At 46.6% G+C, this 284,782-nt stretch overlaps 3 protein-coding genes across 12 annotated transcripts; all 3 read left to right on the top strand.

Moving 5' to 3' along the window:
* Positions 1 to 4,103: 4,103 nt before the first annotated feature.
* SLC4A11 (solute carrier family 4 member 11) lies at positions 4,104 to 137,315 on the top strand. 10 transcript variants are annotated; one of them, XM_084517779.1, is made up of 21 exons: positions 4,104 to 4,311; positions 63,466 to 63,516; positions 74,916 to 75,068; positions 85,228 to 85,274; positions 89,696 to 89,927; positions 90,552 to 90,614; positions 91,151 to 91,232; positions 99,815 to 99,938; positions 102,959 to 103,165; positions 107,962 to 108,046; positions 113,820 to 113,945; positions 114,610 to 114,723; positions 115,581 to 115,713; positions 116,025 to 116,098; positions 120,491 to 120,740; positions 121,463 to 121,569; positions 122,659 to 122,827; positions 125,761 to 125,934; positions 130,487 to 130,682; positions 132,745 to 132,914; positions 135,918 to 137,315. In XM_084517779.1, exons 1-21 carry the CDS (start codon positions 4,173 to 4,175, stop codon positions 135,979 to 135,981), a joined length of 2,760 nt encoding a protein of 919 aa, XP_084373905.1. In that variant the 5' UTR covers positions 4,104 to 4,172; the 3' UTR covers positions 135,982 to 137,315. The 10 variants fall into 10 exon arrangements, with proteins under 10 accessions (XP_084373905.1, XP_084373906.1, XP_084373910.1 ...); XM_084517784.1 differs by lacking the exon at positions 4,104 to 4,311 and adding an exon at positions 40,305 to 40,460; XM_084517781.1 differs by lacking the exon at positions 4,104 to 4,311 and adding an exon at positions 46,507 to 46,691.
* Positions 137,316 to 147,855: 10,540 nt separating this feature from the next.
* LOC311436022 (5-hydroxytryptamine receptor 7-like) lies at positions 147,856 to 157,405 on the top strand. The gene is made up of 3 exons (XM_084517718.1): positions 147,856 to 147,949; positions 148,780 to 149,333; positions 155,588 to 157,405. Exons 2-3 carry the CDS (start codon positions 148,828 to 148,830, stop codon positions 156,357 to 156,359), a joined length of 1,278 nt encoding a protein of 425 aa, XP_084373844.1. The 5' UTR covers positions 147,856 to 147,949; positions 148,780 to 148,827; the 3' UTR covers positions 156,360 to 157,405.
* Positions 157,406 to 226,150: 68,745 nt separating this feature from the next.
* On the top strand, positions 226,151 to 262,837 carry DDRGK1 (DDRGK domain containing 1). Its single transcript, XM_084517748.1, has 9 exons — positions 226,151 to 226,282; positions 231,807 to 231,965; positions 240,146 to 240,252; positions 242,193 to 242,294; positions 252,219 to 252,341; positions 254,436 to 254,474; positions 258,861 to 258,917; positions 260,095 to 260,143; positions 261,232 to 262,837. Exons 1-9 carry the CDS (start codon positions 226,195 to 226,197, stop codon positions 261,402 to 261,404), a joined length of 897 nt encoding a protein of 298 aa, XP_084373874.1. The 5' UTR covers positions 226,151 to 226,194; the 3' UTR covers positions 261,405 to 262,837.
* The last annotated feature ends 21,945 nt before the right edge of the window (positions 262,838 to 284,782 follow it).

Consider the following 284,782-nt stretch of genomic DNA (forward strand, 5'->3'; position numbering starts at 1 on the left):
GGTCCTGAGCCAGCCCACTTGTGTACATCGTGCTCCTCTCCCACCTCCAGCCTTGAGCCCACGTTGTCACCATGTGAGCCAGAAAGGTTTTATATATGTTGTGCAGGGTGTCCTGAGAGGCACACAGCCACAAAATGTCCTGGGAGACACAAACCACCTGTGGGCTGGGCGGCAGGTGAATGTGTCAAGGACACAGTGAAGCCATGGAGCAGGACATCAATATCAAACCATGCCACAACAGCACTGTGTCCTCTAAAGCAATGAAGCAAGTGATCTCTGAGCTTTGACCCAGTCTGAAATCCTTCCATAAACCCTGGCTCAAAACCCAAACTTGCCCAAAATGTCATGCACAGGCCCCCTGTTCCCATTCAAGTCTTGCTCCAGGCATCCAAGACATCCTGCTTACTGCACGAGCACAATTCAATAGCTGTAGGACTGCAATATAGCATGTAACTAACTTCCAGAGAGGCTGTAGCTTGCAACTCTGTCTTTAAAAACATATTTTACAGCTCAACATCCTTGATTTCCAGGAACTCATGAATAGAGAAGATATATTGTTCTTGGTAACTAAATAATATCATTAAAACCATTATGAATCCTGCAAAAATTATTCCTGTCTACCTAATTTAATCATGTAACAATGACTATTATTAACTTGTCTTCTGCTGCTGCCATTTGAGATTATGGCCTTGGATGCATGGGTAGCTATTATATGATTCAGTTATTGTAAATGTGCATTGCTCTTAAGTGCTCGAGTGCTTATCCTTCAGTTATCTACCTGAATTTACTCATTCCAGGGCTGGATGGTGAAACTGAAGATGAAAACAAGGAGCTCAGGGAACAGCAGAAAGATTAACGCCTGTCCTCGTCATATGGGTTAGTGTCCCATGGCTGACTTCTCATGGCCAACTATTCAAGGGATTAAGCAGAAATTTTTCCTATAACTCACTGCTCTCTATGGGTTCTCTATAAAAGGTTTGAGCTCCTCAGCATCTTGTTCACCCCATTCATATTCATGTAAGGAATGTTATATTTTTGAAACTATAAGTTTATATATATATATATATATATATATATAAAAGTTTATATAATATAAGCCCACTTGGGCTCTATATTCTCAGACTTTATCCCACAAATCTTCAGCTGCAAGGGGGAGAAAATGAACCCCTGTCTGCTCCCATCCCCAGATCTTGGTTGTATGCTCCCAGCCTTCACTACAAACATGTGGCGTATTGCACAGAGGTTATTCCCTAGCAGTGTGACTGTCTGACCTCCCCCTCCACACACAGCTAATGTAATAGGCCTCATTTCCTTAGGAAAATCACTTTTAGGAAAATAATAATAATTAAAAAAAAAAATAATCCTCTACTTGTTTCTCTCCTTCCTCGGTAATAAAGAAAAAATGTATTGTTTCCCTGATCATGGATTTGAACTGAACTGTCCAAATCCACTGGAAAAAAAGGGAAAAAAAAAAAAAAAAAGATTAATGAGCATAAACTCTGCCTTACTTTTGGATTAAATCTCTGTGAGGACAGTGCCAGCCTCGGCAGAACATGCTGCATGAAGGCGAAGTCCCTGCAAAGAGGTGGATCTGAGCTGTGTCTGTAAGGTGACCGCTGAAGGTGCCAAACACGTCTCCACCTAACCCATTTCTGGGCTGCCAGGGTATTTCTCCTCCGTGCTACAGGAGCAAATAACAATATTTCCCACAGGCAGTGGGAAACACTGCTGTTTCTGGCCTCGAAAATGGAAAACAGGAAACGTTATTAGCCCGCTTTTCTAATGGGGTGGGATACGCAGGAGCATCCTGTGTGTGCGCTTTACTCCTTCCTCCTCCTCCTTGGTGTAACTTTTTACACCCTCAGCCAGTTCCAAACTGATAGAGCCACAAAACTATTAATTCCCTGCTCGTCTGATGGGAACAGAGAGCTGAGCAGAGGCAAGGGGCTTCTCCTGCTCCCATTCATCCTTATCCCCACAGCAATTCTCATGTCCAGGTGGAGAGGACCCCCTGCAAAAACAGGAAAGCAGACATCTCTGTTCAGTTATTTATTTATTTGTTTATTCAACTCTGGTTTATGCAATAAATAAGGTGGGATGAAGGATGCCACATGCTGCCCATGCACGAGCAGCTCAGGTGCTCAGCTGGTGAGATGCGTGACTGTGCCATCCACCTTCCAGAGACACTACATTGAGGAGGCTCTCAAAAGAAGGATGCTCCCTCCTTGGTGTTAATAACCTTTCAGGGAAATTATTGATGTCTCACCAGGTATGGCAAGGCAGATCCCAATCAGTGCTTGTAAACGAGGCCAGCCAGAGGAAATCCCTCTTGATGGGCGAGCTGATCTCTGATCCGAGTCCAATCACACCGCTGTGAAACGCTGGCACCAGTTTTGATGTATAGTACAACCTAGCTGTCAGGGCAGCATGTCTGAGAGCTGAGGTAATTTCCATGCTGGGTGGAAACTATTTTCACAGCGGAATGCTTGCATTTCATTAATTAGAAGTTATTTTGCAAAGCAAATGTGTTGGATGATATCCCCTCTTCATTCCTGGGTAGCTGGGACCTGGTCAGGACATGGTGGCTGTCAAGGCAGGGGTGAAACGTGCCCCAAAAAGGAGTCACCTGCAGAAATCAGGGGCTTCGTTTACCTCCCAGGCTCACTGCAGCAGCTGTATGAAGGGGCAATAATTTTATCCCCTCATTTCATAACCTCTTGCAAGTCTGGATGCACTTCTGTATAATTTACACAGTTTGCTCTACAAAAAAAGTCACATCATCTTCAGAGCAAAACATGAATGATGGGCTTTGAGTACGACCACCAACTTCACAGCAAGCATGGAGGAATTAAAATAAATAGAAAATTAGTTCCCGTCTAGTGAAAGACCTCAGTGGGAGTAGGAATCCCTGAGAGCTGTAACTGAGCAGATCAAAATGAAAAGACAGAATAAAATACAGTTGTGGCAAAGGCCATAACTTTCCAACTTTAAGATTTTTTTTCCAGCTTTAAGGACATTTTTCCAACTTGAAGGATGTTTTTCACTTATTTTTTCCAGACCCAGTGTAAGGAACAGGTGATGAATGTTTGCACCTGGTAACACGAGGGCTGTGTGACATAGCCTTAAGTCATATAACATGACAGAACAAGATCAAGTGTCATTTATTCTTAGTAAGTGTTTGGATGTATATTTTTTTCTTGCCTCAAAAATTGGGATTAAAGCTGCAAAACTAACTTAGATATGGAGTCTGCAATAACACTAACCAGCCAGTAATATTTTTCCCCAGATGGCTTCTTGCCATTTTCTACCTTAGTTACCAGGAGCCCACTAATGTGACAAAGGATAAAGCAAAGTGCTCTGACACCAGGACAAGCAATTATTTTGAAGAAGTGCTTTAAAGAAGTGTGGGACTGTGTCAGAAACCCTGGTTGCTTCCCACAAAAACACACCTTAGGGATAACGATGAAAAAGCAGGGGACTGAATAAAAAGCAAACCAAGATATTTCAGTTTGACCTTAAGCTCCAAGCTCTCCCTATCAGACAGTCCCCAGAACAACCCACAGACACAAATTCCAATTTTTTTTTTTGAGACTTTTCTCCTTTTTTATCCCTCACCCTGACTTCTCTAAGTCTCACCAACCCCTGGGAGATGCTATTGGGAGGAGTTGTTGGGAAAATGCCCTTTCCTGCTGGGGAGGTAGCCCCGCTCCCCAGGTGAACCAGGTTCCCATCAGGCTGCCAGCATCAGCTGTGCAACCCATCCCCATCCCCAGCTGTGTTTTCAAACCCAGGAAAATTCCAGGAAACATCAGCGAAACCTTCGCTACAGCCCCTACCATCGTCAGGCCACCAAGTTGTGCATCTCTATTTACACTCATTGACCAGGTTTGGAGGAGAAATGTCACCTAATGGACTAGGCAAATAGTTCTTGGTTTGCCCTGTGGGTCAAGCTGGGATGTTGGACCCCTGGGCTTTAACCCATTGAGCTGAGGAGTGCCCCAAGTGAAAATGAGCCTATAGGAAACAGCTGGAAGCAAAGGCTAGCGTGGGCGGGGAGGTCGTCTTCCTCCCCACCCTCATTAAAGGACCTGGTCTCCCCTGTATGTGCCTTCTTCTGGTCCTGGTGGCGGAGAGGAGCTGCTCCTCCAGGGCTTGTGGTTGGGGGGTGATGAATGGAGTTAGTCCCTATGAGAGCCACAAGGAAGGGAGGAGAGGGAGAGAGCTATGCCCTCCATTCCCTGCGTCCTGGGAAGACTAAAGATGAGACAAAGAAGACTGAGAATAATGGGAATGCACTTTCTGTTCAGGAAGGTAAGCTTTGGTTTTCTGCTTTTTCTGTTTATTTATGTTTTTTAGTTATGGATGCCTGAATTGAAGGTAATCAATGTAGGAAAAGCAGAAATTGGTAGGGCTCTGTATGGGGCGGGTAAAGCGAAGGAAGTAGAAAACCCACCCAGACCTTCAGCAGCTAAGAGGCATCTGGCTTATGAAGATCTTAAGTTTAGTTTTTTTTTGTGTGTTTTTTTTTTAAGGTTTTGTCTTTCTCTCTAATCTGTTGTTGAGTTCTGGCCCTCTGTGTACTTTCCTGAGGGAAAATGATGCTTAGTGCTGGTGACTGTAGAGACCTCCCTGTAAAGGGAGGAGGGTAGACAAGCAAAGCCGCTGGGCTATGAGAAACATTAGTAAGGAGAAAGGTGATAAATAAATCTTCTTTCCCTTGAATACAAAGGCTTTTGTATAGTGGACACTGCTTGAGAAGTCTTCTAATAAGAAGTTGTCTGCTGGTTTAATATTTAAAAACAAAACAAACAAACAAACAAAAAAAAAACACCAAAAACCAATAACAACTTTCATGCATGCTGAAAACTTCACTTCTAGCTCTTAGAAGACATTAGCGGAGACTGAACCACAGCCTGGGTAGCAGGGAAGCCAAAGTGATGAAAGGAGGCATCTCTTTTCCATTAAGCAGTGGCATCTTCAGGAGGAACAGCAGCTACTGCCAACAGCTGTTAGGAAGAAATTTTTTTCCTGTTGCTCACAGGAAGAACTAAGAAAATTCTTGGTGCCTCCTGTGGTAGTGTAAGCTTGTGGACAGGGTGATATATGGGCTATTTAAACTAATTCAGTGGGATCTTCCTCCCCAGGAGAAGTTGTGTATGGGTAGGAGGTTAAGCAGTAGTGGTGCCTAGGCACCTTTATTGGACTCCAAATGAGAGCTTGTGATGGAAGAGAATGGAATAAATTGTGTGTGGAAAGAGCTGTGAGCCCCTTGTCAGCAGGAGCAAGGTCATGAGCTGTGTGATGTTGCATGGGGTCTGTGGAGGGCAGACCCCATACAATGGTTTTTCCCTCATCCAGTTGTGAGAGCAGCCTTTGGGCCACATGTGTTACTTCTGACTTTGATTGATGGTGGTGGAGCAATGGGAAGACTTCTCTAGTTGTCCCAGAAATGGTTTATTTTCCTGTTTGGTGTCTCCTTTGGACCAGGATTTTTCCTGAGGGGAAGGAATGAGGATAGCAAGTGCAAACTTGTGTGCAAGAGGCATGGAGGGGATTGAATGTCTGGTCCCTTTTTTAACTAACTCCTTAAGTTTGAGATACAGGCAGCAGAGCTGACCTCAGTGGAAAATGTTCCTGGGTGTGAAATTAGATGTCTAGGAAAATCCCCTCCAGGATTACTGAGGCTGTGAGAAAATGGGAACAGCCTTTTGGGTGGCAAATTTCTCTTCTGAGATGTCCTGGTATGATGTTCTCCTATGTGGAATAAAAGCTGTGGTAACATCTTCCCTTTATCATCCCACCAAGGGGTGAAGCGCTTCTGTAGCAGTGGAAGGGCTTTGCCCTGTGTTTAACTTTTATATTGAGGCATGACTTTTCTCAGGAGAGAGAGGGTGACTTGGCTGTGGGGTCTTCTCATGCATAAAAGGATGCTTTGGGGCTGGTAGGCTGCTGTTTGGGAGAGCCTTGGTGTGGTTATCAGCAGGAGGCAACTCAGTTGTCTGCTGTATGTCACTCTTGCTCTGGGCATCAGATTTATTCTGCAAACTAGCCATCCCTTACCTGTTTCTGCTGCTTAGGACTTAAATTGAGTGAATCAAGGGCACCTGCTGGGAAAAGTGGCACTGGATCTGTCCCTGGGTCCCCTGCTCATGCTGGGGAGAGGCTACAGAGCAGCTATCAGTCCTCTATAAATCTTCTCTCTGCATGGTCCTGGGAGGAAAAAGTGGAAAGGAACTTCCCTACAGTTTAATCTTCAAAGCAATAACCTAATTTGCTGAGCAGCTGTGAGATAGGGAACTGACCCAGAATATTAAACTGCCTCCCAGGGCATGGGAGCTATGGTTCAAAAGGCAGTGGCCCCTGCCATCCCCTGGGAAGGATGCTCAGCCTGATAAATGCCTCCTGTGATGATCTGTGGGGACATCAGCTGGCAAGTGGTGGGTGGGAGTCACAGGGGAGCCCATGAGAGAATTTGGGGAGCAAAGGAGAGATTTTTGCTTTCATCAGTCAATTGGTTGTTACAGGAGAGCCCCCCCTTGGGGAAGGAAACTTCTCATTAAGTGTACCCAGCTGGGCCCCTCTTCCTGCAGAGGCAGGAAGGGTGTTTGAAAGTGGTTTTGTTCTGTTTTATTTTTCCAAGTGGTGTTTCTTATAAAAAGGGGAATTGAAACTCAAACCTTAAAATAATCCTTGCCTTCTCAATGGGATAAAACCCGTGCATCATCTGTGTTCCAGTCCTGTTTCCTGGTTGCCCTCTGTCCCATTTTTCCCCCCCAAAATGCACTCCAAATCCTCTGTTTTCTTACTCACTGACCAATCTTAAAGCTCTGTTTGGCAGGAGTAGATGTCTCAAAGGTTCCATCTTATCCAGTGATGACTTAGTAGAAATAATAATTACAGAAGTGTTTGGAATAAGAGAAATCTTTAATCCCCAAGACTGAGGTTTTCTGCAGAATGCTTCAGTGAAGAGGGGAAATTGGAGCTGGCTTCTTGGCTTCCTTCTGGATTGCAAACCCCAGGAAAGGATTCCCCTGGCAGAACTGGGGGTGGGTGCTGTGAACCCTCTAATCTGCGCTGCCCTGCAATCAGGCCTTCAACACTTCATCCCAGCACTGAATCCAAAATATCGCTCCCTAGTTCGTGCCTTAGAGGATTCAGCAGCTGTAGTCACCTGCCAAAAGCTTCTCCTTCGTGCACACCCATGCATGTATGACTTGGCTAAAGCCTTGCCCAGAGAGAGCTGGAGCAAGCTGCTTTGCCAAGCCCTTCTGCTATCCCATAGCTTGCTAGTATTGATGTGGAACCGACTTCTTGGGCTTTGCTCTCCTGGCAGAGAACAGGGTCAAAAGTAGGTGAAGCAGTGCATAGCAATTATCCCAGCTGTGTGCTCATGGCAGGGACAGAGGTAAGGGACATGCTGATATCTTCAGGCATAAAATATGTGAATACAGGAGTCCATAAGGGAAAATATGTGAATGTAGGAGTCCACAAGGGGAGAGGATGGGGAGATGAGATCAACTTCAGTGAGTCTAGTGGGAAGGGGACAGAACTCTTGTGCAGAAGACAGGCAGGACTCTCGTTATATGGAAACTGTGCCTAGGACAAATTCATGCCCTCCTCGTGTCTCCTTTTGGCCAAGCTCACCCAATGTCTGCTTGACATCTGGAATTGCCCCTTGAGCTGATGTGTGGTAGCTTGATATCAGCTTGGAGAGAACTGGGACAGGATGGGAGGCACTTGCCTATGATCTGGAACCTCAGTGGCCTCTCTGGATAAAAGTGGAGGATGTTGCTCTCATGAGAGCCCAAATAGATGGTTCTGGGGGGAAAAATAAGCCATGTGCTACTCCTCAACATGAAGAGGAGTTCAGTTACCCCACTGCTTTTTAAGTGGAGTATTCTCAAGGAGGGAGGTATTGCATCTTGGAAGGAAGGTTGCTGTGTTGTAGGCTGCATCTGGCACCTGCTGAGCTCTGCCAACCTACTGAGTAGCTACAAGGGCTCAGCATCATGTCTGAGCAGCACCAGTGTGTGGGTTTCTCCTCAGTGAGGAAGAAATATGGGTGTGGGAGCCTCCAGCCACACGCCTGGTGTGTAGACAAGATGATGTAGTGCTGTTGGGAATTGAGTCTGCAGTGTAAATACTATGGCAGAGCAGCTTGAAAGGTCTGCTGTAGCTTGGAGAGAGCCCTCTGCACATCTTCCCCCTAAGCCCTGGCAAGGGGCTGAATCATTCTCATGTCTGGGGCTTTCTGATCTTTGTGTGGCTCTCTAAAAGTTCTGTGTAGTTGGAACAAATGGATGTATGTTCCCAGAACAAAAAAATGACATCAGCTGTTCCCATAAATGGAATTAAGGCCAAAGCCTCCAGATGTCACGCATTGTTTTTATCTCCCTTTGACTATAGGAGTGCTTCCTTAACAATTTGCAGCTAATGAATAGCACCAACAGCAGAAATCTGCACTGGGTTATAGAGAAATGAATGTGTTTTTAAAAACGTAATGCATGTTGACATGGGTGTGTTAAGGCTTGTGGCTGTATCCATCTAGGCAAGGGGTATATTAATAACACATGGTGGCTACGAGTGGTGCCTGTAAGACCAATCTAAAGCAGCCTATAGGTATCCAGGCTTAAACATCCCTTCTCAGCGTGTGCTGAGACCCTCCTCCTCTGTGCAGTACTCGTGCTGCCTTGCCCTTGTTCCTACAGTGGCAATTCAATGTATGCCTGAGCCCCGAGCCGAAGGGCTGCCCAGGACCCACTGCTCCTGCTGTGAGAACATCTTGATTGCTGACTTCCTCGTGCTAATCGAATCAGGCTTGTTGCTTAATTTAATTGAAACAAAGAGGGGATCTGATATGTGGCATCTGTCAGCAACCTCAGAAGGAGGTAGGGATGCGATTCGTGTGGTAGGCAAGAGCATCTGAAGCATTTCCTAGAATCCCATATTTCATGGGAAATGCCTTCAATTAGATTTGGATATTTCCACACTTCCTTGCCAGACTAGGAGCGGGTAGCTCAGCCTGATGCCAGTAAGGAATATCTGCTTTTTTTTTGAGTTGAGCAAAGCTACCTGGCCAGGCCTTCTGTATTCACAGTTGGTTTCATGGTATCTTCTTTAAAACACAACACATTTATAACTGGTAATGAAAAAACCCCCTGTAGCTTGTAGCAGAGGGCTGCTGCATCCATATTAAGAGGAGTCTTGAGTAGGAGAGGATGAGGGGTGATTTTTCCCATCCGGAGTGCTGGCCAAAATGAAAAGCAGTGAAATAAGAAGGCTGTGGATCCTCAGTATCCCAGTTGATGTCTCTCTGGATCCAACCTCTGCCAGCTGAGTGTGGAGCTGACTCTTGCATTGAACTGTTGGCAACCAGCTCAGATCGCCCTCCTGGTTTTGCTGGCTTTGCCTTCCCTCAGTCTTTCAAAAGCCCTAAATGAATTATCTATGTCACAGCAAGAGAAATGCTGCTTCTGTGTCTAAATAACATCCTGTTCTTGGATGGGTGCATGAGAGACTTGAGAGCTGAGCAACCTGCAGCTCTAGCAGCAGGGGCAAATGTGTTAGTGGCTGTGGTGTGTCTGTCCCACGGGCTTGAACTCATGTGAGCTGTGATGTGTGCTGCCTTCCCTGAGTCATTAAATACCAGCTGAAATTGAACTTGCATGAACTTGCTTTGAACTGAGATGCTGGTGCAATGTCACATGCCAGTGTTTTAACTGGATGTGGGATTCTCCATCGAGCTGGTTCAAGTGTTGCTTTCCTCGTGTGCTCTGTGGCTCCTGGTGTGGGGCTGGAGGATGCTGGTGGCTGTCTGAGGATGGCAGGGCAGATGGATGCCTGCAATAAGTGCTGCTCTCAGCTGCCTGGCACACAGCCCTGTGTCTTGGGGCATTGTGGCAGCATGGTTTAAAATGGTGCAAGGGCCAGAGGCTGGTGTGATCGGGGCTTGGGAGGCTGTGAAGGAGCCAGCAGGGCTGTGTGGAGCTGCCTTTCTCCTTCATGGTCCACCTGCACCAGCAGGTCTTGATCTTCCATGTGTTTTGTAATGTCTGTGCTCTCTTCCATGTGTTTTGTGCTGTCTGCATACCACTCCAATACCATGGTGATGGCACAGGCTTTTCCACACTGATTAAAGCTATCAAAAGGAAAGCTTCAAATTCATACTCCAGTGGCTGAGTAGTAAGAAGCCCTGACCGGGAGCAGCTCTGTCTTGTTTTATTCTTCCAGGAGGGTATTGCAGCCTGACAGCTGAGGCTGCCCAATGTTTGAGATCACTTGCATGCTAGAACAATGCATGAACTCACTGTTGTTTGTACTGAGATCCAGGCTGAGCTGTTGGAGCTCCTGTTTCTCCTCTTCCCCGTGTAAATGTTTTATGAAGTGAGCACAGAGTCAATAAACGCTTCCTGTTTAACGTCTGCCCTGCTGCCTTGTGAAAGATGCTTTACAAAAACATCAGATCTCTCACCCGGCACATGGCTTATCTCTGGTTCCCTGCTAAGCATGATATCAAAACTCATCTCGTAAGAAAATATATTCCCAGCTCCAAGAGAAAATAAACTCATGTCTTCCTCTTAATGATGCTGCACAGATTATACAGCAGTGCAGCAGATTGAAATTGTTCTGAAATTGGATTTTGGAGCCAGCTGTGCATCAAATCCTGCTGGGAAGGCTCATGGGGAAAGCTGGTCTGCACCTAGTGTGGAGAGCAAGCACCCAGCTTGTTTCTTTTCTTGCTGCTTTTCAGCATGACAAATGAAATTTGAATAATTGCTATGTAAACTGAGAGCAGTTGTTGAATCTGAGAGGGCTGAAAAAATATGTGCTTTACAGCTTTGTTTGCTCTGCTGCTGCTGTTGATTCACTTTAATCGTGGCTGAAATTTTAATACTGTGGGATACGGCAAGCATCTCTATTACACAATTAAAAGGTACGTAGAATTTGGTTTTCCACTGTTTTATGAAGCTGCAGTTAGCAAAGTCAAACTGGGGAGAGGTTTCTGGCTGGTATCAGCAAGAGATTCGTATTGCTAGCTCCTGTTTTCTGTTGGACAAGGCAGTTTGTAGGCCAGAAATGGGTGCAAAGACTGGTGGAATGAGGCTCCTAACTTCATCTCTGCTCTTCCTTAGGTGTGGCTGGCAAGTGTCTAGCAGACAGTGGGCTTTGGGTTTGCTCTGCTTGCTCCTCTTGGCTTCTTAGCTAGCTGGGAGAATATATATATTTCTCTTGTTTCCAGACCTCAGCAATGCTTTTCTCTCATTAGTTGAGGGTAATGGACCTGTTAGATGTTATACCTACCCTTGCTCTGCTCCATCATCTGCTGTACCACCTAAAGGCTGCAGCTAATGAACAACTTATGAAGCAGGGAAGATGACTTAGTGAAGAAAAAAAGATTTATTTTTTTCCTCAATGCTTGTGGTGCATGTGTCTGCATCCCATCTTAAGATGGTAATCTCCAAGCTTTCTGGTTCTCTGGAAGAAGTCTCCTGTGCAGTGCAGCTGCTGTCTTGATGGGGGGCCACCTCCTCAGCTTTTGAGGTGGACAGGCCAATGTATCTGTACTCCAGCACAAGGGCTGCTATTAATGGGGTCAGAGGAATTACCAGTAAGCTTCTAGAGATCTTCTGCCTTTCTAAAAAGAAGCTCAGCCACCACTGCAGATGGCAGGATCTGTTGTGCGCTCTGAGGGGGAAGTGCTAAACCTGGAATCTACTTAGAAAAAATGGGGAGCTTGCTTTTTGTTATACAATTTCTTGCTGATCCCTTCAGTTCTGGGAGCCCCGTTGTAGGTGGCATGCTGAGTGTCTGCTGAATGTCTAAAGCAAAAGCCCTTTGAGCTAAATGGTGCCCAGTGGAAGTGAGCTGGGATGTGGACTTGAGTTTTACAGCTGATTCTAGCCTAAATATTACTGAAACTTAGTGATTTCTAAAATCTAGTTTATTCTCCCCATGATTATAAGTTTTTCTACATCTCAAGACGTTCGGTTGTCATTTCCAAGCTTATGCTCCTATTCTAGCATGGGCTGCTGTAGCTTTTTTTTTTTTTTTTTTTTTGCTTGAAAAGCTTTGCTAGGCCAAATCCTGGTCTTCCCATGCTCTTTGATACTCTGCCTGCCCCTCTAATGGATGTCTGCATGGGATGCCCCTTGCAGGGCATCAAATAATGCCTTCCCCTATGAACGCACATTAAATGTATTTTAAAGAAGGGGATGTTCTGTGAACAGACAATGCAACAAAGCAATCAGAGATGGAGCTGTCAGGGTATGGTTGAGTATGCACGACTGCCTGCTAATTGACACAGATCTGAACTGGAATGGGGCTGGGCTCTCTCGGTTCAGAGGATATCTGCTTGATAGCATCTCAGATCAGTCAGAGACAGCTTCCTACCTCTGAAGGGCACACGGAGGCTGGAGATAGGAGGTGCTGACAGCATCCCATCCCTTGCCAGGATAGCTCTGTGCAGCCACGGCGGGGCTGAGAAGATAAAATCTGATCCCCATTGGGATGTGGTGAGGTCACATTGAGATGAGAATAGGCATCTGTTGACAGCAGAGACACTGTTTCACAACTCCTGTCTCATCGGCTCCCCATCTGAAGGCTGGGTGATCACACCAGGATGTGTGATAGCTGCAGCCTGGAGAGGTCTTGCTCCTTACTGCTGTGCCTCTGTGCAGATGCAATCTGCTCTTGCTTCTTGAAATGGCTGTAGGATAATAGGGAAATGGCTTGGTCCCTTTCCCACCTGGAGGAGGGACTAAGTTGAAGTGTTTAATACTTCATCCACCTGGAGCCTGTCTCCCCTGATGCCTCTGGGTGATAAGATCTGATAGCTAGGCTCCAGAAACCCTACAGCATGCCCTAGCTAGCTGCTCTTGCTGGCATTGGGTTAACAAACTGCAGTGCTCCAAACTAATACCCAAGAGACCAGTCAAGCGTGGCTCCAGGACAGAAAACAAGCCACAGTCTAGCCTTGGTTAACACTTTTCTGTTTCATGTCTGTGTTTGCAGCAGCCCTCAATTGGGTGGCTGCTTGTGATCTTTGATCTGGAGTTGAGACACTCCCAGTGTGACCGTGCACATTTTCAGAGGGCAGTTCATCTCTTGTTTCAGAGGGCTGCTGAAATCAGAACTGACTTTTTTTTTTTTTTGGCTGGGATGGGGGGAGTTATCTTGCCATAGCCACCAAACTCAATAGCAGTGACATCTCCTGCTGCTAGGGACTTGGTAAAAACCGGTCATAAAAGAGCAGCTCAAAGGAAAAGTACTAACTTGTGGGTAGCTCTTTCAATGAAAGACCTGTTTCATTTGAGGTTTGGGACTATTATAGATTTCTCACGCTTGTCCTCAGCCTCACCTCAAGGCTTTTAACTCTTGGTGCGGAAACATGGTCATAGTGGCAATAAGAAAGTAAATGCTTCTTGTTAATAAGCACAGTATGGCAAAAAAAAAAAAAAAAAGCTGCCCAATTGCTTCCTGAGCCTATTTTTTGGGAGTTACTGCTGTGCAGCCAGTCTGTTTGCATGGTCTGCCTTGACTTGAGGTGCTCAAGTGAGCAAATGCCTCTGCTCCTGATTCATGTTTCATTGCTGAGCAGTGATCGCCTCCCCCCCTAATTTTTTTAGTCTACGCAATAATAATGTCTCAGGCTATGGAAGGCAACACAAGACAAAGTGAATACACTTTCCTGCTGTCAGCATTGCTTCTTGGAGCCTTGCATCTTGTTGTGCAGCTTGTGAATGGAGGATTTGCAGCCTGGAGTGCAAGGGGGGAAAAAAAAATAAAGCAAAGAACCCACAGAAAATAAAGCCAGGAACCCACAACTTTGTTCTCTGTAAGTGGACTGTCTCCTCTTCCTTGTGTTCACTTGGAGGATTGTGCTTTGTGTCTCTGATCACTATCTTCTGGCAGGCGAGTCAGGGTTTGCTTTGATTTGGCTGCATTTAGAAATTGTAATTCTGCAAGGAACGCTTGTGATCTGCAGCTGTCAGGAGTGCCTCTGCTCCGAGTGCTCAGAGCACAGAAGCTGGCATGGGAAGGCATGCACAGGCTGCTGTGGCTGTTTGTAGCCCTCTTAAAAGAGGCTGGGAGGACAGGAATGAGACCAAACAGTGTTTGACATGGTTTGGATGGAAACGATTTCTTTTCAGACAAATATCATAGCTGTTTTTGTTATTGGGGACCAGTTATTGCTATGTGACTGGGGAGGGATGTTAAAGTTGGGGGAGAATCAAGGTGAAGCCTCTGAATTACTGAGGCCAGCTCATGCTGACCCAGCCAGACAAAGCTGCTGTGGGTCTCTTTTGCGTGTGCTGACCTCCAGAAACATATTGCTGGAGCCATGGGGTAGACAGGAGTACATGAGAAGTGGCCCCACCGGAGTCTGAATCCTCTGAATTGTGCTAGGTCATGTATTTCCACTACCAAGACTGTCCAGAGGACAGCCAGAGTGCACAAAAATGTGGTGTTGGTGCTCTGTGGAGTGCCAAAAGCTGGCTGGAGGCCTTGCACCCAAGCAGACCTCTGCTCCAGCAGTGCTTCACCTGATAACCTCTGGTGCTGAGGCTCAGCTGAGGTGCCCAAATGGCCTTAGATGGAGCAAGCATGCACATAAATTTCTCATTCCAGTCTCACCTCAAGGGTTACCCAACCAGGCCAGCTTTCTCACAGTGCCAATGCTAAGGGAGCAAGTATGTGAGATTTTTGTCTTGGCCATCTTGTGACTGAAAGACAAAAATCCAGTGATGCCATCCCTGTAGCCCTGTTCTGCATGGAAGTACCTGCCTTGAGGTCAGTCTAGGTAAATTTTCAGGTCTGTTTTTAAGCTCCCCTCAGGAAAAGGAACAGTTTGGTCTCATTCTGCGGCATGACTCACAGGTGCTTTCAGCAGTAAGCATGGCAGAAATAGGCGATGCTTCTTTCAGTGTCATTATTCTTGATTTGTTTGGGATTGAGAAGTCTGGAGTGGAATTGTACTTTACCTGTGTGGCTGCTGTCCTGGAGAGAAAGTTCATTTAATTTCCTCAGTTTTTTTGAGGGAGGGAAAAATAAAACAAAAACAAAAGTCTTGGATTGGTTTAAAAAAAGATGAGATTGGAATTTCTTCAGTCCACCCCCTCACTTTAGGCTCAGCAACCTTTTAGGGCTCATGTGGGTTTATAGCAGCTCTGTCTAGTCAAGCTTTGAGTACTTCCAAGGGTGGATGTCTATCCCACCCCTGAGACTCTGATCTAGTGCTTAAAGACTGTCTCTAGGAAAGAAAATACTCAACACTGAGTTGAAATTTATAATTCTACAGCTAATGGTTGTTGTCCATCATCCCTTTGTTTACCTGTGAAGTCTGCCTTCCTGATCACCAGGTCAGGATGGATGTATGGTCCAAGAGGTGATGGTTGAGATATTGAGTAGCAAGTCTTAATTTGTTTTTTGCTGTTGACTTCTAAGGGCAGAGCTGCTTCTTTTCAGATGGGGATTAAAAAAAGCCTTCTGGCACTGTGCAAGGGCAGTGTGGCTTTATAGGTTGGTTATCTATTGAAGTGTTCCTACTCTATTTTTTTTTTATTTTGAGTATTGCATGACCTAAAGAGCTTAAATCTTGCTATGTACAAAGGAAAGATAATGACAGCACTCTCTCTTGACTTAGAGGTAAGCACTTTAGGTTCTTTCTTGTCCAAGGGACAATGTCTCTGTTGCATCTTGGTTCATGTGTCCATGTCAGATGGAGACGTTCACTGAGAGCTCTCATCCACAATGAGCAGGCCCACACTTCTAGCTGCTTCCCTGGATCATGTAGGATGAAGAAAGTAGCTGATGGCATCCTCTTAGATTTCAAGAATAGCCAATAACCCCACATCTCTGGCATCAGTATGTTCTTTCAATACCTTCAAATATTGGCATTTCCCCAAATAACTTGCTTCCTCCCATGTTCCTTTAGGAGGGATGACGCACTTGGTTGTGAGGGAGGTGACCTGATGCTCAGGCTTGTTCTTGTCTTGCACTAAGGTGATAAACAAAAGGTTTAAGCCTACAGCAAGCAGGCTGCAGCTTGGTATCAGCTCTCAGCTTAGTCATAATTGTCAAGGCATAAAATTTTATGTACCAGCTGCTGCTTTAGCACTAAAACAATGGGCTTCTGCAGACAATTAGCCTGTTGACTCTTGAGTCGAAGGCTTTCACCTGCGCAGGCACTGAGACCTGAGGATTCCTCAGGTGATTTCCTGGATTCCTGTGTGTGTGGCTGGGCTCCTTAATGTGGCAACTGCTTCACTTGGCCCTGCTTCGTTTCCTGATTTGGTGGTAAGGCTGGCATGACAGACACTTCTTTCAAGCGCCAGTGTCTGTATCTGAGATCTCATCAGGATTGCAACAATGTTATGCAAATGCTTGTTATTGTCCTAGCATGATGTCTGAACCCATGAACAAGGTCTCTTTTTTTTTTTAAGCTTGTTTGTGCTTATTTTTGTTGGGAAGGCAGTTTTCTTGCTCCAGGTCCAGCTCAGTTTTGATAGCAGTGGTTCAGGCATCTGTATTGTTTTCTTTTTAAAAAAAAAAAAAATGTAGGTCTGTGTCTTGCTAAATTACCCTAGGCAGCTAAATGTAAAATAGCACTAGGATTGTCCTTTCATCTAGCTTATGGAGTTGGGGTGGTTTTGCCCTTACAGATCAACATGGTCTCTGCACGAAGTTGCTTCTGGTTTCTCCTGTTGTTTTTTTTTTAACACTGCTGCAGGCTCAGACCTTTCCTTCCCTGTCCCTCATCCATAGGTTTACCAATTTCCTTCTGTTCCTGGGAACTTTGAGCTGGTCCCTGGGGTAGAAGTGATGGGAGATGCCAGTATCACCTACCAATACATCTGAGCCTGGTGTTGGTGATATCCCTTTGCAACAAGGTCTTGCATCAGAGCTTGACATCCAAATAACCACAGCCTCCATGTCCCTGCCCAAATGTACTTGTACACCAATATCCTTGAATGCTCACTTGTGCAAAATGATCCTTGGGTTAATGCTAGGGCCTGTTGGTTTATTAATCCCTGAGTCCCTGTGTTCTCAAGGTTATGGCTTCATTCAGGCAGCCATTGTCCCCTTGAAAAGCAGAAAGATCTCTCTGTAGGAGAGTTGGGTCTGTACCTCTTAACTTCATTTGAGGAACGAGTCCTAATCCATGCAAATGTTGTGCCACATTCGCCATCCTTCAGAGGTGGCTGTTCTGGGACTGATCTCCTGCCTGTATGATTATGTGACCATGTATGACTACATGTGGGTAGTTTAAGTGCTCTCTGCCATGTGAGGAGAACACAGGGCTGGTAAATAACATGCCTCCTAGGAGGGCTGTTTGGGCCCATCAGCTCACCAGTGTTTTTTTCGCCCCTCCCTGGGATGGGGGAATTAAGGACTGGGTTTGTAATAACCCACCAGCACAGCGATGCCCTGTGCAGCAGAGATGAAATGGCTGCTTTGTGTGCTGGAGGCTTGTAGCTGACAGCTTGCTCAGCCTGGGGATGCCTTTTATTTTTTTTGAACCAAAATAAAAAATAAATGTCAATCTCTTCGCAAACTGTTGTTGTGACTGAATGAGGTACTTTGTCCTTAGCAATGTTCTCCTGGACTTATGTGCTGTGAGCTGTCACAGTCCTTGAAGAATTAAACTTGATTGAGCCCCCAGCATTCTCTGCATCCAAATCTTGTCACTCCAAGATCTATCGTAGTCTCTGTGCTGGGTATTTGCAGGAGGCTAATAATGATGTAGGTGGTGCTCCTAGCTTCTCTTCTCACCCAGAGTGAGCCAGGCTTTATGTAATGGTACCACGTGTCTTCCTTCCAGCAGCCAGCTACAGCCAAGCTTGACAGGTATTCTCAAAGATCTTAAGCCTCTTACAAGACTAAGGAACAGGGTGTGGGGAGAGAAATACCCAACTAGCATCCATGCTAAAGGAGTTTCCTTGTGTTATGCTGAGAAACTCATTTTTTTAATCCAGGGATAATGAAATAATTTGGCTTGGCTTTATTCTCTTATCAAGGAGATGCATTTTTCCCACCTGTCATTAGCTACAAGTGCTGGAATCCTCTCCAACTTTTAGCTAGTCGTTGGTGCAGGGGAGGATTGGAGGCCTCCCTTTGAGTGTTCAACATGTTGCAGTCTTACCAGGTATAGATAAAAGCTGGAGGGATGTTGGCTAGATAGAACTTTTTTATAAAGGATTGAGCACTTCAGCACGGTTGGACCTTTTTTCCTGGGTGTACTTCCTGCTGAATGATGTGACATGAAGGCAGAACTGACTTGCAGTATGGCATGAGATTGGGGTGAGATGAGCACAAAGTTATGCTGGGAGTAGGGGATTTACTATAAATTTGGGACCCTGGTTTTGGAACGTGTTTACAAAGGAGTTGTGGGTAGATAACCCCAAGAGACTTTCCAGGTTTGAGAGGGCAGGCTGAAGTTTCCTGAAGCAAAGCCTTTGTGTGCACACAAGGATGTGTAAAACCAAAGTAACATGGGCTGAGAGCTCAACCTTCCCCTACGACTGGTGCTGGCTGTTTGCTCAACTGTGTGTATGAAAAGCTGGAAGTGGATGTGGGTGAGGTTGTTCTCAACACTGAGACAACTTCCTATGATTAGGACATTAAGACGGGTGGCATTGCACTTCTAAGAAACAGGAATGCAAAGGAAGAGCTCTGCAGCTGTCTACCCCGCAAGACAATGCGCAGTTAGGAGCTTGCACAAGCACAGAGGAAGTCATAGCTGGTTTAGTGAGTCTACTCATAAACCTCTGCAACTCACCTCATTAACCAAGTTTGCTAAACAAAATGCAGCTGGAGGGAAAGGACCTGATGCCTGCTTCTCAATCCCGTATTGTAAAATAAGAAAAATGTGGTAGTGAGCTGCAGTGATCCTCACGGGGCTGAGGGGATGGAGGTAGGGTTGTTCTTTGTGTTGAATATGAAGCTATGAGTGCTGTGTGCGTGTAAACTCGATCTGTACTCGAGGTGGGGGAAGAGAAATGTGACAAATGCAGGGAACCTGTGCTAGGCTCCTTGAAGCTTGCTTAGAAGGCTGATTCTGAAGAGCTGATATCTTCCTTGAGGACAGGCTGGGATTTTTAAGAAATAGGAGCTGATGCAGGGTTTGGGCATCTGCTGAGCAAAAAAAAAAAAAAATATATACAAAAAACAAACAAAAAAAACACTTGTGGAAAATGCATATGGACTGAAATTGATAACCCAGCTACTGTCAGTGGCTGGAAGGCAAAGAGATCATCTTAACTGGATGCAGTGTACTCTCAGCATCATCAGAAGGGGGTCCTTTTTACCTTTCTGCTAGGCTTACTAGCTTCAGATTTGCAAAGCTGGTTTTAAAAGGGATTTGCTGTGCCTGAGGGTCTTGCAGAACCTGTCTAAGTTGTGTGATGCCTTTGGGTCTGAGCTGAGACCTCCTGACAAGCAGCCTGGGAGGATGATTGCTCTAACCTTCCCTGCACTAAAAGCACAGCTGTCTAAGGCACAGGATTATGGAACTGTTAATGAGGGCTGCTTAGTTTGGGGATCCAAAAGCCTCATTTAGGGAAGTAATCCCATTGTAAACAAGCTTTTAAGTGTCAGTAAACAGTCACTAAGCTTTCTGAACTTGGAAATGGTGGAACTGAACTGCAAGGGGTGAAATTTAGGGGTAGACTCCTATTCTGCTGATGCTTCATTACCTTTCTGCAGGCTGTTAATTCAATAAAGCACTGTAACCAATCCGTTTCTGCCTCATTTTCAGATGGTATCACATGCTTTTATTGCCCCCTGAATAAAGTATGGAAAACTGTGAATGGAAAGCTGGCAAGGGTTAGAAAACAAGATAAAAGCACAAATTTGGCCTTAAGAGTGTGGGCTGATGGAGGGGGAAGAAAGCTACTGGGGTCAGAACTGAGGTTAAAATTTGCATAATGTGTGCATCTCCAGTTACACTGAACTTAAAAAAAAAAAAAATGGTAAAATTCTTGTTTGTTCAATCTAATTTTGGAGCTAAACTGGGGAAATCCAGTCTCTGCAGGTGGTATATTACTCCTGGTCAAGGGTAGACTTTCTGCTTTAGAGATCTGATGGCCATTGATTAGAAGTAGGTATGCTCATCTCTCACCAACAAATAGTGAAGCTGTCAAATACAGTAAACAAGCCTTTGCAGTCGCATTAGCAGGATTTCATTTTAAGCATGGGGTATTGCACATGTTAACGCTTTCTTATTTGAAGTTTCTTTGAAGGAAGGATGAGATCAAGTACTGACTCCTCGTACAGCTTTGATGATACAAGTGACAGCAGATTACTTGAAATGTGCTTGTATTATTGATATCTCCTTAGGACTGGAGATATGTCCTTTATCTGAATGCTGTAGACCTCAGTTGGACAGGCACTTAATGGACAGGCACTTAACTGTGTAGCTGTACTAATAACCTTTGCATCCTACATAGCATGTGCATAACAAATTTCAATTTCTTGGTACTATGTACACTGACTAGAGCTGGAAATCTCTGGCACAGTCTAACTGGTGGGAGAATCTGCTGGGGTTGACTTAATTCAGAAAGATGCAGCCCTAACTCACTTTTCTTCTAAAACACAGGGAAGAACTGAATAATGATCAGATATAAGGTTATACAGAAGTTAAGTCTGACTTAGCAAGCAGTGGTGTTTCAGATAGGTTTCCCTTGAGCATAATGCCCAAGACACAACTTCATACTAAGCTGTTAAAATGTACAGGCCACAAAGAGCAGTGCTCTAAAGCACAGCATAATGGAGCTAATGCTGACTGTTTTATGGTCAAATAATTAAAGACTGACTTATACTCTTTCACTCACAAAATAGGAAAAACTTGCAGAAGCTAATTCTTGCCTGCTACTGTGAAAGTGTTTCCCCATGTGCCCCTGATCCCTGTGCTGTCCATCAGCAGGTTTGTGTTTCCAGAGCTGCTGGGTGGACTCTGCTCCTTAAAATGATAACCTCCAAAAGAAAGTGGCTTCCTCACTTGAACAGCTCCAGAAATTCAAAATATGCTTTGGCCAGCAGAGCTTTCCTGACAAGGAGAGTGGGGGAAATGAGGCTTTCCCAAGATAAAGTCATGTTCTGCAGTGGAACCAGTAGAAGACGTCTCACAGTCTGCCTCAACATCTTGTTACAACTCCTTGGTCTTCTGAAGCTGCTAAGCCTGCTGGCTCACATGTGGGTTTTGAATCTTCTTCATTTACCAGCCCTCTTGGTAGCTCTCTCCTGCTGCTGCCAGTTGTTTGTTGGCTCCTGTTCCTTGTTACCTCCTGCCTGCCCTGTACCTGCTTCTAATTTTGCTTAGTGAAGCCAAAACCCTTGAGTCTTAAATTCTAAAGTCGAAGGGTTGTTGAGCATATGCAATTTAGTTGCTTTTTCTCCTCCCCTCAAAAGGCTTATAATTTGCCTAGATTTTTGGCGATGACAAAAATTAAATTTGACACAAAAAGCTATCCCCTGCTCATTAAAGTCCCAGTTCTAAATCATGGGTCCGAGGCTGTTCAAAAAAAAAAAGTCACCAGAAATTGAACAAAACAATGTGTTTATTCCCATGCTGCTTTCTGAGAAGCAGTTGAACTCACATGTTCCAAAACAACTCTGCCTGAGGCAGAGCCGGCTAGCATGCAAACTCCTATCTTGAACAGCCAGGACTTGGTGAATTTATAAGCAACTGAAAACAGTACTGGGAAGGGTTAGGCAGCCTTAATAATATTGTCCAAAGATGCAGTCTTGGAAGGAATATTATCTCTTTAAAGTCTCCTTAAAAAATCAAGCCCTGCTGAATTCCCCCAAGAACGCAATGGATTTAATTCAGACTTGCCACACTCTTGCGCAGACCTCCACAGACCCCACATCATTCCTGTTTAAATAGCCCAGTATTCTTGAATCTACCACAATAGCACAAAAGACAAATGGAAGTGATTGTGTGCTTGCGAGTCTATTTTCTTTAATGGATGCATTTCAGGGGTCATGGGCCATGTGGCCCTCCCTTAGATATACAATCAGACCCTGAAAGAACATTGTCTGCTGGAGAACTTCCTCTGACACACCACCCTGCTGAAACAGCATGACAACAGCCGTGTTTCATTTTTCAAAGAGCTGCATTCAGCCAACTTTGTAATTAGGACAATGAGGAGTACGTATCTCTAAAGCAGCGTGTCTTTTAATAGTTGATTTATTTTTAAGAATGGGTGTGATTCAACAACTTTTTAAAAACTTCATCTCCTACTGTCTGTATCTTAAGGAATAAGCCTGGTGTTGATCTAGTGGTTCCTTAAATGGAAGGCCACAGTTGGCTGGCTTCACTGTTTTGAAAGTATTTTTATCAGTGTTATACCAGTGTCTGGGTTCTCGAGACTTGCTCCTTGGCCTCTCTATTACCGGCACTTTTGCAGTATGTTCGTCTGACCTATTAAAGCGAGCGCCTTGCAATGGAGATGTTTCCTGTGAGAGGTTAGTGACATTTGTCTGGTCTGATATCTGTGCGTGAGCTCTGGTTGCCAGCATGAGTGCATGTCTTTGGGCTAGCCCAAGGGGGCTGTTGGCCCTTATTTTGGGGAGGGTGAGGGGAGGAGAGGTGGAGTGCTCAGTGGGTCCTGCCCACCCCAGGTAGGGGTATGGTGCATCGCTGGGAGCTTCACAGTGGGCTTTTTATGAGAATGCTTATAAAATGTATTTTTTTGTCCTTTTGGCCATCATTTGTGTAAGGGATGTAGCATGTTAATAACTTTAGTAGTCCAAACTCCACGCAGGCATTGGAGGATCCTTGCTGTCCCTTCCTCTGGAAGGAAAAGGGGAAAGGCTGTAGAAATAACCGGCTGTTGTGATGCTCATGTGGTGTGTCCCCTGTAAAAGGGGTTCTGCCCTTGCTGCTTTTTAATGCCATATTCTCTGGATATGGCAAATCATGTCATATCATATGATATCAATGTCACATATTGGAACGAGAGGGTTTCCTGCACAGATCCTCTCCTATGCCAGAGCTTTCTGCCCTCCTGTTTTCCTTCTAGGAGGTGCTGACATGAGTAATCCTTTCTGAGCAGCAACTATAGACTCCTTTTCCCAGGAGCACACAGCTGGCTGATGCTAGAAAGCAGGGCATGGTGCTGTCAATGGAGCTGGGCTTTGGATTTTGCAAGAGGAGAAGATTGCAGTGGGTGACAGTGCTGTGCCTGCTAAAATGGTCTCACATTTTGTCACTTCTCTCCCCATCAGAAGGGTCCATCAATGCTCTCTGACATTTTGGTTGTTTGCATATAGTGATCAGGCTATTGTTATAGGCAACTGCTCTCTCTGAAGTCCTGTATCTCACAAGTGCATCATCTCATACTCTGCCTTCTGCCCTTTCACTCATGGGTGCCCTGAGCCTTAGGGGCTGTTGAATGTTTATTGTGCAACTTGGGGTGAATGTGGGTGTCAAATACTGAGATGAACAAAATTTACTTTCCCTCTCTCTGCCCCTTGCTACCTCCTCTCTTCAAGTTGAAGCCACATTTACTGATGGAAATTTCAGTTGCTCTTGGCATCTTGGGTGGGCTGAGCATCTCCCTGATAAGCCCTTGAAGGGTCTTGCTTGTAATAATGTTCCTCAGTGCATGGCGTGGGCGAGCAGCACTGAACTCATGACAGAGCTCCATGGTAACAAGCAATGAGATTAACAAGCAAAATAGCCAGTTCTCCTGCTTGCGAGCTCTTATAAAATAGCCTTGCAGCTGGATGAGCACATGCCTGGACCAGGTGTCAGCTGGGTTCACCCTGAAGTTGTTGCTGCCACCAGTTTGTTGTGGACCTACAACTATGTCTTGTTCTTCAAACATTAGCACTCTTGGGTTTTCCACCTAGAAATGCTTAATTTCTGTATGGAAGTGTTAAAGATTTCCCTCATGTGGCCAGACCTCTTCCTTGTCTACTAAAGATGCTGTTTGGTACCACAATGTGGTCAAGGCCTCAGCTGGTCAGGCAGCTTCTTGTGGTGCAAGGTCAGACTTAGCAATGCATTTGAAATGTGTTTCCTCCAGCCATTCCCTTCCCCAGAGGAAAGGGATATCATCTCTTACATTGCACACTGGGGTTAATGAATATGAAACAAGTAGGGTCAAAAATACATCAAGTAGCAGGCTTAGGTGCTGAAATCTGAGAGTGGATTTGCCTGGGGTTCAGGGTAAGCAACATAGCTCTAGTGGAGTCTGGGCATTGGTTTCCAGCACTGTCAGGTGTTAAAATTGGGGATATGCAGCCCCTTGAAAGAGGCAGCTCCTGTAACTGCAGGTACTGAGAAACGCTAGCTTAAATTTCAGTCAGGACTGAGTGTGGGCAAGGAAAGAGCTCTCATGTTGTGGAAACTTCAATAGGGGAAATTATTCCACACATTGAATTCCTATCAGAAAGATAGAATTCAGTAGCTAGTTTTTAATTTGTTGTGCAGAGTACAGGAACAGCTAACCTGAATGGTGGTAACTGACAAAATATTAAATGCCTGCTTCTGGCAAGCTAAGAGATGGTTTTTTTTCTAGTAATAGGGCTGACTGAGGAGCTACAATGAGCAATAATAGTGCTCCCCACTGCATTTTGCTTAAATATACATATGACTATTTTGTTTAAATGTACGTATGACTACCATCTTGACGTTAGGGATGAAAATTGTGCAGATAAGATGGCCCTTCTGGAAAGGCACTTGAAGAGAGAACCTTTCTTTATGGGAGACTTAAATGGTTTTCCCTGCTGAATTACCTGAACTTTTCTTAAAAATGGCTTTTAAGTGCCATCATGAAGTACACAAAAATAACGTTTCATCTCAGAAGTACTGAGTGTGCACTAAATTCTACTGTAACTCCTAGGAAATAAAAGTTATGGTGATCAGCAGAAAATGAATGCGATGTTTCTGTATTTGAGTCATTGCACCTAAAATAGTAAAAGATAGGGGTCTGGCAGGCAATTATGTAGCCCAAGTGTGACACACTTATATACTGAGGAGACCAGTGCAGGCACAGGCAACTTGAAATGATGAGCAGTAATTATCTGAGGCAGGTTTCTATTAACATGACTATTTCTTGAGTAATTTTCAGCTGTAGCTCTTGTCTGAGAATCTTCAATGTGGATATATTAAATAGTACATAGTGTACCGGAGATAGAGAAATGTACTGGGGGACTGGCCATAACCACACGGAGCTGTGTGTGCTCTTCCCCTGGCAGACAAGGGTTTATAACCCAACTGCCAGAATGCAGCTGGAGACTAGCTGTGTGAGGATGCTACCTGTCCTGTTCAAGTTGCTTTTAAACAAAAGAGCTCTTCTTTTGGCAAAGGGGAGGGATGTATTTCTTTAAATGTGAAGGTTTTAGTTTAATTGGCATCCTCATGGTTCATCAGGACTGTATCTGTGGGTGATAGTGCCCTTCTAAAGGAAGGATAGTGTGGGTAGTGGTTATGAACATATTTGTTTTTCTTCATTCCTTTGATTTTAACCTCTTTTGACAGCTGAGAGTAATGTCTTGTTAGCTTGCTTTATCTTCTTGAAAACACTATTTCTCAGCTGCTCTAGCAGACTTAAAAGATAGATTCAGCATTAATTTGTGTATTTTTTTTTGTTGGTGTTTACGGATTCCCACATCTCATGGGGGATTGATTTTCACTGCTGATTTCTTTGGAGGTACTACAGTGCTACAAGTCCCTTTCCATTTTTTTTTTTTGAGCTGCTATTAGTTGAAAATATGAATTCACTCCCTTCACACTGACAGATACATCAGTAAGTTGTCACTTTACTGCAGAACTAAAAACCTGTGTGGTGTTAACCAGCAACCTAAGCTCAGCAGAGCTTAATCTTTCTGTGACACTCTTTATCAGTGAATGTCCCTTCACTGGGTGCAACTCTATTAAACTCTTCTAGAGTTTCCTGTGTGCTGTAAGGTCTCCTGTATCTTGTTCGTGGTCTCAAGATGTGGCCTTTGTCTGCTCCTACTTCTTCCTCCTAGAAAATGGATTGTTTACTTATCTGTGTTATTTAATATGCTGATGCCCTACGATGTTTCTCCCTTTCTATATGTGCACCTCACCTTGGAGGCTGGTTAATTATGAAGTAAGCCAGTTCCTTTAAAACCTGATGGTGTCCTTTGGGAATGAGAACCCATGGGTGTGTGGCTCTGAAAACAAAGCAGTTGGAAGCTGAGCCTCTTAAAGCCCAAGTGCTCAGAAATAAAAGTAGCTTTGCTTTCACCTTTGAAAGGCAATAGGTGACAGCTTTGCTGGAAATCTGTGTAGAGTATCAGGAAACTGAAGACCACAGTGCTGCAATGGCCTGGTGAGATGCTCTAAATTCAGTGCTCTTTCTATTGCCATGCTGATGCTGTGCAGTTGAAGTTCAGCAGAATCTCTTTAGAGGACCGGGGTTTGTGCAACATGACTTTTCCCCTTTGAGGTAGAAGTGGAGTCCCTTAGTAAAAAGGGTTTGCAAGACCTCTACCAGAGGTCTCATGGCTTGCTCAGGAAGACAACTTAGTCCTTGGTCAAATTCCAGCTGAGTTTTGCCTGCTGGCAAGCTGTGAAGGCTCAGTAAGAAAATAGCTGTCATCCTACACCACACGAATGGCTAGGTGGGTCCTAATGTGTTGATGTGGGACCAAAAATAGTGGAAGGCATGATATAGGTTCTGTGGGCAGCATTGCAAGGACTCTTGGTGGAACAAAGGGCTGTGTTTAACTCTGAGCTTGTCTTAAAATTCTTATGCAGATAAAGATTAACTGGAGAATATTAAAGTATCATGAACATGCCACGGTCACTTGGTCTCTCCAGCTTTACAGATGAGCAAATGTGAGAATGACATGTTTTTGGAGGAGTCTTAAAGGATAGGCTGCTTTGATATTTAAATATGTATCCAGGGAGGCGGGTAGTTGTGTGTGTTGGAGAGGAATGCAAGTTTGCTTGCTTGCTTGGATGATCGTTCAACCCACCACTTGTAGCGTGAAATATGAATTTGGAGAGCAACTAATAGAACAGCTCCAGAGACTGCAGGCAGATGTGGGGTGGGGTGTGCGGTCTTCAATGTGTATTTAACAAGCTCTGTTTTAAAGACTGGATATAGAAACACAGCTCTGCATGTGTATCCTCTGTAACCCTTACGAGATCTTTTGACTATTGGATCCTTAATTGTGACTTTCTGCTGAGAAGGTTTGTGTGAAGGAATTGAGGGGAACCTTAAACTGTGCTGGGAGGTCCTGGGGAGCAGTACTGCTGGTCTGGCCCTACTGCTTGCTTCTCATCAGCTTTGGAGGTTTTTAAGCCTCAGCTGTTGCTTGAATGGAAGCAAGGAGTATTGCTTTTATCTCCTTGGGGTGAAATGAAACAACCTTTTCCTCAGGGTGACAGCCATCCAGCAGTCCTTCACTCAGCTATTTCTGAGATGGGCTGATAGGATCTGCTCTACTTGACACTGGGCTGGAGGACCTTGGGGAAGTGCACCTTGAAATAGATCTGTAGTATGGCCTCAGATGGAGTATACTGTGTACATGCAGTTTTAGCTGCTGTTAAAGTCCAGCTAAGAGCCAGTCTACACAATGAATCTGATGGATTTTTCTTTGCTATCTTATTGTGAACAAATACAACTGGTTTTCTTTATCCAAGTACTAGAAAAAGCAGAACAGAAGATTACAAGAAAACTTCTTCCACTGTATTTTGTCCAAAAACCTCTTACCAAAATAAATGCTTCTCAATGTGGAGAGAAGAGTGGATAGGAAGGAACATCTTTAGCCTTTATTTGTCTGACTTCTGCAAAAACTGTGGACAGGGTAGAGAACTCAGCTGTGGATCCATCAGGGCCCTCAAGATGAAAGGCCAATGCCCACCAGCAGTCCCTCTGCCTAAAACCAACTCTCATGGCCCTTAGGTCAGTACATAAGGGTAGATTTAGAAGATTGAAAGCAAAAATACTCTGGTTGCTGTGGTCACTTGTATCTGAGGTAACACTTCCAAAATAAGTGTGCTCTTGAGGTTGGTTACTGTGATACTGGATGTCAGTGAGGTTTGTATTAAGTGACTGATAGTGATGATCTTAATAAGTATGGTTGAAATTGCCAGTGGAAAAGTTCGAGGCAGTTAGCATTTAAAAAATAACACTAATGCCTGCTTATATTACCAGGCATTATCTTAATATAAAAATGTTGGTATTATCTGAGCACTTAAAAATATATTTTACCTCAGGGTCCCCGAAGTGGAAGGTCATGTATCTATTACCTAGTGCTTAAAGTAACTTATTTTAGGTATGTGAAATTCCCTGTGGGTAGATGAACCTTTGGTTCATCCCACAGAGCAATGGCAGTAAGAACTCAACAACAAAAACTGGTGCTGATCTACCTTAAACAGCTTTTACCTCAGTATCACCAGCCATCTGGCCTCTGGGGATACCTTGAGCAGACACTTCCTTCTGGTCCTTTATCTTCTTGGGAGGCTCTCAGGGACCAGCATTGTGGCTTGTGCACTGTGTGCTCTACTGCTGTAGATCAGAGTTGTTCCCTGTTCTCTCACAGTGCTGATGTGGCTCTGGGATGCTCTGTTCTGCCTGTGAACCTTCCTCACCTGCAAAATGAAAGGGGCTGAGTGCATTAAGACTGTTACAGGGCATCCCTTTTGCAGAGAAGAGGGAGGAGCTGTGGCTGTATAACTTGCAGGATCCCTCAGTTAACTAATGCACCCAAACTTGTTAGCCTAAAGCACTTCTTTTATCTTCTCTGGCGATGTCTTTTCTTTCAATCCAAATGAACTTTGAGATGAAATGCAAAATAAGTCTTTGAAATAAAAGCTTCTTAGGTTTAAAGCACTGCAAAATTCATACTGGATTGGAAGATAAGGGGTTTTGCAGACACAGAATTGATGGCTCCCATGCAAGTAATTCCTGTTGATTAAAAATAAAGTAAAATTAACCCTTGGTATAAACATCCCTTGAACTGGAAAGTGAACGTGTTCTTTTTCAGAGGCACTAAGTGTTTAATCCCTGAAGGTTCTCTCCCTTCAGACACAACTTGGCAATTTATAGCAGATCTGAGATTTGTTTGAACTCGGGCTCTGGCAATACTTTTTGGCTAAACATCCAGATTCACATCTGATGGCCTTTCAACTTGGAGTGTGTGAAAATAAATTCAGAACTTGCCCATCTGCAATCCAAGAGGGTAAGAGTTCAGGCACACTTCAGAGGGCTTTCTGTCAAGCCATCCTGCTCGTGGATTTGATGGCCAATTCATACTGCAAGTGTGTAGCTAAGGTGGTGGTGTAGAGGCAGCATGAGAAGTGGCTATGATAATGATGTGTGAGGTTGGCAAGGTTGCGATAGCTAAATTGTGTGTAATGTTGCAGGAGATTTCTCTATGAAACAACAGATGTCATAGTAAGGCCAAGAGGAATGCTGGCCAGAATTGAGCGGAGCAAACTGCATACCTATTCTGGACTTCATTTGGTTGGCTTATATAAAAGCATAGTTGTTGCATGGTGGTCGGGGTTCTTCCTCGTGCTGTCCTTGGATTTTCTGGCTGTGCAAATCTGATGTGCCCAGAAAGGCCTCTGACACTCAAAGGCTCTCGTGCTGGGAGATGTCAGCTCTCTAAAATATTCTTTTTGGGGAGAAAAAGCAGACCTCTGCAATTGAATTCAGTCAAATTCAAGATGTGCATAACAGGAATCCTACAGTGTGGGACAAAGCGGGACATGCTGTGCTGTATATTCTGCTGGGGTTTCCTTTCTTATTAAATGACTTCACAGAAGGAAGTCATAACCCAAATGTTCCCTCTTTTGTCTGGAAGAGTTAACTCTGCAGCACAAAAACAATCCGGCACAGCAGAGTGACCGCACTGAGTGCAACACAAATCCATTTACTAAATGGTGGCTTTCTTGAGGGTTTTGGAGAGTGCCTCTCTGAAGAGAAACTCTAACACTACTATAGCTTTTTTTGATGTAGCAGTCCATTTTTGACAAATGCAAGATGCTTATTATGTGTGGCCTTGCTACAGTCTGTTACACTGCAGCTACCTCCTGAAATGGCCTTGGACACCAGCTTGGCTTCAGCTGCCTTAGGTTGTGTGAGGATGGTGTGGGCAGGGGGAGCTGGGTGTAAAACTGCTCATTAACAAAGTGAGCAAAACAGGCTGTACACTTTTCCTCAAAATCTAGGGAAAATGCATTTTTGGGCTATCTAGGCCTGATAGCTTTCTGTCAATAACTAGACTTTATCTGGGTCCAGCTGTAGCTAGAGCTGTGACAGCACTTGGAGGCAGATGAGTCCCCTAGAGGCAAGGCTAAAAGCAGAAAGGTGTTGGTGGCCCTGGCTGTGCAGAAGACAAACCCATTCTAAGTTTTAAAAAATAAAATAAAATCTAAGCAAAGAAGAATTAGTGGGAGAGGCCTCTACCAACAGGTTGTCAATGCCAGGTCAGGCTTCTTCTAGCTCAAATGTCTGGAGTTTGCCCAGGCAACTTTTGGGGCACCTAGAGAAAAGTCTGTTCTAGATGTAGATGCTTAAAAGTGGCAAATGCCTGTGCTTTGTATGCCTCTGCCTTCCTCTGGAGAGCTGAAAACCTCGAGAGCAGGCTTCAAAGACCTAAGGCCTGCTCCCAGGCCTGCCTCGATGTTTCTAAGAACTGAGTGCTGTGACCAGGCTGTGCCTGCACTGGGAATATTGTGACACTCAGAAGCGACGCCCTTAATTGGGTTCTGCCTTATGGACAGACTTCTTCAATAATAAAACACAGCGTTTCTTGCACACAATCCCTGATTATTTTTTTTTTTCACCCCCACCCCAGGCCAGGAAGCTTCAAGCGAATGTGCTGTTCTCAGCTGTGGCTTTGCTCCCTGCTGCTGCTGGCAGGGATGGGCTTTGTCCCAGCAGCAGCCCCTCTGTGGGTGACAAAGGACCAGGAATGGGGGTGTCAGGCTTGTCTGAGCGAGGAAGGATCACCCAGACACATGGCTGGGACAGAGGAGACCGAACTGTGCTCTCATTGCTCTGTTCACCTCCTGAACTTGGACTAGCAGCTCTCTCTCTGCCTCCATCTCCAACTCTTTTTCCTTTCAGGCTGGAAGTGGAGAGGGTAGGGGGGGAGGAAAAAAAAACTTAATGCAGGAGCTGGGGCACCTCCCTGGGAGATGCTGAAAGGCCAAGCTGCTCTTTCGAGCATTGTTACCCGCTTTCGTGGCTTTGCTCTGCTGCGTGAGCATGGCCCCTGGGGCCATCCCTGCAATGGGTAATTGTTGCAAGCTGAGCTGAAATGCTGCGGCATCCCCCTGGCCGAGGCTGCCAGCACAAACAGCTTCCCCGGCTGGCCAGGAAGCTTCTTTGGGACTGCTTCCCCTCAGAGATTCTTCCGGAGGCAGGGGGTCTTCCTGCACGGGGACACCGGCCCTTTCCCAGCTATAGCTGGAGGAACTGGACAGCCCAGCCCTGTGTGACTCCTGCAGTGTGGGTCCATGCTTGGGCTATTGTGGGCAAAGGGGGGGGAAACCCACCTCTGGGTTGGGATGAAGCAACAGGTCTGCTGGGGGTGAGGTGGTTGCAAGGTGGTGGAGTTGGCATGTGGTTTTGGTTTGTCTCCTCCCAAAGAGGGCTGATAAATCACTCTGACCTCAAGTGGTGAGTCTGGAGGCAAAGCTAGCCATGGGGAGTCTGCTTGGTTTGTGTCTTTGTGTCCCTCTTGGGGTGAGAGGTTCTGAGTGGGCTATGAGGCAGATGGTGAAAGCTTGACCTAGTGCAAGTTTGCACCTGCTTTGCAACTTGATAATAGTGTGCCATGCTATTGAAGCTTAGAAAACAAGATTTATCTGTGCAGTGAGTGGGTTGGATAAGGTGCTAGTGGTGGTGCATGTGGTCAGGGACCCTCTGGTGTCTGCAGTATGGAGAAGTAAAAAGGATGGGAGGAGGGCTTTGGGGATACCCTGGAGAGCTCCTGCACTTGTTGGTCCTGTAGTGGCTCCAAGGGAGTCTCAGCTTCATGCAAAGCAGCCTGTGTCAGCAATGCCTGGGACTCCCAGCCCACATCACCTCTCAGGAGCTGCTTGTGGGGAGTACTTGGAACGCACTCAAAAGCTGCTGGTCTCAAATTTATCAAGAGCTTCCAGCTCTGAGGAGGTGGCTCCAAAGGACACAGGTATAAGAAAGTTGCTTATTTAAAAAGTTTCCTGTGATTGTGCCAACAAACCATATTCTGAGAAAACAATCACTGCTTCTCCTGGTCTGGGTCTACCCGCCTGTCCAGTCTGTTCTCAGGAAGGGCTGTGTGGAAGTGTCTGTGCATCTCCCTCTAGGGAAGCATTTAGCTGCAGGAGGCCACTTCAAAGTGTCTCAGGTGCTTCCCCCAGAGCTCCCAGTACTGTTCTTGTTGGCTGCCATGGTCTCTGCCTTCCAAACCATGCTGCTGAATGCTTGCAGTCACTTTGCAAGTTACACTTGCTTTGGAGCACAGGTGCTATGCTTTAAGAACCAGACTTCTAGAAATCTTTCATGTTACCAGCAACTTATGTTAGGATAATCAATGGACAATTACTTAACCCCTTGAACTTTTGGTTCTGTGTTGCTCCCATTCACACTGTTAATCGAATCAGTCTTCATTAAGTCTGTGCTCCAGTGTCATTACTAGAGCATAATTCACAAAGGGAAGTGGAATGTAAACGTGTTACTGAGCCCAGTTTGCTTAACCTACCTAAAATAGCCTATCAAATGTGTATTCCTCTAGGCCATGGCTAATTCTGTTTCAAAGCTGCTGAAGATCTGAATGACTTCATGTGATATGATCTTTTTGTGACTTAGAGCCTCTTGGTTACTGGAAATGGAGTGAAAAATTTGTGGCTTACCCAGATGATGATGAGGGAAAAAGCACTTACTTATGGGAGCCAAGGAGAAGTGTCCTCATCTCTTTGTTCCTCCTGTTCTGTGAACCTGGCTTGTCTGCCTGTAACATGCAGAGCTCTAACATGTAGATGTCTGTGCTGCCCCTCCAACAGCCCTAGGAACCTCTGTGGGGGTCAGAAAGGCAACAAAGAGGACCACAACCAGCTAGGATTAATAGCAATTCAGCTTTTTTTTTCCAAGGTGGAAAATGTCACATGGGAAGGGATTAAAGAGAGCAGTTGGTGGGAAGTTAAAGGGTCTTTGCAGGTCTTTGGCTCAAAATCTAGGAGAGAACACAGTCACAAGAACAGTTTGCAAGCTGTTTCCATGCTGTGGGATTTTTGAAGTGCTGAAATGCAGGTGACAGTGATTGACCCCTTCTGTGAAAGGGATTCACTGCAGGCTATGGAGCATGGAGGCCTTCAGACCTGCTGGAGGCTTAGGATATCCTGTATGGCCTCCCTGTAGGATGGGCTGCTGGTGCTAAAGCTCTCTTCCAGGTATTTGCTGGTAGTGGCTATACAAATTAGGCCACTTGCCTGGATACGTATTTCCTTGCCAATGGAAGGAGCTGTTCTTAAGCTCTCAAAATGCTTTTGTGTTCTGCACCATACCCATCACCAGCAATTCCCATTACATTCAAAGCTAATGTATGAATAGCCATAAAGCCCTAGGCTTCACCTAGCTTTCTCTGAAGGACCAAAACCTTGATGCCATGTTTGTGGGAGAAGCATGGCCAGAAACTCTCTGGAGTGGTAAGGAGGTGGGCTGTGATTTTTAACTGTCTGCAACCTGCTCTGTTCCCAAGTTCTTACTAATCTGTTCCTTATCTTTTTCACAAGACTTGCTAAACTGTTTCCTCATTTCTGTTGCTTGTTGATGATCTTAACCTTCCTTACAGTGGAAGTGCACCAGGTGACTTTCTTCACCTTACACAAGGTCAGATAATAGCCTTGAATCTGGCTAGGATGGTGTTCTCAGCACTTCAAAGAGCATATTAGAATTGGGACACTGGTGGTTAGTGACTTCAACCTTTCCATGAGCAAGGTTGAAAGCAATCCGGTGACTCAACCCACACCAGATCTAGGCAGTGATATTTCTGATACAGACTGAAATCAAAAGCAAATTGTTTAATAGTTCTGAGTTAGAGCATATACCTTGGGCAATAAAGGATAAGACAACAGGTTTTGAACTTCTCAAGGGCTGTCAGATATCACTTATCTGGCTTGAGGTAGTTTGAAATCTTGTTTTGTCTATTTTTTTTGTCTAATTGTTCTGTCTATTGAGACAGAACCAGACTGAGGTGTGGACAGGCACAAACTTTTCTGGACACAAGCTGCTTCTCCAATCTTCTGAGGGACAGAAACCAGATGTATGGTGTGTAGGCAGGCTGTCTGGTGGAGGATTGCTCATGGTAGAGCTATGTGAAGCTGGGTAGCAAGCCCAGGTCATCACTTCAGTGAAGATACCTTGCTAAACCTAGCAAGCACTTAATTTAGAAGCATGGACCAAGATGGATATCTTACTCCCAACCTGTTGGGCATTGCCACCTCCTCAGGATGTAAGACTCAAAAGGCCTGGGAAGATGGCATTGTTCAACCAAATATGACCACAACAGGGCTATCAGTGTTTAGTAATCTATGTAGCATTGCTTCAGAGTACAGTAAAGTGTTTTGACTGATATTTTCTTGATTGCTACCGAAACTAGCCTAAGAAAGCTGTAGCACACCTTGACAGGAGATGGCTTCCAGTTACCTGATGTCTTTGTTTTCTGGTATATAGTTGAAAAACAACAAACACCTTGCAATGGCAGGCAAGCCCTATATTCAAATGTGCTCTAGTCTAGGTATCTGCTTTATGCTTCCAGGATGAAAACAGCTGCAAAAGCAGCAGTCTCCCCAGATCTTTCATGCTAAATGCTGCTTTGATTTTGCTCACCTGTTTTTGCCAGCTCTCAGCAGCACAGAGCCTGTAGCTTGGACTGAAATAGGGGAGAAATATCTGAAGGAATAAAGCTATTGATGACTTTGACCCAGCTGGGGGAGTGTTGGATAACCAACAACCACCTTGAAATAACTGTGTGGCCAAGGAGGTGGTATATCTGCAACTTCTCACCTAAATGTTTCCCTTTCTTGTAGGGCAGAGCTACTTATTTAACATATAACGAGTGCTTGGCATGTTGTGTAGAAAGGCAAATATACTTTTAGAATTGCTGTGGTGTTTTTGATGTTTTGCAGATCAGCATATTGGGTACCTGGAAGGAGGCGGGAGGTCACTCTTGCTGCTCTGCAGGAGGGATGCTCTGGGCAAGGCATTACTGGACCTCCCCTTCCCTAAAGCCTTGAGCAAGGTGGTGTTACGGTAAACTTGATCACTTAAGGACATCCTCTGCTCAGCAGCATGTGCATTAGTTGGTTTAATGATATCAGCTCTGTGACCCTGATTCTAGTTACTTATTTGGTTCCCAGCAGGTCTTGAGTTCAAGATCTCAATGTTCAGAGACAAAATGATCCAAGGCTGGCACTGGCTCAGAGAAAGATGGGAAGCGATTAGCAGGTTTTTGGGAGGAATGAAATGCTGCGAATAGAGGAGCTGTTCCTAGCTCTGAACTAAAATGCTTCCAAAATGAAACTGCTGTCTGGCTTATGAGGGTGTAAAAATACGCTCTTGCGGGAATAGCAATTCTAGGCTGGTCTAAGCTGAACCCAGCTACCTGCCTTCATACCATCTGCTGGATTTTCTCAGGTGGTACTGGAGGTCTTCAGGGGTTTTGAGGCGTGTGATTTCTCCCACAAGTATTTTTTTTATTAAGGGAGAAAGCAAAACCTTTAGACTACCAACAATATTGAGTAATTCAGTGAGGCCGAGTGGTGCTTCTGCATCTCTAGTGAAGACAGTACAAGGGAAAACTCCCTCTTTGAGCAGAGCCCAAGGTTTGTCTGGCTTGGTGCTGAGATCAGAAAGCCATCGAGCCTTCTACAGACCCATCTTTGTGGTAGTTTGAACTGTTTCAACTCCTGTGGATTTGTTGCACAAAGATCTGTTCCAGACACTTTACTCAGGCTCTTGGTGTAATTTCTTGTCCCATGCTAGGTCTTCAGGACCTTCTTGCTGGAAGGCTGGTAAAAGGGCAGGGCATGTGGGAGCTTCCCAGAGAAGGAAATTACTGTCAAGTTGCTCTCTGCTTTAATTTCAGTCTTTTCTATCTACTTCCTCAGCGCTCTTAGCCAGGAGCCAGCCTGTCTGCAGCAGGAAACCATCTGAATGGGTGACAGCGTGCCAGCATTTCTGGGGGTGGCTTTTGAAGTCTTCTCGCTATCTTCAGCCAGGACACCCAAAAACCTGGAAGCAAAGGACAGGGGAATAGGTGTTGTAATCATAGCTGTCTGCAGAACTGGCTCTGCAGCTTGGCATACATGGGTCTGTCGTGGTGAGCATCTCTGAATGCGCTTCTCAAACAGGCAAGTAAGGGCTGGTGTCTCTCAGTCTGTGTGAAACTCATTTCTGCTCACTGGGGTGAATATTGTCATAGTAAGGCATTTAAAGGCACTTCATGTATTTCTGCGACCTTGAGTGAAGATTGAGGCAAGGGTGGGGAAAATTGGAGTATGGCATCTCAAAAAAAAAAAAACTCAAATGAAAACTAAGTGGCAGAGTCCCAGAAATATTAGCCAAGCTTGAAAGCCACAACCTAGAGGTTTTGTGCGTTAAGCCTTCTGCACTGTGGATGAGTTTGGCCCATTCAATATGTAAGATGTGAAACTATCCAGGTGGGTTACAGACTCTTGACTAGGTAAGAAAAGCTCTTACCAGTAAAGCTTTGTAATTGCCTTGAAGTGTTTGTGCACTTAAATGTGATTATATAGCAGTGTGCAAACACAAGGTTTTGGAGATGAATCCTACACTGAATATCTTGCATCCTTTTACATATAAAGCTGTTTTCTGCCACGAGGAAGTAACTTTATATTCCTCTGGCACAGAACTAGAGGTAAGACACTGATTCCAGAGATAAGAACCACTTGTTTTCCTTCCAGCTCTGTTTTTCAAAAAAAAAAAAAAAAAAAACAAAACACTCATGTTTGCTGGATGGCAACCTTTGGGTTTTTCCAGTTTGTGCAGGAATAATAGTCTCCTGGGAGAGGATGGCTAGATTGCAGTCTAACTGGATTAATAGTTGAAGACTTTCCTGCTAGTCAGCCAAAATTACCTTGCTTGGGATTTTGTTCTGTTCTTTTCCAGTTCCTCAGTCTTGAAGCCTATCCACAATTGCTTTCCTCACAGGTCAGCTTTCCGAGAAACTGTAATCATTTTATTGTTTGCTCTCAGGATTTTGTTAAGCTCTGCCAACAACATTGCAGTTGGAAATGCTCACTCCAGCCCTTAAACCTACCTGCCCAATGCTTAATGCCAAACCATGGATCTCAATTATTTAAGATGGTGACTATTAATACTCAGCTGCTTGATTCTGAATATGAATGGGACAAATGTAAGCCACAAAATAGCTGTAAAATAGTCTGGTGGTCTGTCTGCAAGTTTTCATGGAACTGCTTTTCCTTGAGCCCTTTGTAGACTGACTGGTGACTTCAAGCTTGTTATTTGGGTACTAAATGCTTAGAAGTCTCCCCTTCTGCCTTACAAAGACTTAAAAGAAAACTAGAAACCCTAGATAGCTGTGAAACAGCTCCTTTCTTTTATGAAAGGAAAAAGCAGGCTTAATCATCTCGAGAACGGCTTGTCTAACTGCATGTGTCCTTGAGAACAGCCCTCCCATGGAAAATGGAGCTGTGTGGCTGGTGTTACAAGGGGGGAAAAAAGCAACTAGTGTGGTGGTGGGGAAAGTGCAGGTAGGTAGGATCCAGCCACAGCCAGGTAGATCAGTGACCTGTTGCCTGAAAAGCCTCTGAGCTCCTACAGGAGGGGATTTTATGAAAGTTAGCTTGTCCTTGCTGGCAAGAAGTCCTTTGCTCAAAGCTTAGGAAAGCCCTGGCTGAAAATTGGTTGGCTCAATGTGAGCTGTGGGTAACTTTCTGTAGAACAAACCATGGACTGAAAACCAGGCCAAGGAGAAGGCCTCAAGCTTTGGGTTGACTCCCACCTACCCTTAAGATATAGCTTTGCAGCATGATTATTTGCATTTTTCTTCTGGTACCTAATACAAGCGTACATTCAAACGAGGTCTAAAAGTGGTGGAAATAGCCATCTTTCCTGTTCCCCCCTGAGCTTTGTTACTACTCACAGAGGGAGTAGATAAACCCTTGGTGCTATCAATTTGACTTTTACTGCAAAAAAAAATATAATTATACTAGCATAGAGGTGCTTCCTAATGGCATTAAGGGTTTTATTTATCCAGTTCTCCAGGCAGTGAGACTGCTACTGGTCTAAACTAGTTTTAAAGAACAAGTGCTATCTAACAGCTTGCATATTTGGGTCAGCTGGGCTTTTAACATCAAAAGGGCTTGGTTTTGTTTAATCTGGCAGTAGGGAAGGTAACTTTGGGAGCTGGGTTTCCAAATCTTGGGTTTGCTGTTGAGAGGCGCTGCTGGTGTTTATGTCAGAGTGATGGGGAGGGTGAAATGCTGTAAACCCACAGTCAGTGATGGTCTGCAACCACATCTGCCTGCACATGGAAATAAGGCAAAGCTGTGAGTGTCTTCAGGCAGTGGCTTCTGCAGTCTATTATGCCACTGATCTTCCAGCAGCTGATTAAGTCTTTGATTAATGAGTACTATTTTAATGGCCTGTGCTTCAGTATGTGCATACCCAGCTACTGCTTTCATGCTCTAATTAGCTCTGAAAGGCTCAGTGGTAAGTGGGAGAATTCCTATCCCACATCTGTAGGGCTGGAATGGGATGGATTTTTAATTAAGCTCAAGCAGCTCTTAAGGAGATGAATGCTATCTGACTGCTCTGTGTCTCTTCCTGAGGAGGGTGGTGAAGGTGGCTAAGACATCCTTAGGCCTGTCCTGGAGGCACATTTTGGTCACCTACATTTCCTAGTGGGAGTAGAAGGTTGCAAAGTAGACAGCTCTAGACTTTTACCAAATTAAAATGGGGGAAAAAAAAAAAAAAACTTTTAGCAGCTATCTGTGCCATTGAGGTGCCTTAGTAAACCCTGTAGATGTTCCTTAATAGTGGGGAAAACTGATCCCTGTTTCCTTATTGTAGCCTGTAGGTCATGTTGGTGCTAATGGTGTGGAGGCAGAGCCTCAAAATGGTTTGTCCAGGGCTGAGAATGAACTCTCCAGTTAGCTTGGCTTCATCTGATCACTTATGCATAAGGTTTGTGTTTTAACAGGGCTTTGTATCTTTACCTTAAACTCTTGTATGTGGCTGGCCAAGAGGCTCTTCAGTCTCTCCAGGGGCCAGGAATTAGCATCGGTGTTCCCTTCCTAATAATCAGGCTGAGTCCCAAAATGTCCCTCTACTGCTGAGTTGTGCTGCTGTCAACTTTTTACTTTCATTTTACTGTTTTTCAAGGGCATGTGTCTTGTTTAAGATTAACATCCTGTTAAAGCAGAGGGCTCACAAACCTGAGCAGACGCAATAGCTCATGGATATGTGGAAAACCTCTGCTCTCAATCCATGGGAATCCCTTGGGAATTCCCCATGGAAGACAGTGATGCCCATTCTCAAAGAGAACCTGAGCAGGGATGCTGCATCTCACATGCTTGGCTCAAACTGCCTTCTCGTACTTGACATATTCCTTAAAATGCCTCTACTACTACATTGCTTTACCAGATACCCAGCTCTGAATCCAGTCTGTGCAGTGTCAAAGCTGGCGGTGCCAAACTGTAGTCACTTGAATCAGAAAACCAGTGCATGCCTGCTACTGTCACACTGCTGGGGGAGGGTGGCACCTCCAGGAGAAGCGAGAGGCTTTTCATGCAACTCAAATTTAATTAAGCATAGCAAACTGCGAATCTGTTTTAGCAGCGAGTAAAAACACTACAGGGCTTTGAAGCCTGTTGTGGAACTTGAGGTTTTTTTTTTCCTGTCCTTGTGTGTTTGCTGCCAGCAATTGTATCTGCTCAGGGAGATGAAAGTCTTCGTCCCAAAGTGTGAAGAATCTTCAGAACCGCATCCCAGCATATGATCCTTTTTCATGTCAGAAGTGGGGGTTTTAGCCTTGTTTAAAAATGGTCCCAGTTGCTCTTGACTACCAGTTGCTGTGTGCTGCGAGCCCTCGTGAACCTGCTGCTGAGTCTGTTAAAAGTGACTTTGCCTGGGAAATGTTGGGCTTGATCTGTCTTGTTTTCTTCTCTACTGCTTCCTGTGTGCTTTTGCTTGGTATGAATCTGCACCAGTGCCTGGTGCCCTCCTCTTCCTGGCCTTGAAGGCTTCAGGTAAATATTTACGTCCGTAGATGTAGCGTGATCTAAGTGGATGTTAGGCAAGGGGCTTTGCGAGTGTGCATAGCTAAGATTTAAGGCTATTCTTCATCAAGCCTTTCGGTGTTGCTGAGTGTTCCTGTTTTTTATCTGTTGCCTTCAGTTGTGTAATTCTTTATTGCTCTATTACATGACATCATCTGGATCTGCTGCTCTGGTCTGTTCTTTGGGCTTCATAACATGTTCAGCTGAGTCTTGGGTAAGGACCATCATTTATTTCTAAATCCATTAGTGTTCTGAAAATAACTAAATAAATGCCACGCTAAACTCCTTATCGCCAGCACGTTGCCTCCAGCAGTAGTGAAAATATTCACATTGTTTGAGTTGCTGCTCAGTGCAGAGGGGAGGCTGGGTTGCCAGTGGCTGGACTGGGTTTCTACTGAGGGTTTCTTCTCTAAATTGTGCTCTTGCACACAAAAAAAGAGGCTGGTGAGTGTCTTCTCTACTGGAACCAACAATCTCCTAATGCTCTGAGGCTAAACTGAGGCTGAACTCAGCTATTCAGCTGTGGCTGTGTATGAAGCTATTGTGTGTTTATCTCTGCCTGGGACCTTCTGAGGCTAGCAGGACTCGTTACATGGCTGTAATGTTTAAGGGGGTGTCACTTTCCCACAATCTTCCTCATGTAGAAAGCAAAGAATGAAAAAAACATCTTTATTGTCACCTCTTAAGAGACTTCAGCGGCTGGATCTCAGCAGTCCTGCTATGCCAGTGTGTGCCATGTCCTGTAAGGATGGGATGTCTGTTCTGCCTGTGCTGGCAGGAGGGAGATGGAGCCCAGGCTGGCCCCTGCTGGTTACTCGCTCTCTGGTCCCTGCTTGCTGCTTGCTATGGGGTCTGGGGAGCAATGGTCCAGGCAGAGATGTGGTGTCCTGTTGTTAATGAGCCATGAAGTGGAGATGTGCTTCAGTAAGCTCCATGGAAATGCCCCTTAATTGTCATAAAAAGGTAAAAATGACTCTCCGGTGTTGGTGTCAGGCTGGAGTTAAATCCAGTTCCCCACCAGCAGCTTACAGCACCATACTTAGGGCATAGAGCTGGTTTGGAGTAGCAGTAAGCATCATTCCTTCAAATGCTGGCTCCAGTTTTTTCCCTTGGGTGGAACCTGCTCAGGTGCTGGAGGACAGACCGTAGCTCTAGGAGTGGTGAACTCTGCAAATGCATGTGCTGTTGCTCCTCTCTGAGCTGCTCTGTTCACATCTTCCTTGCCCTCTTGAGCTTCCCTACTGACTGAAGGGTGGTGGAAAGCCTTGGGATGATGTCTGGTGTGTGGTGGCAGGGTTATGAGGTCTGGGTGAGACTTAGGTTAGGCTTTTAGGTTAGGTGTTTCCTTGGCATTTCCCTGGGGAAGCCTCTCCTGCCTTCTGCAAATATTTTGCAGGGAGCTTGGGAGGCCCAGTGAAGAGTTGTTGTATGATACTTTAATCAGATAACCTGATCTTTAGCAAGCAGGAGGGTTGGAATCAAATGATCTGTAATATCCCTTCCAACCTGAGCCATTCTATGATTTAGGTAGCCAACAGGATTGCTTGAGGCTAAATTGTCCAGCAGAAGCTTTCTGTGGCCAAAAGTCCATGTCAAACTGGTATTTCACAGGTAGCTTCCTGGGAAGAGATCCAGATAAATCATCTGCTTGCCAAGATTTCTAGAGGGGACCACCAAGTGTCCCTCTGGCTCCCTTCATTTCCCTGGGAAGCCTGACTAATGTGGATATGAGTCTGACCATGTCTTTTCTTAGTGCTGTGACCCCATCCTTCCAGTAAGGAGGGAGCTTGGCCAGTCTCAGACTGCTTGAGCAAGTGTTGCTTGTGAAACATCTTGGGGAAATAGGTGGCTGGGTGAGGAGCCAACCTTTGATGTCCCAGTTATGGGGAAGACCTGAGTGTCCCCAGTTCATGGGAAGAGATGTTATTCTGGCACTGTGCTCCAGGCAGCTACCAGGTATTGCCAAGTATTTCTAGCTAATGTTTTGGCCCTTTAAGCTCCAGGTGAGGAGAACAGGGTCTGCTGGGTGACTTGTTCCCATTATGTGTTTGCAAGAGAACCTTAGACTTTTCTCCTGGAAGCAAGAGCATCTTTTAGACTAAAAAAACTGCATTGAACCTGAGTTCAGAGCAGGGGCTGTGCAGCAAATCGTTGTTTGAGGGCTCCATCCTGCTCGCATCTCTCTGCTCTGCTTGGTGGCAACACAAGCTGGCTGCACGGCGCTGGCCTAATAAAACCTGCATGCTGGTGTGACTTTTTTGCCAGGGAGTCTCTGCCTCTGGCTCTGGCAGAGCCTGCTGGGGAGGCTGGCTGCTTTCCCCAGCTCCTACCGGTGCCAGGAGGAAATCACCATCTGGGTGCAATCTGCATTACAGGAGCCTGACCTTCCCAGCAGCTGCTGGCCTCAGCGCCAGCCCTGGTCCTTGCAGGCTCCGAGTGCCTGCAGGAGAGAGCTAGAACTGCTCGAGGAGCTGTAAGAAAATGGATCTGCAGGAGGGAGACAAAGGAATGAGCATTTGTGTGCCTCTTGTTTGATGATAACTGGTGTCTCCTCCTGCCAGATGTGGCCAGCTCTCTTCTTAGCTGTGAATGTGAGCCTGGAGAGGTGCCACCTGTAAGGGGCAGAGTGCTGTGTCTTTCTTGCCTTTACAGCATCAGTTTTATTGGGTCAGTTCCTTGTGCTGCTACTTCGGGAGCTCCCTCGATTCCCCCTCCTGCTAAAGGTGCTGCTGTGCCTTTCCTTGGGCTTATTTTGTGACTGCTCCTCTGGTCCTGTCTCCTGTTTGGGTGAGCCTCCCTTGCATGGAGAGGTGCAGAACAACCCTGGGAGTACAATATTGGACTCCTAAGGTATACCTCAAGCTACTTTTTCACACTTGGAGGGACTGATTCAGTCCTGCCTGAGGCTTGTTTGCCTTTGCTGTGGGCTGGAGGAAAGGCACCAAGCAGTGATGACAACCGGGCAGCTTGCCCCATGTCTCCACCTGCAGCTGCTTGAGCTGTGAGGCCACTTGGCTTCCAAAACTGAACTTCTAAAAACCAAATCTGGTGCCCCAAGCCACCCTGGGCTGCTCACACCAGTGTGCTAGAGCAACTTCAAACACATGCAGTGAAATGGATCTCTTAGTGCTGTGGCTGAGACCTGAGACCAGGGGTGAGGCCAAAGGGCGTTTGAAGCAAATGGTGGTGGGATAAACCCTTAAACACCTTAAAGACAAGAGCTGAAGTTCCCACCTGGCTGCTGCTCCCCCAGAGGGGGATCCCAGCAGGACCCTGTGCTCCCTCTGCTGTGCTGCAGCATTTATTGCACTGCCCTGCAAGCAGAGCTGCTCCCCTGCAGCTGCCTGCACAGCCCACTCGTGGAGCAAACTCCTTTCCTTGGAGTCGCAGTCGAAGCCACAGGAGGGATTTAAGGAGTTCAGGGCATGGTTTAAAAAAGGATAAACCAACTCTAGCTGCAGGTTATGGTAGTGTTTAAATTTTTTTGATCCCATGAGCAACTCTGTTTTAGTCTTGGCTGGATTCAATGCATGGGAATCCCAGCATTGCTCTGCATGAGTACTGGATAGGAGTTTCTCTGCAATGCTAGGGTCCACCTAGTGTTTCTTTCTGGGCTCCGAGCTCTGTCTCCAGTATTGGCCCACCAGAAAAATCATGGTCTGGGCAAACGTGTCCCACTAACAAGCAAATATGCCTGGTATATGTCCCTGACTTGGAGGAAACCCAGGAATCTTCTGCTCAGCTAAGTGGCTGATCCTGCTGCACCGGGGAGTCTGGTCCTATATGATCTGGTCATAAAAACAAGCAAAAATCCCACTTCCAGCTGGATTCAGCCTGGGTACGAAGAGCTACTTCATGCCAGCCAGACATTGAAGAAATAACTTGCTGAGAGGATCACAAACATCCTCCTTCGGGGAGGCTGTCTTTGTTCATCACATTATTTTCCTGCTGGAGGCAATTCTCAGATGAGGCTCCTCAGAGGCTGATGGGTTTGGGGTAGGGTGTAATGTGTGCTCCTTGGAGGCAGCTCCCTCTGGGTGGCTGTGCTCAGCTGGGCTGGTGGTGACTGCAGAGAGGTCTGGAGCCACCAGAGTAGACCAGATAGCGCCAGACAGAAGATATCTGGTATCTTCTCTGGTGCCTCGCCTCAAATCAGATAAGCTGATATCTGTGTTCATCTTCTCGAGAGCTATACTGGTGGTGGGGCTAATATTTCCAGCAAGGGATACCTGCTGCTGAATCTTCATTATGGGGGAGTAGGGTTTGGCTTGAGGTATGAGAGGAAATGAATATGGGGCCCTGTTCTCTGTCATTAGCTTTGTGTCTATAGGATGGAGGTCTTGAAGGAATTGTACAAACCTCTGCAGGACACTTATGTGGAATAAAGCCCTGAAAAATTGCCTCTGTATGCTTTGCATCGCCCTACCAGTCTGGTGAACTCATATCCAGTGATGGGTCTTGGTGGTGGAGCCACGGGATGGGTGTTATGCAGCACTGCTCTCTGTTAGTGCTGATCTTCAAAAACTAAGTGCCTCTGATCTACAGACTGCTTATTCTGACCATTTTCCTCCATACCTTGAATTTCTGTTGCGTGTAGCACAGCTATTGCCCGCTCAGCTGCCAAGGAGCTGGAGGAAGAGCTGCTTGCCCTACAGAAAATGCCAGGCTCCCACTTCCAGAAATGCATCCCACTTACTGGGGAAAAAAACTAATCATCTCCAGATTGGGATCAAATGGCAGGAACTTAATCTGAGCATTTTGCCCTCCTGGCAAGGCGACAGCTTGGGAGACTGGGCTCCTGATCACCTGATATAACTGAAAGCAGTGTGCTCACCTTGTGCAAGGGGTTAATGGTTTAAACTGGCGACCTTTAACATAACATTTCAAATGCCAGATGAATTCTGCAGCATTATCAGAGCTTCAGAAGAACCACAAATCACTTAAAAACTTTAAAATATACCCTTCCTCCAAAACAAAATTGAATGAGAAGTAGATCTCCCCCCACTCTTCTTCCCAGGATGATTTATGGGTGGGAGTGGGCATTTCTTGTGGGCTTAAGGTTGCACTTAGGGTTGCATTTTAAATGCAACTTAAGGTTGCATTTGAAACAGGAAAGAAGGTGAATTGCTTTCTACAACTGAATCTAGGTACTAAATAAGCATGAACTTCTTCCTGCAGTATTTGCTACCTTGATCTGTACAGTCTCATAAGCCTTTAAAGGGGGCAGGTGGGAATTTTAGGTTTCTTTTTTGTCTGGGTGTAGTTTGGTATTCAGAGGATGACGGGGAAGGCTTAGTCTGGATAACACTGCCTTGAGACCAACATCTGCAGCAATCAAAAGCTGAGATGTTTTAAGATTTCTTTTCTATCCAGCTAGGAGACCCTTCTAGAGGAAGGAAAGATGGAGGAAACAAAACCAAAACATCCTGAGTCAGCCTTCATGGCAGGATAGCTATTCACCCTAATGTGTCATGGTAAACCTGCTGCAGACAATACTAAATGTCCTCTTGCTAGCTTCTAATCGCCACCTTGCTTTTATTTCAGTGCAGGCATTAAGTTTCAGTTGCTGCCTTTCTCTGCGAGAAGTTACACCACAAACCTGTGATGGGCTCCTAGCTGAGCCCCTGTTCTCCAGCTCCTGGTGCTGGCACCCCCTTATTTCTAGGAGATGGGTTTGAGCAGGGAAGCCAAAACCACCAGGCTGTGAGCAAATGAGGTATCAGCAACTGGGGGAAAAACTCAAATTTCTTGGTTTTTTTTTTTTTTTTTTTTTTTTTTTTCATAAAGCAGAGGCTTGTAGGCTGGGGAGCAGTGCTGTATGGTGTGTAGCTGCTTGGGTTTTGGGGGGGAACTTGTAAATCACTGCGGTGCTCCAGGGATCAGCTTGGAAACCTGGCTGGCTGCTTGAATTCCAACTCACCTGTGTCAGGCCACCTCTTGGGGGCAGAAAAAAAGTGGTCCAGGGGAAGGGACTTGATGTACATCATCCCCGATCTGTTTTTTTTCCTTGTTCTGCCTTGTTTTGGGGTTCCCAACAGCACCGCACCTGGCGATGCTCCGGCCGCATCGCGCCCCTGGAAAAACAAAACCCTGTTTAGTAACAAACCTCAGGATAAGGAGTTACGTGTGGGGAAGGGGGGGAAAAAAAGGAAATGGCATGAGATGGTGTTTTGAAAGCGGCTGGGAGGGCGCTAGGACCCGGCGGGGTGTGCCCGCTCCGTCCCTTCCCCTCGCAGCCGCCCGGGGACTTTCAGTTTTGGCTGCGCTGCCTCTTTTTTTTGGGGGGGGCGAGCAACTAAAAAAAAAACAAAACTCAACAAAACAAGGCCGAAACCGCAAGAAAAGTTTCCCCCCAAAAAAGTGTGGCAAGATGGTGAAGACGGGATGAGAGGAAAAAGCGAGGCAGCCATGGCAGCGAGAAGGGTTTTTCACCTCCAGCCCTGCGGTGAGCAGCCGAGGTGGCAGGAGGGGGGCAGGCACCGGGGCTTGGATGAGTTCCTACAGCTGGGGGGGGTCCTGCTTGTGTCCCCGCTTTGCTTCTGACTTTTTTTCCCCCTCCCCACAGCGGTGGAAGCATTTGCAATGGGATGCGATGGGGAGGGTGGGCTGGGGATGCGTGTGCTGCTGTCCTGGGGGCTCGCGGTCCCTTTTTGCTAAGGGCTGGGGGACAGGGAGGGTTTTGGTGGTCCCATTGCTGCCTGGGGGGCTTGTATGGGGTCGCCTGTTGGCTGAGAAGTGGGATGAGATGCTATGGGTCGGGGCTCCCTGGGCAGCTTCAACCCAGAGGGCACGAGTACGGGGCAAAGATACTAAAGGAGGAGAAGGGAGCAAAGGGACTAGAGGGGGAGAAAGGAGCCAGCCCAGTTTGGGGCTGGTTTTGCTCTGGGGGGTGCTTTCGACCCCCTTTTGGTGTTGCTTTTGGTATGGGGTCGGTGGCTGCTTTGGGGAAGGAGGGCACCATGCGGTGCTGGCTCCGCTCGGGTGCGTCGCTGGCGGATGCGGTTGCTCGACTTGGTGCTGGTAGTGGGGCAAACACCACAAGAAAAAGGTGAAATCACAGCAAAAAGGGGCTCTGGCAGCCGTGTGCTTTGGCAGGACCCCAGCCATGTGCCTTGGAAATGCAGCTTTGGAAGGCTGGGAGAGGAGGGGGGGATTTACGTGCGCTTCCAAATGCGCTCGCGTCTTGGCTCTGGCTGAACTTTTGGGTTATCTCGTAAAGTGCCTCACCCCCCCCGCTGCCCTACCGAAGGAAGCACTTCCTTCATCAGCATGGCTGTGCTCGTGCTGGCTTTCCACTCAATTAAGGGACAGGGACTTGAGTTTGCATGTAGGGAAGTTTCTTCGGGAGTAAAAGCAACTGTAGGTGGCACACCAGCTTTGCCTGAGAAGCAGCCGGTGGGAGAACGGTCCTAAAGATTCCTGCTGGGAGGATTGTACGTCCCCCAGCCCAGCTTGAACCGAAGCAAACTTCTCTTTTCCTTACGTTCTTCCTCAAAACTTTCTTCTGTAGTGCTATTTTTCACATCATTCTGAAGTCCCGATGGTGCAGGCTGTCTGACCATCAGCGGTGTGCACACGAACAGCCCCTGTTGGGAGCACACAGATTCCTTTACAAGCTGCTGCAAGGTCTGATGCATGCAGTATTTCTCTCTAAACCTGTAAGTTTTTTTTTTTTTTTTTTTATCTAAGCCTGTAAGATTTCTCCAGGTGTAAGCACAGCCTCGTCCCTCCTGTGCAGTCACTGCCTGTCAGACCGCAGCTGAAGCATGGGATAAATTGAGTGAGGAAATCCCATAGTATCTCACCTGGGCTGCTGCTGGAGTTGGTTTTGTGGTTGTGTTTTTTAGAAACTTGAAGGAAATGGTGATGCAAGGCGTTTAGCCCTGTCTACACTTCCACCTCAGTCACTGCCACCACCCCGTGCGCTGCACGCCGCTGCCTCCCTGCCATAACCGAGGTGCATTGGCTAACCCAGCTCAGCCAGAGCCCTCTGCTTCTGAAATATCTGTGGCTTTCATACAGTTGCCACTCTGTCAGAGTTATGTACCACAGAGGAAGTTCCTCGCCAGCTCTCGTGTCGTTCCTTGGCAGTTTGAGTGCTTCAGCTTGTTTAAATGAGTGTAGCCAGAAATAGGAGTCGGGCTTTTAGATGCTGTGTGTGCTCGACTCCCCCAGTGGCACAAGATCTGTATGGAGACTCGGAGACTGGACTTAGGGTAAAGCCTGCAGGGAATCAGTCGAGGCTGTGAATAGTCCTTAAAGCAAGCTTCATTTTCCTGTTGAGTCAATGGGGAAACAAGAGGGCTTTAAAAGAGAATCCAAACCAGAAGCATTTTGTGTCTGAAAAGTAGATTTTGGTGAAAGTTTGATAAAGGTTGGATATTTCTTGCTGAAGGGAGCTTGAGCTTAGCTGTGAAGCTTGATTTTAGTCCTGAGTTATCAGACTTAGCCTGGTGCCCTGTCACTTGCCTGGCTGACCCTATGTAACAAACCTCAAACCTTGTCCTTGCAGAAGTGTGGTGATGCTTTGTGTGTATGCTTCATGCCCAAAGGCAGGTGTGAAATCATATCATTAAGGGGGAAACTGTTTTTTCTCTTGTTACTCCAATGTTGTGCTGTGATTTACGTGTCTCTAGGAAGCCCCAGTGACTGCAATCCAAAAGCTTTCTATTGCTGCACCTTGGGTGGCACTTAAGCTACCAAGAATCCCCCTTGTGCCAAACCACCTCTCCAAAAAGTCCCATTTCTGTCTGTAGGGCTTCTCTGGAAGTAAACAGCTCTGGGACGCCTTAATGACTTATCGTGAAGCTGTCACCCACCCTCTGAACGCACAGGCTGCTGCCAAGTGCCCCAGCAGATATCCAGCATGTGTTAAACCCAAGCTACCTTTGTGGCTGCCGCTAGAAGCAGCTGGGGCACGGCGTGATGCCATCACTGCTGGGGTTAGGGAGAGTGATGTGAAGGATAAACCACACTAAGGGTGAAAATTAGGAGCGCTGAGCCTGTTCCTCCAAGTTCATCAGAGTCTGAGTGGTGTTTCGTGACCCTGAGGTCTGCAAAGCGGCTCCTTTAGGAGTTTGTGATAGGATGTAGTGAAATGGGATTTTAATTTATCTTTTTCTCAGTGTGATAGAACTTTCTAAATATGATCTAGCATAAGCTCCCTGTAAAGCCTTGTCACCGAGCACGGTGCCATGCTGGCCCGGGAGCAGAGCGCTGCAGGCTTTTCGGCATCTGTCAGTGCTGGCTTTGATATCAAAGAGCAGAGCTGTCACTTGTAACTTCGTGGGTTTTTCTGTTCCCCCTTTCTAAATTCATCCTTGGCTCTGACTTGCAATTAAATTTAAAAAAAGGCTGTATAAAGGGCTTCAGTCTAATTCTGCCTGCCTCTTACTGAAGAAAGGTCTGCTGGATGGACCGGTGGGAGCTGTGGCTTGGGTAGGACACCAAGGGAACAGAGAGGCCACTTTGATTTATTATGGATGCTGCGCAGAGAAACTGCAAGAAATGGGGGGATAAAAGCATAAAAACCTGACATAAGCTACTGGATGGGGGTAATACTGATGCTCTTTATACAGGGGCAGAAGCTTTTTTTCCCTGTGGGTGTTTTTTGGCTGCTCAGGTTTGGGGGACCTGATGCGAACTGCAGCAGAAGGGCTCCCAGGGCTGGAGCTGTGCACCCCTGTGGCTGCTCTGTGGTGGGATGGATGGGACAGGTGATGGCAGGAACAGAGGGGGAAAATAAATTTGAAGCTGGTGGAGGGAAGATATCAGCTGGGCAGCTTTTGCTTTGAGATGCTGAGAACAGCAAAGGTGATGGGGTGAGTTATTGGGGGGTGCTACCTGCTGGTGAGGGCAGAGGAGTGGGAAGGAGAACTGGGAGGGGCTGAGGATGAGGAGGGGCTGGAGCTGAGCCCCCCTAAATCTTGGTGGGCTTCTAAAGATGAGGGTTGGTGAGGAGGGAGGCAGTGCACATAGGATTTGGTTGGATGTGTGCTGGTGTGCTCTCCTCTCTGGACTTCTTGGTGTCAGGGCAGGTGCTGGCCCCCCACAGCACTGGGGGCTGCTGCTTGGGCTCACCCCCGGGGGGGGGGGAAAAGCACCCAAACCACCCCGTGGGTGCTGTGTCAGGCTTATTTTTCATCTTGCCTGCTGCCATCTCCTTCTCCAGGAGTTAAATGCCTCCTCTCCCTGCTCCAAGCCTAATTGTGTCCCCGGGGTTTAGCACGCGTGTGTTTGTTTTATTCAACGCGCTGGCTGTTCCCACCGGAACAGGCTGATTCTTTTTTTTCAGGGATTGGGATTTTTTTGCTTATTGTGCACAACAAGCTACAGCCCAAGATATTCATTGGGGGTGGAGGGAAGGAATTGTAGTAATGCCAATACTTCTTGAATATTATAAACCTGGCTTATCAGCCCGACGCAGGGCTGGAATTTGTCTCTTCCTGTGCTGCATCTCTGCTTTCTGAGAGACGCGTTTAAATACGGGCTGGAGACGCAGCCTTTCCAGTGTGCTCTGCTAGGCTGTGACAGCAGGAACGGAGCTTCTTGAGAGGCTCTTCTCTTTTCTTTCTTTGCATCAATTCCTCTCCAAAAGGGAACTTCTCGGGGAGAAGGCTCTGAGACTGCATGTCCCAACAGTACCAGCTGCAGGAGGTGAAGGGAGACGCGGTTTGCTTTGTACCTGGCTCTCCTCTCTTCTCCGTCCTCATGGAGCCAGCTTCTTTCTGCTACCCCCGGCTCACCTTCCTCCGCTCGCCCTACGGCCAGTTTGGGGCGAGCGCTGACTCTTCGCAGGATTTGGCCCCGTGGCCACAGCGCCTGGTGACACAGAGATGGACCGGGGCAGTGGACGGTGCGTGAAGGGCTTGGGGACCAGAGGAGAGGGTGGCGTGGGGAAGCTGTGAAGCCCACCACGATTTGGGGGGGCTCTAAAGATGGGGTGATGGTGAGGAGGGAGGCGGTGCACCTAGGGTTTGGAGGATGTGTTGATGTTGTTGGTGCGCTCTGTTTGCTGGGTTTCTCCTGGTGGTGCTCGCTTGGCTGCTGGCACCTCCACCAGGGAGCAGCTCCGCTCCCTGCTGCACCCTCGTCCCGGCAGGCTGGCCAGGGGTGCTGATAAACAACCTCAGCAGAGAAAATTAAAAATAGAAAGCAATCTTAGCCAGCCTTTTGTTTCATAAGCTTGTTTGCTCGCCGAAATGAATCGGGCAGCATTTGAAACCTGAAATACCTGCTGGAGGCTAGGCGGCTCGTCTCACCTTTAGGGCTGCGATGCTTTCAGCTCTGGCTGCTCAAACTGTTAGTGGAGGGATCAGGTGTGGGGATAGGTGATTTAAGCTCCTTTATTGTGAATTTTTCTTCTTACAAGAAAGTGCATTAGGTATGTTAACCTGGTTCAGGACTGTATGTGTTGCATTATTGTGAATAATCCAAATGGGGAAACTCAGAAAATCCTGCTGTGTTAGGAGCTGAGACCACTTTGACTGCTGATCTTGAGGTTTTATGTTCTGCTGAAACTTTTTTAGGGGAAGGCATCACTCAGATATCACCCAGATCACTCTGAGATGAGGTCCCGAGCAGCCTGGTGCAGCTTTGAAGGTAGCATTGCCTGGAGCAAGCAGCTGGGCTGGGGACCTCTTGGGTCTCTTCCACCCTCAAATCCAGCATCCCTTACATCTCAATAACGAGCTGACCGTGATGCTCCCTACCTGGAGAAGCTGTCAGGTGTCCTGAAAAAAAAAAATGGAGGAGACTGGATGAGCAGTCTCAGCAGAGAGAATGCGTGGGAGGTGTTTAAAAACATGCACTGCCTGTGGTTTCGTGCAGCGGAAACAAGTCTGTAGCAGGGACCGGGGACGGGCGATGTGGCTCTGAATCCCGCTGCTGAAAGCGATGCCTCTTCCCCAGCTGTGCCCTGCCTCGCACTGGAAAGCCTCTGCTGCCTCCCGGTAAATGTGATCACTGGGGATTTTTTATTTAAATCGCACTAATCAGTTGCTGGAAGGGATTGGGAGATGGAAGTGACCCTGGTGTTTGGAGAACTTGCTTTTTTTTTTTTTTTTTTTTTTTTTTTTAGGGCTCTGCCTTTTCTAAGGCTGGCTTGATGTTGCTTTGGGGAGCTGATTTATTCCCCCCTCCTTTTTCTTTTTTTGGCCAGAATAGACCATTCCCCTGTGGGCTTTAAGTATCCAGCTGGGGGAGACTTGGCTTATTGTTATGAAAATGTTGAATTGTGAGGAAAGTGAAGCAGTAGAATAGGCTGGAGGGAGGGGGAGAGGATGTGGCATCTTCCCTCCAAAGCTTTTTAGGCGCTGCTTAGCTGGCTGCTGGGCTGACAGGCTCGGGTATAAAGCTTCTTGGATCAGGTGAGGTCTCTCCAGCTCTATCTTCAACTTGCTGTAATAGTGTGGACTTAGGGAATGAGAGCCAGGGCACTAATGAAGGCTCCTCGTTTGCTTCGGAATGCCTGCATTAACCCTTGCTTGTGCTGGTGAGCTGGATAGCTTGAGGGGGGTTAAAAAAAAAAAAAATTGGAGCCCAGCTGTGCAGTCAGGCATGCAGCGTGGTCAGTTCAGCATCTATGTCTTTAAGAGATTTGCTCTATCTACCTCTCGGCAGCAGCTTCCCCCCGCTTCATCCTGCATCTTTTCATCCTCTTGTTTCCCCTGCACTTCTGGCCGCAAGGTGCGGTATCTTCTCTATCTTCTTCTTGAGCCTGGTTGCCACAAAGCCTCATTTAAGGAGGCGCACGGGCTTTCTCCGCACAGCATCCAGCAAAAAGCACCGGCTCCGGAGCACGGGCTGGCTTTAATCCTTGGCTTTTTCCTCCTTGCTCCCAGAGGCAAATAGCTGGGAGAGGATGCAGATCGGGGTGGCTGGAGGAGGAAAACCGAAGCCCAGCGTGGCTGTGCTGTGGCATGAAGTGAAGGCGTGAAGTTAGCAGCTTGCTGGCATCTCCTTTTGGGGAGCCAGGGCTTGGAGGTGCCCGGCTGGGAGCTAATGGGTCGCCCTCTCACTCCACCCATCCGCCGCTCGCCAATTGGAAGTGAGGGAGAAAGATGCTCCGGATGGATTAATATTGGAGCTGTTGAACAAGCACGAGCCATTGCCTCCTCGGCCACCTGAGCAAGTGGTGTGGGGGGGTCAGGATTTGGGATCAAGCGTGTTGGCTCGGGGGGGGAGCAGCGAGGAGAGGAGCGGGGGCTGTTTGAGTGTGAACAGCATCTCTGCTACAGAAGTAGTGCAGGTAAGTTGTGGTCTTGAGCGAGTGCTGAAGCCCTGCTGGGTGATGCTTTTGGACAGGAAATCCAGAAAAGCAGCCCTGCCAGCTCTTTAATTATTTAATTTGCTGAAGTAAGGCAGGACTTGATGCGTTTTCAGCGGGCTTTGCTGCTTGGTGATGCTATCTGTTGCCAGCGCCGGATGTCTCTGTATTGCTGTGCTTGAGGATGGAGAACACCTCCTGAATTCAGTTTACATCAACCAGCGTGCTGCCGTCCAGGGTTTGAATTTAATTTCAAGATATGCATGGGGAGATGAGTGAAGATACCTTACCTATTCTTTTTTTTTCTCTGAAATTAATGCTAAAGCATCCTAACAGCCTGTCAGAAGGGCTTTACATACTGATGCTTCACGTGGGGAAAGTGCAGTGCTGAGTGAAAACAACGTGCGTGCATGTAATCTGCCTGAAATGCTAGCAAGCATCATCCCTGTTGCTGTAGCCATGGAAGCCATGTAGACGAACCGTAAACAGTGTCCTACTGAATAACACCCTATGTGCACTGTCAGTCGGCAATGATTTCATCTCTGGACCAGAGCGTTTTGATTTCGGCTTGGTAATCCAGGGCAAAAACTGAGCTGGTGCTGCTGGATTCCCCCTGCCCATGCCTGCTGTTTTGTGGCTCCTTGATGTAGAAACTGTACGGGGTGATTTGTGCCATCCTACCAAGCCTGTTGTGATTTGAAATCCCTTTGTGGAGAGGGCTGAGGCTGCAGAGTGCATCTTGGCCACCTTTTCTATATCTCTTAGGCTATTTCTGCTTTTAATCCTGGTGTTTTTTTACTTTGTCTGGTACCACAACTGAAAATATTAAAGTTTTTGTTGACCAGGTGGCTGATCACTGCTCTACTTCTACCTTTCCATGTACAAGCACAGACCTTGGTTTTGATCTTGTGGCTTTGAGTCAGAGCAGGTCTCCTGTCCCATCCATGTGTCCTTTGGGTGCTGGAGGTGGGATGAATTGCAGGATTAACTTTGGTGCAAAGCTTGGCCCTGCTACTGCTGCCTCTCAGAGCTATTTTCTATCTCAGTGGCAATGAGATGGAGGATAAAAACTTTGTGGTAATGCACTTTGTGTTCCAAAACATGATCCTGGTCCCCTGGGGGGATGCTGCACCTGCTCCTGGAGCAGCTCTTCCACCAGAGGAAGGTGGAACCGGAGGTGTCTGTGGTTACTTGTTTACACCTTGTAGCTGCTGAATTGTTGCAGTATTTAACGCAGATGAAATATTGCAGGGAACATCCGTTCCTCTGGATAGCTCTGAGCAGGTGAAATTTTACAGACTCTTAACCAAGTTTGTGTTTTATGCAGTACCACTGTGGGTAAGTGGCAGGTGGTGGCCTCGGGAAGGACCTCCCTGTCCAGGGAAAGCATTTCAACAAAAACATCAAAAACACCTTTCCAAAACACCTTTCCCAGCCTGTATCCAGCTCTGAACAAGGTTTGGGACTGCTGCTTTATCTCTTCCGATTAAGAGTTATGAGGTTCTTTTGATAGGGCCCTGTAAGCGAAAGAGTTGTCTGGAAAGCTGTCAGTAAGAGTTAAAGCTTTCTAAATTATTCAAATGCTTCAGGAAAAGTGTGCTGAAGCCTCAGCTGGTCTGTCCTTGGGTCTTTGCCAACCTGTGGGATCTCCGGAGGTATTTGCTTTCACTCCTCGCTGTGTAGCACTCCTGCAAGAAATCCTTGCGAGTCTTAAATCACATTTCTAGAGGGCCCAGCAAAACAAAACCTTGGGGGGAGGAAAGAATGATAATAGCCCAAATTCTTCATCTGGCAGCCAAATCCCAAAGTGTCCTTGTTCCCCGGCTCCTCGGCTTGTCCTGCTCACCTGCTAAATGCTGGCCAAGAAACCTGGCTGAGGAGGGGAGAGAGATCCCATTAGCAAAGCAGCTGCACGGCTCTCAGTTTACGGGGTCGTTTCCTCTTGCAGCTCACCTCTGGGAGGCACCCTCGGATATTAATTGCTTGGGGTGGGCTAAATTGTGATGAGTCAACCTTGGACAGCCTGGTGCTGCTGGTAAACCCAAGCACCACTGACACCAAAACCTCTTGTGTCCATGTTTTTTTGGGGGGAGGAGGTCTCATTGCTGTCACTGCTGCAGCAGGCAATTTTTTATTAGGTGGCTTTATTGCAGTGGGTGCTCCGGAGGAAGCCGGGGAGGGGATGAAGAGGGGGATTTTTCAGTGCAGCAGCAAGGAAAATGCTTTTGCTTTGAAAGCAGGCATGTCTGATCCCCAAGCTCGTGTGTGGGTGTGTGTTTGCCTGGGAGTGAGCAGGCAGGAGGGATGCTTCCTGCTCTATCCTTTCAATATCATGTTTTCTATTTCCACAGCCAGCAACTGTGAAAATGAGTCCTGAGGTTTTGTGCACTGGAGTGACCGTGGCATGATTTAAGACCTCCTCACACCACTTTCTGTATCAGAATACCCAGCTCCTTGCATACAATCCCCAATTAAGTGCTTTAGTGCTCCCTGAGCTGTGAAGCCAGAAAGTCCTTTTTCCTGTCTGGATCAGGACCAGCATCCCAGGGTGGCCGTGCTGTGCTGGGCACTATGTAGCTAGACCTAAATGATTCCTGCACTGCCTAGGTTAGCCTAGATGTCAGAGGGCTTGTGGTGTCCTCCAAAACCCGAATAAATTGTTTTCTATGGGGTTTTAGAGCTATTAGCCTCAGGTCAGACAGACCTCATGGACATAAAAATGGGAGTTTGAGGGGTGTAGGACTCATGTAAGGAAGCAAAGAGGAGGGTGCAAATCCCTTAGGGATGTTTCTTTTTGGGATGAGGGGTGCAAGTGATGCTTTGCCACATTTTTGTGGCAAGAAAAGTATATTAAACATCCATACTTGTTTTTTTGAAGTGTCCTTGACTGGCTGTGTCTATGAATAGGGAAACCAAAGCGGGTGTCCTTGCAGGTCCAAACTTCTTGGCTTAAGTCGCAACTGGCCAGTAGATCGGGCTGCTTAAGAACAGCTTCCTCCTTAGTGCCTGTTCCGACCCACATTGTCTTTGGAAAGCTTACCAAGGCGAAGGGGTTTGGAGTAGATTTAAATAGCCCTTGTAACAGCTGTCTTCAAGACTTCACAAGTTGATTTCTTGTGTTTGCAGATGCTGTGCTGAACAACCTGTTTAGGTAAAAGTCTCCAAAGAAAATCCCTGCTCTGTTGCATAGCCGTGCCAACTCCTTCCATTCCATACCAGCACCTGCTTTAAACCTCTGGGTGTGCTGTGTGGGGTGAAGTCTCTCAGGCTGGGTGTGCTTGGTATGCCGTGGCCATCCTGCAGCACCTGGTTGTGCTTTGGGGCTCTGCTTTGCCCTTCTCCCTAGTGATACCACCAAGATGAGTAGAGGACAAGAGGAGGAGGGATAATAGGGCACCTGCATGTCTTCTAGAAGGGTTTATCCCTGTCAGTCTCTGCTTGGGAATGATGATGGGTGTCTGCAGTGAAGAAGCATGCATGGTGCTTGCAGGGGAAGGGAGGCTGTAAGGAGGTCTTTAGCTGATCTTGGTTTTTATCCCTTCTAGGTGAAACACCCTAGAAGGCAGCTGAGTGCTGATATTGCCCATTTAATGAATCACAATTTCTTTTTACCCTTACTGAGTTTTTTCCATTATGTTGTCCTATGTTTTTGTGGCTGCAAACCAGTGCTTTCTGGGGAGAGATCTGTGTTTGGGCTTGTCACAGGCAGCAGTGCTCCTATAGCTGTACTTCCCAGCTGCTTTTTTTCCTGCCCAAGTATTAACAAGCATGCCTTACTCATCTTACAGTTCCTTGAATTACGGTGATTAGTTCTGAAACCTGGACTTCTGTGTTTTGTTTTTTTTTCTAGCCTTTGTCACACCTCTCAGGTGTAGAGAAAACAGGTAAAATTTCAAGCTTTTGTCCTGTATGTCGATCATTATTGCTCGGAAAAGCAGCATATTGGCATGCTTCTTGTCTCTCTTTGCCAATATGAGATGAGTTCTCACCAGCCTCTTCCAGCTGAAGTATTAAAGGCTGTGGGAAGGGCTCAGCTACTTAACGTGTAGATAGAAATGAGAAGTGGTAACTTCAGGCAAAACAGCTTTTCACATGCTGCTGTCCATCCGTTCTTGCTGACTTGAAGGGCTTTAAATAATTTGCAGCAGATGTCTCCACTGGGAGACCTCGCTGCTTGGTTCTTCCATGAAAACTGCAAAGATCTTGTTCTGTAAGCATGATGCTATGCAGGGGAATCCTGCAATATTGATACCTTTTGAGTGTGATCAGTGAGTCAGTGTGATCGGAGTCGCAGCCTGGTGAGCTGGTTTTCTATTCCTCTGCAGTGATGCAGTGGGGTTACAAAAGGAGCTTGAAGCTTCCTCTTTCTCCAGCTGTTGTTAGTCTCTTACTGTATACAGAGACTTTCAGATTCTCACTTACAGGTTCCTTTCAGTCAATGCTTCCCATAAATAAAAGCAGCCCCCTTCTGAAGGTTTCTCTTGAGATATTCCTTGTTTTTTTTTCTTACATCTGTCTAGTTTTCTGTGGACTTTGGGTGGAGGAGGGAAGCAGTATAACTTGGTGAGTAGGCAGGTGAAGCAAATATTCTCTCTCCACCCCAAATCCCATAAATCCCATGGACCTTGGTGCATCTCCCTGGTCACCTGTGAAGCTGCAGCCCCTTGTCTTGTGGTGTTAAGTCATGGTAGGGTGAAGAGAACCAGAGTGATGATTGAGCTCACTGTTAATATTAAAATAAGAGGTTTGATGGAGCCCTGGTTAGGGGTAGCTTTGTATTGTCAGAATTAATCCTTAGATAACACCCTACACATCTAAACTAGGCTTGGCCTCGGATCTCAGTTTGAGGTAGGGAATCAGCTGCAAACTTCCCCATTATGCGGGGGAGCTGGCTCAACTATTTAGTGGTGGTGATGGATGCTTTTAGCATTGACGAACGTGTTCATGGAAGGAAGCCTGAAGTGGCTGATGACCTTTCTCAAAGCTAAAGCCCTGCATGTCTTCTGGAAAGGACATTTATTTCCAGGTAAATGTGCTGTTTAGGGTGGCGTCATGCTGAGAATTGGTAATCCCTCCTGGGAGAAGACCGGGGAAGTCTGAAGGTTTTTCAGCTGACCCTTTAAGCAAGAAGTTAAAACAAACTGTCTGAAGTGACTTGTTTTTCTTTGAAATCCTCCTGAAGGCAAGAGGTGTGTGTACTGATGAGTTCCAGAAGCGTCCCCGGAGCAACAGCAAAACAGTACTGGAGGAAGGCTTGAAAGTGCTGGGGACTAGGGTACTGCAGCACAGGCTGGCTGAAAGGTGCTGAAGGTACCTAGGATGTTCTCCTCGGTACTTACCGAGTAACTAAATGTTCCAGATGTGCTACCGGTATTGACAGACCTAAGAGGTGCCATCATTAAAAGGCTCAAAAGTGATTTTTTTTGTCTGGTTACTGTCTAAAAATTGAGTTGCTTCGAAATAAGTTCCAGTTATAACACCAAGACACCAGGATGTGGAGAGCTTTACTGGAGGGAAATCACAAATGCTGAGGTTTGTAGTCAAAATTCCCATGTTACTGACTTGTTTGAAACCTACATTTTGCTTCAGTAGAAGGCTTGTGCTGCAGAGCTGTTTACTTGGAAGATGCCAGCAGCAGAACACTTTAATCGAGTTATCGAAGTATCCAGAGAATGTGTTTTTATTTATAATCTGCTAATATTGCAAGGCTCAAGAGAGCTTATTACTAACCTTAAAACAAGAGAGTTAAAATGGGTTATTAGGAGATCTGAGAGGCATCCCCTGCAGGAATTTAATAATGGAGGATGGCATGGCAGGGTTTTGTCTGTTCCTTTTGTTGTGAAATGCAAATGTAAAAATGGTAAGAATGTAAGAAATCAGGAAGCACATCCACTTTTTGTCTGATGCTTCCCCCTGTGGATCACTTCAGTCCTAAGACTGAGCACCTTAAGCTACAGCAAACTCCAATGTCCTACCAGTTAAAGTACTCTGAGCTTCATATACCTCCCCCCAGTGGCTCTTTCCAAGTGATTACAGTGGCTTCGAGTCAAAGGGCAGTGGCTTCCTTTTGAGATCCAAGCTGTTATCCCCGAGTCTAGAAAAATAAGCGCTGCTTTCCACTTTGCAGCACTTCACTGGGTTTTGCCTTTAAATTCAATGCTCATGAAGACGAGAAAACAAGTGTTTTATGTGAAGGAGGAACTATGTGGTGATGCTCTTAATGCCTGTCCAATTTATTTAATGGATGTCTTTGTAGGGAGCAAGGTGGGGTGGTGGTTGAAGTTTGTTGGAGTAAATTAACTCTTAAAAATACTGAACTTATCAAAAGAGCTATACCCTGTGCTTTTGGGCAGGTAGGAGGTAGCATCCCTTTGGATAAGGAAAGCAATTGAAGAGTCTGGTTGTCCTTGTAGGTGCTGGATGAGAAAGAGCCTGGAGAGTGAGGACGTAGCCCTCTTCATCAGATATTGAAGGCATGAGAGGCAATTTGCTGTGGTGTATATCTTAGCTCCTCAGGGTAATCTGTTCCAGCTTTGTCTATAGAAGCCTGTCCTTATGTCTTGCTGAAACTGCCTTGTTTGGATTTTAATTGCTGAAATCTAAACAAAAAAACAAACCTGGGGGAAAGAAACTATATAAACATGGCTTTGCATCTGATGGAAGTGGCATGGGGAGAAAAATCCTGCCCTGCAATAACGAAGTGCTCACCAGCATGTAGGTCTGTTCCTCCAGCCTGCAAAGGTGCAGGGGCTGATTTTACTTCATGGAAACAAGTCTGCAACTCCAGACACACCCTGGAGCATTTTAACATGCATCTCTAATGTACCTGAAGGCTCATCCAAGGCCAGGCTTCTTTAAGCTAAGCAAATGAATTAATTACTGCAGTGTTTTATCGCTACCTCTTGGATGGGCTTTTGAATTTTAAGGACTGGAGGGAGGTGAGATGGGAAGAAATGCTGTTTTGTCTCAGGCTTTGGGTATGTACCTTCTTGATAGAGGAAAGATAACTGCTGTGATGTTAGTTGTGTGCAACTCAAACCCACTGCTCCAGTCTTCAGGAAAACATGACTAAGGAGCCAAAACCTCATGAAAATCCCAAAAGCCTTGTGGAAGGAGAAGCACACAGAGCTTGCTGGCATGTTTTGCCTTGCTGACTGCTGCTGAGCATCTACTGAAGTACAGTCTAGCTGGTTCTAGCTGGTGTTGCTCTTAGCTAGTAAGCCACAAATATAAGCAAGGCTTGCTTGTGCCAAACAGCTTGGAGAAATATGGGATTGAAAGGGGAAGATGATAAGGAGAGTTGCCCTTCTCTCCCTGAAATGTCTCCTTTTATTCTGTGTGGTTAAACTGGATGGATCTGGGGATGGATCTCGCTTTCTGTAGATCCTCTGAGATGCAGATGGTGTAGCCCCCAATTTACCCTTCCTACCTCCACTTCTGCGAGCACGTTGACCTTTAAGCTAGTTCCATAGCTCCATGTGTGTCTGTTTTACACTTGTGTAAACACCCCATTGCCTTTTACCTCCTGGGCACGTTCCCTACCATGCTTGATGTCAATGTGCGTAGCCCCTTCCGTGGGGGATGCAGCAACTTCTGAAAAGGCTCCGCCACCGCTGTTCTGAAGCCCAAATCTCGTTGGCACTCTGGGATGATATTACGTAGGGAGAAGGCAAATTACCAGGGCTGAACTTCAGCCAGGAGGACATAGTAGGGTGAACGCCCGACTTTTTTTTTCCCAAACGTGCCATTGCATCTTTAATTATAAGGTTAAGACCTTTATTTTATGACTCATCTGGAAAAAAAAAAAAAAACACAACACAGCACCTCAAAATAATTGCCTGAGCATGTTGCCTAGGGGACTACTGCTCGTTTGTGACTCAGAGGAGCGAGTGCCACCTAATGAAATGGCACTGGTGCTGTAACACTCCAACCTTGCTCTTTTCATGCCTAGTCCAAGCAATGACCAAGCCAATCTCCCGTGAAGACACCAGGTCAACCCAGGCAATGCTGCAGATGGGTGTTCCTGATGAATAAAGCACTGGGTGTTATCTGACCTGTAGAAATAAGTGTGTTCAGCTAAAGGAAAACCAAGTGGCCTCATTCTGCCTACCGAAGGATGAACATGTTGCTTCAGGCTCCCTCAGAAGCCATAGTAGATGTGAGGAATTGATATACCATCCCAGGGGAGTGCTGGCCTCTGTTCCTTGGGTAATCCGTCTGCCTAGGAGGACTTTGTTTGTTTCTCTGAACTACGTAAATGCAATCATTACACAATAAGAGCCTCTTTAACAACCTTCCTTTGATCATTAGCATGCTAATCAGCCTGGATGGATCTTCTCCTTCCCTTCCAGGTGGAGGGAAACAATTGACTCGTGTAATGGGTGCCCCTTGGCCACGGTGCGTTTGTTCCTCCGGCCCATTGTTCTGGGATGAACTTGGAACATTGTGTTTCTCTCTTGGACCAGACACTTGAATTGCCCTCAGATTTGTGTGTGTTTTCTTAATAGTCATCAGGGTGTCCCTCCAGGAACCTGCGCAGCTAATGCTGTCTGCTCTGAGATGTCTGAGCCATGCTGAGCTGTGACAAGTGTTAGGGCTGGAAGATGCTGTCGTCAGGGGTGTGACTCGTATCCGCCTGGTGCACAAAGGCTCCCGGTGGGCCAGGATGAATTGTAATGCTTGAAAATGTGACACCCTAAAGGGAGAGGGGAAAACAAGTGCATATAACCTGTAAGCCAAAAGTTATGGGGTAGAGAAAGGGTCTTTGGGAAATAATCTCATACCTCAAATGAAAAAGCAGGAAACCTAATCTGCAGAACAATAAAGCAGGCGAGACCTCTTTCCTTGTTGGCCCAAATTCATCCCAGGCTTGCGTAGGTAATGTTTGATTAGCCTAATGAAGTGGGGAAAGACAGAGCAAACCTATTCCTCTTTCTGATTGCATTTTGGCTGGGAAGCTGTGAATAGAGAGGCAGCATCCAGGAGCTGCCTTTGCAAGGGACTGCTCAGGTGACCTGTAAGGCTTGAAATAGACCTTTATCAACTGGCTGCTAAAACAGGGCATGCACCTGTGTTTGAGTTGGAGTTGGTGTTTCCAGCTCATGCAGCCTGAGTTGTCAAATACTGCTAGTGTTATAAGCAATCAGCCTGGGTTTGGCTACCAGACTTTGATTGCACTTGAAAGCAGGTGCTCCTGTGCTGTACGAACATCTTGGTAAATACCAAACTTCCCAGCAGTAATTGCAGAACTGACTTGCTAACAAATAAAACATCCCATGATGAATGAGGGACTTGGTCCTGGTGCTGCTGTGTTGGTGGATTTGCTCTTGGTCAGTCATCTCCCACTTGTGGTTTCCTTGCAAGACCCTCTTGGTGCAAATGGTGCTTCCTGCAGGACCCCAGCGCAGGAAGCAGGCAAAGGAAGGCTACAGGGTTTTGGTGCTTATCTTCAAGTGCCAAGAGCTGTTTGGGGGATGTCTTAATGACTAAGATTGGTAGGACAGGATGCAAAAACCTGTTCTTATCTGAATTGCGTTGTTTTTACTACACAAAACTAGTTCTTTTTTATCCAAGACTGGACTTCATTATGGCCTATATTTTTAAAAAGGATTCTCTTGCACGCTTAGCATCTATTATTTGTGCATGCATTTGCTTAGGTTCAACAGGTCGCTGTGATACAATCAGGCTTGTCCTGATCTTTGGTCTTGCTGTTTTGTGGTCCCAGCCCAGGATGCTGAGACAGCCTAACTGTTTTCATGTGGTAATTGCAACTGTATGGGATATTCTGGTAAATGCTAAAGTCAATAAACAAAAGGTTAAAAGTTGCCACATCGAGGAAAATTTTCTGCCTGTGGTATTTTGGGGCTGTAATCCAGGCTTAAAGTGAACTTAGCAGCGAGGTGAAGACATCCAGCATCGTGATGATTCTTACATTTCCTTTTTCTCTTTCTAGAGTCTCCACCAGCAGCGATGTCAAGAAATGGATACTTCTTTGAAGAGAGTGGCAAGTATTATTTGACTGACTTATGCCTTGTCTCACCTTATTGGAGTGAGAGCCGTGCTACAGGGTTAGCTGAGAACTCGAAACGGGTGATACAAAATTCATGTAGCTTAAGCAGCATGCGAACGCAGGCTTGCATCATAGTTGTGTAATCTAGTACTGGAAGCAGACTCTGCATTTTTATATCCTGTAGATGGTCTAGATATTCAAAGCAGTAAATAATCACCTCATGTTGTCAACGCTGACTATTCTGGGTGGCTCCTTGCTTTTCCAGTTCTCTCAGGATGTTTTCCTGTAATGCAACCTGGCAAGTGCACTTGTTTCCCACTTTTTGGAGTGGAGATCAGATGTAGGTGTCAGATCCCTTTGGAGACAGCCTAAGAGCATCAGGCAAACATTGCATGGTTCCAGTAAATGCATCTTTTAGTGCAGAACATCCCAAGGATTTCTTTTGAACTATGATTAGACTGAGGCATTTAGAAGCTTGTATCATCATCTGCCTTAGCAAAGGTGGCTGAGTTCTTAGATGTGGTACTGATAAGGGCAGAAATAGCATACAGCCAAACTTGAGGTATGGGAAGTTCCAATTTTCTGTGGTTTTAAAGAAACATGGGCAGGAGGTTGTTAGGGAGACATCATCTTAAGATGTGAACCCAAGACCAGTCCCTGTGATATCTGAAGGCACAGGGTTTCTGGCCCATGAGGAGGTGGAGTAGTGCTCGGAGTGCTCAGGATTGCCAAATGGGGAGAGCACAGGACTAAAATGCTCCTTTATTTAGGTTATTTAGGTCTGCAGATGCTTGTAGTTGTCACAACACTCATCTTCCAGAGGGCCAAGCCTTTAGGTTAACATCTGGGAAGGGGAGGCTGAATATCTGCCAGATGCAGCTGCAGTAGATCCAGTGTTACTATTGACAATCCTTCCTCTGGCACTGGCTCACTCATCTTCTGCCTTCTCTGAAAGTACTATATAAGCCAATTTCTCAAAGGAAAAAGGTTGAAACTGGGAGCAAGTCCCATCAGCTCTAGCAAGAGGTCTTTTGAAAAGGCTGGGTAAACGAAAAGAAGGGCAGAAGCTAGTGCTTGAACTCTAGAAGGCTTTATTTCCTTGGTATTTGTGGGTTTCCTAAAGGCATGTGGGGTATGAGGTTTGGGTAGCCCTGCTTCTACCCTCCTTGGATTGCTTGTGTCCCCTTGGGATGTGGCTGGTGCTTTCTTGTGAAGGGAAATGTAAGAGGGTGATCTGGGCTGGAGCCTGGAGAGATGACAAAGTCTCCAGTTCCTGGCTGAGAGCTGTGTAAGGGTTTGCTAAGGGAAAAATACAGCTGTATTTGTCCTTCCCAATTACGCAACAATCTCCTGGATCCACCTATTTCATCCTAAACCCTCCTGCCACAGAACACCAGGGTAGCTATCTGTCCTGACATCGTATACTGTGAAGCTGCTGAGTGTCCATTTTCAGGATGTAGCTGCCTCTAGCAGATGAACTCAGTATCTTCCCTTCCTCTTATTAAAGAAAAATATCAAACCCAAGCCCCAGCAGATTTCTGGATGTTCTTTAGAGTACATGGTTTTTGCGTATCTTGTGTAAAGCTCTCCTTTGAGCTCTGCTTTTTTTCAACTTGATGCTGTGGCAGTGAGAATTTATTTTTGTCCCAGTTGTATTATCCAGCTCCTTCATCTTGAAGGAGATGGCACCTTAGAGCTACCAGTAAGGGCTTGATAAAACTGTGCTTTTTTTTTTCCTGTTACGCTTCTGTGTGGATTGGGGAAAGGAGGGATTGTTGCTTGCGAGTTCATCTTCAGCCTGTGTGTGGTATCGAACCGTGTTGTGATTGAAAATACGGTGTATTTTCCTCACCCTTAAATTTGCTGTCTTTCTTGTTCCTCAGAGCCTTCTAGTCATTACAAACTGACCTTTTTTTGAAAGTTCACTTGGTGTTGGGTGATGAGTCACCTTATTCTGCCTGGTTGAGCCGAGGGTTTGTGTTTCTGCACAGAATATGCAGGCAGCGTATCCCAGGAGCCGCAAATGCGAATCCCCACATCCCTCTGCAAGGCGGCACCTTGGCTCGCTGTAGAAATTCAATGTGGATTTTTCGAGGGGTTGCCCAGAAACTTAATCAGGCCTAGAGGAAACCGCAGAGGAAGAAGTTACCTTTTCATGTCATTTCAAAACAGCTTGTTTTGAAACAGAGGCTACGTAATCATCAAGCTGTTTCTTTGCACCACTTGTTTGGATCAGCCAGTTCAGTCCTGAGACCAGTACATGCTTTAAAATTTGAAGAAAATCCTATTTTTTTTTTTTTTTAAAAAAGCAACCCTTTCTTTGGTTTCCTTAGCACTTTCCTTAGCACTCTTTTCCCTCACCTCTCAGCTGAGAAATCTCTCCTGATGCTATTGCCCTTTGCACAGCTGGGCTCTTTCCTTATCTCCTCCTGAGATCTCTCATACATATGGTTTTCAGTATCCTTAGTAATTAGGATGTTTTTGTTCCAGGCCATATCTGAGGCTCTGTTTGAAGACTGTGTCTTGCCAGCTAACTTTTTTTCTTGTTGTGTTCTCAATAACAGCTGCAGCAGTGTCAGACCTTAAAAGTTGAGATTTCAATTTTAGCTTAAATCATTATATGAGGGGTAATTGCTGCACCAACACAATGCTTTGTAAGACTTGCCTGGATATTTGCTGTTCACAAAAACTTACTGTGGTATTTAATAATTTGTAGTTCTGTTTATTAGTCACCGAGGAGCTGGGAAAAGCCCAGGAAGGATTTTCTAGCAAACGGATGCTAATATATGACTACTCTGAAAGCTCAGAGGGTTTGTTTTTTTTTTTTTTATAGCCTCCTGTCTGATAACTTCTTAAATGGCTAAAAATCTGGAAAGTTGATCAAAGGAGCCCATGTATTTAGTCACAAGTTACAAGTTTCTGGTGTACTGCAGTTCTCTGCTACTGCTGGAAGAACTAAGCTGAAAGCCATGGCTGTGTTCTTCAGTGCATTGCAGAAGGTAAATTGGTGTGATATAGCTGGCAGGAAAAAAAATCTGCCTAACATCTTTCTGTAGAGGCAATATTAGGATGAAAAATGAGGAAATCAGTTCATGTCTGCCCAGTTAGAAGTTTTTCTGATGTGAAGTGTGGTGACAGCAGGTATGTGTGACAGTTGTTGGCCACATTGGTTTTGATTCATGTATTTCATCAGACTTAATAGCTGTCTTCTGACAACAATATCTCACTGGAAATCTGTGTTTTCTACCCATTCTTTTATGTCTGGATTGAGCCTTTTTCCACAAACAAAAGAACCAAATCTGGCATTGTGCAGTAGTACTTTTTGGTGCGGACTGTGCGTTTAAGTCGCTTGAATAATCAGCAAGGTTTTTCTCAAATGAGGTTTGTTCCTGGCAAATTCAGGTGACTAATGAGATTTCGTAGACCCAATCCAAAGTTGAAGATAATGGGAATCCAGATGAAATGTGGCTCTGCAATACATGTTCAGAATAACTCACCAAACTCTGAACTGTTCCCTGGCTGTCAACCTCCTGCACCTTCTTTATGAGGAGATGGGGGTGATGAGCAGCCAGTGCTCACTACAAGTCTATTAGCTCTAAAGGCATTGCTATTAGCTGCGAATTACTGAATTCTGCTGGTGTGTGATGAGCTGCTTAATTGGTGCAAGAACTTTCTCTGATAAGGCACAAAACCGGAGGCTTTCTAGTTCCTCTTGCAAAATCCCACGGAAGGAGTCGCAGCGTAGCGTTGGGGATATCTGAATTGTTGCATTGTTTTTAAAGCTGGCTCAACAGATATTGCAGCATAAATTGTCTTCCAGAGCAAATCCCTTACTGCTTGGTCTCCTCTGACTTATTAATTGGTTTTGCTGGCACAACAAATTGCAGTTGTGCTGAAGGGCCCCAAGGCCCCAGTCTGGCTTGGGATGTTTGGATATATTTTATCTACTTGCTTTTGTTTTTCAGTTCGGTTTGGTATGTGTGGTGTTCTTGTGTATTTTTTTTAGACTCATCTCTGTCTTGGAATTGTTTGCCCAACCAGGAGATTAATCTTAACGTCTTTGTGAAACAAATTCTTTCGCAGTGGGTTTCGCTGATGAGATGCCCAACTTAACAGCAGATGATACACCACTGCTACCTGTGGATGGGGAGACTGAGAGGAGGGTCTCTGGCAGATGTATTTCTGAGAACTGTCTACCAGGAGGCCTATAATAAAACGAACACTCCTGATTTCTGTGGGTTCTGGTACAGAACTGAAATTCCACGTGCTGCTGTGTTTTTTTAAAAACAAAACAAAGCCCCACTGAATTACTTGGATTATTCACAACATTTCCTAGAAATCTGGCTGCAAAATACAATACTGGAATTAATTCAAAAGTGCCTGGGTGTTTTTTTTTGTAGCAGATCAGTCCTTTCAGTTCTGTTATGAATTATTACTGAAGTGGCAGGGGAAAGTTTATATTTCCATCTGGCTCTTCATGACAAAAGAGGGACTCAAAATAGGGTTGGAAACATGCAAGTGAAGTTATGGCTGGCTGGTAGCGTTACCTCAAGGATGTGGATCTTGTCTCAGCGACTCACAGGCTGGATGCTTTCTGCCTTTTTAACCAGATGAAATTCTGGTTTAGTTCGTGGCCTTGAAGCACTCAAAGCTCAGGGAACAGGTTGACATTTTCACAGCAGGTGGCCATTCATGCACAGAGCTGTATCTGATGGGCTCCCAATAGCTTCTCCAGAGCCAAGAAGCATCACCAGCACATCTCCAGCTATTCTGCTTCTCACAAGCTACCTGTGGAGGGGCTGGAGCTGGAAGATGCTTTCTAAATCTCACCTAAATGATCCAGAAAAGCCATTTGTATACCTGTGCCAATGAATACCATTCAGCTTAATAAAGGAGGTTGTCCAACACAAGCAAGGGAGGTAACATTTGGATGCATCTTGCCAATTTGTTGTCAGAAGGCCTCAAGCAGTCCAACAACACAGCCTGTGGACAACCCCCTAACCCCCAGTAGCCTTCTCCTGAGCTGGCATAAACTGTCCGTGTGGCTGCCTGCCACGGAGTAGGTAAATCTCCCTAGGTTGAAAATAGTGAGACTTGCCAAGGAATACCTCAACTGTGAACCGAAGGAAAAAGCTTAAAATTCTAGCAAGCATCCAGCTGTATACAGAGCTGCTTTATTTAATCAATGGCTTAAATTTTTAATTTTGGAGACAGCCTTGCAAAAAGTGATGTGATAGCAGCTTTTGGAGACTGTTGCTCTGTGGCTGCAGCGCTAATTTGTCTTGTTGATGGCATAGAGTAATTTGTTAGGAAGGAGGAAATCTTTCATGATTTGCTTTTCAGACTCTGAGTTACCAAAAATAATCTGAAAACAAACTTTTGAAGTTTAACCTCAGCATGAAGATATAAAATCTAGGCAAATGTTTACCTAAAAGCTGCTCTCTTGTTCTTGTCTCAGATGAATTTCTGATAAGAAATTATGCTGAAATCTGCCTGTGACGTGTGACCAGAAGCTTGCCTTGGTTAGTGTGTGTACAGGATGCCATATAGATCCTTGTTTCTGAAATACTGTGCGGGCTGGAGAACTGGTAATGCTTGTGCAAAGTGCTTCTAACCCTCTCTGCATCCCTTGATAGCTTTATCCCTGCTAATATTAATCAACTGTAAGGTGGGCTACCCTTTGGAGGCGATAGGAGTCCACGTTTTTGTGTGTTGTGTAAAGGTCAGTATGGAGGTGGAGGCTCTGTTATTAATAGAGTTTACTTTTGCACTCAACACAGGGAATTTGGGTGTTTTCTGAGAGGTGGGATGAATCCACAAACCTGCAGTGCTCAGGGAGCAAAGCAAGCCCTCTAACTTTCAGCTCAGGCTGATTACTGTAGGCTAATTAAAACCTCATGCCTTTCTTGAAAATTAGTGTCTACTGTTAAATAAGTTGAAAATCCAAAGGATTGGAGAAAACAGACGAAGCTCACTGTTAAACTCAGACTGAGACCTTTAACATGGTATTATGGCTGTGCACTGGGATGCTTGAAGAACCAGACCTAATTTTAGGGTAATGTCTGTGTCTAAGTTGATGTCCCTTTATTTTTAAAAGCTGTAGAATGTATATTACTGCTCCTGTTCATCCTCCTATAATTAATCTGCATTTCCTTGGAGAAAGGTGGTGCACATAGTCCTTGGCCCACTCAAACAAAAATTAGCAAACTCCTGTGCTTGATCAAATACAACTGCAGCAGCGCTGGCCATTTGGCTTATGTGAAGCTTATGGTTTGAGACACTAAGGGTGAGGCCAATGGTTGGGTTTATTTCTGAATGGATTAGGATCAGTGACAAAAACATCTAAAGCACTGGAGTTAGAAGGCAAGTCTTTGACAGTAGCACAGTGCACACTGCTAGCTACTCTGGTAGGGTGACCAGTGCTGCTTTACAAAAAGGACTGTCCTGTGACTTGTTACCTTCTGTGCCTAGAAATTAAATCATGAAACCAAATCATTTCAGCTTTCTTAAATGAATTTAATACGACTGCCTCATCTTGTTAAACTACAGATTGTGTGAACCCAAAAGAACTTATTTAATGGAACTTTTTGGCTTTTTGAAGAGATCTCATGGGCAGGGACAGCTACTCCTTCAGAAGAAGGGCAGATGCCATCCCAGTATTCTGGAAGCTGGAGTTTGATTTGGGTGAAGGAATTGACTTTGCTGTGCAAACAGGTGCTTGTCTGCATTTCCATGCTTGTAGTTTAGGCAATTTTGGAAGTTGAGGATAAAAATCAGTCTTTCCAGAAAAGCTGCTTTGAGAGTTTTTAGTGTTAAGGATCACATATGGCATACTCAGAAATAAAACTTTTTGCAAAGATTTGGCAGAAGTTAGCAACTCTCGATAAGCTTTGATCTTAGCTAGATTGGTAGAGTAAAATAGAAAAACTGTGGATGTGTATCTTACTCTCATCTATGCTACTGCTGTCTAAACAGTAGCAGCAGCAATCTATACTGAAACAAAAATTTCCTCCTGTGTAATACACACACACCTAGACTGTGCAATGTTGGGGTAACAGTAAAGCAAAAATTGCCAATTTTCCCCCTAAACCCTTCCTTAGCACAGGAAGGCAGGTGAAGCATCTAAACAGTCTGCAGTGAGGTGTGAATGGATGCATTTGTACTAACCTTCTGGATAGTGTGCATGCTTGCAGATGTTGATTTAAAATAACATGATTGGCTTTGTGTCCCCTCTGAGGCATACCGAAAGGTTATGCTGGGGCTGTGTCTGGCATGAGTCTCGTAGCCTGGCATGTGGGATGATGTCATTAGGAACAGAGCTGCTTTTTTCCCAGGAGAATTTTCTGATTAAGACTTTCGGCTTCCTTGGAGAAGCCTGCAGCCCCTGGGCTGTGAGAGCTGCTCCCACGGAGCAATTAAGCTTTTCGAGGGAACATGCATGGTGTTGGAGTTGTGCTTTGTGATAACTATTCCTCCACTGATTTTTATTGCTGCAGGTGCTGCTTAGACAGTGGTGGGAGAGGTAATGCCACCTCCACTTGCTGCAGCTCAATTCAGGGCTCTTCCAGTTCAGAGCCCAGGGCTCTTAAAGTCCAGATAAAAAAGCAAAATATCTGCAGGGTAAACACTTTGTGAGAGGGTTGATAGAAACAGAACTGGGGTGGTGATTGGAGTGAAGTTGAGGCTGGGGATGGGTATTGAGATGGTCCTGGGCCTTGCATGATTTACAGGGAGACTGTTGAGGAGAATTAGGATCAGTGATCCTTTAGAGGACAATGTCAAGAAAAACTGTAGCTTCCTCCTAGCCATGCTATAAAATGCAAAGGTGGCTTATTTTCCTATTCCAAGTGATGAGCTGAGGTGCAGAAGGACTTAACGTCAAAGCTCCTTCTGGCTGCCCACTGTGAGGAGCAAATTTTGTTTCAGTAGGATGATGCCTGTTGTGCTTGGCCTTGTGGACTTCTTGTGACTTTTCATTTCTGTCCCCTGTGAGATGGGTCCTGTAGGGCTGGGGGAAATCATCCTGTGACCACAAGGTGCTCTTCAAGGTACAGGAGGGCTGTGCTGATCTTCTCAGCAGCCTTTGCCTTTCTACCTAACTCTAGCCTCAGGCTCAGCAAAATCTCTTTTCTGTATCTTTTCTGTAGTGGTTTTAGACTGTTTCAGGCTGCAGTGGCCTTTCCTGTGCTCAGGGGTCTGACTCACCCTGTCATGTAACTCCTGGCATTTCAGCAAGTGCTGCCTTCCTATGAAGATAGCAATCTGCAGAGATGGAGACGGGGTGTCGAGGTGCTGCTTTGGAGGTCTTTAACTCTTCCCCAGCTAATTTAAGGCACAAAAGGTGTTTAATCACATCCCCTGAGCAACTACTAGCACAAGCCACAAAGCACCAGAGTTCTTCCATATGGAAACACAATCAATATTTTCACAAATTATGCAATGGCCGCATCAGATCCTGCTCCAAACTTCTGCAAAACACTGCCAAAGCTTTCAGAGAAACAGAACAGCTTCTGCTGTTGCTTGTGGCATCTGCCACCCCTCGAGGAGCAGGGGTGGCACTTGGCAGCCCTTAAGGTGATGAGGGGAAAGCAGCTGCTGGGGCTGGAGGTGGCTTTCAAGCTCTGTGTCCACAGGGAAGGTGCATCTGCCATGCACACCGCTCATCTCCTTGCCTCGAGGAGACCCTGTGCTTGACAGGTATAAGTTGTTTGCATTTTAAAATACCTGGCAGGCTTAAGCAGATGAATTCAAAACAGCCTGGGTTGAAGCCTTGAGGTGGTTTAGTGATAAAGCAGACACCTGCCTGGGAGTGCAGTTCCTGTACAGCCCAGGTTTGGGATTATTTGCAAGCAGTGTGTTTTGTCCGCCCCTTGCCCAAGGGACAGGAGACTCGGCTGCCTTTTGTTTTGCTCTTTCCTCCCCTAAGGAGGGAGGAACTGAGGATGCTTCCCTTGCCAGAGTCCTCACTGACCTCTGCCCAGCCCTGTGATCTTACTCCACCCTTGCCCTTCTTCCAGCTCCTGCACATTTTCTCTCCCATCTCTAGCCCTTTCTGCTTTCAGGGCTTACCACTATTGCTCTCCTATCAAGCCAGTTGCACTGGGATTGGGAAACAAATGCAGAAGTTTTAATGCCTGGCTCTTACCTATTTGTTTTGAGATGAGGTGGTGAGAAAACTAAATCTCATGCTCTGTGAAGTGTGCTTAAATGACTGTGTGCCTCCTGTCTGAGCCACTCCTCAGGAAAGATGAGACGCAGACCTGTTGTGACATCTTCCCTGGGATTGCCATCCAGGATATAGCTGAGATGGAAAAGCCAGGATCATGAATTTTGGCCCACCTGTGGCTGTTTTTGTGTTGCAGGGCTGCCTAAGCTTCTTGGTATCAGGGGTGTGTCAACACCAGTGGGTGCTCAGCATGGGTGAGGAGATGTTATGGTGTCCACTAAGTGTTTTGGAGGAGCTAAACCCCAGGTTTTGCACGTTGCTTGAGGCTGAAATGCTTGTACAGGAGTCTGTAGTGCTGGCAGGCAGCCTGCCTGGCCCTTGTCTGTCCCTCCAGGGCACAGGCTGCCCCTCAGTCCTGGTATATCTGCCAACCCTATTTCATACCTGATGTGTTTGTCTCCTATGCTCTCCTTGTCCCTCTTTCTGGCTGTTTTGGGCAAATTTCCATTGTGCAGGGATGGAAACAGCTGCTTGAGCTCCAGCAGCAGCAGAAGACAGAGCCCTTGGTGCGTATTACTGGCTGTCTGACAGGCTGGATGGGGACAGCAGGAGCTTGAGTGCTTTTTGAAGCCTTGAGAGCTGTTCAGATGGGACCGGTTCATGCTTTCCACTGCTGAGCAGGCAGATGGAGGCAGAGGTGGAGAGGGATAATTAATTAGATTTTTTTTTTGATAAGTTTTTAACACATCAGAAAAGTGGCTTAGAAGTCACGTGAAAGTTTGAGCCTCTTTTGGTCTTTGAGTCCTTCCTTGGAAGATGCAGAGCAGTGGGGACGAGCCTGTGTCGGTGCAGGGCTCACAGCAGGAAGCGCTGCAGCCCCTGTCCTGCCTCACAGTTCCTGTTTGTGGCTTCCCTGCTCACAACTTTTTTTTTTTTTTTTTGCAGTGGTGAGCTGTTGGCTCGAGATCCCTCAGACTGTGTGCACTGTTTTTAGCTGCTTCTCTTGGTGCTGCTGCATCTACATTGGCTCGTATGAAGCTTTAAAAAAAAGCCATCAATATTTTAGGGTTTCTATTCAGGCTCCTGCCTTGAAGCTCACCCTTTTCATTCTGCTATAGTGCCTAAAGCAAGCTAATGAAATATATCCCTCCTGCTTCAAATTAGGCATAAAAGACTTGTCAGAAGATGGGTAGGAGCTGCTGAATAATCCTGGTAATGTAAAAAATTGACGTTCTATAATGTCCCTAATTCTTCTAATTATACATGATACATGAGCACACCACAAGAGTTTTCCAGCTGCTTCATAATAAAATGTTGCAGTGAACCAGCTTGCTGTTGAATGTGACTAGGTTAAACTCTAATTAGAAACGTTGCGAAAGGGTAAGGAGTTGTCTGCTGTAATTAAGAAACTTGTCTCTCTCTCTCTCTTGGTGCTGCCACCTTCTGTGACCTACTGCTTGGCTCTGTGGGGAGCACCAAGTCTGTCTGTCCATCTGCATTGGGTGTCTCCTTGGAAACCATTTTTTTTCTTTCCCCTCTCTGTTTTAAATTGCTAAAATGCAAGCACAGCAACCACCCTGCCAGTGGGTGAACACACAGGGTTTGGCCGGGGAGGGCTGTGGCACTGTGCTTGCTTCAGGGTCACTGAAAATTGCAAATGTTTTGAACCCCAGTCTGTTTTCATACTGGTTTTTGATCCGAGTGAGGTGGTGCCTAATGAATTTGGAGCTGATTTACTACATGCAGGGCCTGAATTTCCACAAACAATAAAAAATAACTGGTTGGTAGTGCACCTGGAGATTTGTTGTGTGCCAACCCCACCAGTGGGGTCACACAGAATTGATCTGAAACCGCTTGCTCCAGACACAGGGTGCTGAGGAGGTTTGGTTGGTGGCATTCAGCCCCTGGTGACACTGCTGGTGCCAGGGCTGCCACTCGCCCTGACCCCACACCCAAAATCAGGCCCATGTTTATGTGCTAAACTGGATTGTGGAGCGGCCATTTTGGACACAGGCCTCAGCATCACCAACAGAGCCTTGTGGAAGCCGATTCTTGCTTCCCTGTGGCAGTTGCCGGTTGAAGGCTCAGAGAAGGCGCTCGTGAGGCCCTGGTGCCTCCACAGCTGCATGGCTCTGGCCATTAGTGGTGATGATCAGTGCGTATGTGTGCCCCCATGGCTCTGTCACAGCATGCAGCGTGGCTAACTTCATGTCCTTCTTGTCGGCAGGGTACCTCAAGTGCGACACGGACGATGGCTGCGAGGCCAAGGAGGAGGCAGGGGGAGAGGAGCTCTTCGACGCTGTGAACTCCTCCATCGTTTCGGGGGACAGCATCAGGTTCTTCGTCAATGTCAACCTGGAGGTGCCGCCCAATGCCACCGGTGAGTATCACCCTGCCACTAGAGCTTGGGAGGACAAAAACAGGGGTGAAATGGCTGACCCTGCTTTCCCCTCCTTCCAGGCTGCACTATGAGCGTGTTGGTTTTCAGCTTTGAGATTTCTAGAGTGTTTTTTGGAAAACCCAATAAGAATTGGCTGCTGGGAGCTGTTCTTCAGCCATCTGTATGAAGTGTCCTGATTCCTTTTTCCCTATTTTTTTTTTTCCCCCAAACAAAAAAAGCAGCACCCCATGGTGAATGCTTACCTATCTGATGCAGTCACCTGGGCCATACAGCACAAGGCTGTCAAGTGTTGTGCCAGGTGACTTTGAGCCCACCCTTGCAAAATTACTTTTTTTTTTGAAAAAACAACTATAAAAAAGTGTCCAAGAGCCTAGATCAGGCCCAGTAGGACTCAGTTCTGCATTTGGGGCCTGAGGACCTGCCATTGCTTTTCGTGCTGCAGGCTGATCACTGGAGGAGAGATCTCCTAATGACAAGTCTTTCTTGTGAGAAATCAGGTTTTCTTTGGTGCATGTACTGTCTCCAAGTAGCTTTCATGTGCCTCTGGGATTTCCTAAGATGCAGGGGTTTTAGAGCTTTATTTTTTTTTTTGATGTTCTACGTTGATTCAATGCTGGAGGTGAGTCAGGGCTATGGTTTGTACAGGTCAGTTGCTGGTGGTAAAAAGTGTGTGGAGGGACTTTTGGTGTCGTGTATGTGCCTCTTGATTTTAACTGTGCTGTCTGGAATCAATCTCCACACCAGTTGCACTGAGATTGGAAATAAAGGGGGAAAAAACAGCCTGTTAATCCCCTGATAGAGGTCAGGTCCCTGCAGAGTAAAATCAGAGATTCACCTGGTGCAAGTGTAGCTTTGTATCAACAAATACAATCTCTGTTCCTGTCCCCTTTGCTGTGTTGAGCAGGGTAAGCATGTGCATGCAGGACTACAGCCCTGGGTGGTTTTTTGTTTGATAAGCTTGCTGAGGTAGGCTAGTCCCTGTTCTTGACTCCTAGAGGAGCAGCAAACCTCAGGACAACACGGTGTTGGTGAAACCTGGTTGGTTTTTGGTCCTAACCAGAAGTACGGTTGCTGAAAAAATTGGCCCTTTGATTGATGGGGAAGTGCAACAAAGCATCAATTGTGCATGGGCATCCAGTGTTGTATTTAAATTATTCTCAATCTGCCCACAACAGAGGGGAATGCTGTTGTGTGCCAAGCTCTGGCACTTGGCCCTGGAGCAGGTAACTCTATAAACAATCTCCCCTAAGCCTTTAGCAATATTCATGCGTGCTATAAGGCAGCTTCATGAAGGGGAGGAGGGCCTGTGGGACAGCGGTGTTGGCATTGGTGCAGAGTAAGCAGTAAAAACTGAACCCATGGGACTTCTACCCTCATTGAGCTGTGGTGTCTGCTTTAAGTGGTCAGTTGGTTTCTATAGGCCAAGTGTTTTGGGAGGGGGAGAGGAGAGCTGCTCAAAAAGCAAGTGGCACGGAGAGCACCAGATCTGAGTACAGGGATTTCAGGTCAGCCTGATTCTGCTGGCACCGGTGCTGTGCTACTCCTCAGGGGGAGAAGACTGAGAATAAAAAGGTGGTTGTGCAGCTGTGTTGCAGTGGGACATGCCTGCCCAAAACTATGTTATTTGTACCCCTGCCAAGCTGACATCCCTTATAAATTTTGCCTGACATGGAGAGCAACATAGAGGGGGCTTCCAACCAGCCTAGTTAGCACTGAACTGTGAAAATATTAAAAATGCTTGCTATGACTAAAATCCTTTTTTTATTTTTAGCTTTTTCTATGGATGACTTTTGCCCTAGTACACAATTTGAATGCACTCTGCAATGCATGTGCTAAATGTAAAGGAGAAGGGCTAGCTAACCTGGCTTTTGTGCTATGTGCTTAGGAAAAAGTGGCCTCTGGAACATGAGTGACTTGGCTTTCATCCTGGCAGCTGGAGGAAGCCTGCAGCCTGCGTGAGTGGGTACTGACTGTTCTGGAGGTTAAATGCAAGGGCTCTGGATTACACTTGGCATCACATTTTCAGAGAGTCCTTTAAGTTTGCTCGAAGTTATTTTTGGATTACAAGCAAGTCCTGATTGATCTATAGCGTGCAGTTACTGGAAGTGGTGATGCAGAATAGCCATAGCACGGCCCTCTGCTTGGCTATATAGAAGCCTGCTTTCTGAATCTGAGTGGTGACTTTAAGAGTAATATCTAGCAATTTTCAAGCCTGCAATTCTACAAATGCCATCTCAATTGAAAGACCTAAGGGGGACTGTACTCAGCTATGACAAGTCTGGGCTTAATGCCGTGGGGTGCATTGTTCAGGGATGAGGAATGTGAGCACGGTGGATTCTTCTGTATCTGAGGAAGCTTGACTTTCCCTGTGTGTCCTCCTGGGCTTTTTTGTATTTTCCCTTCCATTTGAAAAAGGACAAAAAGGACTTCCTTATCTGCCTCGAGCAGTGATGTTTGTGACTGTGGTATTAGTTGTATCCCTTTTCTTCAGCTGAGATGTTTGGAATGCTTCAGAAAAAAATGGACTTCTGATGTGCTGGAGTCCCCTTCCCAAACACAAGGATGGAGGTTTTAAAAACAGGCTTCAGGCAGAACTGGAATTGAAATTTTCAAGAAGGATAGGTGTAAAGCGAGATGTTGATGCTGTCAAGGAAAAAAAGAGTAAGTGGGACAAGCAGAAAAAATCCAGGTCCTCTGAATATCAGCAGTAGGATTCATCAGACCCCAGGTGTTCATTATCTAGGCTGTCAGCTCTTTCTCAGAGGTGGCTTTGAAGTGTTTTCCAGAGTTGATTTTACACATCACATTGGTCCCTGGCTGTAGAAGAAGCATAACTGACTTCTCAGGTGGTTGAAAGTAGCCAAGATGAGCCCTGGAAGCTCTTCAGCTGATGGAAGTAGCCTGAACTTGGGGGAGGAGAGATGCTCTCTTCACAGTCTAAGCTCTTTCCAGAAATGAGGTTGTCATGAAACCCATTGAGGGACCCCAACCATGGGCCCATCTTCTGAAGAAAGTCCTCCAACACTGTCTGTATTGACTTAGTCCCTAGCATTTGATGCACTCACTGCTTAAAATACACTTGTTCAGTCTCCTGAAGGAAAAACCTGAGAAAAAATGCAGCTCTGTAGTATCTGTGAGCTGTGGATGGTTCTTCTGGTCATCAGTTTAGTTTCTTGGCTAAATGTGGTGTCATGATTCTCACTTGTTGGCACCTTTTCTGGCAAGCTGCTGCAAGGTTCCTGCCTGCCTTAGCACGGGGCTAACAAAATCCAAAAATCTCCCTTGGGGAGGGGATGAGTTGGTACCCCAGGGGCTGGGTGCTGGCAGGCAACGTAAGTCGAATCACAGACCCGGTGACAGCTCTGCCATCATCCTGTCGAGCTGTTAATCTCCGCATGATGGATGTACAGCTTGCTGCAAGCGTAATTGGATGCACTTCACTGTAATACTGTTTTTAAAAAGAGCTCTGCGTGGGATTAAACATTGAGCCAACAAAACCAAGCACGGCCCATAAAACTCTGACAATTAACCATTGTCATAAAACGCTGGGCTGTGTGCACAGATGTGTGTAAACCAGGAAAGCCTGAAGAAATTTAGGGGGTAAGGTATGGCCTGTCTCATTTTTACTAATACTGGCTGCTGTTGCATTGAATATTGAGCCCAGATTGGTGCAGATTCACAGGCTCTGAAATGTTTCTCTGTCTTGACACTTGGGTCCTTTCTCCCGGGTGTTTTATTGCTTCCTTGTGGAAGCTGATGAAATGCTTTTTTTATTCTCTTCTGCTTCTGAGCCTTCCAGCTTAGGGTTTGATAAGACATCTGCTTTCAGCAAGTGCTGGTAGCTCCACCATATGAAGGTGGGTCTCATCTGAAGCTGGTTGGTCTTGGATTTGGGATCTGCATTTTTTGGGGAAGGTCAAGATGATTTTTAAAGAGATTAAGCTGTATGCTGAGGTAGCAATAAACACATACAAGTAAAAAGTTAGGTCTGCACCCTGTTGTGTGTACTTCTTCAGGAGTTGGTGCTGCAGTCCTGCCCTGGATGAAGTACCTCTCCCCTGACATCCCTGCCCCAGGCCAGAGGGAATCCCTGCTGCAGGAGCAGAGGGATATTTCTTGTGCTGCAGGTGGAAAATCAATCAAGCTTGGTGCTCTAGTCCCTGGGGATTCATACCAGAGGATGGGGGCATCAGCAAATTACTATGCAGGCTGGGAGAACCTCTTTCCTCTCCAGACCTGTGCTACAAGCCCTGCATATTTCATAACCACCAGGCTAGCCAGATAGTGTCTTGCAGGCTCCCTCGCCTGGCTTTAAAACTCCTTTCCTATTCTCACCTACCCTGAGGTGTGTTAAGCCTTCTGTATTAGTGCTATCTGGATGTGAATTTCATTTTTTTTCCTGGAGTCTGGGCTGCAGCTGCTTCAGCCTGCTGCAGAAACATCAGACTAGGGGATAGCTTCATCCGCAGCACCCTTGGAAATAAATCCCTGCAAACCAATACAGAAATTTGGTTTAGGTGCAGCCTTGGAAGTTGGCAGTGGGTTTGCAACAGGCACAGGGAGGCTGCTTTGCAGGCAGCTGTGGTACACCCTGATCTGCTTGGCAGCTCCCTGAAGCCAGCCAGCTGAATATTTTCATGCTTCAGACCTGATTCTTGCAGCTTAGGGTTTTTCAAGCAGCTCGGAGTTCGCCTTCTCTTCCTTCCCCAGATTTCAGTAGTGGCTTGCATGGTTTTTTTCAGGGTGTGGTTTCCCAGGGATTTGCAGAGCTGTCATTGCTGAACTTTTTGCTGTATGTGTTGCTACTTGCAGCCGATGCTCATCCTGGTGGCTTCAGCTGCAGAGGGGGGTGCCTGGAGCAAGATTTTTGGGGTGGAGAGGAGACAAAATCCCGCTGGCAGCGCGAAGCCAATCCACGGCCAGGCCGGGGCTTTGTCGGAGAGGGAAGGGGGGGAAGTAGCGGAACACGGTTTACGCTTCACGAGAAATTAAAGCCTGTTCCACCCCTCCGGACAATTGATCCTTCCTAGATATGGAGAATCAACAGTTTCCTGTAATCTGCTCCAGCGGCACGCACGTGCACACCCGCCACCGCCGCAGCAAAACACGGTGCTTCAGCTTCTCCTGCCGAGAGGGCTTTTATTTTTATTTTATTTTTTTTTTTTAAGGGGACGAGGAGAAAAGCTAGATGCTGGCGCCAAGGATATTCCAGGGAGAGTAGTGTCCAGAGACAAGTGGTCTGGGCCTGAATGGGTATCATTCTGCACACAATAGTCACATTTCCTCACATTAATGCCGAGGTCCTTTTTATGTCTCACGGCACAATGCTGACCCACGCGTTCCATCTGATAACTCCTGTTTTAGCAGTTTGATGTCAGCCTGGGATGTTGGACTCCCGAAGCTTCCTATACCCTAATGGAAAGTGGATGCACCGATTGTGCTGGGGGGGGGCCGGCCGGCCTCCCTCCGAATTTCCTGACCGGGGTGGTTTCAAAGTGGTGTTTACGGAGGCGGGGGGGTCGTAGTGCACGAAGGCAGCATTTGTCCTTCTGGGTGCTTCACCTTGTGCTTGCCTCAGGGCAGCTCTCCTGGGATTTTTGGATGCCTTGGCCCTTCAGTTGGCACGAGAAAAAAAAACACCTTTCCCCTGTCCCTTCCCCTGCTTCTAATTTAATATCAAAACCTATTGCAGCTTTTTTTTTTTTTTTTTGAAAATTCACTTGTGTCTGAGTTAAGGGGTGTGATAAGCGATGCTGCTCAGCTCCTGTCCTGTCCTTGGCTCTGTGCAAAAGCCCTGGTCAGTCTGTCTGTCTCTCCAATCCCTCTGCAATGGTAGGAAAGCAGTGAGAGGCAATAAACCTTCACCCGCCCAGCTTATAATGCCTGTGCTGAGCATTATTCAGGTGAGATTTTCCTCTGTGCCCTGCCAGCCCCTTTCCAGCCCGCTCCAAACACCAGCAGCTATTGCCTCGCCCCCCTGCTTTTAACCCGGGTGTCAGTTTAAGGATGAACCCAGCTGGTTTTAGGCTTTCTCCTGCACCTCAGCCACTGTCCTGTTGTGGGAATGTGGGATAGTAGGGGCATAATTACTTAGCTAACAATTCTATCTAACCAAAATTACTCAAGCCTGTTGGGAATGAGTCCAGACTCAGTACAGACACGGCAGGACAACAAAGCAAAGCCCCCCACCTTGAGATCCTGCTTGTGCAATACCTTGGTGCCAGAAAAAAGCTGTTAGTACCTCTGTAGCTTCTTTGTGAGCTGCTCTTGTCCTGTGTGTTGATGGGCTTTAATTTTCTGAGGCAAGAAATTCAAAGACCAAAACAGTTTTTGCTGCTTGCGATGTTCTTCAGTGCCAAGTGATTGAGGCTTAGATTTGCTCAGGGCCCTGGAGAAATCACCCCTGCCTAGATGAAATAGCTGTTTGAGAATAAATACTTCCACTTATGTCAGATCCTTGTTTGTTGAGGAAAACCATGGAAATGCTAATGTAGGATTCTGCTCTGATTTATTAGTCTATTTACCATGCAGGCATGCTGGGGAGCACATGTAGATCTAAAGCAATGTGCGCTGACACCTGCACAGCCAAAAACTTCCTGCTCTCCAATTTTGCACTCCTATTTATAGGAGAGATGCTGTCAACATCCAGAGGTGCTTTGGTCCAAAGGCTTTTGGTCTTCTCGGGTGTTAAGGGCAGCACTGGGGCCCTGTGCAAGGAAGGGGTGGTGAAAAAGCAATCTTAAGTGAAAGGGGAGCTAAGGTAAAAGGTGAAAAGCCTTGAATTTTATGGTGTGACTTCCATGGGTTTGGTTTTGTGTTTTCAGGGCTGTCTTTGCATAAAAAATATTATCCAAAGAGGGAAAAGGGGGGGCAGGGAGGCAAGTAGGAAGCTTTATTTCTCTGCATTGCTAGCAGTGAAGTTATGTAAAGGGGAAGCTAGGGTGGAATCCCTTTTAGCTGCAGCAAATGCATTTCTTGCCTCCAAGCATGAAGTTGCCTTGTTCACATCTAGAAGCTGGTTGTGTCCTGTTCTTCCCCAAGTGATGGGAAAGAAAAAATGGAGGCATGCCATGGTGTCCCTCCAGGGCTCGGAGTGTGCTGACACGAGGCCGCGAGAGCAAGTCTGATGTTGGCAATTCATCACCGCTGCTAACATAGATGTTAACTCCCAGGGAGCTGCCTGCAGCATATTTGGTAATGCTGTGAGCTCGCGTGCGTGCCCTAGAAATTTGGGATGCGTGCGTTCCTTGGTGGGGCTTCCAGGGGATGTCAGAGATGCGCTGCTGACTTTTTGGTTGTTCCATGGGCAGGAGTTGGAGCGCAGCCTAACAGATAAGGCTGGCCAGCCCTGGCAGCTCTCCTTTAACTGTGTGTGGGGACAAAGACAGCGAAATGCCCATAACTAGCCTACGTGCTTAAAATAAACTTCTGCAGCCTTTGTCTGTCCAGCAAAGCAGAACCACAGAAATAGAAATGGGAATGTTACGTGACCCTGACCTCTTTCTAGTTAGGTGTACTTCATCCTGACTCTCAGGTGTGAAATCTGGTGATTATTCCTGCTAGTAAGGCATGGTTGATGGGTAGGATCTTCCTTGCTGTTAGAGGCTGAACCTGTGGCTTTCTATATCCTTTGTGCCTCCAGTGAAGGGCTGCTCCATGAGATTGCAAGGATCCAAAGGTATTACATCTTTCCAGCTCCTCCAAAATTGGAGGAAAGCAATGACAGCGCCAGGAGGAAGAGAAGTGGCAGGCACATCTGTAGGTTTTAGCTTCATCCCAGCCAGCCTTTAATAGCGGTTCCACAGGCAGCCTCCTGCAGGGTTTTATCCTGGGTTTGCTTAGCAGGTTCCCCTGCAGTAGGTAAAAACACACTTGAGGTGTATATTTCCATTTTTCATGTCCCAGTTAACTTGCTACTCTCCTTTTCTGATGCTACTGTGCTCCAACAGCCCTAAAAGTGACAGCCCAGAACTGATGACATCCATCAGCCTCCTTTCCTTGGGCTGGGTCTAAGCAGTGTGTCGCTTGGCTGAAATGATGAATGAGGCTCTGAGCCTTCCGAAACATCACGTCTGTACCTGGAATGGTACAGCTGAGAAGTCTTCAGACTCCTCTTCTTTTAAAACCCCTGTCCAAGGGACGTAATGAGATGTTTTTGCTTGCTTTGATAAAGCATGCTCGGCGCTCACCTGAGATGAGAACCAGAGAGCTGTCAACAGAGGATTGATATGTGCTTAAAAGCAGTATGAGGAGCTGAGAGATGCTGTGTGATAAAAGGACAACACGAATTTCTGCTGTCTTCATGCATCCCAAAGGGTGGCGTGAAGGACAGGCTGCGGATATCGGCCTCAACGTGTGTCCGCTATTGTTCGGGGCTGTGGGTGCCTTTGTCTATCTGGAGCTATTTCATGCGAAAGCTGCAAAAACCAAAACATGTTTTCTCTCAATGAATATTTATGGCCTCCAAATCTTCCAGCATACTTTTGCATGTGTAATTAGGCTGTAAATTGAGTAAGTGAGCACTGGAGAACTACAGATGTAAAAGCCCGGGGAAGATGCTTGATGTTTCTGGTTTAGTTGGGTGCTTGCTTTTTAATAATAAATAGCATTTTCAAGATAAAAACAGCTTGTGCTTTCCAAACGATGTGTCAAAAGCAGTAATAATTGGGGCTGTTGCGCCAGCAGACTTGTCTTAAGTGATGCTTTTAATCACATACACAGCATCCAAGTGAACTTTGGAAGAAGTTGGGTGATGTAACCAAAGCCTCTGAGCCGTCTTATTTTGTTTAGAGATAAAGGCAACCCTCTCCCTCTTTTCCTCTACTGCAGTCAACTCTGTTCCCAGTTTGAGTCCCAGTATTTTAACCTTTTAAGTGAGAACATGACTTGAATTTCTGGTTTAGGATAAAGCAGCTTTGTGTGTAATAAATCAGTCACTTTGTGGAGTTCTGGTGTTTTCACTCTGTATGCAACTTAATCGTGTTCTCAGTCCTCTCTTTTCGGAGGGCAGCAGGGCTGAGCCTGTAGCTGCTTTCATGCTGGGGTCAGCCTGCGAAATGGGATCGGAGCAGTTCTTGTTGGTTGGGACTTAAAAATCCAGATAAGTGGAGGAAACAATCTCCTCTGAATATCTGCAACTCCGTGTTGCATCTCTGTACTTTTCCACAGCTTGGCCTCTGGAAAGGTTTTTGGTTTTCAGTGGGGTTTTTCCATGCTGTCACTGCACTCATTCAAATGAAAACTGTTCATGTGTTTCCTGTGTAATATTGGTAGCAGCACAATCTTGGGGGGCTTCTTTTTCCAAGTGTGAAGACGTGGGAGAAGAATGAACAAACAGCAAATGCAGTATGAGTGGTGTTGCAGAGAAACTACCTTGGATGCAGGCAGTACAGAGGGGGCTGTGGCAGAAACAGCTGGGTTTTATTTATGGCTTTTCAGCTTATACCAAAAAAAACTGCTTCGTAGACACTCTAAGAAAATAATGTTGCTTGGAAGTCTGCACCGGGAACTTCTGGGGTACCCCTGTCCCAGTAACTCAACCGCCTAGTGACACTTAATAGCCTCTAAACAGCAGTTTTCTTTCTCAAGAGCTCTGTTGCTTTATGCTTAGATTTATGGAGGCAGAGTGGTGAGTTGACAGGACATTAATGTGCTCATCTTCAAGTCACTGTGTGTGATCTGTCACAGCCCGCTCCCTTGGAAGTGCCTGGGTGTTATTGTTGACTTTTTAACGAGGACAAGAATGGTTTCCAAGCGAGCGTGACTCATGCAATCTTAGCCTCAATCTATCAAACAACGATGCATGGGATTAAATGATTACCTAAAGTATTTGGAATTAGATTTTATGGAAGCGGGGGGGGAGTGAAGGATAAAAATACATGGGGAATCTGAAAAACAAAAAGCTGCAAGGCAAACCCAGGCTGATCAGATAATGATAAAGGATGCTTCTGTACTTGGTTTATATTTCCTAAATGGGAAATGTTGTAAAAATTGAATCTCTGCTTTTCTCTAGAGAGGGTTCTCTGCCAAGAGTGATACTTCACCTTGTTCTGAGCCTCCTGTTGCCTGTCATATACCTGTAATCGTAATGACCTGTTATAGTAACGCTGTCTACGTAACTTTTCTTCTTGTTTTCTAGCTGAAAATGAAAGTGCTGGCTGCGTGTTACTACACACATCAAGGAAGGTAAGCAGGAATTCTGTGTGGTAAACTTATTTTTCATATACTTAATCATTTAGAAGCAGAGAAAAGGATCTTGTGCTCTGTGGGGATGGGAAGGAGGTTTTTACTGGCCTAACCAGGGCTTGTTAATACCTCTTTTCCTGAATTCCTCTGTCTTCATTTAAACCTAAAGATCCATGTGCTGCTTGTACTCCAAACAGTTTCTATGTAATTCTGATTGTTTCACTGTTTTTTGTCCCAGACAATTCCTTGACATGTTAATTCATCATTTTCTTTCTGCAGCTGCCTGCAAAGGGATCCAAGTGTACACCATAGAGATTCAGGCTGCTTAGCTGCTCTCTAGCCGAAAGCAGAAACACCCAATAGACACTGCTGTGATTTGGTTTCCTGTTTATTCCAGCTAATCAGATCTGCCTTCACGAGGTTCAGCAGGAGTGAATTCCCTGGAAACATGCAGTCTAGGAGGAGGATTGGGAAATGTTTAGTTTACGCTTGCGTTTGAGACCGTAACTCGATAAGGATAAGGCGGAAACGCACCAAGCCTCGTGGAGGCTGGAGTAGTGCAGACCTCCATCTATGCAAGTACAAAGTTAGCAGGGAGGAAATGAGCTGATATTTAATACCACTTTCAGTCTTTGGGGCTGCCAGGCATGACTCACGGTGCTCGGAGTTGTTTCAGCTCTTGTCCTACCTGCTGGTTGGAGGGACTGCCGATGTGTAAACTTCTAGCATCGCTGAAGCTGGCAAATCAAATATTGCAGGCTTCGTTGCAGGCTGTAATGTGGGCATTTAAATCTCTGCACTGAAGCCCTAAGGGCATTTTAGAGAATCCCAGAAACTTCCTTGACTTCTTTTAGGCCTCTGAGCTCAGATCCTGAAAGGTGTTTCAGCAGGCTGAACTATTATGGGGAAGAAAATGCGTAAATACTTCTAGCAGAAAAAACTTTCCTCTACTCCCCAAGTTTAAAAATACATCAAAAAAGACTAAATATCGCTTGATAATAAGGCATGGAAGTTAAAATCAGCTATTCTGTGCTCAGGAATGGAAATGTCTGTTAATAATTTGTCTTGTATAATACTACTGCCCAAGCTGCTTTGAGTTCTCGACACTTGACTGAAAGTAACCTAAGAACTTGGTCACTTAAAGTGCAAATTCTAAGCCCAAATGCAGGATCTGCTGCTGATAAGAAATAGCTGGAAGCTGCTAATGTGTAAGTGGCTTGTCTTCTGCTCTTTTCTTTTCCAGAGCTGTAGGAGTCCTGCTTTTCTGGCCTATAGTTCAGGCTTGAGCATTTTAGTGTGCTGTTGAGCAAGAAATACCAGAGGGATAGCAGGCTTTCTCAAGGCTTGAGAAAATATACTAATTGCCAGTTATTGCTTCTGTGGAGGACATGTAAAATTGTTGTGCTTGAACTATTAAGGAAATTGGGTCCTGGGTCACAGGAGAAGTGGCTCCAAGTGCCTGGGAAGAGAGAATTGCTAAAATAAAAGTGGTTGGGTCACAAATTTTATAGATGTTTCCCTTGGGTTGTCACCACCTCTGGTGGTAGTCCATGGTTCCTGTGCCCCTTCTGGAGTCCTGGAAGGGCAATCCATGTCTTGGGCAAGGTTGGCATGGTCCTTGGTAGGCATAAGGAGGAGCTGCTGACAGCTCCAACTACTTAATCGCCATCCCAGAGTCTTTCTGAAGAAAGTGCCATCAGTATTTGCAGCAGCAGCACGGAGGGAGCAGTGCTCAGGGCAACGTGTATTTTAGGAGCACCTTTTCCTAAGGTTCTTGCGGTGTATATAAACGTGGGGTTGGTCTCCAGAGCAGCAGCAAGGCTGATAACTTCCATTTTGGACCTTCCTGATGAGCGTTGAGGGCTTTGTTTTGCATGGATTGAATGTGCAGCTTTGTCTTATGGTGGTTGACCAAGAGTCCTGCCTGCCTGATGTCAGGAGAGGCTGTTTCAATGTGATTGCATTGCATGACAGCTTCTCTTGCCAGTGTATGGCTTTGCTATTAAGGGTACTTGATGCTATTAAAATAAGTATTGGGTAGCTGTCTCATTTCTTTCTCGGCAGTTTCCAGCATCGAGTCACACCAGGATACTGGATGATCTAGCTAAAAATATTTGTGAAGGAGTAGTCATTAATTTCTGCTCAAAGCAGTGGGTGTCCTGACTGGAGTAGGTTCTGTTTGAGCTATCTCTGAGGTGTTGCTGTACCAGCAATCCAGCTAATTTGTTCTTGGTTTGTCTCAGCTAGGCAGTGATGTATTTATTTCCTCTCATCATGGCACGTTGCCTTGTGGTGTTTTACGCATGTATCATACCCAATGTTATGGGAGTGATAATAAAGACAGTTATTGCCCCTATTTCTTGTAAAGGACCAGGAGAAGGAGGATAGAGAGTCTGATTTACAGAAGGCATTGCCAGGAGCTGGAGCTGAACCTTTAGGACTTGTATTAAGTAGCTGACAGAGCTGTCCTGCCACAGCAAGCAAATGGTGCTGTCTCGTGCAGATCGCTGGGGAATCAGTGTTGATTGAGATGATGTGGGCAGATAACAGCCCTCTGAATGCCTCTGATTCATTCCTGCTCTCCATCAGCCAACTTCTTGCTTCCACAGTTTTCCTTCTGGTGGCATCTCAAGCGTTGGGAGCACGATGACACGAAGCCCCTTTTGCTTGCTTGAAAGCTCCTTGATGGCTCCTTGATGCTGCAGCACTCCAGTTGCTCTTGACCTTCCCAATACTTCTTTTGCTGCCTCCTTTGCAATCCATCTCAAGTTCTCTCTAGGTTTAGTCCCTTTGCTGTCCGAACCTAAGCCCTAGGTCGGACTCTGCGTGCCAGATGAGCTGAAAGAAGACCTCAGAGAAACAGCTGCTGGTCACCACGTGATCCCATAAACATTACCAGGTGGTGATGGGTATTTTAACCTGCTCTCATACAGGGATAATGTAAGGCTGATTGGCCACTTGCAGTTAGACACCTCTTTTAGGGGGGTGATAATATGGCTGTGTCACCCTCTCCTAAAAGCAGACAACATTAAAGCCTTGGGGGTGGCGGTGAAATCCTTCAGAGAATCCTCGGTCCCAATCCTCCAAGGCTCTGGAAGAAGTGATTGATGCAAAGTAAAACAGTGTTAATTGCAATGGATGTGTACTGACAACTTGATAGTTGCTGTGATAATTACTGTAATTAGTGAGATGTTAGTGTTTTTCCCTGTGTCTAGGCTATAAATGGAAAAGGTAGAAAGGGTACATGTGAGAGGAGCGGATCTGTGACTCAGGCAGTGGGGTGGCCCCATAACGGGGAAATGTGCCAAGGTCCTGCTTGTGGAGGCAACTTGGTGGCAGATCTGTGAAAGCAATCCAGAGCGTGCTTCTCACTGAGCGTAATAGGAGCTGAAGGCTTAAATGTATCTCTAAAATCTTGTCCTGACCTCGTGAATTCAAGCTTGGCTGGCCTCCTGTGGGATGGGAGATCTGCATAACAAAGTGAGATTCCTAGGTTCCCACTTCCTTGCTTGGTCTCAAGCTGTTGAAGGACAGGACTGTTGGCCGCTTTTGACTCACTACCGTGAGCGTTAACTGCGTGCACGGATTTCTAAGAACTGTGAAATGGGAACGACGCATCTGTAGTTTGATAATTCAATTAACAAATGTCATAGCTGACAAACGCAGAAAAGGTTTGAGGTTCTGCAATACAGCGTGGCTGTTCCTTCCATCTCAAGGAAGACTCCGTGAGTCTGTCTGCGACAGCAGAGAGTTGGGGCAGTACCAGCCTTTGTCTGCCATCTGTTTTTCCTCCTGTCATGCATCGATTCAAAGCTAAATGTTATGTAGAGAGGAAGAAAACTTCCTCAGGAGTAGGAACAATAGGAGTTTAAGTATAAAAAGGTGATGAGCTGGGTGGGATTCCATCTCCCCTTCGAGCTCCTGAACTAGGAGGACAGATGGCTCTTGAAGAAGAGCTGGTTTAGATGCACTGAGATGCATGCTGACAATTCTTCATGCTTCTGAGCTGAGAGTTCATTTCTTCCTAGTAACTTTGCCTGTGTTGTTACAAACATCTTGAATTGTTTAGACCAAAAGAGGCTTCTAAATGCTCCTTAGGCGTTTATGCTTTTTAGACTTAATTCTGTGCTTTATCCTCGGCAGTGAAATTGATTTTTTTCTGCTTTCAACATCAGGGTGTAAAACTGTGCCTAGACATTCACCCATGGTTACTAAATGAGCAAAAGTGTTGATTTTGCAGGCCTTCAATGTGTTAATAACATAAAACAACTTCTCTTCTACAGTGGGATTTGGAAAGAGTGATTCCAGAATCACTGGTTTTGTGGCAGTAACGTGAAACTGTCTTGTGGACTACACAGTTCCCAGTCCTTTGCTAGGTGTTACGTACACCTGTCTAACGCTCTGACCTCTTCTCAACACAGTACCTGAAGTTAAAGAACTTTGAGGAGGAAGTCAGAGCCCACAGAGACCTGGATGGGTTTTTGGCCAGAGCCAGCATCATCCTCGATGAAACAGCCACCTCCTTGGATGATGTTCTTAGAGAGATGCTGAAACATTTTGCCGAAGATCCTGAGAACACAGAGCCAAGCTGCAACTTTGAAAAAATCATGAGCACTTTATTCACAGATTCAGGGACCCCACGAGAAGGGAATGGTAATTAATTCCTTATTTGCAATTACTGTTGTTTGTTATCCTTTCTATTGGGGGGTGTGTTGATTACTCACTACTGCATGATCCCCAGGTTTGCATGTTGCATGTGACACTAGGGTTTTATTTTTGTGACCTAGACTGAAGGGACTCATGTCTCCAAGGTTTTGTTTTGGTGGAGTTTTGTGCCTATTTCATTAAGATGAGATGTACTGGTGTTTTGTTTTGGGGGGAGGAGACTCCAGCACTGGAGTATCTTGTCTGGCCCCATCAGGTGTGATTGTCCATAAAGTGTCAGATCTGGTTTTGTACAGAGATGCTTGCTGGTGTCCCTTCAGAAGTGGCTCCTTTGCCTTGTGATTCTCCATCTGAATTCACACAGGCTGGGAGAGTTTGACTGCTTTGAATGAGTAATTGGCTGGGGAGGGCTGAGCATTTGTGTTGCTCCCAGCCTACTGGAAGGGCTGATAAGCTCCTTGTTTTACTCCAGAAATTCAAAACTGGGGTAGCCCCAGCCAACTTCAGCTTACGTGTCACTATGAGCTACCACTGAATGTCATAGCATAGTCTAAAACACTGCCTTTTAGCCCAAGATGTGAAGAAGCTTAACTAAGCGTTGTTTCTCTGTAGGCACCCATGACGTTTCAGAGCCAACAGGAATGAATATACAAACATGTACATCGCATCTCAAATGTAACTGTCACAGCCTGAGTGAATTTGTTTAACAGATATGTCAAGTCCTGAGCATGTAGTAAGCATGTTCATGCTTTGGTTACTTCTTGCTGCTTGTCTTAGAGCTTTGCATTTATAATCTCTTTAATTTAGGCTTTCTGCCAATAAAGAAAAATTAAGCAGTGCCGTAAAATGATCAGAGAATAGTAATTACAAAGAGGGGAGAGAGGGCAGGGGAGTTGGAAGATGAAGTCTCTTCTAGTCCTGTGTGTGTTGAATAATGCTAATATAATGACTTAATATTGCAGTAGGCTGCTGTTAGGGGGAGAAAACAGCTGCCTTCTCAAACTGGAGAGTTTAGGGATAGAATTCAAAAGCATCAGGTCAAATGCTTCCACTTTCTCCTATTGTCATCCCCAACCCCTGCATCAATCCAGTATGCGGTTAAATAAGTATGCTTGGTATTAGCATTTAGCTTCAGTTGGAAAGGAAATGTAATTTGCAGTGGCAAAACAAATGTAGACAAACCTGTAATGTTTCTATTTTTCTTCTCCTAGTTCACCTCTTATCAGATACAATTCAAGGGGTCACAGCAACAGTCACGGGGGTGCAGTATCAGCAGTCCTGGCTCTGTATCATGTAAGTACCTGGGTTATTAATTATAAGAATACACAAATGGCTTGAAACTTGCAGCCCTTTTTGCTGTAGGAAGGAACAGCAGTTCAGAACATGCCCTTGTAAATTTGAGTTGGTGATGTCTTTGGCCATCTGTCCTGGCCTGTGGGTTCTCTGAGCATTGTGCTGCTCCTCTCTGCAGATGGTCACGGTCTCTGTAAGGCATTAAGTTGCTGGATACTGTCTAAATCTGGGGTTAACAAACTAAGAATGCTGAAAAAATCTGAGCCAAGAAATGCTAATTACTGAAAATGTTAATCAGGAACTCCTGAATAGGACAAGTGAACTTGATCATTGACTACTTTGGCAAAGCCTGAAACCTTATCCTGAAAGACTTCTTAGACCCTTTGAAAGTGTCTAAACTTTGCAACTGAAATTGAATTCAGAAATTCATGCTATTCAGACAGTGATTGTTGTCTGGCAATTAATTCAGACCCTGTCAACTCTGTTAAATGTTGGATTGGTAAAGGCTCCGTCACCTGGGATTTATGAGGCATGGTGGCTTCACCCCAGCTTCCACTTGACTAAAACTGGATTGCTGGGTTTTGAAATCACTGTCCCAGAGTCAAGCCTGCTGGGTGAGCCAAACTGTCCCTCTGCAAAAGAAAGCCAAAACCTGAGTCACTGAGCCAACCAAAACAATGCAATTTGACTTTCTCTCACTGTATGCAGATGTAATCTAAGTCAAGTTGTCAAGAAATACCCCAGTAATTTCTCTGGGAATTAACCTATGTTGGATGGGTGCCTAAAGGCTCTGAGTAAATGCACATACTGTAGCAAAATTCAGAACTGGTTTGCTAGAACAACTGTCATAGTAGCTTTCCTCCTCCTAGCTGTGATTTTCCTATCCTCTGCTTATGACTGGAAAAAAAAAAAAAGTAGATTATTCTGCCTTAGAAATAGATTGTTTTAAACTTATTTCTAATTTCAGAGGTTGGACTCGATGATCTTGAGGTCTCTTCCAACCTAGAAATTCTGTGATTCTGTGATTCTAATCTCTTACAAAAGAGAAGGATGTGCTTTCTGTGTAAAAAGGCAACTATCTAGTTCACTTCTTTAATAGAACAGGAACCTGACATGCAGTAATGTCTAAGTGCTACTGTCAGCCTCTACTTTTTTGCCTGGGATGTACAGGACAGCTTGTATGAATGAGAAAATGAGTTCCTACACCAAAATGGTCTTTCTGTGCCAATCAACCAGGAGGGCTTCTGAGTTTTTTTTCCCCTTTGCATGCCACAGGCATGATAAGGGCACTAAGGGAATGTGTGTGCTACTCTAGGAAGTGCAGAGGGTGGAAGCTTCCATGATGGTATGTGACATGGCTCTATAGAGGGCTTTAGAGAGTTTAGAGTATTGACTTAATTAAAAAGCACTTCTAGAGGTCATGATACAAATGCTGTGGTTATATACATGAAGCTGACAAGGGTAGGTTCAGCCTTCCTACAGAAAGTGAGCCAAAACTTTGAATGCGTCCATGTGAGTAATGCTAGCTTCCATGACAAGACATGATTTGAGGAATAAGCTTACAGCCTAAAGGTGTCTTGTGCAAAACTTTCCTTGTTTCTCCCTTTTGTTGCTCTGAAGAGGGAGAAGAAAGTGGTGGGAAAGCGGTGATGAGTTATTAACTATAATTATATAATTATTGCACTGTATTTCTGCTGCAGCTATTGTGCAACAGATTGAGAACCATATTTTTAGACCTTACGTTTTTCTTGAAGTCAGATTGCAAAACAACTTCCAAAACTCTGAAGTAGAAGGAATTTGTTGATGATTTTTTCCTGTATGAGTGGGAAGAACCTTTAAGATATCTTTTTACTGTTCTTTCTCCTTGTGCTTAATATCTATACTCTTTGTTAAATCTTAAATCAGCGCTGCTGTTTTGTGTGCCTTAACTTGTTATTCGTAGCAAATGAGATAGGCTTGAGTATCCTAAGATTATATTGAGGAATAGCAGCTCAGGGATGGCTTTGGTAGTACTGCTTCTGCATTGATTTTGAGGAGAAATGTTAAATCCTAAATTAGCTTAGAAAGACAAACATACCTGTGTGTGGGATCTTCACTGAGTTTTACAGAGCCTAAATGAGGAGGAGCGTTCCTAAAGGACACAAACCTGGTTCCTTCTCTCTTCTGTGCTGGGAAGAGAGACTGTTCTTATCACTCCACCTTAGGTTTTACACTGCATGCTTCTGAGGTTAAGTAGCTATTCTGCTCCTGCTGTAATTTGCACTCTCACAGTTTCAGGTCTGTTGAACCACTAGCGAGGTCAGATACCATATGCATCTGGGCTACATCCACAGAACAGAATAAGCTGCCTGGGGAAATCAAAGATCTCAAGATTTAAATGTTCTGCTGAAGTCCAGCAAAGCTGGTTTCTGACTCAGACTTCAGGGTTAGGTTTTGCCAATTCCTGACAAAAATGATTTTTCTGAAGCCATTACGAGGGTACGTAAGCATAAGAAAGCCTTGAGGTTGCTTCATTAAAATGCTGCTTAGCTGGGTGCTGATGTCCCACTACCAAGTGAGTAGTGGGCACTTGCTACCCTTCAGCTGCAGAGGTGTGAAGATAGGTTTTTCTAATGAGAAAGCAGATCTTCAGAGATGCAGCTTAGCTTCATCAGTCAAGTTTGTAATCACATAGCTTAGAAACCACGGACACAGCTTTTTTCTTCTGTTCATAGCATTTACCAGAAGAGCAAGACAAAATGTTATGGACACCTCCTGTCTCCAGTGTGAAGCTGATTCGTTAGAGAACTTGGGACAAGGGGTAGCCAAGGACCTGTTTGAGAGTAGGGAGTGCCAGGAGTGCTGAACTGTCATCTGCAGGTTTAATTGGTCGTTTAGCATGAGGAAGCTCAGATTTTAGGAGTTCATAGACACACTGTGGTACCCCTCTAGCATGTAATGATTGCAGCATTGCTTAGTTCCCCAAGGAACCAGCCAGATCCACCGTGATCCAGAGTCTGGAGGGGGTAAACTGAGTATACTTCACATATCTGGATTCAGAAAGCTGGGGAAGAAGCCCATATAAGAGCTATTGGTTTTGGTTATGCCCAGCTCTGTGGCTCAAAAAGCCCAAGGATAGCCCCCCTTGTCCAGCGGAGAGCATGTGGAGGAGTGGTTTTCATCACAACTAAGTCCTGTCAAACCCAATTGCTTCTTTCACAGTGTGACAAACGGAGATGCAAATGCCAGACTTTTTTTTTTCCTGGGATGCGGTGAAGAATCCCTAATTCTAAGGGTGTTAAAGTTACTGTCAGTTGACTGCTGGTATATTTCTTTACTTGATGTCCTCTAGGAGAAACAGCAGCTGTTTGGATTATTGAACAAATGTTGCCTGCGCTGAGTGGAACTCCTCAGGCAGTACCACCTCTAGGCTATATTCTCCTTGCCAGGAGATGGGTATGATTTGTTTTCCAGAGTTGAGTCCTTAAAAGAACACGGAAGCAAGCTGCTTCGTAGTCTGTGTTCAGTAATTGAAGAGCTGTTTCCTTTGGTTGGGTTGGTAAGGCACAGGAACTGGTGAAGGGTTTACTTTCAGTGCATTCAACTGATTTTTTAAAGCTGTTCTAACAGGTAAAGCAGAGGAAAAACCTATCTGCAGGTGAAGAGGGTGGTTCAAAGGCTTGTGTCATCCATGTTGCTATAAAACTTGTTGTTTTCATAGTATGTCATTGCAAAAATTCACATGGAGGAGGGTAGCTCAAAAATACCAGTAGCCTTCCAAAAGTTAGTGGTGTGAGGTGACTCGAAGCAGCAGTCTGGCTTGATATCCAAAAAGAGTAGCATTTAGGAATATTAGTAGCATTTAAGAATATTAACTTTTTTTCTAGTGTAAAACCAATGGTTGTATGAAACCTTGTTACCTATGCATCTCTGAACAAAAGTAAAGCCTACACAAAAGTGCCACACTGGATGCACATCTAAAAATTTGCCCAGTCCCAGGGGCATGTAGGTCTACAGAAGAGCCACTTACTGCTGGTTTAGGTGTTGAAAAGACTTCAAAGAATTTAGATTTCAAAGAAATCTTAGTTACTGTGTACCCTGCAGAACAGTGCCCTTCTTTCAAATGTCTAAATGGGATGCTGTGGGGAATTGAATGGTTCAACTCTTTAAAACAAAAACAACAAAAAAAAAACATTAAAGGAATGATTCCAAGACTCGAAGTTTGCAAAACAAGCCCATTCTCTGCACTTTGCAGCAGTCATCTGTCAAGTGCTATTTGGGTTCAAAGATCTTCAAGTACATAAAGGCACCCTCGATGGACTGTCCCAGGTAATGTCAGTCCAAGCTCTTGCAGATGCTGTGTTATGGAGGGGAGTTCTCAAATCCAAATTATTCACTGCGAGTTTGAGTCCCAAAGGAGAGCTCTTGGCAAGAAGGATGAGTCACTCCAGTGCCCACAATGTGCAGGGCTGTCTCCTTATGCACTGGCCCATAGGAAATACTTTCTCCCTAACTCCCCTAGAGAGGATTTGTCTTCCTAGAGCTCCAAATGCATTTACTGCTCCAAGACGATACTCATCCTGGAGCAATTTTTCTCTGGACTGCTGAAACAACCCTGTGCCAAACTGCTGGTGAGCTGGCCTGCTGGTCACAGCTTCATTCCTCGCTTGTAAATTCTGGTTTCTGAAAAGCCTGTGCCTGGAGCTGGTTCACAGAAGATTTATTTGCAGTGGATGCGAACAAGCAGTGTCATTGTTGTTCTGCACTGGGACAGGAAAAGGCTGGCTAGCTGATTACCTCTACTGGGCATTTTTTCTTACTGCAGGGGACAATTTGTTTCTGAATTGACTTCCTTTCTTGCCCTGCTTCAAGGTGGCTTCTGTTTTTCTTGGTCTCTGAAGTTTGGCCATTTTTAGGATTTGTATGAGGAACGTGTTATTGATCTGATAACATCTTGGGTGTGGGGTGGACCAGCAGCATGTGCTACTTAGGGTATTGATGATTTTGGGGGGTTGTTGTGGGTTCTCACCATCCAAGTGCCACGCTGGATGCTTGCAGGATAAGCAGCCTGGAAGGAAGAGGACAGCAAAGCAGGAAAGTGTGTTATAATTCAAACAGCCTTTTTTTATGAGGTCAATTATTGGAGAATAATGATGAAATTGCTGAGAATGCAACCTGGTGTCTCATTAAATCATAACCCAGTATTTCCATATGTGTGTAATACTGGGTGAAAATAGATTTTTCAGTGTGCTGTCCAAACCAGACAAGAATCAAATTTAGCTCAACACAGACCAAAAGGGAACTTGGAGCCTCTGGCCAAACCAGACTGAGTTTAGTCAGCTGAAAATGTCTTGCTAGCCCTCAGGTTTCTGGAGGGGTTTTAGCTATTTGCCCTTCAGATATTTTTCAGTGGGAGTTTAAGTGCTGCTTGGAGTTGTTTTGTTTTCAAAGTGCCTCTATTTTGGCCAGAACTGTGCAGTTTTACCTACAGATCTGCATAGCTTTTGATTTCTCCATGTGAACCAAATTGTTGTTGTTGTTTACTTTACAAATATTTGCACAAATCTAGGAAGGGCTTCAGTATGAGCTCTTTTTGTATTTGTATCTAGCTTCTGGAATTAAAACAAAATGGAGCAGGAAGTGCTAGACCAGGAACTAGCTGGACTTAGGTCAGTTAGGGAACAGCTGAGATTGAGTTGCTGATTGACACATGGGCAGAAGGGACAGGGCCTTACATTGAAAGTACTGAGAGCAGGTTTTTGTCCAAATAACTGGATACAGCAGTAAAACCAAGCTTGGTGTGGATGAGGCTGCACTCAGTGGACAGGCACTGCTCCTCCACTCCATGTAGCAAAGCTCGGGTGCATCAGACCCCGAGCAATAATAATCTGGCAATAATATATGTGCAAAAGTTGACCATAAGTTTAGTGGTCTACCCCCAGTTTTACTGGTGTAAGTGGTATTGGGATTTAGCTGAATGTGTCAGTGCATCGGTGTCAGTCGACCTCTTTACAGAAGAGTTGATAGAAACCGTTGATAGTTGATAGAAAGCCTCAAACTCCAGATCTGTACATAAAACTGTTCCAGATAAAGATGTGTAATGATGACAACAGGTTTGTCAGTGTCTTGTGAATGTGTTCAGTGTTGTTAAATCTTTAGTAAATCTAACCATCCTAAGTTCTTTTTAGGGCGTGCTTCAAAGTAAGAAATCATCAGACTCCTGATTTAGAGAAATGCAAAGTTTTGGGGTAGCTGCTTAGAAAACTCAGGACAGCTCTAGAGAGGATCAGCAGGCTTTGTGGCTTGTATGTGAAAGTGAGCTGTCTTTGCAGAGTTAAGTTTATCCCTTCAAGCTGAAGAAGCTCTCAGATTGACCTGATATTATAAACTGTCACTGTTGGTAGGACTGTCACCTCAAAAAAGCACAGCCTTACAGACGAGTTACCAGAGCCCAAACATGTCCCTGTCACTTCAGGAAGAAAGCTAGCTGCAGCATTTAACCTGAAGAAGAGGTGTAGCTTGCTTAATTATAGCCCTATATAATTTTTTCTTCAAGTAACCTGCAATCTCAGGAGCAGGGCTCCTGTGCCTTGGCTTTCCAGCCTCAGGTAGGAGCTGAAATCCTGTGTTGTTTTTTTTTTTTTTTTTTTTTTGAGGTTTCATTTCTTGGATTCATTCAGACATGGTGGGATCAGGCAAGCTGCTGAGCAGTGCTACTGAGAGGTGGCTGATGAGTTTGTACGTGGTGTGTAGGTACAGGTTATGTTCCCATGTATGCCTTGGTATCCTGCCCCACCTTCAGCAGTGGGGCACGTGCTGGTGTGATCATCCCTTGTCCTGTAATAAGGCCGTGTTCTGTACTTCAGTCACTCCTTGCTTTGTCGGGAACTGCCTGATAGACACAGTAGGAAAGGAATGATGTCTGGAAAGTGTTGGTACAGCACTGTGAGCAACAGGTATCTAATAACTGTTTCTGGCCATCTCCAGAGTAGAATTATGTTCAGAATGACCAGAAATACTTCATTTTCAAAGCAAATTTAGTGAGCTTGACAGCTGAGGTATGAACCTCAGGCAAAGCTTGCACTCCATTTCAATTACTTTAGAGAAGACTTATTCCTAACCTTAGGACCTGCCTTGGTTTTTCTCTCTTCCAATGCTAATTCAAATGACCTGAGTAGAAAGAAGTCAAGGCCCCACGGTGGAGGGGAGGTAGGAAATATGAAATGCTGTTTTCTTACTCATAACCTACTTTACAGCTTCATTTCATTACAGTGAAGCTGTTTGGTTGCTTTCAGGCAAGTGCCTTTGTCAGACTAATTTGTGTAAGTAGCTTGACTTCCTGATGACAGACTGGAAGCAAACTCACTAAGAAAATATTTGATGGGGTGTCTTGGTATGCAAGTTTCTGGGAACTTCATGAGAAATGTGATGTGCTCCTAGCTAGTATGTCCCCAGCCAAGGATCTTCAGGAGCCATTACTGGAAGTGACCTTCGGGTTATGTGAGTTTGAGAATACATCTTAAAAAGAAAGACAAGTTGGAATGATGGAAGAGATGATCTAAGGACTATGATAGGTGACTGCTGGATGAATAAAAGGCAGCAAGCAGTCTAAATGACTTTGAACCATAGGGAAAAAAAAAAAAAAAAGCACTTTGAATTGGGAAAGCAGACTTTCATGCCTCTTTCTGTGTTGATATGCAAAATCTGTGTGTTTCCCTGTACTTTCTAGGAGACTATTAGAAACAGGAGAGCTGCAGTCAAGGCTGGTGATGACCTACTGCAACTATTCCGTGCCAGTTTGTTGCTTTTTCAGAGTTTCCCAGCAGCAGAAGTGATGATAACCCAGATCACAGCTCTGTTTAAATATCCCATTGTGGTGACAGACCTGGTCTTTCATGGCCTCCAAAAATACCCTGTGTTTATTTCAAACAACCTGTTGCTAGTCTAGGTTGTAGTGGACAAAGAGCCAGTGGGGCTGGCCCCTGAGCAGTAATCCTGCCTGCTACAGCCTCTGCAGATCCTGAGCATAGAGATCAGCTTGGTTTCTGTAACACCTGTACCAGAAAGGGGAAAACAACAGCTGAGAGCAAATTGGGAAATCCATTCAAACAGATCTGCCCAAGGCGAAAGAAGTGGAAATATGTTGGTTTGGCATCTTGCCTTAATGTTTCCAAAAGCGTTTTAGAAGATCAGATGAAATGAAGTGTAAACTGCTCTCCCTTAATGTAGGTGTTATTTTTAAGAGGTCTATTTTGCAGGAGTTTCTACAAATACGAAGTATATTGCAATCTTTTGATTTGTTGGTTTTAAAAAGCTAAAAGGCAGATGGGGGTGAGGTGGGGAGAATAAGCCTTGTAACTTTTAAAGTGACTTCCTTTTAAGAAAATGTGTATAAAAATCTATAAAACTAGCAGAATCGGGCTGAATGTAGGTTGAAGTCACTGTTAAAGACTTCAGAAATGAACCTTTCATAACCAGCAGCACTTTGTTTTTAGAACCAAAATGTGTTTTATAAACTCTCGCACCAAGAGAGCACAGCATGTTTCAAACTTGCACAGCATGTTTCATAGTGCCGAGTATAACCATGCCATCTTTCTCCACAGTTGCACTATAAAGTCCCTTCAGCGACGTCACGTTTGCATCAGCCGCCTCGAGAGACCTCAGAACTGGGGTGAAAACTCTTGTGAAGTGAGATTTGTGATATTAGTCTTGGCTCCTCCTAAAATGGTGAGTGCTGCTCTCATTCCCTGTGTTACTTCAGGGGATTCTCCAGAGATAGTTTCTTGGTCTCCTCCTAGAGTTAATGACAACACGTTATTTTTGAGACATAATGGGATATGAAAAGGCCTGAGATTTTCCCACCCCTTGTCAAGATGGCTTATTCTAACAGTGTGTGAAGGGTGGATTACAATTGTCTGTGTCCTCAACTTATTCTGGGGAATAGCCTCTAGCCTGACATGGGAGAACACTGCAGGTCAAGTGTCTAAGAGTATGGGGACTGCAATTTTTGCTGGAGGTACAGCCACGATGTGTGTAATGCTCCACAGATTCAGCTTTACCAGTTTAGCTACCTGGTTTTGGAAGTAAAGGCCATTCCTAGTTAAAATAAAGGCTGTTTCTAGTTAAAACCATGCTTGTGAAGGACTATTTTAAGTCTGCAAAAGCTTGGGCTGCTCTTAATGGGACAGTTACGCTGCAGATGTGGCTGCATCAGTATAGATGGACCTACATCTCAATTATATCAGCCCATGAGTTCTCTTGCAGTACAGGTGAAGCTATTCATATTCAGAGCCTGGAGTGCTGTGTAAAGTCACTGTGCCAAAGTGTTTTTATAGCTTTTGGAACTTGAAGCAGTAAGGTTAAAGTTTGCTCGGGTGTACTTACTGGTTCTCAGGTGCAGACAAGGCCAACAAATGACCTTGTAATATGCTTGTTCATTGCAATATCAGGGGAGGCATCAAGGTCAATTAGGAATCAACATCTTCCCTTCCTAGAAAGCAGTGGCTTAATCAACTTGGTGTGTCCTGCTAACTAATGGTTGAAAGGTTCAAGTGAAAGACCTTTTCACACTTAAGTTGGCTGTTAACACCTTGGGGTTACTAGGTCTGTGCTCCTGGGAGGTCCTGGAGAGGTTGGGGACCTTCTCTGGAACAAGACAGATCCAGATTTAATTTCCTGCCCTTCATTTCTATCTGTATGACCCTGGGACCTTTTAGGCTGCTCTGTCTCCTCCCCCTTCCACCATCACTGTTGTTTAAATGGAAATACTGGTGTTTCCTTCTGGCAGATCTTTTCCCAGCTGAGCACTTCAATGCTTTTGGCATAGATCTCAAACCCAGCAGGCTGAAAACAAATTGATGTTCCCTGTGAGAAGCAGCAGGCAAACAACAACCTGCCCACAATTGCATCGATCTCTCATTGTGTGGCAGCTCACTTATCTCCAGCCAGCTATGTGCAAAGCGCCCAACAAATGGCCCTGCATCCGCTTGTGTCCTGAAAGCTTGCAATTCCAATGGGCAGCATCAAATTAAGGAAAGGGAGTGGAGGCCAAGCAGAGCTGGAGTTGCCAACATGCTTTATTTTAAATGAGTTTATCTAGCCAGCTCTAAGTACGCATTTCTGGTACAGCAGTTAAAATAATTAACCTGCTGACATTAACAGATTAAATGAGTCTTGGTTGGGGGGAGGAGGAAAAGTCCAGGAAGTAGGCATCTGTTGCACTGAGGAATCTAGTTCCTTATCCATCACTAATATGGAAGATGGAAAAACTAGAATACTCTTTCAAATCTCTATGGTTCCTTAGCTTCTCCAAACTGTTCTTCTGTCTCTGGGAAAGATTGGTTAGAGTGGGGAAAATAAAGCAAAGGAGCAGTGTTGGGTAGCCTGAAGTAACCCACTCTAACACCCAGCCCAAGGAGACTGCTCCTAGGTAAGGAGAAGCCTTCCCTGTAATGGCAAATCTAGGCTGGTTTAGTTTGAATGGATCAAGATTACAAACTCTAAAAGCAAACCCCAGAGCAGGCTATCTTCTCTTACATCCAGACTCTTCTCCAGAAACTTAAAATGAGCATGTCCTAGCAAGTGTGTCTGAAGGGAACTTCCCTGTGATGGAGGGAGAACAGATGAAAGGAGAAAGCAGGGCAAAGTGAGTAATAGAGCAAGCAGAGCGTTAGTGGTGACAGTGCTACCTGCATGTCCATGCCTCGGTGTTGAGCATCACTGAATTACTCAGCTGTGTTCATGAACAAATTGTTCATCTGCTTTGTTACGAATCATGACAGCTTAAATTAATCACATGCTCACTACTACCTTCTACAGTAATGCGAGCAGTTTAGAGGCTGCCCAAAAGAGGGTGGCTGTTTGGCTATCGGCAGCAGTGGCTACCTGATGGCTGTTGAGTATAGCTAAGAGAAGAGGGGAGTTAAAACATTTCATCAAAAGGGGACTTTTAAGGAGCTCTGATTCTGTAAACTGCCTTGGTAAGCATCTTACCTGCTTTGACCCATGTATGCAAGCAGATGAGCAGATCTGGGTTTGCAGAGCCTGGGTTTTGTAGGTTTGTGTAGAGATGAAGAGCTCAGTCTCCTTTATTCCTTCCATATGTACCTAATTTCCAAGGTGCTCAGAGCAACAGGAGGGCAGGCTTTGGATACTGTTAAAGGTCGACCATCAAAGACTGGGCCCATGGCTTACAGAAACATTAACCTAAGTGGGCACTTGCTCCTTTCCTTGGTTGTGGTCTTCTGTCCCTTCCAGGATTTGGTGAAGATGGACAGTGCTGCTTGTGTGTGCTCGCTGCTTTTTTCCCTCTCTGCTTTTTTTCCATGCCAGTAGTTGCTTTAGCTGAGAGCTCTCAATCTCCACTTGTGCTGCCAGAACTGCCCCAGAGAAGCCAACGGGATCGATTTTTATTTTAATGCCCAGAAAACAGGAAGCTGAAGCAGATATGCACAATTGATCTCTCAGAACAGATATCTGTACTGCAGGAGCCTTTACTACAGTCTCTTTTCACCCCAGTAGTAGCAATGCTGAGATGTTGCAGGGCTAGCAAAGACTTAATTATTTAGTTATAGCAGCCATGAAGAGGGAATAGGGGATGAAGTGCATGCTTAGCTTGATTCAGACTTGGCTCAAGTCCTGGAGTCTTGGAAGATGATGCCTAGTGGGGCAAATATTTCATTTTATGTTCCGGCAGTGAAAGGAAATAGTTTTAAATTTTTCATATTTCTCTTTTTTTCCCCCTTCAGAAAAGCACCAAAACTGCCACGGAAGTGGGCCGGACCTTTGCCACCATGTTTTCAGACATAACCTTTCGCCAGAAACTCCTAGAAACCAAAACCGAAGAGGAGTTCAAGGAAGCCTTAGTCCACCAGCGCCACTTGTTGACGGTGGTGAATCAGAGACCCTCGGCAATGAACGATGGGCACAAGTCACACAGTCCTAAGCCCCTCAAGGTAAGGTTGGCCAACGTCTCCCAGTGGTTTGGTGTCCAAATAAGTAAATGCAATGGTTTTGGGGTAAGGATTTGAAGAGCTTGTGGTGCTTGCATACATTAGGCTTGTCTAGCTAGCTCTCTGAACTGAGCTTTCTATAAACAGCTCCCATGTGTATGTCCACTTTCCTCAGCTCCTGCTGTAAATCTAAAGAAAACACTTCAAAGGTGCAGGTGCTGAAGGGACACAGAACAGTAGGGGGGTGAAATGGTTGCAGGACTTGGAATCCAGATGCCTAGTCGAGTGGGGGACTAATGGATCACTGTGTCAGTCCAAGGCACTTAATCCTTACAATCAGAAGTCTCTGAAGAAGCTGCTGCTTGTCTTTCCTACAGCTGAAAGGCTTCTTGGCTGTCCCTGCTCAATAACTTCACTTAAAGGTTGCCTGTCAGTACGTGGCCTGATTTCTCCCTGTTTGATCTGTAGCTCTGTAAAACGTTACTTGCTTTGTACTCAAGTTTGAGGGAAATGCTGTAACTCCGCTTTCTTTTCTGGAATTTCCTGTGTATTGGTCACTGCTTTGCCTTTCCGTTCAGAAATTCATTCTTTAACCAAGCAGCATACCTGAAAAACAAACAGTTTGTACCATCCCTAGTCATCTGCTCCTGCCCTACAATTGCAAATAATAACCTTAAAGGACAACTTTTGGGTTGTCTATATTGCAGAGGCTGGCAAATTCACCAATTCTTTTCTTACTGAAGTAGATTTAAGGAGTTTTGATATGCACATCTGGAAACAAGTAATGCTCACGTTTTTCCAGCATTCTCCCCTTGTTTATAGGTAGTGCTTTGAACTTTGTTAGACCCCGTACCTGCTCGTAAGTGGTGGTTTCTACCTGCATCACTGGGACAACAGCTTTGGCCAGACAGAGCTTTCAACAGCTCTGAGCCAATGCAGTGCATAATGACAACTTTTTTTTAATGCTTCCTCTTGACATTGGTTGCTCTTAGTCTGGATTTGGTAAATGAAGGGTTTTGAAGGTGTTATAGCCTGCATCCCTTGAGAGCTGAAGGATGTGTAGTAGTAAGTCTGCTTTATCATGTCTCTTGAAAAGCTGCCCCTGCTTGCCCAAAGTGGGACTTGCCAGGATTGATTTTTAGGAGCTATGCTGGAGACTTCTTTCCATGTTCCTGGCAAGCCAAATTTTGCCTGGAGAAGAAGGGTTGATTTGAGGTCGTAGCCTGCATTCATCAGTTCTAAGGAAAGCCATCTCCAGAAGCCCTTCTCTTCTGCCTGTCCTGTGTGACAGCCCTCTAGAATGAAACCATTTAACATCAGAATAAACTGATATGCAACCAGAGGTGTAATTTCAACCTGTGAGCCACCCTGAGTGAAATACATACCTTAATCTGGAGCTGCTGTGTTATTACAAGCAAGCCTGCAGGAGGGTCAGATCTCTCAGTGGTATCTGCCTCCCACCTCCCTTTATCCCTTGATCCTGCAGTGACAGGAGAAAAATGGACCTCAAATGCTGCGTGAGTGGGATTTTTAGCAATTGCTCATTTCTATCTGTGCTAAAATACCGAAGGGGGCATGGCAATTGTGTACCATGCTGTGCCCACAGCACAGTCGGTTTGCTTTGCCTCATCTCAGGATTATTTAGACAAAACAGCATCCTCACAGCTATAATCAAGTCAGCCTGAAATCCTTTTGTTTACTGAGGCATCTAATTGTGATTTTGCTCATGGAGGAGGTCCTGATGGTTTTGATGTTTTCTAGCTGTGACCATATCCGTTCCATACCACTGTGTGTGATGGAGGGGTGTATTTTCCAAAAAGGGCTGGGCTGTGCCTGCTCAGCAGTAGCAGGATGGAGGATGGCTTCTGTCACATGAACTTCATCTAGAATAGCTCTGGGAAAGAAAAGCCTTCTGAGTAAGTCCACCTGGTATCAGTATGTCAAATCCAAAATATAGCAGGGCCAAGAGAGCTACCACCACAAATGGAATAGAAGAACAAGCCACACATCCCCTACTGAAGGGGAAAGAAGCAAGGAATGGCAGGCCAAGAAATTTCTGGCTCCTGAAGGTGTGAGGAAGCCCTTCAAAAAGGGTGAGGATGGAGTGCCAGCGTTGTTCTTCCCAAGATTTTATTAAAACTTTGGGTGGTGAAGACTCAGATGGCAGGAAGTGAAAGCCAGATTGAAACCTGTTTGGAGTAGAGCTACATGATGATGATGCACAGTTGACAAAAGTGCTGCCCAAAAATGGCTTTAACTTGAGACACAGTCAAGTTTACTGATCTCTCTACTCAATGTAACTCAAGCTGAGCATGAGGTTAGAGCAAAGAGGAAGGTAAGAGGAGGATCAGCCATCCAGGAGAAACAGCTTTCCCCATATTTAGCCACAGACTTGATATCAGTGGTCCATATAGAAACAGCACTGATCTTGATGGCCCCATCCCAAGCTAAACTTGCCCACTGGCAAGAAATAAAATGCATAAAGGGATGAGGAGTCTCAAAAATAACCCGTTGCCTCCCCTTTTCTCAAATCTGCTTCAATGAGTGTCGTGGGGCAAGAAGTTTGGCGGTGTTTTTCTGCTCGTCCACTGCTGCCTGCTCATAGGCAGTGTGCATGAGTGCCCCTTCCAGCCCCAGGCAAGCAGCAGGCGTGTGGATTCTTCCCCCGAAGGTGAGCTGCACTGAGCATCCCTTTCCCATACTCGCCGCAGTGAGACAAGTAAACATATTAGTCATTAAAGCTATTGTGATTCTCTGGCTGACTCGTGCCTTCAGGAATGTCTTTCTGGGGGGCAAAATTAAATTGCTTTTCAAGTGCGTATGGCTTTGATGTCCAAATATGCCTGTTGGGTGAAGTTCATAGTTCTCAGAAATGCTTAAAATGCAGAAATGCTGTTGTCTGTTTTCCTTCCCTCCTGATTTTTCAGGGTAGAGATCTGAAACTGTCCTGAAATAATACAGGTGTATTGGCAAAATGCAACAGAAGTGACTTAAAGAGCTGAAATATAAGATGTGGTAACGACTGATAAAGGAGTTGGTCCTTTGAGGGATCTCTTACATTGGGGGTTTTGGGTGTGTGCTGTGGAGTATTCCCTTTACAGATGGTGTTTTTATTTTGCTATATCTTGTGATGTAACCCTGAAATTCCAGACACTGCAAGGCAGATAAGCCCCATGAGAAAAAGCAAAGCTGCACAGAGTCTGTTAAATGAGCACTGTAGGGCTGAGTCCCTTCTAAAGCAGTGCTTTCTATCAGTTTCTACTGGAAAAGAAGTAGGGGAGAAGAAAGTATTCTGGAAAGGGAAAAAAAAAAGGGTGGGGGAGAGAGGGTTATGGCTTGAAATAAGGATAATTAAAGGGAAAAAGGGGGGAAGAAAGGAGGAAGGTACAAGCAAAGACCATGCAGAAGCACAGAGGGAAGGAAAAAAACTCTCCTGTAGAGCCTAGTGATATGGTTTAGTGGAGGACTTGTTATTGTTAGGTCAGAGGTTGGACTAGGTGATCTTCTACCCTAAATAATTTGGTGATTCTGCGATCAATGAGCATTGTTTGGCCACATCCTGTGAATCAGGGCCTCAATACGCCTACCACTTTTTTGGGAGGACTCGATGATGTCTTCATAAGAGCCCCCCTTCTCCTTCCCCACCTTTTATTGCTGAATGTGACAACGTATGGTAAGGAATATCCCTCTGGTTGCTTTAGGTGAGCAGCCCTGCTGATGTCCCCTCCTTGCCTGTTGGCTTTTGTGGGGACTTGGAGGGAGTCTTGGTGCTGTGCCAGCACTGCTCAGCAGCAGACACAACACTGGTGTGATACCAGAGCACAGCACTGTATGGGGCTGCTGCAGGGAAAGTGAACTCCAGCCCAGCCAGACCCTGTGCTCTGAGTTGAGGATAACAGGGAAAAAATAAAATAAAAATCTGACAGGTGCCTCATTTGCAAGTGTTGCCTGCTTTGACGCTTTCCATGTGCTTTTTGTAAGGATGTAGCTGAGAACTGGGAGGCTGTAAGTCAACAGCAGCTGTCGTGTGTTTCTAAAAAGCTCCTTGTTGCCTGTGCGGTGTGTCAGCTCACATAAGCAAACATATTGCACCTTGCAGGCCCCCAGAGCAGGAGTAAAAGGAATGCATCTGAGTTTTTGGAACCCTTTCACGATGATCTTATTGCTTTTTAATGGGCAGAAACTCACAGTTTGACTGTGAAGCTACTCCAGCTTGTTCCCTTGGGGTGGGGTTTGGGGTGTAGATGGTCTTAGTTCCCTTACTATATCCGTTTGAGGTCTCTTCTGTAGCGATGCCAAGGAAAAGAGCACTTTCTGGGGATCTCCTTTTAGAGGCTTAACATGGATTTGGGGAAGAGTTTGTGGTAAAATACAAAGAAAAGTTTGCTGAAGCAGTGGGAGGACACCCCTGACCTCGTGTTAATCCAGTAGGGACCCAGGCATTACCCAGTGCCCTGAGGTCCAATCCTGCTGTCATCCAGGGTGTCTTCAGCAGGTCACTTCCACGCTGTGCATCAGCTCCCCCACTTGCAAATCAGGGATGCGGATATGAATGGGAGGGGAAAGAGGGAAGGAAGGGAGGAAAACAGGGTGGTCTGGGGGATTTTTCTCTTTTACAATGCTTTTGAGGATACAATTTGAGGTGTGAAGGGTTTATTTTTATTATCATTACAAAATCCAATTTGAATGCCCTATTCAAAATGACCAGTTTTGCTCCTATCAGTATTGAATAAGAAGGTTAATCTCTTTAACAATGCATGAGCCTTTAAACTGACACAGCATTTCCTTCCTTTCTTTAGTTGCACGAGTTTCTCAATGTTGGCAAGGGGATTTCTGATGACATTGCACGAAGATTTCCAGTGTACGCTTTGGACTTCACTGATGGTATGTTGGCCAATGTTTATGGAAGCATTGGCCTGATTTTTAAATTTTTGTGATACAATGTCCTGTTTACAGTGTGCATTGAATGTTCTTTGATATGTGTAATGGCTCTCTTATTTCTTATTCAAAAGAATATGTTGATAAAAGCTGGTGAATAGGTGGCGTGGCACATGGTAGATGAGAAACTTGCGGTGTTCCCTTAACAAAGGTGATAGCTTTATGGAGATCTTGTTTCTTATTAAACAATGAGGCAGTTAAATAGATTGATTATGGGTGTGTGCAAACACAGATCAACTCATAGAGACCTAATTAGTCAGTGGTGGCCTAATAGAGCCTTTCTGCTGTCCTGGTAAGCCAGAATCTGCAGCAATTATGATGCTGTTGGAGTTGAGAATGCTAAAAGAAAACCCGAGCAGTGCTAACTTTGGCTCTGTACCTCTTAAAAACAGGATAGAGCTTGTCTGCTGTAGCCAGATCACTGGAGCATCAACACAATGTTTACACTGAGCCTCGTATTTTGGGCTTTACATAGCTCCGTTGATGGCCTTGTTGGTTTTCAGAGTCACTTTCTCCCTTTCTCCTTGGGGCTTTCAGAGATTCTTAAAGGCCATGAAAAATCTTCACAACAGGGTTACGCAGATTCAGCCTGATATGGAAGCATGTTCAGTTTCTTACAGCTTTTGGGGGATTTGTTTAATATCTTCAAGTATCTGGTATCAAACCCAGAAGGTTTGCATGAAATAAAGATGTAGAGTGTAGGCAAGGAGAATCCAGGGGCTCTATCAAACGCCTTTCTGCTATTAAACTCCTTATGTCAAGGCACAATTGTCCCAACATGCACCTCTGAGGACTGTTGCCCTTGGAGATGATATAAGAAGGCAAGATGCCCACCCAAGTCCCATTTTACAGAGAAGTATTTTAGTGCAAAGCCACTGAAGTCTAGCTAACACTCCATTTTTCTGGAGATCAGGGGCACATTGAGGAGGAAGAGGGACAAATTATTTTCAGGGTAACAGCAATGAGCCAGATTCAAAACAAAATTGTTTCTTGGCAGGTGTATCATTAGTACCAGGTCTGTCAGAGGATATAAGCTCCTGATTTGGACACCTCTGGAATAGTTTCAGGATACTTCATCTCCATGACTCTTGCTTTCTAGGGCTGTCAAAGTCCAACTGTTCATTGTAAAGGGGTAACAAAGCACTTCAGAAGGGAATTGCTGCAAGATGGCTGTTCAAGGAGAAGCATCCTGTGGGGAGCATTGAAATGTAGCTGTCTGCTTGCTCTACCTGTGGCTGTCTGCATCCTGAGTGCAGGAAACAGTTCCCAAAGTGCACCATTTGATGGTCCTGCAGCCAACATTGGCTCTCAGCAGATCTTGGAGGGTTTTTTGGGGGGTCCGTGCTCTGGCTTTGCATACAGAATAACCTGTGTGTGCTGCTTCTCAGCTCTGGGTCTGTCAGCTATAGCAGAGTGAAACTTAAACTATTGCAGCTCAAATGTGAAGCTCACCTTAAGAGCTGTTGTGCTTTCATGTATGATATGGGGGAGAGGAGGATTTTCAAAAACCTATATATATTAGGATGCGCCACTTCTTCCCAGAAACCAGAAATTAAGAAAAATTCTTTAAGGATCTGCATGGAATGAAAACCAGATGGAGCTTAAAGCATCTGCCATAAACCACCAAGACCGAAGGTGATCAGGAATGTGAAATTCCTGGACCATCTCAAAGCAGCAGTGTACCAAAACTGTAGGGATTTGAGCTATCCAAATATCTGTGCTCCAGACAATCACATGTACATCATCAAAGAGCTTTGAATTGCAAAGATGCTTCTCTTTTTGAATGGTCGGAGCCTCTAAATCCTTAATCTGAGAAGCATCCTGGGATTTTGGTTTAGACAGATAAACCGATTAAGAGCAGGGTGATAAATAATAAGGCTTTTGTAGGGCCAGCAAGTGTTTTGTCAGTTGGACTTTTTGTGCGATTGATCTCATTCACATGCTGTGCAAAGCTGGCCTTTAAATTATCCTTAACCATCGTGATTTGAAAGGGGCAGAAAGGAGTTATCTTCCTTTATTTATTTTTTTTCCTCCAGATTAGGAATTGTAGTTTAAGTCTGTTTTGGATTGTGGAAGTCATGTCTGTTTAGTGCAGCTTGACTTCAACTACTGAACACTCGAGGATCAAGGAAGAGTTTTCTTGACTGTTCCTCCAGAATTGGTGATCTTTATAAAGGAGAAAAAAAATAGTGAATGCAGATGGGCCTCTTCCCTTAGTGCTTCTCCTACCTGAAGTTAGATGTTGGGGTAGCTCCTGCATCACTTCACAGCCCTTCATTCCTAAACATCACCTGGGTGCAAGAGTTCAAAGCCCAGTTGAGGTCTGACTTCTTGGCTGCTTTCTGGCATCATGACCTGCGTTCACAGGTCTTTTTCAGTGGTTGGATCTTCAAAAACATGTTTTCTGTGTGAATGTTTCTCCAACAGGCTGGAAGGAATGAGAAGTTTAAGCTTTGAGTCTTGGATTTGTTTTTTCGAGCTTCCCTAGTCTGAGCACATGCTTGGCTTCTCTGTCACAAGATCGGCTGGATTTCCTTTTTCCAGCAAAGTTCTTGGTCTCACTTGTAATGTGATTTACTCTTCCCAGGACTTTAGGGAAGATTTGTCTTCTGTTCATCTTTAGAAAACTGGGCAGACTCCAGCACTTATAAGTGAAAGTCCAGCTTGAGGGCTTTAGCAGAAGTTTGTTTTGCGTTTTATGACTAAATTTATGAAAACCTACAGATATCTTTAATGTTTTTACCATTGAAAGGTGACTTTTTTTAATCCAGGCTTAATAGGCACATCGTTGCTGATGCAAATCCGTATAATTAAACTTGCTTTGCATTAGAGATTTCAGAGAATTGGGAAGGAATGTTAGTCAGACACTTCACAATGTCCATTTGTCTCAGGTTTGGTTTAATCTGCAATTAGTATACTTGAGGAGCTCTAGTCCCAGCCTCTGGATCTGTTGGTCTTCACTTATTGGTGCGTAATACCAGGCAAAATGAAGCCAGTAATGCTGCAGAATTCTCTGAAACTCTAACCTGGTAATTTAAAAAGAGACATTTCAGAAATACGAGCAAGTAAAATAGAGCTGTCACGTTGATGAACATAATTGCTTCCTCTTTCAGCGTGTAGATGTACCTTAATTTCAAGGGATTGCTTCTGTAATAGGCAGCTACTCAAATCTCACAGCTGGACTGAGTTGATTTTCAGCTATAAATTTACACGGTGCAGTTGGAGTGACACTCTCCTCGATGGCTTTATGAGCCTGCTGCGGATGAAATGCCATCATAATGCAGCCCACCTTCCTTTAAATGAAGTAATGTCAGTCCCTGGGTTGCAAATAAACCCTGGAAATATTTAGCCAGATGTCGATTTTAAAAGGTGAGTTGTGATTAATGCTGGAATTTGGTGCTTGTCTCATCTGAGTCTGTACAAGGAGACAGGACTGATGATGATTTTTAACTGCAATTGACGAATGATTGTTTGTGTGAAAGGGTATGTTAGATTTGTTGTTATTGTCTCCATTATGAAGTGAATTTTGCTGCCCACCAGAAGGGATTCATTGCTGTTTAGATCTCTCGTGGCTGAAAACAGACTTCCCTTCTACTGGAAACCTTGAACCCAACCATGATGTGGCATAAGGTCCTCCATGGTCAGCATGGACTCCTGCTTTGCAAGCGCTGAAGCCAAGAGCCACACACAAGCTTTTATGATGCTCTTCAAGGCTTCTCCCTTCCCCCTGCTTTATGCTGTGGTTTATTTAACTGAAAGCTTTATAAACAGAGCCTCACCTCTTACAAAGCTTTCTCTGCTCAGAAAATGAGTACTCTTTGATTTATTTCTCTGGTCCTGGTTGCCTGTTCCTTTATGAATGCTTTCAAGTGGTGCTGCTTCTCTCCTTTCATGTTGAAGAGACTCCTTTGTCCAAAACTGCTTTCTGAAGCCACGCAGAGTAACCAGAACAAGGAGTGACGATCTCTACTTGTAGAACTACCACTTGGTCACTACTTGCCCTTTTCTCTAAAGGTCTCAGGCACTTGCGAGCGTGAGGTAAGAGCCTGTAGCTGTTTGACTTGATCACATGAGAAGACTTCATCTGCAAAAAAAAAAAAAAGACATTTTAGGCCCTGTGGTTGCCAAGAGTGGTCAGGAATGTGGTTTGTGGTTTCTGAATCTTCGCAATAAGCTGAAAAGAATCTGCCTCGAAGTGGCTGGTCCCATGACTTGTGGAAGGTCAGGCTTATATTTGCACGTTTGAGATGTCTCCCGTTAAGTTTCAGCACTGCCTGTTTTCTCTACTTTCTTTCAAGGATGCTGAGCATCAGAAGTCCTGTTCATGTCTGTCTTGTCTGCAAGCAGCAGCCATCACAAGGTGTCCTTTACTCAGGTGTCTGCCTGATCATTATACACCATCTCTGGTTTTTGGCTCTTTCATCCTCCTCCTGTCCTTATCTCTGCACTGCAAGTGGTGCAGAAAATGGTGCAGAAAACAGATGTTTGATAAGATCTTAAAGTCATTGAGTGATTGCTTTTCACTCCAGTGATAGCCTGTTGTGGCAATGCTCAAATTTTCTCCATTTGGCACCAGCAGCCTAAGATGCAAAGTCCTCCCTTCTCTGATTCAACTCATTGGCTTGTAGCTCCCTCAGCAAGAGACTGATGCTAGCAAAGGCTTAGGTGGGATTTTTTGGGAGCTTAGGGGCAGATGCCTGTGTGGGTGTTCACTGCTCAGGTGGCTTCCACAAAAGGCGATTTGGGAGAACTCCAAGCCTGTACAGGTGTCTGCAGGAGCATCATCAAGGATGGTAGCACAGGCAGGTTGTTGCAAGAGCGGATTTTCTTTGGAAGAGGCTCTCTGAGGCTGCTCAATGAAAAAACTAGTTCTTGAACAATATCAGATGTTGTCATCTTGCCTCCTTTCTCTTATGGGGTGATATGAGCACACTGAGGATGGACACCAGCCTGAAAACTGGAAAGGGAAAAGATAAACTACTTCAGAGGTCCTTAAAGTCATAATATGACACTTGAATCCTCTTTCTGGCTGCTTTTGTTGTGGCCTGGCGTATGTTTTCTGATGGAGACGAGAGGGGGTGAGTGGATGGAAAGAAACGAAAAGCCATTCTTTCAGAAGGCTTTTTTAAAGCAAAACTCTTAATGTACGCATTCCTGACCTCTTGTGCTATTTGTTTTTGTAAGTCTGCTAGCACTAATTGGCTCAGCATAGCACATTATTGATTCAAGCCCTGTAACTCAGATTTCTGCCTAGGGGAAGATGAAGTGCTTCGTGTTTTCTTGCCCAAAGCATTGTGAGTTGGGAAGATCAAACTTGTTAGGGCTGTAACAGAGAATACCTAAAAAGATGGTATTAAAAGGCAGGGGGTAGGGATTTCTGAACCCTACATTTCTGGCTTCTACTTTGATCCCCTTCAAAAATTCTTGGGCTGGTAAAACCAAACTGCTGTTGGTGTTCCCTGTTTTTGATGATACCAGAAGTCTGAAGGACTCTATCTGGTGGCATGTTGGTGCTTCTAGTTCTGGTCCCAGATGAATACAGGTAGGAGTGTGCAAAAGCAAATGTCAAATACCACCTATATGTTTAAGAGTAAAGCATGGAAAACTTCTACTTCTGCCTTCCAGTATTAAGAGCTAATGGTACATGTGGCTGTTGTGAATATGGTTTGAAGGTTTTCCAAGTGAGCACCACTAATGTGACTGTTTGGGTTTACACTAGGTATTATTGGAAACAACAAGGCTATAGGAAAATACATCACAACTATGATATTTCTGTATTTTGCCTGCCTCCTTCCATCTATTGCATTTGGGTCCCTCAACGATGAAAACACCCGAGGAGCTATTGGTAAGTTTATCCTTTTTTTGCATCTCTTTTTAGGATCCTGTGTATTCCAGTTGGGTAGCTCTGGTCACTTAAAGCTTTGATTGCTTTTCTTTGCAGACTAAAACACCACTGGAGATTTTTTCTAACTTAGGCTCAGGAGTTTTTCTCACAAGACAAGCAGTTGAACACTTTGGGCACACTTTGGGCATTCTCATCAGTCTCTGATGGATAGAGATGTATTCTACAGTATTTTTAAATAATGCTTGCTTTCTAACTATGCCATTACCTGCACATCCTTCCCCTAGGACAAGCTCCCATGCTTTTGATCTGAATTTGATTGCCAGTATCCAAACCACTGGTATAGTGGATGATGATTTGCTTTGTTCCAGCTGGGGCCCTGAAGCAGTTCCTGCTGCTATTGCAGTTCATTAGATTCGTAGCTGAAATCTTGTCCTGAAGGTCTCCTGAATGAAACTTGATGGCATCCTAAATTATTGTGCGGTTGGACTCAGTCTTTGTAGGTCCCTTCTTGAACTATTTTATTAATACAAGTTTGCCAGGAAAGGATCTGTTCATGTTTTCACAAAGTCTCACCTCTATATGTTTTAAATATTGTTCTCTGTGAATTCAGTGTTTGTTGATTAGAAAACAAATGTGTTTTTCCATCCTTCCCAATTCTTCATAGACGTGCAGAAGACAATCGTTGGCCAGTGTATCGGAGGGCTGCTTTATGCACTCTTTTCGGGGCAACCTCTAGTTGTACTCCTAACTACAGCTCCTTTAGCACTCTACATTAATGGTAAGCCTATTAAATGTGTGTTGGGGTCTGATGTCATTGCAGTTGGTGCAAAGGGACTTTGGATGTGAACCCTGCAACCCTGTTAGTGCCCTTGTTGTGTTTTTTTCATATATCAATTTTAAAGGGATGCTTTTGGTGCTGAGAGAAAAGAAATTTGATTCATGTTTAGTTAAAGAAAGTTGGTTTTCAATGGAATCATCTTGCACAGAAAACATCTTGAGAATAAGCATTTCTGCTTCAAGGAGGAAATCTTTTTGTGAGATGGTTTTCTTGTGGAGCTGCATTTAATCACCTGGAAGCTAAGAGGCCAGTAGCAAGGGTTCTTTGTTGGTCTCAAAGTGTGATAAGCAGCTTTCCAGTTATGGCTGTGAGATATTACTGAGCTGGAAGTGTAAAGGAGCAAACTCGATCCCCATCTTTAGAAGTGATCAGATGGGCTCCAACTAGCTTGAAAGGTTTAAGACATTTAAAGGTTTAGGGTTTTAGTTCATTGAGGTGACTGATTAAGCATGACACAAAGTGTGAGTTCCCTTGCTCAACAGCACCTGAAGTGTCAGTGAGCAAACTCTAAGGGCTGATTCTGTGGCCTTGATTCTTAGGGGAAAGATGCTTTGAGCAGTGTGGGAGAACATTTTTCATGTGCTTCTCCCTGTTTACAGTGGAAAGGGAGATGGAAAAAAAAAAAATAGTTTGCCCAAAGTTTGTATGGATAATGTAAGAACAGGGTTTTAATGGTGTCCACAATAGGTGTGGTTGGGCTGCCTTGAAAGGGGTTCTCTTTGCCATCAAGCAAATGAGAATTTTGGGGTGGTGATAACAGGAGCTTAATCTGACATGTAAATGCTTCAATTCTGCAGTCATCCGAGGAATCTGTGATGACTACAACTTGGATTTCAGTGCTTTCTACGCCTGGATTGGACTGTGGAACAGCTTTTTCCTCGTGATGTACTCCCTCTTTAATTTCAGTCTTCTGATGAAGCTCTTTAAAAGGTAGCTATTTTCAAGAAGTCATATTTTGATCAGATTATTCAGCAAATGGAAAAATTATACATTCTACAAGCTCCTTAATTACAAACTTGCTGCAAAATGTATTTTGTGAGATGAGGCTGGTATCATTTTGGCTTATTGTTCCAGCTTGAAAGAAGCTTTTAAAGATTCACTGGGTTTTCTTTCCTGAGTTGGAGTCTAACTAAAATTGGTATATTTTCATGTAAATGTATGAATATGCTGATTTCCTTTGAACGAAGTTGAATGCAGACTCTGGTAACGTCTGTATTAATTCGTGGGATTTTTTTCCACAGGTCAACAGAAGAAATAATTGCACTTTTTATATCCATCACGTTTGTGCTTGATGCCTTCAAAGGCATTATTAAAGGTAAGTTTTGCAATGATACTCTTCAGTCCAGATCTCTGCTTTGCTTCATTGTCAAAGGGAAATATGAGGCTGCAAATATGCATGACACTTGCTTGTTCCATGTTCTTTCAGGGTCTTCAGGAAAAGATCAAAGTGTTTGAGACATAAGCAGCTCTGTGTCAGCAGTTTACATGGATATGCAGAATTTCTATCATCTCTAATTTCAGTTAGCTGAGATAGGATTAGGCTTTTAGCTTTCCAAGAGGAGAAACCATTATTAATGTTGCTGTCAGTCTTCCCCTGATATCACTCCTTTTGAATGATCCTAGCAAAAAAGAGTGATTTACATGCAGTGCATCTAGACCTTTCCTGTCCACATTATTAAACTATATGGATGGAAGTCGTTTTTTTAAAAAAAAAAGTGCCTCCATTCTTCTGAGCTGACACCCTTCTACCTTAATGGCAACTAAAAGGCTGCAGTGCATTCCAGAGTGCTGCTAAAGCTATTCTGCCTTTTCCAGCCATGTGCTTCCCATTTCTGGGTTAACTTCTGGATGTGGACCCATGAGTAGCCTTCATGTTTAACACATTTCTCTAGCACCTTTTTCTGACCAGGATTGGCAGGAGGTATTTGTGAAGGTAAAAGTCGTTAACAGAAATTACATGTGGATGACAGCCTTTCTGTTCATCCCAATGAGGAACTGGCCAAGTCTAAATTCAATGTGTTTTTGATCAATTGTCCAATGGCCCAAAGTCTGGGACTGTTCCCTTGAAGTCCTTCAAGATGAACCTAACCACACTGAGCATGTCATGTAATTTCAATGTCCTCATGCTTCTTCATGGTATCTTGTGTATGAGAGGAACACCTTCAAAGAGGAATCTTGATACTGAAAAAGAAATTGGAGCAAGACATTTCCTGGATTTATTGGGAATCCTTAATTTGGCTCCATGGGCACATGCTTTGATTGTGCAATCAGTGTTTTTTCTCTGCAGAACACCTGCCTCTTTCAAATATCCTGCACAGGCAAAGCCTGGTGAAAGAGAAGCTGCTCTGGGGTGCTTTGCTTTCTCCTTGCTCAATATGCAACTGTGTTTTTACTAGAAGTGTCCTGTTAGTGCCCTGTTTTAGAGACATGGAACAGCCTCCCTGTGGCACTGAGCAATTGAACAACTAGCAAATGTTTGCAGTGTTTCTGTAGCAGAGAGCTGATTCCCCATAACAAGGGCATGGGATGCAAGTTAAAAGTGCAGAAAGCATCCTTTCATCTTTGTTGCCAAACCTTCAGGAATATATAAGCAGTACTTCAGTGGGGACAGCAGAGGAGGCTGAAAGCTAATCACTAATTGGTGAATTGGAGTAATTCTCCTGTGAACTTGGAAAGGGCTGAATTTATAGGAAAACGGTAATAAATCAAGCCAGTGCTCTGCTTGTTTGCCAGGTCCTATTGGCTTGAGCTGCATCTGAGGGAGTTTAAGTGCATCAACAAAAGAGATCTCATGTCCAGCCAGGTTCCCAGGTGTAGAAGGGCAGTGATGTTGGCAGGCACAGACTTTACCCTAAACTCTCTCTGTACTCATATTTAAACATGACACCAGCACAGCTCACAACCATGGGCTTGTCTTCCCTCTTTTGCTTCCATTTTGTAGCAGGAGGTAATGCTGTTGCCATCACCCTTCACACTCAAAACTTGGGTTGAGCAGTTAAGTGGGAGGAAGAAGCTGGTCCTGGTAATGGCTAGCCAGCTGACAGGGACTTTTGGGCATGCTTAGTGTTGAAGTAGATGTTCCTTTTGCTCAGATATGTTTTCCTCAGTCTGTTCATAGCCTCATTTTTTGCAAGGTACCCATAGATATGCAGGAAAGAAAGCGGGGAGGGATGTGATACTGTACAGATGAATTGGGCTGCGTGTTGGAGCCATCCCGGTGACACTTTGTTTTCGGCACGTGGCCCAGCCACCAAAGCTGTATTTGTTTGATCTTGACATCTGCACTCTGCAGGAAACAGCGACAAACTGGCCGAAACAAATAACACAAGTTAATGTTGTTGGAAGGAACTTGAGCATGTGCTAGGCTTCGGGATGGCTCTGTTTCAGCAAGAGCACCACCTGCTTTGCTCTGAACAGGGGTAGCAAGATTCACTTAGCTTTCTGTTATCAAAACAAACCAGTGCCAAAATCTGCAGCAGTTTAGTATTTTATAGCAAATCATGGTACAGGACAAAGGCCTCCCACTACTGTATTGACACATTCTGAGTGTAGTAAACAAAATAAGGAAAGTTTTTCCTATATATTAAGGTTGAGATGTCAGCCCAAAATGTATTATTGGGGCTGTAGCAATGTGTGGTAAACTGAGAAAATCCCCACGACCCAACACAAAATAACTTGGATTTTGAGTCCAAACCTAATTAGAGGTGTTCAAATGCATTCTGTGTAGTTGCAGAGCTGTATGTGCTGTTTATGCTCAGTAACTGCGTGTGTTTCTGGGACTTAGTAATGGTTAGGGTCAGCTGAGACAGTCAACAGGCTTCTAGCTCTGGCAAGCTGCTGATCCCCAGGAAATACTTCCATAATTTTTATGACAAGAGCGTCCTTTAACATTCAGAGCCGGAAACGGTGAGTCCTCCAGCAACCTGTTTGATGCTGGTGTGCAGGTCGTGGCAGTGTCCCGTGCCTCAGTTTACCTATTTGCAGAGCAGGTGTGGGTGTCCTGCCTGAGCTTGGACACAGCTGCGAGGATGGAGGGAGGAAATGACAGCAGCAGAGCCTCTTCCGCAGCACGCGATGCACAAGTCCAGGGTGCTGACAGAGGCCATAACGGGATCACTCCTTGGGGGAAGCTTTCTCATGCTTAAAAGTGCACTGATCTCCTCATTTCTGGCTGCTGCTGCTGCTGGGAGCAGCTTGAAAGGTTAAACCTCAAACTGCAAACTTTCTTCTGTGATGTTTACGCTTGTGTACAAATGTTTTGAATGTGAAGTAACAGGTCTCTTCTCCTGTGGCCTTCGTGTCCTGTTGGACCTTGCTGTTGAATGCCTCAGTTCCTTTTTAAAAAATAAAGGTGGTACAAGGAGGGCTGTAACTGCTCTTCAAATGGCACCACAAATAAACGTGAGGCATCTTGCATTGAGATGAGCTCCAAACCAGCAGTAACCCCAACTGCTTCAGCCAAATCCAAGGTGGTTGCAAATACCAGTTGTGCTTTGCAAGAATGCTTAAGGGTTGTTTTTGTCTCCTTTCAAATGTTTAGAATTTGTTTTGCCTGTTTTCCCTGTAGCTGCTGCAGATGGAAAAGCTGAGCTGCTTTGGGGTTTTCAGATTATTTTTTTTATTATTTGAGGGGGTGCAGGGTGGAGAATGTTATGAAGAGCATTATAGCCTGAGTTTCGCTGCTGTATTTCTGTTTTAAAGGGGATGGTCTTGCCTGAAAACCTTTGAGTTTCCTTCTGCAAAGCCTGAAGGAATATTTTTGTCTAAAGCAAAAAAAGGCAGGGGGACTGTAAATTTCAGACATGGTGGTTTCCATCCTCCTGTATCTCCCTGTTGGGGGGGAGGGGGGGAAAGAGCAGGTGCTGCCTTGCAGTCACACAACACGGGAGTAGCAAGGCTGCAAAACAGAACTCCTACCTTCTGATTTTACATGCTCCTTGTGACATTTCAGGCTCTTGCTCCAAAAAGAGGTGAAACCACCCCAACACCACATTTATGTGCTTGGAGCCAGCCAGTGCCATAGGAATGGCAACATGACTTGTCTAAATGCTCAAAAGCAAGAGTGCATTTACAATGGTTAATTACTTGTATAAATGACTCTTAACTGAGCTAATCTAATACATTTATGGACAATTCCAGAGGCATTACCGTTTCACTTGTACAGGTTTACTTCAGATGCTCTATTTCAATTTGCAGTGTGAATTTAAATGTTCTGCCAGATTTTGCATATTGTCAACACTTATCTTTAAATCTGGACCAGCCCCGGAGGAAAAGTAATTACTGTGCATTGTGCAGTCCTTTTAAGGATCCAGGCAGTCTGTCTGCTCTTAATTTTTTCAGAGATCCTGATGTAATTTTTTAGCAGCCTGCTTGAAAGTAGGTGTCTGTTTTCTGCTTAAGAGCAGTGATTCCAGTGCTAGGAATAAAATATTATAATTAGCACTGTAAGCACTTACACTTCATACCTGTTGATTTAGATCAGTGTAATTTTTTATCTGGCAAAAGAAGTGAAAAATTTTGTAAAGTGCTCGCTTTATGAGAGAAGCAGCTCTCCTGATTTCTTTTCACTGGTTTGAGGGGTAGAGCTATAAACCTGGTGAAGCGTAATGTTAATGCTGCATGATCAAGCAAGAAAGAACCACATTATTTTACTTGCTCTGATTGTCACAAACCTATCCTAATGCTTGCCTGTTGGTTGTTTGTACAGTTTTTAAGAAATATTACTACCATGGGCGCACAGGAGACAGTTACTTGGAAAAAGCACGAACTGATGCTATTCCAAGCCTCGGCATCAATACCACCTTCTTGATGAATTCATCAGTGAGCAGATCCATGTCCCTAGAGAATCAAACAGGCACGCATGATGTGCATTATGGACGTGAAACTGCCGTCCTTAGTCTCATGTTGATGTTGGGTACCCTTTGGCTTGGTCATACGCTCTATCAGTTTAAGAAAAGGTGAGTTACTTTAGTCTTAGAGCTCAGACTATTGATTATTTCATATTATCTATGAGGAATCGCTAATGATTTTGTGACCCAGGGAAATCAGGTGGAACTCTTCCATTAGCAGCTGTGGAAGCCAAAGCCAGAGATGAGCTTGGCTGGCCACCTGGAAAATGTTAGAGCAGAACAAAATGTTCAGTCACTGGATGATGCCCTTCCGTATTTGGTTTGGCGTCGCAAGTGACATTCTGGAAAGCTTTGGGTGAATCATGCATTTCATGTTTGGAACTCTTGTAACTCATCAAGTAAGCATTGAACCATTTTGGGGGGGCAAAATCCCTTATGGTGTAGGACAGCCTACTGGGAAGGTACCTTCAGTGTACTCTTGGAAGTCAAATGGCCACCCCTAACATGGGTTTTAACCCCATTGCCTTTAAAAACTCTTGGAAATGCTTGAGTAAGCAATTAAACTGATGTGGAAATTAGACGCCAATTGGTGCTGCAGGACTGCATTGTATCTCTTGTTTCCTTCTGGGTTTTGCTCATGCATTCATCAACTATCAAAGGCGATATATTCCAGAGGATTTAAGCTGAATTGAAGACTAATTCTTTGCTCCAAACATCTCTTTAGAATGGCAAGATTGGACTGAATTTTCATTTGTTAGTATTAATGCTGTCTGGATAAAGCAACTGTCCGTTCAGTGTGGTGTTGATAGTTTTTTGTCTTTAAATTTCAGCCCGTATTTGCATGCGAGAGTCCGTGAAATTCTGTCCGACTGTGCCTTACCGATTTCAGTTCTGACTTTTTCTGTTGTGGGTTCCTACATCTTCAAGGAAATTGAAAGTAAGTTATATTTTTTTTGTTCTCTGAAATACTGGGGGAAGCTTTTTAGGGTACATAAGGGGAATTAAATCCCAGGAAGGCTTTGCTTTTTAAAAAAGGCAAAGTTCTCCCATGTAATATTGCAAATCCTGTGTGTATTCCCCCTAACCCAGCAGCTCTGATTTCATCAATATCAATTTAATTCATTCAAAACAGGGCTGAGTAAAGTTTTTTCTCTAGATAAATTACTTTAGCCTGTCTTTTCATCTCAGTGTAATTTAAAGTGTATCTCTTACAACAAAGGGAATCAACAATTTCTGGCAAAGAACAAAGGACAGTAATTAGCAGACAGGAACTGTTGTTGCCAGTTGTGCAGACGTAGAGTTGATGATCCCAGTCTGTCCTCTTTGTCTCCACTTTACGTTTTCCTAATTTAGGTGAAATGGTGCAGAGCATCTGGGCAGTTTTAAGTTACATGAGGAAATCTAAAAATGATACACCATTCATTGGCCAAAGAGATCAGCTTTTCCATATCAGGAAGTGATAATGGGGACAGGAATTGCATTGTCCTGTGGTGACGTGAATGGGTGATGTGAGGAAATGTATGGAAACAAATAAGAAATGACTTTTCTGTGATGACCATTCCATCCAGTTGTGGCCATGTGTAATTTATCCCTACTGATGGATTACTTCTACTGGCAGAAAGTAGGGGCACAGCTTGTTGCATGTGGGAAAGGTTTTTTTCAAAATGTTTGCTCAGTCAATTAACTGAGCAGGAGGGATCTACAGTTAGAAATAAGGATTTCTAATCTAAAAATGCTTTGCATCTTTGAAAAATAAGCCTTCCGTTTTTGTTTCAAACATAATGTCTCCCTAGAACTAGCCATAAACCATCAAGTAAGGATGGTGGCCAAGCTTTGAGAAGGGAAGAAAATCTGAAGTAGCTAGATGGGCCTGTCTTTTCTGGCCTTCTGGTTCCCACATGCCAGAATGTCACAAATTTTTTTTGTTTGTTCCCTGTAATGTGAGTTAAAAATAAAATGATTTGAGTCCTTGTAGATGGTTGGTCAAGAAAGTTGCATCCTAACATCACTCCTCTCCTCTTTCCAGTGTCTAAATTTAACTACAACCCATCTGAGAGCTTGTTTGTGCTGGCCCCAGTCCAGTCCCTCTCCATTGGGTCAGTGATGAGTGCCATGGGGCTGGGGTTCCTCCTCTCAATGCTCTTCTTCATAGAGCAGAACATCGTGGCATCGCTCACAAATGCCCCGGAGAACAGGTAATGCTTTCAGTGTGACTCTCCCTTTACCAAGGTGCATTCTCAAGCCTCTTCCTAGCATTGCTGTAGGTCAACGGGATCTCAGCTAACGAGCTATTATTTGTTGTTGTAGCACTATGTTCTCCACCTTGCTGTTCAAGTAAATTCCTCTCCATTCCGGTAGCTTTCCGAAAGATAGCCTTGAATATTAGAGAAGATATTCAGGGAATATTCTGATAGAACTCATCATCACCATCCCCAAAAAACAATATTGGAGTGGTGAATCAAAAGTTCAAAGCTTCGGTGACTTACCACCTCAGCCCATTTTCTTCTTTGCTCTTTGAACACTAAGTAGATATTTGGTATGTTCTGAGATTTATAGGTGTACCAACAGATGTGTAGGGAAAGTCTGGCCCCTGTGGAAACGTACACTGCTCTTGCAGTAGAGAGAACTCCTTGAAAAGGAAGAGTCAGTGATCTGGACAAATGTCATAGCACCATATATACTGCAGCTGAACATCAGAAAAGCGTTTGAAACTCTTAAATTCTATTAGAAGTGAGGTAAAACATATTGTGGCTTCATTTTTATCTGGTAGGTCTGATTTATGCATAAACTTGAGCAGAGATATTACATTATTAGAATATTCCCTTTTGTTTTTTCTGCAAACTGCAATCAGATGATTTCAAGAGTGAATGTGTATGACTTTGTCAGGGAAACTACCATGTCTTAGGATTTTTCTGCTAATGTAGTGCGTGGGAGGGTTTTCTCCTTGCATGGCGCATTAGCATTCTCCATCTTACAGCTGGAGTGGCACTGAATTGGGGCAGAAAAGACGAGCTCAAATTCAGTTATACTAATCTGATTTTCTTTGACCACTTTTTTTCCTCATCTTGATTATATCCCCTTTTAGTTAGATATCCCCTTTTACTTACTGTTGCATAAATCTCTAATGTAAGTGGGTCATCTTTTTCCTAGAATGCTTTTCTGAAAATTTGATGTTTTCCTCTATAGTGTCTTTAAGGAGTATAAAATATTCTTTGTAGTTCTTGATAGTGTTTTTCATAACATAACATAAGAGGCAGAGCTTATGCTGATCAGGTAGCAGGGCATGGGTTTGTAGAGAAGGAAAAAATAGAACTTGACAGCTTGTGTTTGTGGTACCATCACAGAATAAAAATTCCATCGCCTATCCCAGCCAAACACAGAACATGTTTTTGGTGTCTTACCAAATGTAGTGATTTCTTCCTGGAGAATAAGCAGGGAAAATATGCTTGCCTGAAAGTACACTGATGTGCTTTGCCAAGGAATAATCAAAGCATGTGTAGGGGACAGTCCAAGGGATAATGGGCTGTTTGGGCACTGTGAAGATAACCCAGGATAACCTAGAGCTGTTATATGCATCTTGACCTAGACAAACTCAGTGGAGCACATCCATTGCTCAAAGTACCACATCATGCTGCAAGCCTGAGGTATTCTAAGGGGACTAAAATGATGCTGGCATTAGACATTTGGCCTTTGTACATAGAAAACCCTCAAAACAGCAGCTAGGACAATCAAATAATAGCCCTGGGGAAGGTGGGAGATGCCTTTGCTCTGAGAAATTTGCACATGGGCAGGGGCCATGCTTTCCAAGCGTAAGCTGAAGCAGGAAGCGTGTACAGCCCTACTGAATCCCACCCTTCCTGCCAGCACCTTCCAGCTTCAGAGGCGGTGTAGACATCCATCTGACCTAGTCACCCCGTGGCCTCAGTCAGTGGAGGGGAGCACTTTCAATGAGACAAGTCTTTGTTCCAAAACTGATCCCCACCCAAGATTTCTGCTGCCCAAATATTGGTATCTGCTGCTGTTTTGAGATACCCATAAGGCACAAATCTTCTGGATGTGCTGTGTTGTCTGCTAGCTCCATGCACCTACTATCCTGGAGGATCTCAGGTGGTCCCAAGTTTCTGTCAGGTATTGAACTGAGCCTTCCTGGGCTGCATTAAGACACCTAAAAGATGTCTGAGTTCATTTTTCCAGTTGGTGGTGCCTGGAGATTGATTCAGCTGATCCTTTGTGTTGTGTAGGGGTGAGCTCAGTTGCTGACTGTGCCCTGTTTCAGCCCAGGGACAGAAACATGGCTATAGACCTTTAATTTGGGTATCAAAGTATGAGACCTTTCCCTAGCCTTCATCTAAAATTACTAAAAGTATCTGAGAAGTTAGTACCAGATAAATATGTTCATGAAGGGGACAAGCCTTGCAAGAATTGCAAGGCTAAATGAGGTGCATGGTTACTCTTAGCAGCTGCTCTGTATGAAATCCTTGCAAAGTGAATGATGTGGCTGACACCTTGGTGGAGGCTGCCAATGTCACCCTCCCCTAACAAAATTGGTGAACACGAGGTAGCATCCCCAAATTAGGAGCATGTCTACTTGGCTGACTACTGAATATGAGCTGATGTTTAATAAATTCCTCCTGTTTTCTTATGCAGCAGAAATAATTGTAGGGGTTTATTGTAGGGTACCAAGCATGTGTTCTGTTTGTGGGGAAGGAAGGAGATCAGGGTTAGAAGTAAGGCAGGTGGGAAATTCCAGTGTTGCTAGTTTGGCAGCCTGTGCCCGGGTTTCAAACCACTGCCCCTGAGGACTCTGCTAGCAGATATTACTGCATCCACTCAAGATATAAAGTATAAACGTAATGGCAAAATGCTGATGTAATTTTTGTGGGCTGTTATTTTTGTGGGTTGCCTTTCTGCTCATTGTTTTTTCCAGCAGATGATTGCTTTGAGGGAAAGCTAGCAAGTTTCATTACCATCCGTGCTCAAGTAACGCCTGCTGTAAAGCAGGAGGTGTGTGAAATCACTCTGTGCATGGAAGTGCACTTTGATATTTAGTGTTCCAGCTCAGGTTCAGCAAGAGCAGCCCTGTTCCTGTTAGCACCATTTGTAACGTGTCAACACAAACCCATTTCAGGTTGGTGAAGGGAACAGCCTACCACTGGGACCTCCTGCTTGTTGCGCTGATCAACACGGGGCTGTCTGTCTTTGGCCTCCCATGGATCCACGCCGCCTTCCCTCACTCCCCGATGCACGTCCGTGCTCTGGCCTACGTAGAGGAGAGGGTTGAAAATGGACACATCTATGAGACGTAAGTAGGAGCCACAGAGCTATCTTGGATCACTTCACTTTGATTTGTGGTTTCCTTATCCTTTGGGTACAGCAAGATGCATGGTTGGGGAGCTAGCTCTTGTCTTGAGCATCTTCCAAGATGAGGGTGGAAAGAAAAACGAACCAAACGAAGCCACCCCAAGCACCATGGCTTTGTACTCTGCTTCATTCCCCTTCACCAGAGCACTTGTTTTAGGAGAGCCACAAATATGTGCTCCTATCAGTGGCTAGAAGTAGCCTGAAAGGATTCAGCCTACTCTGGTGTAGATTGTCCTGTGAAAGAGCCAGCCAAGGCCTTTTTTGGTTCTATCCCTGTAGAAAGCCGAGAAGATGTTCTGGCCAAACTTTTCCAGATGTCTTCACCAGAAAAAATCCAGTCTGATTCATTGCATTAGACCTGTCTGGTGGTTATTACAAGGGGTGGGAAAAATGCAGTGTTATTTGAGTGCTCCCATAGAATCTTCCACCATCTTTTGGAAAGGCTTATTAAATTCTATTGTTTTTTAAGCAAAAACAGCCATGAAACCATGCTTGGGTCATGCCTTTAAGACAAGTTTTTTGTCCGAAGTTGTCAAATGCTTGCTTATCAGACACCTATTTAAAAATAAAAATCCAATTTCTTATGAAACCTCCTCCCAAATAGAGATTATCTGGTCTGCTTGATCTCAGTACATTACACTTGAGTGCTTTTACCTCAGAAGTGGTAATTTCTACTCGCATGCCATTAGTTTTAATTATCTCATCTTGGTTTCCATTTTTGGAGTTGCTGCTTACCAAAAGTGAGGCTAAGTGGTCATTTACTTCAAGAGATGGAGTGGGTCTGCCTTTTAATTTCCATTTTGCCTTTATGCTGTTCTTGGTGTCTTCTGGCCCAGCCCCACCTGGCATGGCTGCCTTTCAGATTGCTGATTTCACATGCCACATCCGGAAACTGCTGAGTCCAGCTGCTCCCTGCAGAGCTTTTACAGTCCTTTCCTGGCATATCAGTTCCTGGGATCCTATTTCCATTAGTATTAGTTGCTCCTACAACTATATCTTTGTCTTGAATCAATGCTAAGCCCTACCTCAGGGGAAAAAATGTAAAATTTGAGTTGCTTTAAACAGTTCTGTAGGGTTTTAATCTGTGCTGGTGCTCGTGGTGTCCATGTTCTGTTCTGTAATACCTCTGCTCTGTTTGAGATGCAGAAATTATCCTTGGAAGCCTATGAGCCAAGCTTCCCTTTTGTCTTCTATTGTTGATTTTTAGTACTTGGTGTTTTTAATTTTGTCACCGTCTTTATTCTACACCCTGGCTTTTCCCTGACAAAGCCCAGTTCCACGTCTGAATTAAGGACTACCTGCTGTCTTTGTCCTGTGCTTTGTCACCCAGCTTCCCCAAAGGAGCACAGGAGAACCCTCTCTGGCCATGTTAATATGAACATGGCTCCAGCAATTACCCTAAAAAGGGCTGAGGGATGAACTAGTCTCACTGAGTGCTCTTGCTCTGCTGGAGGCAAATTGGTACATAAATGAGTGCAATGAACTGGATATAGGGAGTGAAGACAGGAACAAGAGTTGCCTAGCTGTCTGAACTGCCTTTGAGACCAAAGCTGCTTGTTCTCTGCGAAGCAATGAGCTATGAACAGGAGGATCTGTGTAACATTGTCGTATTTTTCGTAGCCAGCTCTGCTGGAAAAGAAAATGTACTGAAGCTCGGTTAGAAATCAGGAGTTCTTTGTGCTGCCTCCCCTAGCAGGTTCCTCTCCTCACTGAAATCAAAGCTCTCAGTGAGGATGATATAAACAAGAATAAAGATTTATCAAAATGAAAGCAAACTTTTCTTGTCCCCTGTAGAGTAAGCACTTGAGCCTGTGAGCTGATCTGGCAATCTGCAAACAGGCTCTCATCCGGCCCATGGAGGAGACTGGGAATGGTTAATCTCATGCTAGCCATATTAAAGGATTCTAGGGAAATGAGCCTGGATTATGCTCTTTAATCTCCATTAATGACTTCATTTCCATTGCAGGCTTTCTGGAACTCTTTCCTTAAGAGCCACACCAGGTTCTGAACACACACAAGCTGCAGGGTGGCTTCTGTTATTGTGTTGATGTCCTGTGCTGGAAATAAGAGAGGTGCCAAATTTAGCAGAAGACCAGCTTGAGGCTGTGAAGTTGAGCTTTAAAGATTTCAAATTTGATAAAATGATGAGCACCTTTATCTTCTGATAAGGAGTTCCAGACTACTTTAGCAGGAGGTGACAGGAGTAGTTGCAGAACTTGTATGTGATCAAACACTCCAGTGCTGATTTCTCCATCCCCAAGAGAAGACAGGTTCATGACCTTCAAAAATCCTTTACCAAAGGGCTGCTACTCTGGGCTGTTCTGTTCCTGTCCTTTCAGGCTTGTATCTGATTCCAGTGTTATGGTTTTGCATTTAACTTTGATTCCGAGCACTTCAGTTTCCATTGCTTCACTCACAAGGAACCCAGCAGACATACGAGTGCTCTGTTTGCAGGTCAAAAGCATCCCCAGAAGTGGGATTTATTTTTTTCTGAAATAATTCCCCTGTAGTTTGCCCATAGACAAAGTCAGGGGAACTCTTGCTGTGCCTGGATGGGCTAAATCAGTTAGTGCATCCCTTCCCTTCTGCTTTACAGTGGCACTTGAGAGGCTCACAGTGGTTCTGATAGTGCTAAAGTGGTCTGCCTGCTCCTTACAGTGTTATCAGATTAGTCTGAATTAGCCCCTGTAGTTGCACTTAAAGCTTGCTTGGCTCTCTCATCTCCGAGACTTCTGTTCTGCGGTGATACAGGCCTGGAGGCTGTGAAAACGATGCCAAATTATATCCACCTTGCTGATGTCCCAGTTCTTCCAGAGCTGGCGAGAGCAGTTTGCAGATAACAGGGAAGATGTGCTCTGCTCTGCTCTCCTCTGGCTTCTCTAGGCATGGGCGAGGATGTCTAGACATAGCAGACTTGTAAGAGGATCTGAACAAGTGTGTTTGGAAGGAGGAAACCTGTGGTTTCTGCTGTTTAAATATAGCTTGGGAGGAGGAAGAGGGGTTACTTAGAGGTTAATACCTTCTGTGTATCTCTTCTGTGCATCTTTTGGCAAATGTCTACAATCTGCCCCATTACTCACCAAGGAATTCAAGCGTTGCCCTCATGACTTTGTTCTGTTAACAATATCTGTTATTCATTAGGTCTCATGTTAATTCCCTTATGTTATTCAAATGCTAAGAGCAAACCTTAGGCTGTTATTTCCCTCTAAATACAGGTGTGGAAGACTTCTTCATCCATCCCCTCGCAACTTCCTTATATTCCTAAATATATAAACAGTTTGACCTGACCTTACTTAAACGGAAGACTCAATATTGAAAGAATTCACTGTGAAACAATCTCCTTTAGGACAGAAGGGATTGTGAAGTGCCAGCAGTACATATGTAAAAGAGGGAAATGTGTTTTCATAGATCTTGAGGCTGGCTTTTATGTTAATCCTCAGAGCACTTTGTGGAGGGGGTTAATTCAGAATGAGGTCTTGCATGCAGGGAATGAGGCCAGTAGATGACACCAAAACAGCCTGTGATGAGAATTTCACCTGATAAGCTAGTGAGTAAATCCCCTATTATCCACTGAATTGGTGGATTTATCTTCTCAAAAAAAAAAAATTACTTTAAGAATCTCCCTTTTCTGTATTTAAGCACTCTTGAGAGATGAGGGTTTTATTTCCTCCTATTGTTTCTAGTAATTTTTTTCAAACTAAACTGAAATGCTCACAGGTTTAGTTGGAGTGCAAACAAAACAACCTCCCCTCACTCTGAAGTAGGCTCTGAAAGTTCCTGCATGCTTTCCTGTCAGTCTTTTATTCCCATTAAAAAAAAAAAAATCAGTCTGTGGTCTGTCAACTCCAGAAAATTTGCATTAATTAATTACATGTTTTGCATGGTAATAGGCAGTTTGCAGCACAACTGCTGTAATCTGCAGCAGAATTAAACTTCTCCCTGCGTAGTGCTCTCAATATTCCCCTCCATATAAACAAGGAGATCCTTGTGTACATCAAAAGTGCTGACTCTCAGGCAGAGTGCAGACCATCCTTTTCTTTTTTACAGGAGGTTCGTTAGTTCCCGTAGAAGTCAATGAGTTTTCTTTTTGGATAGGAGCCAATTGCATATCCATTGGGTAAATCAAGGGAAGGATTAGTGCCCAGAAAGAGGATTCTTGCCTGTTTTCTCACAATGTGCTAAACAGAATTAGCTTAGAGGGCAATTTAGTTCAGGATAGGATCTGTTGGAGCTTCGGAGAAGGGGAATTTGGCGTTTTTCCAGGTGCTCTGTTTGAGTTGTGGATTAAGTGCCTGGCCCGGATCCAGCAGAGCTCTGCCTTCTCAGTGTCAGCACGGGGCCAGAAGTGCTGATCTCAGTATGCTGGAGATGAGTTTCCCTTTCCCGAGTGGCACGTGTCCTGTGCTTAAGCCGAGCTGTGAGCCCCGGTAATAAGCTTGTGTGGGTATTGGGGTATTATCCTTCTCCCCTAATTCCTGTTCTCATGCTTCTAGGATTGTGAGCGTGAAGGAGACGAGGCTGACAAGTCTTGTGGCCAACTTCTTGGTTGGCCTCTCGCTCCTGCTCCTCCCTTTTCCTCTCCAATGGATCCCGAAACCAGTCCTCTACGGCCTCTTCCTCTACATCGCGTTGACTTCCATTGATGGGAACCAGCTCTTTGAGAGGGTGGCTCTCCTGCTCAAAGAACAGGTACACAAAGTGGTGCACCAGCCTAATGGGAATGAGAAATCACGTTTACAACCTTGGGACCAAGCAATGCCAGGCATTTGGGAAGCTGATGGCGTTGGGAATGGGGTTACCTCCAAAGCTCAGGAGGCTGGCTTCTATCTTCAACCTGCACCTTGCGTATTTATTTCACCTTTCTCTGCAAAAATGGAGTGAAAATTGATGGGTCTGGTTTAGTCTGGCTGCCACTGAGATGTGAGCAAGAGAAATCTTTTGCACTGAAGCAGATAAACAAGTGAGAGAATAACACAGTGTCAAACAACAAAAGTGGCAAGGTTTTTGTTGGGTAGAAAAAGGTGGTAGCTAAATTGTTCATAGAATTGTACTGCATCTCACGTCTCCCTCAAATTCTGCATATTTTTTTCTGTGTTTTCCCTGCTGTAAAGGCATTAAAGCTTTCCTTTACAGAGCACTGTCCCAGGTAATCCTGTTCTTTTCAGTCTGCTCCAGAATTGCTCCAGAGCACCTTTCTTCAGGAGGCAAAAAGGAGTGCATGGATGCAGCTGGGAGAGCTGCTGCCTGGGAAGACAGCCCCTAAACTCTCTGTATAAAGCACAAACAAAATTGCATTCAAATGTTACCTTCAAAATAAAGCTGCATGAATTATTGCCCACTGCATGCAAGGTGTCTGTAAGTCTTAAAAATCTCCTGTGGCATCTGTCAGCTACAGAGTACGTTCAGCTTAAAAATGAAAACAAAAAAAACAGATGCATAGTGATGACTCTTTCTACAACAAAGCTTCAGGAAAGGTCATTTTTGCCTCATTTTACGCTTTTGTTTTGACCTGTGTGAAGCATGAGGTAGGATTTTAGACTCAAAATGAAACGACTTGCATTATTGAAATGCTTCTGATGTGGGATGAAAACAAATCTGGGAGATCTGCTTTCAAGCCATCTGTATTACAAGTGTGAAGAAGGCATTCGTTTGCAGTGTAGGTGGTACCTGGAGCAATAATGAGTCTCCAGCTCACCTTCTTATGTAACGAGGGTCAAGGGCTTCATAAGCCCAACATTTGGCTCTGTACTTCTGCTAATCTTTCTTGATCTGATATTACATCTCAGGTTAAAACTGTGAAATCTGGGTAAAGATTACGGTTGTCATGTTGATTTTTTTTTGAGTGGAGATTGAATAGTTGCTGATGTATGTGGAATATTACTTCTGGTTTTAATACAAATTATGCGTGGAATTTTCCAAGCTTCAGTTTGGAAAATTAAAAAACATTCTCAAATATGGATCTCCCCCCTTTTCTGGAAACCTTTTAATGAGTCATGGCATAATCTGAAATCCATCGAGTCTGTATCAGTGCCAGCAGACAGTCGCTCATATTCTTCATTGATGTATAGACAGTGAGTCAAAGCTTGTGCTCAGACATGAGCAAGTAACTGTCAGAGGAAACCACGAGTGATATTTAGCCTATTAATGTCACTTTTCCTCTTTCTCAAAAATGAGTAGTTGATATGAGTTGAGAAAATCACTACAGTCTGAGTACAGCCTCTTCCAGCACCTCTGCAATCTCATCTCCTGCTGTACTCCTACCAGGGTTCAGCTGGAAAATGGGACCACCAGGGCAAGCAGGAAAGTCTATAAAATGATGAGGAGCTGGATTTCAGGTGGAGAAACCATCCAGCAGTACCAACACTTGAACGTATCTGTTTACCATCACCCTCTGCGCACCCCCACAGGCACTTCACATGTTGCTGCAAAGCCCTGATAATCCTACTCAGGGGAATCTCATTACTGTACTTATCGAGATATTTTCTTGCACTCCAGATGCTCCCCAAGGCAATCTTGGTTGTGTGGTGTGTTTTCTCCTCCAGGTTTCTAGTGCCCAGTCATCTGCGTGTCGTTGCCAATGCTGCAGTTTGTTCGTTATGTGCTTTAACCCTACAAACCCTGTGTTCAGCTGAATGTATTAAGGACTGTTGGTGCAGTGTATGTAAACTGCACTCCTTAAAAGCTTGTGCTGTGTGCTAAATTCTTAAGTCCAGGTTCTTTTGTGTCTAAGATGCTATTCTTCCGTTTGCAGACTGCTTATCCTCCGACACATTACATCCGCAGAGTGCCCCAGAGGAAGATCCACTATTTCACAGGCTTGCAGGTCCTGCAGCTCCTTATTCTCTGTGGTTTTGGCATGTCACCATTGCCCTACATGAAGATGATCTTCCCACTCATCATGATAGGAATGATCCCAATCAGGTATGAAACTTTTCCGAGCAGAGTTTGGCTGTATTTTTCTCATTCTCCCATGCACTTTGCTTTCTGCCTTGGACTGCTGGAAGTCTGAATGGGTCTAGAAGGATATCCAGTAGTCTCCTGAGCAGCCAGACCTTGGAAGTTGATAATGGTGACCCCTTCTCCACCTGCAGGAGGAGGAATAGTCCAGAATAGCTTGAGGAGGAATAGTACAGTCTGATTTTACTAATACTGGGTGTTGTGCAAAGGGATGTGGGCTGACAGGTACATATCTAGTTGGTGAAGAGGCAAATGGCTCTCCTTTTGCAGAGCCTGTGAGATGTCTTCCTGAGAAGCTGTGGTCTGAGCCTTTCCTCTAGGTGTCAATAATGTTCCTTCTTGCTTTGTGGTCTGATTTCTTAAGACCTGTGCTCATGGAAGGCAGGGCTGGAAATTTTCCCTTGCACCATATGAATTTAAAGAGGAATCCTTATCTTTTATCTAGTGCTGTGATGCTGTGCAGGTGGTCTGTAAGGTCAGTACTGAATGCCATTGTAAATAATCAAGTCAAATAGAGCAGGTATAGACTTAAAATGTGTCTGATGTAAAACTGGGAGTACTGCACACTATCTTTCAGTTTTGAAAGAGAATTACTGAGGAGTTGAACTTCTTCCCTAATGTTCATTAGACAGTGACTGCCCATCATTCTTCAGTCAAATCATTCATGCTGTCCTCTCCATTATTTGGATGTAATTAGAAGCCCTAATGAGATCTTGGAGAGAACAGATGTGTTTCCAGTCCAGTCGATTATTTTTAGACCTGTGTGGCATCCGGTGGTATCTGGTTGTCTTTGAGCTTGCAGCGTTGGAGGTTTTCCATTTGATCTGAAAGTTCAGGGCTACCAATGTGATAATCTGCAAAGGCAGCTGCTGTAGCATTTTCCTTGGGTGGTGAAGATGGATTCAGTTCCTTCTAAAACAAAAGCAAATGTCAGAGCTCCCCTGGCTTTTGACAGGCTCCTCTTAGAGCTGTTTGGGTGTGGTTTTTATAAACGGACAAAATTGTAGAGAACACTAAAATGATCATTCTTGTGGTAGGAGTGTCTCACCCACCTTTCACATAGGTGGTACTTTAGATGCCTAGTTAAATGGCTGGCAAACATTTTGTGATGGTGGATGATTGAGCCTTGTGGGAATTACAAGTCTGCATGGAGCAGCTCAGGATAGAAAAGAAAACCCTTTTTTTTTTTTTTTTTGCCAAATGTTCAGGTGACAGATTTATTATAATGTTACTGTGGAAAGTGCTGGGTCAAAGAACTGGATTTTGTGATGGCAGATAATTTAGTCATGCAAATGTATCTCTTTTCAGTAAATAAGATACTGTCATCCTATCCTATCTCTGTTGCTGACTTGTTTCTCTTTCCAGAGCAGCTTTTCCTAATAGCCTTTTTAATTAGCCCTGCTGCTAATGGGGACACAGTACTGCTACCTGGTATAATACAAAAATTTGTCCTCTGCTTCCCTTTTCTGAATTTTGCTGCCTTCATGGACAGCATGAAGCTGGAATCTGGGCTCCAGCTGAGAAGGCAGCACCGTGATGTATAGCTCTGTAGCTAATGATGACTTTTTCATGAAGATTTGGCGCTCTAAATAGATGAGGCAGAGTGGGAAAAGTGAATTGTTTTTAAAGAAGTGGAAGGAGGAAAAGGAGATACGGGAGAATAGCCAGGGGTCAAAGTAAAGAAACAAACCCAGATGAATGAGTCATGGCTCAGTGTCCCATCCAGAAAACCAGCCATATTTGTCTCTCAAGGACATATTTCTATGTCCAACTGCATTAAACACATGATTTGCATCATCATCAGCTGAGGGACCAATCTTTTTCCACTGGTACAGTCACCAAAATCTGTTACCTTTCATACTGGCTTATTGCAGTGGAACAGCCAGTTGAGAGAAAATTACTTTTTCTTGTTTGTTATCCCAAATTTCTGGGTTTGATTCAAAGCTTTGGGGTTGACTAGTTTTTGGTTACACTCTAATCCCTGCTCTGGGGCATACTTAAGGTTTCTCAGGGAGGGATCTTTTTTTTTTCTTTTTTTTTTTTTTTTCCAAGTTCTCTGATGTTTATCTGTGCTCCCACAGCTCTCAAGCATTTTATTTCGTGGCAGGTCGATCTAAGCAGATACTGGTATTTCTCAGTAAGTGCTCTTTGGGATCTCCTGTCTAGCTGTTGAAAATGCCCTCCCAGCTCTTAAATGGGCTTTTAGCACTTTGTGCCCTATTTTAACAGCTGAAGAATAGCTTCCTTGTAAAGCAAGAGGTGTCAAACTACAGCTGTGCAGTAGGATTTAACAAGAGCAACTTCATACTGTACTGTTACAGTGGCTTTCCTTTCTCACCCAAATACATTAATTCATGAGGATGTTCATGCAAACAAACCACCACGAAAACAAAGGAACCACTACCTCCATGACCCAAAGGAAACCAGACACCAGGTAGGGATGGAACTGGTGGAATTCACAGCCCTGCTCAGCCTCTCACCTTGGTCTCAAGTCTTGCTGATATATTTAGTGCTTTTCAAAAGACTCCTGAGTTGCCAGGAAAGCTGCATTGTGAGAAGAGCTGGAAAGAGTGACCTGAGATACTTGAACTGGGGAAGTGCAAGACAAATGAGCCTTGTACCCTGGTCTTTGAGACAGCCCTATAAATTCTGGGGAGGATTTCTCCTGTGAGTTCTTAATGAATGGTGTTTGCACTGTTGTAATGGATGTAAGGCTGCATCAGGTGGGTTTTTATGTTGGGAAACTGTAGGAAGAGTGCTAAAGAAAGGATAAACTAAATATAAACGGTGATTTTTAGCCAAGTAACCATCTACTAGTGAACTGGGGGAGCAGGAAGCTGCCTGCCACCCCAGCACAAACCAAGAGCACAGCCATGGGAAAATTTAAACAGTCTTGGGACACACAAAACATTACACAATGGTTTAAAAAAAAAAAAGACTAATTCTCTCTCTGTTGTTCAACCTTAGGTATAACCTGCTCCCTAGAATCATCGAAGCCAAGTACTTGGATGCTATGGATGCAGAGCATTAAACGGGGTCTGCCACACATGGAGCAGCAAGGATGGCTCTTTTGGAAGGATGGGGTGGCTTTGCCGAGGCATAGAACAATCTATCTGCAGTTCTTTCTTTCACCACTTTCTTTCTGCTCTAATATGGTATTGGTAATGCACATATCAAAGACCAATTGAGCATTGAAGTGTCAGACCAAAACAGCCTTGGACTTGAGAGGCTAACGCTCCTTGGAGCTGTGAGGCAAGCAAGCTCTATGGAAATGCTATTTTCCACATCCCAAAACTGGAATCCCCAAAGATCAGCATGCCCATACAGCTGGAGCATGCATTCAGAGCTGTTACGTGTTCCCTTGTCTGAGGGGTGGGGGAAGAAATCCCTTTTTTATGCGCCACGTCCCTGTTTTCCAAAACACTCTAAGGACAGCAACTGACCTTTCTCTTACAGAGTGACAGTCCTGTTCTGGCCTTTGAATTCTATTTCCCATGAATCCAGTATTCCCGAATTAGTATTCCAGGTGGGATGGCCTCATGGTAAATCACTGTCAGGAGAGACGTCTGGCTGTCTCTTCAGACTGCCTAGCAGAAGGGTTAGAAGCAGATTTAATTCGTACTGATACAATCCACAGCTTTGGATGAATATTTCATTCCTACAGATGAGCTGGAAATGTTCAGAGGTTGGGCTCGCACGGTGATGTTGGTGAAACTGCACCTGGGTCTAAGCTATTTGGGAATTATTTTTGGTTCTTTCTGCCGTTGCTACTCGGTAATCAAATACAGACGTGTAGTTTTGCACAACTGCAATGTTCTCGCTTGCACCCGGAGTCAAATGCTGAAACTTGTCAAAGGGCAGTTGTGTTAATGATTGCATATACATATGTACAGTAGTGCCTATGTGTACATATATACATATGGATTTGTGTATATATTTTGCATAGATATACAAATAGGCCTGATTCTTTCAAAATATCAAAAGTGTTTTGTGCAATCAGTGTTACCCGTGATGTCTTGACCATATACTTGTTCTCTGCTTCAGTGCTGCTTTTTCTTGTTGGAGATATGGTCACTTTTAATTTTTTTCCTTCTGAAGCTGCTCATTTACTGTTTTTGTTCATGTGTTGCTTTATTCGAGGTGTTCCTTTGCTTTCTTCTTTCCATGGCTTGAGACCTTCATTCTGTCTTGATGCTCTGACGTGTGAATTTTGCATTTAATTTTAATGTACAGCATGCAATGAAAATTTTCCTCTTTTGCCTAATTGATATTTGTTGGTCATTTCATTATTTCTGTTCTGTAGCTAATCTCCATTTCCCCCCCCCCCACTCCCAGACATTATATTATATTTCTGGATGAATTTAACTTCTGTCTTTTATAGTTCAGTTTATTTAATTTTGCTTGTACTATGGTCAGTTTTCTTATTTGAAGTACTGTGAAACCAGCTGCCCTTTAGTTCAGTGCTTGCCCATTGCTGCACGTTACAGATCACAGGTGTAAAGTGTTAAGGAAAATGTGGAGCTCTGAAGATAATGAACTTTCAAAACAGCAAAAATGAGGGAAGGGGAACATAAAATGAAATGTGCATATACTGCAGATTAGCACAGAGAAATTTCTTACCAATTGCTTGCTCAGTCAATGGTGTGCAGGGTTTTATCAGCCTGTTCCCTACAGATTGGATGTCTCTCTGTGTGAGGAAGGCCAGCTTTGTGATGAGGGAGAAAGGCTTTGGGGAAAATGTTTGTATGCTGAAACAGAGTCAGACTCGAGCCTCTGAAGGTTTGGTGTATTTGCACTAAACATCAGATGGTATCGCATCGTAATGGAGTTGCCTACAGTTTTAAAACATGCTTGAAAAAGTTTCCACTTTCTTATGGAAACTTTTCATCCTTGTATTAATATTTAACAGAAGAGAGCAGAAAACGTTCCTGAAAAACGTTCCTGAGAATGTGCCCTTGTGGGCATGGCCAGTAAGTCCTACAGCTATCCCAGGGGAAAGCCCCAGCTTTCTTAGCAAGAAAAGCAGCAGCATGAACGACCTTCAGGTCACACCAGCCAATTCTTGTGGGAATGCTGAGAAGGCTCTGAGTTGGGGTTTGGTACACCGAAGCAGATAAACGCATCTGGTTTTCAGTCGGTTTTGAAGGCAGCAGAGGCAACTCATGCTGTGTCTGGCCATAGCATGACAGCAGGCGTGAATCTGTTTTCTGACTGCCTTGGTCAATATTTTCTAGCTTTGAGTCATTCTGTGGTGAGGTCACAAATGGCTCTTATCGGGGTCTGCATGTAGAAACAGGACGAGCAGGCAGCAAACAGGATTTTGGGGCAGTGCGAAGGCGGAGGTGGTAAAAGCATGTCTGATCTCCAGTCAACAGAAAAAGAGCAGGTGACAGCAAACAGTTCAGTATGTCATAAGACAATGATTGTAGAGGCCTGATGATGCTTAAATAATCATTAATTAAATAATGTGCTTTTCCCATGGATGTCAGATTGACCAAAACTAGAATGAGAAGCGTCATCTTATGGCTAAGCTCTTAAATGCAGGTGTCCAGAGGGTGCGTTTACGGTGTCTCAGCTCTTGGTTGGGAAAAGTTACCCCTTGGGGTGGCTCGACCCACATTGTGGGTGCTGTAGCTGCAGGAAAGAGGATGTGCCTGGTGGAGAGTAGCTCTGGTCCTCTTTGAGGAAGAGCAGAGAGGGTGAAATTCCCTCCAGAACAGAGCACGTTGGGATGAACTGCATGTGGGTCTTGTCAGAGAAAGTAGTAGTTGTCAGAAATAGTTCTCAGATGTGCCCCCTGTCCCCCAACTCACAAGGACCAAAAAATGTCCCTTATTTAAAACCACTTGAAAACATCAAAAAAACACTTGAAAACATCAATTTCAGATTGTCAAATGCTGTTAAATGAGATCACTCAAAGCCTAGCTAACCGGGGGGTGTTAGAGAGCAATCACCATTCTTGGGGTGGGTGTTTTGTTCGTTGCTGTTGCTTTACCAGTACGACTTCAGTCTTTGTATTTTCTTAGTGGCGTCAATAAGAATCTGTTTTGTGGACTTTTCTTTCTGCAGAAGTCATGGGCCAAAGAACCAAATGATGGGGAAGCAGCACGACTCCCGAAGTGAAGCTGTGCTGGCTTAAACTGCTTGCATATTTTGTGTCTAGATAAATGGGTAGGAGGGGTTCTGAGACTCAAGGCCTCTTGGCTGTTACGGGGTCGTGATGATCCCACGGAGGATTTATTTTTTTTTTTTTTTGTACCTTTTCTCTTGTTTGCTTCTGGTTTTGCTGACAAAAGTGCAGGCGCTTCCAGGAGGTGGGCTAACTAGGGAAGGAGAGGTGGTTCAGAGTTGATTGAGCACTTTAATACTTCTGTGAAGGTTAAGACAATTAGAATGTACAAAGTTTTATTATAAGCTCTTTATATACGCACAACGCTATGTATAACTGTTGCCAAAGAAGTGGGTTTGAAGGATGTCGATAGCTTTTTGACAGTCCACGACGTTCACCTGGAGCCACGAGGTGGTGGAGCACTTCTGAAATGGGTGGGTTTGGGAAGTTAACCTTTTGACAGTTGCCAAAACGATCACAAACGGGGAATAGAATAAATTTCTGCTCTCAAACCTGTAGGTTTTGATCCTTGCACTGAATGTAGGAGCTAGAAATTAGCTTGACAATTAAAATTGGATTTATACCTGAATAGTTCTGTTGGTCTGAGACTTATTTTGTTGCCTTCAACAATGTTGACACGCTGATGTATGGAAATAGATGTTTCTTCATGTAAATTAAGGGAAGTTGGTGAAACCTGGACTGCTGAACAGGCGATGCAGTGCTTTCTGGATTGCTTAGAAAGCAGATCTGACAACTTCACTAGCAACAGCCTCCCAGATTCTCTGGCATCGACATTTGAAGCTATTAATAAATGTCAAACTCGAGTTGGATGATGTGTGTCAGTGCATCACTGCAAAAGGATAGGGATGGGGTAAAATTCAACTGGTTTGCTTCAGAGCTGCTGTCTGGAGAAATGTTTGAAGAGGAATCCAACCACTGTGGGATGTGACATACGCTTCCTGATGGCCTGCATGAACTGGGATGCCCTGAAAAATAATTGATAGACGGTCATGTACCCGTATGCTGTAGATCAAACAATTCTTCCTGAAAGGCCCCCCTCGTTCCCAGCTGTACCAAAAGACTGAATCTTTGTAAAATTTTTGCATATTGTATTTCTCTGCTTTAGAAGATGCTGCTGGACTGTGTTCTCTGGGTGCTTTTTGGAGGAAAAGCAGAAGGAAACATGAAGTTGGGTATACCTGGAGAACACTTTGGGGGGGGGGTTCTCAGCAACATAAAAGGGACCTGAAGCATGTGCCATGTCACAAAAAGTTCCTGCTGTTTTCCACTCTGTGTCCCACTAACATGAATCTTTTACCTGTTGACACATGTTCGTGTTATTCCTTGATCAAGCTTTTTTTCTTTTTCACTGTTCTGTACCTGTCCTTTGTGTTTCTGCCTTCCTCAAAGGTTAACGGGCAAAACTGGGACTGGGTGAAAGTCATCGCTTGCATCCATTTCCCCCAAAACTTCAGTGCAAGCCCCTTCCTCTCTAATTTCTAATAATTTGACTTCACTCTCATCCTCCCTAGCCCTTCTCTGAAGGTTGCCTCTGGTGTCCCCGCTGTGAAAACGCTGCCAAAATGCTGAGTGGGTATTTTTATCCGGAGAGCTCGAGCCTGTGTCTGAGCAGCAGCGTGGCAGCAGCCGCTCTCTTGGGGCTCGCTTTGCCATAATAGGCAATTATGAAGGATTCATAATTGTCCTACAGTTGCACTGTCTTCTGCATCTCGTTAGATGATTACTTGATGGCACAGCGTTCCAGTTGGGCTGTCCTCTTTTCATCTGTCAGGCTTCCAAAACAACTTAAATAGACATTATGGGATGGGCTTGCCCCATTTTCTATCTGTGCTGAGGCCTGTGGATGTTAGAAGAGAATAGTCTTCTCTAATTGTTTTCATATCTAATTAAGGCATTTAAGTACCAAACCCTGTCCATTACACTTGTGGCTCCAGATCTGGTCACAAAGAGCGAGCCATCAATATTCTGTGAAGAGCAGACAGACGAGGGAGTTGCCCGAGTCCATCCTTTAGAAATACAAATTAGCACTTTCCTCTTCAGCCTGTGTGTGTTTTCCTTTCAAACTAAGACAATCCCTGGCTGCGTCTCCTTTTTCTTGTAGAAAACTCTGCCTGAGCTTGGATCGCTTGGCATGATCCTGACGCCGCATTAAATATTAAGAGCGTGTCCTGGGGGACGTGCTGCCTTCTGCTCCCCATCTGCATCCCTGCTGCAAAGATCTCGCTTGGAGAGCTGAAGTCCCCCGAGTGGAAGAGGGGGATGCGTGGGGCATCTTGGTCATCCACGTGGCCAATTTCTGCTGCTGCTCCAAAGGCCATCAGTGTCCTTTGCTTAGCTGCAGGTGGGAGACCCGAATGTGAACAAAATGGCAGAGTCTGGGGGGAAAAAAAGTTTTTCTTTTTTTTTTTTTTTTTACTTGAGCTATGCTAGCATTCAAAAAAAAAAAAAAAAAAAAGAGAGAAAGCTCTGGCAGTAATGTATTTGTTATGTGCTCAGGGTTTTGCAGAAAATCAGCATATCAAATTCAGCAGCTGGAGCATCAGTTTCAGCACCCGGGAGGCTTGCCAAAGGGCTGAGCTCTGTGGCTGGGTCTATCAGCAGCAGTCAGTGTCTCAGCGTGCTTTTTCCAGGCATCGCTTTTAGATAAGTTTCCCGTGACTGGGGGACTTGGACAGTTCCTGCAAGGGTCTGTGTGAGCAGTGGCAGCACAAGGGGGCTTGTCCTGCCATGCGGCAGGCAATTGATCCCTTTTCAGAAGGATATTGGAAGGATTGATGGACATCTGGGTGGCACAGCTAAGCTTAGGCCCTGTACCCTTCCCTTAGGAGCAGCGTTAGCCACTTGTTTTTTAACGCATACATCCATAGCACCAGATAGCTCTGAGTTTCTCAAATTTGGGACCAGCACCATCAATTTCAGAGCGCAGAGCCCCACCCTGCATAAATAGGCTCACATCACTCCTGAGCTTGCTTTGCCTGCCCAGGTGTTAGCAGGTATGTCCCTTCTCTTAGACTTATTTGGCAGAGCTGCTCTGATGCGGTGAGGGTGCTCTGCTGTTCTCAGAGGTGGCTCTCTTCTGCTTCTCCCCCATCCTTTTCACTGATGTTAACCTCTAGCTTGTTCCTATGCAGCTATTACCCCTGAAAAATGGGAATTATCAGAATTCAGCCCTTGAAAACCCTCCCTTACCCTGAAATACGTGCTCCTGTATCAGTGTAAATCAACCCCCTTCCCCTTGACCCAACACAAAAAAGGGGCTGCACCCCAAATACTCTCATATGCATTCAGTAGAGGGAGCAAAAATGCAGAATGACCGGGAGCTTTCCCTCACAGGCTGCTTGGGAACTATTTAAAGCGAAGGGAAAGCACCAGCTCCTATTTATGGAGGCACAGCCTATAGATACTGCACTCGCTAAACACACTCCCAAAGCGCATGCCCCTGCCTGGTGTCGGTTCTGCAGTGGGTGATTTCTTTTGATAAGAGTTGCTCGGGAGGGAGGAGGGAGAGGGAATTCCTTTATTGTCATAAGGAAGCTCTGTATTTAAAAAGGAAATAAAAAGAAATGTACTGTTTATATATTTCTACTCTGTGCCTAAGCGGTGTCCTTTATTTAACCTTTAGCTCCCTGCCCAGCTTGGGTTTGTGTCCCAGGGCAGGGTTATGAGTTTCTTTGGTGGTTTGGGGATCAAAAAAAAAAAGGGAGGGGTCAAAAAAAAAATTAAGAGACCCTGTAGCTGATGTAGCTGAGATATTTATGTAATTCCCAGCACTGGTGGCATGGAAGCATCTCAACTTGTGCAAGATGTGCTGGCTTAGGAGTTGGACTCTGACCCTTGTGGGTCCCTTTCACCTTGGGACATTCTATAATTTTTACAGGTGGGAGCCTGGGTAGCCAGAAATGGGATTGCTTCATGATTTGATGGGGAAGAATGAGAAATAATTGCACCTTAGCAGTGCGCTGAGTGTGCCTAGGCTGGGCTAGCAATGCCCCGTGTCTCTGGTTTCCTTGGAAGATGAGGAAGATATTGATGTATGCATGTAGACAAGCTATTGGGGAGGGCGTGGAGGGGAAAGGGGGGTAAGAAGTGACTTCAAACAACCTGTACTCACCAAGAGGCTCAGCCTTTACCCATGGGAGCCCTTCTGAGAGCAGCACGTGGCATACACAAGAGCCACTCAGCCCTTGCCTTGCTGAAAGCTCTTCCCAAGGACTCCATCTCCATGTGAGCCTCTCAGCTGAGAGCTCAGGACTAAATATCTGTGGAGGAGGCTTGAGGTGTGAGTACCCTGCTGTATGGGTCCCAGAACCACTTCTTGTGCTCTCACAGGCAGAGGGCTCTTGAGTGTGAGAGCAGCCTCAAGTCTGGGGGCCTCGAAATGACCTTAAGGGGCTTTGGGGTGGGTGTGGGACACCGTGGGGAGGTGGGGAGAGCTGGGTGCTGTGTGCTGCTGCAGGAGGCCTCTCCTGGGCTGCCAAAGCCAAAAACTTGCTCTGGCATGGCAATGGGGAGGCTTTGCCATGCACAAGGTTGTAGCAGAGGCTGGGGGGAAGGTCAGACCCTACAGACTATGAACAGTTGGGCTCCATGGGGAAGGTGAAGCCAGCTGCCACCCAGCCTCGCAGACCTTCACGCCTCAGAGTTTTGGGATGTTTTGCTAATTCAGCAGCCCCCAAGGGAAAGCCACAGCATCCTTTTGCTCTCCCAGCTGTCTTCCTCCAGTGGTGATGCCCAGGACAGCCCCAAATCCCTTCAGGGGGCACAGGAGCAACCTGGAGAAGCCGGGGAGGGGACACGGGGTGGGCAGGACACCTCTGTCACCTCTGGCTGTCACTGCGGGGACATTTAGCTGCCGGGCATCCACTTGAGACCCCGGGCAGCCTGGCAGGGCCCTGTCCTGCGAGGTGCCCTGCTAAAACAAAGCCTAATAATAGTCTGCTGGCACGTCAGCACCCTTTGGTGCAGGTCCCAGCCCAGGAAGGAAGGGGTCAGCTGGGGACGTGTCCCCTCCACCTCATCCATCCTTCCCCACCAGGATGCTGCCAGCAGGGATTAAACACCCTTGGGCCAAAAATAACAAGGATAAAGGGCTCAGAGAGGCGTCAGGCCCCACGGATGCAGTCTGTGGGACTGTCAGCGCTGGTTTTTCCCTATAGCAGGTCTTGGTATGGGAGCACGGAGACAGGGGGAGCTTTTAGGGTGGCTGCCTCTGGGCTTTGCTCGCTGACCCAAGGAGCGTGTCAGCACGATTCCCCTCCTGATGTCCTGATTTGATTTAAAATCAAAACACAGTTGGTGTATTCCTCCCTTTCTGGGTTTCCTATCCTTATAAAGGACTAAAATATTTCCCTGGGGTGAGCCAGGTCTGTGGGGGAGTCCATTGCTGCCCCCAGATGGGGCTCAGCTCCTTCTGTCAGTGGAGTTTGCTGGGGAATTGAGCACCCAGAGGGAAAAGCAGATGAAAACAATGCAGGGGTCAGATAGCTCAACTTCCAGCTGTAAGAGACAACAGGGCCTCAATTCTGGATTGTATTATTATTATTGTTATTATTATTTTGTGTTTGGGGCGTTTCTTGTTTGTTTGCTTTTCCTGTTTTGTTGCTGTTTGCATTTTTCCCCCTCCCAGGCACCCAAACCCGCTGTTTTTCACCAGGAATTTAATCTGCTGCGAGCAGGTGCCATCTAGGGGACAGACAGAAGAAGACAAGGAAGGTTTTTTTGGCTGTCAAAGCTGCCAGCTTTGCTCCAGCACACGAGGGAGGCTCCCACCGCCTCCAGCCCACCCCTGGGGGCTCTCCTGGGCACCTGGGCACCCAGCTTGGGGGGAGCATCCTCGGGAGCCTCCCTGCTGCTCTCCCCCGGCCTCATCCTGCCGATATTTGGAAGAAGCTGGTCCAGGAATACTTTTTCTGCACCACCTGCTCCTCTCCAGCTCAAATTTGGGTAGGACGGAGGCGTAATTTCATCACTATTGTTGAGGGGGGATGTATGGTGCCTTTATCTCGGCCCCCCAAAAATGAAATCAGCACCCACCTCGCTGCGGACACCTGAAATTAGGCTCTACCCTTTGGAGATGGGAGAGCAGCAGGTGGAGAGGGTGCATCTCCCCCACTTGGCCATCACTTGGAGCCAGAAATGAGCTCTAACGAGAGCAGCTTGCTAATGAGAAGTTGGCAAACGGGTGCCCGGGGCTGCGAGCCAGAGCTGTGGGGCTGAAGGGTTTGTGCTGGGAACTCCAGCCAGGTGCTCATTTCTCACCTTTTCCTCTTTAATTGCAGGCTTTTCGCTTTCTCTCCGCTTGCTTCATCAGCCCCACCAGGATTTAGCCCTTCCTTCTGCCCCCCAAAGCTCCCCAAGGTGCCTTTCAGAGCCCTGGGGGCTCACCCAAGGGCGCAGAGAGCTTCAGGCTGTGTATGCAGGCTCCAGCAGAGGGAGTGTGGCTGCTTCTTCAGCAAAAAAATGTGATTTTCTTAGATGAGTTATGTGCACAGCTCCTCTGGATGGTGTTTTCCAGAGAGGTTCCCAGCTGCACCCCAGCACAATGCATGGGGTGCCTTTAGTATAGCCCAAAACATTTTTTTTTCCAGATTATTTTTGTTTCCTGACTATTTTGGGAAAGGTCCAGCAGGAAAAAAAAAATAATAAAATAAAATCATAGAGCCAACTCTGAGCGTTTTAAGTCACTATTAGGTCATTAGCTTCCCAAATCTGCTTTGTCTTTCCCTTTGATGGAAAAAGGATTTTGTGCAGAAAGCATAAAATGGTCTGCACGTGGTCAGGTTGTTGGCCACCCCTCTGTGACAGTGGGTTTAGCCCCTCTGGTTCCAAATCTGAGCAGGTTTGGATGCTCCCTGGGGTGTCTGGAGGCAAGAGCAGCCCGTGCCGATGCTCCTTGAAGGCACCAAGAGATTAATTTCACCCATCTCTGCGTGCTCGGAGGGAGAAATGTCAACACCTGCGATGCCTGCCTTGGGATGCTAATCCTACAGACTTGGAGAGCTGGAGGACCTGGGAGTTAATGAGATTTCTCAACATTTGCATATTAATAACCGCGCCTATCACCTTGCCATTAGAGTTAATAGGAATTATTGGGAACAATTAATAGCTAAAATAGCCGCTCCTACGTGGAAGATGGAAGAAGACAGCCGGGCAAGGATTTGGGCACTGCCTTCGTGTGGCACGGAGAAGCTGAACCCGGACTTGCTTCTCCAAACCCTCGCCTTGCCCTCATGAAGGGCTTTGGACCGTGGCTACTTGGCATCTCCAGCTTGATTTTCTGCTGGGTTCATCCATCGCTCTCCCAGCTCCCCCAGCCCTCCGCTCCCTGCCCAGCCAAGGCTGCAGTAAGCAGCTAAAGGTGCCCTGCCCACTTCCTCCCCTAATTGCCATTAAATGCAATTAGCGCTTCCCAGAGTGCCCCAGAAGCAAATGTCTTAGCAAGGTCATCGCAGCCTGCAGTTAAAGAAACATCTCGCTAAGGCTTTCAGCGAGAAGGTTTAATTATTATTATTATGACTTTTAATCCTTCCTTTGCGTGATTGGCTTTTTCCCTCCTGTTTCCCCCAAAATCAGCCGCCAGACCCCATAAGAAGACGCCCCCAGGTGCTCACTGTGAGTCCTCTGAGCCATCCCATGCTTTTCCAGGGCTTTGCTGAATTATCAGAGCTGCTCATCCCACCTAGAAAAGGGGTAAAAACCCTTCTTCTGGAGTCCCCCGAGCTGCAGGGATGTTGGAAGGCATAAAATGTAGGTTGTGTCCTACAAAAATGGGGCTGGGAGGGGAGAGAGGGGGGTTAACCCTGCTCCCTGAAGCTGTTGCAGGCAGCTTATAGGGGGTGAAACAGAGCAGAGAGGCCACAAGGCTGTAAAAGCACCTCCAGGGAAGCTGGAAAAAACCCTCACAGTTGGATGGGATTATTTTGGGGTGAATTTTTGTGGCTTTTTGACACAGCCAAACCTTTCCGTCCCGCGGCAGGGAGTTCTGCAGCCCTGCCTTTCTCTCTGGAAACGCAGGGTGAGTTTTTCCAGCAGGTGTCAGGATGGGGCCGGCAGGTTGTCTGGGCATCAGGAGCATCCCGTCCTGTCCCCTAAGAGGGAAATCCACCCTCGTGTTCCCCCAGTGCTCAGCACACGGCAGGGCACCGGGAAACACGTCCCAAATGAGCCAGCAGCTCGTGTGCTCCTCTCCCGAGGGGTGCAGGATGGGACCCACGTTGTCGTCCCCTTCCCAAAAAGGAGACTTCTCTTCCCTGCTTTTGCCCTTGGTTTAAAAACCGGAGGAATCCCGGCACCAAAGCATCCACAAAGCATTTAGCAAGGGGGAGCTGGTGGAGGGATCGGTGTGCTCCTGCCTGGTTTGGTTTTCCTCTCTGCTTCCATTTCAATGGGATGAGGAAAAAGGCTCATCCCCCCAGCCAAGGGAGCGCAGGACCTTCTACCAGCAGAAACAAAGGCATGGAGCGGGGAAAGAAACCCCCTCCTGCAAAATAATCCTGGAAAAAAAAAAAAGCAGGGAAGGCTGCTCCCGATCCTGCACGCCCCCAGAGCCTGATTTCACTCTCACAGGCTGCTCCTCGCCGCAGGATCGCATCCAGGGGCAGCTGCCCAAATCCCAGCCCTGCGCTCCGGGTCCCCAGGCTCCTGTGGGGTGCAAGGACCCGGCTTTTGCTCTCACCCCCAAACCTCTCTGTGATCCTTGCTGTCCCCCTGGGGCTCGGGCAGAGCCTGGAGCATCGGGGTCCCTGCCTGGGAGGGGCGGTGGGAGGGACCGGGGAGGGAAGGAGGATGCTCCGGGGGTGGCTCTTCGCTTTTTCGCCTGCCCGGAGCTCGCAGGGGCTCGCTTGGAGGATGTCTCACCCCCTCGGCACAGGTAACGGGACCCCCATCGCCCCGGGAGGGGAGAATGGGAAGGGCAGGAGGGGGCTGCGATGTGATTTAGGTTTATTTAAGCCCAATTCGAGGGGAAAAAAGGGGCTCTGAAGCAGCGAGATGCGGGTTGTGCGGGATGCTCGGAGCCCTGCACCGGGCGAGCCCTACACCAAAGTTTCCCCACCGATGGCTGGGAAATACCCACAGGGGTGAGGACTGGGGTGGGAGAGTGGCTGTGCTCGTGGGGGCTCCCGTGTGCTTGGGGGGGATGCCCAGGGCTCCGGGAAACCCTGACCTGCATGGTACCCAGGGCAGTGATGCTACCCGTGTGTACGGCATGGTGCGCTACCCTGACACCCCAGTGCACGGGTTTGTGGTTGTGGGGCTAAAATTTGTGTGCTGACACCCTCAAGAGCTGTGTGGGCAAGGGTTTTTGCAGCCCTGGCTGCGTTGTCACCCCCTCTCCTGTGCTCACACGGGGGGGAACGTGGCTGGAGGTGCAGGGCGTCTGCACGGATTTACGCCTTGAGCAGCATCACGGCTCGGCAGCAAGGAAAGACAGGCAATGACAATTATCCGCTGGGGTCTGTCCTGCTGGAAAATCAGGCAATTAAGCAGCCATTGCAGATGGAGCGGGCAGCCTGTGCTGCTTGAAAAGTGGGGGACGAGCTCTCCCCGAGCAGCCTCCCGCAAAACCGCGCGCCTTCGCGCAGATTTGGGAAGCCGCAGCTCTGGGGGAAAAGAGAGAGGGCTGGGGAAAGGAGGAAGGAGGTGGGGGGATTTTATTTTCGTAGCCCGTTTGCGATAAAATGTTCTGGTTTGTCGCTGGAGGTGTCACTGCTGGGAGGAAGCCGCTGCCCGCCGCGGGGAGCTCGGAGCATGCTGCTGAGGGCTGGCCCCAGGAGGTTTCTGGAGCAGCACCTTCTCTTCGTGGGGAACGCAGAGCAGCAGCACCCGGCTCGGAAAGCTCTCCCGAATCCCTTCATGCCTGAGGAACCCTCCTCAGCCGAGCCAGAGCTGCCCTCCTCCAACCTCACCAACGCCACGGACTGCGGCGAGGAGATCCTGCTCTATGGGGACACCGAGAAGATCGTCATCGGAGCCGTGCTCTCCATCATCATCCTCACCACCATCGCGGGCAACGGGCTGGTCATCATCTCCGTCTGCATTGTCAAGAAGCTCCGGCAGCCCTCCAACTACCTGGTGGTGTCCCTGGCGGCCGCCGACCTGTCGGTGGCCTTCGCTGTCATGCCTTTCGTGACCATCACCGACCTGCTGGGGGGAGAGTGGCTCTTCGGGAAGGTGTTCTGCAACGTCTTCATCGCCATGGACGTGATGTGCTGCACCGCCTCCATCATGACCTTGTGCATCATCAGCGTGGACAGGTAAGGGGGGAGGCGGATGCCATACAGGCTTTAATATTTGGTCGGGGGCCACCAGGATTTTGTTCGTCTTGGGTTGGTGCTGCTGCGTGTGTTTTCTGGGTGTGGGAGGTGGGTGAGGGCTTTCTGTACGGATTCGGGGCCCTTTGGAGGGGCCGAGCTTAAGGTGCTTTCTTGGGTAACTTCTCTAAGTCCTTGCTTAGTCCTCCCCCTCTGTGCGGCTGCTTCGTGTTTGTCCCTGGCTGGTGGAACAGAGCCTAGAGGAGAGACTTTGCCCATCCACAGCTCGGTTGAAGGAGGCTGGCCCATAAAAGCATTCAACAATTTTTTTAAAAAGTGCATGCACTGTGAAAATCCAGGGATGGAGCATCAGGAGCCCAGTCCTGTGGGATGCTCTGCTGCTCCCTGGCCTCGTGCCTTGGCCAAGGGTGCCAGCAGCTCCCCCAGCCCACCCCAAATCCAGAACCCCCTGATACCCCAAATCCAGAACCCCCTGGTGTAGCCCAATGAGTGCATTTGTGGGGTGTCGTTGGCTTCAGCTCCCACACCTGGAGTGGAGAGGGAAAGGCCGAGCCCGCCTGGCAAACTGGCGAGACTTGGGCAAGCCAGCACCCCCGTGGGGCTAATTATAGCAGCTGCGTCATTAGGGACATTGTGCTGACGAGCTGGTGGGACGGATCCAGATCTGACGCGCTCGCTGGCTTTTTTTTGGGGGGTTGGTTTGGTTTGTGCTGGCACCATGAGCCGGGCTGGTTGGTGATAACAGCTCGGGGAGGGATGGAGCCTGCGTGCCTCCAGCCGTGAGCTGGTGTTTGTGGCCACCTGTGCCCGTGTCCTGGCCACGGTGGCCGTGCCACCACCCTGGTAGCTCGCCATCCCAGTGTGGCACTGGCTGACAAAGCAGAAAGGCCAGGGAAAACCCGGCTGCTGCAGCAGCGAGCAGCATCTCACGCTCCCAAGCCCTCTCCTCTGCTCCCACAGCAGGTTTGCTGAGCAAAATCCCCGACTGACCACACAGAGAGGTCCTGCTCTGCTGCTGGACCTGCCGTGGTAACATAAACAGCCTGTTCCTAAAAAGCTGGTGTAGCCAGGAGAAAAGTCTGCCTTGGTGAGAGGGAAGAGAGCAAATGCAGCAGTGGGATACATGAACGTCTCCTCTGGATGAGTGAGGAGCAAAGCAGCAGCTACGTATGAATCAGATTGGCTTTGCTTTCCAAATTTTCCTTTTTCCAAATTTTCCTTTCCTTTCCTTTCCTTTCCTTTCCTTTCCTTTCCTTTCCTTTCCTTTCCTTTCCTTTCCTTTCCTTTCCTTTCCTTTCCTTTCCTTTCCTTTCCTTTCCTTTCCTTTCCTTTCCTTTCCTTTCCTTTCCTTTCCTTTCCTTTCCTTTCCTTTCCTTTCCTTTCCTTTCCCCATCCCTCCTTCAGAGACCCCCATCCCAAACACACCACCCAGGACAGACCCTTTAGGACAACCATTACAACCCATCCCTGCAGCCCGCGGCACGGCCTCCTTCCACCGGGAAATGACGGAGGTGCTTGTGGGCACCCAACTTTTTGGGGCCTCACCCCTGCCCAGCACACCCAGACAAGCTTCGGGGGGCTTTGAGGAGTCCCAGAGCAGGGCAGCATCCCAAAAATGCTGCCAGCACCCTGCACCCATCTCGCACTGAGCCCTGCTGCAGCATCTCTGGTGCTGGCCGTGCAAGCCCTGCTGTCCTTTTTGGGTGCCAGTGAGGAAAAGGGAGCTTCAGTGAAGGAACCAGCAAGGGTTTTGGTGCCTTTAGACAAATCTTGATCCTTCTGTGCTGCAGACCTCATCAGGGTGATGGAGGAAGGAGCTGGGAGGGCAGGAGGCTGCTGCAGAGCCTGGCTTTCCTGGCACGGGCTCGCTCCTTGTGTGCATCCATGCAGGGACCGTGCCGTGTCGGGAGGCATTTGCTCCCAGACCTTCATCCCCCTGCCAAAAATGTTGAAGTTGAGCAGTGTGAGAGGAATTTTCAGAGATGCTTTTTGAGCTGGGGACAAGAGAAAAAGAGTAAAAGGCTGTGATTTCAGCCGAGGGAGGGCCAGCGGGGCAGCGGCACGGGGTGGATGTCCCCATGGCTCTGCCCACCTCAGGCTTGGATGGCTGGATGGGCTCAGTCCGTTCCATGCTCGAAGAGGGAAGGGGAATATTTGGGATGTCCTCTGATGCCCTTGAGGAGGAGCAGGTGGCCGGGGCACCATCCCACTGCTTTCTGCCCCAAGGATTCCCCAGGAACAAGCTGCGGGCTGCAGGGATTGCCCTGAGCACCCCCAAAATACTCTTTGCTTCTCCTGGCCTTGGGATGGGCAGGATCTGGGGCTTATCCCAGAAGCAGACATTTCAGCTTCTGTGCTGATGCAAAGCAGAGCTAAAACAAAAGGGTTGCAGAGCTCGCACAGAACCTCCAACACTTGCTCCAAAAGAGATGAAATGGCTGTTCAGCGGGGGGCTTACTGAAATTTCCACCAGTTCCCAATTTCTCCCGCCCTGCAAGAAAGAAGAGGGACAGCACCGGTACTTCCTTCCCTCGGCTTATCCTGGGATGCACAGAATCATCGAGTCACAGATGGTTTGGGTTGGAAGGGACCTTCAAGATCATTTAATGACCTTAAAGATCGTCTAATAGCATCAATGCTTCCTCTGGCCCTGTCCTGATGGCGATGTGGTCCGCGCCATCAGGCAGCTGCCTGCTCCTGCCAGAGAGGAGGTCATAAATTTTATCGATGGCCGAAGTGTCCTCACACTTTGGTTAGCTCAGGTATAAAAGATGCTCGGTTTGCCCAAGATGACAGGCGCTATTAAAACGTGGGCTGCTACTATTGATTATTAATGCAGAGCACTTTCTAAAAGCCTCTTGATTGAAGCTGGTAGAGCGAGTCTTGTCTGAAGGGGAGTTTGATTGATTTTCTTTTAAATCAGAAAAAAAAAAATAAAAATGCTGGAAACGTCCATCTTTCTCTTACATTTTTCTTATATAAAAGCCTGCCAAAGTTATAGATTCTTTATTGCCAAAAAAAAAAAAAAAAAAAAAGGAAAAATGAAACCAAAAAAAAACGTTCGGATGTTCAGCTTTTGATGAAACTCTGTAAAAACGCCAAGCCACTGATAAAAGAAGCCCCTCAGAGTGTTTAAAATTTTCTTGGTGGAGGAAAAAGTCTCTGTCCATTTCCCAGGCAGAGACTGGAGCTCTCCCTTCACCCTGGTGAGTGTTTCCTACCCAAAATCAGACAGCAGGCTCCAAACTGATGTTGTCCTCAGTAGAAGGGATGCCTCCTGAAAGAGTCAGGGTTAAAAAAAAAAAAAACATGCACTTTTCTGGTTTGCCTCTCCTGTGTCCTTCATCTGAGTGTGTCCCAGGCCAGGTGGGTCCCTGTGCTGCATCTCCAGCCTGCTGAGAAGCTCCCGTGGGTGCTCCCACCATCCTTGGCCTTGGGCATGGGCACTTGGCCCCCATCTGCCCACCATCCTCCACCTGGAGGTCCCTTCTCCTTCAGCAGGATGAAGCCTGGAAGCAGATATGGAGCTTAAACTTGGCCAAAAAATGGCAAAATGGGGTGCAGGAAACCTCAGCTCTGGGTTCATTTAGGCTCAGCTGACCTGCATGGGTACGGGTTGGTCCTCTCCCAGCATCTTGGAGAGGTTTTGCTTCCCTTTGTTGTTTAATCCCTGGTGTAAGGATTCAGTGGTTGCTGTTCAGCTTGGAATAAATGTCCTGAATTGGCTGGTCCAGGGGGCTGGGGCAAGGCTAGGGCTGCACCAGTGAAGCAGGGATGTGAAACATCCCCTTTTTGTTGTTTTATTTTTGGTGGAACGGCAAAAAAGTGGTCAGCATCAACTCAGTGTGGCACGGTCCCACAAAGTCACACAAATTACCAGCAAATCGCTGTTCCAGGAACTGGCTTTTGTTACCTGATTACTGCTAAACCTGATTAACAGCAACGCACACACACAAATGAATCAGAGCGAGGGAATTCGATTTGCATCCCAGTGCCTGCCTGTGCAAGCGCACCTCCTGTGGATGCTGGTCTCTCATCACAACCATAGGCAGAGACCCCAAAACGGCCCCGTGTCCTCCAGCAGTGGTGGCACAGGGCACACACAGATGAATTGTGTCAGCTTGTCCTGCCTTTTAAATCTCATCACTGTGCATTTTGCTGGGCTTGCTTGTAAATTCCTTGAAGTTTCAGCAAATCCCGGGTGGATCGGCTTCTAAAGAAACCTCGGTGATGGCATAACGAAGGGCATCACACGGTGCAGCAGGTATTAGCGTGCAAAGTTCTTGGCCTGGATCTGTGATTTTTGGGAGCTGAATTTGGAGATGCATCAGTAGGGCATGGTTCTCTCCCAGCTCAAAGGGCACCGAGCCTGCAGCAGGAGGGATTTGGGGCAGCATCTCTCCACCCCAATGCTTCAGCCCCATTCTCAATGAGCTCAGACCAGGCAGGAAGGAGGAGGTGGTATTTTTTGGAAGTACAGCATTAAAACCATCCCCATTGCCCATCTCCATCCCACCAGGTCTCATCCTTCCCAATGCAGACAGGTTTTCCATAGGGTTATGGGGTTAAAAGCATTTTCTTGAGAGGCTGCATTGCCTTCAAACCCCCAACATCATCCTGCAGCCTGTGCCACCTCTGGGTGTTCAAACAACATCAGGGGGTGTGTAGAGTTGTGCTTGGCTTGTATTTTTTGTTTGTTTTGTGACTTAGACCAGCTGAAGAAAATACAGACAAAAATAGAAAAAGAATAATTCTTCGAATGAAGTAAAATTCATTTTATTTGGGATTCAGGTGAGAATAGTTTGGGCTTTGAATTTATTTGGCACTGGGGAGGGAACAGAGACTTGGATTTTTTTGTTATTATTTCTTTTTCCACTCCTGGGGGAGGATTTGGAGAAGGGAAAAAAATAAGGGAAGAAAAATCTACTAACACCTACAATGAGATGGTTTGAGTGTTGGGAAAAAAAAAAAAAAAATAATGATACATCAGGGGTACAATTCTCTGCAGAAATTTTCCTTTTGGCAGAAAAGTCCATTCTTCCCCAGAAATGCGTTTAGCAAAATACTGTCCATACAGCTGCTGTTCTCACTTCCCCTCCGGCCTGACCCAGTTTATCCCAGGCAATTAAGAGGTGACTTGATCCTGCCTAAAAGTGCCTACAAATTCCTGACAGCGGCCAGGGTTTGAGGCAAAGAGGCTGTAACCCAAAACCACGCAACAGCTGGAGGGTTTTGCTGCACTCGTTGAGATGGAATAGGAGGTTTTCCAGTGGGAGCACGGGCTGGCAGTGGCCAAATCCCTGCTGATTTATTAGTGTACAACTGCAACTTATCAACTAACAGCTGACACGATGTCTAAGTCATACAAATCCTCCCAAGCCTGGGGATGTTTCAAAATCACGTGCTGTAGTCTAACCAGGAGCTGATGGTTGATGTTGTCTCCACCCCCTTTCAATCAGACTAACAAGATTAATAACTCCGGGTGTCAAAATTTATGAATCCAGGGGTCACCATGTACTTTTGGCATCTCCCACTGGGACCCCCATCCATTTTACTCCCCAGGGACACCACCTCTTCAGGAGCAATCAGCCATCCGTGGGAACAGCCTGCTTCAGACGTTTGCAAGAGGCTCTTGATCCGATCTTAGTTTCCAAAGATCTTTTCCAGCAGATGTTGCGGGAACATTTGGGTTTGCCCTAATATTGCAGGCTGGATGGAGAGAGGGATGATGTGCTGTACTGACTGTGGTGTGCAAGCATTAGGCTGCAGATCACCCACCTCCTCCCTGGGGGTTTCCCTGGGTGGGCAATAGGTTGGAGTGAGCTAAGTGCCATCACTGGAATTTGTTGTGAGTTCTCTGTATAAAATAGTTCTGGTAGAAAATGAACCATTTCTTAAGATTTTTTAATCCCAAGGAAGCCCAGACTGATCTCAGCAATTCAATGGCATCTTGTGTCATGAATTAGGTGGCTGCAAGGAGAAAAAAGGAGAAAAAATGAAATGGGATTTTAGGTTAGAGAGCTGGAGGGTGTGAAGTTGGGGAATTCACTTCTTGTGAATTTTATTTGGGGAATTCTCTTCTTATTCCCTCTCCAGGCTGAAATTCTCCTGTGATGGAGTAGGGAAAGCTGATGAGGAATGAAAATCTCCCAGTGCTAACCAAGTGCGATCATGTCTTGCAACCCTCCTAAGCTCTGCAACTCTTCTCCTAAGCTTTGCCACTCTTCTTTTCACAGGTATCTGGGGATCACCCGGCCGCTGACGTACCCCGTGAGACAAAATGGGAAGCTGATGGCCAAGATGGTCTTCATCGTTTGGCTCCTGTCCGCCTCCATCACCCTTCCTCCTCTCTTCGGCTGGGCCAAGAACGTCACGGTGGAGAGGGTCTGCCTCATCAGCCAGGACTTCGGGTACACGGTCTACTCCACGGGGGTTGCCTTCTACATCCCCATGGCCGTCATGCTCGTCATGTACAGCCGGATCTACAAGGCCGCCAAAGTGAGCGCCGAGAAGCACCGCTTCATGAATTTCCCCAAGCACTACGAAGAGGAGGGCGTCTACTGCCTGGAGGCCTCCAGCCGGGGCCACCACAGCTCCAAGCGCACCAAGGCGGTGGAGGAATGTGCCACCCTCTCCAAACTGCTGCGGCAAGACCGAAAGAACATTTCCATCTTCAAACGGGAGCAGAAAGCAGCCAGGACCCTCGGGATCATCGTTGGGGCCTTCACGTTTTGCTGGCTCCCGTTCTTCCTGATGTCGACGGCTCGGCCTTTTATCTGCGGCATCCACTGCAGCTGCATGCCGCTGCGGCTGGAGAGGACTCTGCTCTGGCTGGGGTACACCAACTCCCTCATCAACCCCTTGATTTATGCTTTCTTTAACCGAGACTTGAGGACTACTTTCTGGAACCTCCTGAGGTGTAGGTACAGGAACATCAACAGGAGACTCTCCGCCGCCAGCATGCACGAGGCCCTGAAAGCCACAGAGAGGCACGAATGCATCCTGTAGAGCCGTGTCCTCTAGCTCAGTGCCTGACCGATGAACTCCTGCCCCTCCATTTCAGGTTCCTTGCTTCTCCTGCCCCTCAGGGCTGGAAGAAACCACGCGTGCCGTTGCCCCCTGTCAGATGTCATTGCTGAGAGCAGCCCCCTTCCCTCACCCCAGGAGGAGATGCTGCTCTCCTTGCCCTGAGGGGGAACGAGCGGGCACCCTTCCCTTCTCACCATGCCCCAGGTGGGAGCTGAGACCGGGGGGGATCCATGGTCTACCACCAACTGTGGGCAAGTCTCACCACCTCTCTGTGCCTCGGTTTTCCCATCTGTTAAAAAAAAAAATATATATATATATATATAAAAAAAAAAAAAAAAAAAAGGAAAAGCAACTCCTCCCCCGACCAACCAAAACAAACAAAACAACAACAAAAAAAAAACACTTGATAAGACTATGGCTCTCCACCTTCGAAAAGGGCTCTAAGGTCGGTGGAGAGTACAGGATGTACTCTGTAAAGATGATGCTGGCCGCAGTTCCCTTATCAGATACAACAGCAGCTGCAGGCTCCATCGTAGATCCAGGCACTCGTGACATCCCAGCTTCTAGGACCTCTTCCCACCGATGTGATTGCATTCTACACACTGAGCTCGTGTCCAGGTTTGCACGTCAGAGCCGTAATACCAATGACCCTCCTTCCCCTCACACTGTAGCACTGCAGCACGTGAAAGAGGCACGCTCGTGGGATGCAGCACGACTGAACACCAAGTTCCCTCTGTGGTTGGATAGGACAGTCGGATGGCATCCTCATCAGGGAGATGGCCAGTGAGCAAAGGATGGATGTGTTCACTGGGGTGTACTCTAATTCATTCTCAGACAAGTGATGTGTGTTCATAATTTGTGGCTAATTGACTCTATAAAAGCACGCTTTGGTTGACAACAGAAAAAAAGTATATAATTTCTCTGACAGCTTTACAGTGCTTCAGTATGATGTCCAGCAAGCTTGAAAAAATACACTAAAAGTGATGTATCTTTTTTTTTTAAAAAAAATACAGACTGGTTTCTTTTTTTCTGTGTATTTTCTTTGGGCATTTGGGTTTATGTTCATGTGATGATAGGGCTTGTCTTCCTGCAGCCCCCTTTGCTTTGGACCTTGTTTTTCTTCAACAGGGTGTCCAGTTTAAACTGGAGATTCACAGCAAGTTTCCAAATGAGCAGGACAACTGGCTCAAGCCCACTGGGAGTGTCCCAAGGGGCCAAGAGGTTGGGAACAGCAAGGTGTCCAGTTGTTCTGCTTCACATTCAGAGCCTAGCCCCTTCTGCTCAAGGGCTGCTGTGCAACTCCACAGTCCCATAGTCGTGTCCAGAACCAGCACAAAACCCAACCTCACTGAACTGCCTAGTTATATGCCAGTATTTAGGATGTGTCCTGCAACGTTCTGCCTAGGAGGGATGTCATTGCCCAGGAAAACCTGGGTGGTGTCCCTGTGATGTCCTGTGGCCTTACAACCTGCAAACCAGAGATTCCAGGGACACAACAAGGCAGGACAAGGTGTGAGCACACCCTCACCGTCTTTCTTCATCTGTGGCCCTACATGAGTGTGTGCTAAACCTCTTTCCCATGTCAGTGCCTGGTCACCCTGGTGTATTTTGCTACTCATCACCCTTCCCTAGCTTGGTTGGAATTTCTCCTGATGCTTCTGCTTCCAGGTCCCTACAATAGGTTCCCCCCCCCCGCCATACCACATCTCTAGGGCATACTTTGCCCATATCAGGACCATTTATCAAAAACAAACCTTCTCCTTCCAGAAAACACCATAGGCCAGCATTAGCTCTATCACAATATTTTAACAGCAGCTGGTCGCTGGATCTGACCAGCCATAGGGACATGAATTTGCTTCAGGGTCTGGTTTCCTCCCTGGGCTCCACACCTCCTTCCCTGCCATGGAGCTAGCAGTGCCCTTTTGACTGCGCTGCCTGGATTAAAACTAACCAGCTGCTAATTCAGAAGGTCTCATCTGGATGTGAAGGTCCCAAGGCAGCCCACTTCACATTCAGCACATAGCAAGAGTCTGGTTGTTCTGCTGTCGTGTATATATACATATGCATAAGGTCATAGTGACATGGTTTTACTCATTTTCCGCATTATGGGTTCTTAAACTGCCTTCAAAATTCATAATCTTATTTAATTCCACTGAACATCCTTGTTCTGGTGGCATGTCTAGCGCTGCTTAAAAATAGACTGTAGGAGAGCCTTGAAAAAGTGTTTGGTTCTTTTAAATGAAGTCATATGGATAGTGGAGGTTTTTTGTTTGATGGTTCTTCTGGAGGAAAAAGAGGAGAGGAAAGAATATGATTCTGGATGGTCCAAAGCAAAACTTCCTGTAAGTTAGGGATCAAGAAAAATGGTTTGTTTATCTTAAAAATCAACACTTACCCTGGAATTGAATGTTTTATTTTGGTCTACGGTTATCTGTCTGATATTATTATTATTATTATTACTATTATTATTTCATTTTTAGCTATAGTTCCACTTGAAAGAATATCTTTGTTCCCAGAAACTATTCAAAAAGCTTACATCCAAAACCATTTAAATGTGACAGGATAGATTTATTGAAACAAAACATTTTGCGCAAAAAAAAATAATGAGGTGGCTTGCATGATCTTTCCAGCAGTTACTGTCCCAAGCTATATTGATCTCAGCTTAAACTCTTGCCTTTTAACTCTCCAAGATGAGATTGTGCTCAGATTAAACAAAATAGCATGCATCCAAAGACAGCAAGGCCTTTTCCGTGCACGAGTGAGCACCATTTAGTTAAGCCAGTCAAGATCCTTGTAGATGCGCTGCTAAATCATGCTGAAAATACTCCGTGTTTTGTTGTGTATTATTTTAATCAGACAGGAATCAATGCATTTAGCATCTGTAAAAAAAAAATGCTTACAAAAAAAAAAAAAAATCAGAGCCACTTTGAAACCAATGTAAGTGTGCTTGCAAGTGTCCAACCAAACTGTGTAAAATTTAAGAGGCAAAAATCAAAGTTCTTTGAGAAAAGTATCAATTTAGGAGGACAAAAGAAACTTTCACAGGCAATGAGAGATTCCCAGCAGACTAGTAGCAATGCAGTCAGAAAGAATGAGGAGCCTCGGGCAGAGAAAATTGGAGTAATTCAGGCATAAAACGAGTAGGTCTCAAGTCAGCTCTTTATTCCACTCTGCATGCAGAGGAAATATGTACAGAAACACATGCAAAAGTGATCTGGGGAGCAAAGACAATTCTGACAAACCCCTACGGCTGCCCCAGCTGGGGTTCAGAAAATTTTGATAACAACATTGAGCACAGGCAGGGGAGATCAGCTCGAGATGTAACGACAAGCCCGAGGCAGTGAAAGCCTGCATGTCTTTGCCCAAAGAGCACCAGACCCTCTGAAACCAGCACTTTTGTGAATGGGTTTGACCAAGAAACACATGCTGGAGATCCATGAGGACAGCTTGGCAAAATCCCCGTGGTTATCACCTCTGTTTGAGTCCTGCCGCCTCTACCATCTCCTGATGGTAACACAGTATTAGGAGAGCTGCTCCATGTCAGGCTGGAGCTAATCTACCCCTGGACTCCCCCTCGAGCAGTGGTGGATGCTTACAGAGAGAGACTGAAGCCCAGAAAACATGTTGTGATACCTCCAGTGCATCCTCCTCTGCCCCAGCAATCAAAGGTTCAGCAACTTCCTGAGCCAGAAACACTCTCGTTTAATAACCTCCCATGGATGCTTCTCTTCTAACCTGTTTACGTTTTTCCTCCTCTGACATCCTGAGACAATGAGTTCCACAATCTAATTATTTTTTTCAGGTGAAGAACTATCTCCTTTCCCTCGTTTGGAACCTGCTGTCTGCTGAGCTCATTAGGCTGGCTAACCTTTGCATTAGGAAGGAGAATGAGTGATCATCCCTATCCACCCTCCCCGGGCCAGTTATGGATTGTAGACCTCTGCCTTATTCCTTCCCCAGCAGCTGGGGTTCCCGGTTGTCGTTGTGCCCACAGGAGAGGGAGAGGACACCCCACCTCTCCCATGGGATGCACAGTGCAAAGGTAGGGCCAGGACCACTACCTGGGAGATGCTACACACCATAAATGTGCTACAAAAGCCCCCATCTCCTTCTGTTTTCAGCTTTTTTTGCTCCTGAACAAAAATTAAGATTTATTGTGAAGTCCTCCCAGACCTGCCGGAGCTGCTTCTCACCCCAAGTTGATCAGGGACTGAAGGCTAAGTTTTTTGAATGGCTTTGGATCAGATCAAAGCACATAAATCCCCCAGGTACGGGGACTATCAGGGTTTCTGTGTCTCTCTCAGACGCCTTTCAGCTTTGAAAAGTGGGGCTGTGCAGCAGTCCCGTGTGTCTGTGGGTTAGCATAAGGAATGGCTGCAGTGGGGGGAAATAAAAAACGTAGCCAGGAGCACTTCTCCAGCAGGTAACATAAGGGGAAGGCTGGGGAAGAACACTGAAAAGAGGTGAGTGTGGATCACACGCCCTCCCACTCTCCACTACTGTCAAAGCATCCGTCTATTTTAGTCCAGAAAATTTCCTGCTTCGGCATGGTTTCTGGGCAAGCTTCCCTGTAACCACCAAGGCCTCTTTTTTCCGAAGATATATTTTTCCAAATATATATTGATATATAAAGATATATAAAGAGGCGTTTGCCTCTGGACTAGGAGAATCCCATGTCGCAGCCCAGGCTGGGGCACCCAGCAGCTCAGGGCATGGCTGAGCCTGGCCAGGAGGTGAAGGGGAGCACAGATTGTGGCCAGCCACTGCCTTCAGTGGGATTAGAGAGAAGATGTGGGGAATGTCCTTCTTCTGAGGCATTCAAGCCTCAGCTGGACCAGGTCTTGAGCAGCCTGATCTACCTTTGAAGCTCTCTGTCCTTTGAGCAGCTCGTGGGACCAGCCATACCAAGCTTTCCCTTCCAACCTAGTGATTCTACGAATTGGATGATTTGTCTAGTCTCCCACTCAAGCTCGTGTAAATATTTAGCATCACATTCTTTGTCAAGACATTCTACAGATCTCCTACCTGTCATGTGCAACAGCTCTTTCTGATCTGAATGTCATATTCAAGTTGCAGGTCCAACATAACCATCAGCTATGTGACACTTTTCACTCGTCTTCTTACATAAGAAATGGTTTTCTTTTTATTTGTTTGCCATTTTTATCTGCAAACATTTCATGTTCAGCACACAAGACCTTCAGTTGCCTGTCTCTGTTCCTTTTCTCCATCTTGTGCATTATTCTGAGATAGAGCTTAAGCAAAACCCCAGGCAACGGGTGGCTATTTCCAGCCCCACACCACCCTGGCACGCAGCAAAGGAAACAGACTGCATTATGTGGCCTTTTTTTATTTTATTTTTCAATTGACCACAAGATGTTTCACACAGAACATACAATCTTGAAAGAAATCAAGAATGACGAGCAGATTGAAAGATGATGTTCTGGGAGGAGCAGAATATACCTTGAAACAGACCTTAGATCTTTTTGGTAGCATCACTGCTTCTCCCTGGGTGAACCTTGGGCTTGGCCCCTTGGTCACCCAGCTGGGCAGCTGTTTGCACCATAGGAAAACTCTTGTTTGGGTTGTTTCCGTGTGTTTCCTATCTGAGATATCTGCTTCTCCTTGTCAAGAGCATCACAGCTCTCCTAAAAGGGGGAAAAGGCTGCATCTCCTGTGGAAATGTGGCCCAGGGAAGGTGCAGCATGGCGTGGTATCCCAATCCAGGTGGCTTTCCCTGCATGCCGAACTAGAAAAAGGTCTGACATCCAACCTGAAGGAGGACAATGCTCATAAACTGGTCAGGCTCCATGTCCTTTGACTGCTGGAGATCAAGAAGCATTTGGATAATGCTCTCAGACACATGGTCTGTTTTTTGGGTTGTTCTGTGCGGAGCCAGGCGTTGGACTCCTGCTGTGGGTCCCTTCCAGCTGGGGTTACCCTATGATTCTGTACTCATGCCATTACACCTAGCTCAGCCCCAGGGATTTATGTGCTAACTCTGCCATGTCTCCCCCACCAAATCCATGAGTTTAAGCCCTGAACCTGCCCCCCTCCAAGGCGGCCACATCCCAGCTATTTCAGAAACACCCCGGCTCAGATGCGGGCAGCCTGCATGCGCTGTTCGTTTCCCTGCTCCCGCTGCCAAGCACACGGACCTTGGACAGCAGCAGGACTCGTCTGCTGCTGCACCACTTGCCAAAGAGTTGCTCTAGCAGTGGAAAAAAAGCCTTTACAGGCTGCAGTGTGTGTGTGTGATGTGTGTGTGTCGTGTTGGTAGCTAGCTGGAAACTTGCAATGCTCCAGCCCATGCAAAAGACAAGGAAAATTAACTCTTTCTAGGCGATAAGAAAGGCTGCCTAAAAACTGCATTATTATCCACTTCTGCAGCCTCTCGGCAATTTCTAGCTTCATATCTCTGAACCTTTGAACAGTCAATGGTCTGTTAACACAGCAATTAGGAGAAGAGGGAGGAAGAGAGTGGCCAAGAGCCAGACGCTTGGTGACATTACGTGACAACACGGCCATGTGCTTGTGAATGATTAGCGCAGCTCGCAGGGACTCTGCTCTAAGCTTGTGATTTTTCTATTTGAATGCAGACAATCTGAATGCCAAATGGACATTTTTAGATTCTGAAATGCCTCGGCCATTTGACTCACAGACCAAAGCTTTGGGCAGCAGTTTGCGTCATGTGCCTGCTACGAACCGACCCAGATGAACTGCAGCCACGTGCCTAGTAGATGCTCTCCTGAAATGAGAAGCAAAAAAAGGTTCTGGGCATGGTCCTGCAATGCCTTAGCAAACCCCACAGGTGTGGGTTACCTGTGGTTTCCACCAGTCTTTAACTTCATATTGCCATGTTCCTTCCCTTTCATCTCATGACTGAGTGCAAATCTCCAGGCTGAGGAGTTTGATAACTCTCAGGTGTGATTGGATGGGACATTTACCTCTTAATTACTTTGGAAAGGATATTCTGGGATTTTTTAAAAGGGCTTTGTATTTTTTTCATCTTTTCTTAAAGGCTGAAGGAGAGACATTCTTCATAACAAGCCACACCCTTTCCAAACACCACATTTCTACAGCATTGTCAGAAAATCTGAGCTACATATGGAAATCGATGCAGTTTAAAGAAAACGGTTCTGGTTGACTATCTAGGTCCTTGGAGGCATTACTCACAGCTTAGTGCTGTCATTTCTCAGGATTCTCTTCTCTGTTATATCTTCAAAAGACATCAGAATGCCAACAGCCTTTAGCAAGAACAAATCCATCATGCAAAGAGGCTGATATGTGTAATGGTTCCTGCAGACACCTTGTCCCTGGGGTGCAATATGAATACCCAGAACCTTGGAGATCCCTGATGGCTCACCCAGCCCTCCTGCCCCACCTGGGCACGGCCTTCATGGACCTGCCAACACAACAATCTGTGGGGAAATAGCTCAAACAGATCAGATGTGGGGCTGTCCCAGCTCTCAGAGCCATAATCTCCTCTGGGTATTGTGGAAGACTGCTGGGAGAAGGGTGAAGAGACCCTCTGAGTCTTCAAGATTGCCAAACTTTGGAAACTCAAACTGTTTGTGCAGGCTGTAGGGTCTGCACAAGAGGAGTATAAATAAATAACTACACCATCTAAATTAAGAGTAATTAGCATGGGGCTCAGGACTGCAAGATCAAACCAGGGGATGAAATTGCCTTCCAAATAGCTGGGCAGCAGATGGTTTCAGGCAATGCCTTTCTCTGTAAGGAGCTACTCATGGCACTTTGGGAGAAAAAAGAGTGTTTCTGGCATAGTCACCAAAGAGGCATCTGTCTCCAGTAGGTACAGACTTCATTGCCCACTACCCATATATGTGCCTTGATGCCAAAATAACAATTCACTTACAAACCCCATTGGGAAGCAGATCTCCGAAAATTTGGCTCACTGATTTTCCTCACTTACTTCTTTATGTTTTTTCCACTAGCAATTAAATGAAAACTGATGAGAAATGTCTAATGATGATGAGTCCTTTGTTAAACAACAGCAACATTAAAAAACATTAAAGAGTGCTGGAAATCAGAAGTTCTCTCTGGGGCACCCCATAAAGTTTTTAAAACTGTCACTGACTACAGCAATAATCAGATTTTAGCACAAAGACCCCTCAAGAATGAATTCAGACTTTTTCTGCCTCACCATTTTATAATGTAAGGTTGTTTTCTAACAGGCAATTGCCTATAATACCTCTTTTAGAAAGAATCTAAAGTTGCATCTGTGATTGGAAAAATGTTAGCAGGAGTAATAGAAACATTACAGAGAAAGCAAAAACGTTGTTGTGAGAAAATGCTGCAAGAACCAAAGATCAGGGAAAGAAAATGACAAAACAAATAGCAATCCAGGATGTGTTGCTTTTGGAAATCAGCATGATGTAGCGCCTTTCCACCTCTGTATTTTTTTGTAGCATGTACATTTTATGAAGCTCACTAATACATTTTTTAGACAAGCTTCAAGGAGAGACATATCATTGAAGATGAACTACAAGTAATACTACTAAGCCCAGAAGAGAAATAAAGCAGTGCAACCATCAAATGTAGAGTAAATCAATACATCAATGCAATCCCATTATTAGGTTTGAATTCTATCACCCAGTCTCCTAAATCACCACACAGAGCTGCAAGAGGAGGCAGGAAAAGGGGTGGAGAGGGGGATCGTGCCTTCCCCTACTCCAGAGAGACTTGGCAGCAAGTGGCCAAAAAGGGTTGAGCTCACACCTAAAGGCTATTAACTCTTGAGCATGGCCACTTCCATACACCAGTTACTACCCAAAACAGTCTGTGCTCCAAAGGATAATTTTGTAAGACAATATTGAGGGCACCTCTAGCCTGGGGAAATGCTCTTCTGGCAATGTCACCACACAAGAATTGGCACACACGTGTTGTCCATCCAAGTAGGTTACTCTCATACCATGACTTGCCCGGACAGCAGCCAAAATTGCTCTTCAACTCACAGCTCCTGTGGCTGAGTCCGCTCCCACATTGCAGAATTTAGGTACTCAGTCCAGGCGATCCAAATGGGCTTTGTTAGCATAGCAGTAATAATTCAGCAGAGTAAAACGGAGCTAAAGGGCATGAGCTGCAGTTCTTTGAAGAGGATGTACTCTTTTTCTTCCTCTGGGTCACGGCACAGCCATCTCTTCCCACAGCCTATTCTCAGGAGAGCATTTTAGGATTTAATCTTTATAGGGGACTGTCGCTAGGCTTAAAAGGCTAGATGTTTCCTTGAATTTCTTTCAGGAAATACTTCAAAAGGATATGAACAAGACTGGCTAGGAAACACGTTTTTTTTACCTTTCACAGGCTGCACCAATGATGGATTCCCAAACCCTTGCAGTGTCAGGACACACAGTTATCTCCACTGGCATCCCTGGTACCCAGAGTCACCAAAACACTTCTCTTCATCTAAGTTTAATTTCAAACTCTCCACAGCCCAGGGAAACGTGGACACCTGTCACTTGCCCATGTTTGAGGTAGCAACACAATGCTCCCATCGCCAGGGAGAAATAAACACTTTTAAGGAACAGATTCTTTTGACTAAATTTAGCTGTCTGCTGCGGATGAGATGAATTTTGTCCTACACTGAGTGTTTGTTTCCAGGTGCTGTAAAAATCTCCCACAGGGACTTGTTCAGAGCAGGTGTCTCTACCGGAGGTATCTGAATTTGAATGGATAAATCCCATCCTGCCTGCATATCTCTCTGCCACAGTTAGTGCTGTAGCTGTGTCTTGGAAAGCTGGGTCAAAACACTTGGCATAAGTGGCTGGTGATGATTCAGAAATCCCACACATCTAGACATCTAGAGTCTGTGTCAGTGATGTCATTAAAATCGGACAGCAAAATGGGTTAGAAATCTTCCAGCTAGTAAATAACACAGAAAAGTATAGAGAAATAACTAAGATGGGTCTTTAACTTAATGGGAAAATTGCAAGTACATCAGTGCTGGCTGGAAACTCTCAGTCAGACCTGGGATGAAGCCAATGCACCAGATTAGTGTCCATCCTGCAACTGCTGGGTGTCCTGTGAGTGCATCTCCACCTAAATGTGAGACTTACGTGGGGGGTCCTGGCCCCGCACAAGGGCTTTCCCCTTCCTTTTTGCCCAGCTCAAGATTTTGGGCTGAAGTGGGCCTTTAGAGCACTCTCGTGGTTTAATTTGAATGTGACTGATGTGCTAATGCTTAGCTGGCCATGTAAATGTACCCAGAGGGGCTGTGGGACGCCAGCCTTCCCTTCAATGATGCATTGACCCAAAAGATGTGGCTGCTGGATTTTTAAATCTCATTGCTTGCAAATTCAGCTTACTCAGCCTTGCTAACCTGACAAATCAAGGTCAGAGCTGGCCCAGGAGGGCCCAACCAGATTCAAACAAGGTCATCCTAAATCGGGGACGAGCCTTACCTTAAGTCAGTGATTAAAAATACACACACACAACATTTTGCATGCCACAAAGAATATAACGCTGTGACGCTTTAAAAATATCACAGCTTTTAGAAAGCTGACAAGACATTATTTGGGATTTAACAAAAAAGTATAAATCTGACTGACAAAATGACACCAGCTGATGGAAAGTCCAATTCTCTCCCCCCACCAATGTCCTATAAAAATAAGTGATAGGAAAAAAAAGAGATGATAGTGACAAGTCTCTCAACTGTCAAACCATCCATCAAAAAATGAAAAACAATGTGGACGTCTTATGCTTAGTACTTTTGTTCTTACTGCCAAAGTGAAGACAGAAATGTTCTAGTTTAGGACCTGGACAATAAATCAAACAGCCAGCCTTGGAAGAAATTGTCTTAGTACAAAAAAAAACCTGTTACCTTGATACCCATGGAGATGAGACCCACTTAAATTTCTCCCAAGTTTTTATTAAGGCTCTCTTTGCACATGTGCTATTTTTTCCTCACAATATCTCACGGCAGGTGGGAACAGGAAAAAAATAGTCTGCAGCCTAGTAATTAAATAGGCTTGTTTTTAATACTGCAAATTACAGCTAGATGCAACTGTCTCAGGTATATATAATGCTCCAATCACTGTCACACCTCGGTACTCTTCCATCTGTAATGTGCTCAGCCTCTCATCCCCCTGCAAGGCTTGAAGTGCTATTAGCTTCATTATGGAGGCAGTGGTGGAGGGCTGGAGGGACCTCCTGGGTCCTCTCAGACACCTTGCTGTATGAACTTTTTCAGGGTTTTATCCAGGCCAATCTGAAGAACCAGATCCCCCAAGCTTTCCCCCAGTGTTTTGCCATTTCAAGAGCTTTTCAGACCCTCAGAGCTGCAATGCCCAAGGTCGCCACTCTCCTTCCCAGCCTTGATGTCTTCACAGCGAGCTCTGGGCAGTTTCCAGTTTGGCAGCAAGACCTTTTTGTGGAATGGCTCTTTGTTTCCAGCGCTTACCTATCACACTCCCTGCTCAGGATATTTATAGAGAGCAATCTTATGATGTCAGCTTTCGCTGTCTGGGTGGGATGAGCCAAGAGCTTTTTGTCTTCTTGTATAATTACAGAATCACGGAGTGGTTTGGGGGGGAAGGGACCTCAGAGCCCCCCCAGCCCCCAGCCCCATCCAGCCTGACCTTGGGCACTGCAGGGCTGGGGCAGCCACAGCTCCCCGGGGCGGCCTGGGCAGGGCCTCACCGCCCTCATAGCAAAGAATTTCTGCCTTATATCTAACCTAAACCCACCCTTTTTTAGTTTAAAACCATTCCCCTTGTCCTATCACTATATGCCCTGACACAGAGTCCCTCCCCAGCTCTACTGCAGCCCCCTTTAGGCCCTGGCAGGCCTCTGGCAGCTCTCCCAAGGGCTTTCTCCTTCCCAGGCCCAACATCCCCAGATCCCTCAGCCTGGCTCCACATAAGAGCTGCTCCAGCTTCTGAGCACCCTCGTGGTCTCCTCTGGACTTGTTCCAACACATCCATGTCCTTCTTGTGCTGGGGGGCCCACAGCTTCGCACAGTGTCCCATGCGAGCAGAGCAGAGGGGGAGAATCACTTCCTTCAACCCCCTCACTACATTTCTTTTGATGTAGCCCAGGGTATGGTTGGTTTTTGGGCTGCAAGTGCACCTTTCCAGCTCACTTCGAGCTTGTCTAAGTCATTAGACTCCCTGAGCTATCAACTTTCCAACTCTAAGCCTATTTTGTCTCCGTTTCATCCACATTGGTGTAAGAACAAGGAATAGAAGATCATATTCAGCACCTGGGCTCACATATATCTCGAGGCAAATTACCCCATGAGACGCTTCTTCTGACCATAAATTTGTTACGTTCAGGCACGTGAGATGGTCCCTGTCATTCACAACACAGCTCGAGCAATGACTCGCTCTCTGTAGCTGTGCTTCACCTAGGGCCAAAAGACGGTCATCATTTGTCAAAAATATGTCATGAATGCAGTCAGCATTCTGGGATTACAGCCCAGAGGGGCTGTAAAAAAGGAAAGAAAATATATATATATCCTTAAGAGCAAATAAACATGTTGCATGAAATGACAGGAAGAATAACCTAATTGCTGAGTTTTAAAAACAAAAGAAGAATCTGTTACTTGCTTAAAAACAAAAGACATCCCACAGATCTGATATTTGCCTGTTTAAGTGTCTCTTTGGTTAGTTTTCTTGCTTGTTTGGCTGTTTGTTTGCTGTGTAGTCCGCTAAAGCTACCCCATCTCCAGCTCAAATTGCATTTGTGTCTCTACATGAGCAAGGCACATGTCACTTGGGAAGAAGCACAGCAGAAATTTTTTAAATAAATAAATAAATAAATCTTTGAACAATAACTGAGGAACTAAACACAACTTCAAGTCAATGTGCTCACTCCGTAGGCCAAAAAAATGTTCCTTTTGGGGGGATTAAAGTCGCTCTCCTAAATGAGGCTGGCTATGATTGACGCTTTAATTGACTGGCACAATTTCATGCCTTAATAACTCTGGGCTCCTCAGTTTAGCCATGAATAAATTTGTTAAGTCCTTGCGTATAAATCCTCTTGCCTGGAAGTTCCTATTCTCCTTTTAAAATGTAAACTTGGATTAAGGAGACTCACTGACATGTCAGGAGCTGGATGCAGTTACCTGCAGCAACCCCAGGCCAACGTGCTCACCAGTTCCCCCAGCTGGGATGTCTCAGGCCCTCAGGTGGAGATGTCCTCGTGCACCTTGGTAGCTCAGCATCACACTGACACCTGGCCAGGAATTAGTGGGATAATCAACTTGTGCAGAGGCTGATGGCTGACAGAAGAGCAGGAAAACATCTCCTTTCCAAGCCGCATTATGTGTGACTTTGTCACATGCCCTCCAGCAAGGATAACTTTTTTTTGGGGTGCCAGAAGGAATCCATTTTAATTTGGCAGGTACAAGGGTTGGTTGTGTGAGACAGCAGGAGCTAGTGGATCCAATGCATCCAGGATACGATTTGCTCATGCTTATAATTTTGCAAAAGCTTGGGTGTGATACCTTTGGGGAGAACTTTGCTCTGACTTCCTTGCTTCTTTCTTGTATCTTTTGGGTAGGTATTAACATTGTGGATCTGATCTCTAGTCACAGGATCCTCCTTCTGTGGGTAAGATGGGCCCACAGTAATGAAGCTGAAATACAGTTCCTGGGCAGACCCTGTGTTTGGGGCTGTATTTTTTTATTTTTTTTTCCCTGTAAAAAAGTCTTCTAATTTAGTAATCACAGCTGGTTCCTGGACCAAGCAATTATTTTCCAGAAATCTCCTCCCCCTCCAGCACCCAAAGTTAGGGATATTTAGTTTCATTTCAGGTTGCAGAGAAAAGAAAGCTGCAGCTGACAATTCAAGCAAGGTTCAGCATTTACTCAAATGCTGTGAACCTGTCAGTCCTGAGAGGTTTTTGGTTTCTTATCCCCACATCACCCCATGCAATGGGATCACTCTGGCATCTGATGAGACGGTGTTGGAATGCTGGTGGCTTAGAAGAGCCCATTTCCTCCAAAACTTTTTGATTAAGCAAGAAACTTTAATTTCCAAGACCTACCTTCCAGATGTCCACTTGACTCCTTTGGGTTGTCCCTTCCCCTCCAGGGAAACACTGCTCAGAAATTGGGATGCCTGCAAATGCCATGAGTTGAACGTGTCCAGAACATGGCAGATGCATCGAAGATGCTCACGGGTACTTACCTGGGGACAGTCCCAACAGGACGACTGACCCAGCTGGACTCCTCGTTGCCCCCAGATGATCTGTAGGAAAGTAGAGGAGGTGACCAGGTGAAATCCATTAATGGGCCAATTCTGCACTGCTGACCTGGGTCTTTGAAGTTCTCCCTGGGAAGAGACAGCCTCACATTCACCCAACAGCCTCGGCATGACCAAAAGCCCTGCCAGACACAAAGCTCCCTGATCAACATGCTTGCCTAATTAGTGGATCTTGGTGGATCACATTTCCTTGCTCCTCTTGGCAGAGCCTTACAACCAAGATCTGGCTGCATTGCTCAGCTCGATGGTGTTGATTTGCTAACATAAAGCTTCAGCAAGCTTTCTCCCCTGTGTGTGTTGGAGCACCAGTGGATGTTGGTAAAACAGATGGTTGGTTCCTGTAAAATAATATACATATATCATGAGTGCTTGCCAATATATATATATATTTTTTTTTTTTTTTCATGTTTTTCAGGACTTTCTTTGTGTTATAGGAATGGGCTCCCTGAGGAAAACTCAAGACCCATTAACTAGCTTAGACTGGGTTCAAGGAAAGTAGCTGTGGTTTTCTCAGGCAGCTCTGCTGTCCATTAAATCACGCCGACAAGAACCAAGACCCCCATCTGTTGGCTATTTGTCTGTCTGGCAGGAATTTGGCCCTGCAGTGATGTAGGAGGCAGACAGAAAGCACTCCGGTTTTGCTGTTTTGTTATCTCCAGCTGGACCGCATTGCTTTGTTTCTTTTGGGAGCAGGTCCTGGGGATGTGGGGAAGCTGCAGCTCAAACCTAAGCTCTGACCATGCCAGTATTTAGTCCTTGTCCCTTTTGTTAATAAAGTAAGAAGCTGGACATGGCATAAATAGGAAAAAAACCTTGGTATTTATGTAGCGTCTTTGCCTAGTGTCTTGCAACAATTTTTATAACCTTCGATTTCACGTCAGCCTCTGGCAAATATAGAAATCACCAGTATAAAGGCTGAGCCAGAGGAGACTGAGCTCCATATGGACCAATTTCATGGTCACAATGAGGGGCCCCTGTGGCAGAGAGGGAACTGGCGGGGCTGGATAAATGGTTCAGATAGGCTCGATGCAGCCCAGAGAGCATTGGTCACCCAGCTGATACAGGCACAAGCCTGTAAATCTCCTTTAGTTTATGTCTGTGGCTGGCAGCTATATTCAACACCAATTCCCCTCTGTGTACAGAGAAGTTCTGCTCTTTTCTGATAAGGATAGGTTTGCTCGAAACAGGACCTGGGACCACTTATTGTTCCTTGGAAGCCCCATCCCAGGGTCGGGACATGCCAAGGAGGGCTTGGTGGCTCCACGATTCGGATCCAGAAGGATCCTGAGCAGCCACTGCTGGCACATCTGGGTGTCTGCACCCAGATTTCAGCTGGGAAGGGAAAAGAGTTTACTTTAAGGGAAAGCAAACAGGGTCTGAATTGCCCCTGGCTGCTCAAAGGAAAAATATTGGGATGTGGCACAACGGCATTGCAACTTGGTGAGGTGCTTCGGCAGCATTTCGTGATAAAAGGGGTTTTTAAATCACTTGTTTTCAAGTGAAACTGGCAACAGAAACAGACTCTTTTTGTTGGGAATGGTGGGAGGAAGCTAAAAAATAACAGTGGTGGAAAGCTGCACCATCTCTTTTTCTACGCCTCATCTGCTGCTTTATTAGTGCTCCTAAATCTGTTTTGCTAAATATAAACATACCCAAATTTACATAAACTTCATTAAAAGCTTGTGTCTCAACTCTGCTGCTCCTGTAGCATGCCCAGGAAATGGAGAACTTCAAAATCCTCTGCAGTGAAACAAGCAACTGCAAGAGAGCCAACCAACATGTTAAGGGTATTTTGTTAATTTTCCCTTGCTTTGCTTCTGCACGCATCTGCCCATGCCTCCAAGGGTTGTGGCTGACTTGTCCATGCCATTCACATCCCTAGGGTCCTTTCTGGAACCGAGTTTCTCATCTCCCAGTACTGGATTAAAGAAGTAGAAGTGGAAACCTGATAAAATGCTGAATGTAATGGACATCTCTCTTCCAACTGCTTTTATTTCCCTGCTGATCCTGCCTTTCCTTTCATCCCCAGCGGGGCTGACCAGAGAAGCCCAGGGGAGTGCTGGTAACACTGGTGCAGGAGGGCTCCTCTGAGAGATGCTCTGGGACCGTATCTCTGGTTGGTTAGGACTTAACCAAAACCTAAAGGAGGATGCCTGGCTGGTTGCGCTCTCTGGAGCCACAAGTGCTGCTTTCTGTTTGGGACCTCCTAAAGGTTTACTGGGATTTGGGGCCACCCAGTGCCTCAGTTTCCCTTGGGAGTCTGGTTTTTGTTATATTGCACACCCTCTGCAGGTACTTACACCTGAGCATTTCCTCTCTGTATCATGGATAGTCTAACTATGAGGAGTGGAGGTGAGAAGGGGATCTGGAAGCGGGAGCAGGGTAAATCCAGCTGCACCAGGACCCCAGGCTCACCCAGCACACCCAACATGCCCTCCTTTGGGGCTGTCCATCACCCAAAACCTGCCACCTCCACCCTGCAGCACAGCCAGTGCTTTGAAAGGAGGTGACCAGGAGGCTGGCAGTTCAGGCTGGCCTTTCATTTCTACCCCCTATTCATCTACCAGACAGCCCCAGGACAGCTGCTTTTCCACACACCACCCCTGCAGCAGTGCTGGAGCAAAACTAGGGAGGGGACCTGGGGAAATGTAGGAAGAAAGCTGAGTGAACCCACATTTCCTGCAAGATTGTCTAGAAAACAGACGGTTTAGATGCTTTTTTTCATTCTGTAGTGAGGCACAAGGGAAAAGGTGAGGATAAGGGATTTGATTATGCACTTTTCCATCAGCAAAACATGTCCACCTTGCTCTTACCCTTCCCAGATATCTCAAACGCTTTTAGGAAGAAAGCTACCCCCTCCAACGTGCTCATCAGCAATAGCTGCTCACGGTGGACCTTCCACAGCTATTCCAGCTCGTGCCCACGCTTCTCCCACCTATTTCAAACACTCGTGACAGCTTGAAGAAGAAGGTGGGTTGCTGTTGCTGCAGCTCCACCGTATGTCCTCCGCCACGCTCCTTCCCCAGCTGCCTCTCCCTATCTGGGCCCTCATCCAAGGCAACCTCTTGGTAAGAAACTGCTGATCCGTGCAAGCCTGAGCCTCTTGTGTAAACCTCAGACCTGGTTTCTGGCCAGAAAGCCCCTCCTGGACGATGGCAGAGAGACTCTCACACATGCAAATGTTCCTAGAATAACCCGGAGCCCTGTTCTTGGGATACTTCCAAGAGCTACATCTACAGCGAGGAGGGCCCTTAACTCTTGTTGTCTCCACCTTCAGCTCTCAGGCCATCAGGTGTTTTAATGAGATGGATTTATTTAACGAGATGGACTTAATAGATGGGTTTAATGAGGTGATCCTGTCCCTACAATGCGAATAACTTTTCCTGCAACGTTGAGGCAGGAAACGACCAGGATGCAGCTCCTTGCACTGGGAGCTGCTTGAGAAGGGGCCACGCTGCAAGCGTGTGGCCTTTGGGAGAATAAATTCTCCATTAGAATATTAATATTGGCATTTTTTAGCTCCGTGGAGAGCTGAAATTGGAGGGAACTCCAGCCCGGTGAAGGGTCTCCACCAGGGACTGAGCCAGGTCCCACTGGAGGGAGCTTGGTGCTTCCCAAAGAAACCCCAAGCAATGCAGACCGTTATTTACTACAGGTGCAGTTCTCTTCCTCCAGGGCTGCATTAATGCTATCTGGGGAAAATAAACATCTGCAAAACCTCCTCTCCGGATCGCCTGTGCAGCAGGAGTAGCCTGGACAAGGTTCACAGTGATTTGTAATCCCGCAGCCAGAAAATTCACTCTCTAGCATCACGCCCTGTGTGACAAAGGGGGAAAACAAAACCCGATGCAGGAACCAGCTTCTGCAGCAAAGAGCCCTCCGGATTCAAGTATTTCCTTTCGCTGAAGTAAATTATGTTTTATGACTATAATTAACTGGGAGCCAGTACACACTGCGCTGGTTTTAAGCTGACTCAATGCTGTCTGAGAAGCACAGTGTGATAAAACAATATTCAAATCAGCTTCTTAACTAAGCCGGCGAGTGACACAATCCGGAGACGGGTGCCAAAAGGAAGCGGAGGTTTGCAAAGCCCTGGGCGCGAGGAGGGATTTCAAGGATTGGGAGCGTTTTCTTTTAAAGAGCTGTTTTCTGATCCGTGCTCTGTGGATGGGTCACGGATTGGGAAAAATAAGAGATGTTCCTCAGCTGGTTGCCAGAGTCTCACTGCTGTTTATTTCTGTAGAAAAAAAATAAATATATATATATAATAAATAAAAATAAATTAAAAAAGAAAAAAAAAAGAAAAAAGAAAAAAAAAAAGTGCCGAAAAGCACAGGAGAAATGTGCTGGTCCAAAGAGACTGGAGGCCACAGCTGCAGGGCAGGGGGACCAATGAAGGCAGGTCAAATAATGAGCAACTGTGGCTAAAAATAATGAGTCTTCCCTTGTACCATTTCCTTTACATGGAAAATTTTCACATATTGGCAAGGATTCCCAGTGAGACCCACTGGTGGGAATTACCTCCGTGGGTTTGGCTTTGTGGTGCTCCTTTCTGCAGGGTTTTGACCTGGAGCAAAGCAAATCCGTGGGCTCAGCACCTCATCACCTTGCAGCAAGGGCTCAAAGGAGAGAGCGTTTTGGTAGAAAAGCACAAGGATAGGGATCTCTGGACGGAAACCAGATTCACTCTTTTATTTGTATTTTAACTCAGATTGTAAAACAGGAAAGGGAGGAAGGAGCTGCTGCAAGATTTGACATTTTCACTGGTGTCATTAGGCATGTTGGGAAAGAACTACATTGGGTATATTGGGTACAGGATTAACAGCTACTTAGGTCTGGTCTTTATTATTGCTGTGCCTCCAAGCCAGAGAAAAGCAGTTCTTTCCTTACTCTATTTAGATTTTCAGAGATGTTTGGCAGTTCTCAGACCATCAGCTCCACTTCTAAATGTTTTGCCCCGCGCCCTAAATTAAAGCATCAGAAAGGTCAGAGCCCCCTCTTCCAAACCGGTGTATGGGTGAGGGATCACCTCAATTAATTTTGTCAGTGTCCTAAGCACAGGGGAAGGCAAGGAGAGGTGTGAAAAGGTCTAAAGAAGGAAATGAAATGGCTCCGTGCCCTCAAAAAGCAGGTTTGGGAGAAAGCAAGGCTTTTCTTCATTAGATGGCACCACGAGCTGACCCATGCTCCATCTCCATCTCCATGTGCTGCAAAGCTCCCAGCACACAGCCAAATGGCATTGGTGCTGATAGGAAAACATAACACACTTCTTTTTTTCCCTTTTTGGTTTGACAGACAGGACTAGAATCCTTCCCAGGGATGCTGGCGATGAGCAAGAGGGCAGCTGGGCTACCTCGGGCAAAATCACATTGCTGCTCCACGGTCCCTTCCCTCTCCAGCAGTCCCACACGTAGCTCTCTGGCTTTGTTTGGTAGGTTTGGTTTGTTGGAAGTGGGATTTTCTTTGTTTATTTTTTTAATAAACTCTTCAGAAGAGGGTAAAGGCTGCATAGCTTTACTGTCCCTGCCCTCTGGCTGGGATCAGATGTATTTCTGGCAGAGCACAGGGGACTTTATCCTTTTTCCTGACCCGTTGAGCCCACCTGGGGACCCCAAGGGGAACCTGGGCACCTTGAGCATCAATCCCAATCCCTTCTTTCCCTGCCTTGGAGACTCTTCAGCTTCCACTGGCCCATCACTGTTTGGTTTCCCTTAGTCCAGATGGGCATTAGCAGTGGCAGAAGCTGTCTGGATGAGAAGCAGAGAAGAGATTTAGCTGGAGGGCAGCTATTACATCTAAAAAGATGAAGAAAAAAAAAAAAAAAAGAGAGAGAGAGAGAGAAAAAAAAAAAAGAGAGAGAGAAACTGATAAAGCTCTAGCAAACTTCCTGGGGGAATGGAGAGAAGGGAAATAGACTTTCAAAGAGCAGATGTGACTTGCAAGGCAAGCACTTGCACAGATACACTTCCATCTAGCAAGTTGGAGTCATTTGTGATGTTCCTGTCCTCCTGCTCTCTGTACCCATGGCATGGCCAGAGCAGGAGCTGGCAGGGCGGATCATGCTGGCCATTCCTCATCATCCTCAGCATGAAGTCTGATTGCTCAGCTTTATCTTCCTCCTGCAGCTGTTCAAACCTAACCCTGGGACTTTGCCCGTCTCAGGTTTGTTCCTCTGATGCAGTCCTGGGAGGTGTGACATCTCCCAGAGTGGGCCAGCTGCTGCTAACCTCTTCCACCTTTTTCCAAGGACGCTCAAGGTGAGCTGTATCCTGGTCTCTGCCCGTGGGACCCGTGCCTACAACACAGAGGTGCTACCCCTGTGGGGCAGCTGCTGAGCTTTGACCCAGGGTCTGATATCCCACCTACTGTACATCCTCCAGGACGCCCCCAGGCACTGCACTCGTAACTCCAGAGCTGTCCAGATGGTGAGAGATAATCTACAAGCAATAATGGATAGCTTTGTGTCTCCAATCAGTATTTATTTCCTTTTCTTCTTCCCTAAATTGCGAGTTCTTGAAAGTGTTGTCATGACTACTGAAGAGTGAACTTGACTCACTTCTGCAGCCTTTGTTCCCTCCAAGTGAGCTGATCTAAAATTTGTCAAAACTCTCTTGTCACCGGCTGCAAAAATATTGTATCTATTTCTCGAGAGGAGCTTCTTTTGCAAGTCTCTCTGCGCTGTATATAAAGGGCACGGCGACAGTCCAAGCCTGCCATAATGCAGTGATTTTAATGCCCCTGGGTGCTCTCAGCTAATAACTCTAGAGTTGTTCCCCAGTTTCCAGCAATGTTTCTGCCACATATCAAAAGGTCAACCTTCCATGAGGTCTTCCGTAATCTCTCTGCTCAGATGCATTCTGATCAATGTTTAAAACTGGTGTATTTTTCTTTTAGTGGAACCTCCGCCGGAGAATAAATTCCAAGAGGGTTTTCAGGAGCGCTGCAATATATATCGTGGTTTTGGCTCAAATTAATGCATGACATAATTCCACTGAAATCAATGAAGTAGTATTCTGGGATGCTTCTCAACTTCTGATGTCAAAGCTGTATGGATATGGTTTATTGCTACTTATTGCTTACCCGAAATCTTTTTTAATATGATCTGAGTCCTAGATCGATCGTGAGAAATTCCGAAGGGTTTCCTGGGGGTTCGTGGGGTTTTTCCACTCATGTTGAAATCGATGGACCGCAAAGAAAAGAGCAGAGTGAGCCCAAGCCTGGGTGAGTGTGTAAATTCCTGATCCCACTGTGGTATCGGTGCATGTGGATGACAAGCAGGCACCCTCAGAGGAGCATGCTGTCAAAACAGGCAGCATACGGCAGATATTGATTTCAATTGCTATCGCTATTAACAAAAATAAACTGCTTTGTTAGGGGGAAAGCTGCTTAGACTGCAGATTTCTCATGACTCAATAGCCCTTTCACGATTCCTGAAATAATAATTGTTAAATTCAGGCTGAAACAAACATGCAAAAAAAAAAAAAAAAAAAAAAAGGAAGGAAAATGTGCAAACACAGATTTGAGGGGGAAAAAATTACAAAGGGGTCAAAAAGATTTGCAAAAATGAATCTCTTTCACAATGATGCTTAGATCCCTGCTTCTCAATCAAGTGCATTGTTCCTCCTGCATAAATGCTTTGGGAAACATCGTACCTCAAAATGGTTGTTCAGATCTCTGCAGAACAGATGAAAACCCCTGGGCAAGTTCTCTTGAATTTAGTGGCGACAATATAAGTTAAAACTCATTCTATAAAAAGGATGAGTAGAAAGAAGATGAGTGTGCCTTCACTTCACTGCTTTCTTGTCGCGTTTTAGTTGTCTGGATGTATATATCACATATATATCTTCTGTTTATTGCACCCAAAGACTTGTTTTTCTTTGGGCTTCACAGCTTTCCAAAGTGTGTTAATATTAGTACCTCTCAGTCAGATATTGACTTAAGCATTTTTTCAGATGAAAAATTTTCTTCGTGGCTTACTTTGCACCGTTGCTTATTCATTATGCTACTTTTACTGCTTTTCTTCGCTAAACATCTTTTCTTTTAAGGATTCCTGATTCTTCCAAAACTGGCCACACATGGGCTCAATAAAGTCGATGTGTTAAAATAGCATCCTGCCACACTGAAGGTCCCGAGTTATTTTACAGTGCATTAATCCCGTCAGGATCTGGGTTTCATGATATGTATCACGAAAGCAAGCATCACTCACTATTAACTGCATGGGGATTGGAAATGGCAGTTTTCTAGCGCTCCACTTGGCCTTGGAGGATGATGTTGCAGCACCTAACATACAAATGAAAACTTCACTTGGATGTCCCGTTGAAGGATAGTTCAGAAACACTCCCCAGCACCGACAGCTTACAGAGAAGCTGCAAAATTCTCCAACTTCTCACAGACCCTTTGTGCAAGGTGGGGTGATCAACTGCTCGTCGTCACCCCTGGCATCTGCCCACACTTGTGTTGGGACAGATCTTGGTATCAAGGGAGAAGAAAATGCTCTCCCATCCCAGGAGAAGCCAAGATTTCAAATATATTCCCTGTTTTTTGAAGGCAAAATAGCTTATCTGAAGTTTGGTGCCCCTCTTCCAGATAATTCTTGGAATGGGGGGACATTGAGGGACGTGGTGGCGGAACCTAAGGATGTGGTCTCCAAGCTTTGCTCCTCTTCCTTGCCTCACATTTGGAGGAATACATAGGAACATTTTGGAGACAGGATTTGTAAAGGATTTAGCCCTATTTGGTGCTGAGACACCAAAATAACCAGTGTTTCTTCCCCAAAATGGGACTTCAATGGGGATCTGAACACGGGGTAAATGTTCTTCCGAACTCCCTGCTGTAGGTCTGATCCTCCCCCTCTCCTTCCCCCTGCGGGGAAATGCAGTAATTCACCTGCCCCCGTTTCGGGATATGTTCTCAGGCGCTGAAGATCCCGACCACTCACTGTTAATCAATAGAGCTGGAGTGTAGCCATCAGCCTATTACTGTTTCAAGCTTCTTCAAAGCAAAAACTGTCTGGAAAAATGAAAGGCAGAGATGAAATACATACATTTCTCTGGTAATATTTCAGAGGCAAGGGCACAGCAGTAGCTTTCCTTTTTAAGCCCGTACCCTATGTATAAAATATATTTGAGGGATTTGGAGAAAGAAGAAAAAAAAAATTAAAATAATTAAGGCGCTGACAGAAGTGATTTAGGGTCCGAGGCAAGAGGCAAAGCACTCAGTGTGTTCGGTCTGGTGGCACACGTCTGGCCGGGACGTGAGCTGTCTGGAGGTGACCTGAGCACACCCACATCGCTCCCCGTCCAACGCCAAGCCCTGGCTCTGCTCCATGGACCTGCTGGCCCAGCACACCGAAATTTGCATCCAGGGATGCTCTGAGCTGCTGGGAAACCAGGCTGGGCTGCTCGGGTCTCCTGAGGCTCTCAAGGTCCCTTGCAAGGAGTACAGTGGACCAGGGGTTAGAGCTTTCCAAAATTAAAGGCAAGGCAGGGATCGAGCTTGGGTTCTGGCCCCTGAGGGAGGTTTTTGGGTGTTGTCTGCAGACACTGCCCACATAGGCAAGAAGGTTTCTTGGAGCAATTAAAGCCAAGGATGCAAAATTGCTAATAATGGGCTGAAAGAGGGGATAGTTTTCATTGTTGTGATGGCCTCCTGGCCTTCCTGGTCTATTCCTGGGGCTTGAGGAGACAGCAAAGCTTCACCAGCAGGGACATCAGCAAGAAAGGGACATGAGGAGTTCTTGGACCGGCTGAGCCAGGGACATGCAAAACCTCTCCATAAGTAGCCGTTGCAGCAGGACAGCTATTTTAAGAAGCGCAGCAGTGCTGTAAGCATGTCTGTGCTCTAGTCAGCAGATGGAGGATGCATAATTTAAAACGGGAGTGACCAGACGAAGGTTTTTCCATCTGCCTTTCAAGTGCAGCAGTAGGAGGAATCTGCTCGCATCAACTAAAACTCATCCGGTGGCTCCGCTTCCAACTGGCAAGCCGTGAAAGCCCAGATCCTCAGAAGCTCTTCCCTCTTCTCTGAAAAAAAAAAAAAAAAAAAAAAAAAGGACAATCTTGTCTTTTCCATTTCATGCACCTCTTCATTCATTGTGCGCTGCCAGATTCGGAAGCAAGAGCCCCAGCTCTTCATCAGGAGCCCAGTCCTTGCTTGGATTAGGAGCCCTGCCAGCACTGAAGCATTTGATGTTTCCCAGGGAGCGACTTTACCCTGTGCCTGCACTCCGATAGGCAAGAGTCCTTCACAGAAACTAACTTAATTTCAGTGCAGTTAACCAGCCCTTTTTCCTCTGCAGAAGCTAATTCGGTTACATGCATTTCCCTGCAGATGGGCATGCACTTTATTGCACGTGAACCGTTCAGATGAGATTTGACATGGGAGCTGGCTTGACATCTCTCACTGAATTTTCTTGATTTTTTTTCTCATAGAAAATGCTGGTTTACATCAAAGAGAGTTTACATGCTTCCAGAGAAAGTAACTTGAAATGACTTTTATTTTATTTTTAATAAGGAATATTTTATTATGTGGAAGACATTTAAACCCACGACTTAGGAGATCCCACAGCTCTGTTTACATGCATTTTCTAAAGGCTTTTCATGACCCAACACACCACTGAATCAAAACCTCCAAGCCCTCTGACAGTGCCCAGACTGTGCTGTGCTGTGCGTGAGCACCAAACCCCAAACCCCAGCTAAGACCAGGGCACCTCTGCAAGTTTCCCCTTGCCACTTTGCCTTTTCTGCCTTTCACATGCTGGAAGCACTGCAGATGTGACCATCACGTCTATAGCTCCTTGAGTCGAGATATTTGGGTCCGTAACACAAGGGAAAGGACCACACAGCTTTGGTAGCAGAATACATAGAGGCTGGACCAGAAAAGCATTAGCAACCAGGTAGTTGGAACCCTGCTTAATTATAGCTGCCTTGTTACATCTGTTTAACAAACAGGCACAAATTTTCAGGTGGCAGAGGTTCAATGTACCCTTGAGGATTTAACACCTTTTAAAATCTGATGTTGGAGTGACTCCTTTCCACAATGATATAAAAAAGCCCCAACCAAGGACAGTTAAAGGCAAAATAAAAATCCTGTGGTCATTGCAGATACCAGCACATCCCGTACTTCAGGTCACCAGAAAGCCAGTGGGATCTCCATCCTTGGGGTTTTTTAAGAGTGGGATAGACAAATCCCTATCAGCCTGACCCAGCACTGGGGACAGTCCTGCTTCCAGCAGGAGGTTGGGTTCAGGACCTCCAGAGGTCCCATTTATCCTTTGTTTTTCAAAGGATAAAACATCTCCAGGACCTCTTTTTACTGTATCCGTTAAGCATTTGGAGACAACAATGCCATTTCTGCGCTGATAAGTTTCACACCCCACTTCGGGTGGTAATTTTGTTCATTTCCCTTAGCGAGATCAGCCCACATTCTCCTCTATTTGCAACGGCTGCCTCCATCCCAAGGACGTGCATTTCCTCTAATGTGATTAGGAGCAGTGCCCTGCAAGCTGGCTGCCAGGTACCCGTTGGCAACCCGCCTAGAAAGCAAAAAAAAAAAAAAATTGGTGTGGAAAAGTGGATTTTCCAGTGGCAAGAGCTAACTGCACCTTGGATTTCATTTTAAAACGTTTGCGTGGCTGAAGTATTTGTGGCATAAGAGAGACAGAGAAAGAGGTTCCCCCTCCTCCTCGCCCTGCTGCAAGGATGTATTTTTCATTAAGTGGGTTTATGAAGGTCGTTGCTCACTTTAGATTGGTTTGGTCACTGGAAAGCTGCCGTAGGCTGCGATTCTTCTTTATGCCTTTTGCAGCTACCCAGCCATCTGGACGGCCCAAAAGAGGCATCTGTTCACCCCGGTTTCTTGCTGGGATGGAGATGTTCCTCCGTGAGCTGAGAGCCAGAGGAGTTTGTCCTGTCATTTTGGCTCCCAGGCACGCTCACTCGAAACTAGCATCGCGTGAAAGACCTGGTCACTAATAGGATGCATCTGATCGAAGTGCCTTGGAAATGTTCAAAATAGCCTCCAGAAAAACGTGGGATGGGGCAGAGATACCAGCAAGTGCCCTGCCAGCAGGTGGAGGACAGGGAAGAGCAGCGCTGTCCTGCGTCTGGCTGGGATTGAGATGGGGCAGAAGGGGGAAAAACACCAACTTCACTAAAGGCAGGTAAGAGAAGTTCATAACATAGCAGTGTTCACCACAAGAGACATGTAGAGCTGAATGAAAGGTCTGCTCAGGAGCAGGACCGATTCTCAGACCCTCCTTTGCGGGTTTTTCAAACCTATTTCTGATCCCTGCTCCCAGAAAGGGCCTTAAATATTCACAGCCAGGTCCAAGCACTTTCCAAGCCCTTAGCACTTCCAAACTACTAGACTAAATTCCTCTCTTTCTTTCTTACTTTCTTTCTTTTTCTTTCTTCCTTCCTTCCTTCCTTCCTTCCTTCCTTCCTTCCTTCCTTCCTTCCTTCCTTCCTTCCTTCCTTCCTTCCTTCCTTCCTTCCTTCCTTCCTTCCTTCCTTCCTTCCCTCCTTCCTTCCTTCCTTCCTTCCTTCCTTTCTTCCTTTCTTCCTCTCCTTCCTTCCTTCCTTCCTTCCTTCCTTCCTTCCTTCCTTCCTTCCTTCCTTCCTTCCTTCCTTCCTTCCTTCCCTTCTTTCTTTCTTTCTTTCTTTCTTTCTTTCTTCCCTTCTTCCTTCCTTCCTTCCTTTCTTTCTTTCTTTCTTTCTTTCTTTCTTTCTTTCTTTCTTTCTTTCTTTCTTTCTTTCTTTCTTTCTTTCTTTCTTTCTTTCTTTCTTTCTTTCTTTCTTTCTTTCTTTCTTTCTTTCTTTCTTTCTTTCTTTCTTTCTTTCTTTCTTTCTTTCTTTCTTTCTCTTCCTTCCTTCCTTCCTTCCTTCCTTCCTTCCTTCCTTCCTTCCTTCCTTCCTTCCTTCCTTCCTTCCTTCCTTCCTTCCTTCCTTCCTTCCTTCCTTCCTTCCTTCCTTTCCTCCTTTCTTTTCTCCTTTCTTTCTTTATTATTTTTTTTTATTTTATTTTCTGTCCTGCCCTTCCTTCGTGGATGTCAAGAGCACTCAGTCAGACCTACACGTCACAATGCTTTAGCTCCCGGGAAGCTGATCTTTCCCTGACCTCCTAGTCCTGTCCTTTCTAAATAAGTCAGCCCAGTTCATTGTAACCATCCTCATGTTTGTGCTCTCGGGATGTGTTAGTTTTCTTCCCACTTGGGCACATCGTCCCATTTCCACAGGTCCCTTATTTTGGGAGGGACCCAAGCCTGGCCACCAAACTCCATCCAAGCCTGGCTGAGTGTGAAGCCTTCCATGACTTCTAGCAGGGTCAGCTGGCACACACCTGCCTGAATCTCTCTGCCATTTGACCAGGGGAGGAGGATTTTGTCACAGTCCTCCTGGATTGCTTTACCAGCAGATGTCCAGATAGTTCAAAGGGTAGGAGAGGACCTGTGGAGCAGAGGATGACCCTCCCGAGCGGCTGATTTACAGCTCCAGAAAATGCTGGCATGCCCAGGTCAAATAAGGCCTGAGAGGTGAGAAAAGGTGGTTTTATCCCAGTAAATATACCAAAGGAGCCCATATTTGCCTTAATTCCTGCGTATGTACTCCTGGGCACCCAGTGCTGGGTCTTATGGTGTGTTGGTGCTGTTACAGGGGGATGCATCCACCAGTGGTTGTCAGAAACCACCAGACCAAAATAATTCAAAGGCATTGCCTCTCTCCGGGACATTGGCTCCACAGATAAATTTTTTGCTTTTCATCCTTCAGCACAGCAAAGCTTTTCTCTGATCTGCCGGAGGAAGAGCACGGTCTCCTCCCTGAGCTGCTGGTAAAACTCAGAAGAACAGAAAAGGGGAAAGGGCACTGCGCATCCCCCAAACCCAGCCCTCCCACAGCTTCGTTGCTCTGCTACCTTCTGAGGAATGGGTTTGTCCTAAGGAAGGACACTCTTTCTGTCCCCGGGGTTATTTACAGCAGAAAAAAATGAGCTGCCTGCAGGAGAGGCCTGGAGAGAGTTGCATAATGGTGCTGAGGCTTCTCCTTCTCTTCCTTCCTTGGGGAGTCACCCCAGGGAGTCTGCAGGGGCTCAGGAATGTGGTGGCAAAACCTTTCAGGTTGTCTTCTCTTGTTATCTTGTAGCACACAGGCTCTCAGCAATACCAGAGCACACCTGAGAGTGTTTCAGTCCAGCAAGTGCAGCGTTTGAGTGGTTTGTGTCCCAAAGCAGCTGGCTATCAAGAGACGAGCATCCTTTCTCCTCCCACCTCCTGTCACCTTCCCAAGCAGGAGCAACTTGAAGACAGCCCTTGGCCTCCAGATCTTCCTGAACTCGTTGGAGGAACTGAATCATTTCCCTTTTCTCGGTAGCTTTGTCTCACAGAGGACCTCACACAGGACCTAAACCATCCTGGACTGTGCCCTTACCATCCCCTCATGGACCCAAATCTCCTCCAAGGCTGCATCCCTGCTCACTGATCCTTGGTCCAAGGCCAGCAGACCACCTCAGCACCAAATCATCACATCCAGGTTCCTGGAAGCTCTCACAGAGGCTTCACAACCTCCTCCCCCTCCAGGATATAAACTCCAGACAGCTGTGGCCATTTTGCAAGGTGACCCCTGCCCTGCACAGGCATCCCCAGAGCGGTGGAGAAAGAGGTTGTGGTGCTCGAGGGCAGGCATGGGGGCTTCTTCCCATCATGGGAGCTGATGCATCATGTCCCCATCACACTGCAATGCCCACTGGTGCCTGTGGCTCCTCCTGAAGCCCTCTCACACACATACACACACACCTTGCTCATCTCTGAAACCCCACACGCCTTTCTCTTACACTCAAAAACCCTTAAAAAAATCCTGCTTTCCCCTCGATTTCCTTTCCACCCTATAATGCACTAAAACAGCTGTGCACGACGCATTCCCGGGGCTGTAATGACTGCAGATACTCGAGTCTTGGCGGGTTTAGTGGGGCTGTTTGATTGCAACATCTGCCTCTGACAGCACACTAAAACACGGGAGGTGCCGGCAATGAATCGTGGGGCACAAATTGCCGGGCAGCTCCCGATGGGTGCCACCAGCCCTTAAATCTGGATGAGGTTTGGCCTGGGGAGGTTTTCCCAGCTCTTTTCCTCTATTTCCATAGGCTGATGTCAACTGGTCATCATCCTGGAACAGCAGCTTAAAAAAAACAATCAATTCTTCCTCATTTTCTCCCTGTGTTTCTGTGCCTCCAGAAAAAGGACTTTGTGATTTGTGATGAACGTAAAAGCTCTTAAACAGGGTCCCAGCTTTCCCATTTTGCTCCTGGTCCCTGTAGCATCCCTGCTGAACTCCCTGCTTTCTCCAGATCTCCCCTGGGATCACTTTCTCTGGTGGTTTGGTCCCAGGGTCTCTGTATTTGCCCTGCACAGGGTGTGCAAAAAGCTGGACTGCAAGAGATCTCCAATACGACTGTTGCATTCATGAGATTTCACTCAATGCACACATTTTTTAAGAGCTGGCATGAACTCCAAATGTGGTGTAGGGCGTCAAATCACAGTTGAGCTCTTGGTGAGAGAGAGCTTCTCTAAGCCAAAGCTATTTCTGGGGAATAATGAACCCAAAGCAAGGCCAACTCTGCTGTAGGCACAGGCAACTCTCCAGATGTGTGCACGCAGCCCAGCTCAAACCAGCACAAACACGGATCCCTTTTTGTTTTGTCCTTGAAAATGAAAGGAAGGAATGAAGTTTGGGTGAGATCTCCGTCCCTCTGTCTGTCCTGTCCCTCTGCTAGTAACTTTTAAACCTGTTGGCCAAGAAAATGCTCAACAAGATATCACAGACAAGGAAAAGGTCTGAGATGAACTGGCTGGGGATTTGGCTGGCTGGTGGAGGTGAGAAACCCACTTTATCCCCCAGCTCTTGCTCTAACCGCTGATAATATTTGGTTCTTGCTGCTCTGGGTTGGAAATAAGCAGCAGTTGCTGCAGGGAGCTACGTAACCCCGGAGAGGCGGCATCTTGTGAGATGTGCGGGGGCTTTACATTTCTCTTTACCCTCCAAGTGGCAAAGGATGAATCAGTTTGTGTGTGTATGTGTGTGTGTGAGATTGTTGCTTTTAAAGGGTAAGGAGCGTGTGATTCTCCCACAGCAACAAGGGGCCCTGGAAGAGGGGGCAGGTTCAAATCCCTGAGCAGAATTTCACTTCTTCAGCAAAAATTCTGAATTTCGCCTGAGTCCAGGCAGGACTGAGGGAGATAATTCAGACCGCTGCAAATTCTCCTCTGAAGCCCTTTCTGCAAAGCTGCTTTCATTTCCAAGCTACTTTGGAGATATGAAAATACCAGGAGGATATTTGCAGCCTAACATGAAAGCGCCATTTTTTTCAAGCAGAGAAAAATTATTTGATTGAGATTTTTTTTTATTTTTTTTTTCCTTTTCTGTGCTCTGCCCAAGGAATGTGCTGTCATTTTGTCCCCGTGCCAAACCTCTCTTATTTACATGTATTCCCCGGAGGGGGTTGACTAAGCCTTCCATTACTCAACAGCATCTTGGCTCTGGCACAAAACCACTACAAAGTTGGGAGGACTAAAAATATGTGAGGTTATACTGAGTTGGGGCAGAGAAGGTGCTGTCAACTGGAAGTGTCTTTGTTTTCTACCCCAATCTTGCTAAACAGATTAGAGAAATCCCATATCTTGGGCTGGATCTTGGCTAGATCTTGGAAGTTATGATCTGCCCCATCTGATCCAGCAAAATAAATGACCTATCCTTAAAAATGGATTGATTTTGTCACTTGAGCCTTTTTCTGCCTGGAAAGCATCCCACCAGGTCCTGAACTCTGCTACCTCTTGGCAGAAAAACTTCAACATGAGTTTTAATAAACACAATTATTTGGGGCTTTATTGTTTTTTTTAAGGGAGCCGCAGACAACATAAACTCAGGTATAAAACCCCAGGATATCTGAGACAGACAAAATAGAAAAGCACCGCATGTGGCAAATACAATGTGACAGCTGCAAAATAAATAATTCCTGGCTATCAGGGAATCGGAGCAGAAATCAAGCTGCAGCCATAATCTCTGGGTTGTAAAGAAAAGGACTTAAGAAGCTCGGGAAAGGGGAGTTTATCACCACGTTGCACATTTTCCATCTTTGCAGCCAGTCAGATGAAGCAAACTATTTAGTTTGCAACTACTTAGACCGCTTACTCCCCATTCCCAGGGTGTCTGGGGCTGGGAATTTGATGCAATTTCCCTGCCACGGCAGTAGCAGCTGCCTTGCATGTCCTCCTCTTAATCTGGCTGACACCACAAGAGACCGAGTGCCTTTAATTAACAAGGAGGGAACAGGATGAATTAAGCCTTAAGGTCTGAGTCATTAACAATTGAAAGCATTTAGACAAGTCTCTTCCCCTGCAGCACGGTGTTATTATTAATTATCACGATCAGGCGGGCAGATATGTCTCAGGATCCATAGCAAGGTATTAAATATTGCAGGGGAAGGAGTGTGGGCTTTCAATCCACGAAACCTTAACGTGTTACCAGTCCCTTTAGGTCCTGGCACAATGCTGTGCACACACCCAGCCTTTGCCAGTCCTGCTCCCATGGCAAGCTTTGATGCTCACATCCCACCAGGCGAGGTTCAAAGGGAACCTGACCACTCTTTGTGGGTTGTTTTGGCTCCGTATTAATTCTTCATGTTGGGACTTGGCTGCAGGAACCAGTGCACTGCTGGCTGCTAATTTGGCTGTGATGAAGAGGAGGTGCTGGGAAGAGCACGCCTAGCGGTTGTGGAAAACCTCCTTTATGCTTTGAATATAAAAAATATATTAAAATATATAAAATATATAAAAGTACATACAAATATATACAGATAAATATATATTGTATAATATATTAATATATAAATGGATAAAAATAGAGAAAATATGAAATATATGAATATATATAAAAATAAGTATATATATTTGAGTATATTTTTATATGTATTTTAAAAATATGTAAATAATATATAAAACTTCCTGCTTTTTTTCTAGTTCAAGAGCTCCAGTTCAATCAACCACCACTTTTTGATTGGGAATAGGCTTTGCATAGGGATCAGGAGGGCCCTTGTGGTTCCAGGTGATGCACTTCATGGAGGTTTTCTCTAAAGGGAGTCCCTTGGCGTTTGGCAATGGCACTGATTTCTCCTCTTTCCCTGCAGCACACCGTGTGCCGTGGTGGCTTTTCCTCTTGCATGCAGAACAATGTGTTTTTTGTTTTTTTTTTTTTTCCCGAGGACCATTTGCAGCACCAGGTTTCTGGAGGCACAGATTGGCAGTTCTGTGGTTATGCACCCAGTCGCTGCTCGCTTCGAACCACATTGGTGACAGCACTGCCAGCAATGTGGGATGGAAACCTGCCTGTTCACTTTCAACCCAGCTTGTGCCAGAACAAAGCTGCAGATGACGGGCTCCTTCTCCTGAGGTCTCTCCTCCACCTCTCTTCCCAGCTCCAGCACCTCTTGAGCCTGAACTTTACTTCTCCCAGAGCAACCAAGGTCAGACGAGCTGCATGGATCACTTTCTCCATCCTTTTAGACACCACTTGCTGCCCTCCAGTCACACTCCATCCCTGTGTTTAACTAAATTCCACATGCCACTTTGGGTGCTCCTGTTTTCAGTCCTCTAGGATGGGGTTAACTATCCCAAGCAGAGCTGGCTTTTCACCTCAGATCAGCTGTTCCCATTTTATTACTCACATTTTCCCAGGTTTCAATATAAGAAACAATACTGAGTGTCTTTTGGGGTCATACACCCATTTTACACCTCTGCTCATGCTCCACCACTGACTTTCCCTATTCCCATTTTTTTTTTATATTACCAACTACCTTTCCAAAGCTCAGATTTGTCCAGCGAAGTCTGAGTTTTACAGATTTTTACAGAGATTTTCCAACATGCAGTAACACATTTGAAAACGTGTTTACATGTATGGTCTCGCTGACTTGAATTTATCAGTGCTGCTTCTTAAGGAGCCTCCTTTTGGGGTCCTGCTTTGCCTTCATCATCTACCTTGATCTGAACTGACACAGGTTTCTTCCAAGCTCGTTTGATTTCTTCCAAGATCATTTGATTGTGGTCTCTCAAACATCTTCATTCCTTTCCAAAAAAAAGGCTGAAATACCTCAACCTCCGTGACTCATTGCGACATTATGTGTCCTGCTTCATTACACCTTACACCAGTAATCTTTCTCACAGCAGAAAACATCACTTTCGTTTTATATCCTCATCTGGGTTACTGGCAAAAAGGCCATGGCCTGGAAGAGCCCTCTCGGAGGATGCACGATGTCCGTGTGGCATTTTGGCACCAGCTCTGCAGTGATTTCTGCTGCCACCAGCAAGCCAAGGAACAAATCCATGGCCCAGCTCGTCCCACATCGTGTTGGGGTTGGAGGATGACCTGTGGTTTTTGGACGGGCAGCACCACACAAGGTCCCTGTACCAAGGGGAGGAGATTTATTGCTTCAAAGTGACACACTTGGCTTGGCTCCCCAGCGTTGCCTCTTCCTCTCGCCCACCCACCCCCTCACACTCTATTTATTTAAGCCCCCAGAGAACAGAACCGGGGAGAAAAATTAAAAAATAAATTATCTAGCATAGAAAAAGCAAAGCGATCGTGGCCAGAAAGTCTGCAGAGCTCGGAAGGCCTGTGGTTCCTACCACGCACGCTGCCTCTCCGCCGCTTATCTCATCGAGGCAGAGTTATCGCGCCTCTCCCACACACCAGCCCTCCTGCAGCCCGGCAGAGTCTGAAGCACAAAATGGCCTCAGACTTAAAAGGGAATTATTTATTTACCCTGCTGTGAGATGTTTTTAATTAAGGTTGCAGCCAGAATTCAGCCCGGTATTCACGAGCGGCGTTATGATGCCTAATTATCGATTCAAAAGCCTATGAAATTTGGATGGGCTGTTCTACAAAGTGCTGTGGTTATTGTAATTAAATGGGGCTATAATAAAATTCCTGGAGTGACATCCTCGCTCAGAAGGAGCCAGTGATAGGGGTCCCATTGACTCGCTCTCCAGATGGCCTTTGTGTTGCCTACAGACATCAGGGAAGTCTTCAAGGTCTTGTCTCTTGCTCCTGGAGCCTTGGCACCTCCACCACCATGAAAATATCAACGTTTGATTGCCAGGAATGGTGAAACACTGTCTCCAGGCTGCATAAAGACAAGTAAAAATAATAATAGTAATAATAATAAATTAATGTTGTGCCTGGGAAGGACTGCATATCTTTGGAGCCACTCTCAGATGTTGGCGTACCCAACTCACAGCTTGCACCTCCACAACTGGCACCAGCAAACATCTCAAGAGGAGTGTGCAGGAACAATCCGACTCCATCAAAGCCACAAAACCTATTCCTGGCTTGGAAGTGGAGGGAAAGATATAATCCCAGCCCACTCTGAAGCACTTTTCATCAGGAGAGGTTATCGTTCTCTCTCAAGCCCCTTTTTTTACTTTGACGTGATTAAATATATATATTAATATATATATATGTACTCAAACCTGTTACAGAAATTTTTCATCTGTTTGAAAACCACAATGAGGGAATATTTTAGGAACAGTTGCTGTAAGAAAAAAAAAAAAAAAAAAAAAGCTGTGAAAAAAATGAAAGTAAAAAGCAAGGATTATCTTCAGGGGAAAAAACACTTTTTCACCCAGAGCCCGTGTATTTTGGCCTTTTTCTTAAGAAGGGGAAAAAGGCACGGTTCAGAAAAAGCCAAACACTCAAAAGGGTGTGAAATGAGATGGCGTGAGCATTAGCCTTGTGCTCACTCTTTTAAAGTCTCAACTTACCTAATAGCTCTGTGTCTGTTCAGATACGAGACAGAGGAAATAATTTGTATGAATGATTGCTTGGAGAAAGGCCACGGCAATTTGTACATGCTAATCAGGTTGTACCTGCCAATCATGCCTTATTTTCAGGAGTATCTGAGGTTTGCAAATGCAGGGAGTCAGAGCAGGGTGCCTATTCATAGACACAAGCCAAAATAGATGTATTTTCTTTGGTCAGAGCCATCACAAAAGCATCCTCATTACAATTATGCAACCTTTTGCTATTAGCAGTGATTCACGGACGCCAGCCGGAATAAATATATAAATAGACAAAGCTGATCTCTGGGACATTCCTGAGTCATCTGGAAGCCAACCTTTTCTTTTGGGGGATGCTATGACCCAGCTTTTCCCTTTGTCTGTTGTACTACTGTGAAAATAAGATGCGTATGTGTCTCTGCCTGCCGCAATCTGTAAAGTAGCATTTGTAATGTTGCAAGGATGTGCGTGGCCAGAATTAACATCAAGGCAGAACAGCTCGAATCTTCCAACTCAGCCCTACCTTTTTGGCTAATTTGGTATTTCAGCTGAGTCACGTTAAACGGGCCCGATTTTCGGCAGGGCTCAGAGCCAGCAGCCCCCACTGACGCTCGCAGGCTCGGCAGATGCTCAGCGCTTTGGTAACCCGGGCCCTGAGATGTGGTGCTGGGTGGAAAGGGAAAAAGATTGCCTCCTTCTGAGATGGAGGTGGCACGGGATCCACCACTGCATAATTCAAGAGGATCTGTTTGGGATAACAATGCCTTGGGCTTCAGAGTCAGCATAAGGATCTGTGAAAGCCTTCACCCACGGCCATAGGTGTCTTTGATCCTTTCTGTTACTGAGATAAGAAGTCATGCTGACTCCAGGGCCCAGCGATGGATCAGCACCTGGAAGAAAGTGACCCGAGGATGACCCAACCACTGCTTCCTCAAACCCAAGAGTTGGGCAGTGAGGGGCAACAGCATGAAGCTGTCACAGCGGGATTGGTTTGGGAAAGCTGCCAGCAAGCAAAGCTTTTCCCTGGAGCAGCTAAACTCCAGCAGAAACGCCAAGGAAAGCATCAGCAGCATGGGAAGCCTGGCCAAAAGCCTGGGGAGACACCCCCCCCCCTTTATCCTGCTAGTGATACCACTTTCATATGCATAATCATCCATCACAGGGGCTTTGCAAATGGTAAAAATTTAATTTGCTCATGCATACAAGTTGTTGATTTTCTCTTGAGCTGAAGGAGCAAGAAGCCATGTATTTTTGGAGCTTCTTGAGCAAGATTTCAGCTGCTTATCTGTGTCTGCAAGCAGCTATTTATGAAATCGTTAAGCCCAAAGTTTTATTTTAAATTTCTGCTGTTTACCAAAGGGTGGCTGCAAGTCGTGGCTGAAAGTGAACTTTTCATTGGGCTGGGGGTTGGAATCTCAGCAGAAGCAAGAGGTGAGTTCACACGTCATGTCAGGAGCCACTCTCAGCATCTCTCTCACCCCAGCCTTTTCCATCCAGGGGATCCCAAAGCATATTGCAAAGACAAGTCTTGCAAGCCCCCTGGCAAGCTGGGCCATGTCTGGTAACCCTTCTTAACCACTTATCCAATATTCAGGATCTCCTTGTCTCTTCTGGAGTGGGAAAAATGTTATTAGAACAGAATTTTCTCAAAGTTGCACACAAGATAAATAGGGGTGAGACTGTTTCCCTGGTTGTGATCAGAGCTGGGGCAAAGCCATTCTACGAATGGTCCAAAGCCTCCTTTTTTCCCCTATGCACAGGCCCATTTTTCTTTGCGTGGATGATGCTTACAATTACTCAACCAATTTGACCAATGCCCAAGAAATATTCCCATGGGCTTGCAACTATCAAAACACGAGGTGCATGCTTTGCATTAAAATAACTGCTAGTGGATGAAATTCTGTGAACTTGGGGTGTTTGTGAAAGCAGATCAAGTCTGGGCTAGGAAAAAGTGTTGTGATGGTGCATGAAACAATTCTCTGGTGCTTGGGTGATTACCTTTCTTTAGGGGCCACACCAAAAGGACTTGTTCCTTTGCCCCTTGTCTGACCTGGACATTCATATTTCAGCCACAGCTGGCATCCAGGGGCCAAAATGTTTGACATTGCCTGGTGACCTGGAGCTAGACAAGAACTGGTAAATGAAAACAGGTCCAGTTTAATGTTTAGCTGGGAAAACCTGAGGAAATTGGGCTCTCAGACCCAGACCACAGGAATCTCTGTACCCACTTGAAATGTGGATGCAAAAGGCCGTCCTGCTAACCGTAGGCAATCTTTGGCCATGCCACAGCCTGGCACCTCTCTAAATTTAGAGACACATCGTTTTATCGTGGAGACCTCAGCTCTCCTCCCTGCTCAGCTATAATCACCCAGACAAATCTCTGAAGGCAGACATTTCCTGCTACTTCAAACGTCTCCTGGCACTTTGCAGCGCTGCCCGTGGAGCTGTGTCCTTTTAGAGTATCTCTGCTGAGACAGGCTCGGCCCCCCAATGGGAAATGCATCTGTTATTACCATGAGTGGCTCTGACAAGAGACTTCTTGGGACTATTTTGATGTCGTGGAGTGTGTTTTGTTGCAAGGATGAGATGGCAAAGGAGTGGGGGAGGAAGCTTTTGCCTCTCAAAATGTGAGTCATATGAGCCCGTATGACCCAGCTCGCCTCTCCAGGCCTGTCTTTACCTGTCAGCTGGATTTTGCTTGTTACAGTGCAAAGCTGGCCTCTGAGGGCTTGGGTCTGCAAACAAAAATAAAACAAAAGCAACAGCAACAGCACAGCAGCCCATGTCTCAGACAACTAATGCTAGAGGGAGGGAGACAAAAATAGGGGAGAAAACCTTACTTTGCCTGTCCAGAATGATTTATTTATGGCTCAGCCACGGGTGTGCAAGGACAGGGCTGTGTCTCCAGCCCAGGTGAGGAAGCTGAAATCAGCTAGGAAGTTGTGTCTTCATGTTTTGGGACTCTGGTAAAGAATCCCAAACCATTACCAGCTTCCAGATACACAAAGCCTCTACCTGAGAGCTCATGAACAGTGGCTTTTTCTGCAGCTCAGGTCCACAGCCCTGTGATCAAAAATATCCTGGGACACTGGAAACCAGCCTCCAGCCTGACAAGGAGGAATGTTTTCACAACAGCTTGCCACTTAGGGAATAAATCTCTTGAGAGCCCCCTGTTGCTGCATTTTGGTAGTTCTGTTTGTCAGGTCTTGCTCTTCCACATGCTGGATGAGGATGGAATGGGGCAGGTGGGATTAATACACAGACAAACATATTTTTGCTTCCCCAATCTTTGCTTCTATTTGCTTTGTTCATCTTTAGGGCACCATCAACTTAATCTGCCAAAGCCTGAAAGATTTCTAAGGAGGGACCCTGCTGTTCATAGCACATGCTTCCTTAAAGTTCCTCCTCAATCATCTGCTCTTGGTCACTGCCAGATTCTGGGCAGTTCTGGCCACCAGCATGGCCCAGTTTAGCATTAGCATCGTTTTATCTTATGGTTTCATACAGAGCATCTGTCACATGAGATTGTGAGGTTTCATAAACCTACAGGTTCTGTAGGGTTTCCCAAAGTGGGATGGAGCCCAGGCATGCCTGCTCGTCCCCAGGTATGCGGTGCAGAGGTGGAGCTCCCTGACAAGGAGCAATTTAATAATCATCATGTCATAGAATCCTATTATATCCCAGGTTGGAAGTGACCCACCAGGATCACCGAGTCCAGCTCCTGGCTCCACACAGAACCACCCAAAATTCAGATCATGTGTCTGAGAGCGTTGTCCAAACACTCCTTGAACTCCATCAGGCTCAGTGCTGTGACCGCTGCCCTGGGGATCCTGTCCCAGTGCCCAACCACTTCTGGGTGCAGAACCTTTCCCTGACACCCATCCTGACCCTCCCCTGTCCCAGCTCCATGCCATTCCCTCGGATAATCTTGCTGTCCTCCCCTCGTGAGGGAGCTGCAGGCCACCATGAGGCCTCCCCTTGGCCTGCTCTGCTCTGGGCTGAACAAACCAAGGCATCTCAGCCATTCCTCACACATCTTCCCCTCTAGGCCATTCCTTATCTGTGTAGGCCTCCTTTGGACACTCTCTAACAGTTTTATGTCCTTCTTATACTGTGGCACCCAAAAGTGCAAAAAGTACTAGAGGAAAGGCCTGTAGAGTGAGGTGCCACGTTAAGAGGACTTTGTCCCAAGCAGATATTGGCATGTCGTGGTTGAGGCCATGAGCTGGTCCAGGGGACCAGGGGCAGGCTGAAAGAATGGGTCCAGGAGGGAGAAATCCATCATCTCCAGCACAGTGGGAGCAGGGGATCCTCCAGTGGATATCCTGGGGATATCCTCCAGGGGATATCCCCACCATCTGAAGATAAACCCTGAGAAGAAAAGGGAAGAGTCACCCTCCAGAGGCGTTTGTCTCCTTTGATCTGGGGAGTGCTTCACCCCAAACACCTACATTTTGACTCCCTTTAAAACACACAGCCCTGCGTGGCTCCTTCTGCTGCAGAGCCTTGCTTCTGTCCCCCAGCTAGGAAGCTTTATTTCCAGCACGAGTCCTGGCCTCCGTGTGTTGTTTTCCTACAGTACGGAGCAAATGATTTTCTCAAGTCCTCAAGGGGCCCACCCAGAAATGCTGTGATATATGTTCATTGGGCTGGAGCTAAGAAAAAAAACTCTCTCTCGAGCAATTATGCCTTGGCACAGATTTATGGATTCACGTCTCCCACGCCCTGCCAATCACATCATGCTATCTCAAGTTCCTACAAAGCCTTACACTCCCTAATCACAAAAATAAGCAGGAAAGATAACTCCAGGAACAAGATAAGTAGTCACCAAGGCTGAGTTCAGCTCTCTAAATACAGAGCCATGGGGAATGCTCTGATTTATCTCAAATGACCCCCAGTGACATCTCAATATGGTGAGAGCATCCCACAACTCCTCTGTTGTAGCTGCCAGCCCCATACAGGTGTCTCAGGTGCTTCAGATCATCTCAGATGGTATTACAGTACCAATATTTGGAAAACTAAATACCACTGTGTCAATGTTTTCACTCCTCTACTGTTTTATTGTTGTTGTTTGTCTGTTTAACAGAGATGGGCCAAAACCACAGTCCTTACCCAGTCTGAAACCAGGGTTCCCACTTCTCCAACCTTTTGTTCTCTTGCACAAAACCACACCAGCTGGGATCTTTAGCCATAATGCAATTAAGATAGCAAATACGTTGCTGGGTCTTAGATTGAAAATAGATCCTTCTGTGAGCATCATGCAACAAAAACTGTTTTTCTCTAGATTTCTCTTCATGGCTGATTGGGTTTGCTTATTGAAATAGATGAGCAATCTGGGTGAAGTGTTTCCTGGTTCCCACTGGGAATTTCTGGGCATCTGGGATGGCTGAGCTAAGTGTGCATTCTCTCCTCAGTAGAAGCACAACTAAGTGTTTTTTTCTGGTCTTTTTTTTTTTTTTTTTTTTTTTTTCATGAAGCACATACAAAACAAGTATATTTGAGATAGCTTCCCTTCCATCAAATCTGGGGTTCAAGAGCTGTTTGGGAACACAGGATCTGCTACTGCAGGGCAGGATCCCTCTTCCCATTGCAGTGGGAGCTCAGGATCTGAAGCAGGTGCATTTACCTGCTATGTGCTCAGCGCTAAGTGAGGCGAGTCCTATGCACAAAAAAAGGCAAAATGTGCCCTTAGGAACCTCATTCTGAGATGGGTCTAATACTGATGGATGTGGTCGAATGCTATTTTGTGGCTGAATTACCTTAATGTTTTACTCCTGATCTTTTTTTACACTTAGGACAGACTCAAGACAAAATATGTATTGAGTTCTCAATTATCACAATTTCCTTCAAATTCTGAATTGCCCTCTTTTTCCTAACATTTTCAGAAACCACGTACTGGAGGAGTCTACCTCAATGACTCCCACTACAAAATCTTAAAAACCAATGCCACAGAACTACAGGGGCACAGACTTGAGATTGCCCTATTTAGTGCAATTTTAAACCGTGAATCTAGCCAGAAAGCCAGGGAGAAGGTGAAACAAGACCAAACATAACAATGAAAAGCACTCAGCAGCCCATTCCTGGGCGTGATGGAAGCTTTATTTGCACAGGTCAATGATCCATTGCACTATATAACATCTTCATTACGAACGATGCATAATTTACAATGTAAACCCTGTTCCCTTTGGGTTTTCATAGTTCATGAAAATTCTTGTCATAATATCAAAGTGTATCCTCCAGGCTTCCCCTTGGCTTGCACACACTTATCACACCAGGTCTGTGAGAGCAACTTACCAGCTCGTTTCTGAGCTGGACATAAAACAGCACAGTCCTAGGGATGGTATTTCATAACGAGCATTAATCATCTTAACTACCACTGCCTTCCTGAATAAAAGATCATGCGCATTTCTGCTTTCATCTCAGGACAACTGGTAAGGGAGAACCCTTCAGCTCTTCATGTGAATATAACACACACTCCTGGTGAGAATCTGGTTATTCCTTTTTACATTTCAAAAGGCAGTCATTGTGCAAAACGCGTCTTAAGGCCCCGGAGCACTGTTTTTGCTTTATTTTTCTTTCCTAGCACCTCGGTGGATTTCATCTAACAAGCTGTCATTTTCTGCTGGGCTTTTGGCATCATGGGTTTTGCTGCTTGCTTGTTTTAGCAGCCCAAAATTTTGCTTCCATTCCAGCGTGTGCTAAGGTTGGGATACCTCTCCTGGGTTTTTCCTAAGAAGTGTCGATGGCACGGGGGTTTAATCCTGACACTCAGAAACCCTGGCCCAGGTCTGCTGGTGCCTTTTGACTGCCCAAGCCCCTGTCTGGACTTGGTGACATGCTGTGTGGTGGCTCAGAGGATAGTGCCCACATCTCCACCACCTTAACCATGAACCTTGTGGTCATGTCTCTGGGCTTCCAACACCACCTTATAAGCCTTGCTATCTCTGCATTTGCATCATATCAGATTCTGCCTTTGAGCTCCAGCCTGGCCAAGTGCAGCCTTCACCCAGTCCTTCATCCTCACTTCAGCCTCTGAGCTCCTCTTCCTCACCCTCTACCAGCATCTTAGAGTCCCTACCTTATTTAATCTCCTTTTTGTGAATCCTCACCTTCAAGTGCAATTTTCAAGCTTTGTCTCCCTCTCAACTCGTCTTAGAAATGGCTATGAGAAAAGAATAAAAGCGGAAAGTTGGAGCTGCGGAAATGATTTGCCCTTGGTGGGGATTTCTGCTGTCACAGGAGGCAGAACTCAGCTGGGATCCCACGGGACACCCATCCTCCCAGGCAAAGCAGTCAGAGCTCGTCTCTGCAGCCATCAAACTCCTTGGTGCTCAGCTTCACCGCCACACACCATGCTGCCATCAGTCCCAGGTGGCCAGCACGCTCCCAGAAAATCAAGACAAAGGGTCACAGGGAGATCTAAGTGGCTCTAAGAGCCCCAAGCCCTGCGCAGCATGCTGAATTTTTAATATAGAGTGTACCCACGTTTGCATTCGATGTGTTTTTTTAGTGGAGCAGCAGCAAATATCTTCCCAGCCACGTGTGCTTTCCATGGCCCCAAGACAGCGTGGTGCGTTGTCTTATTTTGGGGGAAAAAGAGCAACAGTTGCTTGGATTTCACTTCTCAGGGGGGCTGAATGAGTGGGAAATACAGGAACTGTAGTTTTGCTGCTATAATTTAGCTTATAACTGGGCACTGACACCTTTTTCCAGCCCTGTCTGGCAAGGATATGAATGTATAACAACCATCTGCCTCTGTGGGAGCACATGGGGAAAAAGGGTCAGGGATCATGTCCCGAATCATGTCATGGACACCCTCCTAATGAATTAAAGACACTGTGGGCAACGTTCTGCTTCAGGATCTGGTGCTGCTTTCTGCTGATTTTTTTTTTTTTTTTGGTGCTGCTTTTTTTTTTTTATCAAAGCTGTACCTGTAACCACACCTGGGAAAAAAAAAAGAAAAAAGGTGTTCATTTGTGATATGAAAAACAGGCTCTTAAAAGGTACCTGGGAACTAAAGGAACGTGTTTCATTTTGTTTCTCCTCAAAAGTGTATTTTCAGGACTTTTTGAGATAAAATCGAAGCAAGTTTGAAAAATTAAATGTAGCTGTTAAATGAGAAAATTGAAGCATTTTTCATGCAAGAGCGCTAAAATGTTTCAGCTGTCAAAATGTTTCAGCGTTCGCAGGGCTCCTTCCAACTGAGGTAATGGGCGAATTAGCAGGAACTCATGAAATGTTTCTGACAACCCAAATCAGCTTTTTTTTTTTTGATAGTATCTCCTATTGAGGGAAGGGGTCAGATCCTGCACCACCACACATCCCAGCTGCTTCTCTGACAATTGCAGCCCCATTTTGGGTGAGATGAGCCAAGATCTGACTCGCATCGTGCCTGGGTCGGACTTTTGCCCTCTTGCCCATTTGCAAGCCACGCTGGAGAGCAAGCCTGCAACCAAGAAGCCTCCGTATGAATAACACCACATCCTGAAGGGGCTGGGTTTGGGCATGTCTCAGAAGAAAATGCTGGAAATATAAGAACATCTAACTTTGGGATGGCTAAAATTACGGGAGATGTGTCCCACTGCAGGAATTTACCAGCTCTGGTGCTGACCCCAGCCCCACCATTAGGCACATGAATTAATAAAAGACCTTCGTGGCCCAGACCCACCACCAGATGGACAGCCTTGATCTGGCGTAGGGGATGGTGTGCCCCCCGGGCTCATTTTCAGCCATTTAAGCTCAAAATCACTGGAAACAAAGCTGTTTTCCCTGGGAGGCTGGATGCACATATGCCTTCATACCGAAGTGTGTTGGAAATGATGCTCTCCTCCCCATTGACACGTAACGTCAACAGAGTGGTGGCAGATGTTAAATTGAGCTCATCCACAGCAGTTATCGTTATCGTGCGTTTCAAAGCAGGCACTGAACTGCCTTAAAGCACCTTGGGATCGTCAGCAGATCTGTAAAATCAGCTGAACTAAGAGGGCTGGTGTGCACGGTGCTGCCCACCCACGGTCCCTGAGATGAACAGAAAAATAAGCGTTCTCAGGCCAGGCAGCCAACAATTAAAATGGGAAAAGAGGAAGGCCCCACGGAAAGGCTGCTGTACTGACAGCAGGGAGTGGAAATGGCTGACACAGCACTGGATGGCTTCGCCAACGGGTTTTGATGTGGGAAGGTCTGGTAGGATCCTCGGATGTAAAACCCTGGAGGGTTTTTCACCCTGCCAGACCTCATGCACCCAGCCTTTAGAGCGATGCACAAACAAGCCACTGTGGGTACGGCCAGGCATTGTCCCCTGCTACGTCTATGTCCCATGATGTCCTATCCCTCGGCTGGACATGAGGGGACAAACATGCACTTGGCCCCCTGCAAGGATGTGTCTTATCCATGAGATTTTAAAGGGAACATTTGGCCCTGTCACTACTTGGACCAACGAGCCAAAACACCTCCAAAGCTCAGGAGCTCAAGAGCTCACATTCGTAACTTCTGGATACCACAAGCCCCAGGCTCACGCTTCATTATTATCCCCCTCCCATCTAACACCCCTCGATCCTCCCAGCCTACAACCCTTTATCTTTCACTATTATCTCCCTTCCATCTCTTATCCCTCGATCTCCCCAGCCTGCAACCCTTTTTCCTTTCCCTTTTCCCCCCTGTTCTCTGCCATTGGTGCCAGTTACCTGTTCCCACAGAGGTGCTGCCAAACCTCGCACCATTCTCCAGGCAAATAATCTCTCTTCAGTCTGTTGTTTTTATTTCGAACCTGAACACAGACCCATAAACCCGTCTAATTCATTCCACAGTTGGTTTAACAAAAGATAACGCTCCTACTTACAAACCTTGACCGGAGATTTGATGATGGGAGAAATCTGCAATTCCCCATTTGTGCTCTCCGAGCTGAGCAATTCAAGCTGGAGCGCTGAAATCCCCATCCTCCTCCACCCCCAAATGGCATCCTAAAGCATAAAAGGGACATTTTGGACCCAAAACAGCCTCCATGTGACCAGACAGCAGCTGGGCACATCAGGGAAAGTGCCAGGAGCTTCTGTTCCCAGTGTCTTTATTTGCACCATCTTCCCCAGCTGCAGTCTCGCACCCATCCAGGGCTGAACGAGCCCAGAGCCGGCCTCGTGTTTGCCCAGGCTAGGGAATCATTTTCACGCTTCAAAAAGGACTTGATTGCATTAAAAGCCCTTTGAGGATGGAGACTCCCTGGGCACGAGGGAGCCCAAACTACCGAGTTTCTCTCTGATCCATGCGCGGTGCTAAATCGGGGCTTTCGAGCCTCTTGGAGAAATTTGTAGGCGAGGCACCGGAAAGGCTCCGGAGGCTGCCGTTGAATTTTGATGATGTTCATCCATTATGGATGAAGGGGTTTATGTAAGAGTCTTTCCCTGGCGTTCATCTGAGGCCAGGCTGTCCTGGGCTGCAGACGGAGATCCGCAGCGTGCCGGGAGGGAGAGCGGGGATGGGAGGAGGGAGAGGGACAAGGGGGATCGCTCTGCTGCCTCTCCGCTCCCAAACAAAGATCCTGAACCAACCTTGCCCTGTGTGAAATAAGCAAAAAGCCTCTGTTTGGACATAAATTATTAGCCACCCTACCCGTTACCTTTACCCCATGTGGAAAGGGGGAGTTTCCATGGGGGGATTTCCCTCCCGTCCCCTCCAGGGGTGCTCTGACCACATTTGCCCCAGGGACAGCCAAGGCTTGGTGGCTTCCCTTTTGCTAAAAAGAGAGGAGGCGAGTTAAGTCAATGAGTTTTCTAACACACCGTGAGATCTGTCCATGGACAAGGAAAATGAGCTGCAGTTAATTAGAAAAGGTATTATTAAGACAACGAGATCAGAACTGCCTGGATAGATTACTGCTGACTCTGTCCAACGCCAGACCTGGGGAGCTTATTAGAGTGTCTTTGGAAATCTTGTTGGTTTTTTTTTCTTTTCCTGACTCTTCTCTCCTTCATGGTGGATTTTCCACACATTTACTCATTCTCCTGAACCATCACTGTCTCCTGTTGACACCCTGCCAGTGATTGCAGAGCCCACACCGCTTGGATGCTGAAGAGGTCTGCGTGTCCCCACACTTGTGGTCAGGACGTGGAAAGCATCCTAAAGCCTGGGCTTTAGCGTCTGCTTCGTCCTTGATCCAGCAAAGCCTCAGCCTCATTCAATTGATTTCCAAAAGACATTGGGAGAGGTCTTCGTCCTTAAAAAAAAACCCTCATCACACCTCCCAGCACGGCTGTCCCGGGACTTGCTGGATCAAGGGCGAAGCAGAATCACAGCAGAACAATTCCTGCACTTTCCAGGATTATTTTTTTTATCTTTTACCTTCCTCACAAATCACCCTGAGTGACCTTGTCTCACCAGGAAATATTCCGTTGCTCTCAGGAGGCTGCAAATGAAAAAAATTGAGCATAAATGTGCTGCCTGGGGAGACGGTGGCTGCTCGTTTCTCTTCCTTGCTCCTTCACGATTTTATTGTCCTCGCCCCGGGATTTCCTGTATGCAGGAATTTCCTATATTATAGGAAACCTATAGGTTTATTTAGGCCTTCTTCAGACTTGAGGACACTGTTGACATCCACTCCCCTTTGGGTCACCCAGCTCTGGTTTTAGCCAAGCTGAACACCCTTCCACCACCACCAAACAGGCAAAGCCCAATTTTTACCCTAGGAGAGCCTTTTGCTGTTCTACCATAACAAATATCCTGCAAGCACGATGCTTTATTCACCCAGGGGAATCATCTTCTGCAAGTCCTTGCTCTTGGCTTTTGCTCCAGCCAAGCACCATCAGCTCTTCCTGCCTCCCGTATCGGTGTGAGGACCAGCCTGAGATGGGAGGGGAGCTTCCTAAAGACCCCCTCCAGGAAGATCTAACAAGAGATGGGAGGTTTCTGAACCCTTCTGAAGGTTTTCTTCTGAAACAGAGCTTCAGGATGAGCTGCAAGACATGAGATGGGTGGAGGCAGGGCTAAGTTTTTGATGGAAATACCAGAAAAAAGGAGAAGCTCCTGGAGATGCCCTCCTTCTCCACTGGATGTGGGAAAGGAGAGATGAGCATGACCAAACCAGCCAAGGTGGTAAAAAGTCCTTAAAATAGGAGCTTAAAATAAGGCTGAGGCATTAAAATAAAATAATATAAAAATAAAATAATAAAATAAAATAAAATAAAATAAAATAAAATAAAATAAAATAAAATAAAATAAAATAAATAACATAACATAACATAACATAACATAACATAACATAACATAACATAACATAACATAAAATATAATATAATATAATATATAATAAATTAAACAAAACAAAATTAAATTAAAACAGAATATTAAGGCTTTCAAGGCTATAATTTGAAAAAGTTATAACTTGCTTTATGTCCAGCATAAAGCAGGACATTGCTAGGAGGCAGAAGGAGAAAGCAGGTAGGTTTTGTTCCCCTTTGTGAAGCTGAGAAGTGTCCTCTCCCACAGGAGCTATTTTCCTCGGGTGCCCTCAAAATAAAATGCCATGGGATGTGGAAAACTTCTCCTTTTTTTAAAGCATCTTGTCCTTGAGTCCTCATTCCTACAGATGCTGTCAGAAATATTTTTGGCCTGTGGTCGGGCTCTCTTGTGAGGGGTGCTAGAAGCAGGGCTGGGAGCGCAGTTGAGATCACAAATCCTTTATTTTATTTTGTTTTATTTTATTTTATTTTATTTTATTTTATTTTATTTTATTTTATTTTATTTTATTTTATTTTGTTTTGTTTTGTTTGTTTTTTTATTTTATTTTCTGTTCTGTTCTGTTTTATTATGCTCTCTCAGACATCAGAGCCCTTCCAGAAGCCTCACAGGAGATGGCCATCATGAGACGGCTGCTGGCTTGGAGCAAGCACTCCCATTTCCCCTGTGATTTAATTTTTTCCCCTTCACAAGCTTTCCGAGCATCACCCTCACCCTTCCCTACATTAACTGGAACCACACAGCCCAGTCCTCTTGGCCCCGAGGAGAGGAGGTGGGTGGCAGCTTGTGTTTTTGGTGCTATTTCCAAAGGGTTTGGAGACCCCAAAGCTTTGGATGTGTCTCTCCTAGTGTGCAGCTCATTTTATGAGCCCTTCCTCATGTGTTTTTCTGACTGCTTGGCTTTCAGCTCCCAAAACAAGGCTCCCAGGCATGTGCCCTGCAATCTGCGGGAGGAAATGCTTTCTCCAGTCCTCCCGGGTCTGTCCTGGATTCCTCGTGGAGCCGGGAAGGGATAAAGCAGAACATTTCCTGCCGGCGGAGGAGAGCAGGCGAAGTGGATTTGACCTGGCACGAAACCCGCTGCTCGCAGAGCAGTTGCTGGAGAGAAAAGAGAGGATGGAGAGGAAATGCACGAGTCCTTTTCTATTCCGTGCGCCCAGGCTGGCGGTGATGAAACCCAGTGCCAATGAATTATACAAATGCTCATGCAATTAGAAAGGAGCCATAGCCCAGAAATAGCCAGCGCAGGACCTGCCTGCCTTCACATCGCGTTAGGAGAGAGCTCCCGGGGCTGCCAACAACAAAATATCCCTGCCTGCCGACACTGGAGGGCAACGTGGCTCAAGGGTGAAGCACTCAGCTGTCCCTGCACCTTCCTGCTGGGGAAAATCCTGCGCCCAGGGCTCGTGTCCCCCCCTCTGGGGCACAGGAGAGGTCCTTTCCAGCTCCAGTCCCACTGAAGAGGAGCAGGAGGAGGAGAAAAGGGTTTGTTTCTGCTTTGAGCCAAGATCTTGGGGTCTTGCAAAGAAGACCATGGTGGTGCTGCTGAGTCCTGGTAGATATTTCTCAAGTCTTTCCTTGCATCCGTGACATTTCATGATTTTTATATGAAAATTGAGAGCCCAGGACTGAGGGAACAGCTCAGAAGAGGTGTTTTTGTGCAATATCTTCACCCAGCCATCCCCACCTGACCCTTGCAGACCATCCAGTAAAGGTTCCTAGACCACGACACAAACAGCACATATTTCCTGCAGCATACACCTAATCTCTCTTGGGCCTTGAGGAGTTACATTGATTGATGATTTGAATAAGAAGCATCCAGGAAGATAGGTGTTCTGGGAGAGGCTGGCATTTAATAGCTGATAACCTTTTTTTTTTTCCCATTTTCTCCTTGTCCCAGTGACCCAGCATCTCTCTGCAGAGCTGATGGCCAGGTTGTGGTCATGTTTTTAAAATGAAACACAAATCTACCCCCAAATCCATTTGTGAGCGTTAAAGACGGGGCCAGCAGCTGTTTTAAGCACAGTGCCCTCAGCAGATTTGGGTTCGAATAGCTTTGCAATCTCACCATTGAAATTCCAACTGGTTACAGCACTCGCAGGTGTCAGGCTGGGAGCGGGGAGATACTGCAAAGTGATTTATGGCTGGCATCAGCCCAGGTAGCTGGGTGTGCTCGTAGCTCTGTGCGACAAGAAATGTCATAGGAGCAGGAGTTGGTGACCTTCCCTGAGTCGGAGCCGTGCTGATCTTCTGGCACAGCGTACAGAAATACCAAGGAGACTTTATGATCAGGGGAAGAAAAGTGAGGCTCGAGGTAGCTGCAATTGCACCACAGCCTGCTCCCTGCCACCTCTTGGCATTTTCCCTACAGCAGCAAGTGAAAGGATGATCCTTTCCTGGAAAATTGTGTTCCTTCGATGATATGTTTTCCTTTCTCTCCCAGATTTAGTGTTGTTCGGCAGCTGGGATGTGGGGCAGGAGGCTGGTGCTCAGATTAATTAGCTGGGGAGCAGCAAATGATGACCCTGAAACCCTCCCCTACATGTCAAGACCTCAAGCTACGAAAGCTATGAAAGTAAGATGTACAAGTCCATGGGATGTCCTCGGTCATGAGTCAATAGTGACCTACAGGGTAGACTTATATAGCCAATAAAGAAGAGAAAATGTTTCTGGGGTGCAAATTATCGCCCTCTGAAGTTGATGCCCCAGTCAGGTGAGTCAGAGCTGGCTGTTCCCAGACCTGGATGACCACCTAAAACATTGGTGTCTCCAGATTCGATGTTTAAAACCAAGGGAGGCAAGTCCCCATTGCGACTAACCTGGATCAGTGCTCTCCAGCCCAAGCAGTGTGAGAGATCTGGGTGGCCAGGGTGTTTATTTTCAGAGGGGAATTTTGATATTTACTCTGGGATACCAGGGAGGTGAGTCTGCATTTACTGCAGACTTCCAGAAGGGATTTGTAGAACCTCACCCTCTGTCCTGGCCAGGGCACGGGTAAGAGTTTGAAGGAGAAAGGAAGCAGAAGCTCCATCTGGGCTTGGCAGAGATGCTCCTGAGATCCTTGTTCTTGGCAAGTGCCAGCACGGCTGAGGCCTTCCAGGATGAAGTGGCAGCAGACCAAGCGCACCGACTCAGCTGCACTTGGCCCAGAAGGGGTGGCCGGGGGCCAGAAATGCTCTGAGAGCCCGTGGACGTCGCCAGAGATCTCGAATCCTTCCTGGCAGTGGTGCTGCTGCCAGAGGGCGGCTCCAAGGTGATGGAGGAGCCTGGTGATGGGAATGTGGCTAGGAGGTACGCACCATCCTTGAGCAAGTTGGTGAAAAAAGGCTGGATGATGGGGAAGCAAATGGTCATCACCAGGTCTTCTGCTGGTCCACCATAAATTGGGAAATACCCCATGGACACCTCATCTTCCACAGGGCACAGGTTGAAAGCCGATGAAAGCAACAGCCACAGGGAGGCTCGTAGGTGGCAGCTGGTCCTAGAGGTGCAATCCTAGCTGGGAAGCTTCCCCTGATCACCTGCATCCCACCTCCCAGATGGATGAAGGCATCTTGGATAGCTCCTGGCACTGTGGTCAGGCAACCAAATTAATGGGGACACCGTGGTGTGGGTGTCCCCACGTCAGCCAGACCCCACACTTCCAAAGGTGGCACCAGGATAAATCACCCTGTCCTTAAATAATACACATAATATAGGAAAATAAGATTCCTGGGGATTTTTGGTGGTCATCTATTGCAATGTTTCACGTCTCAGTTTTCCCAGGAATAAAACAGAGGCTCCAAGCCCTGCACCTGAGAACGTGTTTGCTGTTTGGAAATGGTAGGTGTTGCATCCAGCCAGCCTGCCAGGGAATTTATGTTGAAGTTTCGCTCATGGAAAAAACATATTGTGGTAGATAATGTTCTCACTGACAAGCCAGATGTCAAAACATGGCAGGATAATGTTACTGAAAGCCTCGGCTGCTATAAAAGCGAAGCGAAGAGACGATTGTTCCTTCGTTAGACATCAAAATTTGATGGTATAGCGCTGTCACCGAAAGGCTCATGAATGCTCAAAATAAAGCAGGGCTAAAAGTTCCCCAGGAGGTCGTGTGGGGAGTTTCACAGAGGTGCCAGCGCCCTTTGGTGACACCCTTGGGTGCGGGCTCACAGCCGGGAGGTGCATGGGGTTGTTGTTGGTTTTTTCTTTTCTTTTTTCTTTATTTTTTCTGAACAATTGTCTTATTATTTAACCTCACTTTTATATGCAGACCTCTTTAAGTGAGGGCTTCATGGGACAAAGTCTCCTACCTCCTTCGGGCATTGGATAGCTTCTCACAAGTCCCTCTTCGTAGACCAACTCATAGACGGCACTGCCACTCAGATGGGAAGTTATTGGCAATGGGAGAAATTGCCTGTCTGGTCTGGCAGAAAGCCCTTTGCTCTGTGAAAAAGCAAAGGCTCAAAAAGCCCACGCCTCCACCCAAATTTGTTGCCCGGGTCATTTCCCTGCTGAGCCCCGCTGCTCATAGATTGATGTCTGGGCTCACTGGGTGGATGGTGCTGGAAGGATTACATCGGACAGATGGACATAAAACAAAGCTGAATCCTGCCCAAAACAACGGGCAGAAACATCTCCTGTGATTTACAGGCAGAGAAACACAGAGGGGCTTGGGTTTGGTCACCACCAAGGACCAGGGGTGGCACCTTGCGGTGCCATTGATTTTTGATGCCCAATTCCCCATCACTTTCCGCTCAGACCGATGTGCAAAAAGCCACCCTTAGCTCTGCCATGAAAAACATAGCTCAAGGGAGCCATCCAGAGCTGTCATCCTCCTCTTTACGCCTCACAAGGACAAGCAGGGACTGTTCAGATTGCTCCTGAACGTTGCTGGTATCATTTATCTATGCTCAACGCTCCGAGCCCCATCTGTCTCGCGGAGATTTTCTCCTGACATCAGCCTCGCGTGGCCATTCTTTATCAACTTCGTTGTGTCTTGCAGCACAAAGGCGTCCTGCCACGACTCTTCCAGGAGGCTTTGTAGCGAAAGAAAATGAAAACGCTCCTCTTCGTAACACTCTGCCTGCTTCAAGAGTGATTTATGGGTGTTGTTGGATGCATGCGTCGCTCACAGATGTAAAAGGCTCGTCTCCTGAATGCCTTTTAATTAGGGAAGGAGGAAAAATCCAAACAAAAAAAAAAATAAATGGAACAGAGAACATCACAAAATAAGGGGGGTTCTTTGGGTAGCTCATCCTCTGCAGGATCCCAGGACCTGCTCAATTACTGTCACCTCTCCATTTCACAGGTGAGCAAACACGGGGAAGGAGAGGTGAAATGCTGCTCCCGTTTGCATTTGTTAACTGATTTTTTAAAATCTCACATTGGCACAGTTTTGGAGACCCCTTCATTGCGTAGAACAAAAAGCAATGGACTGTACTCTAGGACTGAGTTTCATTGCTAGTCCCCATATCCTTGCAAGCCCACCTGGACCATCTCCTTTGTCACACATCATAAAGCAAAGCAGCACTCGCTGCTCTTTCTCACTTTATCCAGCACTGGCTTCTCTCTGCACACCAGGAAGCCTCCCACCGTGACGAATGGCTCTTTGGGCACTACCAGCTCCTGTTGGTGCTCTCAGGGGAGAGCAGAGCAGGAGCACAAGGAAGGATTTAGTGCTTTTATTCCTAAAATGATCTACTGGGTTTGAATGACTTAGGAATACACAACCCCGTAACCTTCTCCAAACACTTTCAATGTGCGAGCCCTAAAACAGTCGGCAGATCATTTTCCCTGTTTTGCAATGATGAAGAGCAGTTTATTCTTCAGCTGTCACTTTTTATCACTTCCTTTTAGACACCTTTTTCAGGAAAATAAATGTGGGAACGCTCTTAATAACCCGCAAGCTTGATTAGTGGCTATTAGGTGGAGCTGGGAAGGTGACACCCTGCCACATCCTCGCTCTGCAGTTGGGGACCAAGAGGAGAAGTGATGGATATGGGGTCATCCAGGCTGGCTCTGGAGGGAGCAGGACACGAGGCCAGGTCTTTGGAGGCCGTGGAGATGGCTGAATTACAGGCTCTGCTCCTCTCCCTGCCTCCGAGGACACATCCCCTCTCCATCATTACTCTGTGCCGACCACAAAAATTGTCCTTAGCGGACAGAGGTCCAAGAAGGGATGAGGCTGAAAACACCAAAACCTTCCCCATCCAGTTCTGATTTTTAAAGAGTCTCCTCGGCGTGGCCTTCAGCACACCTCACCCACGCAGCCCAGAAGATAAAAGCAAACCGGGCAGATCATGCTGAAAAGCAATCCTCCGCGTTCAGCGCTGATAAATTAAAAGCTCCTCGGCCTCGGAGTGAAAGGAAGTTTTCCCACACAATAGTTCAGAGCCCATTAGAGCAATGACAAGCAACCACTTTGTGCTTCGCTTCAAATTTAGCCGGGAGGGAAAATATTACTTCGGGTGGCAAGAAGAGATTGCTTTTAATTGAAGCTCGTTCTGTGCTGAGCCGCTGTTGACACTTAGTTTGCAATTAGCAGTTCCCCGGGTTTTCAGCTCGGTTCTGCAAGGCAAGGCTGCAAAGTGAGAAAAAAAAATAAAAAATCAAATCAGATCTTCTGGCTCATCTCAGAGAAATTCAAACTGAGTTCCTGCTCCTTGTCTTACATGTTTGATTATATCCATTGTTCTCTATATATTTATAGATTATGTTTTTTTTTGTTGTTTTTTTTTTTTTTTTATCTCTTTTTTACCACTAAAACCACCTTTGGCCATTTTTTTTGACCACTTTTCCTGCACTCATTTACTGACCACAGTTTACCCATAGCCTCAGGGTCTCTGTTACCCATCCGTTACCATCCCCTGCCAGCCCTCCTGTACCCCATATCTCCACTTCCCAGGTGCTTCACACACATGATTAATTCAAGAAATTGCTGTCAGGGCTATGGTGTCGGTGAGACACCCCAGGGAGGGCTGGTGGCCCTGGAAATTTGCCCTCAATCTTCCTGAGCCATTGTCTTCCAATTCTCTGCTTTTTTTCCTTAAAGTTTTATACCATTTTGCACAATTTTCACCCTTGACTCCTCAAGCTGCTCTCACCAGCTCAGCGATCATGCTTCTGCCTGGTTTTACTCTTCTTCTCTTGCGGGGCTTTAGCTCATGCGTTTTTTTTTCACACCTTAAATATGTCTCAGGCAATCTGAGCCAAGACCCGCTGCTTTGCCACGCCAAACTAGGTCTTGGGTTGGAATAACTCCAAGGCTACTGGGTGCCCTGGCTGAGGTTGAGGCACATCTCCCACCTCTCAGCTTTTGGGGTGTTCTGCCTCGCTCACACATTGGGGAGCCACCACACACCTCACCCATGGGACAGGAGGGGCTGAACCCTGCTCGGAGATCCCAAACCTGCACACCTGGGAGCTTGGAGCAATGTGTTTCTTATGGGGGGTTGCACAAAGTGCCCATGAATTGCTTTTGAGCAGGGATCGGTGGTTGTGGGATGGAGAAGCCAGATTTTGGCAAGGTGTCTGCAGTCAACCTTGTCTAAGCCATCCCCCTGGAAATGGGCTTGGGGTTAGATTTCCCTTCCTTCAAAGGTTTATTGCTCCACACATGAAAAAACCTTCACCATCCAGCATGGCCAAGGGAGGGCACTTCCAACAGGCTGCTGGAGGAGAAGGAGAAGGAGAAGGAGAAGGAGAAGGAGAAGGAGAAGGAGAAGGAGAAGGAGAAGGAGAAGGAGAAGGAGAAGGAGAAGGAGAAGGAGAAGGAGAAGGAGAAGGAGAAGGAGAAGGAGAAGGAGAAGGAGAAGGAGAAGGAGAAGGAGAAGGAGAAGGAGAAGGAGAAGGAGAAGGAGAAGGAGAAGGAGAAGGAGAAGGAGAAGGAGAAGGAGAAGGAGAAGGAGACGAGCAGCCCCTGCAAAGCCAGGCTGCTAGACAGAGCTCAAGGCTTAGAGTGGTCCAAGCTGCAGTTGGCAAGTCTTCCCAAAGACATTAATCTTCTCATTACGGCCTGACTTAAGCACTCGAGCTTTTATTGTCTTCAGTCCCTAGAGGTCAATAGAAGGAACGGCCTGATTGTTGGGCAATTTATTTGACTCGATATAATAACATTTAAATGGGCCGTGAAGACAAAACAAGATGCTCCGCGCTTAAATCTATCCGGAGGCTGCCTGCGTCCTTCTTTTTTTCCCCGTCCCTGGTGATAAAAGTGTAACTCTCACAGGTCTTTCAAGCTGTTTGTTCTAATATATTACCAGTCACACTGGGGATAAGTGCAGCTCCGCTGATCTTTATTGTTTTGGTGCGGATTTTGGGGCGGGATGAGAAAAGGAGGAGTTGATTTTTGGGGTGTTTTTAATTCCCTTTAGTGAAAAGGAATGATTTAGAGATTGTGCTGATGAGGATTACGTACCACATGCAGTCAGGGCTGTTCATATAGATTTAGAGCTGGCCTTGCTCTTGATCTAGACAAATTGTACATCCTACTGGCATTTCAGCCCTCTGCAAACCAGGACACCCAGGTCCTGTTCCCAGCCCTGCCAGCGACTCTTCCCATGCCCCTGAGAAGGTCACCAGACTTAGATTTGGTTGGGGAAACTCACAATTGACCAACATCTTGCTTTGTGAGTGGTTAGAAAGAGGATTGACCCAGCTGAGAAGCCAGATCACCTCCTGATCAAAGCCGGGCCATCTTCTGAAATAGCAGATTGTCCACGGGGATGTCCAGCCCTTTGGAGTATCTGTGAGGACAGGGAGCCCACAGCCCCTCAGAGCTCCTTGTCTATGTTTGAGTGCCCTCATGATGATGAATTTTGTTCCTCACATCTCTTTGGGATTGTTTGCTGCCTCCCATCCTTTCCTTGCACCTCCGAGAAGAGCCTGGCTCCATCCCATTACCTTCCTCTAGGTGCCTGGAGCCCCACGGAGATCCAGATCCTGACTTTTTCTTATTAATTTTATGAGCCACGGGAACACAGGGCATCTCTTTTGGCTCTTCTGGGTTTAAGCTTTCTTGCCAACCTTCACAATTAGCTCTGCAGCATACGGTGAGGTTATGAAGAGCTGGCATTTGGCACGTGTCTGGGTGTTGGTGGCCTTCCAAGCAACAAAGTCCAGTCCACCTGATTTATTCTCTGGATGCAAAGCAGGCAGAGAGAAAGAAAAATAAAAATGAAGGGGAAAAAAAAAGCAAAGCAAGGGAGATGGGAATATCAGCAGGGGAAGTTTTAACGGGTTGTGACAAATGTGTTGGCTCAGCTCTTATCTGGACTTCATCTTCCTTTTGAGTTTGAACGGGGAAGGATATCGCTCGCTGTGGGATTCTGGTTTTGGTGTCCGGCGTGGGTGGGAGAAGATGTGCGAGATTAGAGAGCTCTGAAGCTAAGAGCAAATTTTGGAAAGAGTTTGCAAGCTGCGATTAGAAACGGAGGTGGATTTGCCCTGGAGATGGGGGAGAAGGGAGATGAGGTGTGTGGCACGGGCAGAAGCATCCCCGTGCCTCCTGCACACTTGTGCCAGGGCTGCTCGGCTGCTCCCCGAGGTTTTGTCTGCACTTTCCCCTTCCCAAAAGGAAAAAAAAAAGACTTGTTTTGGCTGCTTATTTTTTTTTAACATGGCCTAACAAAGCTCCAGATAATGACAAACAAGTGAGCAAGACTTCTGGCACAAACCAAGGAGATTTAATCTGTCGGCCAGTGGGCGGATGGAGCAGGATGGTGCTGGCTGCGCTCTCTTAAGGTGGCTCCTTCGATCCCTGGAGCTGCTTAAAATAGAGCAGAAGGGAATACAGAATTATCCCCAGCGCTGACATACGCTGCTTCATCCCAAGGGCGTTGCTTTTGGTGGGGCCTCAGATCCCACACATTATATCCACGGTGGTGTCGGATCCCCTAGCGCGTCCTGGGGCTCACCGAGGTGCATTGGGAGGACAAGCTCAGGGCAAAACCCCAGGGAGAGGGCAGAAAGCAGGGGCAGGGGTGACAAGGGAAGGGCCACCGAGCTACCCGAGGGAGCAGGAGGAAGGTGGAGGCTATGACCACAGAGGGTAAAAATTTGGATAGGTGTCTGCAGGCTCCTTGGGGGAATTTGGAGGAAAATGAGTGCAGCATCTGGCCAGTTTGGCCCCAGCTGGAACCAGCTGGGAGCACGGGAGCTCTTGCAGCATCCTTCCAGGCAGGTTTTATCATCCCCATTTTGCACCTGAGGAAGCCGAGGCACGGAGAGCAGAGCAAGCATCAGAATGAGATGAGCAGCTTTTCTTCTGCCTCCCTGCTTGCATCCTTTCAGAGTCTATGGGGAGATTTTTAAAGGTTTTTAGGGTTCTGTGGGGATTTTGGTAGCCAGCCTCTCAGCACCCATCCCAGTACATCCCCGTGCTGCAGAGGAGCAGCCCCCAAGCCCTTTCCCTTTGCCTCGGTGGCTTCAAAAGGCAACGACCACAGGATGGCAGCAAAATCCATCACCGGGAGGTCTCCAAAATGAATTTTCCCAGTTCTCGGCTGGGCGCTGCTGATGGCACCAGGAGACACTCCATGTGGGTGCTGAACCCAGCGACGGCTGCAAAGGGAAAGGGCTGAAGGGAGGTAAAATAAAAATAAAAAATAAAAAATAAAAAATAAAAAATAAAAAATAAAAAATAAAAAATAAAAAATAAAAAATAAAAAATAAAAAATAAAAAATAAAATGGCATTTGGGGATTTTCCTGCCTGGGAACAGGAGTCTGCTTTCAGCTTCACTGTTCAGGGCTATTTTTGCTCTTCTGTTGAAATGCAAATCCTCAAAAAAAAAAAAAAAAAAAAAAAAAAAAAAAAAAGAAAGAAACCACACACTACAATATAACTGCAAAAACACACCAGGATATTTCCACTTCTTTTTTGGCTGAATCCCCCCGGCTCGGATGTGTCCTGAGGATGGAGAAAGATGGATGGGAAGGCTGAAAAATAAAAAAAATGTTTACAAAAGCAGACTTTTCCTTTCTTTTTCTTTTTTTTTTTTCCCCAAAAATTAATCTATATAAATGTGGCAAGGCGTGAGACCAAGGGGAGGACCTCGGCACGCGCGGGGCAGGGAGAACGGGCTGTTCTGATGGGCATGCGGAGAGCTGCGGCTAACGAGCTGGCCTCCTTTCCAGGAGGGCTGCCAGGATGAAACGGGGTCTCTCCTCCACTTATTCATCCGAATTGGCTGGTTAAAACCTCTCCATCTGTGCCATCTCTGTGATGAAAAAGAAAAAGGAAAAAAGAAACGGGAAGAAAAGGAAGGCACTTCCATTTTTCTCTTGGTAGGAATTTTGTCTGAACCCCATTAAAACTGAGGTAAATGAGGCTTTTTATCAGGGCTTTTTATCAGGGCTTTTTATCAGGGTTTTCTAAACCAATATCTACCTGTCATTCTTCCTCTTGCTATCCTTTTTTATAGAGCAAATAAGACAGAGAAGGAGGAAGGAAAAGAAAACTAGAGATGTCTTTCTCCTTTTTAAGCAGGACATTTTGGGGGTGAAATGTATACATTTTTAAATGTACAAAATAAACATTTCCTGCTATTTCCTGCTGGACTACCCTTCCCTTTTATCCACCCTAAATCTGCTGAATCCACAGAGCTGTAAGTGCTGAGTTCTGAGTTTGATCCAGGGCATCTCCCAAAGCCGAGGCAATGCAGGGAGCCCAATCCGCTCTTGGTGGGCATGGTGGGGACGTGGGTGTCCAAAAGGATGATGGGGATGAAAAGGAGGCAGATGCAGGGAATAAAACCTGCAGGGAATAAACCCTGCAGAGAGGCAAGAAGCCTTTACATCACCCAGAGAGCCCCAGCTTGGTTTGGGGCAAGAGCAGAGCAAGCCGCAAGCACCAGCCCAGATGTTCTCCACCCAAGACTTGAAATGGAAGGACAGCAAAGCTGCGTTATGTTGGAGGAGGAAAGCAGGGAAGGAGAAAGCTGTTTGAAATTCCCCTTGCACCAAAACATCCTTGGCTCTGGCAAAAAAAAAAAAAAAAAAAGAAGTTTTTCCCAGCAGGAGCTCTTTGGCCACCTCTGGTCAGTTGTCCCCTCTGCGTGCCATTTTCTGACACCGGGCTCTGCAGTGGGTGACACTTCAGCCTCATGGCTGTTAATTTATTTTATTTTTTTACACATATCTTCACCGTGGGGTGAAAAGGAAGCTATTATAAGGGAGGCTGGTAACCACCAGTGGGGTCTTAAAGGCTGATCCCAGACCCAAACCCTACAGATCCAGCTCAGAACCGGAGCAAAACCCCTTCCTTCTCCCACCGGCCATAACAATTACTTAGCACCTCAAGCGGAGCTTGGGGACAGGACATTTTCTGCCTGCCCTTTGCAGTTTCCAGAAAAGGATGGTTTTGGTTCCAGTGAAGTCTCCTTTAGCAGAGGGTGCAGCACAGGAGCAGCCCTGCTGCGAGGGGATGGCTTCACCGCATCGCCTTGCGGGGTCAGCGCGCATCCAAATCAAACGCCCGCGCCTCCAGTGCTGAGAGATCTCTTAGGACCGTAGGGTGAGGATTGAAGAGCCTAATAAGGGGAAAGAATTAAGCCTGCAATCACTTGGACTGATTTAAATTAGCTTTTTTTTTTTTTTTTCTCCTCTTGCTTTGATTAAAGTAAGCCGATTTGCCTTTCCACCTGTGTTTCTCACGCAGGCAGAATTTCCATTAACTCCACTCCATGGTTTTTCAACTTTCTGAAGCTAAAAACTTCACGGCGTCCCTTCATCTGGTTGCCAGAGCTCCCTTAGCACTTTGTGGCTCCTGGGATATTCATTATAACAGCTCACCGCCTCACATACCAGCCACCTCCGTAACCGAACGGACCTCCTGCGTGCCTTTCTGCTGTCTTATTAAGGAGCACTGACCTTCGTTAAAGAATTATAATGAATATTCATTGCTGAAAAGCCATTGTATTGAGCTCACGATGTCCCCAGGAAGATTTAGATCAGATATTAAGGAGATCCTTACTGCGACAGGGACCGGGATGGGCTGCGAGGGTTTGGGGTGGCACTGGGCAGGCTCCTGGCAGACAAAGAGGGTTGGAAATCCTCCAGTAGCTTCCCCCAATAGCAATCCAAAAAAAGGAACAGCACAATGTCTAACAGCCTCATCCTGCTCATCCAGTGATTAAATTAAAGCAAAGAGTGTGTAATCTGGGCTGTCACCAGCAGCCATCGATCCACTCCTCCAGCCCCATGTGAATGGCACGAGGACACCACCTCTGCCCGTCTCCAAAACCTTGATGTCCTCATTCATCTCTGTGCAAGGCACTTTGCTGGGCTGTACCCAGAATAACGCCCAGAGACGGGATGAGATGTGCCCAAAAACCAGGCTGGGACTTCAGGGGTGAATTTGCAGGACAGGATTTTAGGAGCCCTCCATCTTCTGGCTGTGCTGACCGCTCTCCTGCCTCCTCTTACAGCAGGTTTTCCTGTAAATGGGTTTGAAAGCAAAGATGCAAACACAGGGAGGAAAAGTCCATCAAGGGCACTCACGGAAAAAAAAACTCAGGTCTTCTTCTGATTCCTAAAAGTAGGGGAAACGTCCTCAGACGGCCGACAGCTGACCACAAAAAAGCTGCAGAAGGAGCTGGCCTCTGTGGGGACAAAGCAGAGCCTCAGCCATGCAACAGGGGGCTGCCCTCCCCATCTGATCCAGCCCCCGAGAGTCAGCACCTTTTGCGAACAAAGCTGGGATGGGAAAAAAAAAATAATAATAATAATATTTTTTTTTTCTTGTTTTTCCAGCAGGAAAAAGAAAAAGGAGTTTCGTGTTGTTCCACCTCGTACCAGTGAAATAAATAGTGGCTGGGTTGTGAGAAGTCTGGCAAAATGGAACCAATTCCCAGGGCTGATATTTTGCATGGGGAAAAAAAAAAAAAATACTAATAATAATCCTGCCACGGAGGTTGAAGTATTACCTTCAAATGAGTTAGTACTGCGGGAGTTGGAAAGCATAACTGAGCCCCGGGCTCTGGTTGTTGTTCTCAGAGAGCTTCTCGTAGCCACCAGCACGCGCTGAAGCATGCCTACACCAGCTACGCTACATCTTCCCCAAGCAGGGTTTTATTTTAGATGAGAGCTTTTATTTTAGAGGAGAGCAGGAAACTCCGAAGCTGTGATCTCTTCTGAGGGAGCCAGGAGCCCTCTGCCACCCTGAGCCAGCAGCTCCTCTCGAAAAGGGCTGGGGTGGTGGAGAGCCAGGGAGCTTCTTCGTGTGCCTGGTGTGAACCCAGATTTTTCCTCTTGTTTTTAATGTTTTAATTGTTTTTTTTTGTTTGGTTGGTTTTAGCAAAGACCCCTTTTGGCCCCAACCCCAAAACTTCTTGCAGGGCTTTCCCCCCGCCGACCTCTCCAATTCTGTAGGTGACATCTGCAGCCTCAGCACAGAAAAGCGCAAAAGCCTCCGTGGACAGAAAAGCACAAATGCCGTGCTGGATTTCTCCAGGCATATCAAATAATTTCCTGCCAGCTTTCTGGAAACGTCGCTTGGATCACGCTTAAAATTCAGGAGGTTCCCATCCATCTTCGTCTTGCACCTTGTGCTAATTGTCAGCCCTCATCAGCCCGGCGAATTAACTAATCAGGGAACAGATCCAGCAGACATCGAGCCATGGATTTGCCCCAGAGATGTGTCACGGAAAATATCCCTCGGAAAGCTTATTGCAAAAAAACTGCAGGTAAACATTTGCCTTCAGTCAGATGAGAGCAAGCAGAAACGCTCCCGTCACCGCCAGCCGGTGACAGCCCATAATAAACAACAGATCAAGTACGTATTTGCCCCCGGGGACTTGTTACCTTTGAAAATTATGACGGGGAAAGCGGGCATCAAGCTTTTATTTCTCAACACAACACAAAGCGTGTATGCACAGCGCCAGGGTGCGTGTTCTTGTTTCAGATCATTCTAAGGAAGATGAGAAAATAAGGGAAAAACTTCAAACCCTCATGTAATTTTCCCTCCTAACCCCGAGCACAGATCCCAGGAATAAAAGAAATAACACTTTCTATGTTATTTTAAATAAAATAAAAAAAAATAAATAAAAAATTAAAAAAATAATAATTAAAAAAATAATAATTAAAAAATAAATTCATTATTATTTTGATTTTAGTGATGTAATTGTGCATGATTGAACTTTATGCTGGAAAGAGGCGTTTCCCTTCCCTTCTAGTGCTGCCCCAAATCTTCCTCCTGCTACCGTGCTTCCCCTCTAAGCCAACAACAGCTACCGAAGCTTTGGGGTCTCTTCTAGCCTGTCTTGCCCATATGAGCCTACCAAATATTAATATATTGGTATTTTTCCACCTTGGGGGATATTTCTTGGGGGTAACAACCTGCCTGCAGCCCAGGGAGGATGCTCAGTGCCTGGGGCATTCGAACAGATGCTCAGCAAGGGATGGGCTATGCAGAAATCGACCTTCATACACTGCTTTTTCCCTAATTATTCATTTTTAACTGGCAGATGAAACCCAGCACATGTCTCTTGTGGGGCTGCTGGTTTTCTGTCTCTCTCCAGGGGATCTGGTTCAACTTCTTCTCCTTTAGGCTCTGCTGCCCGAAACAAGGATCATTTCTAAGCAACTTGACCCCTGCTGAAGATAGATCTCGGCAGAAACAGATCCTGGCAGAAGCACTGCTGTGACTGCTTTGGGGGACAAATGGTGCCTGGGATTCCCTGTTCTTCTTTTGGTTGGTTGTTTTTTTTTTTTAGAGGCTCCAGGCTTTCATGATTCGGTGCACACCACTCATGTAAACCACACACAGGCAGCAAAAGGCTCCTGGTAGCCCCTGGCAAAGGAGCCACGGATCCGTCCTGATCCCTTCCCATTTAATTGCTAGAGACCCTCTGAAACTGATCCCAATCTCTGCAAGGAAGGCAGGCAGGCAATATTTCAGGGAAAGGGGCTGAAATAATCGAGGCTTCCTCCAAATCCTTCTGCACAGCTCCTGAAATGACCGCTGGAAATGTGCCGTGCCAGGCACCAGCTAACCCTGAGCCTAATCCTGCCCGACAGTCCTTACAGTCCTATATCCCCTCGTTTATCCACGGGTCGGGCACAGCACAGACAGCAGGATTGGGAGCTCCAGGAGCTGGCCACACTGCCAAATTAATGCTAGCCAGGAGCACCCCTTGTTGGAGAGAGAAGGCAGATCCGCCGAGACGCACGGCACAGGATGAACACGGTGCCAGCCAGCTCCTGCAGCTCCCAGTCATGCTGGGTGCTTTGATTTTAAGGATTGTTTTCCTAAATAAATCTGCTCTGCCTTCTCCTGCTGTCCCCCAGTTCCATTCTGCCATCTATACGGATTAGCTCCAGGGGGAGGACGGCAGCCTGCCGGCTCTCCAAGCTATGTGGACTCCACGCAGCTCAAGCAGAAGAGCAAATATTCCACCCTGGCGATGCAGCGTGCTTAGCGAGGAGCTGCCAAGGTGGAATAGTGTTTAAAAGCATATCCTGCCTTCATCTGTCCTTGCACGTGCCATTTTATTTCAGGATCATTTGCAGAAAATAAAAATGCCCAAACGTTTCAGACAAAAGGCACCTGCAGAGGTCTGCAGCCCAACCCCTCACTCAAGAAAGGGTTGACTTCAAAATTAGCCCCAGGGAAAATTAACTCAGAGCCTCGTCTGGCTGAGTTCTGGATACCTCCAGGGGAAGCAACGCCCCCTCCTCTGTGGGCCAGTGCTCCAGCATCTCACCAACCTTACGGCGAAAGCATTTTTCCTTCTGTCTCAGTGGAATTTCCCTCGCTGCAGCTTGTGCCCTTTGCCTCTTGGCCTTGGGCTGTGGACCTCTGCTTAATTCTTTTGGTGATAAAAACGCTGTCAGGAGCCTGGATCATTTCCCTGGCCTGTGCCATCCCTTGGTCCTGCGTGCAGAGGGAAGGCACGGGCACGGAGAGAAAGGCAAGAAGCCCTGGAGGTGACATCTGGGAGAGGCACAATTTAGCCTCGAGCCAAGGTGATGTAAAAAACATCTCCTTGTGCATCCCGAAGAGAAATGCAGGCTGTGACTCAAGCTGCTAATGCTGAAACCGCGATGCCAAACGGCGAGCCACACTCGCATTAAGTGGGTTTGCAATCCAGCTCAGCGCACTCGATGTGAGTAACTTGGCTAGGAGAACACATTTTTTTTTTGCAGCGAGAGCCTTACCGCGAGCAGCAATCACATTAGATTTGCAAATTCCCCTCCGTCCCCGGGGACTACCCGAGAGACACCGCTGCGTGACAGCAGCCGCCCTCCTTCAGGTCAGGGCAGGTGGTGGTGGATTTTCTCCGCCTGCCCACGCTCCGCAAAGGAGCCAAGCTGAGTTTTGACATCTCTCTGCTTTTCTTTTCCTTCGTGGATGTGCTGAGGGAGGAGAAGAGCTTTCCATAATTTCCATCGCCGTGCTGGTCACTCACGTGGCTTCGTCGCTCGCTCCATCCAAACGGCGGTGGCTGCCCCGAGACCAAGACAGCTTTTTTAATTAAACGGCTTTTAATGGAAACAAGTGAAGCGACCGATGAAATTAAACCGGGGCTGCAGCGACAGCCTTCTGAACTAATGCCTCCAAAAGTGGCCACGATTTACATTCTGAAAAGACACGGGGAGCTCATTAAGGCTCTAGACAAACAGCTCGGCAGGCTGGGGTGCCGAGAGGAGGGCTGTGCAAGCCACGCTGTAAGGAAAAAGATGCCCAGAATGATATAGCAACCACCAAACCTTAATAACACCGCTTGTCCTCCCCAGGACTGGCTTCCTGAAGAAGGTCATTAGTTTTCTCTTTGATTTCCAGCCACAAAAGGCCAGGCACAGGGAAGGAACCGGCTTGGTGCTGGGGCCGAGCTCAGCTGCACGGAGCTGGGTGGTTTCCAGCAGAAAGCTCTCCAGAAGTGCAACCTCCTGTCTGGGAACACCTCTACTCACGTTTAATTTCAGTTAGGAGCCGTCCCGTATAATTTACGGCCAAAAGAGATGAAGAAAACAATGTGGATGAGTTGTTAGAAGGACATCATGTGGTCCCAACCACTGGGTTTGGTGCATTAAAATTTCAGACTCCAAATTTCAGCCTCAGGGATTTTGCTTCTCCAATGTTGTGGGGGTTTTTTGTTTGTTTGTTTTGTTTTGTTTTGTTGTTTGTTTGTTTGTTTTTGTTTGTTTTTTGTTTTTCTCTAATCCTCTATTTACACAGCAGTCTCCCTCCCCAAATATTTCTAAAGGCCCGCTCGAGGAAATCCTTAGCCTCACCGCATGGCTCTTAATTTTACATTTTTATTGGCCTTATTTGTCTCAAATCTTCGACCAGCTTTTCAAGGCGAAGGAGGCTTTCATCTGATCTCCAAATCTCACTCCCTGCCTCTCCCAGCCTTTAATACCTGCCCCGGGAGCTGTGTTTGGACCAGGCATTTGGATCTGCAGAGCAGAAACGAGCTGCTGCGAAACCCAACGCAGCAGGACAACCCCCAGGGTGGCTTCTTACTTTTATTTAGATTTTTCTGCTTAAGATAAATCTGAAAGTTGCCTCGAGCACCTCCAAGCCATACTATTTCGCTTTAAACAAGACATCCAAGTGGAGCAGGGAGAACACACCTCCCAAAACCTGATCCTGCAATCCCCTGAGTGCTTCCTGGAAGGAGCTGGAGACTTTCTGTGCCCACTGGCACAAAGCAGCGGGTTAAGAAACTCTTCTGTTCGCTAACACACTTACAGGAAAGCACTTGGAAGAACACCAGACGTCCCCATCCAGGAGGCAGGGAGCAGGCAGGCAGAAAAGCCTTATTTTGCCCCATAAATACATTTTTTACACAAAGGTTACACGCATGCTGCAAATCCAGGCATGCCCAAGCCCTGCAAAGTAATCATCCATGTGGGAAAATTGTTAGAAAGTTCCCCAGCATAAATTTGGGCGTTAATTTGCTTTTTCCTGGATAATTCCCAGGCACGGTTGAAGGCACAGAGCAGTCCAGGAACCACTCCCAGCGCTCCCTTTGCATCCAGCCGCCCTCTTCTGGAAGGCAAAACATTTTTACTAGCAAGAGGGCATTTTGTGCCAGTTGGCCACTGGGCTCAGGATACATTTCGTTGCTGGCTGCACATCATTTATTAGCACAGACAAAGCTGAATTTTCTCTGCTTAGGGTCTCATTATCGGACATCAGTGCAGGATGGCACCGTAAACTGAATTCAACCCTCAAGGACTGCACTGCCCGCTGGGTTAATGGATGGTGGTATTGCAAAGCTCTAATCATTCACAAAAATATACATAATTCTTGTATAAAACGAGACATTTTTTGGAGGGGGAGGGAATGTGCTGCTTGAGCTTTTGTCAAAATAAGGAATAAGTTGAGAAGTCCCGTATTTACCCACAAAACTGCCTGTTTTGGGATCAAGCACTGCCTACAAGTTGACCGAGGAAATCGCTTGGGTTTGCAGGTTTGGGGTTACTACAGTCCCACCGTAGTGCAGCATTTGCAGGAGAGAATGGGATGAGTTTTACTGCAGCTGGTGGTCCTTTAACTCAATAACATCTACGGCCTCACACGGCCTTGGCACCTCACATATATTTCCCTGGTGTCTCGGTAGGGAGCCAGCCCCCAAATCCTTCAAAAAGTCCACGGTTATTAAAAGAACCGGAGGGGGTTTTCCAGATCCAAACTAGAGGAAATATAAAAAGGCACCCGAGAAATACAGCCCTGGGGATGTAAAATGTTTCTGAACAAACCCTCGCGGCGCAAAGCGAGCTGAGCAACCAAGCGATTCTCTTTCATCTCCTGTAGAATTTGAGCTGCTTCTACATGGCATAATGGTGACACCTACAGGAAAAAAACATCCTCTAGCTCTGCAGCCCTAATAGTGTCGGATGACATCACATCTTTAATATCATCGCTTTATTGAAGGTTGTATGAGCTCAGTGCAGAGCACAAGCCACTGCTTCGCCAGGCTGTGCCCGCTTGCTATTTTCTCAGCAGTGTTACTAAACTTGATACAGGACTGCAGGACAGCAAAGATTACTCAGATGCCTAATTTAAGACTCGGTCATATTTCGTAGGACGTTTAGGATGATCTCTAATCAAAATTAATTTTGATGAAGTGATCGAGTTATAGCTTTAGTTCTGTCAAAAAGCTATTTAACACTTGAGAGAGGAGGAGATAATCGAACTATTCTAGCCCCAAGTATTACTTTCATGTATTCTTGCGTTATCTCAAATTCAAAAATTATCTGATGTTAGGAGATTGAGGCAAATGACTCCTTTTAGAAACCAGGGTCATTCCCCTCATCACATTTCGCTTCATCTGTGTCAGGATTTGCACGTTATTCCGCATCTGGCTACTGACAAGTGAAATATTCTGCAGATAAAATAACTAAAACCAGTGTTTTAAACTTCCATTAAATAGTCTCCACTTTTCAATGTTGCAGGCAAAGTTGTGGAAGAAAAATACAGACATTTTTCATTCATTCATTCATTCATTTGGGTTTTATTTTTAAAACCAATCCTGACCCTTATATAAGACATAAAAACCATCCACTGAAGCATACCCTGAAGATAACCACCAGGAAAGCTGTAGCTCATTATTTATCTGATTGTGTGTATGTGCAATTTTCCCAGTGCTTGAAAAGCTAGCAGAAGAAGCATTCTCTCCGACCAAACAGTGAGCTGCAGAATAACCCAGTAAGACAGAAACAGACCACAGAGAATTCAGTTTGAGCAAAGCATTAACAAAGGGGCACTGTCGTTGTTTTTCAAAATGAGATTTGAAAGATTATTATTAAAATAAAACTTTGTAATAAAACATTCAGCCTATAGTTTAGTTTCTTCTGGAGACCTTCCCGCTGTATCACTGGCTCTATGTTATTAGCAATTTCTTAGTAATATCTGGTTGTTCTGTGGCAGAGAGATCTGCATTTATCTCAAGCACGTGATGGGATGTACAGGCAGTGCTGTAGACCACAGCAATGACTAATTAGCAAGCAGCTCTTCTGATTACGTCCAGTTGTCCAATAGCCTTTAATATCCATTTTCAACTCATTAAAACATTTCCCAAAAAAAAACATAATCCCTCCAACAACAAACAATTTTTAATAGGCTACACTAAAGCGCTCTAAGGCAAGAAGGGGCTAGATCAGTCAGAATGCTAAAACCACAATGCAAGTCAAAACCAGCAAAGCCTAAAATACTTTTCTCCTCTCTCACGCAAGGACTGGGGCTGAGCCCAACAAAGTTTCGGATCTAAGAGCAGGCGACTTCTTAAAGCAAAGGGAGAGTTTGCTCTCCTATTCCCCAGCTCCAAGTTCCTGCAGTATCTTTCATGTCGATGTTCGTTCTGGCTAAAAAAAAAAAAAAAAACAAACGCAGGGAAAAAAAAAAAAAAAAAATCAATAAGATAATAAATAAATAAATGATATATTCCATGCTCTGGAGCATTGCACGGTCACAGAGCAAAGGGAAGCGATAGGAGGCAGATCCTCCATTTGGCTGCACATCGGCCTTGGATGAGCTTAGAGCAGTTATTGGGCTACAGGCAAAGGTTGCCCAGCTAGTGCTAGCTCTGCAGGGATCAATGCAAACCTGACTTAAAAAAAAAAATAAAATAAAATATTTCCCTAGGCAGCCCAGTTTTCTGCACTTTTACCAAATTAAGCCAGTTTACCACGTGAGACAAGTAGCTTTGGGTGGGTTCAGGGTCAGCATCTCTTTTTGCAAAGTTGATGCCGTTCAGGACATGTCACCATGGCATCTCTCCAGCTACATTAGCACTGCAGAGCCAGGCAGCTCCAACCTGAGCACATTTCAGCTCCTTTACAGCCCACACACCAAAAGGGGGACAGAAAAAGCTCCTCAGGGTTGCAAGGCAAGCTTACACCCTGGAGTAACAGCAAGGGAGACACCTCAGTAGTGACCCCAGTGCTGGCGGGGAGTCGTACCCTACAGCCAGGTCTCCATGTATAAGTGATTTTCCCTCATAACTTTGAGGGTTTTCCCCTCGTTTTTTTGGGAACTGGGGGGGGTTGGGCTGGAGGAGGCTCAGGGCAGAGCTCATTGCTCTCTGCTACTGCCTGAAGGGAGCTGTGGGGAGCTGGGGGTCGGCCTCTTCTCACAGGTAATGGTGGTAGGACTGAGGGAATGGCCTCAAGTTGTGCCAGGGGAGGTTCGGGTGGGAAACGAGGCGACATTTCTGTCAGAAAGAGCAGTCAGGGGTGGGGACGGGGTGACAGGGAGGTGGTGGCGTCCCCATCCCTGGGGATGTTCGAGGGAAGGTGCTTGGGGACGTGGTTCAGTGGGTGACAGCGGTGGTAGAGGGGTGATTAGACTAGACGATCTCGGAGTGCTTAATTTATTTAATGTATTTAATGTATTTAATGTATTTAATTATTTATTTAATTTATTTAATTTATTTATTATTCCCTGACCCCGCCCCTCCACAACCCCACCTCAGCCCCGCCCTGAGGCGGCACCGCCCGCCTCTTCCCCGCCCCTCCCCTCCGGACCGTACCAAGTCCCGTGTCCCCCCCCCCCTCCTTCCCATTCCTCCCCCCTCCCAGAGGGCTCAATGGTCGGTGCCGGGGCGGGCTGTGGCCATGGCCGCCCTGCTGCTGGCGGCGGCCGCCGCTCTCCTCGCCGCCCTCCTCTTCCTCGCCGCCCGCTTCCTCCGCCGGCCCGGCCCAGGTGGGTCTCGGCTCCGGTTCTCCCTCAATTCCCCTTCCCGGGGGCTTCTCCGGTTCTTCCCTTTCCTCCCCGTCCCGTTTCAGAGGGGCCCGGGCCCCTTCAGGCCCTGCTCCCGCCTGAAGGGGGGGGGGGGGGGGGGGGCGTCTCCATGGCAACCGTGAGGCGGGAAGGGAGGGGGCGTCGCCATGGCAACCGTGAGGGGGGGGGAGCGCCTCGCCTCAGGCCTTCCCCTGAGGGAAAAGGGGGTGGGGGGGGGATCTATTTGGGATCCCCTGGGATCTTTTAGGATCCCGCAGCCCCCCCGAGGCGCTCCCCACGCGTGGAGCCCCCCTGGATGCGGCCCCTGCTGGCGGCTCGGCCCCGCTGCTCCCCTCAGGAACCGTGGGGGGGGCGTTGAAGTGCGTTGGGGTCCCCCTCTCAGAGCCCGGCGAGCTCCTTTGGAGACCTTTTGAGGGGGAAAAAGAATTAATAGGATCACTCCCCTGCTCATATTGATCCCCTAAGATCTCCTGGAGCACCCTGCCAAGCGTCCAGCCGAGCGTGGAGCTGATATTCCCCTCACACACCCCCAGGGCCTCACGCCCAGCCAGCATTACCCAAATTTTGCAGAATTTGCCCCACTTCCCCAGCCAGCCCTGCGCTGTGGGGTGATGCAGCGCTTCCAAACGCTGCTAGGGAAGAAGTTAGATATTTATTTCTACGGTAAGCTCACCGACACAGCTGTATTTCCAGAGGGAATGAAGGGAAACACTGCGAGGACTCGTGCTCAGATGTTTAGCCAGGACAGCCACTGAAGCCTTTGGTTATATAATAACACTAGTCCCAGAATTTGGGGCGTTTTGTGTCTGTTTCAGGTTGGTTTTGGTGTTTGGGTTCTGTCTTGGGGGGGGGTAAGGTAGCTTTGATAGTTGTTTTTCTTTCTTTTTTTTTTTTTTTTTAATAGGTAAACAAACAAAAAAAACACAACAATATAAACATAGTCACACTACTGCAAGAGTATATGCCGGTAAGGACTTTGTGTTAAAACCAGTTCTTACCCATTAAAAACTAAAGTTTCCAGCGTGTTTCTTTTACGCTGTTTCTTGCACAGACCTGCTCTAAGTCTTTCTTTCTCAGCAGCATGGAAACTGATGAAATTTCGTCTGGTTTCTAGTTACGTGGGGCTGAACTTCTGGTAAAAGCAAGCGATGAACGGCCCGGAGAAATGAGACTGCTGGAGATGTTTTATTTCCTCAGCTTCGCTCGTATCGTGACTTAAGCAAATCAGAAGCTTTGAGGTTGAGGAGGATTTCTTCTTCTTTCAAAGCATATAAAATTCTAACAAAAGTGAAGGCCAAACAGGCATTTTAAATGATCTGAATTCTCCAGAAGCCTTAATGCTATTTTTGAGCAGCCTGGTTAAAGTTAGCTTCATTTCAGGATAATTGTTTTGAAGTTGCTTTTTCAAGGGCATCTTTTTGATACTTTCAAATCAGTCTTGCCTATTTTTATTGTGTGGTTTATGAAAATTTCCTACCTGAATGTGTTGATTTCTATTGTTTTGGAGTTCTCTGCGGAACTGCAGTTTCTGGGGATGACTTTATTCTCCTTGCACAACAGAAAATTATTTTTCAAAACCACTGGGGGTGTTGCGGACTAATTACATTTTGCAGAATTCAGTCTTAAACCAGAATTTGTTTGCCTTTTCCCGTCTCTTATGTAGAAAGTGGAAGCTGTTAGAGTTCTGCTAGTAAACCCATTGTGTTGTATGGAAAGGACGTGAAACCAGGGAAGTTTGAGGTAGAGAACGGGTGGCAGCTCTCTTTCCTTGTAGCAGCTGGGGCTGCGTGGCAATGACGACCTTTCATGCTCTCTCTTGCAGAATTACTCTTACTAAACGTTGTAGAACAGACTGCTTTAGCTAAAGTGGGAGGCTAACCATCGCAAGAGGTAAATCCTGTAACTTTGTATTTCCTGCGAGAGGTCATTTCAAGTAGCAGAGTGCTTCCAGCGCTATCAAGCCTGGACTTGTTTGCTGAGAACAGAAAAAAAAACGCAGCCTTGCTGCCTTCAGCACACGGCTGGCATATCTGGTTGTGACCATGCCCTAGCACGATAAGCAGCGTGAGGCGAAAAGACCTCTTCAGGGACACGGAGCCTGCTTCCTTCCACCTGTTGGGTGTTGAATCGCTTTCTCATCGAATTTCACAGCTCAGGTTAGCACGGAGGTGAAAGGCACCGAGGTGGCGGTGGGAAGTCCAGCCGGAGGGTGAGGGTGCAGCAGGTGGAGCTCTGTCCAGTGGAGATCAGCAGCCAGGAGCTGTGTCTGGATGGCCTGCCTCGAAATTCGCCACCCAGGTGTTAACGCTGCTGGACCTGCTGAGCTGATACACCTAAAGATAACGTGCTGCAAGCTTAGCAAGGGAAAATCTATTTGCTCTGAGCAAGTAGAAATTTGCAAAGCTTCAGAAAGGAACAGGTTCCGTGCTGGGGGGATGTAAAATGAGGTCCAAAGAAGCTCTGAAAGGTTTTTCAGTGTTCTTTGTAATGAGTGTGCCACACATCCAGTTTAGGAAAGAGTTCTGCTTTCAGAGCAGAGTTCTGCTCTGTTTCTCTTTGAGAAAGAGCTCTGACAGCGTGACCACGGTCTCACAGCTTCTGTTCTGCACTGGCTGACAAGTGGCATGAAATAATCAGCTCCAGCCTGTGCTCTGGGCTGATGTTTCTGAAAAGACAGAGCTCCTCTCAGCACGGCAGTGACCTTGCTGTCCCCTGGAAGGAGATGTTCCCTGCTTTTGGAAAGGCTGAGTCAGAGAGTGGAGAACCTACAGCTTAGAACAAAAGCTGAACCGAGCTTTGAAGCCACGTCCATTTTCCAGACATCTGTTGAATTTTCTGGTTTGTTTGTAATGCCCATTAATTGAGGGCTTTATCTAATTAATTTCTACTGGCCTGCCTTTCTGCAAACTGTCAAGCAACTCCTGGAGCTGGAGGGGTTTTGAGAGTATTCTCTGTGCTGTTTGAAACCACCAGTCACACCCTCTGTGTGCAGCTCCAGTCATCTGTGATGCTTCCAGAGCAGAGGGGAGGGGAGAGAGCACGTCCAGCCTTCTGGGTACTGGGAGGACCAGAGCCACGTGGGCACATTGGATGTAGTAAAGCACCCCTTTTCCTACTACCTGACAGTTTGTAGTGTGTAGGTGTCTTCTGCTCTTTGTCTAAGTGCTCTGGAGAGCTGAAAAGATGAGTATTGTCCAACAACTGCCTTGTACATCTGCCCTTTATATGGGTCAGCTTTGGTGGTTGGTTCTTGGTTTGGTTTTGGTTTGTTTTTTAACTACTTTCTGAGCCCTGTTAACACTGGTCAACTTTGAGAAATTGCCAGGTCACCTGGAGAGAATTAAATTGAGGAAACAGACAGCTTTGTTCAACACCTCAGCTTGAAAGGACTACATGGCTTATAAGTAGGTTCCTCTCACAAAATGCTCAGTGGTCTCTGTTTCACAGGATGATGGGAACGCAAACCAAGCCCCAGAATGAACGAGCATTGAACCTTCACAGCTGGTGCGCTGTGCACCTTTGGCAGTTACTAGGACAGAGACACTGAAGCTTTCAGGTGAAAGGATGCTGAGGTTTGGATGGCAGGGCATCTCAAGAATGCATTAAGAGAAATACTGCGTGTGTACGAGAGGTCTTTTTGCAGCCTAAGAGTATTTCTGGCACTTCAGTAATGTCCCAAGTAAGCAGGCTGCTGTTCTGCAGCGTAATGCTTCCCTCGCTGCTGAACAGCATTCAGAGCAATCATCAGCATGCCACAAATAAGCCTGGGCAAGTCTTGAAGCCAAACGATCCGATCCCTGGAGCCTACGCGCTGTAATTTCTTACAGACCCGGTTTGGTCCGCAGACAGAAGGAGGGGCTGGGCACAGGAGGGTGACAGCAGCGTGGCCGTGCATTGACTCAATTCCAAATGTCACGGTGCTGCAGTTAGTGCTGAGTGTTTGCTGGGGGACTGCTCGCAGCGGGGTTGCAGCACTCCTGAACTCTGCTGATGGCTTTGCTGGCCAAATGCTTCCCCCGAGTGCTCTGCTCTGCAGCCTGGGCTGAGCTCGGTGCTGCTGCAGCTGTGTTGTTATCAGCTGCACTGCCTGCTGCTTTGAAGCCGGCTGAGATACCCCGAGATGAGCTGCAAGCACACCTTTGATCGTCATGCAGAAGCAGCCGTAATGAATCTTATTTTCTGATCGCAGATATGCTAATAGCAGGGTTTTTTTTAGGAAGGCATTGTTTGGATCAGCGGATGCTGGAGACTTGGCTGAGCGTGGAGAGCATTTTGTGCTCCTGCTGGGACATCACAGAATCCAGCCAAGCACAAAAATGTGTCCCGGGCTTAAGTAAAAGTTCTGCAGCTTTCTGAGACCGTTTGAATGCCAAGCTGAACGAAGGCCGTAGCAGTTAATTCTTTGCAGGACCAAGCAAATAACAGCACACACAAACATCAGTTACCCTTATCAAAGGGATATGCAAAGCAGGTATTGAGGATGGTGATGGCAACATCATCGGATTGTTGTGGCATCAGTACCATAGCTGATAGCAGTGGGATCGTGGTGGTCTCAGAAAGAACCTGTGGGGCTCTGCAGTGAGCCCACAGGTCAACCACTTGCTCTCAGCTGTTCCTCGCTTGTCAGATCTCAATTAACAACAGGAATATTTAGCGGGGTGACAGCACGAGCTGCAGTGACCTTTGGAGCTCTGGACCGACTTCTGCTCACGCTCGCTTTCCACGCGTGGATTTGTTGGAGACGTTGTTAAATCGGTGTGGTAGGATGAAGATTCCCTGTGTCTTTGGTTGGTGCGCCTCTAATTCGTGGTTCTGGCTTGCTGTGGTTCTTGCTTGCTGTTCAGGTTCAGTTTCGGGTATGCTGATTTACATATTCCATAGTGAAACATGTATGCAGCCAGGCTTGAATTCAGATGAATCTACTTCTAAGTGGCACAAATGCAAAATCAGAAATAAAAATCTGAATACTGTGGAAGGGAAGAGAAGTACTCCGGGGTTCTGCCTTTTGTAAGTCAGAGGTGACTGGCAGGCTCACCACATAAAGAGAGAGATTTTCATGGGGAAGGGAAGAACAGATTATTTGGATCAAATACAGGGATTTTTTGAGCAGTTTGGAGGAAGGGGCTTTTTTGAGGGTGTAGTCTGTCAGGTCAAACAACAGTAGCAGCATATAGTTAAACATTTTCTTTAGTGGTCAGTACGGTGGTGCAAAGCTGACTGCTGTCGGTGCATGATTCTTGTTAGTCACAGGAAAACAACTTGCAAGTGTCTCCTGCCTCTCAGGAAAAAAACACAAGTGAGGGGAGACGTTCTGTCATTTACAAAACAGCACTCAATAGTAATATTTTAAAAAAATATTTTAAAAATAGTATCTAGTAGTACAATTAGGAAACAGTACTTCTGATTGCCAGGGTTGACAGGCAGAAGGGCAGCTGTAGCAAGCCGAGGTGACAGCGCTCTCACCAATTTGGTTTCCTTCTTGCAGCTGAAGAGGAACCCCAACAAAATGCGGCGGCGGCAGCAGTGGCCAGACCTCGGCCCCACGTCGAGGAGCGAGGAGATGGGATGCCGAGGCGCCGGAGGAACATGGGGAGCCGGCTGCTGGCCCAGAGGAGAGCACAGCAGGCAGAAGAGTGGGCAGAAGGTAAAGTTTGGTTCAGTTCATCTTCCAGCCATGTACATGGGCCTGAGCAGCAGATGTTGGGCTGCAGTTGAAGAAAAGTTTTCATTTTAGCAGCTTGGGAATCACTTGCAGCTTGACTCTGATCTGTTTGACTTTCCAGTTTCCTTACTTGCTTCACAGAAACTGCCTTTTGTATTTCCTCAGAGCCATACAGGTTAAATTTGGGTAACTAGAATCATCATTTTGCACTAAAACATCAAGCAAAGTACTTATCACCATGATTCCTCTCGCTCTCAGGTCGTAGGTGAAGCGCTCGGGGTTTCCACTCAAGTGCAGATAAAAGTGGACCTTGCTTCGCTCACGTTTGCAGCAGAGATCAGGGCGATGCTTTTGGCCCCTGCTAGGTGGGAAATGCTGAGCAGGCATTCGTGCGAGGCCATGATTAGGAGATAATTGCGCTTTTCCCCCCTGCTCTTCTTGTCTTGCCGTTGAGAGAAGCTCATTTTCCGCTCACGTTGGCAGGTGAACGTGCTCTCCAAGCCGCTCGTGTCCAACGAATGGAAAATTGACAGGCCTGAACTTTTCAACTTTGCTCAGTTCTTTTCATGTGATAACATCCTGCGAGGAAAATGAAATCAAAAAAAAAGCTTTCCCCTTAAACTCCAGGCATCAAAAGTTTCAGTGCCAAAGGCCGACAGTGAAGCTGTGAAAGCAAAAGGCTTATCTTATTTTGTCACTTTAGCTGTAAAAGAGTCTGTGTCATTGGGCTTTATAAATAATTCTTTCGCAGCTTCACTGTGCATCAGATGCGAGTGCTGCAGCTCTTGCATGAAGTTTCCTTTGAAATGATATTTCTGTTTATTTTTAATTTCTTTATGTTAAAACAACTTCTGGCTCTTTTGTTTTAACTTCTGCATGGTTTTTGTGTTTCGTTGTGGATTTTTTTTTCCCATTCATATGCTGGGATGGTTTCTCCCAGTGCTGTAGCACCGGTGCACAGCAGTGACACCGAAGCCTTTGGGGAATGAGCACAGACATCAGCAGGAGAGCCGTGGAGAGAAGCTCCTGTCCCTTGTTCCTGCCCTGAGGTGCAGTTATTTGGGATTATTTCCCTCTGGTACGGATTGGCCATGTCTGCTACACAGCCATTACCCTGGGCATGAGCTGCCTGTAGTAGTGTAGAGCTTGTTTGTTTTATTTTTTCACTTAAAGAAAGATGAATTACATGTTTTGAAGCCCCACTCTGTGAGTGCGTGGCAGGGGCCTGGAATAACTTCTTAATTTATTTCCTCCGGGCAGGGACCATGTGTGTTTTCACTGTGTCACTGCCACGTGGAGCAGTTTTGCCTACTGCCTCCGCTTACCCTGTTGAAACAGCGAGTCGTCCCAACGACTTGCAGGGTTCTGTGTTACAAAAATTAGTTGGCTCACATGGTAACACCACCACAACCCTGCAAGATTCCTGGCACGGACCTCGGGAAGGGCGTGAGGATCCCCAGGCCACCTCTGCCTTGCTGCCACGGCCATAAAGAGCTGTCAGGTGGGAACTGCTGCTCCCACCAGAGCACTCTGCTGGCCAGGAGCCCGTTCTGCTGCCTCTAGGAAACGTCTGAAAGCAGCTCTTGCAGGCTTTGGAGTTGTGGTTAGGGTGAGGGTTTTCTATTTTCCAGCTAACAATCAGATTTCAATTCCAGAACGAGCCTAAGCTTTGGGGGTACAAAACCTAGCAGTTTCTGCTGCCTGTGCTAAGTTGTGGCAGAACTGAAATCTCTCCTGGAATAATGGGATAAGGGGCACAAAAACTGGGAGCAGAACCTCAGTGACTTTGAATTGTCCCTTCTGTAGTCAAAATCTTATTTATTTGCAAGTCTGGGTGAGAAGGAGTCATGTAAAACAAACGAGGATGGTGAATGATGGTTTTGAATATTCAAATCTCTGCCCATTGCGAGCGGAGCTAAATCAGGTTGTAATTTCTTCCTGTAGCTTGGGTGGGGTGAGGCACCTAAATGACTTGCAGGTCGTCGGTACAGACAGAAAAAGCAGAGGGGGGAAGCACTAAAAGCCTCGACTTTCCTACCAGACCTGCAGCCCACGCCTCGTGTGGGCTCCTCGTTCACGGCTTCCACGTGGGCTGCGCTGCGCCGTGGGGGCAGGCCGCTCGCCGGGTGCCCACGCTGGCTCGGTTTGGCTGAGTAATGATTTTCAGTGGTGAGCTGAGGACTCGGTAAAGTCACCGCTCATGAGAATAGCAGCGTCTATTAATACTAGCCGATGACCACAGGTTGATGGGGAGATGTTTGTAAGTGGTGACGAAGGAACTCTCAAAATGACTGAGACCCCCTCAACTGGGTTCCGCTGACATGACTTCCAGGCTGGCTCAGAAAAGGTGGGTTTGGCTGGTTTGTGGCGCCCAGCTTCGTTCTAGCCATCACACTGCTGTCTTTCCTGCAACCCAAAGCAGTCTTGGAGACTGTCGTACAAATCAGCATGCCTTGGAGGATGTCTGCCCTGCTACAACGTGCCTCTCTGCCTTTCCCTTTGCAGCCTGAGTCTGGAAGGAGAGCGGTTGGTGCTGGAGTTGTGTGCTTGTGTGGTTAGCTCGCCTCCGATATCCCAGCCAGCAGGCTCGGTTAGCTCTGGGGCGGCTTAATTTAAATTGAACCCAGACAGAAGTGGCTTTGTGGGGCTAACTCCAGCAAAGACAAAAATAAACTCACTGCGAGGCATAAAAGGGGGCGGATGGCAGGCGTTAATCATTTAGGGCAAGAGAGGCCGAGCTAGGGAGGGGAAGGGGATAAATTGGAGTCAGGTTGTGGATCTTTTGTGGCACACAGCAGTGAAAACAAATAGCAGCAGCCGTTTATCCCATTTATTTGTTGCCTGACCCTTTTCTCTGCGTGCATCCACTCGGGCTCTAATTGCCTTTGGTGCAGGCAGTGGTGTTTTGTCAACAGCTTTTCTTTGGTTGCTGTTCATGTGCAGAAAAAGCAGTTGTCTGCTTCTGGAGCTGAGCTGGTGCTTCTAAAGCCGCTCGTGGTGCCTTGAAGGCTGCAAGGAGCTCGGTGGTGACATAGGAACCTGCCTCGACGCTGCTTTTTCACTTCTTGGAGCAGAAAGTTCCCCAGAGTAAAGGCTTTAGGGCTGCAGTTTCCTATCAGGCCATAAGAAACTTGCAGGGATGAACTTCCAACAGCAGCTATGGTTGGATCGCCTCGATCCTTCCGTGGTAAAAATAACGAGGAGGAGGATCCGAGGCAAATGCCTTCGCTTGAGGGACTGTTCAACATTATTTCTGACAGCGACTTTGTACAGACACGTAGTGAGAAAACCTGCTTGTCTCAGCGCATGGTACAAAGAGTTTGTGGAGAGACAGAGGCGTGCCCGGGCAAATTGCTTCTTCCAAGGGCTGTTAGCCAGCCAGCGAGGGGGGCATGGGTTTTCCAGTCCAGGTTTTCTGTCACTTGGAGTGGCGTCATGGGTGAAAACCGGCTGCTGACGCCCATGGAGAGGCCGGTTGGGGTGGGAGGAGAGGAACGTGGGCTGCAAAGTGTCACCACCACACCATGATTTAGGGCAGTTATTTTTTAAAGCAGCCTTTTTTTTATGATAATGATCTCCAAACCACCGAGCAGAGCAAAGACCACTGGGCATCCTCTGGGTGGAAGGTTTTGGTGGCTATCGGCAGCGAGGCTGAGCTTGGTGGAAAGAGAAACAAGAAGAAAGAAACAAAAAGAGAAGGATGTGCCCGAGCTGTCTGCCACGATCCCGAGGACAAGGGTTTGCTTTTTGAAAGGGGCTCACCTTCACATCCCACAAACAAACGATTTAGCTGATCTGGTCAGTTATTTCCCATGTTGCAAAATTAAAATAAATGGGATTTTGTGTACATTATTATCTTTCAAATATGCATTTTTAAAACAAAGTAGGGACTGCACCAAAGGAATAATCTGGTTTAATCAACAACTTCTATTCCTAACTGAAAGAAACTCCAGACTGTCTGCTTTTGGCAGCCCTGTGACTCATAAACGTTAAATTTCCCTACATCTGCATGCCTTTTGAGCCCTGCACATCTGAGCACAGGTATGGGAACACCCAGCGCAGTGAATGTTGGCTTCAATTTAAATGGCTTTACTTGCACAGAACTGATAATGTTAAAGCCGACAGCTTTTGATAGCCCCATCATAGCCTCTAGCTTGTAAAATAAGAAAAAATAAATAAGGAAAAGCCATTGGTTCCAACATAAATTAAATTGTAAGTCCCTCTTGTCTTTTGCTTGGCAAGAGTTGGGGATCAGAATCACGTTCTTTAATCGCTATTGAGAAATAAATCACAAAATTGGAAAGAAAAAGTCTTTAGAAGCTTAAAATATATAGTAATTGGCCCTGTTAACACGCCCTTTATTGCTTTTCATAGCATCTAAACCCAGCATTGAAATCTTACATCTGAAAAGATCTTACATGAATGTTTTGTGCTGGTTTGGGGGGGGAAAAAAATATTAAAAATAAATTATCTTAATATCCACTTAGTAGTGGATGGTGTACATAGCTTAAAGAGAAGAAGGTGTCTGTGCTGAAATTTGTCAGAATAAGCAGCAGTTATTTTCTGAGCAGAGCATCTATTTCATATAACACTGCATCTCCCCATATTCTGATGTGCTAAAAGATCAGGAAGTTTTATAAAGCTGTAAATGTTGACGTGGCCCCATGGTGTTCCCGTGAAACAGCTGCTACTAGCACTCTATTAATAGGCATAACTGAAATAATTTTAGTGCTTAATCAGTAGAAAAACCTTTCTAGTACGGTTAAACTTTGACTCCTCGTATCCTCACTGGTAAATCAGAAGTTAATTTTGACTTGCTCCTACTCATACAGAAAGACTCGGTGCTATCAAAGTATCCACGGCGTGTTTCTGCCCTTGAGACATCTCGAGTGCAGATGGCGTGTAGAAGCTGTAGGTGTGTGGTTTCTCAGTTATGCCACATGGCTTGATTTCAGAAAGAGCTTGAAGTCACTCATTCTGCTCAGAGGGGCTAACGTCCTTTGTTTACTCCCCTTTTTCTGGCCTCAGCACAGGCTGATTTTTCTGGCTACAGGTTAGTAAGCAGGTTGTTTCATTTGGTTCCTGAGCTGGATGGCCACTAGATTTAAAAAATGAAGTTGTTACTGTCCCGCTGCAGTGCTCGTGAATGCCCACGGCTTTCCATATGGTTGCCTGATTCCCTTCAAGGAGCTGGTGTCATGCGATCATTCGATCTTTACAGCACACAAATGTCTTCTGTCCTCAGGATGAACCCTTTGTTTTGCCTGGCATCTTCCCTCCTTTTTCCTATTCTGCTTTTTTTTTTTTTTTTTTTAGGTGTTGCGTAAATAGTAAATCAAGCAGCTAGCAGTGCACAGAGAGCTTTGTGTGATCCTTTCTGGTGGAAAACTTCCAAAACTTGAGGAGGCAAGATGGGCTTTTTGACCTCGATGTCAAGGGCAACCAAAATATACGATGGGGTTGTTTCATTTGGAGATTTTGCATATCCTGTACACGGTAGCTGGTAAATTCCTGTCCTGATAGAGAACATCAGCACTCCGGTATGCTTTCTTTCCTAATATTTTGAAGTATTTTTGAAAAGGACTCTGTACATTTGAAGAGTTTCGGCTATCTGTTATGACTGTTAGCTCTGTTTCTTGTTGTCCTGCCTCTTATGTCCAAAACATTCAGGAGAAATTAAGAAAAAACTGGTGGGTTTTGCTCAGCTACCACCAGTTTGTGCAAATCAGGATATGGCGGTGGTGTGAAAGCAGCTCTGTAAGTCAGACCTTTGCTGCTTTGTCTCAGGGCTGGGAACTGCTGGGAATGCTCTGCAAGCTCTGGAAATGTTGAAATAGTTGCACTGAACTCTCCAGAGATGGACCAGAGCATCTGGAGACCCTGATGGCAGGTGTCTCCTCGTGTCACATCTAAGCAGTTCAGGTGAAGAGGGCTCTCTGTGCCTTGAGATCTGGTGCTCTTTATCTGTCTGATAAAGAACTGGGAACAGGTTCCTGCTGAAAAACTGCTTGTGTCAAATGTGGATTGCTCAACCGCTGTCCCTTTCCTGCCGCAGCCCTCCGTCCATCCCAGAGCTGCCACATTTTAAGCCTTCAGATGAGCTGTACAGAAAATCACCCTTCAAACAAAACAATTCTTACCTTCAGCACTACAGAGATGTCTGATGTTACGCTCCCTGAGTGAGTACAGGCTGCTCAGCCCCGCTGCTGCGGGTGACAAACTGCTCTCATAACACACGAGGACAAAGCATGCAACAGGCCTGGCATCCCAGCTGAAGCACAAGAGGTACCACGGCCCGACCCCTCTCAGATCTGCTACTGAAGTGACTGGAATTAAATCAATAACTTCTTTCAGTTTTTGGATGCTTTGTGCAGCAGCCGCCCTGCTTTTGTGCAGCTCTTCTGCTGTAACAGCTCATGGATTCACCAAACCCTTCTGCCAAGAGCTTATATCCTCATCAGCGTGTTGGGGTTTATTTAGCACGTGTTAATTGCGCCCAGGTTTAGCACGTTGTTGACCTTTCGTGCTGGGCTGAATCATGGGCTGTCTGCAGCGCCGAGTCTTGGCTTTTGTTCGATGCGATCCCATCCACTAGAAAAAAATAGGAGGAGGAGGAAAGCAAACGTTACTGAACAAAGGCATACTTGATCCGGGACTGGAAAAGTGCCTCGCTGCACTTCTGCCTGACCTCTGGCTCAGGTATTTTTAATGTAGCTGAAATCTGAGAAGTGCTCAGAGCTTTGGGTTGAATAGCATCATAGATAGCATTTTATATTTGTCATGTTTTCCCGAAGTAATGGCCTAAGGAAGAATACCTGCATTAAACTGTGAATTAGGAGTACTGCCTGCTGATGTCAGGTTGTGCTCATTGCATTTGGAACTCCCCCTGGCCTAGTATTTAAAAAAATGGAGTTATTTTAAGGTTCAGCAAAATCATAAAAGCAACTGTGTCAAATCTGAGTGTCCCTGTTGCACCCGGTTGTGGTGGAGGAAGGGGGAACCCTTTTGATCATCTCAGTAATCAGCTACCAGCGTTTGTCTGAAGCCCAAGCTAGCGAGCCTGCCTCGTATTAACTTCCAGATCCTGAAAACAGCTAAATTACTTGAGAGCCACCTACACAGCTCTCAGTTGCACTTGTTTCTGTTGATGTGTCTCGGTGGCTTAACCATAGCGCCGTGCAGTGTATTGGAATTAGTAAAACAAAAGGGTTTCAAACCTAATTCCACATATAAAAAAGAAGGGTGAGTGTTGTTCATGTGCTTCTTTAATAGCAATTTCTCTGGGTTCCTTCGAAAGGAGGGGGGGGAAAAAGGAACTGTGGTCTGTGGAGAGGGAATCTTGGTTGTGTGGGGTTCGATAAAGCGAGTGGATGGTCTCTCTTTGAGGGCTGAGATCAGTCTGCAGTCCTCCTGTGGAAGAATCAAGGGCTCATTTACACTAGTGAATAATGCTCGCTAAATATTTGAGGTGGGGGGGCGGTGAGGGAAGGAAAGGAAATGGCTTTTTAAAAGCTCTTTAGCCTTGGTTAGCCCCTAGGTGAGCAGGAACGTAACGCATTTGCTCTCCATTTGTGCACGACGCTTTCATATCCCACAGCTGCAGAAATCCTCCTTATGAACAACCCCTCGTCATACAACAGTGAGCTACTTAAGTGTAATTTTGTTGCAGTCAAGCCCAAAATTTGCACTGCAGGGTTGTTTTCCCTCCTCCTATAAATGCTACTTATGCCAAGCTAGAACCACTGGACGAGTGGTATGTTCTGAATTCTCCTTTTTGGATGGATGTCTCTCGTGCTGAGCTGAGGGAAGATCTCTGCAGCTGGGTGAGGAGCAGTGAAGATGCACTAACAGTTGTCAGTATGTAAAGGAAATTATATCTTGTAATTGTGGAAAGCAGGAAACATTTGTAAAAGTCTTCCTTCAAAATATCAAGTACATTTTTACCTCTGAGTTGAGTATGCGTTGCCTTTTTTTCTGACTTTGTGGCTTTGGCAGTTCTGTGTGAGTTTCTTTTGCCTTTTTCCATCTAATAGATCTTGTCTGAAATACGTGTGTCTCCTTTCCATCTGCTGCTGCTTTCCTAGGAAGCAGTGAAGTTTCTTGAACGCTCTTTTCACAGATGATCTAAATGTTGTTGTTTGCTCTTTAATGTCATCTTGCAGAGGAAGACGATGCTGAGGAGGTGCCAGAACTTCAGGTATCTGGGAAAATTGGAGCAAAAAAGCAGAGGAAATTAGAAGAGAAACAAGCCAGGAAAGCACAGAGAGAGGTAAGCATTTCCTGCCACGTATAAAGCCCAGAGCAGAGCCTGAATCGTGTGATGCTTAGTTAAAAACTGGTAGTAACAGACACCCAGGAGAAGCAAAGGCAGTGTGATCACTACAACTGTTACAATTTTGTTTTAAAAACATAAATTGAGCTTTTTATGTCACATCTCAAGGCTGTCACTCGCTGGCTTTCCACTGGGTTCTCTGGATTTTTAAGGGGAGGAGAAAGGAGTTACTCCTGGATGCTCTTTATGGGCTGTTTGCACTGGCTTGCAGCTCGATGTCAGTGCTGTCTCCCCTTAAGGGGGAAAAAAATATCTCTCAAGCCCACACAGCATTGTTGTAAAAGTGGGTCTGCGATCAAAGCCATGGGCAGTTGTGAGAAGTGGTTCATGTGCTTCTCTTAGTGGGAAGACTCCCTACAAGTTTATCCAGGTTTGCTGATCTGTTGGAGGGTGAGGAGATAAAGAGCAGACCCTGTAATCAGCTGAAATCTATGTTGCAGTCAGTTTTTGCTTGAAATTTGGCTGTTAAACAGAGGCAAAGTGTACATAGCAAGCACACTAACTTCTCAGTTGTTTGTTTTTAAATGTAAAGTGTGTAAAACTACTCATTTAAATACTTCTGCATTTCTTTTTTTCAATTTTGCCCACCGCATTGCTCTTAATTCCAGGGAGACAACGGGTTTTGTGAAACTTGCGTTCTGCAGTGTGCTTGTGGATGGCTGCAAGTTTGCATTAATTTCTTCCAGTTCTTCTACTTGTTCTTTTACAAACTCGCTATAGTTCTGTAACGTGGAACGTGGGGTTGCAAGGAGGGGAAACAGCCCTGAAACAGCCTTTGCATAAAAGGTGAAGTGCACAATGGACTTGATGCATCTGTTTTTTAAAAAAACAAGTGTTTCTGACTACATTTCTAATATGTAGAGGGTCCAAATAAAGCCAGTGAAACCCGTGCTGAGACTTTTAGAGTAACCTGAACTTTAAATGCCATTTCTCCTTTACACCGGTGTGTTCTATAGATAGGGTGGTTGGTAATAAACAAACTAGATTGTTATATAAGCTTCCATTACGATCCTTTTCTCACTCATTCTGTGCTAACCATTTTGTCATTACTTTCCGTGTTCATTCTGTTTAATTACCCCCTTTTTTTTTTTTGTGGAAAATTTGAGCAGAGTTGAATGAAGATAAGCATCAGCTGGTAGAGTGAGGAATTTTTTTTTTCATTTTAGAACGTGCTGATTTTTATTTTCCCATGTAGACAAATAAATTCCTTGGTTAGGTCTTTTTTTGCTGAAACATTCAAAGCCACAAATCCTCCATTTCAGTGTCTTCTGCTTGTTCTCCTAACGTATTTTCAAATTTAAGTGTACTAAATAGGCTAAAAACAACTTTTAAAAAATAAATCTCTAAAAAGAAGACCCTAAGCACTTAAAAAAAAAAAAAAAAAAGTCTTTGCTAGGTTTGGTTTAAAATAATAGTAAAATGATTTCAAGTCATTTACTTTCAGAGATTCTCCCCAGGTTAATGATAAAGTTTGAATGTATTTGGTTTTACAGATCATCCCCCTCTCCGTTTTTTCTTCACCTTAGAATCCATTCTAGCTAAATTTTAAGGGAAAAGTCGTGTTATTCCATCATATCTCTATACAAATAATTTCATATGCATGTACCCAGCTTGAAAATGATTATTGAGAAGCAGATAACGTAAGGGTAATTTTAAAACTTAGGCAATGTTAAGTATTTTGAAGGTCTAGGGGGAAAAGAAGTTAAATCATAATTACTTGTTTTATTACTTTTTTTAAATTCTGAACAGGCATACAAGGAAGATAGTGAGAAAACTCCCCATGGCCTCACAATACAAAATTACAAAATCTATATTCAGGAGGATTAAAGCTTCTCTTGCATAACGCTACGTGTTGTTTTGTTTTTTTTTTTTTTAAGGCTGAAGAAGCAGAGCGAGAGGAACGGAAAAAACTTGAGTCAAAGAGAGAGGAGGAAAGGCGGAAAGAAGAGGAGAGAATACGTCTCGAGGAAGAGCGACAGGTGGGATTGGTTGTAGTTACACATGGAAATTCCAACCAAGTTGGGCTTTGAGGTTGATTGGAGGTTTTACAGAGAAGCAGAATTCCCTTTGGTTTTCAATACTATTGTATACGTCTTTTATTATTTTTTTTATTGCTCCATTTTATATGAATTGCAGTAATGCTCGGTGATTTCAGTTGTGGGTCGTAGCGTTGCTCCCCCAGGTGCTTGGCAGAAGTGAAAGCCCCTGCTCCAAACACCAGTACACACCAGTACACAACAAAACCCAGTCTCCTGGCAGTGGATCCAGCAGCCTGCCTGCTGCAGCTGTGTGCCGTAGTGACAGATTTGATGGACAATTTGTTATGTTGACAAACATAGCTGTTAAAGTTGGCTGTTGGTCTGTCTGGGATCTGTCTAAATGTGAATATATGAAGAAAGGAGTTGCATCAAACAACAGGTGAAGTTCTGGGGGTGCCAGCTTGGTGACTGATAGAAGTGTGGGTATCAGAATCATAGAATAGCACGGGTTGGAGGGGACCTCTGCAGGTGCTGTGTTCTGTCCCCTTGCTCCAGTGATGTCCAGTCACAGCAGGTCGCTCAGAACCTCGTCCAGCCAAGCTTTGAATGCCTCCACGGATGGAGATTTCTCAACCATGCAGGGCCCCGCTTGCAGTGTTTGATTACACCCCTGATAAAACTTCTCATGTTGCAACTTGTGCCGGTTGCTGATGCTCATTAGCTCTGCCTGTCCGACAGCTGTAACCAGCAGGGCAGAAAGCGAAAGACGCTAGCAACTGATTTTGCAACTGTCATGTAAAATTATACAATTTTATTCTAATTAAGCACATTTGCATGCACTTCACAATTAAAGATTTTGAGGCTGAGCGTATATGAAGGTGTGTGGTAGTGGGAGTGACCCAGAAAAACAGATCCTGTGCGACTGAAATGCCTTTGTTAAATAGCTGCATCAGTGGGGGTGGCAAACTTATTTCAAAACTGCTTTGTGTATTCTAGGCATCAGTGCTGCTGGCTGAGAACTAGGAGGGAGCTTCGTGCTCCTCGCTGCTTGAGCAAGTCGTGTGGTAGCTCTGCAGAGTGCTTCCGGAGGCAAGGGCCAAGGTGTTCTGTGCTGAATAATTGCTGTCCCAGGGGAGTGGAGCCATCAGCTTTCAGCACAAATTTTCCATGATATATGTGATTGGAGATCTGTGTCTGTGCTTTGTTGTGAGCAGATTTATTTTAATTTGTTCTACGCAGGAACTGTATGAGTAGGGTGGGTTGTTGATAACATTTTTAAAAGACATTTTTCCCTTCTGCTGAAGGCATGAAGGCAGGATAAAGACATTTTTTAATCATTTTTCCATACATTATGCACATATGAAAGATCTCATAGATACAATCTATTTTCTACAAGGTACATCTTATGTTTACACTCCAAAAAAATCTATTTTTCTTGAACTGTCTTGTTCCCTTTCCTTCAGTAGAAGGCTCCTGAATTTCAGAAAAATTGTATGAGGAGAATGTCAGTTCTACAACGCCAGGCTATGTAACAGGGTCCAAGACTTTGCTTAAAAAAACTTAAAGAAACTTCTAGGGGACCAAGTATTCCAACACTGCAGGTCTAAGGAAAGATGTATCAGTTCAGAAGTGTCTAACAGTGGCCAAGGCATAACCCTGAGGTTGGATAACTCATCTTGGCTAGTCTGAGCCACTCCTGTGCGTAGCTGAGCTGTTTTGTGACACAGAACCATCAAACCTGGTTTCCTATGGATCTCTGTCTCCTGCTTTTCCCCTTCTTGTGCAATTCACTGGCACCAGCTTCTGCCTTGTGGTCCATGTGACTGCTCTCCTTTTCTCTTACACGTTTCCCATTTTTCCCCCTCATACTTTCAGTGCAGAAAGAGACAAGATGAGCTCTGTTTGCCTATAAAGTACCCATCTGCTGCACATCCTGCTTGCTGTGGGATTTGTCCATCCTACAGGCCAAAGCATAAGAGACAACTCAGATGGCAAGTCTTCCTCTAGCAGTGTATCCTTAAATGTTTTGTCTCCACCCAGGTCCCTGACTTTTTAAATTATTTTTCTTAAGATTTTGGGAATTTATTGATTGAAATAAAACATGAAGAGCCCAATGCTCCAGAGGGAAGTAGGAGGGCACCCTGGCTGGGTGCTAGCATTGCTTCAGCATCGCTTCGTTTAGAGGAGGCCAAAAAAGAGGTCAGTTCCTTTCAGTGGCAGCCAGCAAGGCAGGGGAATTGCTAATCAAACAGCAGTTGAGCTTGGACAACCTGTTCCAAGTGGGCTGTAGTGCCGGACGAAGATGTTATCCTGGTGATTCCCTCCGAGTTGGGCCTGGGGTTTAGCAGTGCAGCTGGCTAATCAGGAGCAGTCAGCCGTGGTTGAAGAGTTGAGTTGCAAATAAGGGTGCAATTCTAACTAGGTAGAGATCTTTTCACACAGAAACTGCTCATTAACATATTTAACTATTTATTTTTTTTTAGTTGCCTTCTGTTCAGTTTAGGGCTGAGTAATTTATTTTGGTTGAATGAGAAAAATGTCATTTGTTTTGAATTAGATTTTCAATATTCCTGATAAAAGCTGTACTAAAACACTTCCGGTGATAGCTTCCTTGGCTACTTAATTCTGTAATTTTAACTTTTTTTTTTTTTTTTCTGGGGGATGTCTTTCTCCCCAGTAATTTTTATCAGGACAGCAAGCCACCCCACCAGGCTACATCACATTATTCTACTACTCGATAAAAGTGTATTCAATTTTAATTATTTTTTGCCTGGGTCTAGGACGAATAAGATAATCCATTTCCAGTGTGGATCAAATAAATGTCTCTGATAATATTTAATAGTCTTCCTCAACTGTTTTCTAATATTTTTAAGTCTGTGTCCATCGGAGTCTTTAACAGGAAGCAGAACAATTCAAGATATGTACGTGGTGAGGCTGTGTTGCTTGAGTTCCTGCTTCAGTCAGCCCAGAAAGCAACCTTACAGGGAGCGTGGTAATAACAAGACTTCAGTGCTGGAGACTTGACTTGGTGATAGGAGGGAAAATGAACTAATAGATACTCGATTTCTGCATGTGTAAGCACAGCCTGTCTTTATGATCATAACACTTTATCTTTAAAATCTTGTTACAAATTGATTGTATGGTGTAAAAAGTGCTGTCTTTCTATTCCAGGCTCATATAAAAGGAAGAGGGATTGTTGGGGGTTTGGTTAGTTTTTTTGGAATACATAGGATAAAATGTCATTTGTGCATTCCTCTAGAGAAAGGATTCTTCATTTCCACAAGTAACATTTTGTCCCCAGTAATCTCTTGTGGACTGTGCTTGTGATGCAACTATTCCTCTGGATAAGTTTTAAGATGGAAACACGAAGTGATGAAAGGTAGCTCAAGTGGTGATTGATAGTCATGAAATTACAAAACAGACGGTAGCTGACTACGATTTTGGAGGCAGCTTGGTTCCTGACATTTCTGTAGTTCACATAATCCCACAGAGCACCAGAAATTTCAAGTTTATTGCTGAAGTTTGTCTGAGAAATGTTACGGTTGTCAGATGGCTTCATTATTTTTCCCCTTCCTTTTCTAGTACATCAGATTATTTCTGCAGGTATAGTGACAGCAGGAAATCTGTTCTTAGTTTTTATTTCTCTACTCTCCTGCACTTCAGGAAATGTATTAGGACCAAGGATGAAGGCTTAAGACCTCCAGAATAAATGTCTTAACTGCATGCGTTGGCCATGTTCTTCCGCTGCACGTTCAAAGGTTTGAATTAAGGCTTTCCCATAAATTTGGTGGTCGGGCTTTATTTAATTTAAATGCAAATAGTTTTCATTACTGTATTTACAAGAGAACTTAAGTGATGAGCAGCTAGTCTCCAATCAGCTTTGTTAGCTAAACTTCAGTTAAATGTTGTGTTGTTTTTTTTTTTTTCCCAACCTCTCTCCCAGAAGCTGTTACCCAAATTTTGCTAACTTCTGTGAGCACAGAGATTGGCTTTGTGTCAAGGAGAGCTTCCTTTCAGCTGCACCCTTAAACTTCTGGCTGAAACCTATCCAGCAGCACTGGATTATTCCTGCCCCATTAAATGCTGCCTAAAAGTTTGTCAGATAATGAGGGAAGCCAAACAGAGGAGGATACAAAATCAGGGCGTAGATCTTGTAGAAATCCCCCAGTGTTGATCTTCGATAAAGTCACCGGGACTGTTAACCCTTTCACATGCATCCCACGCAATGGTTTGAGACATGGAGTGTAGTGGAAATAATGAATTCTCAGGTCAGATGGAAACCCACTTTCCTCTATATGCAAACAGACACCTCTCTCCAATTATTTTGGGCCAGTTCTACGCAATGACCTACAAGTGGGAACTGTAGCTTCAGGGGGGCTACGGGGGCTAACATCTCACATATTCTTGAGAAAAATATCTCCCTGGTTCTATTCAAATATATTTGTATGCACATATAAATAAAATGTGGTTGCCCCCTGGCTCCAGTGTTGCAGACCAGATAATATATTTTTAAATTCAAGTTTCCTTTCCAGTGTTCTGCTGACCTGATTGGCTATGCATGCGAGGAAGCTCCTTTTATAATTGGCATTTGCTTCAGCTCTGCTTTACCCTGGGGATTTCCCTTTCACTCTTGGAGTTTTTTAGTGGTGAGATGGTTTACCAACCGACACCTTATCAATGAGAGCGAACTTCCTCTGATGTTGCAAAACAGTGTCTCTATACAAAGCCTCGCATATTGCTCGCCTAAGAGCTTTTTTTTTTCCTGTGCACAGGGATTTTTGTAGATTTTACTCCCTCAGCCTACCTTTTGCTCTGCTAAGGAAACTGCTTATGCAGATGCAAGGCTCGTGGTGATCTCCTCTATGTTAAAATGCAGCCTTGCACGGGGTGTGCTGCCTGCAAATCCGTTGCAGTGTGAGCTGCTCTTGAAACACAGCTTGATACAGCAGAGAAACTGCCAATCTTCCACTGAGCAAGCTACCCGTGGTTGTGAAATAAAAGGCCACAGTGGGAGTGGGGTCTGGTGGTTGTTCACTGTTCTATTAAAACAAGGTCTGTGTTGCTCAAGCACAGCTGTGCCCAAAGTTTCCAGAGTCAGGAAACCTCATTTAGGGGTTCTGCTTTGCATTTAAGTACCTAAATGAAAATGGGCTGGATCTTCAGAGCTGCAGGAATGGAGGATTGGATAATGATCCCGAGGGTGCTGCTGGAGCTTTTGGAAACTAAGACCCCAAAGTTTCAACTCTTTGACATTTATTCACGTAAGAATGGGTACCAAGTTTCAAAATGTTGGGTTTTTTATTCCATGTAGCATTACATGAACATCAAGGTGTGTGTGCTTCTCAGCAGAGGCTTCCACTGACTGGTTGGTGTTTCAGTCTCCTCCTCATCCACAACCAGGGTGGTTCTGGAGGCTGGTGGAGATGACTGAAATTCAGTTGAAGCATCAGTTTACACACTTTCCTGAAAATTAACGTCTTTATTCGTGCAAAATGAAAAGCTTGCAGCATACTCTCTCTGCTCTGAATTTGGTGGGATAAGGACTTGTAGGAAATGCTTATTCTGCCTTTCTAAAGGTTTTATTTTCTGTCTGAAAAGTGGCAAGGGAGAGGAATCTCAGAAATAAACATGCTGTGTCATATCACTTACTTGTCAAGTCCCTGTTTGCTTCCTGCAGGACCTGCACTAACAGCACAAGAACTGGATGCTAAGTGAGGAGGATCTCTTTGGTCCATGAACCTCAGAGCATTTGGTGTAGGAACCGATGTGCTTTCCCTCATTCTGCCTGTAACAAAACAGCTACAAGCAAGGAACAACTGATAGCAGTTGGTGACTGAAGAAAGTCCAGCCTTTGCTCTACCTTCCTCACTCGCAGGGAGATCTCTTCCACTTCGCAGTAGAATAAGCTGCCTCTAAACGCTGTGTTTGTCAGCAGCTTGGCCCTTTATCTGATCTGGAGGAGCCGTGGTGCAGCACACAACCAGCAGTTTGCTCTCAGGGAAAGCTGCTTAGGAGAAGCTCTCAGAAAAGCTACTTACCATCCAGGCTGATATCGCTTAGTGTCGGTGTCACCTTAAATGGGTTACTGCCTTGAAAGCTGGAAGCTGCTTCAATATCTTCTTGCAGGACAGTGCTGTAAGGGTCCTCACCCTTTGTTAAAAACAGTGATGCATGATAAACCTTCAAAGGCTGTAAGCCCTCAGCCAGCCCAAACAGTGCTCAAGGAGCATTCCCAGGATCCAGAAGGCTTTATGGTCCCAAGAGCTGGGGTCTGCTTCCAGCTCTAAGTCTAAAAGTTTTCAAATTCCTCTGGGTTTCAGCTAATGGAAGGCTGGGATCTCGTGCAGTTGGCACAACTGATATTTTTGATGTCATTAAGATGATCGTTGAGCTCAAGGTAAAACGTAGACAGAAGTCAACGATCTGAAAGGAGCCTCACAGCAAACCCAGGTCCTCGGTGGGCAGGTGGAACAGAAGGAGCCTGCAGAGCAGTGGAAGGACAGGGTGCGGTGGGAAGTCAGAGCTGACCACACCTGGTATAAGAAGGATGCTGAGAAGTGTCTCCCAAAGTGCCAGAGATGCACAGAGTGTGTGGGACTTGGGAAGTTGGGGCTCTGCCATGCAAGGTGTCAGGTGAGACTCACAGCAAGCAGGCAGAGCTGGTCCAGTAGTGACTGATAACGTGGCTGTTTGGTCAGAGAAAGGAGAGAAGGAGGAAATATTTGAGTGGTTTCCTTTCATTTTTTCCCCCTCCTTCTAACGAAGACGTGATCAGAGTGGGAGAGTTCGTCCTTCAGGTGCGTTACAGTAAAACCCATCGAAAACAAATCCACACTGCGGCAGGCCCCCGGTTTGGGTAAGATTTAGGTGGGTGAGGACAGAAACGAACGTGCTTCAAAAAAAAAAAAAAAAAAAACAAAAAGCGGGCAGCTGAAGGTGAGCATCAGCAGTTACCAAATTTCCGTGCTGCCGGGATTTCCCCAGCACCCCACCCATCACCAAAGGGAGGTGGCCCAGCGATTCTCTCTCCCCTAAGCACACATGCATTACCACTGAACTCCACCACAGTTGATATGAAATTAGAGTGGGGAGGGGCAAAGGAACCTGACGAGTAAAGATGTGGGGGTTTTTTAATTCAATTTAATTCATTTAATTCATACAGGGGGCTTTTTACTTGCATAAAGCCATACATGGGCTCTGTTTAATCAGTAGGGTCAGGGTGTTTTGGGGGGTTTATGCATAATCCATGAGCTGTTTTTTCATGGGAATGCAGCCTGTCTGAATCTGACCCTACACCTCCCATGCAGCTGCTGTGTGCCTGGCACTCTTCCACATGCCCCAGTGTGGTGGTGTAAAACTCACTGAAATGACCCTCTAACAGACAGTGGCCTTGCAGCAGGTTTTTCCCTGCCCACCTCCTGCTGGTTGCTTTTCCCAGTGCACTTGTACAAAGTCATCTCTCCTTTTGCTTTGAACCAGCTCACAGATCAGCTTTTCTTTTTACAGCTTCAATCGTGGTTCGGTTTAGGTAGTAAGGTACGTGAGGCAGTGCAGGGAGTGGCCGGGTTTTGAGTTGTTTGCTGAAAAAGCTTCTGGAAATACTTAGCGTTATGGAGGCCTCTCCAACCAGCAGGAACCACGAGGGCTGACATGCTGTAGCTATCAAAGCCTTTTTGCAGACCACCTGGAGACACGCTGCTGCTCACAGTGTGAAAATGTAGGAGCTGGAAAACAAGCAGATTTGGGTTTTTAAGGAAACCACAAGTGCAGGACTGGTAGCTGAGTGCTTTGCTGGTCTCGCAGCAGACACACCTACAAGTGTGTGGTGAAAATGGAATTACTGATATGAGTGTGCAGCTGTGCTTTAGAAAAAATAAGATTCTGTTCTTCAAGCAGGTAAGGAAGGTGGGAATGGGTCTTGTTTGTTTGTTGTTAGACCTTCCAGAAAGGAAAATAGTGCTCAGTTGTTGCTCTGTTGTAAATCGGATGCTGTCTTTTTAATATTTTTTTCATAGACCTATTTAGAAATTATTTGCCTGAGCACTTTTTCAATTTTTGCCATTTTTTTCTCATTTCAACTCACGTTAAATCACAACTTCTGTAATAGACCAGGGGAAGAACCTTATTCTCGTATTTCCAGGATGGAGATTCAATTTGATGTACTTACAAGAAAGAACAATTGCTGTCGCTTCCAAATGAAGTGTGGTTATGTTGTTCTTGGCACCTGTAACGCAAGGAAAAAATTACTGCTGGGCTTTTGCTAATAATCATTACGGTGATGAATGACCCAGAAAATGGTCTCGTTTTGTCTCAGGAGCTTCCTCAGATCTGTAATTTGTTTTTTTTTTTCGATGAGATAGAGGTTAAAAATGGCTTTGACTTTTCAGATACAGTAAGATCCTCTTAGTCCTGCTTTTCTCATCCTTGAAAGTTGCTGGCATTCCTTTTCGTGACTTCTCAGGAGTTTGGTTAAATGTGGCTGGGACCTAATATACTTTCTCTCTCTGCAGTTTTAATTGAAGAGTGACACTCCTGTGCCTATTTCTGATACCTGTTGGATTTGTTTTACATGCTCTCTTTTTAAATACAGCCATTTTTCAGTATGCTTGATGACCTGTTCCTGTCTTAATGGAACAAGTGTTTGCTTTTGAGCCATTTAGGGAAGCAATTACCAATTAGTGTCACAGATGCAGGGTGACAAGTGTTTAGGAATCAATACAGTTGTTCTTTAGGGGATCGATTCCTGTGCTGATAGTAAAGGAAAGCACAGAGGCTCTCACTTAAACTCGAAGAACTCACATTTCTAGGTATTAATCAGTCCTTTGCGATGTGACAGCAAGCAGAGGCTGGTGGATCTGGAATCTCATTGTCCTCTGTGCTGCACTAACATAAATTTCTCTGCAGCAGAAACTGGTGTAAGGAAACCTTCTCCTTCTGGGTGAAGACAAATGTGTAAGTTTTTGAGACTAGCAAAAGAAATGTTGAAAGAAAATCACAGAAAGCTGCAAAACGATGAGTGCCAAGTAAAATCCTGTTCTTATTTGACATACTTTTTATGTAACCTGTCACATTAAAAACTTGACGTTGCAGTTTGGCCGTGGATGGGTGACTCTTCTACATTGCCCAGTGTGCATCACCTCTCCCCTGATTCGGGGCTTAGAGTTTTCTGGGTCAGCAATTTATTTTTTGCATGTGATTTTGAAAACTTTGACATTTTTCTCACTTTAGGTAACCGAAAGTATTTTTATTGCACATAACTAAAAGTGGAGCCTGTAGGCTTTCATTAACAGTCAAACTTGTAAAATAACATCTTTTTTTTTTTTTTTTTTTTTTTTCTAATGCAATCACATCTTTCTCCCTAGGTACAAAACAATTGCTACGGTTCTTTACATCCCATGCAGACATACCTTGCTTGCATGTCTTTAGAGATTTACCTGAAACTCTTACTTCATGCACACAAGTGGGCACCAGGATAACTCTTTGTGATCCCTCCCATCGGACCCCAGGCAGCTGAGAGCAAAATTGGGGCTAGTTGCTGAAAATGTGGATGTTGCATCAAAGTAAAGTTAGGGGCAGGAACTTCCTGTCACGGGAGCTGCAGAAGAAATGTGTTCATGCAAATTAAGACAAGAGTTTGCTATATAGGAGGGTTTTTTTTCCCCGTGGTAGACCTCTTTAGAGCCAGCCTAGGTGTATTCTGTGCGAGCTTACATCACCGTGTCAGATGGTTTCTGTCTTAAGGGTGGCAGAGCAGCTTGTGAATTTAATGATGCCATCGAGGGAGAACTTAAGATGCATTCTGGAAGCTTTTTGTCTGCTGTCACAGTGCAACCAGGCTGCAGATAAAAGAGATGCTCCTGTACTTAGAGCTAAACCTCCTTTGGGTGAGGAGCAAACTGATCACTTGTCGTCTTTCCTGTCCAGGAAGAGGAGAAAAGGAAGGCAAAAGAAGAAGAGGAGAAGAGAGAGTATGAAGAGTACCTGAAGCTGAAGGAGAGTTTTGTAGTTGAAGAGGAAGGGGTGGAAGAAAAAATGACAGAGGAAGAGGTAGGTACCTTAGTCCGTTACTGCAGCTTCCTTTGTCTTTGTTAGACTTGGATTGTCCTTACTACATTCTGCCTCTTGTAAAATGGGATCAAACCAAATGTTTTTGCTTTTAAAAGTTAAGCTGTGTAGATGGTACATGTTCACCTGGAGTATTTCCTGGGGAATGCTGCAGTTCCTCGCTCCAGACTGTCAGTTCTAAGGCAAGTGCATGTCTCTGGAAATGAGTCCTCTCCTCCCTTCGTGTAAGGACAGAAATAAAACTCAGCCCAGGAGTCAGACATCCTTACACTGTCGTCAGCTCTGCCCTACCCATGTACTGTGTGTTGGTGAGCCAGGTGAAAGCAGGGCTAAATTTGTCCACATATCTTCAGGGAAATTGTTAGTTTTTTGGTGGTGTTTTCTAGAGGAGCAGAGCTTCTGTGAAATCAAATGAAAAAATCAAGCTGGGACAAAACTTGTAACACTTCTAGTAAGAGAAATAACAGGACACAGCTTAGGTGCCTGTGGGTTTTCCACTGGAAAGCTGTCCGTTTGGTGTTGCAAGTGACTGTTGGTTTTGATAGCGTTTCGAAGCCTGCATAATGTTCTAGCCTGCTCCTCCTGTGGCTGCTTGCAGGCGAGCTGCTGGGGATGGTGGTTGAAATGTGATACTTGACATAATAGCGCTGCAAACTTGAAAAGGTTCTGTTGTGGGAGGCAGTGTTCTTAGTCTGCTGAGAAAAAAAAAAAAAAAAAAAAAGACACGTTAGACTAATTTTAATTGCTGTCAAATGCTGAAATGGCTCTGGGGTGGCAGCTGTTAGATTGGAGCCATCCTATCGATTTCATGATGGGTAACTTTTTTTTTTTCCAGGGTCGTGTGGGTTTGTTCCCCTTGCTCCTCAGCTCAATTCCCCTTTTTGAACTGAATGGGTTTGCACTTAGCACGACTGGGAGTGGCTTTGGGCTGAGGTGTTTGTAATTCTTCAGAACACCTTGACCTTAGCCGTATGTTCTCCCTGAGGAACCCTTCCTTTTAGCAGTAATTCCTCTATCGTGCTGGGATCAACACCGAGAAGTTGTATCTTGCTATTGAAAATCCCTTCAAAACCAGGAGCTAGGAAGTGTTTATTGACAGGCAACTGCGTGAGCACAGACAAGGAGAAATTAATTTTTCTATATGTGGGAGCAGGGAAGGGTGTTCCTGGCTCAGAGGAGCCTGGGAGGCAGTTGATGATGCACGGATCTCAACATAAAATATCTTTGGTAAGGGCGGGGAGGTAGAACTTTAATAGCAGGCGATTTGAAAGTCGTCTTCAGAAACAATCACAGGTACACGGTTATTTGGAGACATCCGCCTTTGAAAGATGCCAGGCTGTCCTTCTGTCTGCTGGCTGATGATGCACGGAGGCGTTTTGGTGTCCTGTTACAACGGCAAACTCTGCCGTGTGGGTTTGGGGGCAGCCTGCCGAAACCCCTGCTTGAAGTTAAGGGCCTGAGCCCGCAGTTAGGCAGTTAATTAAGGCTGATTGATTTCCAGGGTTGCAGGGTAACCCGATCTCCTGTTAGCTGAAACGCACCTTGTTTGCATTGCCTTTGAAAATTGAGCCACTTCTATTAAAATACCGGATTTCAGGTGCATAGCTTTGAAAAGGGCTCGAGCTTCCACATGTGCTGTGCAGCTGTGTGCTCCACTTGACCATCTGCCTGAGCCATCTCCTGAATCACTCTGTACTTCACAAAAGTGTACAAAATGTCCTCGGTGTATATGTGTAACTTAATACATGATGCACAGACTCACCCAGATGTGGTTATTTCAGAGTACGTATGATGTAAAGAAGAAAAGATTCCAGGATTTCCTTCCTTTCAAAAAAAAGCCTTAAACACAAATTGTGCTTGAGCAATGTTCTGGCTTAGAAAATACCTATCATATATTTCTAGTTAAGATTTAAATCTATTTTTTTTCTCCATTTCAAAATCTCCTTCTCTGTGTTTTTGTAAAAACTGTAGAAGTATGCATGCTAAACACTCTTATAATATTTGTACTAAGCAAGTTTCTGATGCGTTTAAAGTTTATGAATTTAAAATAACAATTGTTTTCCTTGCTGTATCCAGTCTCGCAGCTTTCTAATGGAATTTCTCGAGTATGTTAAGGTAAGTTGGCCTTTCTTCACCTTCCATGTGTGAAATAGCTGTGTCAAAGAGCTGACTTGCAGAAAGAAGGGAAATCCTTACTTCCTCTTCGATTTACTTAAATATTCAACAAGTAACAAAAGTGATGCCTTAGATAAAGCCTTCATTATTCACTTAATCATGCATGAATGTGTCCATCATCGTTAACGTGACATTAATTATAGCTTTGTCTTGGCTTTTGGGGGCAAGATCGTAGCTCTTACCCTAATTCATAAGGTAGGTGTGCATGAACTCTGCACCTGGTGGGGCACCCTCAGGGTTTATGAACAGAAACGTTTGCTGCTGAGTGGGATTTGGGACGTTTGAGCTTTTTGTTTGTGAATATCAGCAACTGATGTAGAAAGCAATCTCCACATCTCAGCTCAGCATGAATGAGAATTGCTGTGCCAGCATGTGGCCTGCCACGCAGGATGTGTTTGTTTGAAACACCGGCATCGTAAAGGTCACTCAAACCTTCTGCGTGGTTTCTTTTCTTGCTTTTATTTGTGCAAATGACAACGCTGTCTCGATGGTATTTTTAGGGGTATTTAAGGAAAGGATAACTTGTTTTTAACAGGGTGTGTTTTACTCTACCTCTCATGATATGACATGGTTGGTTATTTAAAACCTCTGATGTGTTCATGAGGTTTTCCACTTTTGATCTGTAACAACAAATGCTTCTTCCTCCCCTATCGGTACATCCAAATTCAAACGTGCTTTTCTACTCTTAGTCTAACAAAAGTCATGCAAATCTTTTGTCCTCATTAGTCCCTTTGGGCCTTTAGTGGAAACTGGACTCTTGTCTGAGAACATATTGTGAGTGTGTGAAAAGTTTCACCTAATCATAATAATCAACCTCCTAATCATTCCGTTAACCCAAAATCCCACATTCTGGGTTGGTTTTGCATCTCCACTACCCCACAAAGAACTCGGAGTTACAGACGTGTTTGTGTCTCCTGGTAGTTTTACACCAGGAATCAATTTGAGTGATTGCTGTCCAAGTCTGGAAAATGCCTTGATGGTTCCACGGTTACCACAAAACTATACTGCAAGCATCTTCTGCTGTGCTGCTCTCTGCTTTGGCTGTCTTTGGGACTTTTGGTATATCCCATTGCCGTAGGGCCACAGTGGGAGGCTGTGTTCTTTTCACAGAATCTATAGAATGGTTTGGGTTGGAAAGGACCTTAAAGATCATCTGATTCCAACCCTCCTGCTACGGGCAGGGACACCTCCCACCAGACCAGGTAGGTGGCAAAATGACTTCTGTCAAATGCTTTCTGATCTCCTGATCAGAAAGATCTCCTGACACCTGATCTCTGGTGGTAATTCGGAAATGTTTATGCTAGCAGCACTCAGAGTTAGGGCACATCTTCATTGCTGCAACCCAAAAAAAAATAGCCCCCGATCGCTTACTACGTCCCCAGCATAAGCCAGTCAGCTCAGCTCAGAAACACCACGAAATGCAGGTGAGATGGCTGAGAATAGCATGGAAAAGCTCATTAAAAAGCCTAATTAAAACTATAAAGTGAAAGTGAGCCATCAGTGCACTTCATTTCGGAGCCATGCAGTGGTTCCAGTGCTCCAGAAGGATTTCTCTGAAAGAAGGGGGAACTTGGAAGTGTCCACGTCTGCTAAAACATCCTCTGTTTCAGTCCCTTACTGTGGAAAGGGACTACGTGGTGTGGTGTGATCCCAGTCGCATGTTCCCTTCTGTGGCTTTTGAGGTTAATTCAAACCCTGAATTAACGAAATTGTGCTGCTCTTGACTCACAAACAAGCTGCCCGGAGATAACAGCAGGTGGAACAATAGGTTATGTCGGTGTCCCTTGGGATCTCCCACTAAAACTGGAAGGGCTTCCGAGGGATCACACAATAGGCTCTTGTTCTGCACGTTGCCCCGGTGGCTCTAATGGCTGGAACAGATTAGTCACAAAGTCTCAGTTCAGTGTTTAAGCACACGTATAGTTTTATATTAGTCACTTTTACTTGACGTCAGAGAAATTAAGCCTGTGCCGAAGCACCAAACTCAGAAGCGCTTCAACACCTGGCTTCCTATGCAGAAATCAGTTGTAGAACTGGGGCATCGCTTTCTTTTTACAAGTCTTATTACTTTTTTAATCTTGAAAGGATGCTTTATGCATAGGCTCTGCATTGCCCCCATCGTCTGTTCTATTCCCAAAAACTATTGACTTGTTATCAAGAAGCAGAGCTAAGCTGCTAGTGGCAGTCTGCGAAACTTACAGAATTGAAAGAGCAATTGGCACTTTAAAAAATAAAATTGGATTTAGCCCTTTCTGTAGAATAATCTGTCTCACTGATATTACTGGCTGGAGGTAGCTCACCTCATGCTTCATTCTTAAGGGTGTTTGGAGTGGGATGCGGTCTCTTTTCTCCAGCCCTGCCTTGTGGGATTGCTTTAAAAGGGATTTTGCTCAGAGGCACCGAAAGGATTGAAGCCCCCTGTTCTGCCCTTCTGAAAGCTGAACATCTGCCTTCCGTTGGGGCCCTCTTAGTCAGCGGTGCACATGACACACCTGTGAGCTATCTCAGCACCTCGGAAAAGAAAAATAAGTGGGCAGAGGTTAAAGACATGACAGGGTATCATTGAGTGCTTCTGAATTATAGGCAGCAGATTAAAACACCAAGCTCTGTGGTCGCTGTTGGAAAGGGATAGAGAAGGACTCAGAGGCTTTATTCCTTCCTTTCCTTTTATTTTTTTCTCCAACAAAACTTATGCTTGCAAAATAAGGAAAAAAGTTCTCTTCATCTTAATCCTGGGAGCTCTTGCTTTGTTTCCAACCTCGTTGGAGACAGCAGTGGAAGCACACCTGAAGTTAAATGGATTTGGTAAAGCATGGACGTTATATATATTGCTCTCTGAAAGTTAAACCTGCCTCTAAAACGTGGAGTGTGTGGTGGTGTCGTGCTGGCTTGGGACCTGATAATGTCATTATATTTCAGAGTGGCGGGGGAGTGGGTCCTGATTCCATCCCATTCTCTGCTCTCTTACTCACAGCAGGATCTGTAGTAGAAAGCTTCCAGTGAGCTTGGTCCCTGAGGGTGAATATCTGGAAGCGAAGGTTTAAATCCTGGTTTTCTCATTTGGATGTGGCTTTGCACCCCCTGCCCTTTTAAAAGAAGATGTGACGAACCTTGGCAGTTCCCAGCTCTGAGAACTGAATTCCATGGACTGGTTCCAAGTCCATGTGTTCAGTCCATGGTATTCAGTTCTCTAGCTTGGCTGCATCAAACTTCACAACTGCTAAGTCTGTGTGTGGCTTTTTTTCTTTTTTTTGCCTGGTTTCATTAATGAAAAAGGTTCATCTATTTCAGCCTCTTTAGTCTTTCAGTGTCCTTCCAGTGTGCTCTCAGGATCAGAAACAAATGTGTTTGTCATTTGGAGCATTCCATCCAGTAACGTAAATGTGGCTTTACGTGTACAGCTCCTAGGAATGCCCTCCAGAACGCTAACTGAACCGTTTTCAGAAGTTTTATATTTCCCAAATTCCTTACAAACAACAGTGCATCCTTTGTCCGTACAAACAGCGGTGCTGCACAAAACAGATGAGTTTCTAAAACTTTTTGCAGACCAGAAAACAGGAACCAAGTAGCTCCAGATGAGTGCACCAGGTGTTTTCTGTGTAATTCTCTGGAGCTACAGAGAAGCGTAAAACCAGATGTGAGCCCTGGTGACTGGCTGCTGCCTGAGAAAGGCTGCAGCAAGCCTCTTTCAAAAGCAAAATGAGAATTTGCAGTTTCTGCATCTGCCTTCGTTCTCAGACACCATCACGCGGCTTATGCAGGAGTGGGCTAGCAGCGCACGCCCAGCTCTGACTGGTTTAACAATATCTTCATTAGCTTAGGAAGGTGATTATGCCGTTAATACACATGGCATTCATAAAACAAACTAAAGCATTTAACATTTAACCCCTCTGAAGTTCTGTGTATGCTCTGGTACAGGCCGGCGATCGTTTTAAAAGGGGTTTTGAAACATCTCTCAAACAAAAAGGGATCTTGCCAAAGCACACTGGGGGTTAGAGGTGGCAGTTGAGAAATTTGGGGGCAGGGAGAACAGAGGCTTAATGCGCCTGTGCTCGCGTGTCCTGTAACAGAATAAAAGGTTCAGGATGAGCCCTGACAAATGTATCTGAGCCTTCGCTGAAGTGGGTCAGAGCATCCAGTCTTGCCACGGAGCAGACTGGTTTCAGTGATGTACCTTAAAGGTTTTTGCCACAGAGAACTGCTCGCTATGAAAAGTTAGAACGACAGGTCCTACTTTGTCCATTAAATGTGTTTTTATTTGAAAGGAAAAAGATATGCTAACCCTCGAGTTCATCAGCTGCACGTAACTCTTGTTTGTTTCCGTAGAAAACAAAGGTAATTCAGCTGGAGGACTTAGCTTCCCACTTGGGTTTAAGGACACAGGTAAGTACTGCCTTTCGGGGGGCAGTTATAAGCAATAACTTTAAAAGCATGAGAGAGAAAGTGGGTAATTAAGGATAACACCTCCGCAACTGCTGAAAATGCTTGGATTTTTGTGCAGGTCAGCAAAGCCAGCGCAGGAAATGTGGCCATTTGTCAGAGAACCATCAAGCCAGCAAGAGATTGCTGGCGTACCGGGATGTTAGTGAAAAGTGCTCGGTCTGCCTCTGGCACAGCTGCTCGTTGGCTAACGGAGCTTACAGATTTTTGCAAATCCAATAACAAAGCAATTTGGGGTATTGGGAATCTGGAGCAGAGGTAAAACAAGCTGAGATTCTGCCTGCATAACTGTACACGTTGTTATGTTTGTGTGCAGTCAGTAGATAGGAGCTGTTTTGCTCCACTTGGTTGTGTATTCTTGGAACACGTAAGAATTTGTAACTTGTGGTGCATTACTTGAGAACATTGACCCTCTCTGCACCACGTAGAGCTTGTCAAAGGGAGCTCATGGTGTGGATGCTCCAGCCCTGGAGGTGTTCAAGGCCAGGTTGGATGAGGCCCTGAGCAACCTGATCCAGCGGGTGGCATCCCTTCCTATGGTAGCAAGTGGGTGAGAGAAGCAGAAACCAAGGTTATCCGAACTTAAATAGCAGTTTAACATGTAGTGGAACTGTGGGCTTGGAGTAACCAGAGAGTGAAGCCAGCGATAAATTACACAAAGTACTCTTTGGCTTGGTAGAAGAGGTCTCCTCTGAAATGGAGCAGGAAGAAAAATAATAAAAAAAATAAAAAATAAAAAGCTCTGGAATGTAAGGAGTGTAGCCAGCTTCTGGAACTGGCATATTGCACTGGCACATACAGCCTTTCCCTGGGAAGATGTAATAGCCCCCCCTTTCATGATACAGCCAGGTAATTTACAGGTGAAAGCCTCCTTTGAGGGTAGAGAAGTTCTGTGAACACCCCAAGTTGCAGAGGTTCACATCATCCATCTAAGAGCAAACCATTTCTGACAAAGGGCTTACTGCATCCATCTGTGTGGAAACACTGATGTGTGTCCTTCACTGGAGTGTTTAATGCTGAGGAATTAAGTGTAAGCAGCCTTCTCTAGTCTGTCTGAATGTGTGAAATGTTTTTTTTGCCTTCCTCTTGACCAGTTTATTCCTTTTTCTCTCCTGAACAGGAAGCAATTAACAGAATCCAGGACCTGATGGCAGATGGCACTCTAACAGGTGACAGCTAAAACACAAGTGGGGGTGTATTTTAGCTGGTGAATAGGTGGTGCAGAAAATGCCTTTACTGTGGCTCTGTGAAATTTCTGCTTTAAACTTTGTTAGGGGGGTTACTGAGCACCCAGCTGCAAGTCCTGTCCTCCAAAGCCGGACTTCTAAAGAATCATTTGGATGTTTTGGAGGTAGTTTGCACGCCTGTTTTAAAGATGAAGTGGCCAAAGCCAGTGCAGGGGTACGGCGTGCTGTGGGATAAACAAACACCGCGGAGCTCTCCAAAGCTTAGAGCTGCAGGAAGTGAAGTGCTCGTTCCTAGCCACAGACCTACGCAATCAAAGTTGGAATGTAAGCAGGGGCTGAGCACGCGGGTAGCTCCTGTCTGAACAAGATGCTTTTATTGCTGGTCGGTCTTTTTCTTTCTGAGAATGAAGTAGTGGAGGTACCAACGCAGACATTTACTGACCTGATAGTTGTTTCTCGCTGGGTGCTTGTGGAAACCCATTTAAATGACCTAAAAGTGATCTGAATTAAAACATAAGGATTTATACTGTGCTGGATATGAATATGGCATGCCAGTAAGTCTCCCTGCCTTACGTTTGATCCCATAATGTGTTAAGAACAGAGAGGTCTGTTCTCACTCTTGATGGAGCAACCAAAATACAGAAGCTGAGCTTTCACAGGGTATGGTGGAAAGGCTGAGCTGGGCTCTGGAGGAGCTCTGAATCTCCTCCTGGGCCCTCCTGCTTTGCTTTTTTTCCTTCTGCCTGGAATGTCAGCACCAATGCAAGGTACCTGAAGTAGCTGCTGCGATACTCCCAGCTAGCCACGCACAGTGAAAAAAAAAATGCATCGCTTGCTGAACCAAATTACTCTTACCCAGGCATTCAGGTATTGTCAGAGCCCCATTCAGAAGCCCAACAACAGAGATGGAAATAAAAGCCTGGCTGCTGGCGTGCTGTTCTGCCTGCCCTAGATATGAAATGCAGCCTCAGCACTTCAAACGGCCCTTCCAAAAAGAAGTAACTGATGTCTGTCGGGAAGTGAGAGGAGCCAAAGTGCTGACTTCAAGGTCCTTTCTTTTTCCCCCATAGGTGTGATTGATGACAGAGGAAAGTTCATCTACATCACGCCAGAGGAGATGGCTGCCGTGGCTCGGTATATCAAGGAGAGGGGACGAGTCTCCATCGCCGAGCTGGTCCAAGCAAGCAATTCCCTGATCAACCTCCAGCCTGACAGCCAAGCTGTTGCTCCAACTGTGGCATGAAGCCATGACACGAGAAAATACAGAGGGAGTTTAACCTTTTAATAAATAAGCCACATAAATAAAAAGCAAGCAGGGACCCCTCTAGTCCATCTGTGGTGTTTCGAGGCAGGACGCTTTGTTTAAAGATCAGCTGCAAAACTTGACTGAAAATGAAAAAATTGAAAATAAGCTGCAAGACTTGATTGGAAATCTTGCTTTTGATTCTTTAGAGCTGACGTAAAAATTGTACAGCAGAAGCTAGCAAAGAACTTGGGGCTTAAACACTCGTGTGACCTCAGGGATATCAGTAATTGGTACCTGCCTACTTTATCTTGGCAGTCACTGTGGTGTGACTGTACCCATACTTCTTGTTGTTTCCAAATTCTGATGTCTCAGATGTATTTTAAATACATTTGATAATATATTTGATGATATATTTGGCTCTGATTGCGTTCTGGATTCTGCAGGCTGGCTTTGCTCTCACATAGCCGTATAACTGCGGCGATGACAAACGCAGCCTGGAACAGTAGGTCTGTGGGGATGAGGCTTGTGGATTTTGCCTTCTGCATCAAAGTTGGAAGGATATAGCAAAAAGAAAACACTGCACGTGCGTCTCTGTTCTTACTGAAATGCAAAAACCTTCTGCAGTGCTTTGTTTTTAAAACTTCTGGAAGTTATTTCAGAAAACCTTTGCTATGTCAATGTTTTGTTTGCTTTATACGATGTCAGAAGTTTACTTGCAGCCAAGCTGTGTTATTTTTCCGTAGCCAAGAGACAGAGACACCTCCAGGGAAAGGCTAACTCGCCACATTTATTGTGCAGGACAATCCTAATGATACCAACCAGGTTCTGATGATTCATCCTCCGAAATAAGAGCCAGCTCAGTGTGTCTGAAGGCCTCAGACACCCCCGCTCCATGGCCTTTGTGTTTTGGATGTATAAAAATTCAGGCAGGATGAGTCACGCAATTAATGTTACAAGTAAACGATTATTAATATCTTAATTATAGCTGTCAGTGTATTTCCTGCATAAGAATATTTATTTTTTAATAGCCTAATTGATGCTTTGTTAATTCTCTTTTCTGTATTCAACAGAATCTCTGTGGATATGCGGTAATTGGGGAGGACAAGGGAGCTGGCTTTGTCACTGCCAAACTTAGAGGTGAATTAAGTAGACTGAAAGCTGTGTTATCAGGGAGGTGAGATAGCAGTAGAACAATGGAAGGAAGCACATTTCCTGTGTAATCTCTGCACTGCTGCTCGATGTGGTGCTGTGCACACACTGATGTGAGAGATCGGTGTCACTACCGTGTTGTGCAGCGGTCACCAGCAGACATTACTTGATTGCAGGCTTGTGAAGCCTCTTCGTTAACCAAAAATTTGATTTTGCCATGATTTTTCTTGTTCTGTCCTAAACTATTCTTGAAGTAAAATAAATGCCATTGAAAGAGTTGCGGAGATGAGAAGTTGTCTTGTTTTTAACGTGATAAAGGAGCCAACAGACTCGTGTGTGCCAGTGGAGGGCTGGAGGTTTTCCATTCAATCCCTGGGATTTCCAGAGGGCCCTCAGTCTGTGCAAGGGTAACAAATAACACCGTGTTCACCGTGCACTGCGAGCTTGTTCTGCTGTGCTAGGACAGCTGCTTGCCGAAAACAGCACGCAGGCTTTGTGTACACACCTCTGTGTCTTGGCTTGGACAAGATCCGCAGCTTCTAACACAAATAATCCAAACTAGGTCACAGGAGCCTCAAAAGTGCCCATTGCCTGAACTGTTTGGAGCTCTGAAGGATTGCTTCCATACAAAGTGAAACATTTGAGGCAAGGAAGGTGGCAAGACCGAGCCTTTTCTTTTGGTTATGCATCACTGGCCACATTTTGTACATCTTTCTGCACAGGTTTTCTGGAGTGCTGCGGAGCCTGGGTCTGCGGGAGGTGTGGGCAGGTAGAGGGGTTTCTGCTCTGACCCAGCAGTCCTGGTTTGCCTTGGGAAGCAGAGCCACTGTCATTAATTTGTAACTGCTTTGGGTTTGGGTTGGTTTTCTACTAAAGGGAGTTCTGTTTTGTTGGTTTTTTTTGTTTTGTTTTTGGTTTTTTGTTGTTTTTTTTTTGTTTGTTTTTTCTGGGAATCCACCTATAGAATCCAAAGAAATGGCTGAAAACCTCAAATAGAAAACCTTGAATAGAATTACGTGGGGCCCTCCGTGCCAAAAATGATTTAATTGACACACAACTAATAATCCATCTGATAACTGGAAAACATATCTCCCATGATGAGAGCTACCCCCTAAAAGGAAGGTGTTTATCCTGCAGGTACGATCATAGAGGAGGCCCCCAGGAGTCGTGGCCATGGCAGGAGGTGGCTTTGGTGCTCAGAACCAGCCCCGACCCCTCCTGCAGGGAGCTGCTGCTTGCAGGAGAACCCGAGGGGGACTCATCCTGAGCGCTGCCTGACCCAGGCAGGGTGCTGATCCTGCCCACGTGCTTATGGAAAACTTTATGGGGTCAAGCACAGAAGCCAGCCACCACGCTCATCTGTGTCAGCGTGATCCCTTCTGTCGTGTCTGGCACGGCAGCAAAATGCTGTAATGGAGGGAAATCACAGCAAAAATAAAACGTGTGTGCTACCGACTCCCTTAGATTTGGGGTTTTCTGCTTGTAAGACCTCAAACGCTCTGGTTTCTGCCCTCTTGAAGTGCCTACCCTTTGAAAAATGGGAGCAGGTCCTGAAGGGTCTCAGCTCCCTATTTTCTCTTAATTTTTGCCCAGCGTTTATCTCTCTTTTTCCTCTCTGAACTAGCGCAAGGGCTCCAAGGTACTCTCCTTGTACTTGGAATGAATAATAATAATTAGCGGCTCATTTGAGCGAGCTTGTCCTCATTTTGCTGTTCCACCTGAAGGCAAAGGCCAAAAAAAAATTAAATTCTTGTCTTCGTTTCACACGAGGCGAGCTCTAACCGAGGAAAACTCCGGCTCCTTTCTCGTGCATCTGAGTGAAATAACAGCGCGGCTGCAGCAAGATGTGAAGCATTTTCCTATCATAAACATTTAAAAGCACCAAATGTCATCTTCCCAGGTTATTTGTTCATGGGACGAGTTTGAGAGCCCGTCAGCCTCCTGGCTTTCAGCTTCTCTCTCTGACTACGGATACCGGGGACAGGTTCTGGGGTGTTTAGGGAGGCTTTTTGGGTATTTCCCTAAATTGCTGGTTTGTGTTGATCCTCTGAGGAAAGCGCTGAATATCACAAGGCAGTAATGAATCACGGAGCTGCAATTTTCCCTTCTGCACAGAAACAGCCATGTTCCGGCCGCTCAGATTTATGTTTTTAACCCCAGAAGCGACTTCGGAGCATCAGTGCCCATGGGGGGATTGATTGCAGGGATCCCCCCTCAGGCAGACTAAAAAGCTGACAGCCAGGGAAGTTTGGTGCCTGAAGCACCGTAAGGTTTGTGACTTCATTCTTTTCATCTTCTCTGATTAAAATGGGGTGAAAAAATTCCTTTTCCTGCCCTAAAGAGAAAGGAGCATTCACTGATCTCCACGGGTGCATCACAGCCCGTGCCCAGCCCAGACTCAGACTGGTTTTTGCCTCCTGCATCCTTCAGAAGGCTCCTTGCTCCCGGGCGGGTTTGGTGGTGAGACCGAGGAGCAGCTCCAGGTTTATTTGCCAGGTTTATCTGCAAACCCAGAACTGGGCAGCTCCCTGTGAAGCTCTGGGCAGCATTTGGGGTGCCCCAGGAGCGAACAGCAACTCTCCTGGCACCTTTTCCCTTTATTTTGGTGCCATGCTGGTTTGCACTGCCCGCTGCTTGTTCCACTGCCTGTTCCTCCTTCTGGTCTCCTCTCCCAGCGCAAGTCCTTCCCTTGGATCCGAAGGATTTCAGCCTTCAGTGACAGCTAAAACGAGGGTTTCAGGATTCAAAAAATCCCAAAATCAGCCATTTTAGGGTTCAGACATGGACAATCTTCAGAGTGGAGCCCATCCCCTTCCCCTAGGCTGCAGACACCCCACATGTTGTGCTCCCGGACAGCTGCTAATTGGAGAAATTCGGGGCATAACCCATCCGTGATGCTGATGCCAGGGTTTATGCGGGACCGGGGGAATTTAGGAACATTTTGGGGCAAAGGAGCGATGCGGTGGTGGCAGCCAGAGGCACGGCCACCCCCTGTGGGAGCAGAGGACGGACACAGCAGGGCTCGGACAGCCACAACCCAACCTTGGGGCACCCGCAGCGTAGCAGCCTGATGGGCTGAGCTGCCTCTCCCTAAAAATCTGCATCCCCGAGTTGTGCAGCCCGGCAAATCCCCGTGGAGGTGGGAGGAAGGCTGTGAGCATGGGGTGAGCGCTGCTGAAACGACTGCAGGAGGAGCTGCTGCCTTTGCTGACGCCAAGCCAGCAGTGAGGATGCTCCAAGCCTTTCTCATCTGCTTCGGTGTAAAATCAGCCCAGAAAAGGGGCCGAGGGGACACCGCACCTCCTGGGGACTCTTTTTTTTTGGCAGTGATGGTGACCCAGCACGGCTACGGGCATCACATCCCCCTGCTTAAAGGTGTTCGATGCTGCCCTGACCTTGGCCATTGGCAAGCCCTGTCAGGCCCCCTATCTGTGCTCAAAAGTCCTTTTCAATTATTTATTTTCAAAAAAAATACTTTCTTTTTTTTTTTTTTAAAGTCCTTTGGGTGGTGGGGGTAAGCCCACATCTTCAACCCGCTCTCCTCGGTGGTGTTCGCAGCTGCTGAATCCTTCTCCTGATGGAGAGCGGGGGCTCTACAGAGAAAGAGAAACCACCTCGTGGGCCGTGAGGACCTTCAGATGTCTGTCAGCTGGCTCCTGTGACACTGCAGGTCCCTTCCCTGGAGGGATTACGGCTGCTTTTTCTTTGGAAGAAAAGAAATTGACCCTGTGCAAAACACCGAGGCAGCCTCTGCCTTCGGGATGGAGGAGCCAGGATCTGAAGCCTGAAGTCTTCACGGCCCTGTAGTGCCCCCGGTCTCCTGGCTCATTCACCCCTTCCCCAGAGGTGCTTCATGGCTTTGTTTTTTATCCCCTTCCCTCATTTTCCCTATTATTATTTGCGTGACCAGCAGAAAGGACTCGCACTGAGCCCGTTCACATCTGCAGCCACCCCAGAGAACTGCTGCTCCCCAGCAAACCGAGACATCTGGGCAAAGCACAAAGCTGGGATACAAAGCGAGCAGAAAGCACCGGCAATATTTGGTGTCCTGGGCCTGAAGGTTGCTTATGCAAGGCAAAGTAATAAGTAATATTCCACGGTTCTGTCCAAAACAGCGTCAGGAATGACTTGGGGGCTGAGCTTAGTTTGTAAACTCCGAGGAGCTGCGTGAGCAGCCCAGCTGCTTCCCACAACAAGGGCCTGTTCCTGAAAGCCCAGAGCCCATCTCCAGCAAGGACAACGAGCTCCATCCCTGGCAGACCCCAGGAAGAGGGCTTCACCACCTCCCTGAGCTCCTCAAACCTTCTTCCCAAGCCCAGGCACCGATTTCGGACACGAGAAAGATGAGACCATGAGGGAGGCCGAAGGGGATGGAGGGAGAGCTTGGGAGAAAGCAAGCGCTTTTGTAGGATAATAGATAATAAAATAAAATAAAATGGATGAGAATAAAAAGATTATCCATCCCTTTGCCCCCAAAATATCAAAATATTTTTGTTTCATTCTAAGCTTTAGGTTTAAAAATGCTAAAACTTCCTTTAAGCTTTAAAACTTTGTTTTGAACTTTAGGTTTCAAACTGGGTGATGCTGTCGGGCAAAGCCTCGTAGCCTCGCGTTTCTTTTAGGACAACAGTTGTGGCTTTCAATCTAAATTGTTTTTTTTTGTTTTTTTTGTTTTTTTGTTTTTTTTTTCTGGGAAACCTCCTCCTGAGATGCCCACAGCAGGGGAGGCGAGGCGGAGGGGCCGGGGCAGCCACAGCTCCTCGGGGCGGCCTGGGCAGGGCCTCACACCCTCACAGTGACAAATTTCTCCCTAATGCCTAACCTAAATCTGCCTTTTTTCAGTTTAAAACCATTCCCCTTGCCCTATCACTACACAGAGCCCCTCCCCAGCTCTCCTGCAGCCCCTTCAGGCCCTGTCAGGCCGCTCTGAGGCCTCCCCGGGGCCTTCTCTGCCTCATGCCCAACGCCACCAGGAGACAACACCCAGCCCTGCTGAGCCCCCTGCACCCAGCGCCGTCACTTTGGGGCCTTTTCCTTGGCTTTTATAGGATCTGATGACCCTATTTCCTGCTCTTTCCCTTGAGGAATGGCCTCAAGGGCCTCCTCCTGGCCCCCTGGGCATGGCCAGGTGAGCCCCCGCAGCAGGTACTGGGGGGAACAAGGCATCCCCTCCTCCAGCAGCAGCAGGAGGAGAAGCTGGGGAAGTGGAAACCTTCCTCACAACCTCATCTAAAAGCATTTTTTATTTTTTTGTCAGCCTTGCTTTAACGAAAAGCCAAAACTTCACGCAGCAAGCAAGCGCCTCATCCCGAAGAATTATTTTTTTTCTTGTGGAAAACCCCCCTCACTCGCCACCAAAGCCGCTTCTGCACATTTTCCAGCACACACCAAAGGGGGAATTAAGGGATAAAATGCCACACCACACTGGTTTTCTGCCCCCAGGGCTCTGCCATGACCACACATGGCCATAAATCCCCCCACCCCTATGTGCTGGGTTCCCTCGTGCCAGCCCTCCTGCAGGTGTGGGATCTGTAGGAAGCGAGACCCCCAAACCTAGAGGGCAACAAAACCCCCATCTCTCAGCCCTTATTCATTTATAATTAACCACTTTAACGAGAGGGAGGGATCTCAGAGCCCATGGGGATGCCCAGCCCGAGGGGGTCGGAGGTGCTGCCCTGGATTTCCAGGCCGATCTCTCCTCACCCCTCTCCTGTTTCCAGGGCAGCGATCCCGATTTAATCCGGATGCTTGCTGGCCAAACCCACCAGCGCCGTGATGCAACACGGCTTGCACAAACTTTTCCAGATGGGGAAATTAATCTTTTCAATAGAAACAGAGGGGAAAAAAAAATAAGAAGCAGTGAGCACAGAGGGCAGGTCGGGATGTCCTGGAGTGGATCTCGGCGAGACGGGCTGCAGCACACGCTGTGCTGGCTGCTGCTGGTGAAATTTGCTGCTGGCTCCAGCTGTGTCCTGCTGCCTGGCTCCAGCCCTACAGAAAACGGTGCTGGTGCTGCCCCGAGCCCTGGGGATGGTCTCTGGGATGTTCCTGAGCCCCCTCCTGCTGCAGATCCAGGGGCTGTCGCCTAGGAGGAGAGGGTGAGGAGCCACCAGGGAGGTCCTCACTTCTGGGCACCAGAGCAGGGAATATCCTAAGAGAATTTTATCCAAAAAAAAAGGTTTCAAATCAAAATTCAGCAGCTAGATAGGTGAGGCGGTGTCTCCTGTGGATGAATTAAGGGAGACCAGTGGCCTGTTCATCCTACAGGGCCATCCCAAGGACCACCAGCTAATGGTCCTTCCAGCACAGCACCCCTGGGAGCAGCTGTGTCCTCCTGAAGTTTTGGGATCCGTGTAAACCATTTGCAATATCCTGCAGCAACAGTTCCCTGCTTTAACCGTAGACGTGATGAGGAGCAGCTTTTTTTTTCCTCCCTGCCCCTGCCCTGCTCGGTGGCTCTGGGTGTCCGGATGCAGGGGCCACCGTAGAGCTCTCCTTTACCCACCCCTAATTTTGCAGCCCCCTTCAAACCCCACTCCGTCCTCCTCCATCAGGACCCATCACGTATCTTCCAGCCTTCCTCACCTTCCCCTTCATCTTCCTCCAGCTCCTTAACGAGACCTGGTGAGGGCGAGCCAAAAGCCGCCCGTGCCTTACCCTGGGACACGTCGCCGGCTGGCTGATCCCTTACGTAACCCGTGACACTGTTTGCTTTCCCTTTGCTGACTTTTGTGAGTGTGATTTCCCCGTTTGCTGCTCCTAAAGCTGCTTATCCCCGCGCTAAACCCCCAGCTTAGTCCTGAGAGCCTCGCCGAGCCGCCTCCAAGAAGCCTCCTCCTCCTCCCAGCAGCTTGGGAGGACTTGGATGGTCTGGCACCCCATTTCCATGCCCATAACCCCATCTCCATGCCCATAAACCCCATTTCCACACCCAGCACCCCATCCCCATGCCCATAACCCCATCCCCATTCCCACCATCCCACCCCACAAGTGCTCCCACCCGTTCCAACACAGAAAGGATTTTTTTTCCCCCCTTGCTAGTCCCAGGTTCAATATTTTTCTGGCTTCCCCCACATGCAGCAGTTCTGATTTGGGATCTGCTGCACAAGAGCTGGCCAGGTGGCCTCTTAAAGGGTTGCCCAAGGTCTTGCTCATCCTCACAGACACCAGCACGCAAAACCCCAAAAGGGCTTAAAAGTCTCTTTTACTCCTCATAGGGGCACAGCCAGGAGCTGACATGGGATATTTTGGTGCTGCAAACCTCACTGCAGCCTCCCCAGCCCCGTTTCCGACCCTTTTTCCCCCAAGACCGGTCTCACAGCGGTGCCTCAGCTCGGAGGCAGCTTTTTCCCTTTGTGATGCTAAGCACCTAGGGAGGGATAATCAAATTACATCCACACCATTACGCCAACAAGGACGCCAAGCGTCCCATGGAGAGCTGGCCCCTGGCACTCCCAGCATGGTCTCGAGGCGACCCCATAGGGCTTGTGGGCGATGTGAGCACCCAAATTCCTGGGGGAAAACCCAGACAGAGCCCTCAGGAGCCCCAGGAGAGGCTCATGGAGGTGCCACAAATTGCCTCACCCCAGCTGAGCTGAACCCTGCATCTCCCCTTCCCCAGAACACACATTTACGTCCTCCCTAACGCTATTTACACCCTCCCTAACCCTATTTACACCCTCCCTAACCCTATTTACATCCCCTCTAACCCTCTTCACACCCTCTCTAACCCTATTCACGCCCCTTTGTCCATCCAGCCCTGGGCTGGACGATCCCCTGACACCTTTGGCACTTGCCATCATCAGAACCTTGCAACGAGGAGCCCCAGGATTTTGGGACAGGGGATGAAGTGCCCCAACACCTATCCCAAATTGTGTCCCTCCATCCCACTACAGCCGATGGGGGCGGCGAGTAGGAAACAGACGCTTCCCTGGATGAATCAGCAGCACCTCTGGGCACTGACGGGGTTGACCGTAACATTTTCCCCTCCATCCCATGACATTTTCCCCTCCATCCCATGACATTTTCCCCATCCCATAACATTTTCCCCTCCGTCCCATGCCCACGAGCCCCGGGAAGGCAGCGGGGCAGCCTCGGCTGCTTGGCAGAGGAGCGGGAGGGAGAGGAAGCAGGGGAAATGTGAAGTGCTGCCGTCGGAAACTAGGTCACGTCCCTTGCCCCGTGTCTTCTCGATAAAGGGGTGAGAAATCAGGTCTGGCTTCTGCAGCCGGTGCTTTCAGGCCCTGCCCCGAATTTGGGTTCAGGGGGGATATCTGGAGGCTGCCCTCTTTCTCCTCCTGGCTCCAGGTTTTGAGGTGGAGGGTTCAGAGCCACACAGCACGGGGCTCGGGGTCCTGTAGGGCTGGGTTGTAGGGAGCTGAGCAGAATGGGAGGCTGGGGGTGGAGGAATTGAGGATGGGGATGGAGAAATGGGGGCTGGGGATGGAGAAATGGGGGCTGGGGATGGAGAAATTGGGGATGGAGATGGAGAAATGGGGCTGGGGATGGAGAAGAGGAAGTTGGGGATGAAGAAAGGGCTGGAGATGGAGAAATGGGGGTTGGGGATGGAGAAATGGGGGCTGGGGACGGAGAATTTGAGGCTGGGGATGATAAAGGGGAGGCTGGGAATGGAGAAGAAGAGGCCAGGATTGAGAAGGGAAGTCTGGGGATGGAGAAGGAGAGGCTGGGGGTAAAGAACTGGAGGCTGGGGATGACAAAGGAGAGGCTGGGCATGGAGAAAGGGAGGCTGAAGCTGGAGAGATGGAGAAATGGAGGCTGAGGACGGAGAAGAAGAGCCTGGGGGTGCCAGCTGGGGCACCTTTCCCCCTCAGCTGCTGGCTACGTCTCCCCCAACCCACCACCCAAACCTACAACCCCCATCCCAGGGTCGATCTTCACCAGCAGGCACCCGAAACCACCTTCCTCACCCTGCCACCCTCCTCCTCCATCGCTCCCAACGCCTCGGGGACCCCTCTGGGCAGCCTCACCCCACGCCAGAGGGCTGGGTGCGGGCAGCGGGGTGCCCACCACGGCCCCACTGTGGGAGCAGCCCCCAAGGGCGATGCTGGCTGCAGGAAGGGGGAGCCTTGGCGGGGGGCTGCCCTCTCCCCGCGCGGCACGGTCAAGTGTCTCTCCACATCAGCATCATCCCTGCTCGGCGAAGGGATCGGCCACAAGCAGACAGGACCGGAGGCAGGAGAAGCGGCGCGGAGAGCGTCCCTTCCCCCACCGCCCCCGAAATCCAGACCTTTCCCGGCGAGCGAAGGGAAAGGCATGGAGGAGGGGGGGGAAGGAAAGATTTTGGTGGCCGAAATTAAGCCTGGGGGTTAGCCGGTCCTATCCTGGGGGTGTCGTTTCCTTGTTTTCCCTCTAAAAGGATTGGGAGATCAGCTGTGAAGTCACGGGGTCTTGCCCAAAAGGGAAAAGGGATTTGCTCATCCCGTGCACGACCTTCTGCTAAAAAAAAAAAGAGGGAGCTGGGGCATTTTGGGGAGGTGTCCGCAAACGGAGAGGTTTGGGTGCCCGGCTCCAGGCTGTGCCACCCCAAAGACCCCTTGGCCAACGGGGCCCGAATACATCCCCCAAACCTCCCCAGCAGGAGGGGGGCAGCAGGCAGAGGGGGCAGACCCCACACACAGGGCTCGGTGTGCGCCTCGTTAGCAGTCACATCGAGATAAAGCAAGTCATTTTCTCCAGCCTCGCCGCAACGAGGCCAGCATGTAGCATTCGAATTATCCAATTACCGCAAATTCCCATTAATAACGCAATTAGGATCGTTACGAGCAGACTTCCTCCCACCTCCCCTTTCCTCCGCCGCTCTCCTTGCCCCTCAAGCAGCCACGGCGAGCCCCCAGCACCCCGTATTTCTGGTGTCATTGTCACACCTCGCCGTGCCAACACATCTTTGGGGTTGGTGCATTAGGATACGCAGCTTTCTGCCAGACCTTTGCCATCTGGAGGAACATTTTTAGGGTGAAACCACCCGGTGGCTCCTTTCTTTCTCCTTTCTTTCTCCTTTCTTTCTCCTTTCTTTCTCCTTTAATTATTACCAGCAGCGTTCCTTTAATGATTGGCACCGAATCTGTTGGGATTTTGGTGTTAGTGCCCACCCGTTTTCTCGTTATCATCACCCAGACGCGCTGCGTGCCCTCGCCAACCCTACCCAGGAGCCCCAGGCCAGGCTGGGAGGAAGAGCAGGAAGATTTTGGGGAGGAGAAAACCCCGCGTGCGGCGTCAGCTCGTGGCAAGGAGAGAGTTTTTGGAGCTTGTCGCTAGGAAGCATATGGCTGCCACCGAGCTCCGGGGCTTATTTAGGATTTAGTGCCCATTTGATCTATTTTAATCCAGACTTTGGGCTCATCACATAATGAGATCCCCCCAGAAAAGCCACGTTTCGGCACCTCCCGGGCAGCCAAAATGTGCCGAGCACCTTCCTCGAGGCCAGGAGGGGCCGAGCACCTGGTCCCCATCGCTGCCCACGAGAAATAGGGTCCTGGTTTTTCCCATCCTCGGGTCGATGCTGGGATCGCTGAGAGATGCTTGGAGCGCTGAGGTGGATGGGGAAGGTGGCTGTGATCTCTGACATCCATTTTTCTTCTGCGTTCGGGAAACATCCCAATATTTGTTGGGTTTTTGTGCCCTATTGAGGTGGGAAGCCCAGCATGGGGCCGGGCACAGCGAATTTCCCTGCCACGGCTTCCCCTCTCCCCACCTCGGACAGTAACGGAGCTCTCCATGAATCCTTCTGGTCGTGGGGCTCTCACACCTCCTGACGTTTAATTAATGGGATTTGGGGGGTTGTGGGGCCAGGAGGGCAGTTAGCGGCGTGCCCTTGACAAAGAACAAGCTGCAGGGCACGGGGAGAGGATGGAAAACCCATTCCCATCACGGTAACGAGGTGGGGAACCCCTCTGGCCACCGTGTGTCCCTCCTGGCGTCCCTCCCTCCATCCCAGTTGGTGAATCCCATTGCAGAAGACCCCACAACAAGTCAGGGAAAACATTTTCCAGGTTGGGTTGCCCCCTTTGGCCAAGGTCAGCCGAGGTGATGCTGCGAGGGGGGTCCTGCTGGATCAATCCCCCTTCTCCCGGGGCCCTGGAGGAGCTGCTGCACAGCTGCTGAGAGCGGACCCCTTCCCCCTCGCCGCCCCCAGCCGTGGCACGTGCAGCTCATCAGCGAAAAGCCTGGTGTGGGCAGGCAGCCCACGGTTGTTTCTCTAAATAAACCTTCCCCTCCCTGGCTGACTCTCCATCTCCCTCTGCAGCGGGATGGATTTCTCTCTCGAGTTCACGGCAGGGCCTGGGCGTCTCCTGGAGCTTGCTCGGCACCCGTAACACATCTCAGAGCCTCTGGCAGCAGAAATAATTCCTATTTCCAGCACGAATATTGCCCCAAACCCTTGGAACATGGGATCACCCACTTCAGAGCATCCCTCACCCCGGTGTTTCCGCACTCCGGTGCTTCTGGAACCCACGGGATCCATGGAAATGCCCCCAACCCATGACTTCCAGGCATGGTTCCTCTCCCAAAACTTGCAGCCAGCCCCTCCAACCCCCCAAAAAAAACCCCTAAAGCATCACCCCTGCAGGTCTGAGCAGCCGGGCGATGCCGGGGGACCTCATTTGCAAGGAGCTCTCCGCGCGGCGATCCCGGTGCCGGCAGCATTACAGCAATTTGCCGCCTGACCCCAGCTCGAAAATGAAATCTCTCATGCTTGACTTGACCTGCTGGCCGAATCATCGTTATGTGGGGAACGCTTTATTATTTTTTTATTTTTTTTTTCCTCTTTCCACCGTTTAAAAACAAGAACGAGGGGGAGGGAGGGAGGGAGCACGAGGCAGGGGGAGGCACGCTGCCTGGCCGTCTCCTCCTCTCACGTGTTTTCTGCTGCTGGAGCACCCGAAAATGCTCCGAGGAGGGGGCTGCAGGGTGGGAAGCTTTCCACGGGATCCTGATGTCTGTCTGTCTGTCCCTTGCCTGTTGTCCATGCTATTTTTTACAGTCCTTTTCACCAAAATTATGTAGTTTCATGAATTCAAGGGTCAGGTTCAGACCCGCTGCGGCGTTAGCGAGAGGACCAGCACCGGGAACATCGACGAGGCTCTGCCAGGACGGGATGGATCGAGGACTGAGAGAGAGCCCGACCCTGCAAGAAAACATCTGCAAAAGCTTTCAGTGAGCCCCCATCACCCGGATTGAGCTCAAGTTGTCCCAAACATTTTCCGAGGGAGAGGGACGGAGAAATCCCGACGGATTTCCCGAGAGCCCTTTGTTCACCCAGGGTTTCTGGTGCAGCTGGGGATGTCAGCGGTTATTTATGGGCTGTTTCTTTTTTAGCCCGCTGTGATCAATAGGTGTGACCCCTCGCACAATCCAATACCGGATCAGCAGGCATGGCAGGAGGGTAAAGATTTTCCTCCCCGAGGCCATAACGCCGTGCACGGGGCTGTCCTTCGAGGAGGGGAAGAAGCCCCTGTGCTGTCTCCTCCCTCCTGTGGGTTTCCGCCAGGCCACCTCTCCGTGCTTTAATGTTTCATGGGATTTAGTGACCCCAACCATATCAACTGCTAAAAATAAGGAAGTTTGGAATGAAGGGGGAGAAGCAAAATCCACCCGGAGCATATCTGGCACTGCCCGTGCTGCTGAAGCTCCTGGTGGCCCGGCCTTGGGGTTAGGACATCTCTCACCTCCAGCAATGAAAGGGAAGGTCTCATCTTCCTTTTCCGAGGTGAGACGCTTTTTCTGGGTCCATTTGGGGTGATTTAATCCCCGTCAGAGACCATTTTGCATTCCTAAGGTTGCCATCCCACCCGATCCTTCTCAAGAACTGGTGAAATTGGGAGCCAGGTCCCAAACCCACCGCTCCCCTGCACGCACACCCCCCGCAGTGCCCAGGATTTCTTTTTTTTCTTCTCGCAGGGATCCCCTGCCCCAGATGGCACAGCCAGAGCAGCGGATGGCCATGTCACAAGAAAACCTCCCCGCTATTTATACGGCCTCTGACCTTCAGCTGTTGCTACACCACGCTCGGATCCTAAAACATCCTGGGGGTTTGCTGCTGAAAAGTGCCCGGGTTCGTTATTTTATCGGGGGGGGGTCGTTAACGTGCCTCTGGGCTGAGCCTCGTCACAGTGGGGCTCACAGATTACATATTTTTTTGTCTGCCCGGATCACAGCTCCTGGGGTTAGAGCTGGTGCTTGAAAACACAGATGGGCTCGCTTTAAAGACTGGGAGAGAATCCAATCGCAAGCCGTCCAGCTGGTGAAACACCCTCGCTGCTGAAAACTGGGGGAACTTTGGGAATGCAGGCAGAGACATCTTCCCATCAGAGCCTTTTCCCAGCTGTGCTGACCGGCTCTGAACCCCCAGAGAAGCCCTCACGGCGCAATCATCCTGCGACCCGCTCCCCTCTCACTCTCCTCTCGCACACGCCAGACCCAGCTCCGTCCATCTCTGGCCCTAAATCAGATTTCTCAAGCATTTTCCTGAACTTCCTCGCATTTTTCTCCGCTTCCTTCAAGCCGTGGGCACGCGGGCAGGATGCGGGATTGCCCCTTGGTGGGGCTGGGGCTCTTTTGCTGATTTCTCCACCACAAAGCAAATTGCAATGAATTTTGTGCAGGCAGATGTCGGAGGAGCTGCCTGCCACCACCTAGGCACGACCTGCCTGCTTTGCCCCAGATATGTTAAAATTTGCGAATAACCTGGGAGAATCACCTGGTCACAGTAGAATTTGAGCAGGGATGAACCTAAACCTGGCCCCAAACCAGAGTTGGACGCTCCCTGCTTCAGCCAAGCCTTGGGGTGGTGTTTCCACTGAAAAATAAAGTGTTTCCAGTCCCTGGAGGACTGGAAGGAGCCCAAGGCGGTTGCCTGGGCTGCCTGTAAACTCTGGCCCTGAGCACACGAGGTCCTTTCTTAACGCAATTTGTGTCTAAGGTCACCCCCTGGGTGAGCAGGCAGCGAGGGGCTGGAGGGATCAGCTCGTTTCAAAAGGGGCATAGCTAAAAAAAAAATGGTGATTTCCCCCAAAAACCTTTCTGTGGCAAAGAGCCAGAGGTTCCCACCTAGCTGAAGGACCCAAACCTTGCTCTGGTGAGTTTGGGGTGAGGTTAGGAGAGCAGAGCTCTCCTTTTTCCAGCTGGTCCGTGTCCAGCTCACGTGGGCTGATGCCATAATTGCAGGAGGAAACAGAGAGTGTCTGCTCACCACCAAGGGTCTCCACCAAACTACCCCACGGTGATGCCCACAGAAACCCTGTGTTATTTATTTTGATATGTATCAGGGTCTATAGGCTATTTGGCTGCAGAAACCTAATATCTCGGTGATACCTCCTCAGGGAGGAACCCAGCACCAAGGAGCAGCCACTCTGCATCCATCCTTGCCCCCTTGGATACTGAAAAATGGAGTAGGCAGCCTGAAAGCAGCCCTCGATACCCAAGCCTTCGTTATGCTTAACGAGGGCAGCCTCCCACCCGTTTCAGCAGGAGCCCTTTCCCTGAGGAAGCCGAGGGTCCCTCACACCGAGGGTCCCTGCTCCTTCCCCGCTGGACGCGGACCAAAAGGTGGTGAAAGCTGCCAAAAAAAAAAAAAAGAAAAAAAAAATAATAAAAAAAACAGCTCTGCCTGCGGGTTGGCGTGATGGATGGCAGAGCTCAGCCAGGAGCTGCTTCGTTTGGGTGAAAGACGCTGTGTGGGAAGCGGCCTGAGGTGTGGGGGAGCCAGCCTCGCTCCGTGCCCGTGGCTTTGGAGAAAATGAGATTCTGGGAGCCACAAAGGGGGGTGGAGGGCAGGGGAAATCTGCTTTTTGTGGGGATGAGGGCAGCGGGGATGCTTCTGGGGGAGTTTGGGACTTTCTCCACTTGGGAAGCCAAAGGGTTGTGGCAGATTTTGTACCCGAAGACGTCCAGGTGCTCTCCATCATCCTCCAAAGATCTCCACTTCTTCCCAAACTCCAACCAAGAGCTGAAGCCATCAGCACGCCCCTTGTGTCCCCCCTCCCCGGGTCCTCGGAGAGACCTCTTTGGTCTTGAGCGTGTTGAGCACACCATGAAGCTCTAGCTGGTGATGAGACAGCCCTTGGCGCCGGTATTTCTGAGCACCCCCAAACCATCTGCTCCCTCTTCATCCTTCTCCCGGGTCCCTGTGAGGAGGAGGAGGCTCCAGCTGAGAGAAGGGGACAGGCCGCCCACGTGTGCTGAGTAACCAGTGCCAAATTGGATGCCAGCGCGCACACGTACGCACACACACACACAAATATTTCCACCGAGGCTGCTGTGAACAATGGGCTCTTGATTTATTTGCCGGCCTGAAGACGAGAGGACACCTCGGTGTCACCCGCGTGGCAAGGAGCAGGCTCATGGTGCCTCTCTTGTGCCACCCGACACAACCCCAGCGTGGTCCCAGCCCTTCCTTAAATATTGCCACAGGGTCTGCAGGGCCTGAGGAAGGTTCCTGGAGGCAAATTTCATGATCTGAGCCCTATTTGTAAGTGCACGGGGTCTTCACTCAGCCCTGTGTTGTCCTCAGGCCTGCAGAGAGACTTCCAGAGGGCCCGCCAGGCCCCAGAAGGTTTCTGCACCGTCTACAAAATCGTCCCGGGACCTGCCGAAAAGAGCAGATCCGAAAGCACAGTTGGCAAAAACCGCAGCAACAAGCGCATTTCGCGGCGAGGCATTGTTCCAGTTTGTATACGTCTGAAAAGAACTGCTCAGGCATATGGTGAAGTTGGCACCTTCTCCCCGGGACTCGCTGCAAGCTGGCGGCTGGAGGACGCTCGCCACAGCGAGCCGGGCATAAAAAAACAACAAAAAAAAAAAAAACAACAAAAAACCAACATAGGGCAAATAAAGGAAAATAAAAAGGCTGAAGGAGGAGATGCCTTGAGGTCTGCGGGGGTTTTTGGGGGATGTAGGGGGCTCGTGGAAAGCTTTCGGCCCCTGTGAAAAGCTCCCCGAGGCCAGGCCCGTCCTTTAGGGCAGTGAGGATGAGGAGCTGGGAGCTGCTGCTACGCCGGGCCCTTGCTCTGCTGTAGGGTGGCTGCCCCCAGGGTGTCTCCTGAATGGAAAATGGGTCAAAAAAGGGGGAAATGTTGGCCTGGGTTTGCTTGTCCATGTAGGGTTACTGCTGGAGACAGGCCGAGAGGGGAGCTGCACCTTCATCGGGGCATCCCCCAAACCCCACAAGGGGCTCTGCCCCCTCCTGGAGTGATTTTGTGGGGGCAGCCGAGTGCCTGTGCGGCCTTATTAGCGGGAATCATTAATTACGTGCCCTGGAAAGCAGCACAAAATGGGTGGCAGCAGCTCCAGCTTCTCCCCACCCCATAGGCCGTGGAAGGGGACGAGGGGAGAAGCAGGGCCCGAAGGCACCCCTGAGCCCCCTCTGCCCCAAATAACCCCCCCAGGCCCTGCAGCACCTGGTGGGGGGGGGATTTGGGGCTCCCCCCACTCTTCCCAGTGCTCTCTGAGGGGTTGATACTGGGCCCAGTGCCCCATGCAGGGCCTCACCCGCTGCCCTCCTCTACCAAGGGATATTTGGGGGGGGCACCCCACAGGGCTGGGGTGCCTTGGGGGGGTGAAAGTGCCTTGGAGGGGGTGAAGGTGCCTTGGGGGGTATCCATGTCCCTTGGGGAGGGATGAAACTGCCTTGGGGGGGGGATGAAGGTTCCTTGGGGGCAGTGAAGGTGCCTTGGGGGGGGATGCAGGTCCATTGGGGGGGATGTTGGAGCCTTTGGGGGGGATCCATATCCCTTGGGGGTGGACAAAGATGACTTGGGGGGGGGGGGGGTGAAGGTCCCTTGGGGGGGATCTATGTCCCTTGGGGGGGATGAAGGTGCCTTGAGGGGGGATGAAAGTGCCTTGGGGGGGGGGATGCTGCTTCCTCGGGGGGGATCCATGTCCTTTGGGGGGGATCAAAGTGCCTTGGGGGCCATAAAGGTACTTTGGGGGGGGATGAAGTTGCCTTAGGGGGGAAGAAGGTGCCTTGGGGGGGGGATGCTGGTGCCTTACGGGGGATGCAGGTCCCCTGGGGTTTGGATGCAGCTCCCTTGGGGGGGGGGGTCCACGCTTCCAGGGGCCGATTTTTTTTTTTTTTTGGGGGGGGGCGGCGAGGGAAGAGTTAAAGGGAAGGCTCCGGCCTCCCTCCCTCCCTCCCTCCCTCTCTGCTTCCCCCCCCCCCTCGCTGTTAGGCTGCCGCTTTGACAGGGGGTGGGGTCGGGGCCGGCCGCCGTTTTTACCGCAAGAAAAGGGGGGGGGGGGGAGAGAAACGTGGCAGGCGACAGGCGACAAAATGAGGTGAGACCCCCCCCCCAACGACGGCCAGGCTGGGGACACCACCAGGGCCCCCCCCCGGCGCCGCCCGGCCGCTTCCCAGCCGGCAACCCCGCCACCAGTAAGGCTCAAGGGGGGTTACTGGGATATACTGGGGGGTGGTGGATGGGGGAAGGAGGAGGGGGGGTTCCCTGTTCGCCCCCCACCCCGAACCCCAAGTGGTTCTTTGGGGGTAAAAATGGGGAGGGGGGGGAAAAAGGGGGGTCAACCCAAATGGCTGTGATTTGGGGGTTTTGGGGTTTTTGGTTTTTTTTTGGGGGGCTGCGAGAGGGGTTGGGGGGGGGAGAGAGGTTGGGGGGGGGGCACAGCTGCCTGGATCCGGCCCCCGCGGGGCCCGCTTGGGGATGACAGTACCCAAAAATAGAGCCTGAAATGGGCAAATTGTGTGTTTTTGGTGGTTTTTATTTATTTTTTTTTGGGGGGGGGGGGGGATTTGGGTACGAACCTGCTCGCCAGTGCCCGGCAGCATCATCGGGTCGGGCGTGTGTTGGGTGGGTGTGTGCCCCCCCCCCACTTCCCAACCCTTTGCTTTGAGACCCCAACCCCCCCCAAAATCCTTTATTTAGGGCTTCGTTTTGGGGTGATGGAGGCAAAGGGGGGGGGTGGGGAGGGGGGGAGTTTGATGTTTGGGGGGGGGGATATAGGATGGATGGATGGCTGGATGGAGCAGTTGCTGGGAATTATGTCATCGGCCTCGGAGCTGGGTGGCTCCGAGCAGCAGCAGGGGGGGGGACGAGGCTGGGGGGGCACCCACCTGGCACCTCACCCCTATGGGGGTGTTTTCAGACCCCCCCACCCCAAAAATAAAGGGTTGCATCCCTGCCCTACAACCCCGCTGCAGCGCCGAGCCCCATTCGGGTGCGCGTGTGGAAATAGGGGGGGGGGCGCAGAGACCCCTTTGCCAACCCCCCCCCCAAGCTGCTGGGTGCAAATAGGGGGACTTGTGGCTGCTGGTGGCCCCCCCCCCCAAGACCCTGGTCCCCTGCTGTGGGGTCGGGATGCTCGGGAGCACGCTGAGCATCCTTTCCCTGCAAGGGGGCAGCTGGGGAAAGGAAAGGGGGGGATAAAACAGATAAAACCCGGATTGCTCCAGCAGCGGGGTTCCTCCGGGGTGCCACCGGCATTAAAATAGGGCGCAGGACCCCTGCTAGGATTTGGGGACCCTTCTGTCACCCGCTGCCCTCCCCGTGGTTTGTTTGTGTGCGGGCTGGAGCGGCCGCTAAATATAGCAGGAGCTCAGCCCGCCTGGGGAATTTATTTCCCTTACAAGCTCAGGAAAAGACCAGGCTGGGAGAAGTCGCGGGGACGCCGTGCTGCCATCCTCCCCGTGCCCCTCGTGCTGGCTTTGTGGGGACGGAGGGGATGGGGGGAAATTTGGGGATCCAAAATTCCCCCCGCTGGCTCCACGGGGCTCGGGTGGGTGGTTAAAAAGCATCACGAGGGCCACACGTGCTCCACGTGCAGGGATCCCCCCCCCCGTCCTCGAGCTAATATTTGCTGGGTCACCGGGCTGGTGGCCTAAGAAGCAACCCCACGACCCCAAATCCCAAAAAGGGGGGAGGTTGGGAAGTGTTGGAGAGCCCGATGATGTCCCCGGGGGCTGCAGCCTCACCGTGGTGCGGGCATCTCCTGCCTCGCCAAAGGGCAGGTGGGGAGGGTGGTTTTCCCAAAAAAGCAGGCAGGAATCTGGATAAATCGGGTCACAGCAAGTTTCTGGAGGGAGCCCTGTCCCGACGGGGAGGTTTCGGTGTGAAGGGGGTGCCCCTGGAGCTGCCTCGAGGCTGGGAAGCTGTAGGATCGCCGCAGGGAAATCCCAGCCCTGCCCAGGGCTCTCGGAGAGGATCCGGCAAAGAAAGGGTGAAAAAAGAGGAGATTTCTTTTTTTCCCCTTTCTCGGCAGATCTTTCCCCATTAGTCATTCTTGTCACAGGAGCTGGCAAAACACGGTTATTATTTGAGGGATCTGAAAGGGAAATGGAGGCACGCGCCCAGGAACCGAGGTGTCCCGGCCCCGGGGACTCCTCCGGGTCCCCCCATGGGGCTGGGGAGGTGGGAGAGGGGCCGGGAGCTCGGTTTTGGGGCCAGGTGGGTGCAGGAAAATAATTGCCCTTATAACAGGGAGCAAAGTGCCCCCCAGGACGCGGAAACCAGGTGGGACCGTGGCAATCCCCGCTGAAAATCACAACCGTGCGCCCCAAACCTCGCTGCTTTTATTGCAAAGTCTTTTTTTAGCGGCCGCGCTCTCCGTCCTTCTCCCACACATGCACCGAGCTCCGCAGCAGCCACTGGGGATGGAAATATTTTGGGTTCTTCTTTGGAAAAGAGTTTTTTTTTGGGGGGAGGATAACAGGACAGCAGCTGGAGCCTCGCTGGGGCGCTTTGTGCCCACGGACCCGGGAAGGCTGGCGTGGAAATCACACACACCTCCAACCTGGGCGATGAAAAAAACCTCTCCCAATTTCCACCAGTTGGCAGTCCAGGGGGTTATTTAATGACCCGAGCTGGACTTTTTCCTCCCCACGGATCTCCCTGCTAGCTTTCTGACCTGTCTTTCCTGATGCCCTGTAGCATCCCGGATGGTTCCTGCACCTCTCCAGGTCCTCGCGGGTGTCCGGGAGCCCCTTTTTTGCTTCGCAGGCAGCCTGGAAGCGAGCTGCTCGCCTTAAAACACGCGCTGCTCCGCGCGCACACACACGGCCTCACCAATATTTATCAGCTGGAGCAACACACGGGCTCGGGAGTTGCCAAGTAACATAACAAGAGGCGCTTTTAAATAAATAGACGTGCGTCTGCGGGTGACGAATTAACCAAATCCGCTGGTATCTGGCCCAAAGACGTCTTTTCCTCTGGAAGCCCAGCGCCAGCAGCGATGGGGATGAGCTGAGCCAGGAGAAATGTGGTGCAAGGAACAGCAGGGGGACGGGGACAGGGACGTGTCTGGGGAGCGGTGGGGTCCAGCTCCTCCTGTTTGCCATCAGCAGGGCCTGGAGGAGCGGGGATACCCCAAAAAGGTGAGGGTGGGGGGCCCTGTGGGATGGGAACGGCCCCAAAAGTAGGCACAGAGGCAGCTCTGCCCTCAGTTCCAGCAGCTGGGCTGGCTGCTGGCTCCTTGGGGTGGTTCAGAGGGGACAGGACAGAAGGGAGAGGACGAAACCATCCCTAAAAAAAACATCAGGAAGACTTCTGTCTTCCAGCAGAGCCCGGGCAAACTCATCTCACCTGTGGCCAACCCCTGCTGCTGCTCTCCAGGGACACCCAGGGCTTTTTTTTCCCCCTTTTCACCCTCTCAGGAGCCTCAAGTAGCTCTTCAATAACCATTTAAATAAAAATTAAAAAAAAAAAAATAAAACCCCAGCACCTCGTGCACCCCCCGGCACCGTGTCCCTGCCTCCACCACCCTCTGCCTCTTCCCCTTTCACTTCCAGGACTCCTTTTCCCCAGCTTTTTCACAGCTTTCCTCCGCCACGCCAGGCTTTCCTAATTGCTCCTGACACCTAACTTGGTTCTGATTGATCTCGCGGGCTAATTAACTGGTGGCAGCAATCGGCATTAATTCCCCAGGTCCTTCTCCTTGGGCTTCTGCTTGGGCAGGGGGGACCCTGCAGGGGTGCAGCAGGTAGGAAGGGGCAGCCCCGGCACGATTCCCTTGCAAAATTCACTGCCAGGAGCTGCCAGGAGTGATTGGGGGGTCTTGGAGACCCTTTGACCCTGCCCGTGCTGCTGAAAGCTCAGATTTGGGGCCAGAATCGTAACAGGATTCCCCTCCGAGGGCTTGCATGGTAGGGCAGGATGAAATTCCCTCCTTTCCCCATCCCAAGAGGCATTCAGTGCCACCTTTGAACCCATTCAAACCCTATTAAGCCTTTCTAATGCAAGAAGGAGACTAAAGGCAGAGACAAAAGGCTGTTCTGGAGGAGGGGAGGGATGGAAGTGGCTCCCCAAATGAACCTCTCTTCCTTTAACCCCTGGCCCTGGTTTGGTGCAGATTGGGTTAGGAACAGGGGGATCCAGGTGCCGGAGAGGGGACGTCTCGTGGTGGGAATCAATGGGCAGGATGGGACGGGGTCAGTTCCAACTCTGCAAGTCTTGGGGAGCTCCTCCAGGGCTTTCGAGCCCTGATTTAAAATGATTTATTTCACTTCAGCAAAATATTAGGGGTTATTCATATTTTTATTGTGATAGTTCTGATATTATGCACAGGTGAACCTGTGGGTCATGATCATTTGTGTGTTTTTTTTTTATATCGTTCTCCTCTCTTTTTACTTTCCTGAGACGTGGCAGGGGCACTTGGTGTTTTGGGGACGAACAGCAGGGAAAATCGGCACAAAGAATAAGTGGGGGAGGGATATAAGAACAGGGCCTGTCGGACAGCCTGTGAGATATTCCCCAAATACTCTCCCAAATGTGACCTCTGTGCATTTTGCACTGGCTTTCAAGGGATTTCTGTCCCATGACCTTGTCAAGCATCCCCTCAGACCCTGGTACCCGCTGAGCATCAGCTGCATCCCATGGCAGGGAGTTCCCCAGGCTACCACAGCACGGGAAGGATTTTCTTCCCTTTTTTTTTCCCCCGATTTCTTCCTTTACCTGGCTCCTGATGGGTTTTGGCTGCAGGCTTCTCCTTCCCACCCCAAAAAGGAGGCAGGGATGGACTTCTGCCTGTCCTCCTCCCGACTGCGAGCCGTCTGAAGCGGTGCCCCAGAGCCAGCAGCGCTCTTGTAAAGCCTCCCCGAGTGATTTGTCAGCGCGGATTCAGTTAAAAACCTACAGAGGAAAGCTGCTGAAAGTACAGCTGGGGTTTGCTCCTGCTGGCAGCAGCACAGGTGAGACGAGCGGCGTGGGATTGCTGTCGTCTGCTCGCAGCCCAGACAAATTAATAGGGGATGGATTCCGCCCCGA

Source organism: Aythya ferina, assembly GCF_964211825.1.
Source record: "Aythya ferina genome assembly, chromosome: 4".
NCBI lineage: Eukaryota > Metazoa > Chordata > Aves > Anseriformes > Anatidae > Aythya > Aythya ferina.

Coding starts and splice junctions, on each gene's coding strand:
- SLC4A11 (XM_084517776.1), top strand. CDS start 50,876: ATGTCCCAACAGTACCAGCTGCAGGAGGTGAAGGGAGACGCGGTTTGC. Junction 103,166..107,961: donor ACAGTCCTAAGCCCCTCAAG/GTAAGGTTGGCC, acceptor TCCTTTCTTTAG/TTGCACGAGTTTCTCAATGT. Junction 113,946..114,609: donor AAACACCCGAGGAGCTATTG/GTAAGTTTATCC, acceptor AATTCTTCATAG/ACGTGCAGAAGACAATCGTT.
- LOC311436022 (XM_084517718.1), top strand. CDS start 148,828: ATGCTGCTGAGGGCTGGCCCCAGGAGGTTTCTGGAGCAGCACCTTCTC. Junction 149,334..155,587: donor TGCATCATCAGCGTGGACAG/GTAAGGGGGGAG, acceptor TTCTTTTCACAG/GTATCTGGGGATCACCCGGC.
- DDRGK1 (XM_084517748.1), top strand. CDS start 226,195: ATGGCCGCCCTGCTGCTGGCGGCGGCCGCCGCTCTCCTCGCCGCCCTC. Junction 240,253..242,192: donor CCAGGAAAGCACAGAGAGAG/GTAAGCATTTCC, acceptor TTTTTTTTTAAG/GCTGAAGAAGCAGAGCGAGA. Junction 260,144..261,231: donor GGCAGATGGCACTCTAACAG/GTGACAGCTAAA, acceptor TTTCCCCCATAG/GTGTGATTGATGACAGAGGA.